Genomic DNA, 283077 nt, shown 5'->3' with positions numbered 1-283077 from the left:
GCCACACCCGCTAAATTACCTTTTGATATATTGCTTCATTGACATCTGGTAGAGTTAGCCCATAGCCATGTCCTTAAACATCGATTCCCAAATCTTTCAACACGGTCTTGATGGTCACAGATTATTGGTCAAGTGCCTTCGATCATCTTCAAACATTTCATTAGAACTCTGCAGTCTAATTGAAGGCATGATGTTCAATCTCAGGATAGCCTGAGGTTGATGGGGGCAGAGTTTGCGGGAGGGGAAGACAGGAGCCTGAAGACACAGCTACTCAAGAACTTCTGAATATTTTATATACATTTTATTTGCTTATATTCATTATAGTAAGTGAGGTATATAATTCTAATACAAATATATCATGTGCTTTGACCATACACGTTCTCCACCCTCCTCTCTCCATTTTCCCTCCTCTATTCCTGTTCATTTCCCGCCATCTTCCTTTTATCTTCATGTCCTCCTCGTGTGTGTGTGTGTGTGTGTGTGTGTGTGTGTGTGTGTGTGATATCTACATAAAATCTGGGATCTAGGATGAAAGATGGCATGAGGTTTTGTTTGTTTGTTTGTTTTTCTTTGTCTCACTTATTTTGCTTAATTTAATGACAACCACATTGCATCAGGGTCTCGCCATGTCACTGAGGCTGTCTTTGGCCTTGATCCTCCTTCCAAGTGCTGGGATTAAAAGTATGAGTCACTATGCCTCACAGGAAATAACCTTAATATGAACAAAAGTGTTTATTTCTAATAGGAAAATAAATTAATCACAAATTTCAAATTATGGATAAAGTATTAGATCAAAGCCGTAATTAGTCTTGACCAGTGAGTCCAATTAAGCAAGAGCAGAAGTTCTTTATAGATTCATAGTCTCTATGAAACCAACAGTTCTTCTTGTAGATAGTTGCAAAAACACCTCCAGACCAGAGGGTGTAGTTCACAGGCTGAGCTTGGGGACATGCTTGGGGGCCACACCCCATAAGATGCAGCTCTCATTTCTTAGTCAAGACACAAGAGCCAAGAAGAGCATCTGTGGTGGTTTGAATATCTTTGGCCCAGGAAGTGTCACTATTAGGAAGTATGGCCTTGTTGGAGTGGGCGTGGCTTTGTTGGAGGAAGTGTGTCACTTTGAGGGTGGGCTTTAAGACTCTTCTCCTTGCTGCCTGGAAGCCTCTCCTGTTTGCTTTCAAAACAAGATGCCGAACTCTCAGATCTGCACACACCGTGTCTGCCTACATGCTGCCATACCTTGATGATAATGGACTGAATCTCCTGAAAGCCAGCCCCAGTTAAATGTTGTCCCTTATAAGAGTTGCCTTGCCGGGCAGTGGTGGCACACGCCTGTAATCCCAGCACTCTGGGAGGCAGAGGCAAGCGGATTTCTGAGTTTGAGAGCAGCCTGGTCTACAGAATGAGTTCCAGGACAGCCAGGGCTACACAGAGAAACCCTGTCTCAAAAAAGCCAAATCCAAAAAACAAACAAACAAACAAACAAACAAAAAAAGAGTTGCCTTGGTCATGGTGTCTCTTCACAGCAACAGAGACTGTAACTAAGATGTCATCCCATTGATTTCCAGACCCAGACCCTCCGCAGAGCCTCCTTCACATCCTTGTTTCTCAAAGAGTAGATTAGGGGGTTCAGCATTGGGATCACCACTGTGTAGATCACAGCAACTGTGCGGTCCTGGGTCAGGGAGTAGCTGGACCTAGGGCGCAGGTACATAAAAAGTGTTGTGCCAAAAAAGAAGCACACAGCAGTGAGGTGGGACGTACAGGTGGAAAACGCCTTGAACCTGCCCTGAGCTGAATGCATTTGTAGGATGGCGATGAAGATTAAGAAGTAGGAGATCAAGATGGTGAGAGTACAACTCAGAAGGTTGAAGCCGGCAAAAATGAAGAGCAGGATCTCACACAGCGAAGTGTCCACGCAGGACAGAGACAGGATGGGCGGTCCATCACAGAAGAAATGAGTGACCACGTGAGCACCACAGAAGTTCAGACTGAAGATACAGCTTGTATGGATAAGAGAATTGAGAAATCCTGCGCTATAGGAGCCCGCGATCAGAGAGGCACAGACGTTGGGAGACACGATGGTTGCATAGAGGAGAGGATTGCAAACAGCGATGTAGCGGTCATAGGCCATTGCGGCGATGAGATAGCACTCGCTGGTGGCAAAGCCCGCATAAAAGAACATCTGAGCCATGCAGCCAAAGTAAGAGATTACCTTTCTCTCAACCAAGAAGTTCATCAGTGTCTGGGGGACCACTGTGGAAGAGTAGCAGAAATCCAGGAGTGAAAGGCTCTTGAGGAGGGAATACATGGGTGTGTGCAGAGTGGTACTCACGTGGATGAGAAAGAACATGACCAGGTTCCCCAGCACAGTGATGGCGTACATGACCAGGAACACCACAAAGAGCAGCTTCTGGAGCTGGGGGTCACTGGTGAGGCCCAAGAGCTCAAACTCCATCTCCTGGCTCAGGTTTGTCCTTTCCATATTCCTTCAGCTCTGGGGTGCAGACGGACTACGGACGTGAGACTGAACACTTGGGGACTCTCCGTTTGCTCAAGCATTCCCAAGATTAGGGTCTTTTGAAGAGAGATCTGGCTTTGTAGACGGGACTGTCTTGACTGGTTGGTTGATCAGTAAGCATTACTTGAGAAGCAACGGGAAATATAACATCTAGATGGAATCTCTGTGAGATCATAAAAATTCTAAGTAATGAGACATTCACTCTTTGAATCCACATTTAGTTTTCTGTCTGCATGGCTCTGTGTTCCCTTCCTAAGCAAGTGTGGAGTTCCTGCTGGCAGGGAGGGAACTCATACGCTATGTGCAGTATGTTCTGTGTAGGCACAAAATGAGCAAGTCTTCATCGCTAACCAAGTGTGTCAGCTGTGGGATGGAACTAACATCTCTGGATTTCCATTTTCTTATTTGTAGAGTTAAGAACAGCAGTTAACCTAAAATATCATGAAGACTCGGTAAGTGAGACACAGATCACTTGAACACAGAGTGGCACACTGAGAAAATTCAATGGATGCTGGCAAAGGCTGTTCTCACAGGGCAGGCAGACCCAGCACATAAACACATGGAAAAAGTGAGATAAAACACTAACAAAATGTAACACAAAACCTACCCAGTGGCGTAGACAGGAACACATGCTAAGCAGCAGTGACTTGAACAGGCTTTTCAAGGAAGCTGAAGGAGGTTCATTGGCTCAGGTTAAAATACACCCCTATGGGTACAGTATAATCTGATTCTAGTTACTGTGGTTTGTAAAGATGATGGCAGCTGATGATATAGAGATGGGTGTGGTGTAATGAGCAAAATGACATTGTGGACTGGGGGTCATTGGACAAGGGAACAAAGCTATTCATGGTTATGAGAATATCCATCATTTTCAGTCAACAGAACCATCTTGAGTTTGGGAGCTATTGGTAGACAAGCTCAGGCCCCCTGGAAGGCTGAAGACTGTAAACACATCTTTCCTAATTAGAGAGTGTGTCTTGTAAACATCACCCTGTCCCTGCTCTATTGGCCCCTCTCCCCTCACGGTCTGGAATTACCTCTGGGTCCCAGAGTGGTTTCAGTACCCAGTGCTTTGTTGAGGACTCAGTTTTGCAGAATTGAAGCCAGCAGGCATGACTAGGTAGGACAAAAACAGCCAACATGACCTCTTCTCCTTGACTTTCAGGGAGTAAGGAATGCATCTGTGAAAGATGTTAGATGATTCCGTCCAGAGTTTTACTGAGCACACCAAGAAGTTGGTTAACCCCACTGCCAGAATTTCCAGGATCTTGAATCTACCTAGGCAGACTATTCTAGCTAAATAGATAACTGAACTTAGCTATGGGTAAGTAACTAAAAGACCATGTTTATCAAGGGAGGGCTGTGCAGGATAAGAAAAGTATTTTGGGGGAGCTGGAGAGATGGCTCAGTGTTTAAGAGTGCTGAGTTCCAGAGGATGCGGGAACCCATTTCAGACAGATCATAACCACAAGAAAGTCTAGTTTCAGGGGATCCAATGCCCTTACTGACTTCCATGTACAAAAAGAGCATACAGTCAAACAGAAACACATGCATGCATCATCATCACAACAACAACAGAAATCTCTTTGTTCACTAAAAACGGAGAGCAGACCTGAACACAGAGCATCTGGAGCAGGCGAAGCACAGTGTGTCCTGACTTATTTCAAGTTATGGGGATGTAACACTAAGCTACCTTAGCCCAACAGTGGCTACGTTATAATGAACTCTGCAAAAGACTGAAGAATGTGGGATTCTAGAGTTGAGCCGCTAATGTTGTCAACCCTATTGAGGTCAAAAGTTATCTTAACTCAAAGACAAATCACAGGACTTCAGAGAAATAACTGAAATTCCAGGCTGGAAATAACTTACAGGAACTTCACGAAAGTCAGCAGCGGGTCATTAAGAGTAGTGTGGAACTGCCCGACCTCCAGCCAGGCAACTTCTTTCCTCAGAAACCTGTTTTAGTTCAAGTAACAAACTTGTAGCGTTTCTCTGATTAGAAAAATAGACAAAGCCAGAGAACAAAACAAGTCAAAGCTAGGAACGTGTCCAATGTTTGGGATACTGCAGATAAAGGGGACCCTCCTGGGACAGCACAGATAAAGGGGACCCTCCGCTGTGGCAGGTGTTCTTCCTCTCCCCCCTTCTTTTCCCCTCTCCCTCTCCCCTTTTATTGCTTACCACTTTTCTCCAATCTGCACTAAATTAAAAATCCTCCAGCAGGGCCGTGGTGGCGCATACCTGTAATCCCAGCACTCTGGGAGGCAGAGGCAGGCGGATTTCTGAGTTCAAAGCCAGCCTGGTCTACAGAGTGAGTTCCAGGACAGCCAGGGCTATACAGAGAAACCCTGTCTCGAAAAACCCAAATCCAAAAAACAAAACAAAACAAAACAAAAATCTTCCAGAATACAACAAATTAGGCACAAAACAGATTATAGAGAAGTTGATATCTGACACGTTTTGAAATATCCTGTGGGTGGCAGTTTGTACCTTGGAAGAAGAAAACCCAAAGTGAGTTGTTTTTAAATGATGTTTATTTTCATTTTATGTGCATTGGTATTTTTGCCTACATATATATTTGTGAAGGTGTTGGTTCCTCTGGAACTGGAGTTACAGGCAGTTGTGAGCAGCCATGTGGGTGCTTGAACCTTGGTCCTTTGGAAGAGCAGCCAGTGCTCTTAACCACTGAGTCATTTTTCCAGCCCCCCAAGTTTTATTTTTTGAAAGAAGGAGGAGGGGCTGGAGAGATGGTTCAGTGGCCCTAGCTGCTCTTCCAGAGGACCCAGATTCGAATCCCAGAGTCTACATAGTAGCTTACAACCATCTGTAACTCCAGTTCTAGGGAATACGATGTCCTTTTCTGACTTCCTTGAACACAAAAGTGGTGCATAGATATACACTCGGGCAAAGCATCCATACATGTAAATGAAAAAAGAAAAAGGAAAGACTAGGAATGGCACATCTAGTAGATGAAGGGGTTGAAAGGGACCTGATTTCTCAACTTTCTCCTGAGGACCAAAAAGTGAAAGATATATGAAGGACATCACAGCCAGTGACCTTTAAGACACTTAAGCAATGGTGACTCTCAACAAAGGGTCACTAGATAGCTTTACTTTATGTCAGATACCAGGTTTCAACTGCAGGAAATCTGATCTAATAGATCTACAGATGAACCAAAAAGTCTGATGATTTTACAACAGGTGATCTTTGAACTCTAAGGGGCACTAAGCCATGAGGTGTTTACATGAGGACACACACCTTCCTAACCACACATCCTTTCCTAACCTGCTAGAAATCTCCGTGTCCTGATAGCAGTAGAATGGCTCTCCTGAACGATCTCTTCCCTCCTGAAGATAAGACAGTAGGTAATAATTCTCAGACATCTGGTCTACCTTGTGGTCATCAATCACTGGATGAGACGTCCTATAAGGTGAATCCTAGCACATGACTTGATGGTACTGGTTTTGCTCTGGAGCTCTGCGCACAAGCCTTCCAAGAAAGAACAATGAAAACAGAGGCAGACTCTGTGTCCATTGACTAAATCTGGGAATCTCATGGGGTAAGGAGTGAGTCAGCCCCCTTCCCTGTGAACCCTCACCACCAGTCTTTCATGGGCAAGAGACTCCCCAGAGCCATGTTTCCCTCTGGGCAGCTCACAATGGGGAAGAAGTGTTCATGATGGGATTTTAGGAGGCAAGTGAGAAATGGGAGTAATTGGTCCCACAAAGACCCATTAAAGTGTTTGTTATCTATCAGAGTCTCTTCCCCTGAAGGATTCAGATGACTGAGGAACTGGGGTTGAGGGAATGAACCCCACCAGATGCCTGGCAACTTGTGGATCATTACCTCAAAGAAATGCTTTACCTTATCTAAACATAGAGCATCAGGTTATTATCTGTGTTTACCCTGTAACAGAAAATTAGGTTTTCCTTCTAGGACAGTTAACCAGTATACACCCGTGCTTTAGATTAGATCAACACAAACTTTCTGTCCTTCATGGTTGTATTAATAGTACAAGTTAGAGCTAGCTACTCAGTTTCCATATGTTTGGGGATTTTTCTAGAGACCTTTGGTTATTGATTTCCAATTTAATAGCACCTGGTCAGGGAAAATACTTTGTAATGGCTTGAGTGTTTCTGAATTCATTGAGTAAAATACAGCCTTTGATAGTGGCTGCTTCTTGTCCATTTGAGAAGATTATATTCTCCTTTGCTGTGAAGTACTTTACAAATGTAAATTAGCTCAAATTGAAAACATGGTTTAAGCAAAACACATCCACTCACACTTCAAGAAGTCTTCACACTCCCCTTCTTCTTCTTCTTTTTTTTTTTCTTTTCAAGACAGGGTTTCTCTGTATAGCCCTGGCTATCCTGGAACTCACTCTATAGACCAGGCTGGCCTCGAACTCAGAAATCTGCCTGCCTCTGCCTCCCAGAGTGCTGGGATTACAGGCGTGCGCCACCACTGCCCGACTCACACTCCCCTTCTTCTATTGGCCTTTGAAAGGAAGCATACTGAAATTTCTGTAATGATGGATGTTTTTTTTTTTGACACAGTGCCTCACTGTGTAGCCCTAACTGGTCCAGAATGCACTATGTAGACCAGGCTAGTCTCAAACTCATAGAGAACAACTTGACTTTGCCTCCTAAATGTTAGGATTAAAGGCGTATGTCACCAGCCCTGGCAATCATGGATTTATTTCTGTTTTTATCTACTGTATTCTGAAGTTTCATTACTTCAGTTCGATCATCTTCCCTCTGGATAAACTAGGAAATCTAGAGCCAAAAGCGCCTGTTGGACCTATAGAGACATTTCAGAGGTTAAAAACACAAGAAATGCCAGCTCCAGGGGCACCTGATGCCTCTGGCCCACATGGACACCTGCACTCATATACATAATTAAAATACAAATATATTTTTAAAAAGTGCTTGCTGTCTATTTTTTCAAGACAGGGTTTCTCTATACAGCCCTTGCTCTGTAGACCAGGCTGGCATTAAACTCAGAGATCTGCCTGCCTCTGCCTCCTGAGTCCTGGGATTAAAGGCATGTGCACCCACCACCCAGTGCTGATACTTTTTTTTTATTTTGAACCGTACTTTGTCAGATATTAATAGTCACAATAGGTTTGTTTTGGGCTAGTGTTAATGTTCCATGACTTTTAAAACCCATTTCCCGTTGGACTGTTCACATTTTTATAATGAAAGTGCATTGCTGGAGGAAAGTAAATTCCTGGCTCTTCTGGCAATGAGATATTCTGAAAGTATCTCTGACATTCTGTCTGTCTGTCTGTCTGTTTGTTTGTTTGTTTGTTTTTGTTTGTTTTTTCAAGACAGGGTTTCTCTGTATAGCCCTGGCTGTCCTGGAACTCACTCTATAGACCTATCTCTGACATTCTAAGAGACTGAAACTTTTGCTGGACCTCACAGCCACCTTGAAGTCACTCGAGACTTCTACCCTACTGTGTACTCGAACTGTCTAACCCAACTTTAAGAAAACAGTATGACAACCAACCCTACTTGCCTTGGATTTCCTGTGTGGCCTTTACAATCTAAGCTGATGCACAGCTGCGATTGTTTAGTGATGTCCTTGCCCATGCCCTGACCCAGAACAACGCATGTGCATCATTTCCTGAAAGCAACTTGCTAAAATCTACCATGCGGGTTGAAAACAAAACAACCATTTATGGATGCTGGTTAATAAACAATGATGTTTGTTATCTGGTCAAGTGGGATCCGTTGGAGCCAGTGACTTAATCCCTTGTAAGACTCTGTTAAGGACTGCTGTAAGGATTTCCTTCCCCATGTGGTGCTTTCTGTGCTGTTCAATACACACAGATCAAAGCCTTTTTTGTGAGGGGCAGTCACACCACTCACCGACAGACACATAAACACACACAGCTCATACCACTCACAGATTGTGTGTGTGTGTGTACACACAATCACACTGACACAGACACAGACACAAAGGCATGTAACAGACAGGACATGGGACATGGGAACATGAAGTGCAGAATTTAAATCTAGCCAGGCGGTGGTGGTGCACACCTGTAATCCCAGCACTCTGGGAGGCAGAGGCAGGCGGATTTCTGAGTTCGAGGCCAGTCTGGTCTACAGAGAACCCCTGTCTTGAAAAAACCAAAAAAAAAAAAAAGAATTTAAATCTAGGCTCACTCTTGACTAAACAACTCCAAGCAGAAGTGCTTTCATTTTCTTCCCTTAATGTGACACTGGTGCATTATCAGAGACTCCGAGTCACTCACTAATGCAAACAATCCCTACAGGATCTTTTTATGTGTGCCGGTGTTTTATCTGCATGTATGTCTGTGCACATGTGTGCCTGGTGCCTGAGGAGTTCAGAGGAGGAAGCAGTTTTGAGCTACTATGTGGGTACTGGGAACTGAACCTGGGTCTTCTGGGAGAGCAACTAGTGCACTTAACTACTGGGCTACCCAGCCCAGCCTACCCACCCCCAGTCCATACAGCCAGTTCTTACTTGACATACTTGGATTTGAGTTTGTGGTCATGCTGTGTGCTGTGGTTTCCTGTTTAACCTCCTCCTTTCTTCTTTGATTTCTTATTTTTGTCTTTCTCCTCTTCTTCTTGTTCCTCCTCTTTCTCCTCCTCCTCCTCCTCCTCCTCCTCCTCCTCCCCCTCCTCCTCTTCTTTTTCTCTCCTCTTCCTCCTTTCAGATTGTTGCTACTCATTAAATTCTATATTCTCTTCCGGCTTCGTGTCTTTTGTTACTTTATTTGCAGTTTGCAGTGTGCATCTGAACCATCCCAGTCCAGCCTCATTAACACATCCTTCATATAGCTTAGGGTTCGCCAGCAGTTGGCTTTTGCCTCTCTGCTTCCAGTCTACGTTGTTGTTACAGATATATCTTTCCCTGTGCCCTAAAATCCCACAATGCATTGTTATTATTTCTAAAATACAGTTTAAAATCAATTCACTTTAAAGAGATTTTTAAAACTAGGAGTATAACCTTTTATAATGACCAAGAATGCTACCATTTCAGTATTTTTAATTCCTTCACTGTTTTCATTCCTCTCTGAATGACTTTTTTTTAAATTTTTAATGACAAAAACAAAAATATACCTAAAAATGAAGCTTCTGGGAAAACCATTTGTTCTTCCCTGTCTTGTATTGCTTCTCAAACTTGACCTTGGCCTCCCGCCTGGCCTTGTGTTTCAAAGCTGGGTCCCTGAACATATCCTTGTTGATAGCAGTCTTGTCCAAGGGGATATCAACAGAGGACCTTGTGGGCATGAGGTGGTCCAAGTTATAAACTTTCATAAAGGACTTGATCTTGGATCACTTGGCGAGTTTCTTCTTGCCCATGGCAGCTGTCACTTTTCCAGGATAGCGGTCACTGCCAGACCCCAGGGCATGACTGTAAGGGCGGTCCGAGGTGCCACCGTCAATGTTCTTGTTTCTTCTTTTCTTGGGATAGAATAAGAGTTTGTTGGCAAGAGTGTTGTGTTTTATAAAAAGCCAAGGATTTTTTTGTAGAGCCTGGTGTGGTGCAGTGGGAGGGATGTCTGGGAGGGGCCATGCTAAGTCGTCCCTTCCCCCTGAGGTACCAGGGGTGTAGTATAGGCTAGAGTTCATTTAGGGCAGGGGAAGGGATGTTGAGAAGGGAGTAGAGACAGAGAAAGACAGACAGACAGACAGACAGAGAGGGGGAGGGGCCATGCAGTCCCTTTTATAGCAAGCCATGCCTACCTAGCGGTTGCCAGTTAACTGTTGGGCAGAGCCTAGAAGGAGTGCCAACAAAGATTCGTACATTCTTGAGTCTTTCACGGTTTCTTAGGCCCTCCACTTCTCAAACCAGGGGTGAGTATTCGCCACCACTGAAGAACATTTCCTGACCCCTTTACCCACCACCCTCTGACCTGATTTTTCCCAGTCACAGCCTTAGCAATTACAAAGCCACAGCACCACTCTTATCTTTCTGTAAGTACTGAACACTCTTTCCTCTGGTTTTTGGTTGTTTTTTTTTTTTTTCTGTTTGTTTTACAGTAACAATAGCCATATGCATAACTAAAGTCACAGGACTCAGAATTCGCAGCAAACCTGCTCCCTGGTCTTTAGTTCCGTCTCAGAAGTCCCACTGTGCACCAGGAGGGGGCGCCCACTTCAAAGACAGTGCTTGAACTCTCAGGGGCGAGCTATCCTCCAAGTGTCTGTCCACATGCTATTGTAGGGGCTGCTCACACGGTGCTTCAGGGTTCCACCGTGCGTGTTGCGGGCGGGGGGAGTGTGAAGGAGCGGTGTGGGGGGTTGGAGGTGGATCTATGAGAGCTCCTTGGGGTTGAGCTCCCTGAATCCTGGCAACAACCAGGGAAAAGAAAAAGGGCAGCATTTTAGGTAATTAGCAAATCAAAGTCTTAAGTCTACCCTAGAAAACTCAACAACTGGAAAATGTCCTTTCAAAAGCCAGCACATGTTTTTGTCAACAGAGCACACATGATGCTTTTAAGGTTTTATATATGTGTATACAAATAAACTCAGGCAAACCCTCCCAAGTATTTCCCCCAAATTAGTAAGGTTGCCGAAAAAGAAATAAAAAATAAGGCAAAGAGGCACAAATCAATGGTCCTCTTACAATTCTAACAGAATGAGAAGACGTTCATCTTCCTTAAGTTGTGGTAGAGAAACAGGCAGGGAAGGCCCAGACTCCGCAAAGGGCTGCATGCCCTACAGTCACAAGCTGATTGCCAATAAAGGAAAGAGCTGAAGTGTGTGTCCTAGGGTTTCTCACCAAAGCAGCTGCTCTGCAGTCACCATAGCAACACAGCTTGGCAACATGGGTAGATGATAGTGTGTGTGTTTGAAAACATACACACTGGCAGAACATACTGAATGAAAATTAGAAATTCATGAGGCAGCAGGCCACTTCTCTGGAAGAGGACTGTCCCACTCACCAAGAATGCATAATCTGATCTGTCCTGTGCAAAAGCCATGTCAGCATAGCATACACGGAAGGCTCAGCTCTGGGAAAGCCAAATAGGATGCTTGTGGCATGACCACAACATGCAATTGTTGACAACTTTTTGGTAAAATCTTCAGAATATTCCAGGAAACGATTTTATAGCACAAAATGGCTCTATTTCACACCAACATTTTTGGTCCTTTAACTGGGTCATAAAACGATACGAGTTGAAACCTAAAAACTGCAGATTGTGGGGAACAGCCAAACTGTAACTGCTCCAGTTTTCTTCAAAGTCACCTTATCTGAATTCTCAAGGCACAAGACGAGGCGACATCATTCAGGGCAGCACGTGGGGGTTCCAAGTCAGGGAGATAGCCAAGCACTCGTCGGCCCTCAAGCTCAGGCTTCTGAGGAGGAGCTGTGTCTCTAATTTTGTCTTCCAGCTCAGGGTATGGTGGTGGTCCTGGGGGAGGTGGCAGGTGTTCAAAAGATTTAAAATTCTGTATGGTAGGCCAGCAAATGGTTCATGGAGAAGGGCACTTGCTGACAAGCCTGCAGACCTGATTTGGTCCCCAGGACCCCACCCCATGGAAGGAGACAATTGACTCTCACATGTTATCCTTAAACCTGACATGCGTGCTGTGACACACTCACATAACACATGAAATAAATACATGTAAAAACAAAAGAAAAATACTTTAAACACTGAGCTATTGAGACCCAACAGTGACCATGATGGTGGAGTTGAAGTTGAATTTGAGATTCATCAGCATTGTAGGGGAGTACCAGGACAGAGAAAAAGGAGGGAGGTGATGAGGTGGAGAGAAGAGGGCTTATGGGACATATGGGGTGGGGGGAACGGGGAAAGGGGAAAGCATTTGGAATATAAACAAAGAATTTAGAAAATAAATAAATAAATAAATAAATAATAAAATAAAAGAAAGAGATTCATCAGAATCTGTGGAAAGAGTGTTTCTCGTCATCTTCCCCCAGATGGGCTCAGGATTCAGAAGGTCTCTGCCCCAGCTGAGTCGTTTGCACAGTGACCTTGAGCACCCACAGGAAGGTGCCGAGCTAGGGCTTGGGGAGGTGTCTACCCAATGGCATTCCTTGGGCTGGAGGAGGCGTGGGAGAGTAAACAGTGTTCACACTGCAAGATAGCACTGTTACAGGCAGGCTACTTATCACGGTGGGCAAGTTGCTCGCTCTTCAATTAGGGGCATTCTCGAGCTCTCTTACTGTTAAGTGTTCTAATACCTTTGGATTTGACGTAATTGGAGTTGTCAAATCCAGATTTTCTTTCACAGAAGTCGTGTGATGTCAACAGCGTTACTTCTAGAGGCAAACTCAGCGGTGACAGTCTTCTCAGTTCTCCTCACTGCCACACTGTGCCTCAGCTCATTCTGTTTATATCGAATACTTTGTGATTTATCCGATAGAACTCCGGTTGGATACATTTCCTTCTCTCCCACCAAGAAACAGTAAAAGAAGGGCACTGTCTGCAGAGGCCGACTCCTTACCATTGCCTGCTCCTTGCCTACCGTTGCCCAAGGTGGCTGAAGACTCCTTCAGAGACCTTCCCTCAGGCAAACCCTGGAGTCTTGGCTTTGATGCAGAAAAGAATTTTACAAGATACAATGGACTAGAAGTTAATATAAAGAGGTTTTATAGAGATTTTAAGCACAAGGTTTAGAAACACAGGGTCTCAAGGGAGAAGATAAGACACACCCCTGAGTGTGTGTGTGTGTGTGTGTCTTTCTCAAAGAAGAGCTGCTCTTCATTTTCCTTTTACATATATAGGATTTGGGTGGCTTTGTTTTGTTGTTCTCCCTTTTCTTTCTTTCTTTCCTTCATTCTTCCTTCTTCCCTCCCTCCCTCCCTGCTCTCTCTCTCTCTCTCTCTCTCTCTCTCTCTCTCTCTCTCTCTCTCTGAGACAAGGTCTTGCTACATAAATGATGTCTTACAACTCATTATATAAACCGGGCTAGCCTTGACTTCACAGAGATACACCTACCTCTGCCTCCTGAGCTGCAATTACAGAGCCACTACACTGGGTCATTTGAGTAATTTTTTAAAACTGTTATCTGTTTGTTTGTTTGCTTGCTTGCTTGCTTGCTTGCTTGCTTTTTCGAAACAGGATTTCTCTGTGTAGTCCTGGCTGTCCTGGAACTCACTCTGTAGACCAGGCTGGCCTCGAACTCAGAAATCCGCCTGCCTCTGCCTCCTGAGTGCTGGGATTACAGGCATGCACCACCACCACCCTGCTCCATCCTTACTATGTTAATCCTACTGCTCCATGAACATGGGGGATCTTTCCATGGTGAGGGGCAGAGCCTGCTTTCTTAAGGGTGTGATCTAGGAGAGCTGGCATTGCCCTTCATCAGCCCTGTGGTGATATTGGCAGGGGGGAGACACTATACCCCACTCCTGCTGCCTGCAGCAGGTGGGAGAGCTATCCCTACCCCTTGAAGGCTACAGCACTTAGGAGAGTGCCTCCCCCTCCCATACCCACACCCACACTGAACCTGGGCACCAATGTAGAGCTAGCCCTGGTGGAGTGGTCCTGAGTGAGCCAGCCCTGAGTTCAATACTCAGCAACCACATAGTGGCTCACATCCATCTGTAATGGGATGTGATGCCCCCTCTTCTGGTGTGTCTGAAGACAACTATAGTGTGCTCATATAATAAAATAAATAAATAAATCTTAAAAAAAAAAAAAGAATGGGTTCTACTAACTGAGAAATAATACTCAGAATAAAGGTCAGGGGAGGAAGAGTCCGAAATAAACATAATAGTCTGGGTGAGTCGGGTGTGGCCCTGGCCCTACAGGTAGCACAGATCAGCAGGCTTTTAGGTACATGCATTCCCAGCTTTCCCTGCAGAAACAGGTATACATCCCTTCCGTTACAGAGACAGCCCTGTGTGTTTAGCATTCCTTCCTGGTTTCCCTAGTTCTTATCTATGGGCATGAGGACCTCATGCCCATGTCTATAGGGATGGATAGATCCCACAGGGACTTGTGGGCTGATGGGGAATGTGCTCATTTTAGCATGCAGCTGAGCTTAACACTAGCAAAAAATAACCATGTTGTGTTGCTGCCTTCTTGGCTAATGACCTTATCTAGACGGAAACAGCTATATGAACTGACCACTGTTGGTTAGTGATGTTATCAAACTGGCAACAACCACGTGACTTGACCTCTCTCTGGGTTAGTGGCATGAGGAGGGTAACAACAGTGTGCATTTATTAGCATCTTGGTAACTGCAACCACACTGCATTATTCAAAATGGCAACGCTTATAGAACTTTACAGTGCCGCTGAGCCTTCTGCGCGACCCTTACAGTTTTCTGCACCACAAGCATTCACTCAGATGTCCCAAACCTCTTCCCATTTTTTTCCTTTTTGATTGTTCACTTTCCTGAACGCCTAATGGAATCACGGAAATGGGAGACCCAGAGTGTTATGAAATATAATGTGGTGAGGGAGTACCCAGCAGGCCCATGTCAAGGTGTGCCACTGAGTTGGCAGGTGCTCCTCTTACACACAGCTCACCCCTGGCACACATGACTTTGGCGGCAGGTGATGATGTAAGCTGTTGCTAGGGTCCTTCCAGGAGCCTAGTGGAGCCACCTGTAAACTATCGGTATTGTAGAAATGATATGTCTTCCTAGTGAGAAATCACTCTGTACCCCTGTCACCTTGTCCTCCAAAGTCAACCAGGTCCCAGAGGACTGTCTCTCAAAATGTCCTGTAAGTGTGGGAAGTCACCTGTTTTCTTATTTTTAGAAGTCAAGGCTTTCAAGCAAGGCCACAGTCAAGCATGGTTTTGTCCTCCACATAGATGGAACAACTAATGATGAGCAGAGCAGGGAGATACTGGTGCACACCTTTAATCCCAGCATTCAGAAGGCAGAGACAGGCCGATTCTGCATGTTTGAAGCCAGCCTGGTCTATAGGACAGCCAGGACTTTCCTGTCTCAAAAACACAAAAGAAAAAAAGAAAAACTAGAGGAGCCAGAGGTTCCTCTCAAGCCCAAGTGACCCCCAAGGACCAGATCCACTGCTGGCCATGACAATACAAATTGTGTGTGTGTGTGTGTGTGTGTGTGTGTGTGTGTAGATAGGTAGATAGATAGATAGATAGATAGATTGATTGATCAATAGATGTTGGCTGCCTGAATAGTATTTGTGGTGGCTATTATTGGTTGTCAACTTTACTATAATTGGAATTCCCCCGAAATGAGAAACATCTGGACATCTGTGAGGGATTTTTTTTCTTAATTTGAAGATGGAAGGATCCACTTCTAGTCTGGAACTTTGAGACAGGGAGACAAGACTTTAATCCAGATCTTTTTTTAAACCCCCCGCCCCCAGGTAGGGTTTTGCTGTATAGCCTAACCCTAACCTAACCCTAACCCCAACCCTAACCTGCATGGGCCACCCCAGCCTGGCTTCATCTAGATCTATTGAAAGCAGCTTCGACATCCCGGCTTGTGCATTGAACAAGTACTGGATTCTTGGACCTTCCATTCATAGGCAACCATTACTGGATTAGCTGGACCACAGCCTATAGAGTGATTCATTCTATAACTTCTTTTACTCTAGAGAACCCTAACCAACACAGGCTTAAACCCCCAACAGGAGAGTATCACCAAATGCTAAATTGCTGAGTGTGTCTCCTCAACAGGAGGCCCCACCTAGACTTCAGGCTTAAGCTCCTATGCTTAAGTAGTAGCTGTTTACCCAGCTACTCATCACTAATGATTTCCTTCAATATATAAAAAAATGCTGTCTACATGTAAGGCTTCAGACCTCGGCTCTCCTGTAGCCAAGAGACTTGGGCCCACTACTGTTGCAACTCAAAAGTTAAACAATGGCTAGGTTTCTTTCCTCTCAGCAGGGCAGTGGTGGCGCACACCTTTAATCCCAGCACTTGGAAGGCAAAGGCAGGCAGATTTCTGAGTTTCAGGCCAGCCTGGTCTACAGAGTGAGTTCCAGGACAGACAGGGCTACACAGAGAAATCCTGTCTTGAAAAAAAAAAAAACAAAAAAAAAAACAAACAAAAAAAAAACAAAAGAAAAAAGAAAAAAGGTTTCTTTTCTTCACTATCTAGAAGCCATCTGAAAGGGACCCCACATTGACTCTAACATCTCCAACATCTATTAAAGGACCTGAAAGCAGATCCTCAGTCCTGACTCAGAGACCAGCCTTAGACACCGAAGGGCGGGGCTGAGTAGAAGCCAACAGGTGGATTCTCTTGGGAGCCCTTGTAGAGATTCTGGTGGACTTTGATTTGGACATTTAAAAAAATCTCCTCTGTAGAGCCAGGTGTAGTGGCACACATGTGTCTTAATACCTTTTTCTTAGACCCAAGCCAGTTTGATTTTAGCTAAGAATGGCTTGAGACGACCTTAACTAACAAAGAAGTGCCACAGAAAAGGAGAAAAAAATGACTGGGAAGAAAAGGCCTCTGTGGTATAGTTTAAGGGATGCTAACACACACACACACACACACACACACACACCAAAACAGCAATAGCTGTAGACACAGGCTATCAGACAAAAAAAAAAGATTCATGAACAACTACATCTACTCAGTAATTACTGATAAGTTATTCTCTGTTGGTGAAATGAGCCAATCCAAACAAAATTAGACTGTATAAATGCAGGTTTATTGGGAAACCACTGTAGGGCAGACACACTGGCCCCAAGAAACCAGGGAAGACCAGGGAAGTCACCACAGGGAGAGAGACAGAGTGGAAGGGAAAGAGAAAGAGAGAAAAAGTGTATACACACAGGAAAGAGAAAATACAAAGAGGAGGGGGAGAGACAGAAGAAACCAAAATGTCTGAATTATATAGGGAAGAGCTTCTGGGTGAGGGGAAGCCCAGCCTCTGGGCTGCAAAGGTCAGGGTAGAGGGTGGGGTGTGCCAGGGAGGGACTGAGGGATGCTGGGAGAACGTGGAGGCCAGGTCCACTTTGGTAGGTTAAATATACACCTCAACTGCTTGTTTCAGGTCTGAATCCCAACATTTCTGCCTTTTGCTGGTAATAAATGAATACGGGGTGATATAATCGGCTATGACTGCTTCCTGCTGACATTGGGCATTGTTACGGCAAAAAAGATGGAACGTTGGCCAAGTCTGGAAAGAGCAGGCTGTTTTACTTGCTGTCCAGGTTTTGTGGGACCATCTGGGGCTAGTGACATGGAGGTCATTTAAAGCACCTGTGGGTAGCCAGTTAGGAACTGTCCTGGATACAGGATCTAGGGAGCACCTGGACTTGGCAGGGATGCTATAGCATATATATATATATATATATATATATATATATATATATATATGGCAGAAAATAAAGTTAAGGAGCTTAAGGAGAAAAAGTTTTTTCTTGGGTGTACATTTGAAGCTTTGAGGGCCCTGGTCTTGGTAGTTGGGGGGAGGGAGGGAAGGACCAAGATCGGGAAAGGGGAATAGATCCCACCCTCAGGAATAGGTATGTGGGGAGGGAAACAGGCTCTTGATTGACAGATCTTGAGTCCATCCGACCTATGAGAAGTGGATTTGAATTGACTCCCTGAAACTTATAAGAATCTTTTATAAGTTTACAAAAAGATAATTTTCAGATATGCTAGTATAACCACTGTTCGGTGTTCAAGCTCTGAACTTTGAAGTCTTAATACAGCAGCAGCGCAGCGAGGGGCGGAGACCTGAGGCTTTTTCCTTCCTCCCATGGCCCTTGACTCACTCTGCCGTCACCATCCAAGGTTTTTGCACATCCTCCAACCTTCATAACTTGCATTTACCAACCTCAAACACCTTCCTAGACCGCAAACACTTTCTTAGAAGCCTTCATATCATTGGACCTCACATAAATTTTAAACTTTTCGCTTTTTCCTATCCAGCAGTTCACCATGAGTGACAGGTGGTTGACCACTGGAAGCAGTCACCTAAAGTAACTTCATGTAGATTAAGGAAGAGTAAACAACATTACTTCTTTCCATAGTCCAGTCCTCAAACCCCTCAGAGACCTGAGAAGGATAAATTGTAATCTAAATGGTCTGTGTATCAATTGAAACATGACAGTCATCATAAACAAAGTAACAAGAGACAAAAAGAGCACATACTATGATTGCCTTAGATCAGAGAGCACACTGAGACCACCCTCAGTTACACAGGTAAGAGGTGCTCTGCTTATTTCCCATGAACCTCACAACCACAGTCTTTCTCATCTAGGGTCTTGATGTCTTTGTGTTTGGCGTCTTCAGTTCTTTCTCTGTTAGGTAACAAGGAGCCAAGACTATCATTACATCATGTCTGGAAAGAAGTACGTTACATTTTTATTGTTTCATTCTAGATCTGATCAAGATTTTCTGAAACGCCGCCAGTTTTTTCCTTACATAGCTCAGCCATGGAAGGGAGGAGATACATGCTAGCAAACCCCTTCCCCACTAGGAGCCTCTTTTTGGTTGTTGTTTTAAGACTTAGTCTCATGTAGCCCAGGCTGGCTTTGAACTTGCAACCTAGTCAAATTGGCTTTGAAATTCTAATCTTCCTGCTTCTACCTCCTATGTGCTGCTATGACAGGCATTGTGAACGTAGTATGTATGCCAGAAACATATATAAACACGTTTACCAATGTAAACTATCCACAATATCAGGATTCATTACTCAACAATAAGTTGATCGGGCTGGAGACATGGCTTAACAGTTAAGAGCACTGACTGCTCTTCCTAAGGTCCTGAGTTCAAATCCTAGCAACCACATGGTGGCTCACAACCATCTGTAATGAGATCTGATGCCCTCTTCTGGTGTATCTGAAAACAGCTACAGTGTACTTACATATAATAAATAAATAAATCTTTAAAAAAAAAAACCCAATAAGTTGACAAGGTAAGCAATTTCAATTGCTACATTGGCAATCTGGCTGTTATTCTAATCTTAATTACTAGCATTAATCTCATACCACACAGCATACAGTGAGCCTCTCTCTATGCATGTATCTGAGTTACAGAACTAACGAGGCTAGAACAGCTCTCAAGAGCTTTCAGAAGTGGGCTGATAGAAATGCACTAGCCTCTGTATTGATAAGATCACAAACCCAAACCAGCCTCAGGAAAGAAGCTGCCATTCAAGCTGAGAAGCAAGGTGGAGAGCAAAGGAGCATGGGTGAGTCCCCTCTGCAATGGAAGAGGCTAGAACCATTGCAGCAGAACAGTGGGCTCAGGTCCAGATGGGAGAGCAGATGGGTGGACAGACGGCAGTGGAGTCTGAGTATGCCAGGAATTCTCTGCCTGTTGGTTCTCGATGAGCACCCTAGGTATCAAATAACGGCTCAGTATGGGATGTTGTCTTAGTGGTAGGTGTCCATCACTTTCTGGGTCCAGGTGAGGTAGTTATACCCTTTCTGTGATCCGACATATCCTTTACCTTCTAGGGCTAAGTTTTTCTGATATGATTACACACACACACACACACACACACACACACACACACACGTTTTGTTTTTTTTTTTAAGACAAGGTTTCTTTGTGTAACAGCCTTGGCTGTATTTGTCCTAGAACTCACTCTGTAGACCAAGCTCTGTAGACCCTTGAACTCACAGAGACTCTCCTGCCTCTGCCTCCAGAGGGCTGGGATTAAAGGCATGTGTCTCCATGCCCAGTGTTATAATTTTTTACTTAAATATTTATTTAGTTTAGTTAATGTGCTTGAATGTTTTACCTACATGTATGTCTGTCTACCACATGCCTGGTGCCCATGAAGGTCAGAAAAGAGTTGTGTCCCCTAGAATTGGAATTATAGATGGTTGTCACATGTCGCTAAGGTGCTGGGAATCAAACTAGGGTCACAAAAAGTGTTTCTAAAGCTGGGCAGTGGTGACCCACGCCTTTAATCCCAGCACTTGGGAGGCAGAGGCAGGTGGATTTCTGAGTTCAAGGCCAGCCTGGTCTACAAAGTGAGTTCCAGGACAGAGAGGACTACACAGAGAAACCCTGTGTTGAAAAACAAACAAACAAACAAACAAAAACAAAAAACCTAAAAAAAAGAAGTGTTTCTAATGACTGAACAGTCTCTCCAGAACTCCATGATATGATTTTAATATGTTCATGTGCCCAGTAGTCTCAATTCACCTTACTAAATGTATAGGGTAGGATTCTTTCTGCTCCCAGGACTAAGTCATTTGTTATTCTGTGCCGTATAGGTAGTGTCATACCCTATGGGTAGATGATGCTGCCCACTTGCCCACCCAGGAGCACAGTCATCCTCTACCCTCAAGATGGAGTCAGCCGCTGCTTGTAAGTGGAGCAACTTAGGGTAATGCACAGCCTAATTGCAATGATAAGCATGAGCCATCACGCCTGGCTTAGGAACCTCTTTTTTTTTTTTTTTTTTTTTTTTTTGGTTTTTGGTTTTTGGTTTTTTGGATTTGGTTTTTCCAGACAGGGTTTCTCTGTATAGCCCTGGCTGTCCTGGAACTCACTCTGTAGACCAGGCTGACCTTGAACTCAGACATCTGCCTGCCTCTGCCTCCCAGAGTGCTGGGATTTTAGGTGTGGGCCACCACCGCTTGGTGGCTTAGGAACCTCTTAAGGAGGAAACCAGAGTGGCTACTTCTAGCTCTGTCCCTTAGCGGACCACAGCAGATGGTACAGCTAGCCTCCTGAGGTAGGGTGATGGGGCTGAGAACGATGATGCCACATGAGTTGTGGCCATGGGAGGTAAAATATCCTGGCAGCAAGAAGGGGGCCAGATGATCCCGAATGCTCACAACAACGGGTTCTCCAGAGCATCTGTCCTCCAACACCGGGTTACGGTGAATGAAAGTTCCTCAGCCTAAAGCAACCTTTAAAGCTCACGTTTTTGACAGGCTGTAAAGGTCCTTTTATCCGGTTTCTCTTTTCTCTTATATAAGAGATCCAGAGGTAAAATAATACTGAAATTTAAGGAACCGTCTTTCCTGACTCTTACGAGCATACAGAGTAGGTGGGGATGGAGCCCACTTGGCAGGGTGCCTGCCGAGCATGCACAAAGCCCTGGGTTGGACCAACACCGACAGCAGTGCGTGTGTATAAGTTCAGACAAGCATGGGCTGCATGAGCTCCTCTCTCAGAAGGAAGGGGGGCAGTGCACAGAGACAGGAAGGAAGGAAGAATTATATATCTTTCGGTATATATTTATATACTGAAGCCTCTTACTTCACAGGGAGCTTGAATCCTATCAGGTAGCATAGTACCTAAATTCCTTCCTATGGCTCCTTAATTTCAACACCAGGATGTCAAGACCAGGAATAGTTTAGACCATGAAGCAACTCTTAAATATACAAAGGCAGTGGGGTCTGGAGCAATCATGATCTTGCCGAAAAACAGAGTTTGGTTCCCAGCACCCACACAACAGCTCACAAACTGTAACTCCAGTTTCAGGGGAATCCAATGCTGGATTCTGTGGGTTCCTACATGATATGGTACCCATAAATCCATGCAGGTAAACACATACTCATAAATTTTATATAATTCTTCTCCACAGCTGGGCAATGGTGGCGCACTTGGGAGGCAGAGGCAGGAGGATTTCTGAGTTCGAAGATAGCCTGGTCTACAGAGTGAGTTCCAGGACAGCCAGGAATATACAGAGAACACCTACTCGGAAAAAAAAAATCTCCACAGGCTACACCTTCTAATACACAACCATGGCAAAGGTATCATCCATTTCAATAATAAATATTAATATAATGAAGCAAAGGCTTCTCTGGGTAGTTTTTTGCCCATCCTCTTCCTCTAATAAGGGAAAGACTGCACAACTATCTTAATGCTTTCAATAGGAACTATAGTTAAATTAACAGTACATTCTACAGATGCTACCTTGGCTGCACAGATCACTCCAAAGATGTATGCCAACGCCAAAGGTCTTTCTTGTTTCCGTATTACTGTGATTGGCAATGTTTTACTACACTCACTTAGATCTACTCTCCTGTACATATTCTAATCACTGCCTGTTCCTACATCCCCTTCATCAGCTTGAAGCAATCAGAACAACCTCCATCCCCCAAACTCCTACTACAACTACAGCGACCTCTTTTGAGAGGGAGAGTGAGGGACTAGTAGATAGACAGATTCTTGACAGAAGATGATAGAGAAAGGGGCCATGAACAGTTAATAAAAATAACTTTTTTCACCTCAGACAGAGGACCAGAAGGCTTTTTTCCACTAGCAGGGACCTGTCTGACTGCCTGGTCAAGGATGACAAGGTAGGTTCTAGGTGTGTCCTAAACTTGTTTACTGGAAGCTATGGGCCTAACATAGCTTCTCTTTCTTTATCTAAGTTTAGTAACCCAAAATTTGGGGAGAGAGGCCTCTCCTATACACCAGAAACATGTTCACTGGAAGCTACAGACCCATCAGCTTCCCTATATTTGCCTAAGGTAACCAATCCAAAGTTAGGGGAAAGGAACCCATCCCAGACCACCAAAAACCCTCAAAGCCCTCATCCTCCAGAGAAGAAACTGGGCTCTGTTCCCTTTCTGCTCCTCAGGTCGTCTGTGTGCATTACTTTGTGTGTATATATATCTGCATACACCTGCATGGTTGTTTGTCTTTGTGTATGTGCATGTGTCTCTGTGTGTGAATGTTTATGAGCATTTGTCTGTGCATACAAAAGAGAATGAGTTCATGCACAGTATGCATATACCTAGTTTTTTATTATTATTCTCTATTTTTTTTATTATCTCTCATATATTACATCCTGACCATAGTTTCTTTTCCCTTCACTCTTCCCAGGCCCTCCGCTGCCACCTCCTCTTGCTTTATTAAGGAAAATTTTGTGTGTGTGTGTGTGTGTGTGTGTGTGTGTGTGTGTGTGTACACAAATATATATATATATATCCCCACAGACCACCAGGAGCCAAACTTGTATGCAAAAGCAAAGAGTCTGTATTCAAGCTCAAGCTCAGATCCTTCAACCTCTCCCGCACAGTGGAAGGTGTGGAAGGTACTGAGCTGGTACAAGCATTGCCTATTTATCGTGGTAGCAAGACGAGGGACTTTCCAACTTGGCAGTTACATAATTGATTGACATTTGCTTGGCATACTTCTACTGGTTCGTAATGATTTCAGCTTGATGTGAACAATGGTTGCTAGCTTATGGTGTGAACAATGGTTTAGACATTAGGTACTTTCCCCTTAATGACTGATTGGTGGTTGTTAGGTGTAGAGTGGTTATTTGCCATGGGAATTGTGATTGTTACCAGGGTAACGTGGCTCCCAGAACAAGTTGGCTTTTGCTAGTAGCTGAGTTCATTCAGAGGGCAAGTTAATTGTAAGATGGAGTCTAAAGGCAAAATGGAGTTTGTAATGTTAAGCTGGGCCCTTCAATATAAAAATGATAATTACAGAAGATATTTTTATGAAATATATATGGATATTTGGTATGAGAGTTGCAGGAAAATTGGGATTTTTTTTCTTTCTCTCCTTCTACTGTATGGTTCAGGGATCTGAACTCAAGGCTTCATTGGCAGGAAGCCATCTTACCTTGCTACTTGCCTTTATGTATGTCCATATCTGAACGTGTTTTTCTGTGCTCTTGTCTACAAGCTTCAGAGTTTCAAGTCTTATGTTTACTTATTTGAATTGATTTTTGTACATATTGGGAGACAGGACTCTAGTTTTCATCTCCTGTGTGTGAGTAATCAGTTTCCCCGGGGAGGTTTCTTATAGGTGAATTTTCTCTAATATGACACTTTTAACATTGGGTCAGTGTAGCTGTATGGGTTTGTTGGTATAGCACTCTAACTTACTGATTTACGTTTCTGTTGTTTCTGTTGTTGTGACCTGCTTTGGACACTATGCCTCCATACTTCAGTTTGATATCAGGCTGTGATGCCACCAGCACTGCTCATTCGGTTCAGGCCTGCTTTGGTCATTTGAAGTCATTTTACTTCCATATAAACTTTACAAATGTTTTCCCAATTTTTTTTGAATTTTGAGTTTTCTATATCATTGGAATCTTGATATGGATTAGATTGAATCTGGAGACTGCTTTTGGAATATGACCTTTTTCACAATGTTAGTTCTGATGATGTGCTGAGTCCTGCTTGGCCATGTGTAAGGAAGAGCCTGACATGGTTCCTGCCCCTGGGACAGAGCCAGCAGAGGTCAGATGTTAATTCAGAGCATGGCAGCATCCTGGAGAACTTTACCCCCTTCTTTCAGACTTATACCTCCTAGTCAGCATCTACATGGTTTTATTGACTGACTAATTTCTTCTCAGACACTGAGTATGCTATCTTGCTGGACATTTTGCTTTTTGATACAAAAAAATCTCTCCCTGAATCTGGACCTCAACTTTGGTGGGTAGAAGTCCATGTTGTTGAGCCCAAGCATAACCCTCACCCTTGTTCATAGGCCCATTTGGGCAATGGTAGGGATGGCTGGGGTGGGTGTGAAATAATCTATATTCTGTGAATATAATCTATCCACAGAAAGATTATACTATCTACTGTACTATCTATGTGATGACTGAAGTCCTCCTCTGCTGACATCCATTTAGTGGAACATGGTATCTTCATATCCTCTGTCCATTTAGAGAAATACCCCAAGCATCTCTCTCACCAATTTCCCAGTTATGGTCCTTTCCAAGTTCCCAACCATCCAGTCAAATCACTGGCCACAGACAATGAACCAATGTATAATAACACATCTGGCCATTATTCCTTCTAAGCAAAATACATGACCGTGTGCATTGCCTAAAGTTCTTTCCAATACAAAGATTTCCCTTCACCACTGTCCTTTAGGGTTGACCCAGAAAAGTTGTAATTCTGCATCTATCTGTCCCACACATCACATCTGTAAGCCAGGCCCTTCTCTCCAACTGTCAATCAGCCATAGGGCACACCCCTGAGGCCACTGGTGCATTCTGGGGACAGAAGACATTTAGCAGGAATAGAAAGCAGAGGCTTTGGCTCACCTCTTCACCTGTTTGTGCTGTTAGACCTACGAGGACTGGTCATATATATACTGTTTCCATACCAAGTCCTCATGCTTGAGTGGCAAGCACTTTACCTAGTGACCTATTTCCTCAGTTCCTGTAATTTATCTTTCTCAGTTCTCTGGTAATTTACCAAGGCAATTACCTTGGTAAAAGGCCATATGTCCCTTGAGGAAATGATGGAAGAAAGATCAACAGTAAAACTTTTGGTAGTGTACCAATGCCCGTCCTTAAAAGGACCCAGACTTCCTTTCATTTGAGTTCTGGAATTACAAACCAGCTCAAGTCTATGCATTGGTTAAGGGGCCATAATCGCTCATTGCTGTTCATCAAGATATTCTTTCCTTTGCTTGTTCTGGAATTTTTCTGTTTATATGAAACCAGCAAGAATTTAATAGTGGGGACTGGCATGGCCTAAGAAAACCCTAAAATAAATCATTTTGTTACAGCCAGCCTACTTATTACTCATTACTCAACCTACTCAACCTCATTACTATGTCTCTGGCACACAAGTTTTCCCTGTAGAACACTCAACAGAAAGAAAAACTTTTGGGAAAAGGAGAGGTCCATCAAGAACCCCTTTGGACCGCACTCCTGTCTTTCTTAGAAGACAGGACTCTTTTTGTAGCCCTGGCTGTCCTGGAACTCACTCTGTAGACCAGGCTGGCCTCAAACTCAGAAATCTGCCTGCCTCTGCCTCCCAAGTGCTGGGATTAAAGGTGTGCACCACCACCACCTGGCGACAAGACTCTTTCTTTGGGGTTTGTGGAACTGTAGCAGGCCCCCAGATCTCAGCGCAAGTGACCCCATGATGGGAGTACTGTTCAGACTGTAAGACTCAGCATGTAGACAGCCCTACCTGCCAAATAAAAACAAAGTCCTAACCCAGCACAGTCTGTAGTTCTGGAAAAGTCTCTAAATGTACTAACCTTGCTATTTGGCAAAACAAAGACAGACACAAATTGATACACGTGAAAATTGGTGCACCAAAGACAAATAGTACTTAGAGAGGGAAGAGCACTTGTTGTGACCAGTACTAAGAATATCTCCAATTTCCCCTTGTCCCTAGAAGTGCTCTGAAATCCATTTTCTTTCCTTCCTTCCTTCTTTCTTTCTTTCTTTCTTTCTTTCTTTCTTTCTTTCTTTCTTTCTTTCTTTCTTTCTCTTTCTCTCATGTTTTTAAAATCTGGGTTTTTTGGGGGGTTGGACTTTTTGTTTTTTAATCTTTTTATTTTATTTTATTTTATTTTATTTTATTTTATTTTATTTTATTTTATGCCCTATTTCTCTTACCTGATGCAGTTCTAGACTTTGGACAATTGCCTAATAAAATTTGCCGTCCCAACTCACTGTCACACCCTAGCTGAACTCAGCGTTGGGCTGTGCTGATACAGTCTAGCCTGAATCCTTTTTGCACCCCTGCAACCACAGCCTTCCACCAAAGACAGCGTCCCTCAGTTGGTCTCTCCGTTTCCAAGTCCCGAGTTCCAGTGCCAGTCCGTAGCCACCTGCAGTTATGGGGAAGCGAGCTCAATAGGAAGGAAAGCTGGGGCTGAAATAGAACAGATGGACAAGAGAAATAATGAGCCAAGACAATGACTTTCTGATCAAGGCTCAATGTTAAATGGAGAGCTCCAAATTTAAAGATGGGGGGAAAACCCTTCCCTCAAAAGACTGGGAACTCGTCCACAAAACGGGGTTGGTTGCTCAGCCTGTGGCTGGCTCCTCTCAGGAAGTCCTTGGAGAATAATAGATTTCACCTCGGTCCAAGAACTAGGTGGGCTGTCATGGCTAGAACCTAGGTCTGAATTTCCAGCTCATGGGCTCCAGGGAGGGCACAGTGACTATCCTACAACAGAAGAAAAGCCTATGCCCTTACCCACTAACGGGAAAGGTGTCTTTGCCTTTACAGCCCTTACGGGTTCCCTCACTCTCCCTGAAGACCCGGTGCCTGTCACTAAGCACACTGCAACAGGAGTTAAATGAGCCAACCCATCCTTAGTCTCAAGGCTCTGGGTATTAGGATAACCTTCTATCACATTGTATGAAGGTGTGTCCTTGTATCTTCAATTGTCAATTGCAGTGCCCACAGAGACCTAAGCAGGACTTTACTATTGTCTTTTCTACAGCCCAACACCAGTTTTCTATACGTAAACGCTTGTCCTACCTCACCTGCCCAAAATACGATTCTCTGAGATTATCATATTAAAAAGCAAAGGGGAGGTAAGGGTCAAACACTCTTACCAAAGGGCAACCCAAAGAGCTAGATTGGGCATTGTTTGGTGCTGATTGGTTCAGACTGGAATGTGGCTTCTTACATAATAAAAAGTTGACAGCTGGACCTAGGGCAGAATATAAGGACGGGACTTTGGGGCAGGTAGAGACCTGGCAGAGATGCAGGAGACTCAGGCAGATGGAAGAAACCGGAAGGAGGCAGAAGGGAGATGGAGAACCACAAGGAAAGACGGAGTGGCAGAGAAGTCAGGATAAGTTAGTAGCTAGCTGAGAGACTGCCTCCAGCAGAAGGCCAACAACTTTAAACTATAGATGTCTCCACGTCTTACTAGACCTCAAGCGGGATCACGTGAAGGCTCCGAAGTATGTGGGCATCCTTTTGGGACTCGGAATGGGACTAGCAGGACTGGAGGTTTCCTTACATCAATTAACCTCTCTGTCTCGAAACTCTCCAAAAGCATTAAAGAACGTTCAGCTCAATCTGATACCTTTTGTGATCAACTTTTTAGCCACATGGTACTCTAAAACAGAGGAGGGCGAGACCTTTGCATCCCATGGAGGGTCGCACCCCCTTCCAGAAACACTGCCGCTTCTACAGCGGCTGGTCCAACTGGTCCGAGAGGGGCCCAAACACTTAGGTGCCAGCCTCGGAGAATTCAGCAAGAAGCCTCCCCTGGATGAGCTCTTGCTTCCCTTGGCTCCTCCCCTTACTCGCTTCCTTCCTCTTTAGTATCCTAGAGCTTATATGTTTACTGTCTTTTAAACTTTTAACAGAAGTTCCTCCTGGACTGCACTCTTTTAGAGTGACTTCAGACGTTGGAACTCCAAAATGACAGCCCCCATATCAATAGCAAGTAACCTGATCAAAATTGCATTCCCTTATCCTTTATATACAAAGGGTCTGGGATAAAGGAAAATCCTTCCCAAACCAGGGCCCTAAAACAAACCCAAGGCTTCAGGAAATTTGCCATCCGTGGAACGGGAAAGGCTGCCTACTGCCTCTGCCACCACAGGCCCTGACCCCAGAGGCTGTAGAAACAGTCTGTAGAAACAGACTTCTGTCCCACTCCTGTCCCACAGTTTTGAAAAGCAGCTCATTTAGAAAAGCAGTTTCTGGGCCCGTGCTCTCCCCTCCCTACTTCCAACTGCGGACATTTTTCTCAAAGCCTGCACTGTCCTCTGCCCTTGAACACGGAAAGGGATCTCCTGGAGTGCTGCCTCTCACCCTGATAAAGGTCTGCTTTCCCGGCTTGAGGTTGAGTCTTCTTTATTTTCCTCTCCTGACTTCTATTTACAAAGTTTGTTACCTCTTCCTACCTACCTGGGGTGTCTGATGTTTTCCCTACTTTTTAATTCCTTCCCCCCTCCCCCCCCCCCACACACCTTTCCTTTTCCCTCTTGCTCCCGCCCTATAGATTTTTTTTATTTGTTTCTCATTACTGATGGTCGTGAGCCACCATGTGGTTGCTGGGATATGAACTCATGACCTCCGGAAGAGCTGTCAGGCTCTTAACCGCTGAGCCATCTCACCAGCCCCTGCTTTTTAATTCTTAAATCAGTGGAGAAATTGAACCTGCTCAAAACCTCTAGACAGGAACATTTTTTTTTAGAACTCTTCCTTATTGCTGTCAGCACAAACCAAACCCTAAAAAGATAGGAGGGCGTGACAATTGAGCTGCAGTACCTGTCCCCACCCCAAGCCTGGAACAGAAGATGACCTCCATAACCTAACAGTAGATGTGCTGGAAGTCCTAATCCACTAATTTTATTTTATTCTTCTTTTTAACAAGGTTTATTTATACACCTCTACTTCCAATTTCAATATCTCTATATCACAGGACTAAGGAAGGATTTCAGAGGTGTTTAGAGCTGAGATCCACAACTTCCAGTTAATCACTGTCTACTGGCTGGTTTTGTGTGTCAACTTGCCACATGTTAGAGTCATCAGAGAGGAAGGAAGCCCAGCTGGGGAAATGACTCCATGAGACAGAGTTGTAATGCATTTTCTCAATTAGTGATCAATAGGGAGGGCCCAGCCCCTGGTAGATGTGCTAAGAGAGCAGGCTGAGCAAGCCATGGGGAGCAAGTCAGTAAGCAGCACCCCTCCATGGCTTCTGCATCAGCTCCTGCCTCCAGGTTCCAGTCCAGCTTGGGCTCCTGTTTTGACTTCCTTCAGTGATGATTAGTGTTGTAGAAGTGTAAGCTGCATGAACCCTTTTCTCCCCAACTTGCCTGTTGGTAATGGTGTTTTGTCACTGTGGTAGAAACCCAAAGACATACTGGCGGCTGGCTCCAGGGAGACTTTGTATGTCCATAGGAGATGTAACTTCACTTTTACCCTATTAATACTCTCCTCTAACAACCAACAGGACTGAGTCAGCATTCCTCCCTTGTCTCATTTGCCTGAATCAAAATGAAATTGACCATTAAGCCAGGTGTAGTGATACATACTTTTAATCCCAGCACTTGGGAGGCAGAGGCAGGCAGATTTCTGAGTTCGAGGCCAGCCTGGTCTACAGAGGGAGGGAGGGAGTTCCAGGACAGCCAAGGCTACACAGAGAAACCCTGTCTCAACAAAACAAAACAAAACAAAGACAGGATTTCTCTTTTAGCCCTGGCTGTCCTGGAACTCACTCTGTAAGTAGACCAGGCCGGCCTTGAACTCAAGAGATCTGCCTGCCTCTGCCTCATGAGTCTTGGGATTAAAGACATGCCCAACTATATTTTTTTTAAAAAGGAAGAAACTCTCACTGCTAAACTCTTACAGTTACAGAAACCTAAATATAGAATGGGCAAAAGGCAATAAGCTTACCAGTTTTGCCAAAGATACAATATGGGTGACAAACAAACAAAAACCACACCATCACTACAGAATTACAGAAAGGTAAAGCAACAAGACTAGTGACAAGCATAAATCCTAGAACTGCAACTGGATCTCTCTTTAAATGTTTTTATTTATTTATTTATTTATTTATTTATTTATTTATTTATTTATTTATTTTATGTATGTGAGTACACTGTAGCTGTTCAGACACACCAAAGAGATCACCAGATCTCATTACAGAAGGTTGTGAGCCACCATGTGGTTGCTGGGAATTGAACTCAGGACCTCTGGAAGAGCAGTCAGTGCTCTTAACCGCTGAGCCATTTCTCCAGCCCTCTTTAAATATTTTAAATACATTATTTTATAGGCTTTCCCCCACTCCCCATGATGCAGATTTAAGCCAGATAGACCACATTAAAGCAGCTTTATTAGGAGGCAGCTCTCGGGTGGGTTCACCAATCTCACAGGCAGAGGTCAGTGAAGTCACACATCCAGGTGAAAGCAAGAGGGTCTTATAGAGCTTAGGTGAGCAGTGAAGACAGGTCACCTAGGAGCTGGGATTGTGTCCATATGTGGTCAAAACCTGAGCCCCTGGGCGGGCACTCTTGGGTGGGCTGCTGCAAGTGCTGAGAGGGGGAGTGAAGACACGTTAGCCCAGAGCTTTCTCTGAGGGTTGGGAGTTTTCTCTGTGTGAGAGGAGTTGGGGAAAGAGGGCAGGTGGGGCTCCCTAGCTTGTATGAACGGGGTTCCAGTCTAAGATAACTATGTGTCTGAATGTCTGAGAGTGTGACTGTGAGTGTGTGTGTGTGTGTGCTCATGCACACAGATGAGGAGGTCAGAAGACAACTTGCTAGAGCTGGTTCTCTTCCTCCACTATGTGAATTCTGGCTCTCAGCCTTGGTGGCAGGTGCCTTTACCTGCTCAGTCGTCTCCCCAGCCCCAACAACCAGATCTTTAAATTAGTGGGAGGAATATAAAATGATATAACAACTTTGGGAAATTGTTCGGCTATTTCTCAAGTATTTGCTGTACCACATGTATTTGGTCTCTAAAGGAACAGAGCTGACAGAATGAATAACTTAGACTGGCTTACAGAACTTAGTCTGGGCAGGCCAGCAATGGCTAGCTCACAATGGACAGGCTGAGAGCCTGATAATTAAATCCGCAAAGCCGGATGTCTCAGCTGTCCCAGTCTGCTGCTGGAGCCCTTGAGAGCTGCTGGTCTTCAGTCTACAATGGAATCCTCCTCAAAAGGTTGTGTTTAATACCAGCCACAGAAAGAGGTTGGAGAGAGAGGTGTGAGGGAGAGTGAGGTAAACAGACGGAGAAGAAAGTTTCTTTCTGTGTCATTTCATGATGGCTTCCACCAAGTGTAGATTTAGGGTTGGTCTTCCTTATTTAAATATTCTAAGAGAATCCTTCACAGAGGACCCAGCAGTTTGCGTTTTAGGTGACTGCACAGGTAATCAAATTGACAACAAAGATCAGCCATCAGACAGCCCGAAGTAACAAACCACTGGGACCAGTAACAACTTGGAATCTAAGGGTATAAGCCTGGGGGCACAGTAGAGTCATCTTTGGAGGGGTCTATAGCCCTGATTATATAGCTTTTTCAAATAGCCAAAGGACAGTGATGAAAACAGCCTTGATGGTTTCCAGAATTTATTGTAATGGAGTTTGTATGAATAAATGGGATGTGTATATTTCTCATGGCACTACAACATTCACAGTGCTGATTGTGGAACTAACACACAGACCCCTATCATACATGTAAAACATTCACACATACTCATGAGTGCCTGTAAAAGCTGACAAAACCTAGCTACAAACTCAGAGGTCTGCTTCTATGCCTCCCAAGTGCTGAGATTAAAGGCATGTGCCACCAGAGCCCACCCCGAGGTGGTACACACCTTTAATCCCAGCACTTGGGAGGCAGAGGCAGTAAGATTTCTAAGTTCGAGGTCAGCCTGGTCTACAAAGTGAGTTCCAGGACAGCCAGGGCTACACAGAGAAACCCTGTCTTAAAAAAAAAAAAAAAAAAAAAAAAAAAAAAAAAAAAAAAAAGGTATGTACCACCCACATCCCTGATTTCTAAAAAACCTTCTATACCATTTTCCCAAACTCTCTGTAAATCCATTATTATTTCAAGATAAAATGTATCTTTTAGAAAATAAAGGTTCGGGGGCTGGAGAGATGGTTCAGCAGTTAAGAGCACTGACTGCTTTTCCGATGGTCCTGAGTTTAAATCCCAGCAACCACATGGTGGCTCACAACCATCTGTAATGAGGTCTGACGCCCTCTTCTGGTGTGTCTGAAGATAGCTACAGTGTACTTACATATAATAATAAATAAATCTTGGGGCTGGAGAGAGCAGAGGCCCTGAGTTCAATTCCTAGCAACCACATGATGGCGCTCAACCATCTGTACAGCTACAGTGTACTCATATACATAAAATAAATCTTAAGAAAAGATTGTTAAGTATTGTGAAATTCACCTATACACACGGCTCTAGGTGCGTCAGCTCTTCAGGCTTTCTCTGTATTTCTGCTGTTTCCAAGACCCCCTCACCCAGGGCTGATTTTTCCCATGATTCCCTCTCCCTTTCCCATTCACTGCTGGGCCCTGGAGATACATGAATGAACATTAATAGGTGTGGCCTCTGTTCTGAGTTTTATTCTAATGAGGAGGGAAAAAACCCCTACTAATCAAACTGTCATAAACCTAGCGTGGCTGTATCTGGAGCTACAGATACAGTCCAGAAAACAACTGCCCCACTGCAGGACACTATTTGCCTGGAGGAGGAGACCAGCAAGAGTGGGGAAGTGGGTGGGGGAGTGGGAAGGGACGGACACAAAACATGATGATAGGGATCAGGAAAAAGGTGAGGCGGAAAGATGGCTCCGTGCTTAAGAGCATTTGCTACACTTACAGAGGACCCAGAACTCACCCAGAACAATTACCAGTAACTCCAATGCCCAGACATCTGAGAGCCTCTTTTAGCCTCCCTGGGCACCAGGGATGCACATGGTCCATGTACATACATGCAGGGACTCAAACATACACACAAAGCAAAAAATAAATATTTTCTTTAAAAAAGAAAGACATTCCTGATTCAAATTGGTTGGCCCTGGATATTAACATGACTCAAAATATGGAGCACAGACAGAAAAGGAACTAAAGGTATACAGACAAGAGGAGCATAGGAGAAGAGTGAACAGGGAAGGAGAACTGGCGGGGCGGCCAGCCAGGACCCACCCATCTTGGTCATGTGAGTTAAGTTTTGTCATTACCCTAAAACAGAGCCAGAAAGGTTCAAGTTTTTTTGGGTTTTTTTGTTCATTTGTTTTTCTGAGACAGGGGTTCTCTCTGGAACTCTCTTTGTCAACCAGGCTAGCCTAGACCTCTCAGTGATCCACCTGTTTTGGCCTCCCCAGTGCTGAGATTAAAAGCGTAAACCACCATGCCTGGTTCAAAATGGTTTTGAACCAGGAAATTCTGTGATTGTGTTTTGGAAAGACTGATATGGGTATTGTCTAAACACGTGATTACAAAGGATCCAAGTGGGTAGTGCCTGTGGGTAGACAGAGGGCTGTTAAAACATACCAAGAGCAGGGTAGTTCTAGCTTTAACAACAGTGATGGCAAAGATGGAGAGAAAATTATTCAGGTATAGAAGGCTCTGTAACAGTAGATATAAAACAGTTGTCAGTCAGTCACAGAGCAAAGCAAATATAATGGCCTATGTTATCAGGCAGATATGGGACTAAATTGCATTGACTTTAGCTATTGTTTTATGCCTAATTAAGAGGGTGTGTGTAACCATATTGTGTATGAATTGTGTTAAAAATATTCTGAAACTGCTAAACCCAAACTATTGATCAAGAAGAGAACTGAGAATTGCCAAAAGTTCTAAGAACAATGGGAGAAACAAGGATGTGGAAGCACCAGTGAAGAAGTGATACTGAAGAGTCTGATAGACCAGAAAGAAATGATTGTGCATAGAACAGATTTAGCTGAGGTTTTCAGTCACAGACCCTCTACAGAAGTTACTACTAAGGGTCTGGGTAAGACAGACTGGCAGCTGAGCCTAGCTGGCAGGTTATATTCCCTCAACTTAAGACCACTGGCTGAGAATCAAGATAGATAAACTTTATCACATGACTGGGAAAGGCAAGTCAGACTTTACAGTACTTTTTTTTTTTTTTGTAGGAACAATTGGGGAGGGTTCATCAATCTTTGGCCCTGCCCTCATGGCTGCCAGCACTTTGCTCAGCTCCTCCTGCTATCTCTTGGGGTGGATGTGAGTACCCACCCTCTTCTTAATGAACTTGAGTGCGCGCTTGCCCTTGGGACACTTTGAGCAACTCCATGGCGCATGGCTTGTAGAGCAGGAAGCCACACACTTCCCAGATCGTGTTCCCCCGATCGTGTTCCCTTAGTGTGCTCGGTGAGGCGCCCACTGCCACAGGATAGCGCCCAGCCATGGCTGCTGCTCTCTGATGTCGGCTGGGACAGGAAAGATTCCTAAGCTTTGATGGGACCATTTAAACCTTTTCTTCCCCACAAGAAACGGTTTTTCTGTGTAGTCGTGGCTGTCCTGGAACTTGCTCTGTAGACCAGGCTAGCCTAGAAATCAGAGGTCTGGCTCTGCCTCCAAAGTACTCGGAGATGTATTTCATATATACATATGTATGCATACATGTGTGTGTATATGTTATCTTTTTCCTCTAAAAGCACTGCTTTTTATTTTTCTAGACAAGGTTTCTGTGTGGCCCTGGTTGTTCTAGAACTCAGTCTGTAGACCAGGATGGCCTTGAACTTTGACATTCGGCTGTCTCTGCCTCCCTGCTGCTAAGTGGCAGGCAGTGGTGGCACACACCTGTAGTCCCAGCACTTGGGAGGCAGAGGCAGGCGGATTTCTGAGTTCAAGGCCAGCCTGGTCTACAGAGTGAGTTCCAGGACAGTCAGGGCTACACAGAGAAATCCTGTGTCGAAAAAAAAAAAAACAAAAAACAAAAACAAACAAAAAATTAGTGGCAGGCACCATTGCCCAGCTACATTTTAGGCTTTTAATCAAAGGAATGGATGGAACTGGGTCATTAAATTTGAGAGTAGAAGGTAAGTAGTGGCACAGGCCTTAATCCCATACTTAGGAGGTAGAGACAGGTGGATCTCTTGAGTCCATGAGCAGCCTGATCTACAGAGCAAGTTCTAGGACAGCCAGGGCGACACAGAAAGAACATGTACAAAAATTAAAAAAAAGAAAATAGATTCATAGGTCCAACATCTTCAGGGAATAGCAAAGTGGAGAACTGCTATCTCTCACTTATGGCTTATGTAAATTTTTAGGTGTTATTGTTACTGAGCTACAATAGTAGGTACCTTTGAACACACACTTTTGTGTGAGGTATGTGGATGAGTGCATGTGCCACAGTTCACACGAAGACAACCCCAGTTACTCTCTCCTTGCACCTTTATATGGGTATCCCAGGAATCAAACTCAGACCACGGGCTCACAAGACAAATGCTTTCTTTCACCTGTGGAACCTTCATTATCCAATATGTATGTTTTTCAGAAGATACTAATGACACACAGAAAACTCAAGGCTATCTTGGAATCAAGGACCAACAGAAACTAAAAAGTATAACCAAAATAGAAATGGTTTCAAAAAGGTGACAGATTTGGGAATGGCTAGGTAGGAAACACTGCTCTTATATTCCTGAAACAAACTACTAAAATATAAGCTTTAGCTTTTACAACAGGTATTTCCCAGTAACACACTTTGGAAGCTGTGGGGTCTGAAATACTGTAATCCTGTGATGGAAAGAAAAATGTGGTTATTCCCTGGTATACTTGGAATTGGTCATTGAGTTCAGAAACCATTTCCTTTTTCTAAGGCTGATACCTGGGCATCCAAACATGGTGGAGCATGCTTTTACAAGTCCCAGCGCTGGAATATCCAAGTTCTGGGAAATCCAGGGCAACACAAAATACTGTCTCAAAAGGAAAGAAAATCCATGGTCATGTCAAAACAATAGATCAAAATTCTGACTTTTATCAGTCTCTAATTTAGTTACAATTTTGAAACTGGGACACTTTCTCAGGCCTGGGAGAAAATGCATATTTGTGCTGTCAAGGTTAATAAGTATCAATACTGCCAGGAGGCGGATGGATCTCTGTTCAGTTTGAGGACAGTGCTATATAGATAAACCCTTTAAAAACCAAAACAACAAAAACACTTGTTTTGGGAGCAGTCCCATGAGGTAACTATACACAACTAACTCAAGATCCGATTCTGTCACACTGGTACACCTCAGAATTCAATCATCAGTTGCTACCACACTGACAAAGCATTCCTTGTCACAAATATCTCCTCAAACCAGAGTAGTGGACAAAATAAGACTCTTTACTCAGCTGTCAAAGTAGGTATTGCTACTTTGGTGTGACTGCAAGATGTGCAAATGTTATTAATCTCCTACCTAGAGGATCAAACAAAGGCAAAACCATAGAAGTCCTATGTTCTTTCCTAGACCTATGACCGCAACCCACCTGTCTTCCTTCAAAGCTGGCTTTGCCCACTTGGAGAATTAGCTAACTTATCAAGGTGGAATTAAAAATTGAGGACGGGCAGTGGTGGCGCACGCCTGTAATCCCAGAGTACTCTGGGAGGCAGAGGCAGGCGGATTTCTGAGTTCAAGGCCAGCCTGGTCTACAGAGTGAGTTCCAGGACAGCCAGGGCTACACAGAGAAACCCCGTCTCTTAAAAAAACAAAAGCAAAAAAAAAAAAAAACCCCAAAATCAAAAAAAATAAAAAGGAGTTAAAAATTGAAAATTATTGCTTTAACTGGAGTATGTTAATCAGGTTTGAAGTTTCCCAGGGAGAACCATTCAATAAATAAATATTTTTATTAAGTATGCAAAGACAGCAAGTTTACCTTAAGTAATTTATTTGTGCATAATTTACAGTGTTGGAAGTAACATTGGGGAGTAACTTGGGTAAACACTGAGTAAACTCCCCAAATCCCCACAATTTTTTCAAGACAGGGTTTCTCTGCTTAACAGCCTTGCCTGTCCTTTATGGACCAGGCTAGCCTCAAACTCAAGACATCTACCTACCTTCTGCCACCATGCCTGGCTCCCAAAAACATTCTGGAAAACCTGACATGCCTTAATGGGAATAAGAACAAACACCTACCTCTATCCATGCAAGCTCCAACACATTCTCTATAAATGGTCAGTGGTTCAATGGCTTGTAACTCAGTTACTAGAGTTCAAATCTCTAGCATTCACATCTAATCCTACCGGATAGAAATAGGCTTCAGAGATAGCTCAATAGAACCCAGCACCAACATGGCAGCTACAGTTCAGATCTGATGCCCTCTTGTGGCACCTGGGAACACCATGTGCACACATGATTAATAGACATTTATTCAGGTAAAATAACCAAAATACCTGCTCCAAAGTACAGGCAAAAGATAGTCATTTAGCATTTTTCTCTGGTTCTTTGTGCCTCACCCTACCATGCGTCCACATATTGACAGGGTTTCTGTGTAGCCCTGGCAGTCCAGGAACTCACTCTGTAGACCAAGCTGGCCTGAAACTCAGAAATCTGCCTGCCTCTGCCTCCCAAGTGCTGGGATTACAGGCATGCGCCACCACCGCCCAGCTGTGCCCACATATTGTCAACATACCCAGTCTCTTGTTAACTTCAGCTTTTAAACCAGTTTTGTGACCTTTTTGATTTCTTTTTATCATTCTGAGCATCAAAGTCTGAACAGACCTATACCTAAGTCCATGGTTATTCTCTAGGGACTTTATTGTGAACTTTTAATGCAGTTGTATTGTGATCCCTAAACATAAAATTTCTGTTATTTCATATTTTTGCTGTTAATATAAATACCAGTTTTCAAATACTTGGGTGATCATGGTTAGGGATGAGACACCTTCACAAGGGTCTCAACCCACAGGTTGAGAGCCACTCTAACACAAAAAACTACAGCACAAACTTTTTAATTGCAATGTTCTTCGAAGAACTAAACCCCTGCAACTTCCTATTACTCAGATTCACCATACTACAAATGGTTCTTGCTCTCAGTGAACCACAATGACCTGAAAGCAAGATACTTTAGACTAATTTACCTAGCAGCCCAATTGCATATACATTAAATGATTAATGTAGGCTTTTTAGATCTACTCTTTTCCAGCTGATTATTTTTTCCATATTACCTTGGAAATATTTAAACTCATTTCTTTGGTCAAAGGAATATGAATTAGTGTCAAAAATTCCATGTCATTGCTAGATCTGAATTTCCTTCATATTAAGGTCAGTTAATGAGAAAAAACTATGGACAAGTCACTATTTCCCATACTGAATTTAATGACCATAATGTACACGACAAACGGTTAGTAAACTCAGTGCAGACAATATACACCTTTCAACCAATTTTCTCTTGCCAGGTGATAGGGCATGCCTTTAATCACAGCAGAAAGGAGGCAGAGGCAGCCAAAGTTTGAGGCCAACCTGGTCTAAAGAGTTTGTTCAAGGATAGCCGGGGGTAGAGAAATCCCCTCAGCAATCGAAATAAAACAAAATCATCTATTCAATATTTTTAGAACTTTAATGTTTGGATGTTTTGTCTACATATATATCTATGTACCACCTACATGTCTGATACCTGTTGCTAAGGCCCGAAAAGGGTATTACAACTCCTAGAATTCTAATTATAGGTGATTGGTTATGAGCCAGCACGATGGTGTTGGAAATTGAACCAAGGCCAACAAGATGGTCCCATGAAGAGAAAGTGGATCCCACGGCTGGAGATGGCTCAGCAGTTAAGAGCACTCTGAACTAGAAGACTACTCTTCCAGAGGTCCAAAGTTCAATTCCCAGCATCTATATGGTAGCTCACAACCATCTAAATGGGATCTGATGCCCTCTTCTGGTATGATCTGATCTGAAAGCAATGGTGTACTCATATACATAATTTTTAAAAAAAGAAGGGTCCCTAGAATCAATGAAAAACTCCTATCAGTAAATTGTCATTATGTTTGAACAGACCATACCCTGGTAATACTTAATACACATTACAACTTTATATCTTGACCTCAGTACGGCGTTACCTGCAGCTCACCTAACAATTCCTAGTAATTCTTCCATTAAACCATTCATAATCATTTTACCATTTTCTAATTTTCTTTATTCCTATCTCTAACAACTGGAAACGAGGCCCAGAAATGGCTCAGTGGTTGGGAGCAGTGATGTTTTGAGCTCAAATTCCAGCAGACACATGGTGGGTCATGGCTATCTATGATAGGATCTAATGCCCTCTTCTGGTGTGTCTGTGAACATCTACAGTGTACTCATACATTTAAAAAAAAACAAGAAACCGTCCCACCCAAATTTCACAGTGGAATAAACCCACCCTGTGAACATTTTAATTTAACATGTTTTAGTATTAACTCACTTCAATGACACCAGTAAAATACCCTTAACCAATAGGTTTCAAATAGTTTCTGAAATAAACTACTACACAGTAATATCAATTTGAGGGCCTGGGGTGAAGCCCTCTTCTAGCCACAGTAAGCACCTGCATGGCACTTCATGTTCCTATGAAAATTGAACATCCTCATTCCTTTGGTGATGTACATACCAGCTAAGCATGAGGAACAGAACCACATTTTCTAGTTATTCTCATGTTTCCCAACTGGTTTCTTTGGGAAAACAGCCACCTGAATAACCAGTATCAGAGAGTAGACACTCAATTCTGAACTAATCGGAACCACCCAGATTCTTGTACACACCATCTTCTAACAGCATATTTAAGCAGGTTTTCTTTATTAGCATCTTGAACCTCTGATACTTTCTAAACATCTAGCCAATTCCTCAAATTAAAGAGTTAAGGAGTGGGGCATAGGGGATCACAATAAAAGCCATTTTTATATTATGTACACTGGAGGCAAAGGTAGCCTAGCCCCTAGATCAGCCTTTACTCAGTTTTATCATCTGTTACATATAAAAAGGAATTTCTGCCTTCAATGCATAGTATGAAATAAACTTGCACTGTATGCTATATATACAGAACAGGATCTTTTTGAGAAATAGAAAGTCTGTGTGCACAAAAGATTTTTATATCCTGCTATACAAAAATAAAGCCCCAAAACCTGTTTATACCTTTAGTCTTATAATGTTGGGTCTTATGCAGCAAAATGTTCCAGCTGACTCAAATCAAGAAAAGGAGTAAAAGCTAAGAGTAATTAACATGGATAATTAATTTTAACTCCCATTATAATGTCAGTTCTTAGGAAGGCAAATGCTATATAAAAGGCAAATGCTTGTCTATTTTGAAATTCTTGAGGCACAGGTTGAGAATCCAAAAGGAACCTGGATTCCTTAACAAATAACTGAAACATCCAAGCACTCCATTTCAAAAATATTTAAAATTAACACTGGTCTCAAAATGACTTTTATTCATATATATTGGTACGCATGATGGTAACTCAAGAAAATTGTATTTAACACAACCTAACAATTTCTGGAGACTGCTATTAAAAAAAAAGGTAAATAATTATAATTAAAATTTTTTCCTTCAAATTCCTGGTTTAATAAGGAATTGTTTATTTTTGAGAAAAAGATCCCAAACATCAGGCTGTTCACAAAAATAACCCATGGTATAACTTTAGAAAACAAATATTAAGACTATTACACTATTTTCCTGTAAGATGCATTTGACATGCCAACTCCCATTCACAAAAATACATGGTTACATTCGTGTTGTAACAGTCCCACTCATGTGAGGGAAAACACACACCTCTAATGCAAAGCTGCTCTTAGGGTTACAAGTAAATGAGATGCCTCTGCAGTTAGGGAAGCAACTACTGAAATCATGAATGGGAAGAACTGTACTCCCTGCATAACAAGAGATTATTTTGGAGACAGTTGATAAAAACCATACAACTTTTTATTGTTAAGTCAAAGAGGTATCAAAATTAAAGCAAAACTTACAGGGTAAGACTTAACAAAACTACTAAGGAGCATCAAAGGAAGTGAAAATGTAACTAGGCGCAGGGCAATTATGAATAATGACCACAGGAAGGATAAGGAGGGAGAACAGTGAGAATGTGCAGAAGATTCTAGGGGAGATGATCTGGTGTTACTTTGATCTCTCACAAGCGCCTAGGTAAATGAATAATGAATGGGATAAGATTTCTAAGCTCCAGTGTGTGCTTAAGAGTCATCCTCCCCATTGGCGCTGTCTCTGTCATCTTCTCCTTCCTCAGGCTCTTTCTCATCATCCTTCAACTCCAGCTGTGAGAAACAGACAAAAATAAGGTAGAGTTAGAGGTACTTTTCTCATCCCTGGACGCCAGTCCCCCCCACACCAACTTTCTTTTATCCAACGATAATCACCTGGTCATCCCCCCGATCTTCATTATCGTCATCATCCAGCAGGTCACCCTCCTCAGCAGAGTCATCTGCACCTGCCTCAGACTCCATCTTCACATTAGTCTCATCTTTCTTCACAGAGGTGCTGCTCTGCTCTTCTTCAGACTTTTCATTCTTCATCTCTACTGGGGATGAGAAGGACAAGTCTGTCCAGGGGCAAGTGTTGCCCACAGGATATAGACAATTCCCATTAATCATCAAAGAACAAAAATAATGTTTTCCAAACAAATTAATGCCCCTCCCAAACAGCCCAATTTGCATATACATTAAACTACCTTAGGAAGATAACCCGAATTTAATTGAAATAAAATTCAATAAAATAGGAGAGTATTACCTGCTTGTTTGCTTTGTTCTTTTTCAATTTTTTCCAGGCTTTCCAGTAGAGAATCCACTTTTTGTTTTATCTGAGTCAGCTCCTTTTTAATGGCCTGAAGGTCATCACCTTTCACTGTAACAGAACTACAATGTTAGACTAGAATAAAATCTCATTTATCTGTTATTGAAAATGTTCTCGCTGTGCAGTGGTGGCGCATGCCTGTAATCCCAGCACTTGGGAGGCAGAGGAAGGCGGATTTCTTCCTGTGGTTCTGAGAGCTAAAAGTCCCAGTACCTAGAAAGAGAACATTTTCTTTTCTAGACAGGGTTTCTCTAGGTAGCCCTGGCTGTCCTGGAACTCAGAAATCCGCCTGCCTCTGCCTGCCAATTGCTAGGATTAAAGGCCTTCGCCATCACCGCTTGGGCAGACTGCAATCCTTAATCAACTCTTTCCCTTTCTTCCCTGACTTGTGTACTTGGATAAACTGAGACCAATGGCAAGTGCCGCCTTGCTCTCTATTACAGGATATAGATGATATTTTAAGAAATTAAGAACAGTGTTGATGTGTGTCCCTGGCTCCTTAATGCAGGGATTAAAGCTATTACTACTCTGGCTCTGCCTCATTTTTTGAGAAAGGATCTTTCATTGAAGTGGGAACTCTGATTTTGCAAGGTTAGGTGATAGGGCAGGTGTGTCTTAGCCTCCTAAGACTTAAAAGACAAGATGCTCTGCTTTATATGGATACTCAAGATACAAACTGAGCTCCTTACTCTTGAAGCAGAAACTTACCAACACATCACCACCCACTATGCCAATGCTAGTTAGTATTTCTCAAGCACAGGCAGGAGTAAGCTGGGTGGTTGAGTTTGCTAGTTTACTATTCTTGCAGAATTTCTCAGTGAAGTTCAAGTTATCTCGCACCTGCAGCTACACCTTCTTCTCTAGACTCAACACTGGCTCCAACCTCTTATACATAAATGTAAAGTGGGGGGGAACCAACCCACTGAGGTGAAGTATGCTGCATAAAAAACACCAAACAAAACAAAACAACATACATTTTCCAGACTTGGAAGAAGATCCCCGTTGTCCACTCTTTGAATTGAATCCACTTTTGCCCCTTCGTGAGGTGTTCCCTGACACACGCTGGCGTTTGGAAGGCACCACAGCTCGAGCAATAGGAGGAGGAGGAGGAACACGTGCTGGGTAACTATACATCCTGTTGGGTAAAGAAATAATTCTTCAAAGTTAAAAATTAACTCAAGATACAACCAAAGCCTAACAACAGAATTACTGGTTTTAGTCACTTTTCCTTTTGATGTTACTCAAAACAATTTGATGAAAAATGCCGCAAGGGGAAAGACTCCCCACCTTCACACATACACTAAAAAGTATGTATTTAGAATGTATTTAGATGTAATTATGTAATTTAGAATGAATTGCTTTTTACCATAAACAATCCAGAGTCAACTATAACAATAACAACAACAACAACAAGATCAAGGTGTTTTGGCTTTATTCAAGTTCTAGATTACTCCAAAAACACTGTTATTAGTGATAAAAGATGATCTACTACCACTGAGCTTTATTCCACCTACTTTAAAACAAAGCAATCATAGGACAAATGAGACAGCTGTATATAAAGGTGCTTGCTGCCAAGCTTGTTGGTCTAAATTTGTGTGATACGAAATCCAAAAGGAGCTGGGCAGTGACAGCACATGCTTTTTAATCCTATCACTTGGGAGGTAGAGGCAGGTGGATTTCTGAGCCTAAGGATAGCCAAGGCTTGAGAAAAAACAAAAAAAGGAAAGAAATCTGAAAGGCCACCTGACACTACTCCCACTCTATAAACATATAAACTCGGTAAGATTTCTTCCATAACTATGGAACCATCTTAATACATGATTCCGTACGTGTCTAGTGGCATGAATAATATACCATACTCAGGCCAATCAAAATAATTTGTTGGGACTTTTTAATTAATTTAAAAATTTTGCTTTGGATTAAAAAATTAAGTGTTACATATTTTCTGCAGCTTTACTATATTTAACTAATTTTGTTCCCATTTCAGTTTCATCATTTTCTGTGGTACAAGGAAGAATTTGCTAGCTACTTTTGAGTTATAAGCTGCCTGAGAATACCTGGAAAGGTCCTAATACAGCAAGTTTCTATTTGTGGGAATACAAAAGAACAAGACAAACTGGATTCTGTGAATTATTTCTTATGCGTTCTACAATATATATTTAGCAAAACTACACCTGACATTTGTATTTCCAAGCATCCAAGTGGAAAAGTATTAATTTTATTGCTGTAGAAAGGATTTGAAGCATTTTTATTATAAGAAAAGAAAAAACAGTCAATGACTGCTTTCTAACATCATAAATGAATAAATACATAAATATCATAAGCCTCACACATACCTGTCATAATAATCCCGTTGAAAGTCATAGTCCAAGTCAAATGAGGAACTGAAAGATAAATTTCAGAAGATTATCTTGGAGCTGCTGCTGTTAATTAAAAGGCAGGTGGGGTGAAAACAGGCCAAATAAACCACAACAAATATATCAGTAAGATTAGCAACAAATAATCCCTATTCATTCAAACAATCATTTGTCCTCCATGTAATTTTAGACCACTGGACATACAGTGATTAATTTAGCAACACTGAAGAAACAATACAATTGTTACACCACAACGCCCATCCTTATTTTCTAGCTTCCTAGAACCTAACAAATTCCTAATCTTATATTACACACACATAATTATTCCTAAACAGCAAAAATCTCAGACCTAGTAAACAGAGCCAAAAGGGAAGTATGCTAACACAAGTTAATAAGAATTATACTTTTGCACATAGAAAGCACATTGCATTAACCCTCCCCACATCCAGAAAACACAGAGAAGATGCCCACTGATGGACACAATGCAGTTATAAATAAAAAAGTTCCGGACCTGAGTAGAGGGGACGGAGAAGGGTGTTCTGGTACTGACCCGTACATCTCCGCTGCAGATCGTTTCACACCTGCTTTTCCTCGGTTCACTTTTGGCTCTGCAGCCAAGTTAATATCTGGAAAAAAGGAAAACAAAGCCCAATAGGGAGTTAAAAGAAACAAAAACCAGGCTGGAGATGCTCAGCAGTTAAGAGCACTGACTGCTTTTCCAGAGGTCCTTAGTTCAATTCCCAGCAACCACATGGTGGCTCACAACCATCACAACCATCTGTAATGGGAACTGATGTCCAAAACCAAAAACTGAATGCCAAAGAAACTGAGCTATATATATTCCCCAGCAAAGCAAACCTAGACCCTTTGTTATCTAATGAAAAAAATCTTAATATTAGCTTTCCTTCTCACTTAGAAAGGTTCTTTCTTAAGTTTTTGCAGAGTTAACCTTTCATTTTTATACTATTAGATACAAAAAATGTCCTAACATTTTTCTCTTTGCTATTTTATACTCTACCAGCAGTGGATAATTGTTTTATCCTTACAAACTTTTTTTATTTCAGTACAGAGATAAAGATAAATAACATAAACTGATTTTTCCTTAAATTGTATTAGGCCCAACTAGCATAACCTAAAGCCAACTAAACAACACAGCCAACTGCAGACTGTACAGAACATAGACTGTACTAGAGCAGATACTACCCATGAAAATAACCCAGAGTACATTTTAATACTGGCAGAAGTACGTACGTTTAAGGACAGACAGAGCTAATTTAAGACCAGCAACCTAGCATTGTTACTAGAGAGGCTGCAAACAGGGTTAATGTAGTTTTAATACATTTAAACTTGCTTTAAAAGATAAACTTGGGCACACAGCTCTCTCTATTCTCAACACAATTGGAGTTCAAAGCCAATGTGCTCAACATAGTAAGTTTCAGGACAGCAAGGGCTTTACCCCTACACTCCCACCCAGATGTTAGAAGTCAGGATTAAGTGAACCTGTACAAGGATGATGTGGGAAACTGACAGAAGCAAAGCAGTTAACAATGTTAGCAACTCTGTGAATGTGTCGCTTAAAAAATTTTAATCTATAATGAATTGACTGAAGCACATAAAAGGGCTAAGTTGAATCTGTGGCAAAACTTTTAATATGCCCAAGGCACATATCTTTAGAAAAAAAAGAAAAAAAATGTACAACGGAACACATTTGGGGTGGATAATACCAAGACACTGTACAGAATTTATGAAATAAAATGATTTGTACACCAGCCAAAATATGCATATGGAGGCCACAGTAAAACCTATAGTTCTTCAACACTGTGGGGTCCTAATATTGAACTCAGGCTTTAGGCTTGACCCAGAGACATCAGGCCATCATAAACAAAAGATTAAAAAAGGAAACAAGCCAATACATATTGGAAAATCTTAAGACTTCCTCAAGTAAGAGGCATAAATTTCATCATTTTACTGTATGCAAATAAATGTAGAATTAGGAACTAAGAAATTACTACTTAATAGTCTGTGAGATTATTAAGTCTGACAAGTACTGAGTATTTCACATTATTAGAAGCCACCTTAAAGTGGTGGTTTTTTAAGAACTTAAAAATGCACATGCTGAAAATTAATGTAGGCTGACCAATATCTACTTCAAAAAAAGAAGGGGGGGCATAGAAAGCCAAAGTGACTTACAGTCACATCAATTATCTCAAGACTACCTTTACAGACTTGAAACAAATAGAGAAATTTAAGGTGAGAAATATTGCTAGATTACATGTAAAAGAAGCTAAGTTTCACATATGTACAAAATGCCACAATAAAACCCAATTTTTAAAATGTTTACCTAAAAAAAAAGGAAACATTTAAAGCTTGAATGTTATCAAGTGTAAAATTTATTAACGCTGAAACTCACCTAAAACCTGGCCAGCAATCATTCTGCCATCCTCTCCAGCAACAGCAGCTCGGGCATTTCTTTCATTAACATACTGGACAAAGGCAAAGCCCTTATGCACAGAGCAACCCACAATTTTGCCATACTTTGAAAAGATGGCCTCCACATCAGACTTCTTGACCACCAGAGTATTGAGATTCCCAATGAATACACGGGAATTCATGGATCGAGGATCTGTCTTGTTGGTAACATTGCTAGCCATCTCCTTTGATGATGAGGTTTCTCACAAAGCTGAAAACTGGAATGAAAGAGAAGCATTAAGATTAACAGATGTTATTGATCTGAACCACCTTGACTAGCCAGAGTTTCATTTATCTCAACCAGATCTCACAGCAAATATATTAATACCCCTTTATCCATCTTACATACTGGCGACACAAACCTGCTATATATTAATTCCAAATTCTAATTCCCTAAAAACCTTAACTACTAGAGTTTTCGGCCTTTTTGGCCTTCCTGGTTTTTAGAATCCTATAATTAGTTCTGTCTAAGATATTAAGTCTTAGTTTTCTCAAAATAGACCAACTCCAAATTCTACCCTGAAACATTCTTTATCTTTCAACTATACTCAATATATACAAAGGCAACCATTTCCATCTAGTCAAATTCTCTTGGACTTACCATATGCTAAAGTATAAAGCCATCTATTCATAGAGTACAATTACTCTAAAACCAAATTTTACATCTAGAATATTAATACTGGATGGTGATGATGATAAACTATCCAGCACAAAATACACTAAGAAAATGAAACTTTCTCAAGTTCTGGCCAAGGTGGCCTGAATATTGTAATTGTGAGTATTTAGGATCCTGGAATTTTATGTTTGAGCCAGAGTTCTCACTGTAAAAGGAAAACCTCTTAAAATGACAATGGAGTTGGTTTTACAGAATAGCCACTATTCTATTTTACAGAATAGTCTTTTGATAGTAATTTTATAGACCCCTATCCTTTTGAAAATAACTGAAGAATCTTTAATTTGGGTCTAGTATTCTTCGTCTTTCCTATCCTGAAGTAAACCATGACAAACTAATAATTCTCAATGGATGTTTTTCTGTACGTTTCATCAAACACAACAGATAAAGCCTGCTATTAAAATTTTCACTAATTCATTAGTGTTTTAGAAAAAGATTTCAGGCCACATTATAGCATGCACATTTCCTTACATGTACAAAGTCAAAGGACAAACTATGAGAGTCAGTTCTCTTTCCATCACCTGAGTTCTGTCTGAAGAATCAAACTGAAGCTGTCAGGCTTCGCAATAATCCCTTACCCACTAAACCTTGCTTACCCCTACACCTTACTTCTGACTAAGATAAATGACAAGAGAAATTCTAGGTAAGAAATATAATCAATACTGTATGTTGCATACAAAATAAAGAAATGATGTATTAATTTCAGGCAGTAATCACCATCACCAAACTCCAAATGGTTAAGTGGAGCCAAATATTCAACATTACTTATGCTCTTTAGGAGAAGTAAAAGGAAAAACTATATATTGCTGGGTATTACTAGCTGGCAAATCTGAACTTAAGGCCAGCCTGGTCTACAACAGAAGTTTCAGGATGGCAAGGGCTATAGAGAAATCTTGACAAAGGGAAAAAAAACACATAAACAAAACAGTAACTTCATTTAAACACAATGTCCCCAGGTAACACAGTCTGTCTAGTAAAATAACCCTTGGCGTTCTGCATATGTACTTGACATCCTTTCTTTTAGATATATGAAGACAAGACTGGCATTAAATCTATGATCCTTTTTCCCTGAGTGAGTACTTAAAAGACCACAGGTGTCACATCTTAGATAAGGATACTTATCTGTTTAAGGACCATTTAATTCCCAAAAATAACCAAGATTCATCACATAAATGAAACTTAAGAAGGGGCTTCCAAAATGTGCTAAAGTCCCTGGTTCCTCAGCATTTAGATATGTCATCTGCCAAATAAAATTTTCTATTGTTTATTATTATCATCACCCATACAAATCTTCAGCCATGGCAGTCTTGAGACTACTCTACAGAGCAAAATCCAGGACAGAGAAACCCTGTCTGGAAAACACAAGAAAGATACAGGTAACTTAAATTTTACACCTGGCTACAACTGGGTTCAGTGAAGTGTTACCATAGATAGAAGAACCAAGACCTATCAGGACTAACGTTGAATCCCCAACATTCACATTAAAAGGGGGGACACTTCAAAACTGTCTCAAAACTATGGGGGTAAGCAGCTGAAGATGACACCCCAGCAACATAACATAAATGCTTCTATAAAATTGGAAAAAGCACATTGGTTTGTGATTAATCTTCACTAAAAACTAAAAGACTGAGAGTATTATCTGAATAATAGGAGGCAAACAAAGGTCCATAGGTCTTAAAACACTGCCTCCACTGCCATAAACTAAAGGTAGGTTTGACAGGTCATGACTTTTAAGGGAAGGGGTGGGGGCAAGGGTGAAATAGAATTATTTTCCATCTGCCCAGTGAGTTCGAGGAGACTGGGAGAAATCACCTTCAAAGTTAGTTATGTATTTCACCAAACTTCAAGGTCCTATGTTTAATGTCCAGTTTTCATGTATTTTAGATCAATTTCAATTTTGTTAATCGCAAGCCTCAATTATTGGCCTGTGTTAACATACATTTTTAATCCCAGAGGTTATCTGGATATCTGGTCGTACCCAAGGTCACATGTTAGAGAAAGAAAGACAAGGAAAAAAAGAGGATAAAAAATGGTAGTCCACTTTAAAAAATGTTGCAATGGGGCTGTGCGGTGGTGGCATACGCCCGTAATCCCAGCACTTGGGAGGCAGAAGCAGGAGGATTTCTGAGCCTGGTCTACAGAGTGAGTTCCAAGACAGCCAGGACTATACACAGAAACCTTGTTTCAAAAAAAAAAGTTGCAATGGGCAGAGCAGTTGTTGGCACATGGCTTTAATCCCAGCACTTAGGAAACATGCAGGTAGATCTCTGAGTTTGAGTCCTGCCCCGTTCTACACAGAGAATCCCTATAACAAATATAAAAACATTAAAACAAATTTTTTAAAAATGTATGCTGCTTTTCTATGACCAAAGTTCAGTTTTCAGCTCCAGGGAGCCAACACAATCTTCTAGCCTAAGCAGAAAGTTACATTCCCATGCACATGAAAAATCAAAATTTTAAAAGAAATACCAGCTTTAAAAATGGCACAAAGCAGGCTAGGCAAAGGTGGCACACACCTTTGTTCCCAGCACCTGGGAAGCACAGGCAGGTGGGATTTCTAAGTTGAGGGCCAGCATAATCTACAGAGTGAGTGTGTTCCAGGACAGTCAGGGCTACACAGAGAAACCCTGTCTTGAGAAAAAATAAAAAACAAACAAACAAGGCACAAAGCAAGCCAAGCAGTGATGGAGCATCTTTAATCCCAACACCTGGGATTCAGAAGAAGACTGACCTCTGAGTTCAAGGCCAGTCTGCTCTACAGAACAAGTTTCTGGATAGCCAGGCTACACAGAGAAACCCTGCCTCTCACACACACACACACACACACACACACACACACACACACACACACACACACACACAAACATATAAAATACGTTGTGAATATGAATGAAGTCTTTAAAATTTACCAGGCATGAGAAAGAATATAGATCTAAAGGTTACCAACTAAACCATTTAGTTTTAAAAAAAAAAAAAGAGCTGGAGAGGTGGCTCAGCAGTTAAGGGCATTGACTTCACTTCCGGAGGTCCTGCAGTATACTTACATATAATAAATAAATAAATCTTTTTAAAAAGTCTTACTCTGAACTAGCTTGACAAAACCACCACCTGTATTATTTCAGAAGAAAAGTTTACTGGACATTATACATTAATAGAGACAGTAACCTGCTTTTGTTTTGTTTTTTAATCCCTCTCATATAATCTCAAATCCAGGCGTCTATTTCTGGCCTACAGGTTCTCACCGCATCCCAACATGGCACAAGCTGTGGCTGGCATATACCACCCACTACCCTAAACTTTTCCCACCCAGAAGCAGAGATGATCCTCCCAGTGCTGCCTTTCCCTATCCTTTTCTCCTCTCACATTTTATGTGGCCCAGCAATAATAAGCAATAAACTTCTTCCACCATACCTAGGAACACTCATTTCCATCCTTTTGCTTTCCTTTTTATAATCCTAGCTTCAAAAAACAAGCTTGGGCTGGGTATCATTGCCTAACACTTTTTAATCTACAGGTATACAAAATCTCTGGGAATCTGAAACCAGCCTGGTCTACACAGTAATTTCCAGGACACCCAGTGCTATGTATTAAGACTGTTTAAGGCAGGGCGGTTGTGGCACATGTCTGTAATACCAGCACTCTGGGAGGCAGAAGCAGGCGGATTTCTGAGTTCAAAGCTAGCCTGGTCTTCAGAATGAGTTCCAGGACAGCCAGGGCTGTACAGAGAAACCCTGTCTCGAAAAAAGCGAAATCCAAAAAACAAACAAACAAAAAAGAAAGAAAAAAAAAGATCAAGAGGGAAAGGAAAAAGGGGATCAGATCAAGAGGGAGAGACTGTTTAAAAAAAAAATTAACTTCAATGTCTCACAGGTGTAAATTACAATGGGGTATGTGAAGCAGGAAGATTTAATGAGGTAAGCCTGGGCTACCAGAATGAGTAACTGAGGAAAGCAAGAGAATTAGTATGTCTACTGGGGACAGCCAGGACTACACAGTGAAACCCTGTCTTGAAAACCAAAAAAAAAAAAAAAAAAAGTGAGGCAAAAAGAATGAGGTGAGCCTAGAGACTGCCTTAAAAAATAATAATAATAAAAAAAATCCACTAATCCTCTTCTGACCTTCCTAGGGGATACATACATACAACATGTAGGCAAAACACAGCAAAATTATTTTTAAACTGCTTATGGTGGAGCAAAGCTCCAAGAAGACAGCCTGATGGCTTTCTATGAGTTTAAAGGCAGCCTCATCTACCTTCAAAGTTCAACTTTTGCAAACTGCAGGCCTGCTAGTCTCATTTGAGACCTTGTCACAAAAATAAGAAAAATTAAAATTTTAAATATGAGTCAAATATGAGATATCTTAATATACCCTCTTCTGTTCTCCATGGCCACCACATATTCTCCAATACAATTTAAAAAATAACACCACCCCCATGCTATAGTCAATAAATTCTACACATCAAATACAACATCTATAAATCTGCATACATTTCTATTATTTTAATTCAATACATATCATTTATTTTTCATTTCTTTTAGACAGGGCCTTTGTCCTATGAAGTCACATGGATCTCAAACTAACAATCCTTCTGTTTCATTTTCCCTCTAATTCTGTGACTATATGACTGTATCAGTGTGGGTTTTGAAGGTATAAATGAAGATGGACAAACAATGCCCAAAATGTAATTATTTGAGGAAAAGTAGCAGACCAGGCTTGAATTTACCAAAAATCCTCCTGCCTCAGCCTCCATGCCTGGCAATAAAACATGTTAAATATAACATTTAAATCCTAACTCTGGTATATACAACCCTCAAGGATAACAGCAGTTTTCTTTACAATGTAAAGAATTTTTTTCACCAGCTTTTAATACAAAGGTTATTTATAGTTAAAAAGAAACAATGTATCTTCAAGCTTTACTTTATTAATAGTACTAAAGAGAATTTTTTGCTTAAATTATACTACTATACTTCTTATTGTAAAATATCAGTCAGGACTGGTCAGAAAAGCTTAAATTTGTTACTAAGTCCATTTTTTTTAAAGATTTATTTTACGCATAAGTATGCCACCATTGCTCTTTTCAGAGACACCAGAAGAGGGCATCAGACCCCATTTCAGATTGTTGTGAGCCACCATGCAATTGCTTGGAATTGAACTCAGGACCTCTGGAAGAGCAGTTGGAGCTCTTAACCAATGAGCCCTACCTCCAGCCCACTAAGTCCTTTTAAAAAAAATATGCATTGGTGTTGAAGGTGTGGCATCCTGGAACTGAAGTTACAAACTGCTATGAGCTGCCAGGGGGGCACTAGATTTGAGCTACCTCTACTACTCTCAAGCCAGTCAATTGAAACAGAAAACTAGAAATTTATGTAGGTTTTTACAAAGACAAGTAAAACTAGGGACAAAGCTGGCCTGAAATTGAGATCCACCTGCCTCTGCAAATGCAGGGTATAGATATCCTACTATGTATGTCCAACCAGTTAATATCCAGATGCCAGAAAAGAGTAGAAGATTCTCTGGAACTGTAATTGTAATTAGTCACAATGGGATTGCTGGAAACTGAAGCTAAATCTTCTGCAAGAAAACATCCTCTTATCATGAGGATCCCAGTTCAGACAACCATATGACTCAAACAGGAGTTACTAGGTCCAGTGCACTCTTTTGGACTCTAGGCACAGGAACAAGTATGTGTGTGTGTGCACACACACAGAATCTTTGAATACTTCTAATAAGATGAATAAAAAATATGAAGTAAATGACTGACATGACAAGCATACAAAAACTGAGGAATCTAACAAATGAATAAAAAAATTAAGATGCTCAAGTACAATTTAGCCAGTTGTTTTTTGTTTTGTTTTTTAGGTCTGTATTTTGAGGGCTTTGCCTGCATATATGAAACCACTTGAGTGCCTAGTACTCTGAGGCCAAAGAAGGCATCAAATGCCCTTGAACTGAATTTTTGGACGCTTGCGAGAAACACCAGAATTGAATTAAGGTATTCTGCAAGAGTAAGAATAGCTCTTATCTGCTGAGCCATCTTTCCAGCCCCTAGCTTTAACCAAGGTAAAATGGCCAATGTTCCATGAGTGGTGATAAACCTTTTATTGAAGCATTCTAAAAGCAAATAGATCTGGATCTGACCTGAGTTCCAGGCTAGCCAGGATCATATTGTGAACCTTTAACATGACTGGAGTTCAGTACTGCTTTTAACATGATGTAAAAGATCAGGATGACAGTAAAATTCTAGCTTTAGTGTTGAAACAAGAATCCACTGGGGGCTGGAGAGATGGCTCAGTGGTTAAGAGCACTGACTGCCCTTCCAGAGGTCCTGCGTCTAATTCCCAACAACCACATGGTGGCTCATAGCCATCTGTGGATGGGATCTGATGCCATCTTCTGATGTGTCTGAAGATAGCTATGGTGTACTCATATACATAAAATAAATTTTTTAAAAAATACACTGGCTGGAGAGTGGCCCATACAAAAAAAAAAATCATTGGTCTGGAACAGCTCATGGAATGAGTACAAAATAAGGACAGACTGAGAGTCAAACACAACTCCAATAGTTAAAAGAATCAGCAACAACCTACAAGCAAAGTTTAGAAGTTTCACAATGGCTTAGATCTTTGTTTCTCAATCTGAGGGTTGAGATCCCCCCCCCAGGGAATCATATATCAGATCACATTAGAAATTTCCAGTAAGATTCATGGTAGTTATGAAGGGATTTTATGGTTAGGGCTGACCACAACATGAAACTGTATTAAAAGGTTGCAGCATTAGGAATGTTGAAGACCACTGATTTAGGTGGTTTAAATGATAAATGTCAATTGAGATGGGAAGTGAAAAATAAACCAATATATTTAGTAACACAGACCTCAATCATTATTTTCTTTTTCCTCAAGTAAAATTTATTTTAAAAAGTGGTTGCTTTTTGGGCTAGAGCAATAGCTCAGCAATTACAAATCCTTCCAAAGGATTGAGGTTTAATTACCAGTACTCACAAATTGTAACTGCACTTCCAGTGTGACCTCAAGTCTATTTCTGGTCCCAGAGGGCACCAAGCATGTACAAGGTAACAGACACACAGCATTGCAAAAGCCCAATTTAACTTCTAAATGAAAATGAATGAAATGAAATTTTCAGGTCACTTCCTACTTTACCCTTCACTGGTGGTGTTATCTATTTAAAATAACTCTAATGTAAGTACTCAAATTTTTATCATCTGACCTTATCCTAAGATTCCGTTCTCTTCCTCTTTAAAGGTGTTAGTGGCCTCCTGATGCCACACTTATTACTGCCATCTTCTACAGAGCTGTGCATAAATCTCATATAGTATAATTTCTTACTCCATCTGTCACCAATGAGTAGGCTGAGGTTCTCCTGAGAGATATCTGATCCCCCAAACAAAAGCGTAACCTTGTAAATGAAGGAAATCAAACTAGACCTATAATGAGCAGCTGTAACACAACGCAATGAATGGTAGTTTTCATGGAAAGCACCAATATTTAAAAATGATTTCATTTCTTTTCCAGATCCTAGGCCTTTCTGCTTTAATGGTCTACTATTAATTCTTTGATGCTACCTTAGGTGATCATTTGTCCTAGATTTTACTTTTTGTTCAAGTATGAGAAGGCATATAATATACCAAATATCACAGGACTCTTTCTAGGTTGAAAACTTATTATTCTACATGGTTACCAATGGCCAGATGTGTTGTTGCTTGCCTTTAATCTTAACACTCAGGAAGCAGAAGCAAGCAGATCTGAGTTTTAAGCCAGGCTAATTTACATAGTGAGCACTAAGACAGCCAGGGCCATGTAGAGACCTTGTATAAAAATATATATGTAAAAAATAATAAACAGTAATATTCTTAACTCCAGCTACCTATGCCCTCTCAACCACTGCATTATTTCAGATGTATTCTTTTATACTACTCAAGAAGGAACTTGTATTACACTCAAGTAATAGTTAGCTGGGCTTCAAGTCATTGCCAAACAAGCTCAGTTCATGTAGATACAAAAATTAAACAGATCTTCCTATTTTAAACTCTAAAAGGCAGACCTTTTTCTTAAATTCTTTTTTTTTTTTTTTTTGGTTTGAGACAGGGTTTCTCTGTATAGCTCTGGCTGTCCTGTAACTTACTCTGTAGACCAGGCTGAACTCCAATTCTGAAATTTGCCTGCCTCTGCCTCCCAAGTGCTGGGATTAAAGGCGTGTCCCACCACCACCCAGCAATATTACTGTACTTAAGGTTGGAAATTTGTTTTTTTTCCAGAGTGGCACCACACTAGCCTCAAACTCCAGTTTCAACTTTTAATGCCGTCATTATAAGCATTCAAGTATTTATCTTTTTTATTTTTATTATTATTATTATTTTTTTTTTTTTTGGTTTTTCGAGACAGGGTTTCTCTGTGTAGTCCTGGCTGTCCTGGAACTCACTCTGTAGACCACGCTGGCCTTGAACTCAGAAATCCGCCTGCCTCTGCCTCCCAAGTACTAGGATTACAGGTGTGCGCTACCACCCACCAGGCTCAAGTATTTATCTTAAAACTTGTGTTTTAAAATAAATAGAAAAAACTGTGTAAAGATTAAGTGTAAGCAAGGTCTCATATATTCCAGGCTGGCCTGAAATTATATAAAACCCAAAGACCTTGAACTTCTTATACTACTGCATGAATCCTATGTGTAGCTATAACCAAGTCCAGTTTATAGAGTGCCACTAATCAAAACTCAATAGTCTTTATGCACTTATCAACTAAGCTATATACCCATATCCCAACTAACTCTAAAAACTCAAAAGATAACCTGAGAAAGAACTGTCTAGAAGGAGGCACTTTCATTTCCATGGCTCTACCTACACATTAACTAAATTTAAATGAGTCTATCTCCTAGTCTTTGCAATGAAACCAAGTGGACCTCACACCTCTTACCATCACCCAGGAAGGGTGTACATCTGTTCCGAAGGCCCCCCTGGCTCCAGGTCATCCTGGCTGTTGCTGGTCCAGACTGGGCATCCATGTTGCTGCGGCTTGTGGTTTGTGAGGGGTAGTGTACAGGAAAAGCAGGATGGGATTTCAAGGGAAACAGTAGGAAGATGGCTTTTTGGGAAAATGCCATCACCATTATAGGTGTTAAATAGTACCACACACATTTTATTGCAGCACAGTTTAAAAATCTAACAAATGAAAGATTAAAAAGAAAAAAAATAAAAAGAAAAAAATTAAAAATACAGACGTCCAGAGATGCTCTAAAACAGTTAAGTTAAAGATCAGGAAAAATAAGGTCAAAGACTTAACAGCCAGTAAAATTATTTCCAGTGTGGGGAAGGGGTTGAGGGCAAGGGTGGGGTTGGGAGAGAAAGGGTTTATTTGATCAAACTACTTAAAAATGCTAACACCTTCACTTTCTCTCCCAAGATGGAAAACTCCAAAGTCAATCAGGAGGCTGAAGAAATCTTAACATTCAGAAAAACTCCACTTTAATCCGTTTAAAAATCATCATTATCATCATCATCATCACCATTATAAGTATAGTAATAATAACTAGTAAGTAACAACAATAAAAAGGAAACCAGCGAAAGTCAGGAAAAATGTAAAAAAAAAATTGTAATAACTTACTGTAGCTGAAGATCAAAAAAATCTCACTGTAAAAAAACAAAAATAAAAATAGCCCAGATTAGAAAAACGGGAGGTCTAAAAATGTCAAGTCAGTAAAGTTCAATTCTTTTCTTTTCCAAAAGCAGTTTCCACAAAAACCGCAAGGGTAATGTTCTCAATAGCAGACAAGCAAAGCCCTTTCCACAATCAGTTAATCTTAAAAATACACGAGGAAGTAGAGAGGTCAGTTTATGAGGCTAAAAGGCTCCTCCTCTAACCCAACTGCTGCAGAAAAAATAGAAATAGAAATTTTAAAAATTACATCTTAAATCCAGGTCCCGTTTGTTTTGTTGTCGTTTTTTTTTTCTTTGGAAATTTTTAAAAAAACACCTGTATGTTTGCCGGAGTGCACACCAAGTTGCATCAGTATGTTTAAAATGTCTTTATAAAATCAGTTTTGGAATGGGAATGTGTGTGTTCTGGAAAGGTGGGGAAGGGAAGTTAAAAATCAAAGCTGAGCTCCAGTGAGTAAGGATGGGGTTCGCCTTGCTGCCCTGTGAAAGGAGAAGGGACAGATTGAGTCATAGTTCCTCAGAAATGTGCCCTAAACCCAAGACAGAAAAACTGTCTGTTGCATCTAACACATTTTGGTAAAGCATTAACATTTCACTGGGAGGGAGAGAGCCTTTAAGAGAATCATCACTTTTACTAGTGACTGTTTTTTACAATTCACCAACATCAGTAGGTGGCTGAAGTTAACTGAAGTCTGTATCCCCTTTAAGGGGACAGATACTGTATGTTCACTTTGTAATCAGCAGTTTGGGCAACAAAAAAATACAGAAAAACCAGGCCAACAAATGGAGATGAAGTGAGTAACAGATTCATGGGTTTCAAAACCTAAGGCCATGTATCTTTCCTATGAGTAATACAGACTAAAGGTGAATGAATGGTCTACCATGAAGACATACACTAAAAGGGACTCATCTATCCTCAAAAACCAAAGAGTGAAGACCGTAAGACTTTGATAAGGTTCTACAGCCAGAGTGAAAGATGTTCTTAAAAAGGAGCCGGCCCTTTTTATTCATCATCACTGACAGTGAAAAACCAGAGATGGAGGAAGTGTCCATGAACAGTTTATGTCATGAAACAGGTAATAAAAATTGTGCCCTTATGGATATGTCCCATTTTTTATCTTATCTAGTGTACCTAACTAATCCCAAGGTATGAAGAATCTGACACATAATGAAAAACTGAAACAATGTACATGACACACTAGTTGTTTCATCAGCTAAAAAATAATATCTACTCATTGAGTAAATAAGACTTGATTGTAGTTCATTAAGACATAAGGCCTTAATTTTCCCTTAGAAATTTCATGTTAAGATTTTAAACTGAACACTTAAAATATTTATTAAGGCAAACCCTGATTTAAAAACACCAAGACTATGAACAGAACAAGTACTGTAAACCATTAAGACTAAGTATCCATTTCAAGTAGGCAAGCATATATAAATATAAAAACTATAGAATAAGTTTCTAGGTAAAACATTTATATATTTGAAAGTTATCTGTGCCTGGCGGTGGTGGCACACACCTGTAATCCCAGCACTCTGGAAGGCAGAGGCAGGTGGATTTCTGAGTTCAAGGTCAGCCTGGTCTACAGAGAGTTCCAGGACAGCCAGGGAGAAGCCCTGTCTTGAAAAACAGCCAGAGAAGCTCTATCTTGAAAAAAACCAAATCCAAAAAAAAAAAGTTAGCTGTATTTTAGAGGTAATTATAAAGACATTCTATTTGGTACTTCTACCCTGAACCAAGTACCAAAATCTTCAGGATGCTAGCCTCATAGATTAAAAGAAGAAATCCTTAGTATATATACAAGACATAGGCTTAAAAAGCATAATTTGGCCCTCCCTTAGTCCCAACACTAGGGAGGCAGAGGCAAATGGAGGATCTGGTCTGGAGGCCATCCTGCTCTACATAGTGAATTCCAGCCAGGGCACCACCCTGTCTAGAAAGCCAAAACAAAAACAAAGCAATCCAAAAAGTATTACATGTTTTATGTCAACAAGTTATCTCACCTAAGTTATCGAACTAATGAGCTACTACTTTTTTAAAAAGCAAAATGTCTTTCAATAAATAAAGAACATATACATAGGAGTTGGAAAGATGGTTCAGCAGATAAGAGCACTCACTGCTCTCAGAGGTTCTAGTTCTAATTCAAGCACCCACATACCTAATTAGAATTAGCTCACAACCTAATTCTAGTTCCAGGGGTCCTATATGTTTTCTTTCTGGCTTACATGAACAGCAGACACACAGTGCATACACATACAACATGCTCACTCACACACACATGCAAGCACTCATACACATAAAAATTAAAATTTAAGTATTTCTAGGCTATACTATCAACTCTCATTAAGGTTTGGATGAGCTCTTCTACAAGGACACTCAAAAATGAGTCAAGACAAGAAACATCACCTGGTACTAAATATGTAAAATATAGAGAAACACACAACTCAACTGGAAACCAGTAGTCCAGAGCCTAGCCGCCTTTTTTTTGTTTTGTTTTTTTTCAAAACAGGGTTTCTCTGCATAGCCCTGGCTGTCCTGGAACTCACTTTGTAGACCAGCTGGCCTGGAACTCAGAAATCTGCCTGCCTCTGCCTCCCAAGTGCTGGGATTAAAGGCGAGCACTACCACCACCATCCGTGCTAGCCAACTTTTCTTAAACTAATAATGGGGAACCAATACTCAATGTAGCTTTTCAAAAACATTAACACAAAATAAGTTTTCACCAGCCAATTCTTCAGCAAATCTAGTTCATACAAAACCATAACCCTTACAATAAAGGTTGAGTGTATGAGGTATTCAAACAATGCTAATAACTATTAAGTTTACTTGACTACTGATAGTCACTGCTGATACTGTTTTTAAGGTAGTCAGTAGCAATGACTAGCCTTTTTTTTCTTTTAATATGAGATCTGCGGCTGGAGAGATGGCTTAGTGGTTTAGAGCACTAACTGCTTGCTCTTCAGAAGGTCCTTGAGTTCAAATCCCAGCAACTACATGGTGGCTCACAACCATCTGAAATGGGATCTGATGTCCTCTTCTGGTGTATCTATAGACAGCTACAGTGTACTTAGATATAATAAGATATAGTTTTTGCTCAGCCAAGATTTTTTTCAATTGTTATACTCCCTAGTTAGTAACATACACTTACCAATAAATAAAATCTATATAAGATTGTAACGAACTATTTGGGAATATATTCCTTACTTGAACAGCCACTCCCATTCTTAACAAGATCACAAGCCAGTCCATCTAGAGATCAAATTGTCCTGTAATCCCAGCACTCTGGGAGGGAGAGGCAGGCCTACAGAGTTTGAGGCTGGTCTACAGAGAAACCCTGTCTCGAAAAAAAAAACAAATCAAAAAAAAAAAAAAAGAAAGAAAAGAAAATAGAGATCAAATTGCAAACATGCATGTTCTCTACAAAGAAATGTAACCACTACCAAGCATTTCTGAAAACGGCTTGACCATGGCAAATGAAAAGATCCAAACTTTGCAAATTGAACAGCTTCCTCTCTAGTCAAATCAAAAATGCTATAATTTTGAATCTGGCCTCAAAACTGCAAGAAACCCACATACCCTCAACTACTACCAATAACCTTTTTGCATAACTTCTGATGTTTATTTCTAACACTATTTTTGATGGATGACTTCCTCTTACCTACTTACCCTTCACCAGGGCAAAACTCTCTACCCTGTATCTAGTCTATCTTTATAAAGTCACACATCTTTAATCCCTCATCACTCTTTAGGCAGAAGCAGGAGGATCTGAGTTCATGGCCAGCCTGATCTAAAACGGTGCCCAGGACAGCCAGGACTATTACAGAGAAAACAGAACAAAACAAAATGCTCATGGCTCAGTATTTAAGAGCACTGACTGCTCCTCAGAAGGTCTTGAGCTCAATTCCCAGCAACCACCTGGTGGCTCACAACCATTAGTGGGATTTGATGCCCTCTTCTGGACTGTCTCAAAAAAGCTACAGTATACTCATAAATAAAATAAATCTAAAAATAAAAAAGACAAAAAACATGTAGGAAGCTAATGTTTTTTCCTTTATTCTCTGCTTTTTTCTTTAGACAGGATAGCCAAGCAGTGATGGCACACACCTTAAATCCCGGCCCTTGAGAGGCAGAGGCAGGCGGATATGAGTTCGAGGCCAACCTGGTCTACAGAGTGAATTCCAGGACAGCCAGGGCTACATAGAGAAACCCTATCTTGAAAAAAAAAAAAACCAAATAAATAAATAGACAGGGTCAATAGCCCAAGCTGGACCAAGGATGGCCTCAAAAGCTGGACCAAGGATGGCCTCAAACTCTCTTCCTACCTCTATCTCCCAGTGCTCAAATTACAAGAGTAGGCCATTTTCATTCTATGAAGTATGCGTAAAAGTAAAATTTGTATACTTTAAAATTAGTACTATATTTTTGTTACTTAATCAAACCAATTGTTTTTCTCTGCGCAACCCTGTCCTGGATGGAACTCACTATGTACACCAGGCTAGCCTTGAAATCAGTTATCTGCTTTTCTAGTGCTGAGATTAAAGACTGTGCCACCATACACAGTGAAATTTCAATTTTATAGTTAAGTTTATCTAATAAAATAACTCCCAAGTAAATTAATATGACACAAAAAAAGCCACACTCTCAGTACCCGGATTGAATCTGGGGCTTTCTGAATCCTAAGCTCTATCACTGGGCTACATTTAAAAAAAAAAACACCTACAAGAGAGAAACTAATTTTTTTAAACAGGGTTTTACTACGTAGCCCTGGGCTGCCTTGCAATGGGTTAAGGTCCAGTCTCAGAGCCTCCAGAACCCAAAGAGTACAGACCTGCACTATCATACATAGCTGTAAAGAGCCTTTTTGAGTTTTAGATGGATAGGATTAATACTGGAGAATCTGTAAAGCATTCCTATGCCTTTTAATTATCGTTCCCTAATCCAGCTTGAAATTTTTCTGTTAATATCTATGTAAGGTTGCCCTAAAAAAAAAATAATAATAATCTTTTCTTTTGTTTTGTTTTTTGGAGATAGGGCTTCTCTGTGTAGCCTAGGCTGTCCTAGAACTATCTGAAGACCACCCTGGCCTAGAACTCAGAGAGATCTGCCTGTCTCTGCCTCCCACGTGCTGGAATTAAAGGCGTGCACTACCACCAACCACCACCCGGCTCACTCACTAAGTCCCTTTTTGTATACAGGGTTTTCTAGTAACTCAGTGAAAATACTCGACCTGTCAAGTACGATCCTGTCAACCACTTTTAGGTCTCACTTCTCTCTATAGTAGTACCTACCTCAAGCAAAGTTCCACTAACTTATGATTTGTAGCCTGCAGATTAAAAAGCTGTGATCATTCCAGTTAAAATTAATCTTCAGCACTTCCCTCTACAGACACAAACACTCCGACTTTTAACCATTTATTCCTAGAGGGAAAGAGTAATGACTATTGAACCTATTGTTGAAACGCCGTTCAGATGCCATGTGGCCGGCCTGGGGATCTAGAAGCTTCCGGCAGTACACCATCGCGTTATCGCTCCCCTACCCCCGCCCGACGTCTATCTTAGAAGATAAAACCGGAATCAGTAAGACATTCACTACAATTACGTTAACAAGCATTTCGTTCTTCGCCTTCTTGCTCCCCCTCGGAATCCTAATGGGCGAAGGAAATGAAAGCAGCCGTTAAACGCGAGCGCGCAAACAGGGTATTTTCGTACGCACCGTGGCCTGGAGGTCACTAGGCTGAAACTGCGCCAAGGCCGAGGCCTGCTGACTCCCGCCTTAGACCCAATCCCCAACGCACACAACAAACGCGGCGGCCTCGGTTTCTGCCGCGAGGCCGTTTTCTCCCCTACGCCCGCCGGCGGGCGCAGCAGCCCAGGGCCTCCCCTGCACTCGCCCTCTTCGCTTACCAAGAGGTAGGAGAGAGAGAAGAGACTGCCTCTCCTACTGCGGGTCTACGCCGAGACGCCGGAGCTACAACAGCAAGGAACCACACGACCGTTCGCTCTCCGTCTCCTCACAAAATGGCCCCCGAGCTCCTCTGCCGCCGAGGCGAAAGCTCAGCCCCCGCCTCGCTCCTGGAGGCGTTCCTATTGGCTGTGACTTTTCTCGCTCGCGCTCCTAATTAGATAGCGCTACCGCTCCTCACAATTCTGTCCAATCATAATCCGAGGTAGGTTTGGCTAATTGAGAGAATTTCCACATGCGTAACAGAGGCTAGTTAGTAATTGGTTAAGCTTCCTGTCACTTAGTGTCTGACGGATGGTTATTGGACACTGTACCGATGGAAAGCTGGGTGGAATTTTCGCCTTTGTATCGCGCACAGCTTCTCATCCGGGTATCTGGCGGATCTGACTGACGGCCGTGTCGTCCTATCAGTGCCTCCTAAAGATCGTAGGTACGGCCAAATCACCGCATTTCCGTGGCGCGGGGGTGGGAAAGCCTGGGTGGAGTCTGGTAACGGGTGCAAAGGGCCTGCCCTAGCCCCAGGCCTAGAAAAAGGGAAGCGCCAATAATCTTCAGAGTAGGGAGGAGAGTAATCCCGAGGCCGCCCCAAGTCCTGATAGTTTACCAGTTCTGCAGTTATTTTCGAATTCAGATCCCTACTTATTGCCCTCCAAACCAACTGGTTTCTGTAGTTCTCTCCTGTAGGCGCAATTACCTGGACCCCTCTAAACCTGTTTCCTGGTCCCAAGTCGTCACACAATCTGCAAACCCAACGGCCTGCCACCTCAATTTCCCACTTCCTGGAATAGCTTGACACTGCTTAATCTCTGCCAGTAAAGCTCTGATTAACATTAAACACACCAAACTGTACGTAGCTTACTGAGAATAGAAGATAGTACCCCAGGAAGTTTCCTGATTTAAAAAAACAAACAAACAAAAAAAAAAACCCAAACTTTTAGATCTTTAGACCTTCAAACCTTTGGTTCTTTCTCTCTCTCTCTCTCTCTCTCTCTCTCTCTCTCTCTTTTAAAGTTTTATTTTATTTATATGAGTACGTTGTAGTTGTGTTCAGACACACCAGAAAAAAGCACCAGATCCTTTTACAGATGGTTGTAAGGCACCATGTGGTTACTGGGAATTGAACTCAGGACCTTTGGAAGAGCAGTCAGTGCTCTTAATCGCTGAGCCATCTCTCCAACCCAACCTTTGGCATTTTCAAAGGACTTATTTTATATGTAAGTCCTTTGAGTTACTCAATTTTACATCTTTTTTTTTTTTAAATAAAAGTTTGGGCTTGGTGGTGTTTTGAATGCAAGGCCAGCCTAGTCAAGTTTCAGGACAGCTAGGGCTGTATAGTGAAAGTCTATCTTGAAAAAGCAATAAATAGAAGTAGGTAGGTAGGTAGATAGACAGACAGACAGACAGATAATTGCGGAGCCAGAAGGATGCTTAGCAGTTAACAACTGCAGCTCTTCCAGAAGGCAGAAGTTCAGTTTACAGCACCCACATAAGAGCTCATCTATCATATAACTCAAGTTGCTGGAGGTTCCAACACCTTCTTTTTTTTTTTTTTTAAAGATTTATTTATTATATATAAGTACACTGTAGCTGTCTTCAGAAGCACCAGAAGAGGGCCTCAGATCTCGTAATGGATGGTTGTGAGCCACCATGTGGCTGCTGGGATTTGAACTCAGGACCTTCAGAAGAGCAGCCAGTGCTCTTAACCACTGAGCTGTCACTCCAGCCCTCCAACACCTTCTTCTGGCCTTCAGTGTGAGGGCACCAGGCACACACATGATACACATACCTGCAGACAAAGCATACATGCATAAGACTTTTACAAATTAAACAAAACAAGTGCTGGACTCAGTGAAAGCTTGCTTAACACAGACAAGGTCCTTGGTCTAATTCCCAGTATAACAAAATAAGAGACAAATAGAGAAAGAGTGGGGAGTTCTGTGTGTTACTGTTAACGAAAACTCCTATTTTACTCTTCTCTTCTCTCCTCTCCTCTCCTCTCCTCTCCTCTCCTCTCCTCTCCTCTCCTCTCCTCTCCTCTCCTCTCCTCTCCTCTCTTCTCTTTCCCCAGTCTGGGTTTGTCTGTGTAGCCCTCCTGACTGTCCTGGAACTCACTTTGTAAGCTAACCTTGAATGAAAGATCTGTCTGCTTTTTTTTTGGGGGGGGGGGGTTGGGTTTTTGAGACAGGGTTTCTCTGTGTAGCCCTGGCTGTACTAGAACTCAGTCTGTAGACCAGGCTGGCCTCTAACTCAGAAATCCGCCTGCCTCTGCCTCCCAAGTGCTGGGCTTAAAGGCGTGCGCCACCACGCCCCACGCCCGGCTCTGTCAGCCTTTTAGGGCCGATATCAAAGCCTAGAGCCACCCTGCCCAGCTCCTATTTTACATTTTGTTTAATTTGGAAAGCACACTAGTAAACAAACAAACAAATGAACAAAACCTGTACTAGTTAGTCCATCCCTTACAACCAGTGAGTCCTAAGGATTGAACTAGGGTCAGCACGTTTGGCTGCAGGCACCTCTACCCATTGAGCCATCCCAGTGGCCCTAAGTCTACTATTATCATTATTAGCATTTTTAATTAAAGCAAGACACAAAGCTAGGCATAGGCGCAGGCCTTCAGTCCCAGCATTGGAGAAAGGGGCGGGCAGATCTTTGAGCTCCAGACCAGCCTTATCTACAGGTCCAAGATAGCCAAAGTTGTCTGAGAAGACTATTCAGACATGCCTTTAAGCCAGTACAAAGTCTTTATTAGTCAGCTGGTGACTACACTGGGTGTTCAGGATTCCAGTGTGGCACTGAGCCCTTCTCAGGGTAAGCCTGGTTATTGTTGTTTGTTGTTTTTCCAAGACAGTGTTTCTCTGTGTAGCCCTGACTGTCCTGGAACTCACTCAGTAGACTAGGTTGGCCTCGAACTAAGAAATCCACCTGCCTCTGCCTCCCAAGGGCTGGGATTTAAGGTGTGTCTTAATAATAAATTAAGGTGTGTGGTATTTAAGGTAATCCACCTGACTTCACTTACTGAAATGGGAGCTCAATAGTTGGTTAGGCTTGCTGGCCCCGGTGTTAGAAACAAGTAATAATCTCTTCTGACTGAGCTCCCAAACAGAGGCAAAGCAGTTCTGTAGTTTGCTTTGGTGGAGGAGGTGCACCCGAATCCAAAGCAGACTAGCAAGCAGGAAGTTGGCTTTGTTTTTCTGTGCTATTTATTTAGGCGTGGTCTCACTATGCAGCCAGTATGTAGACCAGGCTGGCCACCTGCTCACAAGGATCCTTCTGCCTCTGCCCTCAGCTCGCTGAGATTAAATGACTGTGTTGCCACTTCTAGTCTTGGCTTTTATTCTGACAAAGATGAGTTCTGACCTTTCAAGCCTGGGCAGATTCTAAGAGACCTGGTAAATGATTTACCAGGTGGAGAAGATTAAAAGATTTGCCCCGTCGGGCAGTGGTGGCGCATGCCTTTAATCCCAGCACTTGGGAGGCAGAGGCAGGCGGATTTCTGAGTTCAAGGCCAGCCTGGTCTACAGAGTGAGTTCCAGGACAGCCAGGGCTACACAGAGAAACCCTGTCTCGAAAAACAAAAACAACAACAACAACAACAAAACAAACAAACAAAAGATTTGCCCCAAATTTTTTCCAAAGTGAGGGAGATTTGTGGAATTTTGGGCTTTTGAAAGGCTAGTTTCATTCATTCATTCATTTTTGGTTTTTTGAAACAGGTTTTCCTGGAACTCCGTAGACCAGACTGCCCTCTAACTCAGAGATTCTCTTGTTCTTTTTCCAAGGTTAGCCACCACACCAGCTAAAGCTAGCTATTTTTAATTTAAAAACCTTTTTTAGAAGGGTGGTGGCAAATGCCTTAATCCCAGTAATCAGGAGGCAGAGGCAGGTTAATCTCTGTGAGATGTAGACCAGCCTGGCTGACAGAGTTCTAGGATAACCAAGGTTACACAGACAGAGAAACCCTATCTAGTGGGACAAATAAATTTTTTTTCCACCAGCACTGTGATCATAGGTCCATGCCGTGGCACCAGGCTTTGACGTGAATTCTGAGTGGACTCAGGCCCTCATGCTGGTGTATCAAACACTTTACAACTGAGCCATCTCCCCAGCTACATTTTTGTTTCCTTTTATGCTTAAAGTTTTTCTCTTTCTTCTGTCTCCTTTGGTCTCTTTCATCCCAGCAATGACCTAAATCCAGCTTCTTATAAGTTAACCCCCTCTTAACACATTCACCGTCCTAAATGCAGCTTCTTATAAGCTAACCCCTCTTTAACACATTCACCGTCCTAAGTCCAGCTTCTTATAAGCTAACCCCTCTTTAACACATTCACCGTCTGCGCTTCTTGCTCCGAAGTATGAGATTTCATCCTCTGACAGTTTTTCTTGTAACTAATCTTTGTACAAAGTGCTTTTTTTTAATTTTTACTTTAAAGACTTATTTATTTTATGTATGTGAGTACACTGTTGCTGTCTTCAGACACACCAGAAGAGGGATCAGATCCAATTACATATGGTTGTGAGCCACCATGTGGTTGCTGGGATTTGAACTCAGGACTTTGGGAAGAGCAGACAGTGTTCTTAACCATTGAGCCATCTTACCAGCCCCCATACAAAGTGCTTTTTAATTGATATTTACATGTCACTAGTGTTTTCTTAGGATAGCAGAGACTGACTTTTGAGCAAGCATCTAAATGTTATAAGAAAAATACTATGCGAACTTACAGGGTGGAAATATAAAATATAAAATTATAGCTTTGAAATATAAAATTAATTATATAAATTATCTATTATGTTAATATATAATTATATATTAAAATTAATTACAAAAATATAAAATTATAGCCTGCCATTATAAAATTCACACACGGAAGCTTTTTTTTTTTTCCTCTTTTGACAGGGTCTCATAGTTTGAGGACAGCCAGGGCTATGTAGAGAAACTAATTTAAAGGAAAGACAAAAAGAAAGAAAATAAAAGGAAAAAGAGCGTTGCCAGGCCTTGCACAGGCCTTAACCCCACACTTGTAGTCTCTGTGAATTCGCTCAGACTCCATTACTGAGTCCTAGGCAGCCAGGGTGGCACAGTGAAACCCTGTCTCCACGAGGAGCAACCAGGGCTGGTGAAGCACACTTTTAATCCCAGAATTTAGGAGGCAGAGACAGGCAGATCACTGAGTTTGAGGCCAGACTGGTCCAGGATGTCCAGGGCTACACAGAGAAGAAACCTTGTCCTGAAAATCAAAAGCAAACAAAGGCAGCCAGATGGAGGAAGCTGGCTGCCGTAAGCTCTAGTGGGGAAATAGTAAGTTATCTCATTCATCTTTCGCTTGAGAAGGAGCTGGGTGCCATGGATTGAGGCAGGGACAAGGCACCCGTGGGGTCTTTTCTCCTTAAAGAGACCTCAAGACTCACGCCTTTCCCATTATCTTGGCCTTCCAGTGACTGATTTTTTGTTTTTGGTTTTAGAGATGATGTCTCTGTGCAACAGCCCTGCCTGTCCTGGAGCTCTTTTTGTAGATTAGACTGGCCTGGAACTCAGAGAGATTCACCAGCCTCTGCTTCCCAAGTGCTAGGATTAAAGGTGTACACTACCACCACCTGGCCATTTTTGGTTTTCTGTTTTTGTTTTGTTTTGGGGGTTTGGGTTTTGTTTTTTTTGTTTTGTTTTTGTTTTTTGTTTTTTGTTTTTTTTTTTTTTTGGTTTTTTTTTTTTTTTTTTTTTTTTGTTTTTTTGTTTGTTTGGTTGGGTTGGGTTGGTTTGGTTTGGTTTGGTTTTGGGGATTTGGTTTTATCGAGACAGGGTTTCTCTGTATAGCCCTGGCTATCCTGAAGCTCACTCTGTAGACCTCAAACTCAGAAATCCGCCTGCCTCTGCCTCCCAGAGTGCTAGGATTACAGGTGTGTGCCACCAATGCCCGGCTCCAGTTTTGTTTTTTAAAGACAATAGCTATGTAGCCCAGGCTAGCTACAGACTCACTGCTCCTATTTCAGCAGAAGTCCTGGGATTATAGGCAAGGGATCCCACACCTGGTCCTTTACCAACAGATGGAAATGTCGTTTTCCCATACCAACTCATTTTTATTAACCGTAAGCCCAACATGTATTTTTCAGCTTCAGCTTTGGCGGAGAAGTTCCTGGGCTGAGCAATGCTTTCTCTGCTGTCTCTCCAAGTTCAACACGATAAGGAGAGAGCACAGTCTGCTCTAGAAAGAAAGCTAAAAACAGAGCTACAAAGAGTTAACAGCTAAAAGGCCTGGCTGGATTAGTGTCTCCTTGGGCCAGCAGGAGGACAAGAGGATTGGCAGCAGGGGTATTAGAGACAGCAGAGAATCCAGGGCAAAGAACTGCATAGAAACTTCTGGAAGGAGCCAGGACTGTAAGTTTATATCTAATGTATATTTATAATCTCTCATTTTTCACCTTGATGCTTTTGAGAAGAGCAAAATAAGTGTATTCATTTTGTCTCCTATCACCAGCCTCGGAGGTATCCACCAAGTCATCTTTAATCCTGTCACTTTCGTAGGTCTATCCCATAACCAAGTCCTTGTCAAGGCTTTGGTGTCCGCATGATCCATGCCTCTCCCCGGCCCCTGGACCTCCACCCTTGCTGAGCCAACTGTTGTCTCCTCCACACTCCTTTGTTGTTTTTCCCTTTGAGATGGGTCTCCAGTATACCCCTGGCTAGCCTGGACTTCACTATGTAGACTAAGTTAGCCCAGAATTTATGACTATCCTCCTGTGTTCTCCTGGCAGCTGGCTTGACAGGACTGTACCATCATACCCAGACTCTTCTGCACTCTCCCCCACTTACCAATAGCAGGGGAAACAAAATGCCACACTTTGCCTCTATTGATCATTTGTTCAAAGGAGAGAGACTCTTGACTTTCTTTGTTGGTGGTGGTGGGTTTTGTTATTGTTGCTACTGCTGCTGTTTATTTTTTAGATCGACAGGGTCTCTCTAAATAGCTGACTGCCCTGGAACTCAATATGTAGACCAGACTGGCCTCAAACTCAGAATCACTTTGTCTTTATCTCCCAAGTGAGTGCTGGGATTAAAGCATATGCCACCGTTCCTAGCTTAATTATCATTTTTTAAAACAGTGCCTAACTATGTAACCAGAACTGACCTTAAACTTATCATCCTGCTTCTAATAAGACCAAGGAGATGCTTCTTTCTAGATTTCCTCCAATCCCAACAAGGCAGCCATCTGCATTCCTGTGCTCCTGAAGGGGCACACACTCAGGGCATAGACACGCCACTCATAAACCATAAAAAGCTGAGTCTGTTGGTGCAATCCTTTAATCCCAGCACATGGGAGGTAAAGAGAAGTGAGTTCCAGGCCGTGTCATTACTAAATGCATGGCCTTCCACTGGTCCACACAACCACAAATAGAAGTATGACATGTCAAATGCTATCACAAAGTACTGGGAAATTCCTACTGCAATTTAGGGTAGGGAGATCCTGCAGAAGACAGTCCAAAGTTATAATTTCATGAAGATTTTTCCTTTGTTTAGTGTCTTCTAGGCTGTCTTACAGCCTGATTATTGAGGTGATGCTGCATCTACTGGATCACGTACCAGAGGATCTGCCAGTTAGAGACAGAGTTTTGATTCCTCTGTTGAAAGGTAGGTAAATCCAGTGCCTACATATGGACTTCTTCACTGATTGAAATAATTCCTTGTCTGCCATGACAGTCTTCACAGTGGTGACTGTTTTCTTTCAGCCATTTTCTTAAATTTTCATTTTATTTAAATATTACTTAATCATATGTGTATGTGTGTACAAAGCATGTGCATGTATCACATGCATGCAGTGCTGTGAAGCTCAAAACAGGCATTAGATCCCCTCCAATGGGAGTTAGGGATGGTTGTGAGCCACCATGTGGTCGCTGGGAATTGAACTCAGGACCTTGGGAAGAGCCGTCAGTGCTTTTATCCATTGAGCCATCTCACCAGTTGCTGAAATTCTTATAATATTTTAGCTGGGTAGTGGTGGCACATGCCTTTAATCTCAGCACTTGGGAGGCAGAGGCAGGTAGATCTCTGTGTTCCTGGACAGCCAGGACTAAACAGAGAAACCCTGTCTCAAACAAACAAACAAACAAAGCTCCTGGGGCTTCTACAAGCATACTGTATTTGTTGTATAAAGCCAGCCAGGAAGGGCGTGGAAGCCTTTCCGTCCACTGGCTTCTTCTTCTTCTTTTTTTTTTTTTTTTTTTTTTTTGGTTTTTTTTTGAGACAGGGTTTCTCTGGATAGCCCTAGCTGTCCTGGAACTCACTCTGTAGACCAGGCTGGCCTCTAACTCAGAAATCCGCCTGCCTCTGCCTCCCAGAGTGCTGGGATTAAAGGCATGTGCCACCACAGCCTGGCCCAGAGAAACTTTTTTGCCTCTGTCTCCTGAGTTCTGGAGACATAGGCTTAAAGACATGGGCCACCATTTTTTTTTAAAGATTTATTTATTATATGTAAGTACACTGTAGCTGTCTTCAGACATACCAGAAGAGAGCATCAGATCTCATTAAGGATGGTTATGAGCCACCATGTGGTTGCTGGGATTTGAACTCATGACCTTTGGAAGAACAGTCGGTGCTCTTAACCACTGAGCCATCTCTCCAGCCCGGGCCACCATTTTATTTTTTTCAAAAATAGGGTTTCTCTGTGTAGCCCTGTCCTGGAACTCACGCTGTAGACCAAGATGGTCTCATACTCAGAGATCCACCTGCCTCTGCCTCCTGAGTGCTGGGATTAAATGCTTGTACAACCATACCAGGCCAGAGACTCTTTAAAAATAAATGAAATAGGGCTAGAGAGATGGCTCAGAGGTTAAGAGCACCAACTGCTCTATCAGAGGTCCTGAGTTCAATTCCCAGCAACCACATGGTGGCTCACAACCATCTGTGATGGGATCTGATGTCCTCTTCTGTCTGAAGACAGCTACAGTGTACTCATATACATAAAATGAATAAATCTTAAAAATAAATGAATAAATAAATGAAATGAAATAAATAAACAAGAAAGCATGTAAAAATACTCTCCAATTACTCTCTTCAGGGACTTCAGGTAAGAATGCAAAGGCCCAGTCACACTTGGGTAGGATGAACCAAAAGGAACTGAACTACAGACGCTTTCACCTCCATGAAGAGCCCATGTCAGTGAAGGAACTTTGTCCAAAGCAACGAGATAAAAGCAGAAGGTACCCAGAATTCTTAAAATTTCAAAATGACACCACATTCTCCATGCTAAATTGAAAGGATTATGTGTTACTTAGTTGTATATACCAAAAATAACTTAAACATCAAGGATGTTAGGTCTAAAAATATTTATTTGTTTGTTTGTTTGTTTTATGTATATGAGTACAGGGTAGCTGTCCTCAGACACACCAAAAGAGGGCATTGGATCTCATTACAGATGGTTGCGAGCCACCATGAGGTTGCTGGGAATTGTACTCAGGACCTTTGGAAGAGCAGTCAGTGCCCTAAACCACTGAGACATCTCTCCAGCCCTTCTCTTTTTCCCCAAAAATATTTTTGCAGACACTATTGCTTTACTGTTTTTCTGCTACATACCTCATAATTGACCAGAGACCACAGAGCAGCCCAGGTAACCTGTGATTAGCAAATCAGTACACAGAGCAAGAGACAAGTTAGGCTCCTTCTTGGCTGCAAGAGGGCATGGAGACAGGGTGAATGGTAACTTCATGGCAGAACAAGGGGATAGACACAACTATGAAGAGGAATTTCTCCTTTGAAAAGTAAGGATCAGTTGACTCTACTACATACAAGTATGTTGCATGTTCTGTACATGGATGAACTGATTTACTATTACATCTGCTAACTCATTTACTAGTATGACAGCAGAAGGAGACCTGAGTGCCTACATAAGCTGCCTATGATCACACATAGTAAGTGGCAGAGCTAAGCCCTTAACTCCAAAATCTTCCATAGACATGCATAAGTGATCTCAGGCTACGGGCTTTCCTTCCTTCCTTCCTTCCTTCCTTCCTTCCTTCCTTCCTTCCTTCCTTCCTTCCTTCCTTCTTTCTTTCTTTCTTTCTTTTTTGATTTTCAAGATACGGTTTCTCTGTATAGCCTTGGCTGTTCTAGAACTCACTCTGTAGACAAGGCTATCCTCAAACTCAGAAATCCACCTGTCTTTGCCTCCCAAGTGCTGGGATTAAAGGTGTGCGCCACCACTGCCCAAAAGGGTAAGGGTATTCAAAGATGGATCTCTGGGTGCACCAAAGCAGGAGTCAGAGAATGGTTGGAGGAAGATACACACAGAGACAGATGAGCACTCTGAAGTCTATCTTTAAGACTGGTATGGGGGGGGGGGGCTGGAGAGATGACTCAGCAGTTAAGAGCATTGGCTGCTCTTCCAAAGGTCCTGAGTTTGAATCCCAGCAACCACATAGTGGATCGCAACCACATAGTGGCCCATAACCATCCGTAATGAGATCTGACGCCCTCTTCTGGTGTGTCTGAAGACAGCTACGGTGTACTTACATAAAATAAATAAATCTTTGGGCCAGAGCAAGCAGACATCCTGAGTCCAATTCCCAGCATCCACATGATGATGGCTCACAACCATCTGTACAGCTACAGTATACTTATATACATAAAATGAAAAAATAAATATTTTTCTAAAAAAAGACTAGTATCAGGGCCTTAAAAACCAAGATCAACATTAGTAACATACGTGCAGGTGATTTGGGGTTTTTTGGGGTTTTTTTTTTTGTTTTTTTTTTTTCGAGACAGGGTTTCTCTGTGTAGCTCCGGCTGTCCTGGAACTCACTCTGTAGATCAGGCTGGCCTCAAACTCAGAAATCTGCCTGCCTCTGCCTCCCAAGTGCTGGGATTAAAGGTGTGAGCTACCACTGCCCGGCTTTTTGTTTGTTTGTTTGTTTGTTTGTTCTTTTGAGCCAGGGTCTTTTTTTTTGTAAAGATTTATTTATTATATATGAGTACACTGTAGCTGTCTTCAGACACTCCAGAAGAGGACATCGAATCCCATTACAGATGGTTGTGAGCCACCATGTGGTTGCTGGGATTTGAACTCAGGACCTCCAGAAGAGCAGTCAGTGCTCCACTGGTCCATCTCTCCAGCCCCATGAGCCAGGATCTTGATATAGGCTTTGGCCTGAAACTTATCATATTAACCAGGCTGCTCTCATACCCATGGAGATCAGCTTGCCTCTGTCTCCTGAGTGCTAGGATTATAGGTGTGCACCATCCCCTGCTCATACATGTAGTTGAGCAAGTTGAATTTATGACATGTTACAGCTCAGAGAGGCAGAGCACAGAGAAAATGCACACTGCAACAGGGAGTAAAGGCAGCTCAGTAAATGTGCATGGGAGCCTCTGTGCTTGGTTAGGTCATTAAGGGAGAGACCAAGAGAGTAGGAGCTTGCTCTAAATTTGGTGCTGCCAGAGTGGAGGACTAATTCTACACTCAGGCATGCAGGAACTCTTGGCTAAGGGGGAGTTAGAGCGAAGGTGAACCTGGGCTTGGTAAACAAGTTGCAGTCACCCATAATAGTGCGGATTTAAAAAAAATTACTTTTGTTTTTGTGTTTTCTTTTTAAGATTTATTTTATTTTTATTTATATGCACGTGTCTGTGTGCATGCATGGAGGTGCCCTCAAAGGCAAGAAGAGGTTGTGGGAATCCCTGGTTACTGCAGGTGGTGAGCTGTCCAGTGCGGGTGCTGGGAACTGAACTCTGGTCCTCTGCAAGAGCAGCAACCATTCTTAAATGCTGAGCCATCTCTCTAGCCTGAAAGGATTGATAAACATTTAGCCACAGGGTCTAATTATGTAAGCTTGGCTGGCCTAGAACCCTTTTAAAAAACTATTATTATTATTTATTTTATGTATGTGAGTACACTGTAGCTGTCTTCAGACACCCCAGAAGAGGACATTGGATCCCATTACAGATGGTTGTGAGCCACCATGTGGTTGCTGGGAATTGAGCTCTGGACCTCTGGAGGAGTAGTCAGTGCTCTTAACCGCCTAGAACCCTTTATGTCAGTGTTCTCAACCTTCCTAATGCTGTGACCCTTTAATATAGTTCCTCATATTGTGATGACTCCTAACCATAAAATTATTTTCATTGCTACTTCATAACTGCAATTTTGCTACTGCTATAAATTTTAATATAAATATCTGTGGAGACTCACAGGTTGAAAACTGCTGTTCTATATAGAAAATGCTGGCCTTAGCTAGGTGGTGGTGGCACACGCCTTTAATCCCAGCACTTGGGAGCCAGAGGCAGGTGGATTTCTGAGTTCCAGGCCAGCCTGATCTATAGAGTGAGTTCCAGGACAGCCAGGATTATACAGAGAAACCCTGTCTCGAAAAAACAATAAACAAACAAACAAACAAACTTAAATAAATACTTAAAGGGGGGGTTAGGTATCCTGGAACACTCCTTTGATATCAGGGCCCAGGAGCCAGAGGCAGGTGGTGTGCCACCGCCACCCGGCCTTAAGTTTATTTTATATGCATTGGTGTGGAAGTCTTAGACCCCCTGTAACTGGAGTTATACACAGTTGTGTGCTGCTGTGTGAGTGCTGGGAATTAAACCCATATCCTCTGGAAAAGCAGCCAGAGCTCCTGACTGCAGAGCCATCTCTCCTGGGTCCAGACTCAACCCCCAACCCCACCCCACCCCCAGCCCAGCCCCTTTTGTTTTTTGTTTGTTTGCTTGGTTGGGGTTTTTGTTTGTTTGTTTTGTTTTGTTTTGTTTTGTTTTGTTTTTTGGAGACAGGGATATATTATATAAACTGACTGGGCTGGAACTTCAAGCATCCTGTCCCCAAGATTGGATTACAAACGGTCATCACACTCTAGTGGTCCTGCTTTTCCTCGTGTGGTAACGTTCCCTAAATAACTACAGGACTGACCTGCAGTTAAATCCAGTGCTGGGAGTAAAGGCCTGCATCACCAAGCCAACTCAGAGATTACTCTTAGTTTAGGGCATCAATCTTGATTTAGCATTGAATGAAAAAAGATTAAAAAGGAGGACATGACTGTTCCTAGCTATGGTGGAGAAGGTTTGCTGTGTGGGGGACGCTAAGAGGAGTCTCCAAGGCTCCAGAGTAAACATGACCAGATTGAGCTGGGCCATTATGAGGGGAGAGGAGCAGGGGGAGCAAGAGAGAGCCCCTGACTGGGCCTGGGCCAAGAAAAAAATGGGTTTTTAAAGGACTGGTGTAGCCAAAATGGCTGGATTACATAGGAAAGATAAGCTGGGGGAAGAGCAGTCCAGACCTGGGCTGGAGGGTTAAGGGTAAGGGACAGGGTATGCCACTGAGGGAAGGAGGGATGCAGGGAGAGACTGCAGGCCAGCCCGAACCACCGAGAGAGCTCCAGGACAGCCGGGGCTACACAGAAAAACAGTCTCAAAACCAAACCAAACCAAACAAAAATCAAAAACAGAAACGAAGGAAGGAAGGAAGGAAGGAAGGAAGGAAGGAAGGAAGGAAGGAAGGAAGGAAGGAAGGAAGAAAGAAAGAAAGAAAGAAAGAAAGAAAGAAAGAAAGAAAGAAAGAAAGAAGACAGAAAAGTAGAAATAAAAACCGTTGAAATAGCCCCTGCGTTAGTGGGGGTGGGGCAGGGTATTGTAAATAAGAAATCAGAGAGATCATATCTGGAGACATCTAGAAGAGTCCAGAGCAGAGAGAAAAAGAAATAGAATGAATGCAGTGGCAAGAGAGCTCAGGGTAGACAAATCATTTGGGTGATTTGTCGCTGTGGGAGCAAAGCCTGTGGTAGCTGTGGCAAGCCTGGGAGTTCTAGGGTGTGGGGTGAGAGCAGCCAGGGCTACACAGAAATTCTGACTTGAAAACTCAAAGGAAACAACAACAACAAAACAAACAAACAAGAAGATCCAGCTAGAGGGCAATTTCTTTGTGATGGACAGCCCAGCCCATTGGAGTGGTGGTGGACCTGGACTGACGCAGCAGGCTGAACTAGCCATTAAGCAGTATGATAAACAGTATCCCTCTACAGCTCTCCAGCCCTGCGTCTGCTCCTGTCTCCAGGATTTCGACCCTGTTTAAGTCCTGGCTTCCTCCAATGATGGACTACAATGTGGAAATATAAGCCAAATACATAGCGATAGAGAGCCTAACTACTCCATTAATGCCGGGGGCTATCTCTGAGGCATGCCCAGCCAGAATCAAGCCCTAGGCGAGAGTTGGTGTGTGTGTGGAAAACCCACGTGGTTTGTTTTGCTACAGGCGAAGGACCAATGTGCAGCGATCCACTACTACCCAACCGGACCTACGGACACTTGCTGTGCTCCAGGAGCCTGCGAGGCGGAGGCGGCCTTGGGTCTCAGCGCCCACGCACCCCTCAGCGCCCCCGCGCCCCTCAGCGCCCCCGCGCCCTTCAGCGCCCCCGCGCGCCCAGGTTCCCGGGAGGAAAGTGCATATGCAGCGCCTGTGTCCCTCGACCGCGGCAGGCGGCGCACAGCTTCGAGTCCACGCGGGACGCAGACTGCCCCACGCATCTGGTGTGTAACTGCAGCAGAAACCCAAGTGGAGTAAGGCTGGAACCACGCCCACTAGGGGGCGGGGACTGAAGCGCCAGTCACAGTCCAATTTTGTTTTCTCACCTTTCCACTTTCCTAAAATCCTTCCTCATCCCCCCAACTCTCGCGTGCGGAAGTCGGGTCCAAAATTTCCGAATTCACTGCGAGTAGGCAGCTCAGTGTCAGAAGGTTTGCTTAATATGTTTGAGACTGTAGGTAAATCTCTGAGGCCACCAAAGTAAACAGAACTAAACAAACAAACAAACAAATAATAATTTTAGGGCTGGAGAGATCCCTCAGCGGTTAAGAGCACGGACTGCTCTTCCAGAAGTCCGGAGTTCAAATCCCAGAAACCACATGATGGTTCACAATCATCCTTAATGAGATCTGACGCCCTCTTCTGGTGTGTCTGAAGATAGCTACAGTGTAGTTACAATAAATAAAGTCTTTAAAAAAATAATAATAATTAAAAAAAACATAGGGAGAGGGAGCAAAAAGAGGGTAACAGTGATAAGGGCTCCAAAGGGAGGATTGTCTGGGGGGAGGAAGGGAACCCATCAGGGAATGGCACAGGCAGAGGAAGATACACAACGTGGTGGTCCATGTGTACAACTGCAAAACCCGCCATGTTGTATATTCATAAAAAAAGTAAACATTTTAAAAAATCGGGATTCCCGGACATGGTGGCTTATTCTTTAATCCCAGCACACCAGAGGCAGATGCTGGAGGATTTCTGTGAGTCTGACACCAACCTGGTCTACATATTGAGTTCCAGGACAGCCACAGCTATACAGAGAAACCCTGTCTCAAAAACAAAAACAAAAACAAAAACAAAAATCCAGGCAACCAGCCGACCAAAGTGAAATAAATGAATACCTTTGAGCATGACTGACAACCCGTAATGTACCAGGTTAGGCCGGACACACAGGCCCTGGCTTGGACCAGCTTGCATCTTTCTTCCTCCCACTTGTAACACTCACTGAATCAGTATTTGGGGCTATTTGCAGTTGTGATTTTATAGAAAAGTAAAGAAGTGCCTCTGTGCCTAATTGTCTAAGGATTTCCCCCAAATCTCAAGACTCTCTGTGGCCAGCACTTGGTGTCCTGGTTTCAGCATGTGGTGTTCTGGAAGGTACCATGGCTACATTTCACTTTTTTTTCCCACTGCCTAAACTTTTCAGGGCCAAATGACAGACGCAGCCATACAGCCCCTCCCACATTTGAAGAATATGTGACGGACAAAAACACCAGAATTGAAATAACCAGTGAGCCCAGCCAACTGTGAGTGCCTCTGGCAGGTCCCATGTTGTTACCCACAAAGCTTTGGCTGAGTGTATATATCATTTAAGGGTCGGTAAGTGTTGCTGATTTTGGTAATAATCAGAGAAGATGAAAGTCAGCTCTAAGTCAAAACTGCAATGTCTAAAAAAAAAAAGCCGTGCAGTGGTGGCGCACGCCTGTAATCCCAGCACTCTGGGAGGCAGAGGCAGGCAGATTTCTGAGTTCGAGGCCAGCCTGGTCTACAGAGTTCCAGGACAACCAGGGCTATACAGAGAAACCCTGTCTCAAAAAACAAACAAAAAAACCAAACAAACAAAAAACTGCAATGTCTTTGTTTAAAAGTATAAAACAAGAGTGAAGAGGAGGGACATTCCCTTAGTCCCAGCATGCAGGCCCGGAGACAGATGGATCTCTGTGAGTTCCTGTCAAATTCCACACTTATATTCATATTTATATTCATAAAGTGAACATTTTTCTGTCCTTTGTGTGACAAATGACAATCCTTTTCATGACAAAGTATTCTCCTTTCCTTTTAGATTTATCTCCTGTGTTGACATTTGCAGGCTATATTTTGTAAGATTATCCTCTAGATCACCAAGATCTAACTTTTTTTTCTGGGCAGGATTTCTCTGAGTAACCCTAACTGCCCTAGAACTTGCTTTGTAGACACGCTGGCCTTGAACTCACAGAGATCTGCCTGCCTCGGCCTCTCACACACTGGGATAAAAGGTGTGCACCTCTGCTGCCCAGCTAACTTTTCTAACATTTCTTTTTTGTATGTGAATAGCTGAGTTCTAAATGACACAAAAACTTTCTGCTTTTCCCTTTTGAGTTTAATATTCCTCAATTATAACAGGATAGTTTTTATCTGCCAATTCCTGATTTGGGCTAAATTCATTGGTCTTTGTGTGCCTAACAGCGCTCACATTATGACTACTGATTCTACCCATGGGGAAGAGATCCCCAGGTCTCCTGAGAAAACATCCAAAGTTGAAAAGATTGAACAGAGAAGCTCACAGGAGCGTGCTCAGAAGGCTGCAGAACTCCGGTGAGAGCTAACATTCTGTGCTTCAAACCATACTGAACAGAACTAGCTCAGCTGCTCTTCACTTCTGAGGAAAAAAGATTTCCCTCTGGCTGAAATACAGGCCCTCCCTTAGTACTCACCTTTAATCCCAAACAATGAAGGTAAAGTTACTTTGTACAAGGAAGCACCCTTGTTTTAAAGTGATGTCTAATTGAGTAGCAGACAAAGTGATGAATCAGAGAAACATTTGACAAAATAGGATCTGCCCAACTCTAATGAGGAGAGGAGAGGAAAGCTACTTAAGGGGCAGAACAGATGGGGGAGGAGAGAGAGAGAAGAGGGGGAAGGGGGAGTGAGAAGCATTTTTACTGGGACAGTTGTACAGAGACAGGTTGTAGAGAGAACAAGCTAGACTAGACACAGATGAAGACAGAATGAGACAGGGTGAAGAGCAAGAAGATTAGAACAGATTGACATCGTTTGATCAATTCAGAAGAAACTGAGAGAAGCCAGATTGAATCGGTTATCCTGGAGAGGAGCTTGAGCCACAACAGCTGAGTTGACAATCCAGTCAGAGAACAAAAAGAAGAAAGGGTGAGCTTATTTAGCCACAAGTCTCAGAGGCTGAAAACATTCTAGACCTAGATTAGATTAAACAGAGGCTAGAAGCTGCCAGGGCTGGGCCTAGGTTAGCAGACTGAGGCAGTAAGACTCCAGGATGACATGCACATCAGGCAAATAAAGTTACTTTTACACTAGGAGTACCTAGCAAAGTAAGAGAGTAGTGGTGGTGGTGGTTGTGCATGCCTTTAATTCCAGCACTCAGGAGGCAGGCAGATCTGTGAACATGAGGCCAGCCCGGTCTATAGAGCAAGTTCCAGGACAGCCAGAGCTACACAGAGAAACCCTGTCTCAAAAACAAAAAACCCCAAACACAAAAACAAAAAACAAAAAACCCAAAGAACCGTGCATATAATGGAGTAGGTAGTCAGGCACTGTGGTTATGGTGTGTGTGTGTAGTTAATCCCAGCACTGTGGTTATGGTGTGTGTGTATAGTTAATCCCAGCACTCAAGAGGCACACATGGGTGGATCTCTGTTGGAGGCCAGCCTGGTCTACATAGAGAATTCCAGGGTGACACAGTGAGACTTCCTCTCAAGAAAGGGGATGGGGAAGAGAAGAAGTGAATTTTTCCCTGTAGCTCTGGCTGTCCTGGAACTCAATCTGTAGAACATGAGGACCTCAGACTCACAAGGACCTCAGACTCACAAGGACCTCAGACTCACAGTGATCCACCTGCCTCTGCCTTCTGAGTCATGGGGGCATGTGTCCCCCACTGCCTGGCCAGGATTTTTTTAAAGAATTAATAAAATATAGAAAGAGATGGCTAGAATACTTAACCCTTTAATAGGATAATGTACTTTTCCTTCCCAATTTCCCACCTCAGTGCAGTTCCTTACAGGCCGAGCCTCTCTTCTCTCTTCTCTCCTTTCTATGAGTTTTCTAAGTGTGTTTGCCCTGACACATTGGGCTTCATTCTTTCTCTAAGGCTCTCCCCACAACGTGGATGACCATCCTTTGTTTATTTTATGTATATGAGTGTTTTGCCTGATGTTTTTCTGTGTGCTACATGTATGCTTAGTGCCCATGGAAGCCAGAAAAGGAGGTTGGATGTCCTGGAACTGGAGTTACAGACACTTGCTAGCCTGTCATACAAATGCTGGGAATTGAACCCAGGGCCTCTGGAAGAGCAGCCAGTTCTCTTATCCACTGAGCCATCTCTCCAGCCACCCAAGCCCTCTTAACTCAAGTTGACATGGCATTTTCCTTCTCTCTGCCATTTCTCTCCTTTGAGAAGCAGAGATTTGCAGCTGGCCTGCCCTGAAGAATTTTCTCTTTAAATCTACTAAAAGTGTCCTCAAGCTGGAAGGAGAGAAATGAAGAAAGGGAATCCTGCACAAGTCTGATCCACCTTTAAACAATATTTTATTTTACTTTTATTATTATTGTGTGTGTGGTAAGTGTATGAGGGTGTGTTCTAGTACAGGCATACACATGGGATGGCATCTGTGGTGTATGTGTGTGTGTGTTCTAGTACAAGTATACACATGTGATGGCAGGTGTGTGGTGTGTGTGTGGGGTGTTCTAGTACAGGAATACACATGGGATGGCCTGTGTCTGGTGTGTTTGTGTGTGTTCTAGCACAGGCATTCACATGTGATGGCAGGTGTGTGGTGTGTTTTGGGTTTTCTAGTACAGGGGCACACATGGGATGGCAGTGTGGTGTGTTTGTGTGTGTGTGTTCTAGTAAAGGCATATACATGGGATGGCATGTGTGTGGTGTGTGTGTGTATGTGTGTGTGTGTTCTAGTACAGGTATACACATGTGATGGCAGGTGTGTGGTGTGTGTGTGAGGTGTTCTAGTACAGGAATACACATGGGATGGCATATGTGGTGTGTGTGTGTGTGTGTGTTCTAGTACAGGCATGCACATGGGATGGCATGTGTGTGGTGTGTGTGTGTGTTCTAGTACAGGCATACACATGGGATGACATGTGTATGGAGGACAGAAGACAACTTTCTGGAGTCGGTTTTTTTATTCCACCATAAATTCCAAAAATTGAAATTAAGCTATGCAATTTCTGTGGCAAGTGCCTTACCTGCTGGTTGAAGGGTTGGGGATTTACCTCAGTAGTAGGACAGATGGCTTGGTGTGTATGTGTGTAGGGGTGTGGGAGTGTGTGTGGGGTGTTGCTGGAACTGAAGGCAAGACTCACCACACCTAGCAAAGAAAAACAATTTTAAAAAAATGTCTAGGCGGATCTCTGAGTTTGAGGCCAGTCTGGTCTACAGAGTGAGTTCCAGGACAGCCAGGGCGACACAGAGAAACCCTGTGTCAAAAAACCAAAAAACAAAACAAAACAAAACAACAACAACAACAACCAAAAAAACCAACTCTAGGAAGATTAGTCCAGTCAGTTAATTGCTTGTCATACAAATGTGAGGATTTGGAACCATGCACAGAAAAATTGGGTGTGACAGCATGCTCTTACAGTCCCAGCACTCCCCAGAGCTCATTACTGAGCCAGGTTCTCTGTGAAAGATCTTGTCTCATCTTAGAAAGTGGAGGGAGATACCCAGCATCAACCCTGGCTTCCACATGTGGAAGGGGGCGCCAAATCTTTTGGAATTAGGGTTGACTGCCAGTTTGCCCTGGAACTTTTGTCTTTCCAAAAGCAGAAAGTACTCTTTACCACTGAACCAAAAGTGGTGTCTTTATTACAAAAATGAGCTAATATCCAGAACTGGGGGCACCACACCTTTAATCCCAGAATTTAGGATGCAGAGACAGGAGCATCTTTTTTTTTTTTTTAAAGATTTATTTATTTCATTTATATGAATACACTGTAGCTGTCTTCAGACACACCAGAAGAGGGCATCACATCTCATTACAGATGGTTGTGAGCCACCATGTGGATGTTAGGAATTGAACTCAGGACCTCTGGAAGAGCAAGCAGCCAGTGCTCTTAAAGGCTGAGCCATCTCTCCAGCCCGAGACAGGCTCATCTTTATGAATTCAAGGCCATCCTAGACTAGGGCATTCCAGATGGGCCAAGGAAAAATGGAGAAAAAAAAACATTAAAAAAAATGAACAAACCTTAAGGCCGAGGCAACAGCTGCTGTTAAGGTTCCTCTGTGCTGTGCTGCACACTGGGCATTTGGGCAAGAGGGTGATTACATGGATCTGCCATTATCTATCACAGTGCATCCACTGAACTAAAACTCCCCTGTGCTCTGCCTGCTCATGTCTCCTTTCCAAATCGCTGATGACACCGATCCTTCGGTTCTCTCTGTATATAGTTTTGCCTTTCCCCCAAAGTATTGCATAGCTGAAACTATACAAATACAGCTCTTTCCTCATAAACATATGCATTTAGGATCCTACCAGGTTTCCATTACTTGATAGCCAGCAGCCCCTTCTCCATCCACCTACCACCTATGGCTGAATAACAGACAGTCCAGTTAATTTTTATTTTATTTTGCTTTTTGAGACAGGGTTTCACGTAACTCAGGCTGGTCCAAACTCAGTGTGGTGCAGAGGGTAATCTTGAACCTTTGATCCTCTTGCTGCTTCTACCTGTCAAACACTGGGATTACAGCCATTCACCACTGCATCTGTGCCAGGGACCAAACTTGTCCTGCATGCTTGGAAGTCCTTCTTCTCTCTACCCTCTGAACTGCAAACCCAAGCTTGTGGCGCTCCACAAACACCAAAGACTTAAGTCCTGTATTTAATTACAGGAGGTGGAGTCTCTAAGCATCAGTGTCATTTTAAAGATCTCATTCATAACAGGCCAGGAATGAGAGTCACTGAGAGAATGAGCATAAATCCTTCCTACAATCTTTTAAACCTCTGTTTGTTTGTTTGTTTGTTTGTTTGTTTGTTTTTGAGACTGGGTTTTACTAAGTAGCTCAGTAGCTCTGGCCGCCTTGGAACTTGCTTTGCAGAATAGCTGACCTTGTACTCACAGATTCGCCTGCCTCTTCCTCCAAAGTGCTGAGACTTAAGGTGTGCACCATCAGATAATTTGTTATGTTTTGATTTGCTTTTGCTTTTCAAGGCAGGATTTCTCTGTGTAGTCCTGGCTGTCCTAGAAATCTCTTTGTAGACCAGGTTATCCTCCAACTCAGAGATCTGCCTGCCTCTGCCTTCCAAGTTTGAGTCCTAGGATTAAAAATACATGTCACCATCCCCATTAAATCATTTTTTAAAAAGAAAAAAAAAAGAGGCCAGCTTGGTCTATCTAGATATATTGTCTCAAAAATGTAAATTAAATCAAATGCCTGGAAACAGTATCCCATGGGTTTGGAAATAATAATAGCCTTCCATTGGGTTTATATTTATGTTTCTAAGGAAATAAGGCATATATTTAGTTGCACTCTGTAAGACTTCTGAGAAATTGTGAGAACCATAATTAAAAACAAAACAGTTCTTACATTTTTTGGTTTTTTTTTTATTTGGTTTTTTTGAGACAGGGTTTCTCTGTATAGCCCTGGCTGTCCTGAAACTCAGTCAGTAACCAGGCTGGCCTACAGAAATCCGCCTGCCTCTGCTTTCCAGAGCGCTGGGATTACAGGCGTGTGCCACCACCGTCTGGCTCTTAAGTTTTCTTAACTCAAGGTTTAAGGTTGGCGGTCCTCAGGTCTCAGCTGTCACCATTAACAACAGAAGGAGGACTAGTTTGTAGGCTTCCTACTTCCGATGAGTTATGGGAGGACAGAGTGGGTAACAACAGAAGGGCCCCAGATGGAACAGTTAGTGTCTTCTTTCTGCAGAGCGTCCATTCAGGAGAATGTGGAGCTGATCCGACTTAAGAAGCTCCTATACGAGAGGAATACCTCGCTGGCAGCCACAGAAGCCCAACTGACACGAGTTCAAGAGGTGACTTTCTGTGATAGCTGTGCTTTTTAGAGAGGGGAAAGCCAATGAGTTCCTGCCTGAGGCCCTAAGCTCAACTCCTGCACAAAGGGAGAAATGTTCCTTAAAAATAAACCTGTTCCTCCCCCTCCTTCCCTTCCTGTTCTCCCTCCACTTTGGATCCACCCCTTCTTTGTGATGGGCTCTTATTCTGTAAAGTAGGCTGACTGAAACTCACTGTGTACCTCAGGCTAGCCTCAAACTTACACAATCCTTTCTTTGCCCACCCCTCAAATGCTGGGATCATGAGTGTGCCCACCATCCCCAGCTGTTTGTTTTCTGTTTTATCTATGTGATCTTATAATTCAAGGACACTAAGGTACTTGCCTAAGGTCTTATAATTTACAGGGGGTATTCAATCCAAGCCTTCCAAGTCTGTTGCTTTCTCAGTATTGTTCACTATCTGTTATGGAGAAGGCTTAGGCCCTTGCCTGGTAAGATGGGATTTGGCAGGGTTAATCTGGGTCAGGATAAGGTCCCAAGCCAAGGGATCAGAATGTGATTCTGTAATTATCATGGTTTGGAGGCAAGCCTTTGGTGAGTACTTTCTATATGCTGAGGACGTGGTCTTGGGTACTTAGAGTGTGCCCTGTTTTAACACAACAAAACCAAGGTCCTAAAAGCACAGAGGGAATTACACCCCTAAGAAGATAAGTAACTGGATCAAGGTGTGAAAAGATAAAGAGGCAGAGCAGGTGTCTTAGGGTTTTACTGCTGTGAACAGACACCATGATTGCGGCAACTCTTATAAAGGACAACATTTAGTTGGGGCTAGCTTATAGGTTCTGAGGTTTAGTCCATTATCAACATGGCATCCAGGAAAGGCATGGCTCTGGAGGAGCTGAGAGTTATACATCTTGCTCCAAAGGCAGACAGAAGACTGGCTCCCAAGCGGCTAGGTCTCAAAGCCTTCCCCCACAGTGACACAATTCCTCCAACAAGGCCACACTTCCTATAGTGACACCCCCTGGGCCAAGCATATTCAAACCACCACGGCTGGCGTTGGTTCAGGCTAGAACCATAGCTTTCCCCTTTCCCAGGTTAGATGCTACTGTGAAGATGGTGGAAACATGGCGTCGAGGACTAAGTGAGACTCAGCACTGTCCGTTTATTGAGCCAGCATGCACAGAGTATCAAAACTTCACAACCCACTAAGATATAAAGATCACACTGGAGAGGCGTGGTGTTTGTTTGTTTTAAAGTCAAATTAAAGATCACAGGCTGGTGAGATGGCTTAGCAGGGAAGAACACTGACTGCTCTTCCAGAGGTCCTGAGTTCAAATCCCAGCAACCACATGGTGGCTCACAACCATCCATAATGAGATCTGATGCCCTCTTCTGGTGTGTCTGAAGACAGTTACAGTGTACTAATTTATAATAATAAATAAATCTTTGGACCTGAGAGAGCAGGGACTGAGCGAGCAGGGCTGACCAGAGCAAGGAGAGGTACTAAATTCAATTCCCAGAAACCATATGAGGGCTCACAACCATCTGTACAGCTACATTGTACTCATATACATTAAATAAATAAATCTTAAAAAATAAAGATCACACTGAAGAGTGACACAGCTCTAGTCTCTAAGGCCATTGCAGGAGTAAGATTGCAGCAAGTTCACAGAATAACTCTACATGAGGTAAAGGAGTGGTCAGGCCCCCAGAGACAGATGTAAAAGCAGAAGAAGGTTCATGAAAGGGGGCTGGAGAGATGGCAGAGTGGTTAAGAGTACTGGATGCTCTTCTAGAGGCCCCATGTTTAATTCCCAGCAATTCACATGGACACACTTGGCCATCAGTAACTCCAGTTCCAGGGGACCAAGTTCACTGTTCTGGCCCCTGCAAACACTGGGCATGCAGTGGTGCACAGACACATATGCTGGCAAAACACCCATGTATACATGTGATAGAAATTAAAATGTAAATGCCTTTTAAATAGGACTCATAAAAGAGTAAGTTCATGAGCTGAATTCTGAAATATCAGGAGAGTGTCATACAATACCAGGTGTGCAAGAAAAGGAAAAAATTTCTAGGAAGGTGAATGTAGGCACACTGAAGGTTTAGGTCCTAGAGCCTATGTTAAGAATTTGGGCTTCTGCCAGGCAGTGGTGGCACATGCCTTTAATCCCAGCACTTGGGAGACAGAGGCAGGTAGATTTCTGAGTTCGAGGCCAGCCTGGTCTACAGAGTGAGTTCCAGGACAGCCAGGGTCACATAGAGGAACCCTGTCTCAAAACACCAAAAAAAAAAAAAAAAAAAAAGAATTTGGGCTTCAGCCCATAAATAGTGGCAGCTGGGGAAGAGGTTGGAACAAGCTTATTATAAAATCAACTTCCTCCCTCCAAAAGATCTTACAGTCTTTTAAAAGCATGAGAATTGAAATACATCTTGGTAATAAAAGAATATCTTTAGGGAAATGATTACAAAGTACCATTTTTTACTAGTTACAGGTGGTAGGAATATTGCTAATGTAGGAGAGTTTTTATATATTTTTAAAATATTTATTTATTTTATGCATATATGTGCTCTATCTGCATGTTTACTTGCATGCAGAAGAAGGCATCATATGGAAATATAGATGGCTGTGAGCCAGCATGTGCATGCTGGGAATTGAACTCAGGAACTCTGGAAGAGCAGACAGTGCTCTTAACCACTGAGCCATCTCTCCAGCCCCAAGTTTTTATATTGTGTCCTGAAATCTTCAAATGTCTCTAGAATCATAATATCTCAAGGCAATCATCAGTTACATAGCAAGTCTGTGGCCAGCCTGGCTGCATGAGATCCTGTCTCAAAAAAAATTAAGGCAAACAAACCAGCCAAAACTAGGAAAGGGGGCTGAAGAGATAGCATAGAGGTTAGAAGCACTTGTTCTTGTATCGGATCCAGGTTCAGTTCCTAGCACCCACATAGTACCTCATAACTGTCTCTAACTGCAGGTCCAGGAGATTTGATGCCCTCTTCTGACCTCTGCAAGAACCAGGTACATACGTGGTGCATATACAAACATTCATGCAGGCAAAACACATATACACATAAAATAACTAAATCTAAAAAGAAAATCACAGAGGTCAGGAGCACAGAATAAAGGTTGGAATAGCAGATACAGATTGTAGACATAGAACTCTTACAGAAGCCCAGGACAGGGGAACCAAGAACACTAGATGAGAGGACCCAGGTGAACAGAAGCCTGCAGAAAAAGGGATCTTAAAGTAGTCCCAGACATAAAACAATGGACTCTGTCCCGAAAGGAGAAAGTGTGAGGGCAGCGGAGAAATGGGAGGTAGCTTCTGGGTCCTGCTCTGGGTGAGTGAACGCAGTGGCTTCTGCGATGACCAGGACATGGCTACTTGGTTGAAGCATAACGCATCTCTTCTTCTCCTCTCTCTCTCTGAGATAAGGTCTCACTGTAGCCCTGGCTAACTTGAAATTTGTTGTGTAGACTAGATTTGACTCAAGACTCAAAGATGTCCTCCTGCTTCTGCCTCCTGAGTGCTGGGTTTAAAGGCGTGGAATGCCACACTGGACTATATTTATCTTACAGGGATGTCAAGTATCTCATGAAATTGATGAACTGGTGAGATAATGCTTACTTATTTCTTCCAGGCATATGAAGACTTGCTCCAGAAGGTAATCTTTGTTGTTGTTATGGTTGTTTGATCTCTGTACATGACCCTGAATATCCTGGAACTCTCTCTGTAGACCAAGCTGGCCTCAAACTCACAGAGATCCCTCTGCATCTGCCTCCTGAAGACTGGGACTAAAGGCGTGCACAACCTCTCCTGGCATCAGAAGGTAATAAAGATTCTTTGACTCTTTTATTTTTTAAAAAAGATGTATTGATTTTTATGAGTTTACTGCTGTCTTCAGACACACCAGAAGAGTGTATCAGACTCCATTACAGATGGTTGTGAGCCACCATGTGGTTACTGGGAATTTAACTCAGGACCTCTGGAAGAGCAGCCAGTGCTTTTAACCACTAAGCCATCTCTCCAGCCCTTGACTCTATTCTTAGTAATCAGAGCAATCAAATCCAAAGAAACCTGTGTACTTCTGTGGGTTATATGACAGTAGAGTTAAGGCAATTAAATCAATTATCAGGTCATAGTGTGTCTAGTAAGATGAACTATGCTATTACTATAACAAATGATACTTATTGTATTGTTTTCAGCAAAATCAAAATACAAGTCCTGAGTTAAGTGATATTTCTTTAGTTTATTACCACAGCAAACTATAACATTCACTCAAAAATTCCTAGCAGCATTCTTTTGACATGTGTAAGGCAACAAAGTATCCAGTGGCTGTTCTTCATTTGATATTCTCCAGACTTTGACCTTACTACCATGAGTGGGGTGCAGACAAACGGAGTAAGTACCTGTGACTGAGGGTTTCCAAGGAGCTCAGCTGTGCCTGGACAGAAGCAGCCACAGAAAATGGCACACAACTTCTAGAGCTGACATGGTATCTTCCAAGGGGCAAGAGGAGAGATAATATCATTACAAAAATCAACCAAATAACTTGGAAAATAAAGGCAGGTTTTGAAAATGGACCTAGCCGGGCAGTGATGACACATGCCTTGAATCCCAGAACTTGGGAGGCAGAGGCAGGCAGATTTCTGAGTTTGAGGCCAGCCTGGTCTCAGAGTGAGTTCCAGGACAGCCAGGGCTACACAGAGGAACCCTGTCTCAAAAAAGCCAAAAAAAAACAAAAAATAAAAAATTAAAAAAATTAAAAAGAAAGAAAGAAAGAAAAAAGAAAAGAAAAGAAAAGAAAGAAAAGAAAATGGACCTAATTTAGAACCAGGGATTAACTGGATCTTGGAAAAAATTATGGCCCCAGTGATAAGTTCAGAATGAAAAGAAAGTCCTCCCTAAAAGGAAAACCATACTTGCAGAGAAATGCTAAGGAGAAAAAAAAAACAAGGTCACTTTACAGGGCCAGGCATTGCTTATTATCTTCAAGGTCTGACTTAATTAGTGTTCTATTGCTGTGAAGAGACTCATGGGCAAATCAATTCTTTTAAATATTTATTTGTTTATTTATTTATTTATTTATTTATTTTATGTATGTTAGTACACTGTCATTCTCAAGGAGAGCATTGGATCCCATTACAGATGGCTGTGAGCCACCATGTGGTTGCTGGGAATTGAACTCAGGACCTCTGGAAGAGCAGCCAGTTCTCTTAACTGGCAAAGCAGTTCTTATAAAAGAAAGCATTTAACTGGGGCTTGCTTATAGTTTCAGAGAGTTGGTCTATTGTTATCATGGTCGTCCATTGTTATCATGGTGGGGAGAATGGAAGCAACACAGTCAGGTATGGTGCTGGAGAAACAGCTGAGAGTTCTACATACTGATTCCCAGGCATTAGGAAGAAAAAATAGAGTCACTGGGCCTGGTTTGGGCTTCTAAATCCAAAGCCCACTTCCAATGACACACTTCCTCTCACAAGGCCACACCTACTCCAACAAGGCCACACCTCCTAATCCTTCTCAAGTTGTGCCACTCCCTGAAGACCAAGCATTGAAATATATGAACATATGGGGGCCATTCTTAGTCAAAGCACCACATGGTCATTCTCTGTGACCTCCACCTAAGAATGCTCAAGTTTCTACTGTGCTGAGACCATGTCATGTTATCATTCTTAGAGGAATTTCCTTTTGTCTGCAGAATCAGGGGATATTGGATGCAACCCATGATGCCTTCCTCAGCCAAGTGAATGAGCTCAAGGCAGAGCTGAGTGAAGAAAGCAAGAAGGCTGTGAACCTGAAGGCCCAGCTGGGAGATGTGTCTATCTTGCAGATAACTCTGAAGGAGGTAAATAATAGTAGTGAGAAAACACTATCAACTGTGTCGTATTCCAGGCTCAGGTGAATCTCAGTTATGGACTAGTTGCCTTGCTAATGCTTTGGGTTTGATCGGAAACACTGTAGGAAAGCAGCGTGGTTCCAGGAATGGTGTCACATGCCTTTAGCTCCAGCATGTGAGTTCAGTCCATCTTGGTGAAACCCTGACCCAAAGCAAATCATGTACTAACATATACACCTGTCACCATTGCAAAACATACGTTGACATAGACCTGTAACCTCATCAATCTAAAGATGGAAACAACATGGTGAGACATACAAGGTCCTTTTTGGATGTATAGGAAGTTTGAGACCTGCTTGAGCTACATGGTAAAACAACCAAATAAATAAATAAATGTGAGAGGGGCATTTTAAAAAAAGATTATTTTCTTTTATGTATGGGTATTTTGCCTGCATATGTGTGCCTATCCCCTGGAACTAGAGTTGTGCGTGGCCATATAGGTGCTGGGACTTGAACTCTGGTCCTCTAGAGGAGCAGCCAGTGCTCCTAACTGCTGAGCCATCTCTCCAGCTCCTGGCACTTTCTTTTTTAAATTAAAAACTGCTGCATTCCAACTTCGAGATGTTAAAAGTGAACATCTTAGCAACAGTAGGGCTATTCCATGAAAAACATTTATTTTAAATTTTGTACATCTATGCATCTTATTAGAGCCCAGTATTTGCTGAGGTCAGAAGAGGTCAGATTAGATCCCCTGGACATAGAGTTACAGATGTTTCGGGGCAATCATGTGGGTGCTGGGAATCACCCAGATCCACGGAACAGCGGTCAGTGCTCTTAGTCACAGCCCTGCCTCTCCAGCCCTGATAATGTTCTCACATGCAGGCAGTGAGCCTCCAAAGTGGCTAAACCTTGTAGTTAAGGAGATTGCAACATTTGAGGGTTTATACTTCTCTGCTTTCTTTTGTCTTTCTTTCTCCAGTATTTGATTTTTTTCCTCTTTTGTTTATTTCTGAGACAGGGTCTCACTGTGTAGCTCTGACTAGTCTGGAATGCACTATGCATAGACCAGGCTGGCCTGGAACTCACAGAGCTCTGCCTGCCTCTGCCTGAGGCTAACAGCTGAGGTTAATGATGCATACCACCAGGAGTGGCTGTTTCTTTTTCTTTTCTTTTCTTTTCTTTTCTTTTCTTTTCTTTTCTTTTCTTTTCTTTTCTTTTCTTTTCTTTTCTTTTCTTTTCTTTTTTAAAAAGATTTATTTATTTATTATATATGAGTACACTGTAGCTATCTTCAGACAGACCAGAAGAGAACATCAGATTCCATTACAAATGGTTGTGAGTCACCATGTGGTTGCTGGTATTTGAATTCATGACCTCTGGAAAAGCAGTCAGTGTTCTTAACCACTGACCCATCTCTCCAGCCCTGTTTGATTTTCCTTACATTTTTTATTTATTGTGTGTCTGTATGTGCAAATACATAGACCACAGTTCAAGTGTGGAAGTCACAGGACAATGCTTGATGGTCATTTTTTCCCCCTTTTGTCCTGTAGGTTCAGAGGATCAAATTAAAGTCATCAGGCTTGGTGGCAATCACCCTTATCATCTGAGCATCTCACTAACAACCTTTATCTTTTATAATCCATTGCCATTTCCCTTGTGATAGGGACACAGACTTGATGAAAACTTACTCAAAGAGTTTTCACTAATTCTAGTAAAAGTTCCTAGTTTCATTTTTCTTTTCTTTTTCTTTCTTTCTTTCTTTCTTTCTTTCTTTCTTTCTTTCTTTCTTTCTTTCTTTCTTTCTTTCTTTCTTTCTTTCTTTCTTTCTTTCTTTCTTTCTTTTTTTGAGATAGGGGTTCTCTGTGTATCCCTGGCTGTCCTAGGACTCACTCTTTAGACCAGGCTGGCCTCGAACTCAGAAATCTACCTGTCTCTGCCTCCCAAGTGCTGGGATAAAAGGCGTGCACAACCACTGCCCAGCTTCCCACTTCGCTTTCAATTGATTCCAATCTTCTTTCCTTCCTTCCTTCCTTCCTTCCTTCCTTCCTTCCTTCCTTCCTTCCTTCCTTCCTTCCTTCCTCTCTCTCTCTCTCTCTCTCTCTCTCTCTCTCTCTCTCTCTTTCTTTCTTTCTTTCTTTCTTTGGTTTTTCAAGACAAGGTTTCTCAGTGTAGCCCTGGCTGTCCTGGAACTTGCTCTGAAGATCAGGTTGGCCTTGAACTTGAATCTCCACCAGCCTCAGTGCTGGAATTAAAGGTGTGCACACCACTGTTCAACTTCCTTCCTTCCTTCCTTCCTTCCTTCCTTCCTTCCTTCCTTCCTTCCTTCCTTCCTTTCTTTCTTTCTTTCTTTCTTTCTTTCTTTCTTTCTTTCTTGAGGGGGGGGGGAGGTTGAGACAGGGTTTCTCTGTATAACCCTGGCTGTCCTGGAACTCACTTTGTAGAGCAGGCTGGCCTCAAACTCAGAAATCTGCCTGCCTCTGCCTCCCAACTGTTTTTCAAACAACACACCATGTAGAGCTGGTATAGAAAAGTCCATGCCCAAGCTCCAATCTATGACGGGAAGCAAGACCAGTGTGGTCTCAAGGATTCTGTCTTTCTTAGTTTCAGGTCAGAGTTGAAGATTTGGAAAATGAACGAAAATTGCTGAGTGACAATTATAACAGACTCTTAGAAAAGTGAGTACGAAGTCTGGTCCCTAAGCATCTTTCTCTATGAAAGAACTATGGAACCTTCCAAGTTTTAAACACATCGACCAGGCATGGTGGCACATACCTTTATTCCAAATTCTGGAGGAAAAGGCAGGCAAAGATGGAGGCCTCAAGGCTAGCCTGATCTATAGCATGAGTTCTGGGACAGCCAGGGCTTTACAGAGAGATCTGTCTCAAAGAACTAAACAGAAAAAGAGATAGCAATAAAGTTCAATGGAGGAGCTGGAGAGATTGCTCAGTGGTTAGAGCACTGACTGCTCTTCCAGAGGTTCTGAGTTCAAATCCCAGCAACCACATGGTGGCTCACAACCATCTGTAATGGGATCTGATGCCCTCTTCTGGTGTGTCTGAAGACAGCGACCGTGTACTCGCACATATACAATAAAGAAATCTTTAAAAAAAAAAATTTCAAAGGAAAAGCAAATTGTACCTGACTGTGCTAGCCTTGCCTGGCTTGTGCGTTTGATAGCAGCTGACATTATGTGAAGGTAAAGGGCACCCTCACTTTTATCACTTTTATCACTTTTCTTTATTTTTTATTTTTTACTTATTTTTATCTTATGTGTATGGGCGTGTCTGCATGTGTGCTTACACACCACACGTGTGCCTCGTGTCTGCCTCTGGAGGCCAGCAGATGGCATTGGATCCCCTGGAACTGAACTTCCAGATGGTTGTGTAGCATCATGTGGGTTCTGGGAACTGAACCTAGGTCCTCTGGGAGAGGAACTAGTTTCTTAGTCGCTGGGCCATCTCTCCAGCCTCTCATTTTAAATTTTTACAATCAACATATATTCGTGTTAATTTTATAATTAAAGAGACCTTGTGGCACAGGCCTGTAACCCCAGATACTTAGGACCTGGCCAAGTAAATCCACGAGTTTAAAGTGTACCTGGGTTACAATATGAGTTTAAGGACAACCTGGGCAACTTAGTGGGACTCTGTCTCAGCACAACAGTAAGATGAGGGCTGGGGAGGTAGGTGAGAGGTAGAGCATTTCCCTCAGGTGTGTGAGGTCCTGGGTTCAATTCCCAGTACCACTAAAAAAGTATGTGAAGACATTTTTAAAAATCAAAATGCCTTGTGTCATGGTCAAAGATAGCAAAGAGAGCCAGGCGTGGATCCTGCACCTGTTATCCTATCCTTGCTTTTAGGAGGCGGAGCCTGTATGGGATGAATGGTCCCGCAGAGGAAGGCCTTAAGCTCCCTGTATAGCCAAGAATAACCTTGAATTTCTCTTGCCTCCACCTCCAGGGTGTTGGAATTACAGGTGCTTGGCACCTTGCTTGATCCACACATTTCTGAGGACTAAACTCAGGGACCTTGGTCACGCTAGGCAAGTGCTCTGTAATCACAGCCTTGGCCCCCTAAGAAACTTTAGTTTTTTTAAACAGGGTCTCTCTACGTAGACTAGGCTGTCCTGGAATTCACTGTGTAGTTCAGGATGATGTCAAACTCACCTGCCTTGGCCTGTGGTGTGGGGATCAGGATTAAAGGCGTATGCCACCTGACATTTATTCAGAAAGTTGTGGGCTTTTGTTGTTGTTATTTTGTTTGTTTGTTTTGTTTTATAGAAAATTTCCTCTGTGTAACCCCTGTCCTAGATCAGGCCGTAAACCAGGCTGGCCTAGAACTTGGAGATCTTCCTGCCTCTGCCTCCCAAATTCTGGGATTAAAGGTGTGTACTGTCACCACCTGGCTCAGAAACAGCTTTTTTCTTCAAAATTTTCTTAAATTTACCAGTTTATTTTTATGTGTATGAGTGTTTTATCTGCATGCATATGTGTTTTTATGTGATATGTGTGCTGGTGAATACAGAGGTCAAAAAGGGTGTTGGATTCTATGAGTTGGAGTGATGGGTAGCTGTGAATCCCGTGTGAGTGCTCAGAATAGAACCTGGTCTCCTTCCAGAAAAACAAGTGCCTAACCATTGAGCAATTTCTCCAGCCTCTGGGGGGTTTGTTTGTTTGTCTTTTGTTTTTTGTTTTAAGATACTTTTAAAATTCCAGTCATTAATCTTTAGGGATAAGACTAGCTCTGAGTTCCTGAAACTGTAGGAGGGATAGCTCTTTTTCACTTCATTTAATCTTTTTACATTTATTTATTAGAAGGGGTGCATGAGCCAGGCATGGTGGCACACGCCTTTAATCCCAGGACTCAGGAGGCAGAGGCAGGCGGATTTCTGAGTTTGAGGCCAACCTGGTCTACAGAGTGAGTTCCAGGACAGCCAGGGCCACACAGAGAAACCCTGTCTCAAAAAAAAAAAAAAAAAAAAAAAAAAAGGGAGGGGGTGCATGCCGCAATGTGCATGTGGAGGTGAGAGGACAGCTTGCAGGAGTCAGTTCTGTCCTTCCCTCATGTGGTACCTGGGACTTGAACTCAGGTTGTCAGGCTTGGCAGCAGGAGCCCATACCACTTGTCTTAGTCAGGGTTTCTATTCCTGCACAAAGCATCACAGCCAAGTTGGGGAGGAAAGGGTTTATTGAGCTTACAGTTCCACATTGCTGTTCATCACCAAAGGAAGTCAGGACTGGAACTCAAGCAGGTCAGAAAGTAGAAGCTGATGCAGAGGCCATGAAGGGATGTTTCTTTCTGGCTTGCTTCCCCTGGCTTGTTCAGCCTGCTCTCTTATCGAACCCAAGACCACCAACCCAGGGATGGCACCACCCACAAGGGGCCCTCCCCACTTGATCACTTATTAAGAAAATGCCCCACAGCTGGATCTCATGGAGGCACTTCCCCAACTAAAGCTCCTTTCTCTGTGATTACTCCAGCCTCGGTCAAGTTGACACACAAAACCAGCCAGTACATTACTGTACCAGCTCACTACACACCCCACCCTCACTAGGTATTTTTGTTAGTTTTTTTTCTTTTTTCTTTTTTCTTTTTTTGTTTGTGTTTTTGAGACAGGGTTTCTCTGTGTAGCCCTGGCTGTCCCTAGAACTCACTCTGTAGACCAGGCTGGCCTCAAACTCAGAAATCTGTCTGCCTCTGCCTCCCAAGTGCTCGTACTAAAGGCGTGCACCACCACTGCCCAGCTTTTTGTTAGTTTTGTTTGTTTTTAAGATAGGGCCTCCCTATGTAGACGAGGTTATCCTAAAACACAGAAATCTGCCTTCCTCTGCTTCCTGGTGCTGTCTAAAGGCATGGGCCACCACTTCTGATCAGGAAGGTTAATAATAATAATAATAATAACAATTATTATTATTATTATAGGTTTTTTCAGACAGGGTTTCTCAGTGCAGCTATGGCTGTCCTGGAACTCATTTTTTAGAGTTTGAGTCTGGCCTCAAACTCAAAGATCTGCCTACTTCTGCCTCCCAAGTGCTGGAGTTAAAGGTGTGTGCCACCACCACTGCTCTTGGTCAGGAAGCTTTTAATGTCAATGTCATTCCATTTCTATAAATGACTAAGACCTGGTCTTACACTCAGGGCAGGTCTAACTGCTAAATACCATGGGATGGAGTTGCAGACTAAGACCTCGTCTTACACTCAGGGCAGGTCTAACTGCTAAATACCATGGAATGGAGTTGCAGGTGTTAAAAAGCTTGTTCTCCTCCTCCTCCTCCTCCTCCTCCTCCTCCTCCTCCTCCTCCTCCTCCTCTTCCTCCAATCATTTATTTATTTATTTATTTAATGTGTGAGTACATTGTAGCTGTCTTCAGACACCAGAAGAGGGCATTTGATCTCCTCACAGATGGTTGTGAGCCACCATGTGTTTGCTGGGATTTGAACTCAGGACCTATGGTAGAGCAGTCAGTGCTCTTAACTGCTGAGCTGTCCCTCCAGCCCTCATTTTCCTTCTTGAGAATAGCAGGAGGTTTAAAGTTTTCTAATGTAGCCATTGGCAAAGGGATATAAAGGGGCTAGGTGAGAAAAGAAAGCTCTTGTTTCTCAGTTCTAACTCAGGAGGTCTCAGTGTGTCCTAAGATGTGGGCCCTTGCCAAAGGAAGCCATCCCCCAGGAGAAGTTCCTTGAGAAGTGCACGATTTAGGTGCTAGCGTAGTGGAACCCTCAAGACTTAAGCAGACGTGACACTGAGTAACTCCTCAATGCCACCCAGAAGTTCCAAAGCAGTTAGCAAGTGACAGTTACAAATAAAGGCTGGGCAGAAAAACCATGTGGAGAAAGGAATGATCAGCTAGGTCCCAGAGATGCTGAGACTGTGTAACAAGGATGCTGGATCCTACTCCTTTGAGGATCCTTCTGACACCACGCCTGGGGTTTTCAGCATGCTGGACAGCAGTCATCAGCCTCTGGACAGCAGTCATCAGCCCCCCTGGAGCAGGGAGCTCATGGGGGAGCAGCTCCCACAGCAAGTCTGTCCACTGCTGGACCAAATGGGTGCTGAGCTGGAGGAGACCAAAGGCTTGCTTCAAGCAACCAGCAAAGGTGGGTCAAGTCTAAAGGAGTGTCCTCAATGTAGTGCCGGCTGCATCTGGTTTGGAGGCAGGAACTTGGGCCTCTCCTTCTCCAGTCTTCCCAACTGACCCTGTATTTTGTGCTCACTGATAACTAGGATTAAACATGGGCAATGAGTTCTGATTTAGCCAGGAAAACATGTTCCCTGCCTACCTCATGTGTATGCCTTTCCCTCCACAGCTCTTCCTGTCTGGAATGATACCAATTTTTAATTTACTGTTTTTTAACAATTACTTTATTGATTGTGCTAAACATAAATTTCTCACCCAGCCTGGTGGTGCACACCTTTAGTCCCAGTACTTGGGAGGCAAAGGCAGAAGGATCTCTGTGAGTTCAAGGCTAGCCTGGTCTGCACAGTGAGTACCAGGACAGCCAGGACTATATAGTAAGATCCTGTCTCAAAATACACACACACACACACACACACACACAGAGAGAGAGAGAGAGAGAGAGAGAGAGAGAGAGAGAGAGAGAGAGAGAGGAGGAGAAGAAGAGGAGGAGGAGATTAATTTCTGTTTATTTTTTAAAATTTAGTCATTTCCAAGATGCGTGGAAAAAACTCAGTTTTTTTTTCTACCTGATGTCAAAAATTGAGAAGTGGATTACTACTCTTTGTTGGCATCTGGGTTTTTACTCTCATTTTAGTCCCTGTATCTTTTCCCCATGGATTTGGTGCTGGAACTTTAATGGGGGGCCTCACTTATGCTGTACAGGTGATCTACAAGGGGTTCCATCTACTAGCCCTCTCCTTCAAGACAAGATGTCCATGTGGTTCAACCTGACCTTGACTATTGGATACTCAGTCTTTTTGCAGCCACATTCTGTATCGATTGCACTTGTATGTGCACCATCACTCCATGTGTGTTACAGGCACCCGACCCCTCCATGTGTGTTACAGGCACCCGACCCCTCCATGTGCGTTACAGGCACCCGTGCACCATTGGGCCCAGCTTAACCCGACTGAACTCTGTCACAGTAGGAGATAGTTATTTGATTTTTAAACATTGTCAAGAAGATGATCCTCTTCACCCTGTCATAGATCCTGTTGTACAGGGTTTTGAAATAGCCCTTTAGATTCTAGTATCTTCAAGTAAAAAGTATTGGAGAAGAAACATGGCACAGGACAATAGGGTCTCCTATCTTTGCCCTTTGGGACGTGGCAGAAGGACTGAGAGTTTGAAGCTAGCCTGGGCTATGTAGCAAGACTCTGTCTGTCTCAAACAAAACAAAGCAACAAGAGCCTTCAGGCAGAAGCCATACAATACAAAAGCTAAGGAACTTACACCAAGCACTGTGCAATACATGTAAACTAAGTCTAATAAGATAAGAAGCAATCTGATGTAATGTCTCTGAGGTTCCATGGAGCGCTGCACCCTGGACAGCAGTAGCCTTACTTTCCTGAGACACACACACAATACTCTGCCTTTTCTCAGCCGGGGTGGGTATGGAGATGGGGGCTACCGAGAACTGATGGCTAGAAGTCACAACAGAGTCAAGTTGGTGAGTAACTGGCTGGGGTGGTGCTATCAAAAAAGTAATATTTGGTGGGGGATTTGGTTCAGTTAGTAGAACACTTTTGAATGTGTAAGACCCTGGGGTTCATTATCTGCATTATCCCCTGACCCCATCCCACCCGCCCTAAAACATACCACTGGCCTGTCCCAGTTAGCCATATGACTGTCCTGTTGTCCGTGTTTCTGTCTCCATCCCACAATTCCTTTGGGTGTTGTTCTATCCTCTGATCTTACCTTAGAAGTACAACCTCCATGGACTGGGTCAGCAGGTTAGAGGCCCAGTCTGTTTCAGCAAGAGGGAACTGCTTTTTTGGTAGAGCCAAACATTATTTCACACTTGACTCAACTCTGACCATGACTGCCAATAACTGGGTTCAAGTCTCTGGATTCCTCCTTCAGCAGCTCAAGATGGAAAGCCGAAGATTCAGGTTAGCAGCATCCTTTGCCAGCATAAACAGGAAGAAGAGAGCCTTCAGTCCACAGCCACTGTACCCCCATCTCCAGAAGAGCTGTCTGACCGGGCTGCTCAGCCCACTCTACTCCCGCAGACAGATCAGAGAGAGGTGAGTTAGTCACTCTGCTGAGAGGTTTCTGCCAGAAATCTCCAGGGTAAAACTACAGGAGCAACACTGTCTGGATGGAGAACTGGATTTAAAAAGTGCTGAGCCAGCTGACAGATAGGGTTTATTGAGCCCCACCCAGTACCCCATGCTTTAGCGCTCATTAAAGATAGAATCTTCTTTAAAAGTTTTCATTAAAAGTTTTTAGAAGAAGGGCTGGAGAGATGGTTCAGCTTATAAGAAGGGCTGGTTTTCCAAAGGTCCTGAGTTCATTTCCCAATGATCACATGATGGCTCATAACCATCTGTAACAGGATCTGAGTCCCTCTTCTAGCATGCAGGTATACATGCAGTAGAGCACTCATATACATCAAAAAAAAAAGTTGTATCTCAGCATTTAAGAGCACTGCTGCAGCCAAGCAGTGGTGGCGAATGCCTTTAATCCCAGCACTTGGGAGGCAGAGGCAGGCAGATTTCTGAGTTTGAGGACAGCCTGGTGTACAGAGTGAGTTCCAGGACAGCCAGGGCTATACAGAGAGAAACCCTGTCTTGAAAAAAACAAATCCAAAAAAAAAAAAAAAAAAAAAAAAAGCCCGTTGCTCTTCCAGAGGTCCTGAGTTCAATTCCCAGCAACCACATGGTAGCTTACAACCATCTGTAATGGGATCTAATGCCTTCTTCTAATGCCTTCTTCTAGTGTGGCTGAAGACAGGACAGTATTCTCATATACATAAAATGAATCTTTAAAAAATGTTTTATAAAAAAGATGTATTTATTTGAGTACTGTGTCTACATGTCCATCTGCATATCATGTGTGATGGCCTGGCAGCCAGAAGAGGACATTAGATTCTCTAGGACTGGAGTTATGGATGGCTGCGAACTACCATGTGGGAGGAAACTTGGGTCCTCCAAGAGCAGTAGGCGCTCTGAATCACTGACCCATCTCTCCAGTCCCTTTGTTTCGTTTGTAAAGATTTATTTTTTAATTTTTATTTTATGCATCTGAGTGCTTTGCTTGCGTGTATGTATGTATGTGTCCCACATGTGTGCAGTGCCCATTGGAGGTCAGAAGAGGTCAGGAATTCCCCTGAAACTAGAGTTAGAGACAATTGGGAGCTGCCACACGGGTTCTGGGAATTGAATCTGGGTTTTCTGGGGGTCGGGGGGTTGGGAGCAGCCAGTGCTCCTAGGCACTGAGCCATCTCTCCAGTCCCTAGTGTCTTTAGGTGTGAACTTGGAAGGGCAAACTGCCATCTTGCTTTTATTCATTACAATTTTGTGGATGTATATGACATGTTTGTGTGGGCACGTGCCACACACAGTACATTTGTCGGGGTCAGAGGACACCTTTGTGGAGTTGTTTCTCTCCTAACACTTCTGTGTGGGTTTCAGAGACTGAACTCAGGTCCTCAAGCTTGCTCAGTGCAAGCCTGAGCCACCATCCTGCTAGCCTCCAAACTGCCATTTGAAAACTGTCACCATTCTACAGTGACACCCTAACCGACCGGGGGGCTGAAGTGACACAAATCTTGTACGTTCTGGAGAAAATGTTGTTGCTGGCATTTTATACTTCTCACCAACCACTTTTACCAATGTCTTCTTTTCACTCTCTAGTCCAGTGAACCACAAGCTCAAGACAAGAATCACCTATCCCACGTGCTAAGTGAGCTGCAAGTGTCCCATGCAGAGACCGCCCTGGAACTAGAAAAAACCAGAGACATGCTTCTTCTGCAGCGCAAAATCAACATGTGTTATCAGGTGCAAGGGCCAGGAAGCCAGGCATATGAGAATCACACAGCCTGGGAAGCACCCTTGGGTTCCTGGGCTGGTGGTTAGCAGGGTGCTGCACAGGAGGCGCCTCAGCACTCACTCACACGTGCCCAGGCTTCTAGCCCCAGAAGTCAGCTAAGGGGGAGCTCATAAAAGCAAATGCCAAACTTCCGGATTCATTTCCCCCCAAAGTCCTAGGGACGCAATCATCCTAGGTGCCACAAGTGTACCCAGGGGTGAAGGTTCTTAGAAAACCTGAGCTTGCTTTCTTCCTGGGTCGAACCTGCCCTGCTGAGGAGGTGGCAATCAATCTCCTTCTCCTGCAAGGTCCAGTTTTTAAAGTCGGGGCTCTTAGGTTCTGAGAAAAAAAGTTTCTGAGAGGAAAGTTCAGTTCTTACTTTGTTGCAGGAGGAGTTGGAGGCAACACTGACAAAAGCTGACAAGGAAAATAGGGACCATGAAGAGAAGCTGGAGAGGCTGAATCACCTCCTAGACTTCAAGAACAGCCGCATAAAGCAGCTGGAAGGTATTTTAAGAAGCCACGGCCTTCCAACATCTGGCAAGTCTTAGTACTTTGTTTCCATCTTGGGTGGTGTCACGTGACTAACAGCAACTAACAGCGATCTGATCCTCCTGACTTTCTCTCTCCTGCTCTTTCTCTCTTCTCTCATGCTTGGTTTGTAATTTCTTTTCCTCTTCAGCTCAGTGCAAATCTCTGATTTTTCTGGAGAATTTCCACAGGGTCAGCGGTGCTCCTCCTGGGTGGTTGGAAGAATGTCATTGAGGGTGACTGACCCCAAGGCTGGTGAATCTCTCCTCTCCTCTCTGTCATTTCTTGAATCCATACCTATCAGCCTATGGCAGGTCTTGCCAGGTAATATACACTCTTGTTAGGCATTTCCTCTCATCTTTTCCTGAGATTTCTCTCTAAAATCTTTGTTGCAATTTGAGGGTGTAGGCAGAGGCAGGGCCGGTGTTGCCAATGTGTTTCCTATCCAGGTTCTTCCTATTCAGTAGGGTCACTTCAGAAAGGGTCCACTGTCAACCTTGAGTGTCAGAATAGGCTTTGTCATCATGCACTTGGGAGAGAGATGGCTTACCCTAGCCAAATCCACCCCAGTCTGATATTTAAAGCGGAAGGCAAGGCACTAACTAACATCGGCATACATGGAGCTGCTGCGAAGCGGTTCTCCTTTCTGGGAAGAGAGTCAGTAATGAGCAGGTTCCCTAGTGAGCACAGCCCGAGAGTCCAGGAAGGTCTGGGGGCCTTGCCACACCAGGGTGAGTCTGGTATGGCTGCTGCCAATTGAAAAGGTAGTCCTCCCTCGGACTGAATCCTCAGGGCTTAGACTCAAGGTCTATCTCAGGATAAATGCCCTCACGTACATCTGAAGGTTCGCTTGCTTTCACTTTCTATGCAGATTCCTGCCAAAGCTGAGTAGCATTTTGATGCACACCACTTAGCTGTATTATCTTTAAGATTTATTTATGTGAATGTGCCATTTGTATGTATGAGAAGAAGGAGGGCATGAGACTTCATTATAGGTTGTAAGCCCCCGTGTGGTGGCTGGAATTGAACTCAGGACCTCTGGAAGAGCAGCTAGTGCCCCTGAACTGCTGAGCCGTCTCTGTAGCCTATATTATTTCTTTTGAGAATTGCCTACCTCTATCTTTCCCCCATGATTTAATAGTATCTCTGATTTGTACTTCCTTATATGTAAAGGCTTTGTGTCGTGTAAGGTTAATTTAAACATATTGTATTTAGTGATAGCAACTATTTATTTATTTATTTATTTATTTATTTATTTATTTATTTATTGCCTTCTCTATGTAGCTCTGGCCCAGAACTTGATCTGTAGACCAGGCTGACCTTGAACTCACAGAGATCTGCCTACATCCTGCCTCTTGAGTGACAGGATTAAAGACTTGTACTACTGCTGCTTGGCTATATCAAATCTTATAATGGAAGAAAACATCAGTTAGCTGGGTGAGGTGGCACTTGCCTTTAACTTGCAGAACTTGAGAGGCAGAAACAGGCAGATCTCTGTGAGTTCAAGGCTAGGCTGGTCTATAGCAAGCTCCTCAGCCCAGGCCACACAGTGGGACCCTATTTAAAACAAGCAAATACAAAATAAAACAACAAAAAAGGAAAATATCAATTAATCAATTTTTCAATTTCTGTGTTACATTTTTTATTATACTTTTTCTGTTTTGTTTTGTTTTTCTTTTTTCTTTTCTTTCTTTTTTTTCTCTCTCTCTCCCCTTTCCTTCCTTCCTTTCCTTCCTTCCTTTCCTTCCTTCCTTCCCTTCCTTCCTTCCTTCCTTCCCTTCCTTCCTTCCTTCCTTCCTTCCTTCCTTCCTTCCTTCCTTCCTTCCTTTCTTCTTTTTTTCTTTCTTCTTTCTTTCTTTCTTTCTTTCTTTCTTTCTTTCTTTCTTTCTTTCTTTCTTTCTTTCTTTCTTTCTTTCTTTCTTTCTTTCTTTCTTTCTTTCTTTCTTTCTTTCTTTCTTTCTTTCTTTCTTTCTTTCTTTCTTTCTTTTTTTGAGACAGGATCTCTCTGTAGCTCTGGCTGTCCTGGAACTCACTGTGTAAATCAGGCTGGCCTTGAGTCACAGAGACCGACTTGCTTCAGCCTCCCAAGTGTTGAGGTTACAGGTATGAACCACTGGAACCCCCCTCACCCCGCCCCCCATTTTCTGAGCTCTTCCTATGCAGCCTCAAAACTGCTATTCTCCTGCCTGTTTCCTGAGTACTGAGTACTGAGACTGTATGACATTTACTACTCTACGTTTTTTTCTTTTTAAAAAAGCATTTATAGCCAGACAGTGGTTGCACACGCCTTTAATCCCAACTCTTGTTGGGAGGCAGAGGCAGGCAGATTTCTGAGTTCGAGGCCAGCCTGGTGTATAGAGTGAGTTCTAGGACAGCCAGGCAGGACTACACAGAGAAACCCTGTCTCGGGGGAAAAAAAAAATATTCTCTCTCTCTCTCTCTCTCTCTCTCTCTCTCTCTCTCTCTCTCTCTCTGTGTGTGTGTGTGTCGTGTGTGTGTGTGTGTGTGTGTGTGTGTGTGTGTGTATGTGTGTGTGTGAGAGAGAGACAGACAGACAGACAGACAGACAGACGGATAGACAGAGCCAGACAGAAGGCTTGTGGAGGTTGGAGGGCAACCTAGAGGAACTGGTTCTTCCTTGCTATCACGCAGGCTCTACAGGACCAATCTCAGGTTCTTGGGCTTGGCCGCAAGCACACTTTCCTACTATCCTGTCTCCTCCCCTGTCCACTTAAACGCTAAGATATTATGGGATGCTAGTGAGATGGCTCAGGGTTAAACACAGTTGTTGCTCCTGCAGAGTACCTGGTTTCAGTTCCCAGAATCCACATGGAGACTAACAATTGTCAGTAACTCCCATTCCAAAGGATCCAGCAACTTCTTTTGTCCTCGTGAGTGCTTTATGCACGTAGTATACAAAATATATCCAGGTAAAGCATCCATACACATAAAACAAAAATAAACCTGGGGCTGGAGAGATGGCTCAGCGGTTCAGAGCACCAACTGCTCTTCCAAAGGTCCTGAGTTCAAACCCCAGCAACCACGTGGTGGCTCACAACCATTCGTAACAAGATCTGACACCCTCTTCTGGTGTGCCTGAAGACAGCTACGGTATACTTACTTGTAATAAATACATCTTTTAAAAAAAAACTTAGGTAGAGGCAGGCGGATTTCTGAGTTCGAGGCCAGCCTGATCTACAGAGTAACCCAGGACAGCCAGGGCTATACAGAGAAACCCTGTCTCGAAAAAACCAAATCCAAGAAACAAACAAAAAAATAAACCTAAACATTTTGAAAAAAATATTTATTTTTAGTATTATTTAAGTCTGTGCGTGTATATCTGTGTAGAGATATATATACACATGCATGCAGACGCCTACAGAGTGCAGAAGAGTATGTTGGACCCCTGGAGTGGGAGTTACAGGCAGCTGTAAACCGCCTGAGATGGGGGCTGGGAATCAACAGAGGTCCTCTGGAAGAGCAGTGCTCTTAGCCACAGAGTCATCTCTCCAGATAGATAGATAGATAGATAAATAAATAAGTGCATCCATCCATACATTCACACACACATGTACCCTGGTCTATCAAGAACATCTTTATTCTACTGCTTTAGCTCTTAAAGGAAGATACTCACCATCACCATGCTAGAAGGACTCAGATGTCCCTGTGTGAAGTAGCCCACACCTGAGAATCTGTGGGTCTTGAAAACAGTGTGCAGATTCGGTTCTGTCTCCATGTCTTGCATCTTTGGACAGTACTTTCAACCTCTTTCCTCTTAAGTTTTCTTTCTGACCTTTAAGTCATTACCCTTTGATTCAAAGTGGATTTCTTGATCTCTTCTAATGAATCCAATGTCTGAACAGCACATAAGGAACCCTCTTGTAACTGAGCCGGCCTGATCCAGGGACATTGGTGGCAGGGACATTGTCTGCCACCTCCTACTCTCTTTGAGGAGAGCATAGCTGTCTTTTGGGATAGGTTTTATGTTTCTAGTGCCTCCCTTTTAAAGTAACCTAAATTCTCAGGGCCTTGATCTGCTTCAGTGTCATTTCTGTGATGGCACACATCTCCTAAGTGTGGCACTCGGTGTCATTTCTGTGATGGCACACATCTCCTGAGTGTGGCTCTGTGTCATCTGTGCGATGGCACACATCTCCTGAGTGTGGCACTCGGTGTCATTTCTGTGATGGCACACATCTCCTGAGTGTGGCACTCGGTGTCATTTCTGTGATGGCACACATCTCCTGAGTGTGGCTCAGTGTCATCTATGCGATGGCACACATCTTCTGAGCGTGGCGCTCAGTGTCATCTATGCGATGGCACACATCTCCTGAGTGTGGCGCTCAGTGTCATCTATGCGATGGCATACGTCTCCAGAACGTGGCGCTCAGTTCACAGCCCCTCTCTTGGCGCGTCCCAGGCACAGGCAGCGGGCACTTGGCCTTCAGAATTCAGTGCTTCTGGCTGGCATTGTGCTGCTTTCCTTCCTAAGTCACATGGCTTCTTGAAATAGCCTTAGCTTGGATTTCCACAACGTATTTTCCTTCCGTTTATCCTCTTCCCCCACTTAGGATATCTTTCGACCTTTTAATGGATAGGCAGTGTTCTCTCCCCTGTAGAGCAGCTCAGAGATGTTGCCTATGGCACTCGGCAACCATTGCTGTGTCTGGAGTCCCTGGCAGCCCACAGAGGCGAGGACGAAGTGGACATGTCTCTGCTGCATCCAAGCGAGAATCTTTTTGAGCTGCACATCCACCAGGCCTTCCTGACCCCTGCTGCCCTTGAACAGGCAGGGGACACCCAACCTACCACTTTCTGCACGTACTCCTTCTATGATTTTGAAACTCACTGCACCCCACTCTCTACTGGGCCACAGCCCCTCTATGACTTCACCTCCCAGTATGTGGTACAGACAGACTACCTCTTCCTGCTCTACCTTCAAGGAACTTCAGTGCAGCTGGATCTCCACCAGGCCATGGGCAGTGATCATCATGTCCTTGCTACTGGATGGATTTCATTTGACAAGGTGCTAGGGACTGTGGAGAGAGTCCATGGCTTGGCCACGCTTACTGGTAAGTGCTTTTGGCTTCTTGTGGTTCTTAGGACTAGAAGCTCTGGAAAATAAAGCAACAGCCAAAGCCCGGAGATGCTTTCTGGTAATTTCCTTTTTCCATCCTGCCCTCCAGGCTGGCCCTGGACTCAAGGCAACCTTCCTGCTTCAGCCTCTCAAGTGCTGGGATTTTGGGTGTTGCACCATCTTGGCTTCTTCTGTTCTGTTCTTGATGTTTACCACACTGTATTTTCTATGCCTGTCGTATCTTCTGCTATTCAGGAGCTGGTGGAGAAGACTTGGGGGTGTTAGAGTACTGGATAAGGCTGTGCTTGCCCCTAAAATCCAGCCTCCAGGCATGCAATAAGCGAAGGAAAGCCCAGGCCTACCTGTCAGTCAATGTGCATGGAGCTTGGAAGGCCCAGACCAGTGAGGTGAGAAAAAGAAGTAGCTGATGCATCTCAGAAGGACATCAGCTGGCAGCCCTCAAAAGGGGCTAGCTCTCCCGTTCCCTGAGCTATCCCTTCAGTGTGAGGAAGTGCAATAGCACAGCCAGTCCAGATCCCCCCTGTGCTTAAACCAGAGAAGAAATACACCGGGTTAGATACTTTTGTTTGTCATGAACAAATCAGCTTTTTCTTGATCCTCCTTTCTTTTTTTAATTGAAATTTTTATTACATTCAGTGATTGTCACTGAAGGGCGGGTGGTCTGTGGGGGGCTATGCCTTCAAATACTAGAGTTGGGCATATCTGCTGCAATTCCCCAACAGGGAATCTCAGATTCTGTTCCAACGGCCCTTGCTCCACTCCATCCCTGCTAGTCCAGTCACACTTGTCACACTGCTTCTAGCTGTCTGGCCTGGCTGCTCCTCCTGCTGTGCTTCCTGAACCCTGTGCGCCCCTCTTCACCAAAGTTGGAAGTTTGGGCCATTAATTTTCATATATTCTTTTCATTCTAACCATTGCCTCATACGAGTGAGTATTCAGACCATTAGTGCTTGCTTGCAACACCGGCCCACTGGGAACACCTGCTGCTTTCTTCCCGTTTTGCTCATCTTTCTTTCCCCACCTCAAGCGTTGGTTCCGATATTCCCACTGCTATAGTTTCACTGGATTTTTACAAAACAAAATCTAGGACTGGAGAGATGGCTCAGAGGTTAAGAGTGTTCACTGGCTGCTCTTTTGAGAGGTCCTGAGTTCAATTCCCAACAACCACACGGTGGCTCACAATCACCATAATGAGATCTGGTGCCCTCTTCTGGCCTGCAGACATACATGCTGGCACACTGCTGAATACATACTAAATAAATAAATCTTAAAAAAAATATATATATAATATTGATGTATTTGTTGTGTTGGTACATGCCACGGTATGCCTGTGGAGGTCAGGGGATGACAGGAGTCGTTTCTCTTCTCCTGCCATGTGGGAACTGGGGTCAAAGCTAGTTCCAGTCTCTATCACTCTGTAGGATAAGCCCGGGACATCTCCCTCCAGCAGCTACCAGAGCCAGGGGCAGGCAGATGATGGTCGCTGGGCGTCCTCGTGACCTGGCAGAGTAGGTTTCTAGGTCACGGTTCCTCCCACCTATGTGGGCTTCACCTGTAACAGTGCCCCAGGCTGCCCTTTATCTTAGTCCAAGATCATCATCTTTCCAGTCCAGATCAGAAACCTGGGCACCTCGGAATGAGCTGCGGATTGAGATCACCCAGTGCTGTGGCCTCCGGAGTCGAGGGCTGGGAAGGCAGCCCAGTCCGTATGTCATGTACCGCTTCTTCACCTTTCCTGACCATGACACGGCCATCATTCCCGCCAGCAGCAATCCATACTTTAAAGACCGGGCTCTGTTCCCCGTGCTTGTGACCTCTGACCTGGACCAGTATCTGAGGCGGGAAGCTCTGTCTATATACGTTTTCGATGATGAAGACCCAGAGCCTGGCTCCTATCTTGGCCGAGCCCAGGTGCCTTTGCTGCCTCTTGCACAAAACAAATCTATCAAAGGTGGGCGTTGCACCTCCCGGCCCTCTTCCCAGCATCCTCTCTGTCCTTATCAACTTTTCTTTGCTAATTTGCTTGGAACAGCCATTATGCATCGATTATGTATGTATATGCATGCTGTGAGTCTGTGAGTGAACAGGCCCCCACATGCATGTGGAGGTCAGAGGTCAGCTTTGCAGTGTCAGTTGTTTCCTCCCACTGTTAAGTGGGTTCTGGAGAATTCAGATTGAGTTCAGGTTCCTAGACTTGTGTGGCAAGTACCTATTACTGCTGAAACATGTCAGCCATGAAAAGTCTCTCTTGAAATCTGAAAAGACTTTGGGATGTTATCAAGTGCAACGGAACAAGAAATTTCTGCCCATGCGAAAACGTGGGCTTCAGCTCCATTTAGCTGCACTGTCAAGATTCCCAAGGAGTTTCAACTGAATTCCAGAATTCCATACCTCTGTTTCTGAAAACCTTACTTTAGACTTGGAGTGGGAGTAGTGTCTCGTGCCTTTTTTTTTTTTTTTAATTTTTTTTGTTTCGTTTTTTTGGTATTTGGTTTTTTTTGAGACAGGGTTTCTCTGTATAGCCCTGGCTGTCCTGGAACTCACTCTGTAAAACAGACTGGCCTCAAACTCAGAAATCCACCTGCCTCTGCCTTCCAGAGTGCTGAGACTACAGGCGTGTGCCACCACCGCCGTGTGCCACCACCGCCGTGTGCCACCACCGCCATGTGCCACCACCGCCCGGCTGTCTTATGCCTTTAATCCCAACACTTGGGAGGCAGATGACAGCCTGGTCTACAGAGTGTGTTCCAGGCTACCTGGGACTGTATCATAAGACCTTGTCCCACAAAAAAGCAAAAACAAAAACTGAACAAAAAGACCCCTTCCATGCTTCCCAGGGCTTGCTTTTGTTTAAAGACTCTTGTTTCTTAGTTCATGAGCAGAGATATGAGTAGAATGTAATACTTCCTCATAATTTCACTGCTTTTAAAACACCATCAATGACTGTGGCAGCCAGCAAGGAAGGCAGGCTCCAGCCCTCGGGAACTATGCTCCATTCTACCCTCCTTCTTTGCTTACCCATGGTTGTGCGGGACATCCAGCAGAGACTTAGTTTGGCTTCTGCCTGGAGAGAGGGAAGCAGTGATTCCCAAACATTCATTAGGCAGTAGAGCCGGGATAGGCAATGTCAAGCCATATTTAATAAGATTCTGAGTATCCTTGGAAGTGCCTAAGGCTTCTCTCTCTGGCCAGTATCACAGTTCTTTAAAAAACAATATTTGACACTTCCACCTGAGAGGAGAGACAAGCCACCTGCTAACCAGTGTTGCTATATTTTTCTAACCCAATTACCTGGTAAAAGAAATCTCAATTCTATCAATAACAACACAAGCTATAAGCCTAGACTGGGCAGATCTCCTACTACACTACTCTATTCCCATCTGTGCTATCCCATAGAACTTGCAGTTTTTCCAGGCTTCTTCTCCCAATCCTCTCCGTCCATCCTCCTAGCTCCTCCCCCTTCCCTTTGATCCTTTTCTCTTTCCTCAAACTCTCAGCCCCTCCTCCTTCCTTCTGCCTAATCATTGTCTCTAGCCTTTATTTGAAAAGTTAAGGAGGGGAGAAGGTTCACAAGGCAACTAACTCCTCATCTGCAGCCTCTCCAAGGAGAGGAATTAGTATCAAAATATAAGCCCAGGGCTGGCCACAACAAACCAGGACTACAGGCCAGAGGCCTGCCATTCAGGAAAAGTCACTCTGCTGCTTCTCTTGCTCGCATAGGTGATGGTTTTCTGGGGACAGCCATAGCATGTTATTTAGTGACAGCAAAGATGATTTTGTCATGATTACACCTTTTGATCCTCTCTTCTGAGGCAGAAATGCCTGTCTTCACCTAAAAATCTCACTATAATGTTTTAATTTTTAATATGTTATGAATTTTGATGTATTTTAATAAATTACTAACAAATGCAATGAATTTGTACGTGGGGAGAAATAGAAAAGACGGCTCATAAATACTCAGTAGTCTATCTCAGGAGACCAGGTTTGACCAGGTTTGTTGTGTCTCTCAGGTGATTTCAATCTCACAGATTCTGGGGAGAAGTCCAATGGATCCATCAAAGTACAGCTGGACTGGAAGGCTCACTACCTGCCCCCAGAGGGCTTCCCGATGCCAGAAGCTGAGAAGCAGGAGGGTGAAGAGAAGGAAGAGGAAGGGGAGGTGGAGGAGGATGAGGTGGAGGAGGATGAGGTGGAGGAGGATGAGGTGGAGGAGGATGAGGTGGAGGAGGATGAGGTGGAGGAGGAGGCAGAAGAAGAGGAAGAAGAGGAGAAAGAAGAAGAGGAAGAGGAGGTAGAGGAAAAGAAGGAGGAAGAGAAGGAAGAAGAGAAGGAAGAAGAGAAGGAGGAAGAGGAGGAGAAGGAAGAGGAGAAGGAGGAGGAGAAGGAGGAAGAAAAGGAAGAGGAGGAAGAAGAGGAAGAGGAGGAAGAGGAGGAAGAGGAGGAGGAAGAGAACAAAGATGGTGTGGAGGCCTCATTCATGGAAGAATGGGCCTCTTTTCTTCCCCAGGTAATTCTCCAGAACTCCCTGGATAGGGGTCCTCTACACATTCTATGAGCCCCATTGGAGAGGACAGTCCCAGGGATGGAATAAAGAAAATCCCTTCCATGAGTAGCATATGTAACTAGAGATAATCTAGAAGCTCCCGTTGGAGCAGAACTGGGAGCAGAACCTGAGGCTCTACTGTGTAGAGGGGCAGGAACAGGGCAAGGAAAACTGGAGGCTGAGCTGCCACTGTTTAAGGCCATCTCTTTCTGACTCATCTGTTCAGGACCAGTCAGCATCTACAGAGATTCCCACAGAGGCTGGCCAGTGCCAAGAGAAGAGAAGACCTCCTGTGATAGCAGAGAAGAAGGAAAAAGAGCATCAGGTCACAAGCTACTCACGAAGAAAACACAGCAAAAAAACAGGTGTTCAAGGCAAGAACAGGATGGAGTATCTGAGCTGTAACATCTTGAATGGAAACACACAGCAGGTGGGACCCCAGAGACCCTGGAGAGGTGGCAGGTGGGACCCCAGAGACCCTGGAGAATCAAACATCTGTGGCTGTCAGAGGAGAGGAGCAGTGAAGACAGGAAGGCCAAAGTGCCCCCCCCAGCTGCTTCCACATGCATTTTTAAAGCCCCAGATGATTGTCATATCAGTGTAACCAGCACATTAATACTATGCACACTATAACTTGGCGTAGAACATGAATAATACATATGCTATGCATTCGTTTAAAAGGGACTGACTTTTCAATGTTCACAAAGACTGGTGTTAAAGACATGTAAGATCTTACCACTCACCTAATGTTAATGCTCTTACTTACTCTGATGCAGATGCATTACACTGAGTGGAAGTTCTCAGGGCTCAAGATGTCCGAGGGTGATGGTTTGAAAGTTCAGGACAAGAAAGAGGAAGCATCACCCCTCCATTCGGCACTGAGACGGGAGCATCTCTCACAGCCTAAAAATGGTATTGCCTTTTGTTTTATTTCATTTATCTATTTATTTATTGGTTTTTTGGGGGATTTGGTTTTTTCAAGACAGGGTTTCTCTGTATAGCCCTGGTTATCTTGGAACTCACTCTGTAGACCAGGCTGGCCTCAAACTCAGAAATCCGCCTGTCTCTGCCTCCCAGAGTGCTGGGATTACAGGCGTGCTCCACCACCACACAGACCGAATTATTTTCTTAAAGCCACTTATTTACTGTTTTTTTTTTAAATCTTAGTTACTTTTCTTTTGCTGTGATAAGATACCATAACCTAGGCAGCATATAGAGAAAAAGAGTTTATTTGTGGCTTATGGTTTCATTGGGTGAGTCCACAACCATTACAGGAGGGAACATGGCATCAGGCAGACATCAGGCAGACATCAGGCAGGCATCAGGCAGGCAGACATTAGGCAGGCATCAGGTAGGCATCAGGCAGGCATCAGGCAGACATCAGGCAGGCATCAGGCAGACATCAGGCAGGCATCAGGCAGGCAGACATCAGGCAGACATCAGGCAGGCATCAGGCAGACATCAGGCAGACATCAGGCAGACTATCAGGCAGACATCAGGCAGGCATCGGGCAGACATCAGGCAGGCATCAGGCAGACTATCAGGCAGACATCAGGCAGACATCAGGCAGACATCAGGCAGGCATCGGGCAGACATCAGGCAGGCATCAGGCAGGCATCAGGCAGACTATCAGGCAGACATCAGGCAGACATCAGGCAGACATCAGGCAGGCATCGGGCAGACATCAGGCAGGCATCAGGCAGGCATCAGGCAGGTATCAGGCAGACATCAGGCAGGCATCAGGCAGGCATCAGGCAGGCAGACATCAGGCAGGCAGACATCAGGCAGACATCAGGCAGGCATCAGGCAGGCATCAGGCAGGCATCAGGCAGGCATCAGGCAGACATCAGGCAGGCATCAGGCAGACATCAGGCAGGCAGACATCAGGCAGACATCAGGCAGACATCAGGCAGACATCAGGCAGACATCAGGCAGGCATCAGGCAGGCATTAGGCAGGCATCAGGCAGGCATCAGGCAGACATCAGGCAGGCATCAGGCAGGCATCAGGCAGGCAGACATCAGGCAGACATGGTACTTGAGAAGCAGCTGAGAGCACATATCTTGAGACACAACCAAGAAGCAGAGAGAAGTACTGGGAATGGCCTGAGTGTTTTGCAGTCTCAAAGCTCTCCCAGTGGCACCCGTCCCTGAACAAGACCATGCCTCCTGATCTTTCCCAAGCAATTCCACCAACTGGAGAACCAAGCATTCAAATGTCTGAGCCTGTGGTGGCCACGCACCACACTGTGATAAACAGTTGGTGAAAAATTAGTGTTTAAGTTCCTAAAGGGTTTTTTTTTGTTGTTGTTTGTTGTTGTTGTTGTTGTTTGGGTTTGGGGTTTTTTTTTCTTCGAGATAGGGTTTCTCTGTGTAGCTCTGGCTGTCCTGGAACTCACTCTGTAGACCAGGCTGGCCTCGAACTCAGAAATCCATCTGCCTCTGCCTCCCAGAGTGCTGGGACTACAAGCGTGCACCACTACCGCGCAGCTCCTAAGGTTTTCTGGTAAGTGTGAGAATGAGGCCAACAAAGGCTTGATTTCTCAAAGGAAGTTACTCCTCTATGTGTTTGTAGCTAGAACTAGCTTAGTTTCTTTCTTTCTGTTTTGTTTGTTTATTTATTTATTTTTCGAGACAGGGTTTCTCTTTGTAGCCCTGGCTGTCCTGGAACTCACTCTGTAGACCAGACTGGCCTGGAACTCAGAAATCCACCTGCCTCTGCCTCCCAAGTGCTGGGATTAAAGGCATGCATGCGCTGCCGCCGCCCAGCATGCTAGCTTAGTTTCTTAATATTTGTAATATATTGTTTCCCTAGAGCTTTCCAAATAATGTCTACACAGAAATAGGAGGGGTGTAATTGGTTCACTTGTGAAGTCCAAGTTCCTTTTAACACAGAGCTAGGCTGGGTTGGAGAGATGGCTCCTAGTCGAAAGCACTGAGTGCTTTTCCCAAGGACCCTGGTTTGGTCTTCAGCACCCACTCGGTGGCTCACAACCATCTGCAGCTTCAGTCCCAGAGGAGACTACATTCTTTCTGGCCTTTGTGGACATGGTATGTAACATATATGCATGCATACATCCACATGCATAAAATAATAGCATTTCATTCATGTATTTTATGTATGTAAATGTTGTGAACCTCATGCATCCCTCAGAAGTCAAAAGAGGATGTCAGATCCCCTGGACCTGTAGTTATAGATGGTTGTGAGCTGCCACGAGGGCGCTGGAAATTAAACTCAGGTCCTCTGCAAAAGCTACAAATGCTCTTAAATGCTGAGCCATCTCTCCAGGCCCTTATTTATTTATTTATTTATTTGTCTGTTTATTTTTTAAAAATTTACTTTATTTATTATATGTAAATACACTATAGCTGTCTTCAGACACTCCAGAAGAGGGCGTCAGATCTCATTACATGGTGGTTGTAAGCCACCATGTGGCTGTTGGGATTTGAACTCAGGACCTTCGGAAGAGCAGTCAGTGCTCTTAACCGCTGAGCCATCTCTGCAGCCCCTATTTATTTAATTTTTAAAAAATCAGATTATACAACACAACCAAGTAAGAATAGTTCCATAAACTCAAGATTAGTTTCAAAATAGAAAATTTAGCTGGGTTTGGTGGCCTAAGTCTTTAATTCCAGTTCTCTCAAGTTAATCTTTATGAGTATGAGAAAAACTTTGTCTACATAAGAGTTTTTCAGGCAGCCTAGAGCTACATAGTGATACCCTGACTCAAAAACAAACAAACAAACAAACAAACATAGGTAATTAACTTAATATGCCTTAGAATTAAAGTCTAAAAACTTTGAGATCATTTAATTATTTTGAGGAAAAGCAAAGTCCAAGTTCTATTCTTGTTAAAAAAAAGTCTCAGAAACTTAGGAAGAGAAGGAGATTGCTTTGAGTGCTCTAAGCCCTATAATAGACATCACACTCTGAGGCCAGACAGACTTACCCTGAAGACTAAAGACAGAGTGTCCACTTTTGTCTCTCCTATTGAACATTAGAGTGGAGGACTTTTTTTTTCAAGATGGGGTTTCTCTATGTAGCTTTGGCTGTCCTGGAATATGCTCTGTAGACCAGGCTGGCCTTCAACTCAAGAGAACTGATTGCCTCTGCCTCCCAAGTGCTGGGATTAAAGGCACCATCATGCCTGGGACAGTGCGGATTCTAACCAGTGAAACCAAACGGGGTAAGAATAGTCAAAATGACAGGGGTTGAAAAGGAAGCAGTCCTGTCTTTATATGCAGTTGAAAAACCATATTTCTAAGAAGTCATAAAAACAAATCTACAAAAGGGGTAGCTGGAAAGATAGCTCAGCTCAGCAAAACACCTCTTCATCAAAATCAGCTATATTTTCATACATTAACAATGAAGTTCCCAAAGATGAAATCCAGAAGATAACTCTTTCCACAGTATCATAAGAAGGAATAAAATATTTAGGGATATATTTGATAAAAAAGAAATCTAAGACCTGCAGTGAAAACTACAAAGATTCTCAGAAAGGCAACCGAGATAATTTGGCAGGCAAACTCTCGAGCTTGTACTCACTAACCTGGGGACCTGAGCTTGGTCCCTAGAATCCACACAAAAGCCCAAATGAGGTGCTTTATGTCTACAATCCTAGCACCCTACAGCAAGCTAGGAGACAAAGACAGGAGAATTAGCTAGAGTTCTTGTATGAGACCCTGCCTCAAAAACAAGATGGAGGTAGAGAACCAACTCCCAATAAAGAAAGAAATCTTTTAAAAGTTATCAGAGGCTGGGCGGTGGTCGCACAGTTTTAATCCAAGCACTTGGGAGGCAGAGGCAGGTGGAGCTCTGTGAGTTCGAGGCCAGCCTGGTCTACAGAAGGAGTGCCAGAATAGGCGGGGCTACAGAGAGACCCTGTCTCTGTCAAAACAAAAAAACCCCAAAACAAACAAACCAACAAACCTGAAACTTAAACACTAGAGGCAGAAGAAGGCTTCCTACATAAATTAATCAGGATAATCCCCCAGGGACTAGACCAGATGTCCATCCCTCAGGCAATTAAAGATTCTGCCAGTGAACAATTAACATGAACAGGTTGAGAGATGCCCTGTCAGTGCTGGGAACTGAACTCATCAGGTCTTCTGGAAGAACTCAGCGTTCTTAACTGAACTGTCTCTCCAAACCACGTTTTCCTTTTTCTTCTTCCCTCTCCCTTGTCTCTCCCCCTCCCTCTCCCTATCTCCCTTTTCCCCACTTCATCTTCAAAGTGTCTTGTCTCTCCTTTTTTTCTGTTCATATCTCCCCTCCCCCACACCCCACTGAAATGTACCCTGTGATGACAGACTTCTGCATAAGTGAATCTTTGAAACACAGCATTTGGTTCTGAGATAACAGTGCTCAGACAGGAACTGCTGTGGGCTCTGGCTCTCTGGGTGGAGAACGTGTTTTGAAAGCATTGTGTATTTCAGCCTCCTTCCTAGCAGACCACGAATCCTGTGAACAAGCTTCTGAAGTCAGTGAAACACACACTCCCGACAGCGATGACATCATAGTGACGCCTCAGTCTCAGACATGTCCTAAAGCCGTAAGTAACTGGGGTATCCCTACTTGTTAGAGCAGGGGAACTAGCAAGAACGGGCTTAGTGCCCACACATCTGAAGCTCAAGAAGCCTGTTGAGAAATGCAAGTTAGAAGAAAAGAGCATCAGTGTGGATGGAGGTCTGTTGCCATGGCGATCAAAGTGTTTCCTTAGCTTGCTGCAAATGACAGCTGAGCTCAGGGCTTCTCTTCCCTGTTCGGATCCTTGCCTCTCCTCAGTCACTGTGGACTGGGAACACCCAGCCTAGTGGAGCACAGGTGAGCACACTTACTGTAGGAGATGGAGATTGTAAGAAAGGAGGGAATTCTTTGTGGGAGGGCTTAGAGAAATGTCTTAGTTTCTGCAGTTTTTCAACACCCCTTCCCTCCTCCTTTTGACTGGTTCTCTGTGGTGGGGAGTGGAACCGTTTGAAAGGATCACAAGGTTTAGGTGTGGCCTTGTTGAAGGAAGTGTGTCATGGGGGTAAACTTTGAAGTTTCTAAAGCCCATGCTGGGCCCTGTCTGTCTGTCTGTCTCTCTCTGCTTGTGGGTCAGAATGTAGCTCTCAGTTACTTCTCCAGCACCATAACTGCTTGCTGCCATTGTGATAATAGACTAGGCCTCTGAGACTGTAAGCAAACCTCCAATTAAATTAAGTACTTTCTCTTCTTCTTCTTTTTTTTTTTTTTTTTTTTTTTTTTTTTTTTTTTTGGTTTTTCAAGACAGGGTTTCTCTGTGTAGCCCTGGCTGTCCTGGAACTCACTCTGTAGACCAGGCTGGCCTCGAACACAGAAATCCACCTGCCTCTGCCTCCCAAGTGCTGGGATTAAAGGCATGCGCCACCATGCCCGGCCTCATTCCTTCCTCTCTCTCTCTCTTTTTTTTTTTTTTTTGGTTTTTTGGTTTTTTTGGATTTGGTTTTTTCAAGACAGGATTTCTCTGTATAGCCCTGGTTGTTCTGGAACTCACTCTGAAGACCAGGCTGGCCTCAAACTCCGAAATCCGCCTGCCTCTGCCTCCCAGAGTGCTGGGATTAAAGGCGTGCGCCACCACCGTCTGGCCCTTCCTCTTAACAATGATCAGTATTTAATCAAAGTAACACACGACCTTTAATTTAGACAGAATTAAATTTAATTTAGACACTGGAGCCTGGGCTTTTTTCAAACTTGTGGAGTCTGGCCTAAGCCTCCTAAGTTCTGGAATTACAGGCATGAGCTACACACACTTGGTTTGATCCCTTATCAGTTTTGTCAAACTTACACAAAATAGAATTACCTGCAAGGAGAGAACATCAACTGAATACCTTGTTCCTTTTAGATTGGCCTGTGAGTCATTTTCTTGATCTGTAAAGGCTACAACAAAATCCAAGAGATTTCAGATGCAAATAGAGCCTCTGGAGTTCCTCCCCTGCCAGGACTGTCAGGTGACAGATGGGGCTCGACTTCCCTTTATGGGGCTCAGATGAGAGTTATGTTCCCTCAGTCTAGCATCTCTGATACATCCTCAGCTTGGTCTTATGATATGCTTTTAATATGCCCATGTGCTTCAAGAGACTCAGTTTGCCCTGATAAATTTACAGGGTGGTTTCCCTTCTATGACCAGGAATAATTATCAGTCTGTGACATGTGGGTAGTACTGGACAGATGGTGTCTATCCAGGTGCACAGTTGTTCTTCAACCTCAAAATGGAATCTCTCAGGGCAGGAGCTTGTCTGAACAACCACTGTTTTGCATAGTATGGAGAAAATTAGAGTGAAACACAGGTTGATCTCATTAACTGTGTTCTCTTCTGTTGTTCCTAATCTATTGCATTTTATTATGCTTTTTTAAAAAAGATTTTATGTAAAGGTGCTTCGCCTGCACATATGTCCTCATACCATATGTTTGCTTGGTGCCACTGGAGGCCTGAAGTGGGAGCCAGGGCCCCTGGAACTGGAGTTACAAATGAGCCACCATGTCGGGGCTGGGCATCCTCTAGAAGAGCAGCCAATGCTCTTGACTCCAGAACTGTCTCCTAGGATCTATCTTATCTTATTCTTTCATTTTGAAAAAAGCTAGTAAAAAACCAAACAGACAGACAAACACACAAACAGAAGTTAATGGTTTCCTTGTGTGGGTTGAGAAGAAAACTGCAAAAAGGTCATTTTGAGAAAGCAGCCCAGCCACTAGTGGTGGTAGTGCTCATCTTTAATCTCAGCACTCAGGAGGCAGAGGCAGGAAGATCTCTGAGTTTGAGGCCAGCCTCACCTACAGAGCAAGTTCCAGGACAGCCAGGACTACAGAGAAATCCTGTCTCAAAAACCAAAACAAACCAACCAAACAAAAAAACCCCAACCCCCAAAACCAGAAAAATGAAAACAAAAACATCCCAAAAGAACAACAACAAAAAAACAACAAAAAACCAAAAACCCAAACCCAAACCAAAACAAAACAAAACAAAAAACACCCCAATAAACAAACAACAACAAAAATATTACTACATAGTTGAAGTTAGTCTTGAACTCAGGCTCTTCCCCAGTGAACTCCCTGCTTTCTTCATTGTTTGTAGAAACAGCCTGGGAAGGCTGGCCTGGTAAGTGACTCAATAGGAGACAGACTGGATTCTCCTTACACATCTCCCAGTGACTCTGTGGCAATTCAGTCAAGTTGTCTGTTGGTAACCAGTTAGCCCTCGAATTATCGGTGAGCAGTTTGCTGGAGCGTGTCATGATGAGTTTCTAGAGGATCGTGCTGACACTGCAGCCTCATAAGCCTTTAGGAAATCAATATTTCCATTTCAGGATTCAGAAAAGATATGCATTGAAATAGTCTCCCTGGCCTTCTGCCCCGAGGCTGACATCATGTCGGATGAGACTATCCAGCAGGTCTATGTGGAGTACAAATTCTGTGATCTGCCTCTATCGGAGACAGAGACCCCCGTGTCCCTGAGGAAGCCAAGGGCAGGCGAAGAAATCCACTTCCACTTTAGCAAGGGTAAGCGCTCCTGCACGGTGAGTGGGCAGGGGAGGCTAGCAGACATTTAGCTGGAATCAGATCTACTCACCACCAATGGAGGTGAGCCCAACCGCTTCCTCTAGTTATCATATTTACCTAACTGGTATATGCAAACATAGTTTAAAAATATCAAGTAAGCCTAAAACATAGAATTTAACTAAGCAGTCATTTTAGTTTCTCTACAAATCACTCTTTCTGCCCCTACCCCATGACTGAATTCTGTTAAGGGCTTTTTAGCTTTTTATGGCTATTTTTAAAATTTACTCATTTATCCAAATAATGTTTCCACTGTAACCCTTCAATTAACTGTAGATGTTCCTATCTTGGATAAAAGTTTTAAGCCACCTGACTCTACATTCATGTCACTTCACTCCCATACAATTGAACCAAAATTTCATTTCATCTGTTACTTTAAAATATATAAATATTAACTCAGTGCTAAGTACCTTCACTTCCTTCCTTTTCCCTTCCCCTGACATCATCTGTCTGCCTCTGCCTCTAGAGTGCCTAGAATTAAAGGCATATATATGCCACAGCACCCGGCTTGGTTTCTTTTCTTTTAAAGATTTTACTTACTTATTTTATGTATGTGAATACACTGTTGTTTTCTTCAGACACACCAAAAGAGGGCATCAGATCCCATTACAGATGGCTGTGAGTCACCATGTGGTTGCTGGGAATTGCACTCAGGACTCTGGAAGAGCAGTCAGTGCTCTTAAGCAATGAGCCATCTCTCCAGGTCCCCTTCCCCTTCTTGACGTCTTTTAATAGATGTTTCAGTAGCTTTAGCTTTCTTAGAAAAAGATATTGGAAGTAAATAAGTATTTTTGAAGAAAGCCAGGCATGAAATATTTTTCTACCCTGATATTTGAAACGTACTCCAATATATTTGCTATCTGTGAGTACTTACGCAGAGAGACAGACAGACAGACAGACACACACACACACGCTTCTAGCTATTTTCTTTTAAATTTATTATTTCACATACATGTGTATTTTTCTGACATGTATGTCTGTACGACACATGTATGCAGTGCCTGCAGAAGTCAGAGGTGTTGGACCCCTTTGGAAATGAAGTTAGCCACCACGTGGGTGCTAGAAATTGAATCTAGGACAGCCTTGGCTGTTCTAGAATTCACTACATAGACCAGGCTAGCCTTGAGCTCAGTTATGCCTGGCTCTGCTTCACCCTTGCTGGGACTAAAGTCTTACACCAGTACAACCAGCTCTATTTTATCTATTTTCAGCAAAACCTTGTAAAACTGGGGAGCTAGCCTGTAGACCTCCTTTGAGGATGCCTACTTTGTATCGCTGTTGGATGGTCATGGGAGTCCTGAATGCAAATAGCAACTGTAGCCTTTTGTCAATTTCCTGGAAATTCTGAGGCTTGACCCTGTGCACACTAGGCTGATACTACCCCTGAGCTACAGCCACATCCGCCTTTGGTGCTTTTTTTTTTTTTACCTTTCTTTCATACAGTGATAGATCTGGACCCTGTGAAGCAGCAAAGTCGAAGACAGTTCCTGTTTGCCATGCTCCATGCTCAAGATTCTGATGAGGGACGGTAAGTCTCTGCTCTTCATACTGACAATGCATGATTTACAAAGTTTTGAGTTTAGTTGTGTGCTTATGTTACTATTTTAATAACTTTTGATGAATCTCCCATCTACCTGAGCCAACTTCATGGGTCTGACTGCCTAACCAGTTATTTTAGGTTTCGTGCCTGTTTTACTCTTGTGGCTAACAGTAGTAACTTGAATCCTACCAGAGTCCTACATGGGGCAGACAGAACATTTGGAAATTCTACAGTTACTTAGCTAATTTCTCTATATAGAAAGTATTGCTGGTACACTAATACTATGCCATCTCATAAATTATATTTTAAAAAATACAAACACAATTTTATAAAACTTTTATCTATGTGTTTACTTCTTTTGGCTTTTTAAAAATTTTTATGTGTATGAGTACACTGTAGCTGTGTTCACACACACCAGAAGAGGGCATCAGATCCGATTACAGATGGTTATAAGCTACCATGTGGTTGCTGGGAATTGAACTCAGGACCCCTGGAAGAGCAGTCAGTGCTTTTAACCTCTGAGCCATCTCTCCAGTCCTGCTTTTGGCTTTTAGAAACCATTGCTTTCCTTTCTCTTCTAGAGGCAATCTGTGTAATGTTAGATTTTAGTTGACTTAGCCTGTGGTGGTACCAGTGTGACGCAGCAGACAGCACTGTCAGACCTGGTTTGGAAACCCAACTTCTACTTTCAAACTTTGTGGGTCTTGCAGTGTTACCTGAATGCTTTTGTATGAGTGACACACATTACCCACACAGCACTTCATCTTGTCTCTAACCCACAAAAATGCCAGTAACCTGGCTTTCTGTAGACTTGGGGACTGGAATCAGCATCCTTTCTCACAGTGCTGAGGCTACGGAGTGTATGTTGATCTGCTCAGTAGAGGGTGTTGTTTTCTCAAACCCTTCCAGTGGAGTCCTGGAGCTGACCTTACAGAGCTTGAGTTTTCAGCCCTATTCCTGCTGTCTCATCACAATGAGCAACATTTGGTTTTACAGGAGGTCAGTTTTAGATTATGTAGTGAGTTACAAGCCAGAATGAGATTGTCTCAGAAAGAATGAAAGATTAACAGTGGAAAGTGCTTGCTTCTGAGTCTGATGACTTGAATTCAATCCCCAGGGCACACAAGGCAGAATTAGACAACTAACTCCAAAGTTGTTCTCCAACTTCTATGGTGCTCAACCCTTCCCCACATGGACTGACTTTTGCTCTTATTCCCTTAGGAAGTAGAGGGGGAGGGATTCAGATGCAGGAAAGCACTATCATTTGAGATTACTTTTCAAAAGAACTGTTTATTTTCACATGCTATGTGGGCATTGAGCTTCCGCATCCATCTGTATACTACATGGAGTCTCCACAGAGACTGTCAGCTGTGCTGAGACTAGAGCTACAGATGGTTGTGTACCATCAGTTGTTGGTTGTTGGGAGTCAAACTCAGGTCCTCTAGAATAGCATCCAGTGCTCTTAATCCATCAGCCATCTCTCCAAATTCCACAATTACCTTTGAGAGTTTTCACTGTGTATCTCTGATTGCTCTGGAACTCTATGTAGACCAGGCTGGCCGGCCTACAACTCAAGAGATCTACCTGCCTCTACCTTCTGAGTGCTGGGATTAGAGGTGTGCATAAGTAAGTTTGAAAACGTAAAGAGCTAATAAGCAAGCAGCACTGAGTTAAATGGATTTATTTGTATCTGTTTTCAGTTTAAAGTTTACAGTGGTAAGTGATCCTCTGGATGAAGAAAAAAAAGAATGTCAAGATGTAGGCTATGCATACCTTGAACTGTGGCAGATATTTCAATCTGGAAAAGATATCCTAGAGCAAGAACTAGAGAGTGAGTAATACAATTTTATACTTAGTTCTACTTATTCATAGAGAAAATAGCCCACTTGTGTAACTTGTGTAACTCTGTGAAGCTGATGGGACAAATGCCTCTGAAGTCTTTCTGACAGCTTCATGTATTTCATTCTGGAGCGTATCTAGGCTTGTCTAGATTTGATGCTAATGTATGCACACAGATACATGTCAGGGGACAATCCATAGGTGTTAGTTTCTTCTTGCCTTTCAGTATGTAGATTCTGCGGATTGATAACCTCAGCTTGTCGGCGAGTATCTTCACCACTAAGCCTGTCTGGCTAGCCCGAGAAATCCTTTTAATTCTTCTCTATTCTGGCTTACATGTTCCTTCTATCTCCAAAGCACCTTACCCTTTTCTTCGTGTGTGCATACCACACTGTAATGGTTTCACTTTCCTATGAAAGTAGCTCCAATATGACAAACACCAGGTAGATAAACCAGCTGGGGAGTGTCAGCACATGCCTTTAGTCCCAGAACCTGGGAGGCAGAAGCAGGCTCTCTGAGTTTGAGGAGGCCAGCCTGGTCTATACAGTGAGTTATGGGCCAGAATGAGACCCCCACAAACAAATAAATGTACGTACGTACGTAAATGGAACACTGCTGGTGCCTAACTGTCTTTTTACCCTTGTCCACAGTTGTGAGCCCCGGAAACCAGGCCATCCAAATTGGAAGGCTGAAGGTTTCCCTCCAAGCAGCTGCTGCCCTCCATGGCATTTATAAGGAGATGACTGAAGATCTGTTTTCATGAAAGAACAAGTTCTACTCCACTCTACGTTTTGAGGGAATCACAGTCAAAGTGTCTTATAAAATAACATGCTATGCCATAAACCTGGTCTCCTGTGCTATCTTGCTATCTGTTTCTCAAACTAATGATGAGGCTTACAACCACCAGTGAACTTTTATGGTACTAGTTGGAGACAAAGGCATTTTCTTCTAATACCTTAACACTTTAGTAGGCAAGACTTGACTCCAGAAACTGCAAAGAAATGGTCATAAAAGACAAGTTTACAAAAAAACAAAACAAAAAAATCCCAGTTTATTTATCTTTTAGTTCTTCCAAAATTCAAAATATCAAGTCCTACTGTGAAGGAGAGAAAAACAAACAAACATAACATCTGAGAAGCCCCTTCTCTAAAGCCACAGAGCAGAGGCGGCGAAGAGGGATAGGTGGACGCAGAGAACCTGCAAGGGAGGATGGCAAGATGGAGCCCCCAGTATTTCAAAGCTGATCATCGTATGCAACCAACACAGGCCACTGCAGAGAAAGTAAAGGGAGAGCAGCAGAGCCCAGCCCTGTGGGTGTGGTCTTCTTCCTGCTTCTCTTCTTGTCAAGATATTCTAGGCCAAGACATGACTTTCTGAGATCCGTGTTGACTCTTTTAAACCTCCCTCTAGATTTCACGTGCAGTGTATGAAGCATGACCATTCTTCCTTAGATGTGTCAGAAGAGACAGTGGTAATTTGTGTTCGAGCACTGTACCACATATGGACTTGTAAGGAGGAAAACCCCAGCCACGGAGTGCCAGTATTTGTCTTCCAATGCAGCAAAAATGCCCCAGAATGTACATGAGGCAAGAAACCACAACTTAAGACCAGACACCAGCCCACTCTACCTTTAGCTTAGAAATGTCTATCACAGTCATCAGCAAAGCCCAAGAACCTTCTTGAGAACTTGAGATCTGGAACTGATAAAGGGACGGATGGAGGACTGACTCTGGGCCAGAACTGCGGCTAAGTACGGTGACTCAGGCTTGTAGCCCTAGCACTTGGGAGGCAGAGCAAGAGGATCACACACTTGAGGCTAGCCTGGTTTACAGCGACTTCAAGGTCAGCCATGGCTGCATAGCAAGACTGTCTTAAAAAGCCAGGAAAAATAAAAAAGTAAAGAAAAAAGAATCATAGTAGAAATAGTTAGTGGTCAGCTTATACCACTGTCTTGGTAATTCAGCTTTGAGACACCAAAGATAAGTTGTCAGAAGAAAAGAGCAAATGGTATCAACAGTGGGAGGAGCCTCCTGCCCTTCAACACTGCCTCCCTTGCCAGCCATCTGATTGGGGCCACTGGCACATGTCCTGGTGGGCCTGGAATTCCCCGAGTAGCTTGGTCCGCACAAATGGCCCCTAAACCCATAAACACAAACGGCAAAACTTCAACGAAACCAAACGGAAAAACAGTTTCTATGTCATGTCATTTTAGGAGTTGTCTGCATAAAGAATGGAGTTTAGGACCCAAGGTTCGTATTACTTTCGCTTTTTCTTCGGTGGTGCAGAGCTGTGTCTGGAACCACGGTTAGAGCCACGGCCTGAACTATGTACAGATGCCTTCCTCTTCCGGCTCATGCTTCGGCTCTGTTCTTCCTCCTCCTCGTAACGGCTTTCACGGTCCGCTAAGCAGAAGGCAGAGTGTTTCATTACCTTAAGATTCCTACTGTCAATGGGTAGCCTGGGCTGATGTGTCAGCTAATCCTCATCTTGTCAGTTACTAGTCACCTGACCTAGACAAGCTTAGTTACAAGGAGAATAAAAAGACTGCCTGGCCATACTGATACATATAAAAGCTTAGAGATGGAATCAAGCCCACCTGTAGCCTATGGGCACACTCTAGATCTTTCCTCTTCTTTGGTTAAGTTGTGCCCGTGACTTAGATTTTTTTTTTTATATATGTATGTATATATTGTCTGTCTGTGTGCGTGTTAGGGGAACACATAGACAAGAGGCTGAAATTAGCTCAACTGAGTTTGGACTGAACTTGGACCCACTAATATGGTTAGACTGGCCATGCAAGGACCTCCACGGATCCTCCTATCTTTGCCTCTCCAGCACTGGACTTACAGGCATGCAATGTTGTGCCCAGTTTTTATGTAAAGGCTCTAAAGACACAAACGCAGATTTTAATGGCAATTACTTAACAACTGAGCAGTCTCCAACCACTCCCCTAGTCTTCTTTCCAACTCTCATTGGCTTCCAACAAAAACACCTCAACACAAATAATTGTTATAAATTCATATATAAATGAAAAAAATAAGTCACTTAAAACAACACATTTTTCAAATTACCTTTTCGTGCTTCTTCTTCTAGCTCATCCCAGTCCTTCCCGCTTTCCTCTTCACTCCCCAGAGATTCCTTAGAATAGTCTGGAAAAATATCGATCACACATTAGTCATGCAGAAATACAATTGAATATAGAGCATTTTCCTTTTTAAAAAGTAGTCTTCAGGAATATCAGATTAGGAAGCCACAATGTGTTTTCTCCTTCACAATGTATTTCCTATGTGTACAGGTGCATTGGCCTGTGCATGTGGAGGCCTGAGGCTGTTAGATGCCCCTCTTGCCTTCAAACAGGGCCTCTTGTGTGCGTGAGCTGTGGGTTTTTATTGGCTAGGCTGGTGACCTGCAAGTCCTCATGGTCCTCCTGTCCCTGCCTTTGTCTTACCCTAGAGCCGTTACAAGCAACCCTGGCTGGCTTTTTACATGCAGAGAATTCAAGCTCAAAATCAGTAACAGCAAGTGCTACTACATACTGAGCCATTTCTCCAGTCCAACAAATACTCTCTAACCTGATTCTTCAGCTTCTGAGGAATAATCTTCGTCACTGTCCTCTTCTTCCTCTTCATAGTCATCCTCAGAAGGATTGAAAGTCTCATCTTCAATTTCAGACTCAGAATCTCCATCCTCAGCATCACTCCCCTGGTGAAGCACGGAAAGCATATGACCTGCTAACTACTGTTCTCATATTAACATTATTAACTCAATGTACCTGGTACACTAGCATTTCATATATAAAACCCAGAAAGTTGAATGACCAAGAGATACAGGATTTATCTTAAAATTACACTTTAAGGCACACTAGCCAATTCTTCTGTGGAAATTAATGAAATAAACACACTTTTTATCAATGCATTATGCCAAGGTAAGAGCTTTAATTTTAAAAGGCTTTACATTTTTTTTTTTTTTGAAACAGGGTCTCACTGTGTAGACCTGGCTTGGCACTGGCTATATAGATCAGGCTGGTCTTGAACTTACAGTGATCTTCTGAATGATGTGATTAAAGGTGTACATTATTGAACCTGGTGACTTTATTTACTTGTATTTTAAATGTTCGTTTAAAAAATTATTTTATGTGCACAATGTTTTGTTTGCATGTATGTCTGTGTGAGGGTGTCTGTTCCTAGAATCACAGACAGTTGTGAGCTGCCATGTGGGTGCTGGGAATTGACCCCAGGTCCTCTGGAACAGTAGTTGGTACTTTAACTGCTGAGTCATTTCTTCAGCCACTAAAGGTTCATTTCTTTTTATTTTTTGTTTGGGTGTTTTGTCTGCATGTATGGCTGGATGTGCACCGGGTGTGGCAGTGCTGGGGGAAACAGAATAGGGCTTCAAATCTTCTGGAGGACTAGGCAACACTGAATCATCTCTTTAGCCTCAGGACTATTTTTCAAAGCACTTTTGTAATGACTCAATCTCATCACCTCCAAACAGTAGGAAACTCTGCGAGGAATGTGCACAGTGACTATCAACTCCCAATGAACTCATTTACCTATAAAACTAACCTAGAGAATTCTCTACTGGTAAGGTCCTTTATGTGTTACACATAGATTCTCCAAAGTGACTAAATGACATTAGGCAAAACTGCATACCTAAATAAAAAAGAAACCCCACACTCACGCACGCACCTCACCCTCAGGTTCCAGGAAAGACCAGCCACCTTGTTCAAAGAAGCCCTCGGGGTCATCAACAATGGTCTTCATGATTTTAGTCCAGTTGAGGGACTGAACTCCTTCTGTGTACTTTAGGTCACAGGAACTAAAATGACATTACAAAATCCGAATCAAACTTCTGTACTTTCTGACAATGTAAACTGTCATGAACATTAGCTTTACTGGGCATGCCCCAAATGGCTGTTATCTCAATTTCCAGCGCATTGATCCTTATGTCAGAAAAGTATTGCAGTCCACACAACCTTAAACAATTTTCATCCTTTCTCCCTCTTCAGCACCAATAAGCCTGTTCTTTTGTCTCTGTAGGACTCACCCAAGGCTCCCTCATCCCTCACATCTTAACTTACAACCAGTTCTGAGATACTCTTCATTCATTCGCCTGTAATGAAGAAACAAGGGCAGAGTCTACTGGCCCTGCAACAACACCCCCCACCCCATTTTCCTACCCTGCTTATTTGAGAAAGGCTCTACCTGCAGACAAGGGCATGTCTTTCTAAGTATGCAAAAGCAAAATGTCTTCACCTCATAAGGTGCTTAAATGACTTACTAACTTGTGTTGTGGGTTAAGTTAGAGTGGATGACTGAGAAGAGAAAGGGAAGGAGGGACTAGAGAGATGGCTCGGCAGCTGTGAGCTCTTGCAGGAGATCTAGGCTCACTTCCCATTACCCACATGGTGGCTCACAAATACCTGCAGCTCTGCTTCCAGGGGAATCACCATGGGCACCAGACACACATGTGGTGTATTTACATTCACGCAGGGTAAAACACTCAGACTCATGAAATTAATAAATCTTAAAAGAGGCAAAAAAGTGACTAGCAGATAAACTAAATCATTGGCAATCACATTCTTCCTTGAGACCTACTGGCAGTACCTGCTTTGAGTAATGTTACTTACACTAAAATTTCTACTTTCTAAATTTCAATAATTAATCTGTATCCTTTGCAAGCTCATAACTTTATTAATTTCTAAAATTCCTACTTAACTAAAATTTTTGATCCAAACAGTAAGAAATTCTGCGAAGGCTGGGCAGTGATGGTGCATGCCTTTAATTCCAGCATCTGGGAGGTAGAGGCAGGTGGATTTCTGAGTTTGAGGCCAGCCTGGTCTAGAGTAGAGAAACCTTGTCTCAAAAAAACCCAAAAAAAAAAAAAACCCAAAAAAATTCTTCGAGGAATAGTTTTATAAATTAATTTATATAAATTTATTAACCTAGGTCTTCTGCAAGAGCTTGTAAGACTATCCTTTTCTCTTATAGTAAGATAAGCAAGGACTTCAGTCCTTTCCATATTGAAACAAGTACAGAGCCAAAGGAAAGAACAGGTTTTTAGGCCGGTCGGTGGTGGTGCACGTCTGTAATCCCAGCATCTGGGAGGCAGAGGCAGGCGGGGGATTTCTGAGTTCGAGGCCAGCCTGGTCTACAGAATAAGTTCGAGGACAGCCAGGGCTATACAGAGAAACCCTGTCTCCAGAAAACAAAACAAAACAAAACAAAACAAAAAAAAAAAAGACCGAAAAAGAAAAAGAAAAGGTTTTAAGACAACTGATTAAAACAGCATGAATGTAGTCTAGTTCTGTGAAAGACTAAAACAAAGGTTCATTTTAAATCTGCCTCAGCTGGGAATGGCAGTCACTTGACCTTACTATCTCTGACCTCCACGGCCTCTCCCATTCCCTTTTCTAAACACACTGCCCTCTTCTTTTTCTGTCAACATAATATTATTAATCACCATGTCAACTCTGAGATGTTTTTTCATCCTTTTTATTTACATCCAAAGTAACTAATGTATCATATATATAGTACTTTAAGTGATGTAACATTATTCCTTTCAAATCAACCTGTAATGATGGCCTGCCTATAGGGAATGGATTAGCAAACATTTCAGATAAAGAACTCAGAAGGCAAAGATCACACAAATTTCAAGAGAGCAACATTGATGAAAGAAGAGAATATAAACTATGAAAGGAATTCCAGAGGGAGAACCAGATACCAAAAGGAATCCTTCAGACTGAAGAGAAAAAAAAAACACATCCTTGAAGCCAGCTAACCAAACACTCAAGGAATATTTAAATGGGAATAGGAAAACACCAAGTATTACAAAAACAGTAGCACATGCCTCTAATCCCAGCACTTGTAAGGCAAAGGCAAGCACATCTCAGGCCAACCTAGTCCACACAGAGTTCCAGAACAGGCAAGGCTACACAGAGATACCTCGTTTCAAACAAACAAACAAAAACAAAAAAAAAAAAAAAAGAGTTTTAACACTGTGAATTATTTTTTCACTCTTCAAATAGCTCTAGGGAGTTTAGAGGTTGAGGGAAAGCAGCTCAATCTTGGTATAGAATCAAAATGTGGGCAGTTGAGACTTCAAGTAAGTCATATTATTGTGTCCACCAGAACCAGGGCCTTCTCCATGAAGTTACACTCTAAGGTAGAAGCTATTTTAATTTATTCTCACTCACTCACTCACTCACTCACTCACTCACTCTCCCTCCCAACCACAAAATAAAAACATAAAAACATCCAAGACTAGGTACTCACATGGTGGACAACATGCAAGCAAACCATTTATACATATAAAATGAAAAGAAATCCAAATGGAAAAAATTTTAAATAAAACAGGTGGTGATGAGGCATACTTTTAATCCTAGCACTCAGGAGAAGACGCAGGATCTATGTGAATTTAAGGCTACCCTGGTCTACAGAGTGAGATCCAGGAATTATGGGGACACACAGAGAAGAAACCTTGTTGGGGGGGGGAACAAAACAAAACAACCCCCCAAAACAAACCAAAACCCAGAGAAACATCTGAATTAAATGACATTGTACATCAAATGGCTTAAAATATATTTATAGAACACTCCACCCAAGCATGGCATACAATCTTCTTAACTGCCATGGAATTCCCTTATATCATATATTAGAACACAAGGCAAGACTTAATAAATACAGGATATCCAAAATATTTGCTTGTATTGTGCACTGTATTTGGTAACAGTGGAATTAAGACTTCACACTACTGAATGAGTAAGAAGGGCTATCTCAAAAGCTGTTGCCTGTAGGCGGGATATGTTCTACTAGCTGTGGTGCTTTGTCTGGCCTCAGTGGGAAAGGAAGTGCCTAGCCTCACAGAGATGAGGTGCAAGGGAAAGGGGTGGGGATGGGGGTGATACCCAGGGGAGCCCCCTCCCACTCAGAGGAGAAGGGGAGAGGAGATGGGGAAAGGATTGTGAGAGGAAGTGACAGGGAGTGGGATGTAAAGTAAGTAAGTAAAAAACAAACAAACATAACCAAAACAACTTTTTTTTGGTTTTTTGAGACAGGGTTTCTCTGTGTAGCTCTGGCTGTCCTGGAACTCACTTTGTAGACCAGGCTGTCCTGGAACTCAGAAATCTGCCTGTCTCTGCTTCCCAAGTGCTGGGATTAAAGCTGTGCGCCACCACTGCCAGGCTATAGGTAGTCCTAAAAAGGAACTTGCTATAACTGCTGACATTAAGTAATCAGAGGGCTATCAGGCCTGGCATGGTGGTGTTGTGTCTGTAACCCTTCTGGATAGAAGACAACAATGGGGATCCCACAACAGTGGGAATCCTAGTCTAAAAAAAAATAAGGTGGGGCCAGCAAGATGGCTTAGTGGGCAATGGGGCTGCTAGATCTGGCACTCGTGCACACACCCACCCACCCACACCCCAACTAGAACAAGACTATTTTGAAGCAGCTATACTGTACTGCTAAACCTGCTTGCTTTCTCAGTTTGAATACCAAAGGCTCAACCTTGTCTTTTCCTTTTGGATGCCGGCCTTTTCAAACCTTAGGCACACTTTCTCTAAAGCCCCTCCCCTCCACCCACAGTTATTGAACATGCCAGCTTTCTCTTTCTCATCATTTCCTTTCTCCCTGCAGCTGCCAAGAATTACAGCTTGCCTGCCTCATCTGCCCCACGCCCCTAACTCTTCCTTACTTCACACTCTAAAATAGTCCTTGATCTTAAAGAATAAGTGGAGACGCAATTAAGATGGCATTCTGACATCAACTCCTGGCCTTTAAATGGACCTGCATAGTGCGAACCCCCACATGCATATTCATACGTACACACAGAAATCAGAAAGCTCAAATAAACAACTTAGTGATATACCTTGAAAAAACAGTAAAAAGCAACCCCAAGATTAGTAGAAAAAAATTAAAGGAGTCATTTTCCAACCAATAAGATTTAGAAATTATTAGAACATATCTTAAAAACTCAGATTCTGCCCGGTGGTGCTGGTGCTCACCTTTAATCACAGCACTGGGAAAGCAGAGGCAGGTGGTGAATCTGAGCCAGAGCTAGCCTTTTGAGACTCTGTCTCAAAACAAAAATCATATAACAAAATAAAAGAAATCCAAAACCAAACCAACACCCCCATCTCCATCTCTAAACCTTAGAATAATAAACCCAAAGGTATAAAACACCTCTATAATCAAAGACCTCCCATGCTCAAAAACTGGAGAAACCACACTGTGTAAATGGATTTTTATACCAAAAGCAATCTATAGATTCAATACAATTCCAGTCAAAATTCCAATGCATTTTTGACAAAAATGAAAAACAAATGAAAAAACTACAAAAAACCCTAAAATTCATTTGCAAGCACATTACCCAAACCAATTCTGATCTAAGAAAGTAAAGCTGAACTCGTCATATTTGATTGTAAGTTGTATTACAGGCATAGTAACAAACAGCATGGTACTTAACAAAAAACAGATTATATTCACAGATCAGTGAAACAGAATACAAGGTTCAGACACAGAGCAATAAACATTATTTTTGACAAAGATGGCAAAAATATACAAGTTGGCTTCTTTAGTTAACAAAGAGGTATTATAAAAATTGAATATTCAGGGTTGGAGAGAAGGCTCAGTGGTTAAAGAGCACATTACTGCTCTCCCAGAGAACATGAGTTCAATTTCTAGATCCAGGGATTTGGAATCTCTGACCTCTGTAGCCACATGCATTCATGTGCACATACCTCTACATGCATGCGAGCATGTAATTAAAATAATAAAAATAAATCTTAAAAACTATTCACTTGTAAAAGAATAAAACTAGAGCCTTCTCACTTTCAACATACACTCCCCAACCCCCACACAAACACACAAATGATACATAGGACCTCATAAAATTAAAAAGCTACAAAGCAAGTTGAGTGAAGAGAGACTAGAAGGAAAATTTTTGCCAGTTTATCTGACAGAGGATTACTATCTAAAGACTAAGAAGTGGCTGGAGGCTGTTCTAGAGGACCCGGGCTTGGGTGTGGCTCAGTTGGTAGAGGGCTTGCCTAACATTCAGAATCCTAGGTTTTATCCCCAACACTGCAAAACCTGTGTGAGGGCACACATCAGCAATCCCAGCACTCAGGAGGTAGAGGCAGGATTAGCAATTCAAGGTTATCTTTGGTCAAAATTGAGTTGAGGCCAGCCTTGGCTTAATGAGACTCAACAGAATCTCAGTGAGATGACACAGCAGGTAAGGGCATTTGCCATCAGGCCTGAGGACCTGAGTTTGATCCCTTGAATCCACATGTAGAAGGAAAGTGCTGATTTTAAATATTAGTTCCAGCAAGATGCTGTATTCCCTGTCCCCACAAATAAACAAATTGAGAACATTTCAGGCTGAAAGGATGGCTTGGAGGTTAAAAGTGCTTACTGCTCTTGTAGCAGACCTGGGTTCAGTTCCAACACCTATCCCTTTTCTGGCTTCCAAGGGTTCTTTGCACACACGGTACACATACAAACACGGGCACACAGATTCACAAGAGGAATTATAGATTGTTAAAGAAAATATGAAAAAGTTCAGTTTTGCTGGTCTGAATCATATAATTTTGAAATTAATAACAAAATTATGATTATTTCATCTTATTCTAATCAAAATATAAACCACTAAGTCAGTGTTTACTACATTCTTCATCGTTGCTAAATTATGGAACCAACCCCAGTGTACAGGAATAAGCACTAAGTGAGATACATATATTTGAATGCAACTGGAGATAATGTGGAAGAGATATATTTGGTTCCTAGATTTATATAGTCACATAAAGTTATATGGGTACAGATTAAATCAAAGCAGAAGGCAACTGTTTAGGAGAATAAGGGGAGATTAAAGGGAGGAGAGGGGGATATATATGTATTATATACTTATTAAAAAAAAACCTAAAAATAAATGAATAAAAAATTTAAGAGATAAGATCCTCATGTTACTTGGGCTAGACTCAAATCTCTGTTTCTATCTCAGTTACCTGAGCAGCTGACTAGGGCACAAACCATGGTATAACAGACACAGCATTTTTTTTTTTTTGGAGTTGGTTTTTTTCGAGACAGGGTTTCTCTGTGTAGCCCTGGCTGTCCTGGAACTCACTCTGTAGACCACGCTGGCCTCGAACTCAGAGATCCGCCTGTCTCTGCCTCCCAGAGTGCTGGGATTACAGGCCACCACCGCCTGGCATCAGACACAGCATTTTAAGGCCAAGGTAAAGGACAAGAGGCTGGCAGTTTACTTACTTCAGCCACTCCTTGATGGGGTCTAGAGAGGCAACAGGAATAGCATTGATCATCGTGACTTTCTTGCTGTAATCCTTGTAGACAATCACCATATCAAAGTTCTTCAGGTGAAACTGGACCCTCTCAAAATGGATCAGCTCCACTTCATCCAGTGTGACCACAAAGGGTGGCTGTCAGAACAGGAGCTGCATCATTACTGTGTAAGTACCTCCCTCTAAGCACTTCTCAAATTAGAATCTAAATGACCATACAAAGGAAAATGATTTTCTGTTCTTGTTTTTAAATGATAAATTCAGTGTGACATAGTAAGAAGTTTTAGTGCCTCTCTCAAGGAGAATAAACTCAGGAAATCCTCAAAGAAATTATTTTTAAACACTACAGAGGCTTTAGAAAGATCATTTGTTTAATGAATTTTATTTATTTTTTTATTTTTATTTTTTTTGGTTTTTCTGAGACAGGGTTTCTCTGTGTAGCCCTGGCTGTCCTGGAATTTACTCTGTAGACTAGGCTGGCCTCAAACTCAGAAATCCACCTGCCTCTGCCTCCCAAGTGCTGGGATTAAAGGCGTGCGCCTGGCTGTTTAATGAATTTTAAATCTAAGCCAATCAAACAATTAGATCAAAAGAATTTTCTTTCCCCTTTCTAACAATTGTATTACTAAGAATAAGCAAGAAGGGTGTGGGTGTCACTTAGTAGTGGAGCTAATTCTGGGGTCAGGATCTTAACAGTGGGGTAGGAAGAAAACTACAAAGGACCAGAAAATTAAAATAAACACTAAGAGGAGGCAAGAATACTCACCCACTCTGTAGCATTGACCAGGGCACTACTAGTAGGCTGAAGGAGGCAGGTACTCCTGTAGGGAGCCCCATTAAACCTGAAAGAGAGGAGGACAAATACATGACACGATACAAGCATCTTCCCTCTGTCAATCAGCTCCCAAAGAAGTTACTTATGAAAACCCTTGAGAGTCTTAAAATATATGTATCCATTTAAAAATGTGACTGTATATGAGTATGTGTACTCTGGTGTGGGTGACCTTCAAGACCGATGGCCTCTTGGAGGTGTCTCCTCCCTAGCCTACAAATACTTTTTTATTTTTTGAGCAAGGGTTTCTTTGTTTCTTGGCTGTCCTGAACTCATCTTGTAGAGCAAACTCAAGAGATGAGTGCTAGGATTAACGGCATGTACCTAGCTAGAGAATCCTGAAGATTTTGAGTGGTTATCTCAAAGATTATCAGTCATTAAAAAAAAAAAAATCCAGAGTATATGTGGTATTAAATGACAAAAGAAACAATAACCCATTCCCAAAGCTAGAAATGTGAGCTTTTGGAAGGCCAGAGGTCAAAGTGTTATTACCCCAGATCCCTAAATGGTACTTCAAACTCCAGCTCCTCCTTTGTTAGAGCCTCTACTTTTTCAATGAAATTTTTAAAGGCTGTTTTCAGTTTGTGTCTCATTTCTCGTTCCATCTGTGGAGGAAAACAGTATTATTTACAGTCATCACGAGACTTCTTAATAGTATATACTCTCAAAAAGGTCAAAACTCTTGTAGTTTTACTTCTCTTTACTCAACACTTGATCTTATTTAAGGCTTACACCATAAACTATGGAAATGAGTCGCTAATCTTTGCCTAATTCATAAGGCAGTACATTGGATCACCAGAGCAGATACTAAAGTTATTTGGTATTTAGGAGCATAAAATAAATCTTGAACTCATACTAAACCCTACCCCACTACTCTGAAAATATGATTCTGAATTTTTCAGACCTGCTCAGCATACAGGTCATCTCGGTCATGCATGTGCTGATGTTTCCCCAAATCTGTAGTGATCTCTCCAACTTCTGTGTAGAACTGTACATCTGTGTGTCGCTTCTTCCCGAACATGATAGCATTCTAATAATAATCCAGAGACAACAAATAAATTACAAGATTTAGGCAACTCAACCTACAAAGACAAGATGCTTAAAGAAACAAAGTACATAAGACAGATACATACACATATACTATACTATTGACTGAAGAGGTGAGATATACCTTTTGGTATTATAGTGACAGACCTGTTATAGGGTAACCGACTACCTGACTGGAATTGAGGCTAATATCATAGGAGGGAATTTACAGGTGCTACTAAAAACCTAGTCAAGAATGGGGAGGTCACTGGCCCTTGTGGGTAAACTAGAGCTGTTGTTTTGTTAAATGAATATGATACACCTATCAAATTACCTTCCAAATAATTACATTAATCTCAACACATGAGTTCTAATCTTTCGCTTCTTTTTTTGCAGTGGGCAGTAGTAAGTACAAAAAACTTATTGGTCAGAGTTGTAAGACTAAGTGATTCCTGCATGGTTAGCCATAAATGGAACATCCCATCCCATCATTCCTTCCATGGCTTAGAGCATTGTAGAGGAAAAGGAAGAAACAATCGCAGAGTAAACAGATGGGACAGAGTAGTCTTCTGGCAATATGTTCCTGACTTTAAGGCTACTATGTATACCTGTCAACACACCATCACAGAAAGAGAGAGGATCTTGGCTGCTAAGGAAGAGAGACATTTCCTTTAGTGGTGTAGCCACTTAACAGTACCCTGATTCCTGCAGGTAACTCCAACCATACTCTTGTATGCAACTGTAATCAAAGTCACTACTTTATAAACATGATTTTTAAAACCTCTTTAATGATTATAATTTTATTTAATAAGTAAGAAAAATTCAGCTTTTGCTGAACTCTTAATCACGCTAGCTTAGGTAGAAGCGTGTACCTTGAGGTGAAAGTGCAAAACAATAATCATCTCGCCATCACAGGGCTGGAACAGTGCATGCTTGATATTATTGTACAGAATATCCACCTTGTCTCCTCGAACAGAAGTGAAGCGGAAACCTGTGGCAAACAATGGGTCAGCAGGTGTTAAGCATTGCCACCTTAGGCCAAAGGAAGTGCACCTATCTCTTCAGCTGACTTCAACAAGGTCAGAGAAACACCGTGTATCAAGTTTCCATGCTTTCTGGCCATCTTGCCATCTGATTCCTCCAAGCACTTCTCTAGCATTCTGTACTCTTTGAAGCTATAGTCCAGCACGTGAGAGGTTATTCACACATACCATTGACGTGAGCCTCCAGCGAGCCTTGCATTCTCTTTTGGGCAATGTTTGGACGAATGTATAGATCTTTCAGTTTTGGATTACTCCGGTTTAGGTTGATCACCAGTGAGTCTTGTTTTACAATGCCCTAAGGGTCACAAAACAGTATGGGCATGTAGCCTTCATATGAACTTCCAAAGACCCGTAGGAAGATGCTTACTCTGTGTTCACACTCACCTCTTTTTCTTTCTCTTCAGCTTCTCTGGTCTTGTAACGTTTTTGTACTTCTTTTATAATTCGGAAAGCATTCTGAAGATTTAAGGCGGGCACAGTCTGCTCTCCAGGCGCTTTCATATTTGAAGCTCGATATGTACTGTAGAAGAGCATTTGTATAGATGTTTATCAGGAAGGTAACCTGAACCCAGTATTACAGTTTTTAAGTGACTTAATCTCTCCATTGTGTGTATGTGCCATGTGTCTGTGTAGAGCCCAGAAGTCAACATTGAATGTTTTTCTTAATAACTTTTGCCTTGTTTTGGGAGAAGCTCTCTCAGATCTATCTAGATGGGCTGGTTAGCAAATTCCAGGGGTCCCCCTTGTCTTCACCTCCCCAGTGCTGGGCATACAGATGCAACATATTGCACCTATGTTTAAATATTTTAATGTGGGTCTTGGAAACTGAACTCAGGGCCTCAAGCTTACATGATAAGCACTTTACCAATTTTCTTTAAATCTATCTTTCAAAAGACATCTTTTGTAGTCCAAACTGGCTTTGACCTTGCTAAGTTCAACGGTTGGCCTTGAACTCCTGGTCCTACTGCTTCACCCCCTAAGTGCTACCATGCCCAGATGGCTTAATGTATTTTTAAAAGAAAAACTATTACTAAATATGGGAATGGTAGGAAATCAGAAAAAATTTTTTTCTTTAAAGTGAAAAAATATCATTATCTAATAATTCCCTGGAGTAGGGAAATTACACTTTTATTTTTTTCAAATTTGATATATCTCCCAATAATTCATACTACTCCATGATGGAAGATAATGCAATGCAGCACACATTTCCTTTCTTCTTCCTTTTTTACGTTTCTATTATGAGATAGTTCTCACTATAGTTCAGGGTTGCCTGGAATTAATTTTGTAGCCCAGGATAGCCTTTAATTTGTAAACTTTTTGCCTCAGTCTCTTAAATGTGAACTTGAAGCTGTACTATGTTGTTGCCACAGTTGGCCCACACATATTTTTTACCTGAGGATTCTATTGCAAAATGTGTAGTGTCAATGTAAAATAGTCATATGAAGAATTTAAATTAGGATCCATACTTAAACATTACAAAGTCAGCAATGTAATCCTAAACAAAGGCCACCAAGAAAGGCCACGCAGTGGCTTCCTGGGAAAGGATGCAGCAGGGGATGGACACGTGAGGTCACTGCTCCACTAGTGCAGGGTGGAGATACTTGTTTCCTAGGGACTCACATTTCCTTGACAAAAGTGGCTTCAGGGTTAGGAAAGATGTTGCCCTCATTCCTGCCCAGAGCACTGCCTGGACAATAGAAGTTGATTCGCAAGTAAGTATAGTCTCCTTCGACAGACATACTTATGTTCTGTTCAAAGAAAGAGAGGAAAGTTAGCTTTGTTACTAGATTATAAAGATGCTAAAATTAAGTTAGCAATTAAGAGTATGCTCAGTGGCAAAGCATTTATCTAGAATGTTCAAGGTCCTGGTTCAATCCCTAGCTGCAGAAAAAGGCCAGAGGTGCTGTTTTTGCACCTACGAAACTGAACCAAAATTGAGACAGAAATATTCAGCAGTGTTTTTCACATAACAAAGAAGCGGTTTCTACAAACAAACAAACAAACAAACAAACAAACAAACAAACTAGTTATAAAAGTATCTCGTGACAGGAATATAATTTAGGGTTAAATAATAGTTACAAATTCAAAGAAAGACACACATGATAGGGGCTGGAGAGATAGCTCAGATGGCAAAGTGCTAGCTGCACAAACACAAGGACCCAAGTCTGGAGCCCTAACACCCACATAAAATCAAAGTGTGGTGTACATATCTATAATCCTAGGGCTAAAGTTGGGCAGACCCAGGGATTTCCAGAGCTTGGTGGCCAGCCACTCAAGGCCAATCAGTGAGCTCAAGGCTCAATAAAAGATCCTGTCTCAAAAACTAAGAGAGAGAGAGAGAGAGAGAGAGAGAGAGAGAGAGAGAGAGAGAGAGAGAGCGCACGAGCACTATCTATGAACTTACGACACCAGACACCAACATATGGCACATGCATCTTATATCCCCAGGGGCACACACACATACTCAAACATATATAGCACAACAACAACAACAACCCCCCACCCCCCAAATAACTGGTAAATAAATTACTTTTCTGGACTAATTTAGCTTCCTACAAAGTGAAAACTGGAAGGGTCCAAGCAACAGTGGGAGAGAAAGGAGGAGCCCATGAGCACACTGATGTGGAGTGAAAGGTTAGGTGCGAGAAGAATGGAGATAATTAGGCAGACACCCTGTAACCTACTGGTACCTTGATTGTGGCAATATGGAAGGGTGTGGCAATGCCAAACACAGGCATTATCACAGTCTCATATTTCTTATCAATATAAATCTTCATCTCCCGAATATGTGGTTCCTTAGGCATCAGAGATGGGTTTTTATAGGACACATTAGATTTTCGAGCTCTGGAGTGGGGTTAGAAACAAAGCAAAAAGGCAACTGAGAAATCTCTACAGTGACATTATCTCCAGACTATCACCGCGCTCAGTGTGGACTCCTACTTCTGAATCTGCTGCTCCCCCTTCTGCTCTGTCAGCCTCCTCTTTGCTTCTTCGTTGAGCTGTGCTGCCAGTTCCTTCTGATGTGCTCTCCGCTTCTCTTCTGCAGTCATCTCATTCTAGCAAAGTGAGAATCAAGTCACCAGAACATGTGGAGCACATGAAAGGACACTAGTGTTTTTGCCAGCCTCCTAATGTCCCCGTGGTTGTCCTTGCATATGTGGTCCCAGCTGAACTGGTGATCCTTATGCCTTAGCCTGCTTAGTATTGGGATTTTTCAAAGGTGCATCAGCGTAGTTACATGGTAAATGTGAACAGTAAACTTACCCTTGTTCTTTCAGTAAGTAATGCTGCCCTAGAGCCTCTTCCCAAAAGGTCCTCTGCCTCATCTTTCTCTTCTTCCTCCTCTTCATCATCCTCATTCTATGGGAATAAGGTATAATAAAAATACTGTTTACTTTTCTAAAGAGCTATGTTGCTTAACTTCTTCATTGTACTGAGATTCCTGTAACAATCACTTATCATTTTCTCACCTTCAGGAAAATCCCTACATTCTTTACTTTCTTTTTCACAGAAGTAAGAACAGTGGCTGGACCATCCTAGAAGAAAATGAGAATTTAGATCTCCAGTTTAAAGTGAATTCTTGTTTTTAACTTAGTACATAGCTGGGCAATATAAAGAACTTTCTAGAGTATAAAATCTTTTAAGAGCAATAAATAGTTTTTACTCTCCTAGCTTCCTTTTAGGAACTATAATCTGAACAATGGTTTATTTGAAATCTGGCTTTACCTAGTTCTGGCACTTCTATTTTTTAGAAGTCTCTTCATTTGTACACAGGAATAATAAACTACTTTCTTTATACAGATACTGTAAAGTTCTAAAGATTTGACAATACACATAGGTGTTTACCTTTCTAGTATGAACACGGAACCATTTATCATCACTAAAAATCAATTCTGGGGTAGGAGAGGTGGCTCAGTGGCTTAGCGTGCACATTCCTATGACGCAGGCAAGACCTGTGCTCAGTTCCTAGCACACACAGACATGCTGGGTAACCTACAACTGTTTGCAACTCCAGGTCTGGGGATCAAAGGTCTTTGGCATCCTTGGGGACTCCCACACATACACATACTTGAAAAAAAGACTATTTAATTCTGGGGTTGAGATAGCTAGCCATGGGAAGAGGAACCCACAAGAGTTGGGTGTAGTCATGCATATGTTTAACTCTAGCTCTGAGTAAGACAAGGGGGTTCCAGGGATTCAAGGAGAAACGCTGCTCCAAGGGAACACACAGGAGTGATAAGGACATCCAGTGCTCCTTCATTCCTACTGTTCTATCAAGTCTAGGTCATGGACTTCTCCACTCAGCAATCAACAAAGACAGGATGTACCAGAGTTCACAACAGTCTTAAAGATTAGTTGACACCAAAAGCTTACGAAGTAGCACACCTCATCTACAAGCACCGTGTCACCAATGAACAGGGCATAGGTTTTCTCTTCTGGTTTTTTCCCTTCTTTGTTAGTCAGGTCTGAAAATCCTAGGTTGATGCTAAAAACCATCCCTAAAATAATAAAATGGGGATCAGTCAGTGGCCACAGAAGGGTATAGAAGAGTGAAATTTAACAGAAAAGGAATAACAAGGAACCACTCAAAAAATTTTCTCATTGTATGCATACAAAAATTACCTTTCTTTAGCTTGTACTGATTTTTACTATTGATTACTAGCGAGCCTTCACGGAATTCAATTCCCATCCCAAATCTAAAAACAAACAAAGATAAATATAAGCAGCAGGTTAAAATACCAGAAACACAGCCCAGATGTGATTTCAACTTTCAGATAAAGCAGGCTGACATGTGATTTGTCCGTGATGATCTATAAGCAAAGATTTAAAAAAAAAAAAAAAAAAAAGAGGGTGTCATGGCCCTGTCTAACAAAGCAAAGCAGAAAAAAACAGCACGTGCACACACTCACACCAGTTTTAGGTCTCTAAAAGTTATATAATCTCATATTAAATAATTTCCAGGACCATTGAGATGGTTCACTGGGTAAGGGCACATCTACAGAAGAAGGAAAATAAAACTGCCTCATGATTTGCCCTCTGAACTCTACATGCCCAACACTCCACAACTATATTTTCCTCCAATATATAAATATATATATTCTGACAATGTATAAATAAATGTCAAAAGAATTTTTATAAAAGAAAGTTTGCCAGCTGGGCAGTGGTGGCGCATGCCTTTAGTCCTAGCGCTTGGGAGGCAGAGTCAGGCAGATATCTGAGTTGGAGGCCAGCCTGGTCTACAGAGCAAGTTCCAGGACAGCCAAAGCCACACAGAGAAACTTTGTCTTGAAAAAACAAACAAAAAGTTCCCCAATGAAACTTTTTGACAGTTGTAAATTCAAAATAAATACATCCTACAGTCATTAACTGTAAACAAGCTAATTTAATTCTAGAGTATTGTCTGTATTCTGATAATGGTCTAGAAAAATCTATCCTATTAACTTGGAAGAAGCAACTAAATCTCTCTCTGGTAACACCATGCAAACTTGTACTACACTTCCAAACACTTCCAAAAATCAGTCTAAAAGTACAGCTTGCTAGTCATTTAAACTGAGTCAAGAACCACAATACACACTGTAACACACCCTAGGTTCTTTGTAATTTTGTTCAGCAATTCTGGCTTCTGCTTCTTAACCACATCCATGACAGAGTTATACACATCACATATCTTCACACCTAATAAGACAGAAGAGACATTAAGTATTTTTCAGAGGAACATAGTAACAAATGACATCATGCAATCAGGTTGTTTTCACCTTCTAAGTCCCTTAAGGTTATGTATCTCAGGAGGAGTGACTGCCATGACAGTAATTAGGATCTCAAGTTTTTACAGAAGACAGGTTATAATCACGTGTTTCTTTTGTGGCACTGAAGACTGAAGTCAGTCTCTTTTGGCAGTGCTAGTGATGGAATTCATTCTTTGCACAGGATAGTACCAAGCTCTATCCCCAATCTCTGAAAGTCATTACTCAGAATCTTTGGTCCAGGGGTACCATGAAACACTAGGACTTCCAAACCTTTTCAGTCTTACCATGTCTTAATTCTTTTAGCAACTCCTCTTGAAGTTGAAGTAAAAAGTTGTAATTTTCTTGAACTTCCTGTGTGGGGTCAACCATCAGAGTGCGAACAAGGTTGGAGCAGTAGGATTTAAAGCGAATGCCCATGGCACAAGTAATGGCCCCAAAATGCATATGATTTTTATCACTAGAGACCAAAGAAAAAATGCATTTTATCACTAAATTCAGCAAAGTATCATTGGCACACAACATCCAGGATCAGGAAAGAGTTTAGTACTGCATTGTAAAGACAGAATAGAGCAGGGCTCTGCTGCTGAGTTACAGCTTCAACCAGTCTCCTTTTATATCATGTCTTAAAACAAGGAAAGAAATTACCTGATGTATATCTAATCTTTTAATTTTTTTCAGTTTACTTTGAATTTTTCTAGCACAACCACCTCCTACACCTACCCCCTCACCCCAGGGTCTCTTTATGTATCTCTCTGGCTGGCCTTGAACTCAGAGAACCACTTGCCCCTGTCTCTCAAGTGCTAAAAAATCTTTAGCATTTTGACTTTTTTAGCATTTAAAAACATTTTAGTTACATGTATGTGCTTATGAGATCAGGAGGAGGGAGGCCTCTGACCCTTGGAGCTGGTACGACGTTTGTGAGCCATCTGATAAGGAGGATGATGGTATTTCAACTCTGGTCCTCATGAGAGAGCAGCAATATGTGCTCTTTAGCACCAGGCTATCTCTTCAGGCTATATGCTAGAGCCCTACCCCCTTCTAGCATATCAAATAATTTGGAAAAAATATTTATTATCAAATGCTAATGTAAGAAGTAACGAAATACACATATACATGGGAAGACTGTATGTAAATCAGATTAATAATTCTATCTCTTTTGACCTTTTGAAAAAGTCGAAAGAAAAAAACACATCATTATATTATGTAGTTCCATACTCACCTCACCACACTGAATTTGAGATTATAGTTGCCACCACTCTGAATGATAGGAGGGTAACACATCTCCACAGTAGAAGGGTCTGCCCCGGCCAGGTATTTTTTCTCTTCAATGGCCTTTTCCACAGACTCAGCCAATTTGCTATGCCGAACTTTCTAGAGTACGTAGGAATACAGTAACACTCACTGGAGGGTAGTACACAGAAGTGCATGATATTTAATGTGTCATCTAAAGTCACAGCACATGCTGATATAATCTTTGGTGTACATACCACATAGTATTATAATATACTAAGGAAATGTGGAGCTTACATGGAATGCATAGCTTTCCATGTTTTGAAAACATGTTTGAGTAAAATAACAGCCTCAATAAACCACAGTACATATTGACTTATTTTGAAGCAGATAGCAGTTACCAACTTCAAAAGTAATAAAAAGTAAAACAAGCTGAGCAGGACTCAGGAATGCTTCACCAATACACTAAAAAGAGCCTCCCTCTTTCCTTACCTCATCTGCATCCACTATTTCCATGACTCTTTCCTTGAAGAACTTGTTGAAGACCTCAGAGGTGATGCTGGCTGCTTTCTTCATCAGGTTGAGCTCACCATCCTCTTTCACAGCAATGGTGTATGCTACAACAGCACTGATGTCTACCTGCAGCAGAGTGCAGATCTCTAATACACAGAGCTGCTACTCACAGCTTGACAATCACCAGTAACAAATCTACTCAGAGTGCTAAATCTCTTCCCGAACTGAATGTACATTTAAAACACCTCTCTTAGAACATATATATTCTGAGACACTAAGTTAATGCACTACTTAAAACAAATTTATCTCTCTAGAGATAATTATAATGATGAAGGGAGACAAGCAGGAAGGCAGGGAAAAACAAGACCCCAAAATATATTTTAAACAAGAGATTCTCCTCAGTTACCTGATATGAGCTGTCTAATGCGGTTGATGTACTTATTTTTTGACTGAAAAGTAACTGGAATTTTATTTAGCCAAAAGACACGAAATGTGAATGAACATGGATTTCCCCAAGTGAAAATCCTTGCTAGTAGTAAAGCCACTCCACCTCCTGTCTCCCTTTCAAAGTGCTGCTTCGGGCAGAACCCTTACTTTGTCAAAGCCTTCCTTGTTGAGACAGTCACTCCAGCTCTTCATGAATTCCCCAGGGAACTTGTCTTTGCTGAACACTCCAATTTTCTTGCCGTTCTTGCTTTCTTTAATGGCTTCAATCATTTTGTCAAAGCTGCTCTTATTACTTTCATTCTATCATTGCCACAGAAAAGGAAATGTTACTTCAAGAATTAGACTTCTATTTTCTATCTAACAATAAGTAGAGAGTAATAATCTAAACCATGGAGGATGAGTTCTCTGAGCCTCAGAGAACTATTTATTCACAGCAGATTATCACATACTGGAAGCTGACAGACATTTTCTTGGCATATTTTGACAAGACAAGGGTATTCTCTTTCTGTCTCTTTAGGAAGAGACAGAACACTCAAAGACTCAATTCTGAGAATATAAGCATATCTAAGTGTTCTTAAGGATATCCTGCTTATGAGCTCTAATTAGTTATTGCAATGGAAACAAATAATATCCTCAGAGAATGGTCAGTAAATTAGCAGTGCTTCCTAGAGCCCACAGCTCACACTCCATTACTGTGTGAGTGCACCAAGCTAACAGTTCCCGAGATCTTTTTTCCCACCCAACTGAAGACAGAGTTCTGTAATTAGAGCTACAACTTTTCTTTTCTCCCCCCTTAACATAGGCTATGTTGCCCTGGCTGGCTTAGAACTCACTATGTAGACCAGGCTGGCCTTGAACTCAGAGATCTGTGTGCATTTGTCTGCTAAATACTGGGATTAAAGGCATGTTTCCCACACCTGACCATCCTTTCTCATGCATTTTAAAAGCCCCAAGACACTTGTGCTCAACACTTAGCACTGTATCCCACATTTGTAACAAGATTAATTGGTCCCGACCTTCTCTCTGACAAGCAGTGTGATGGCAGGGGCTCCATTAGCATTCTCATTGCCTTTAGTATTGGCAATCTGTTTCAGAAACTCCACCTTCTTTTTGCTGGCCATGAAGATGATTTTGTCATCACAGAAGACCATGATTGTATCAGTTAGTTCATAACCAAAGAGCCATGTCTGTAGAAAAAAACAACAGTAACTAAAGCATTACAAATAAACTTATTTTAGGATTAAATATCTAGGTTAACTTTAAGATTTGGAATGGAGTAACTCTTATGTGGATACAAATAAACCAACCTGGATCAGGGGTTGAATAACAGGGGCTAAATGGTGTGCACTCATTCTGTCTGCTTTTATCTGCTTAAAATATTTCATAGATAAAAACATCAAAACTGGACATTTTGTGTTTCATTTACTTTTTCTTGGCAATGAAGGGAGTCCAGGGAGAGTTTATGTTTGGATATACTATGTCACAAGCCATTTTAAAACAGGAAGGTCATTAGTCTTTATTTGTGTGTTTCTGCTTAGAGTATACAACGAATGACCAGAGTTTTAGCAGCTACTTCGTATCATAAGCAAAATGGAATGTGAGGGAATTGAAGAAGCCTGGGTTCCTGAACATTCTTTGTTCAACGCACTGGTTCTTAGGTATTTTTGTTATATGCAATTAATACATTTTCTCTATTCGTGCCCTTCTTCCTTAGGTTCTACTCAGTGGTAAATCCAATGGAGATTATGTGATGATGCAGATGCTCTATATCCACTCACCTGTAAGCCAGAACCACTGAGAGCATCAGACACCAGATGGGACTGAGGAACTGACTATCTCCGGAGAGAAAGTACAAAGCCCCTCAAATACCAAGTACATCTTTTACTACTGAACTACATATACACTAGACCCAAGAACTGCAAGCTATAAGCTACTTACCTGTAAGGCAGTTGACTTGGCATACACAATTTCTTCATCCACACCCACCGACACAACAATGGCATCAATACTGGCATACTCATCTTCTCCTTTCTGAAAAGAGAGGGTAATTTAATTACCCGCCCCTCCCTCTGTGCATGTGTTTGTGGAGGCCAGAACAGGGTATGGAGTATCTTTTAATACTCTCTACCTCACTGTTTTGAAGTAGGGTCCCTTGCTGAACCAGAAATCTGTTTGACTAGACTGACCAGGCAGTGAGCCACTCTTGGGACCCATCTGTCTCTGTACCCCAATGCTGAAGTTAAATGCTCTATGATGACCTCTTATATGGAAGGTAGGGATCTGAACTCACGTCCTCACATGTGCGGAAAAAGTGCATCTTTCGAGCACCTTATTATTTTTTACACACTAACAGAAATATAGATTTCAGTATCTGTCAAGGGTATCATTTTTCCTAACTGTAATCTGACATGAATGCCTGCTTAGTAACAACAGCTATTAGTCACTTTAAAAACAAAAAAACCTCAGCTTTGAGATACACACAGTAAAAGCCATCCATTTTCAGTATCATGCCATCTTAACATGTTCATATGGATGTGCAACCATTATCATCAACGAGCTTCAAAACATCTTCATCAACTCCAAAAAGAACCCTTTTACTCATTAGCAATAACTTATCTTCCTTTTGATCTCCCTCCAGCTATTGGAAATCAGTAATCTGTTTCTAATGATCTCCCTACTCTGGACATGTGAGTGTGCAGTATTTGTGCGTGGCTCCTCATATTTAACATGCTTTTTGTGTTCATCAGTATTTCACTGGGCTTCCCCTAGGCATGTGTGGAGGCCAGAGGTCAAGATGTGGGTGTGTCTTCCTCAACTGCTCTCAAAGTTCCCAATCTGGAACTTTGTGGACCAGGCTGGGTCTCAAACTTTTACAGAGGTCCTTCTACTTCTCTGCCTCAAGTGTGGAACCTTATTCTTTGAGCCATGGCCTCTATCTTAACCTGGAGCTCACTGATTCAGCTAGGCTAGCTGACAATGATCTCCAGGGGTATCTATCTAAACTCCCCATTTCCAGCACTGGGATAGAGACATAGACTAATGAGTTGACTTTTACCTGGATGCCAAGGATCTGAATTTAGGTTCTCATGAATGCACAGAAAGCACTTGAATAGAGTATCTCCCTAGTCTCTTGACACTCCATTTTATTTATTTATGTATGTATGTATGTATGTATGTATGTATGTATGTATGTATGTTTTCTTTCAAGACAGGGTTTCTCTGTGTAGCCCTGGCTGTCCTGGAACTCACTCTGTAGACCAGGCTGGCCTCAAACTCAGAAATCCGCCTGCCTCTGCCTCCCAAGTGCTGGGATTACAGGCATGCGCCACCATGCCTGGCGACACTTCATTTTTACAGTCAAACTGTATCTCCAATATATGGATACACTTCATTTTACTTAACCAATCAGCGACTGCTTCAACATTTGAGTTATTCCTGCTTTAAAATTTATTTATTTATTGTCTCTCTCTCTCTCACACACACACACACACACACACACACACACACACACACACACACACACACACACACACACAAACACACACGGGCTGGAGTGTTATGGGATACATAACAGGATGGTACTCAGATTTCCAGGCTCATGCAGCAGCGCCTCTACCTGCTAAGCCATCCTGCAAACTGTTTCCACTCTGAGCTATTATGAATAATACTACCATGACCTTTGTGTCCAAGATTTTGTTTGCACAGTTATTGTGGGTAAATGTTTAGGAGAGGAATTGCTTGGTCATATGTCATATCTAACTTTCTGAGGAACCATAACTAACTACATTATTTTATGTTCTTTACTAGACTGTATAAAGATTTGCTCCTTCTAAAAAAATGGTTCGGGTGATGGAACTCAGGTCATCAGACTTGTCTGTGAGCACCTTTAACCACTGAGGCTCCTCTCTGGTCCATATTATCTTTTTATTAAGTATAAATTAATATCTTACTGTTGCTTTGATTTTCTCTGGTAGTTAATGATATCTATCTTATAACAGCACCTTTTTTCCCTTAAGAAAGGCCTATTTATGTTGTTTTATAACTTATAATTTGTTACTGAATTAAAAGGGTTTTAGTATTCTTTTTTAAAGATTTTATGAGTGTTTTGCTTGCATGTATTTACATGTATAGTGCATGTTAGGTACCCACAAGTTGTCACTGACCTCCACAAAGGCACCACAGCACACACACTACCATGTTTAGTTTTCTTACATTTAGATGTGATGTACCCAAATGTTTTTAAAAAGATTTATTTCGTGAGTATGTGTGTATGACTGACTGAACGTATGTACAAGATCCAGGTGTGATTAGGCAGGAAAGGGTGTTAGATCCCTTGGACCTGAAGTTACAGGTTCTTGTCAGCTGAGTAGTGTTAGGAACTGAAGCCAGGTCTTCTGCAAGAGCAGCCAGCTCTCTTAACCAGGCAGCCATCATTCCAGCCCCTTACTCTGAAATAATCTTTATGCATAATATTTGGGAAAGTCCAACTTAACTCTTCGCATGTGTACATTTAGTTCCTCACTGAACTGTGCTGACTTCCTTGTCCAGCACACTGTAGTGTAGCTTTGTAGTTTGACACAGAGATGCAGGCTCCCACACTAACAAATCAACGACAACCATGGCTTCCTCTTAGAGCTTTCAACTTCCTCATTTTTTAAAAATACATCTTCCTAAAATACAAAATGTATTCTGGTTGACATCTCACCATGTTGTAAGGCACCAGGCCACTTTCCTTCTGTGTCTTGGTACCTATTATCCAACTTCCCTTTGTCTATATCCCTGTGCCTTTCTGAATCAAAAGTACTACTATTCACTATCCAGGTGGACTTTAAAGCTTCCACATGACGGAATATGTATGTGTTTTCTGCGCATGGCTTATTTCATTGACCATAATGTTAAGTCAAGTGATTCTATGGCAGAATTTGATTTTTCTTTTTAAATGTTTAGATTCTTGGGAGCTGTTTACAGGTAGTTGTAAGCTGCCTGACTGTAAGTGTTAGAAACCAAACTCAAATTCTCAAAACAACAGCAAGGCATCTTAATCACTCAGCCATCTCTAACCCTTCTATTTTCTTTTAATGACATGCTCATGCTGTATAGCTCAGACCAGATGTGAACTTCTGCCTCTTATCTAGCAACTGAGTGTTACAAGTGTATGTTACCATACCTAGCTTATTCTCTGTGCTTGGGTAATATTCCTTGTGTTTATGTACCATATTTTTCTTATGCATTTATTCCTTCACAGACAAGTAGATTGACTGTGTACCTTAGCTACTGTCAACAATACCATAAACATGAGTACAGGTATTTCCTTGATATGCAGCTTTAATTTCCTTTAGACATATCCTTACAGGAAGGATTGGCCTTAAATTTCATGATCCTCTACCTAGCATCCTGAATAATTTCTTTTAGCAATCCCAAGTAATGGGTATTAAGTTGCTGATGTGTATTCTGTATTTAGAGAAACAGTATGTGTACTGGACAAACACTACTAAGATCAGACTACTCTTGGGTTTTAAACTGTCACCCTACTTAATTGTGACCTTTTTGCACTCTGCAGTCTTTACCTTCTTTAGTATTATCCTGAGATGTACAAGACTGAATGTGCTTTTAACAGTGCTTAGCTCACGGTAATCATTACACCAGTCTTCATCTCTACTAAAGACTAAGATAGTCCTTAACTAAAACTCTCAGTGCAAATCAGAAAACTAATGTTACTGCTATCAACATTAGCCATTACATACAACCAGCAAAAAGCAGTGTCCCTAGTTCTGAAAATCTGTGCAGTTCAAAAGGAAACATTATGACTTTAAATATTCAAACTCAGAGTAAAAGTTATAGTTTCCAGTTTTCTTTAATCTTGTTCACATTAAAAAGGTGTATACTTGAGCTGGACCCTAACACTTGCTATAATTTGTTGGCACTTATATTAACACAGTATTCTTCCCCCCCCCCCCCCAAGAAGAATAGGAGTTCTAAGCAAGCAGAGCTAGCTACACCTTTACTAAATGACTAACAAGCTCTGTCATTGGGAAGAGATGCTAAGAGGTCTCATTGAATCCCAGGAGACAGAAGTACCACAGAAGGGGAATGGGGTCTGTAAATAATAGCAGGGTTGACAGCGTCAGACACATCTCTAGTTCTCACAAGCCCTGATCTAATCATTTTGCAACATTATTTAATTTTCTTTAGAAACCACATATTGAAGCATTAAATGTGCTTGGAATTGCAACTCAAATACTAGACCTAGTAGAAGAGATATTCTAAATTATTAGGAAATTAAGTGAAAATTCTGTATAATTCCAGATAATAACACTTTTTAAAAAGATTATTGCCGGGCAGTGGTGACGCACGCCTGGAATCCCAGCACTCTGGGAGGCAGAGGCAGGTGGATTTCTGAGTTCGAGGCCAGCCTGGTCTACAGAATGAGTTCCAGGACAGCCAGAGCTATACAGAGAAACCTTGTCTTGAAAAAATCCAAAAAAGATTATTTATGTATGCAAGTACATTGTCACTGTCTTCAGACACACCAGAAGAGGACATTGGATCCCATTATAGATGGTTGGGAGCCACCATGTGTTTGCTAGGAATTGAACTCAGGAACTTTAGAAGAGCAGTCAGTGCTCTTAACCGCTGAGCCATCTCTCCAGCCCCATAATAACACTTTTAAACAAGTAACAAGACGAGTCAAGATAAGAAATGCTCAAGTTTGAACATTCTTACTGGATTCAGAAAAACAAAAACCTTAAATACTGACATCTGGTGGATTTCTATGGAATAATCTTTTCCACATGAAAAGGGTAGATGGGTTAGATCTCATGCAGTGTTCAGTCCCTTTATGCTTTATTTTAAATGTGGACACTCACAAAGAAAATTTTATTTTCTTCTTTGGAACAAAGTCTTAGTACGTAGCCTATGTGGCTCATGACCCTCCATCCTCAGGTTCCCAAGAGCTGGATAACAGGGATACACAAACACGCCTATAGGAAGCAAACAAGACAGAGAGAGCGAGAGAGCTGGACATCATTCATTAAAAGCTTCTGTAAGACAAAGAAATGAAGCAGGGATAAAACTGCTGAGAACTGAGCACTAGGTGCTGTCATTGTATGAACATCACAGGATGTCCTTCCAAAGCTGGGTGATATAGAGATGGTACAATACTGAACATCTCTCTTGACATAGTTAAGTGTGGTGGTGCTGCAGAGATGGCTCAGTTAAGAGCAGTGGTTGCTTTTCCAGAGGACAAGGTTCAATCCCAGCATCCACAACTCACAACTCTGTAACTCCAGTCTGGAAGAATCAGTGCTCCTCAGACACCAGGTATGAACATGGTGCATAGACACACATGCAAGCAAAACACCCACATGAATAAAATAAGGTCCATAACACACTGTTTTACAGTGAGTTTCCTTCCAGACAGGATTTCATGCAGCCCAAGGTGTCCTCAATTTTCCTATATAATCAAGGATGACTTTTGAACTCCTAACCCTCCCATTCCCATGTCCCAAGGCATGAGATCACAAGTATGGGCTATCACTGCTGGTTACAGGGAGACTTAAAAAAAAAAAAGAGTAGAAGAATTATGAGTACTTTGCTTGCTTCTATGTCTTTGCACAATGCTTGTACCTGGTGCCCATGAAGGCCAGAAGAGGGCACTGGTCTTGCAACTTGACTTACAGTTGCTTGAGAGTTGTCATGCAGATGTTGGAAATCCAACCTGGGTCCTATGGAAGATCAGCCAGTGCTGAGCCATCTCTCCAAGCACCAGTGAGCATTTAAAAGTAAGTACAATGACTGGGTAGGTGGCACATGGTTATTTAATCCCAATACTCTGGGACAGAGGCAAGAGGATAGCTTTGAGTTCTAGGACTTGTAAGTTTTGTCTCAAAGAAAAGGGGGGGGGGCACCAAAACAACACTAAAAACATAGTGCAACAAATATACAACTAGTAAGATAATCACCTATTATCCAGTGTCTTTCACTAACCAGAACTGCATATATTACACTTTACAGAACTAGCTGCACACATAGATTTACTTATCTATTGACTGACAGGGTTTCTCTACGTAGTCCTAGCTATCCTGGAACTGGCTTTGTAGACCTGGCTGGCCTCAAACTCAGAGGCCTCCAACTGACTCTACCTCCCAAGAGTTGGGATTAAAGGCATGCATCACCACCACCCAGATTTATTTCTTTATTTCTATCACTACAGACATGTAAAACTATGTAAGCAGTGTGCTGATCACAACAAAAGCTTGTGACAGGACTTTCAGCTGAGCTCCCCTCTATGAACAGCACTGTGTCCAGCACCAACTGTTTTGAGTATAGGTGTAGTAAACACATGGGTACGAATAAGGGCAGGAGCTAGTAGAAATAAACAACACAAGTAAAAAGCAACTCACTGAAAGATGAAAAAATAAGTTAATAAACAGTTCCTGGAAGTAGAAGATAAGAGATAAAAAGTAAAATGAAAAGATAAAATGCCAGTCTTAACCCAAATGTGTAAAATTAGCGGACAGGGAAAGCAGGCAATGAAGTAGGAAATACAAATAAACTCAAATTCCAGCATCGCTCGGGTGGGATTTGATGTGAAAAGGGCCCATGCATCAATGCAAAGGAAAAGGGGACCTATTCGAACAACACAGAGATCTGCCTGAATCTGCCTCTCCTAAGTGCTGGGATTAAAAGCATGAGCTACCATGTCCTGCTCAACCTAGGAATTTTATCTATCAAAATTTTCTTTTTCTCTGGATAGATCTGTTCACAGCCTAAGAATATTCAAGCAATAAATCAAATATCAGAAGTCAAAGTTTGAACTTCCAGCATTATCCAGTGTCATGTTTGCTTGGTCATGATCTCTTCTACATGAAACCATACTCACACTTCAGTGGCCACCAAAACATTCTGCACAGCTTCCTCAACAGTGAGGTCTTTGAAGCCAACAATTTGAACATTTTCGTTAGCTGCAAGGCTCTCAGCATGTATTTGGCGGGAAACCGGCTCAACCCCGGTATAATGCTAGAATGTGGACAATCCAGGCTGGTTTTGAGTAAGCAAGCCACCACGGCAGTGCCCTAGGGCAAGGTCTCCACTGGAGATTTTAATTTCTGTATTTATTGTGTGTGTATATGTATGGCATGACATGGTGCATAGGTGAGGAGGTCAGAAGAGAATCTGTGTGGAGTTCCTCTCCTTCACTTTTGTACAGCTTGTGGGAACTGAGCTCAGGTGGCCACTCTTGCACAGCAAGAGCCTCACTGAGCAGTTTCACTGGTCTGATAATTATACTTTGCATAGAGGGTACATGTGTGGAGATCAGAGGACAACTTTTCAAAACCCATTCTCTACTTCCATGGTAAGATCTGGGGACTGAATTCAGGTTCAGTCTCAGTCAGTGAATGTTCTTACTTACTGAGGCATTTTATTGGCCCACTGAATTCTTTACTCCAAAGTGGGCTGAAGAGATGGCTCAGCATGTAAGAACAATCAATGGCTGCTCTTCCAGAGAATGTAGTCCAATTGCAACAGCCATCTGATGGGTTCAGAAGACCTGACCCTCTTTTCTGATCTTTGTGGACATCAGGCACGCAAGTGGAACAGAATATACATGCACTCACACATAAAATTAAAATCTCAACAGTCACTGTGCCAAAGGCTTGGCCTCCCTGTTCCATGACTCTCTGGAAGGTTGGTCTAGCGGAAACAAGTGAGGAAGGTGTATCCTTGAAGGCATCTTAACCTTGATCCCTCCATGGCGTTTTGTAGGTGCCGTGAGATGAGAGGCTTCTGTGGCCATGTGTTTTGCTTTGGTGTATGCACACTTTGGTGTGTGTACACTTTGGTGTATGCACACTTTGGTGTATGCACACTTTGGTGTATGTACACTTTGGTGTATGCACACTTTGGTGTATGCACACTTTGGTGTATGCACACTTTGGTGTATGTACACTTTGGTGTATGCACACTTTGGTGTATGCACACTTTGGTGTGTGTACACTTTGGTGTATGTACACTTTGGTGTATGTACACTTTGGTGTATGCACACTTTGGTGTATGTACACTTTGGTGTATGCACACTTTGGTGTATGCACACTTTGGTGTGTGTACACTTTGGTGTATGCACACTTTGGTGTATGCACACTTTGGTGTGTGTACACTTTGGTGTATGCACACTTTGGTTGTATGCACACTTTGGTGTATGTACACTTTGGTGTATGTACACTCTCTTGCCGTTAATGCCAAAAGGAATGGGGCCAAGTGCAAGGAACTGGGTCCTCTGAGAACATGAACCCAAAAGTGAGCCTTTCCTTATTATTTAGAGTGGTGCCATAAAATAACACATTTAAGATATGACTTATGAAATTTACTTCCTTCCTACCCCACTTTTAAAGCTTTTGGATAACAGGTTCTCAAAACAAAAAGCAGAGGTCAGGGGGCTGATGGTTGGGGCTGATAGTGGTTGTCATACTTTCTGTGCCAAAAGCAGGGCGAACTGTTTCTAAGATCTGCTGAGACTTTCTGCAAGAAGTAGCAAACACTGGCCTCACAAAGCGACAGAGCACAAGGGCAAGGACTCTTTGCATGCCCAGGGAAAGCGGTGTTGTAACAGGAAATGGCGTGTCTGGTGTACAGACTAAGCCTATTCTCCACAAAAAGGTAAACCCTACAAAGACTGCTGAGACTCATGTGTGCGGAGCCCAACTGCAGGCCTCAGGGAATGAATGCCACTAGTAAGAGATGGGAGCATTCTGAACTGGGAGGAGCCAAGAAGAGAAAAAGGGCCAAGGAATCCAGTTCTAAGCCTATTTTGTAATGATAAAATAACAAATAAGATTTTACTTATTTAACTTACTTATCAATAAGACTTTATAATAAAATTATAAGCCCTTACTCCCCCGCTCCTCCAAGAGCACTTGAGGCTTTTGCAGAGGACCCAGGTTTGGTTTTTAATAACCACATGGTAGCTTACAACTCCAGTTCCAGAGCATCTGATACCTCTCTGTGGCCACCAAGGACACAACAACACTGCCTGCATAAAGTTAGCACATGAACAGACATATATGCATGCAAAACACTTATACACATAAAGATTAAAACAACAAAATCAGGAGCTAAAGAATAGAGGTAATCCAGCATTGTAACATCCTATGATTCAACAGGCCCAAAGAGCAACCTGGCTAAGGAAACAATATGAAAAAGGAGTTTAAGAAAGTAAATAAATAAAACAGAATTTGGGAATTTTAGAATAAAAGATCAGTAAGAAACCTGTTGTGGTGCCAGGAGTGGTGCTTTAATCCCAGCACTCTGGGAGGTGGACCTCTGAGAGTTTAAGGCCAGAGACCCTAACAGAAAACGGAGAAAAATGGAGATAAATAAAAGTAACTCACTGCTTTGCTTAAAGTAATGCAGAAACTCTTTAAACTAAAATAAATAAATAAATATTTGGAACTATGAAAATAACTGCCTACTCTCACAAAATTCAGAAAGACATCCATAATCAAATCTCAGCAAAGGCAGGAAGAAGCACAAAGACCTGATACTACAGTTTACCGGCTCGCTCTCACTGCAACTGCCTCTTTTAGGGGAAGGGCCACAGATAACCATTACCTCAATCATAACAACTGGCAAATAACCCAGGACCACATGCATGCATTGGATTAGTATTTCTTTTGAAAACAGCTGCAATTCTGGCACTTTATGTAATTCTTTAAGACAAAAAGCAGATGAAGGAATGTGAGGTCTGTTCATAGGAAGGTCTAATAAATCTCCAGTTATTAGTAGAGATGCCTGAACCCAGTACCCCTTGCTCCTCAAAATAGCCAAAAATCTAGGAAAGATTCTACTTACTAGGAAAGTAAGCAGAATAAATTGATTTAATGATTAAAAACAATCACAATGATGAATAGGCTGGAAATCTCTGAATAAGTACCCACAAATAGAAAACTCACAGGACAACCCTGTAACCAACCCCCCTTTCATAATCTATCACTACCACCTAGGATTTCCCAAAGCAGAAACAAGACAGGCACTGAAAACCTATTTTACTCTTAGCAGCTCTGATGCTGAAAATAGAAAAGGTAAAACTGAACTAGACTCAATGTCTCAAGAATGATGGAAAACAGATGGCTCAGTAGATAAAGGTGCTCGTCATGCTCAATCTCCTGAGCCCAAATAAAGGTACCCAACGTGTAGACGAATAATTCTACCATGATGCCCTCTGACCTCTCTATGTGAGCAGTGGCTCATACCCACACTTGCAAACCAGTGATGTCGCAGCAGGTATTCTGATGACTTATAGCACATGTGCTTGTATGCAAGTACTCCACCAAGATCCCCATACCAAAGGATGATGTTCAGATGGAAGTTTAATGTGTCAAGCATTTCTACTCAAAAGCATGCAATGCCGTGATTGATTTAGAACACAAGTTATGAACATTATAATTAAAAACTATGTTTTTCTAACTGCCTTAAAATAGCTTGATGAACTCTGAAACTAGAGAAAACACGAATAGTATATATATTTTTTAAGGGGCTAAAAAATGCTTAGTGGTTAAGATGACTGGTTGCCCTTCCAGAAGACCAGGTTTCACATGGACACAAACACCAACTTATAACACTAACTTCAGTTCTAGGGCATCTGACACCCTCTTCTGGCCTTCTTAAGCAATCCATGCAAGGTATACACAAACATACATGAAGGCAAAATACCCATAAGCATTAAAAAGGCTTTAAAAAAAGTTGATTATTTCAGGGTTGATTGTAGGAACGAGGGCTTTTGATTATCAGCATTACATATATCGCAATATAATGACTATTAGTAAATATTCCCTAGATAAGGATATAGCTTAATGGTAAAGCACAGAGGTGGTTAGGACCAAAGAATACAATTTGTGATAAGAAACCATTAAGTCCTCTAAAAAAATTAGCCAATAAAATAAAAAACAAAAACAAAAACCAACATATTGTTTTCAGCATATAATGCATCGTGCTTAAAAGATACATAAGTTTTTGTCTGATGAGGTAGTTTAACAACCGACTTCAGTAAAGGTACAATTTTATTTACTTAATGACGAGCTGATTGATAGGCCAGCTTGAAACTAGTCATTTTCCTGTTTCAACCTCAGAAATCATGAGATTATATGCAGGAGCCAAGAATGGAGAGGATCAATCAGTAAGATAGTTTACAAAGCTGAAACTGGAGTTGGTAAATTTTCAGAGCATTTTCTTTTTTTTTTTTAATAAGTTATATTTCCCCTCACTCACAAGGTTCACAGCCCAGACCTACGATAGACCGTTCGGACAGTTATGAAATCAATCAAACATTTGTGAAGTTAAGTAGCAAAAAAGTAAGTTTTAAATTTTAAAACAGGGAAACTGCCCAGCCTTTGGAGAAGCCCTAGAACTCCCACAGCGTTTTCCTCAACACGTGCCCCTGGTATGCTGCCGACATGGGAAACCAGTTTTGAGGCGTCCTATCAATTTAATTCTTAAGAGAGCCCGCAGGTTTCCAGCGCTGGGTCTATTACCCACGCAGGGCCTAACGTGAAGCAGCGGAGCGCGGGAGCAGCATTTCTCAACTCCAGCAGAGGCCCGCAAGCCGAGAGCGCCAAGAGCTCCGGGCACATCTTTCGCGCCCCTCTTTCCAGCAAACGGCAATTCTGGCGGGACCTGGGCGGACCGGTGTGGCTGCGCGGCGGGCCAGGAGCGTGCGGACCCCGCAGGCGCAGCGCGGCGCAGCGAGCCGGACGCTGCCAGGGCAGGCGGGAGCGCGGCGGTGCCGGAGATTTCGGGCTGAGGGGGGAAAAGGGCGCCGGGAAGCAGGCTATTATGGGATGTGGGGCTCCCGGGGGCGCTGGGTTCCTTACCCGCCAGTTACTGTACAGTCTCTTAACTCGCCGGTAGTACGCGTCTTTGTCCAGAGTCACAGCCATAGCCCTGGACGCCGCTTCCCGTCGGGCTCCGAGAATCACGCGAGGTCCCAGCTCCGCCACCCGCGCTCGGCCCGGAATCCCGCACTCTGTGACCCGGAAGTACCGACCGCCCGGTATCCCCTTCCGCTTCCGGGTCCCTATAACGTCGAAGATTTAAAAAGCAAAAAAACCAAAACCACAACTCGCTCCGTAGGGTAGCAGGGGAAGGGCAACAGAGAAGGACGCAAAAGTGGAGAAGTCAACAGAACGCAGTGCAGGTCGGTTTCGCGGGGCCTGGAACCTCTCTCCGACGCCAGAGGCTACCGTCACGTGACCCGCCCACTTTCTGAGCTCCAGGCGCTCCAAGCGGCAGGCAGAGGTGGGAGGGAAAGCAGAAAGAGCGGGACCCGCGTGCAGCCAGGCGCAAAGGAGTGAGTCCTCTGCCCCAGGGCGGGCCTGTGAATGCCAAGGGGAAGGTACTCTCAACCAAACACTGCAACCCAGAGGAATGGAGCCCGCCTTCGCAAATAAGCTGCGTGGTGGGCAGAAGCCGAGTTGGGCTGGTAGGGTGGAAGGAAACAAATGGTTCAAAGTGGCTCCTAAACTGTAGTTCTTTCCAGCTCCCCACCCCCGAAGACCTAAGTTAAGAAAGCATCCTTCAGTACGTATTTCGCTGTATTTCGTAAAAAGCAACATTGTTATCTTGATTAATTGAATATATATATATATACATATATATATATATGTATTTCTTGAAATTCATCCTCATCTAAGACTGTGGAGTACAACTCAAAATATTTTACTCTTGTTTCATTTTCCTGGCTTAAGCAAACTGGATAATCCACGATTATATATGCCTTTTGAGGAGTACAAATGACTTTTCTATTTGTGGTAACAGTATTGAACTGTAGGAGAATGATGTTTAAATTACCCAGCAAAAATTAGTACTTATATTGTGTTTAAGAAAACAACATAGGAAGAATGGAAAAGGATTAACTTAAATTTATTAATGCCAAGGGGAAGGAAGGTAACAGTTCCTGACCCTCCAGCTGTATCCACAGTTTGGCCAGGAACAGGCTCTGCCAGAGGCTAGGGCCAGCGCTACATAGTCTGTGGTTAAAGGAGGTGTCTGGGGAAGGGTGAGCACACCAGCTGCTCTAAGCTCCTTTGCTTCCCCAGAAATGAGGAAGTGGTCATTTATTATTTTTTATAGGAGTTCCCCTGCCCACCCAATCCTCTCAAAATTGGGAGAAATCGGGTACAAATTTCTTGGGTTTTTTTTTGTTTTTTGTTTTTTTCTTTTCACCTCCTGAAGTCTTGGGTTTCCCCATATTGTTCCCTGCCCCTCCCAAATTTCCAAAGTCCAAGGGCCAGAGTAAGGGATTCCAGCAGCCACCCAGCATGGGTCTATATTAGGGCCTCAGTCGTCAGCATCTTCACTGGAGTCTGAGTTGGCTGGCATCATAGGGTCATCAATGAGTGAGAAGTCCCTTTCTGAGCTATCATAGCCCTGAGATAAATCATCATCATCTTCGTCCTCCTCTTCATCATCGTCCTCATGCTGCAGTGTTGGTAACCGTAAGGAAGTACCAGAGGTGGTAGTAGCTGGTGAAGGGTAGCCAGTGGTTCTCAAGCCTGGGTGGTGATGGTGGTGATGGTGGGGGTGGGGGTGGTGGTGGTGATGAAGCATGGTGCTGGAGTCTACATGAGGGGACGCCGCTGCACCACCCATCACAAACGGCATAAAAGGCAGAGATGCAGAGGTGGCACTGCTGTGACCCAGAGACGACACAGACTGTAGGTTACTACTGCTGTGTTGAAAGGTGTTATGCAGAGATAGGGGCCCAGTGCTTCCACCCTGCATCAGGGCCATCATCTTAGAAAGGTCTGGCCTTGTCCTACGGACCCGTTTCTTGCTGTTCTCTGGTGCAATAGGCCCTGGCAAAACCCGGTTGAACGCAGTTTCAGCATAGTGACCCTGTGAGGTAGGAACAAAAGACAGTAAATAGATGGAGGTTGGGGGAGGGGAAAAGAGGAAAGATAGGACTTGACCCACAAACCACATGTGTCCCAGCTTGGAAATGCTTGCCTGATAGTATAATTTGGCTTGCCTGATGTTAATGGAGGTGTAATTGAGGGTGAAATCAATAATTTGATATTGATAGCCATGTGAACCATAAGGTTTCTTCCCCTGCTTCATATGACATCATGCTTTTCTGCAGCCTTTTTACAAATGTCCTTTTCATTGCTAGTAAGCGGTCTGAGTAAGACAGTAAATGAATCAGTCCACTTACAGAAAGACTGACTTGAGTATAGCCTGAGGGCAGCATGTTGGCATGGTCTATGTGTAGTGCGGCACAACTACACAGACATTTGCATTCATCCTCTGTTATTACTCAGGGGCAGGATCAGATAGCCAAGAAGAGTATGGGAAACTTCTCACCACCAAATTTAATACAAATTTTCCACATTGATTAAAAACATTACCTTTTGGGTGTGGTGGCTCATGCTCCGGGCCTTGGAGGGCAAGGCAGGAAAACTGCCAAGAGTCCAAGGATAACCTGGAATATACTTCTTTTTTTTCCCTCTTCTTTTTAAAAAAATAATTTTTAAAAAAGTCTGTCTATCTATCTATGCATACTATAGCTATCTTCAGACACACCAGAAAGGGGGGGGGGCTCAGATCCCATTACAGATGGTTGTGAGCCAACATATGGTTGCTGGGAATTGAACTCAAGATCTCTGAAAGAACACTCTCTCCAGCCCTTCCCTTTTGGTTTTTTCAAGACAGGGTTTCTTTGTAGCCTTGGCTGTCCTGGAACTCACTGTGTAGACCAGGCTGACCTCAAAGTCATAGAGATACAGCTGCCAATGCTTCCCTGAGTGCTGGGATCAAAGGTGTGTGCCACCATTGCCACCAATATAGTTATTTCTAAGCCAGATTCAGCTACTGAGTGAGATTCTGTCTCAACAACAAGTGAGACAAAAAGCACACACAAATCTCTACAATAAAATAAATCATATATCTGCTGAATTTTAAATGCTTTCTCTCTATTTTTATCACATTTAAAAAGATTGGAAACTACTATATTAGGACTTTTGCCCCATATAGGATGAATTAAACACTAAGCACAATTTGTATGTATATCTCTGGATACACCAAGACTTAAAATCCACACCTGAGACCCGACATGGAACATACCTTTTTGACTTGGAAAAGCAAACATTTAACACTTACGGCATGGAGTTTCAAATTATGATTACAATAATGTCTAGATTCCTGCGGGCCTCAGTAATAATGTAGCCCTAGAATCCCTGCCAATTTTACACTAATAGTTAAGAATTGTATCTGGCCAATGAGGCATATGTCTACAGTCCCAGGTATTGAGGAAACCTAGGGAGGAGGATCACTGCTGCCTACAAGTTTGGAGCTAGTCTGGACCATACAGTGTATCTTTCTGTTTTCTTCTGTTTTTTTTAAATGGGAGCAGGGGTAGCTCAGCAATAAGAGAGCACTGGTTACTTTTCCAGAGAACTTGGGTTGAATTCCCAATACCCTCATGGCAGCTCACAGCTGTAACTCCAGTTCCAGGACTTCTGACACCTTCATACAGAGATATATGTGCAGGCAAATAACCAATGAACATAAAATAAAAAACTAAAAAGTTTAAAAAAGTAATTTTATGGGGCTGGAGAGATGGCTCAGCGGGTAAGAGCACTGACTGCTCTTCCAAAGGTCATGAGTTCAAATCCCAGCATCCACATGGTGGCTCACAACCATCCATAAAGAGATCTGACACCTACAGTGTACTTACATATAATAAATAAATATTTTAAAAAAAAGTAATTTTATACTAATCATAAAATGATTTTCTATGGTGTCCTACAATCTTGTATATTATCTTATTGTATAATTTATATGAGAGTATTGAGAATGTATATGAGAGTTTACCAGAAATATGTATGGAGGTCAGAGGACAAACAACTGGAGTTGGTTCTCACTTTCCATTGTTATCTGTGCTCTAGGGTTTGATCAGACTGCCAGGCTTAGGTAATCAGTAAGCACTTTATCATCAGCCTGATGTGCTCACACGTTAAACTAAATGCACATTATCAAAGTGAATTCCTTTACATTTCAAAATTTCTATAATAATATATCATAAACTACTATATACTATATATAATGTGATAGTCTATAACTATATCATAAACTGTATCCATCATGTATAGTATATATACTATATATCATACACACACACACACACACACACACACACACGGTCTATAAGCTTGGTCTGAAATAGTTGACTAAAATTGATATTTATTTGGGGCTGGAGAGATGATGGTTCAGTGGTTAAGAGCACTCTCTGCTCTTCCAGAGACCCAGGTTGCATTCTTAGCATTCAGAACCATCTGCTCCAGTTCCAGATAATCTGACACCCTCCTCTGACCTTTAAGAGCATCAGGCATGCATCTTGTGTACAGACAGACATAACGACAAACACTCATATACTTAAAAGTAAAAATTAATAAAATTAAGTAAAATGTTTCTTGTAATTTTTCTATTAAATTTAAGACTATTTAGTTGATGATGTAACTCAATGATAAAATATTTAACCTAGTAAATTTAAGGTATTGGATTCAATCTTTAGTATTTACTCCAAAACACCCAATTTGAAAAAAGAAATTGCTTAGTTATATAGATGAGAAGAATAAGCCCTGATGCTTCAGAAACACCAATAACAGTATTCTGGAGAGTTGAAACTCAAAGCACACAGGGGAAAAAGATTAAAGGGCTGATCACTAGTGAATCTCTAAGAATGAGGACAGCATAATAAAAGTGCTATTTTCTCACCTTTTTCCCATTTCTAGAGTTGGCTGTTTGTACTGGTTCCATTCCCAAACAGTTCAATTCTGCCTTATTGTTTTTTTTACATCTTTGCCACTTCTGTTTTCTACGTTCCTCCATATACTGCAATAGAAAAGAATTGGTTACCCTAGAGAAATGGACTAATTATTGAGAATACTGATGTCTTCTGTTTGACAATAAAGCTGTCTTCTATAAGTCTTGTTTAGTCAAGAGTGGAAAACTGCTATTAAAGGGTTCTATTACTCCAAACTGAGTAATCTCTGGCATAGTTTGAGAGTGACTTTCTAAGCACTTAGTTGAAGAAGTGTCTGGGTATTTTAGTGTTTTAAATCTCTGAATACTTATAGGAAGTAATACTGAGTGTTACTATTCTTATTTTGTAGATGCAGAAACAGTGGTATAAAATATGGCATGCTTTCTTGATCTCATACACCTTAGTCACCAAGAGACTTTAAATCTGGCTGGATGGAACTGCCACTCACCGCTAGAAATCGGGGATCAACAGCAAACTCTGGATGACCCTGTAACCACATCTCCAGCTCCGCCCGGCGAGGGGCCTCATCACCCACCAGCAAAGTACCATCCACCTTATTGATGACAGGGATCCGGGTCTCCAGGTCCAGATCAAGGTGATTGGGCTCTTCCATGCACTCCACCTCCAGCTGCAAACCCAGAATCCACCCCCATGAGCACATACACTTCTTTGGAATAGGGAGGGAAGGGAAGCAGGGCCAATGGTAGTCATGAAGAAACTTAATCATTTGGTCCCTCAATCCCACCTGCCTTCAATTACTGATAATAAAAAGACCTTATCTAGTCACAAGGTAATTTAATCATGGGGTAACTGGTTTCCTACTACTTACCTCTACTAGCTTTTTCCTGTTCCCCTTCTTCTTATGAAACAGTGGATGTCCATCTCCCATTACACCATTAGCCATCAATCTATGCTTCTGGAATGTTAACTTCAATCCTTCTTCCTATGAAGACAAGCACCCACACAAGACATCACATGAAACATTCTTATAATAAGTAAAGATTAGACTTGGAGAACTTTGGCTATTTGACTGAAGAGCAGAAATCAGATATAGAATGAAATCTTTTCCTTAGAAAGATTTCATGCCTTTAATAGCCACCATACAGGTTTTCTTGTTCTCTTTGTAAAATCACATTCTATTTTTGAGATTATAAACATACTACCATCATGTCCCCCTCCCCTTTCCTGCCTCCAAACAATCCCATATACTTTTTCTTTCTTTCAAATTCATGGCCTCATTTTTCATTAATTGTTGTTACAAGCATATATGCTATTTGGATGTTTTCCACGGCTGATCATTTTATTATTAGATAACCGGTCAATGTGCACCTCCCTTGGAAGGACTAAAATTTTTCGATTCCTCAGCAACCTTTAATTGACCATAGTTCTCTTTAGTCTACTGTTGAGGTCCTGTGAGCCTTCCCTCTCTTCTGTGTTAGCATGTCTATTTGCTGCCCTCCTTGCTTGGTAGTTATATTGGTGAGACTTTTCGGTGTAGGTTTTCTCTTTCTCTCTCTCCTCTCAAGTATGTATTTACATATGTCAGTGGTTTTCAGCCTTCCTATATAGTTCAAGTTATGGTGACCCCCAACCATAAAATTATATTGCTACTTCATAAATGTGACTTTGCTAGTGTTGTGAATTAAAATGTAAATATCTTTGTTTTTCAGTGGTCTTAGGTGACCCTTATAAAATATCATTTTTTCCTCCAAAATTATGATTCTAATTGAACAACCTATGATTTCATTTAATTTAAATCCTTCCTTTACTCCATAGATTTTTTCCTAAATAGATTGTTGTGTACTCTGATTTTTCTTTTCTTTTTTATTTTTTTGAGACAGGGTTGCTCTGTGTAGCCCTGGCTGTCCTGGAACTCACTCTGTAGACCAGGTTGGCCTCGAACTCAGAAATCTGCCTGCCTCTGCCTCCCAAGTGCTGGGACTAAAGGCATGCGCCACCACTGCTCGGCTGTATTCTGATTTTCAAAGTTAGCTAACAAAATGTATATAAGATTTTATTATTGTTTTTTTCCAAGACAGAGTTTCTTGGTGTAGCCTTGGCTGTCCTGGAAATCTCTTGTAGACTAGGCTGGCCTCAGACTCAAAGAGATGCCCCTGCCTCTACCTCCCAAGTGCTGGGATTAAAGCCTTTTTCTTTTTTTCTTCTTCTTTTTTTTTGAGAGTCTCACTATATATAGTATATATAGGATGGCACTTACTAAACCTCGCATTCACAGTGACCCACATGGTTCTGCCTTCCAAGTGCTAGCATGCTTGCTATTAGTGAAACTAGTTAACAAGTCCCACCACTTCCCCTACTTCTTGGTGCCTTAAATGCTGAGCTTACATCTTTGATCTGAACCGTAAACTCTTTCTCATCCATGCCTCGCCGAAGTTTCGTAAACTGGGCTGCTGCTGTGGTGACTGCAGATGCTTCTTCCTCTACCATGGAAGCTGCACTGCTACTTCGTGGTGTGGGGACAGGGGAGTCCCCATATTCTCCTGGGGTCAAAGAAGGACTGTCTAATAAATGGTTGCCTGGCCCCAAACTTCCTCCTGTTGTCATTTCCTGGCTCCGGCGGTTAGGCCATTTCCCTGAGAGTACAGCCTGGCAGACGAGGTCAATGCGGTTTATCAGAACACGATCCTGAGTGGCAAAAAAGAATAGAAGATGTTTAGAGTCTGGATGCGATGCAATCCTCAGCTACCTAATCATGCTATTATTACCATAGCAGGTACAAAAGACTGAAAGGAGATAATACTATCACATCCATAAATAAACTATAGAATTTCTTAAAAACATAGGTAGTTCTAAACAAAGGAGAAACAAATACATCAACACTGTCTCTTACTCCTGTTAGATAGCACTGCTCCTAGACCCTGAATATGTAAATGAGACTGGTACCTTGGGCCATTCAGAGGCTCTTTGTCTTTCCTGCAGCAGCAGCAACTCAGGGGTCATTTGTTCTCCATCTTCATTCGGGAATCCATCTTGGGACATAGTAAGGGACAGAAGGCTCTCTTCATCATAGAGCTTTGGGCGGGACCGGTCAGCAGCTAGAGATCACACAGCATGTGTGAGCAAAGATAACAGAATAGTGTTAAATTGGAATGGTATTGTGAAGTAGACCCAATGAATAATAGAGGTACTTTGACATTTTATCAAATATAAACAGAAATCTCTCTGAAGAGGCTGCACCTTAAACAGAAGGGAAAGAGCAGAGCAGAGATAGGACAGGCCCACAACCTGTTACATGCACTCACTTAACTTCTCTTCCTTCTCATCTTCACTCTCATCAGTGCTGGAGCTGGAGCTGGATGAAGATGAAGAAGAAGAGGATGATGGTGACAACTTGCTCAAGTCCAGCTCAGAGTCTGAATCATCCTCATCCTCCAGCTTGACTGGTGGAACATTCCGGGACAGAGAGGCTGCATCTGAAGAGGCTACACGCATTTCATAGTCTTGTGGGGTGAGTCGGCTCCTAGCCACCACCTCATCCTCTAGCTTTAAAGTCAGACTCTCCAGACTGGGGACCTGAACAGCACTCTCCTCGGGTGACTTTTCAACAGGAGCATCTGGACGCAGGGGTGATGGTGAAGCAGTACGTGAGGTACACTGCTGGTGCAGCAGTGGAGTGGAGCATCTTGACAGGGATGCAGCTGATGCTCCTGCCTGATGGTTCTGCATATAATTCATACGGGCAGCCAGAAAAGAGAAGTCTGGGTCCTGCATGATGTTGCAGTCTGTTTGGCTCACCCCATGGCGGGCTGCTCCTCGTAGGAGCTCCCCATCGTGACGGACAGGTTCCCACCATTTGGGCAGTTCAAGACCTGGAGGCTGACACAATGCCAGTCGATCTTCTAAAAGGGGGTGGCATAAAACTTGTTCCCGTAAGCGTCGAAGCAATTCAATGCGGTAGAGAGTCCGTGAGGCTCTCTCTTCAGTGATGGGCTCAATGAACAGATTAGGATCTGGAGGTTCTGCAACCAACAGAGGTAAAAAAAGAAATTAACCACAGGTCGATCTGTTAACAACACAGACCCATTTACCCTAGATTCTACAACCTCACCATCACCAGCAGCTGGAGGAAGGCGGCACACTTGTCGACACATGGCCACAAAACCATGGAAGTACTTGGTAAGGCTTTCATCTGTTTTTTTGTCCAGGCGAGCAAAAGTGCGGAAGCGATCCCAGTGAAACTGCATGTTGTCAGGGTCGTACTCTACACCAAAGGTAGACACTACTCGATAGAAATCAGTTTGCTCACGCCTTGTCCATCTATGACAAAGACAGTAAAGCAACAGTGATCAGAAGACAGGAAACCTGGTGATTTTATAGAATAGTTTACAACATGTGAGTTACTAAGTGAAAAGGAAATGATGCAGGCAAACTCAACAGTGAGGACATCAGACAACTCTCTCTTATAAAGTGCATGCCGACTACCAGGTATACACAACTGTCTTCTCAGTATCATGCATCTTCTGTCCACCCCCTTCTGGCTCAAGACACTATGTCTATACCAAAACTAAATCCTTTTCATAATGAATTCCATCTCTGTTTTATTAAAAAGAAATAAAAAGGGGCCGGGAGAGATGGCTTAGTGGTTAAGAGTGCTTGTTGCTTTTGTACAGGATATGGGTTTGGTTCCCAGCACTCACACGATGGTAAACAACTATCCATAACTCCATTTCCAGGGAATCTGCTACTCCTGACCTCATTGGGCACTGGGCACGCATGTCAAAAATATACACGCATGCAGACAAATCAAGTATAACAAAATTTTTTTGGGCACGGTGGTACACACCTTTAATCCCAGCCCTTGGAAAGCAGAGGCAGGCGAGTCCAAAGACAGTCTAGTCTATATAGTAAATTCCAGGCCAGCTGGGGCCACATAGCCAACTCAGAATCAAAGCAAACAAAAAACCAAACCAAACCAAACAAACAAACAAAAAAAACCAGTAAACAGGATGGAGAGATCCCTTAGCAGTTAAGATTGCTTGCTGCTCTGCAGAAGTCCAACATTCATTTTCCAGCACCTCAAGGAGTGGCTTATAGATGCCTGAAACTATACAGCTCCAGGGCATCTAATGTCATCTTCTGGCCTCCACAAATAACTAAAAACAAGTGGAATTCACTCACACAGACACAGACTTGGGGGGAAAAGATCTTAAAGAATATCTACAATGGTATCGTCGTATTGTTTTGGCTGTTGAACCTAAGCAAATTGGTTTTTTCTTTCTTTGTTTTTATGTCAGTGGAAGGGATTTCTGAGCCCAAGACCTTCCTTTCCATGGAAAGTTTAAGTGCTGTGCCACTGAGCTATAATATCCCTAGCCCACAGCAAAGTTCTTAAGTACTAGATAGAGATGAAGGCAGTCAAGATGTTCCTGTTCCATCTGTCAGAATTTCAAGGAAATCACGCCTCCTATGCTTTTTCAGTACAGGACCCATAGCTTATGGAAATCTTAGAGGTCAGTCCAAACTCCTCGCTATACCACATACCGCTGTTGTTTTTCCCGCCTTGCGATTTCTTTGAGCTTAAAGGCTGCTTCACATCGTCGGCGTCTCCGGTCCCCACGTTCTGCAGCCTCTATCTTCATTTGTTCTCTCTTGTAGCTGCGTTGATAGGCTGTTACTAGGCGGCGAAGTCTAGCTGTGAGGGCAGAGCCTGGAGGCCAGAATAAATGCCCTGGCTGTTGAGTCACCTGGGCTGTGGAAAGAAAGTAGAATGAAGAAGGAAGTATGGAAAGAAGAGTAGAGATAGTATTTGGACTTTGGCCCATGAATAGGTAAAGCTTTTAGTTATCCCAGGAAAGGACATACTTTATAGTCAATGATCCCCCAACCTAACCCTTAAAAGGTACATTGTTTGATCTAGAATTTACCTTCATCTCCATCAATGACTGAGATCTCCTCATCCATCATCATCAAGGGATCACCCTAGAGAAGGAGATCCACCCCACAGGATGGAGGGGAGTGAAAGGGGAGAAGTTGGCACTCTGAAATCACTTTCTGGTGTATGTCCTTCTGGGGCACCAAGGGATAAGAAAAGTTTCTAATGAAAGGAACTCTCAAAAACTTAGAAAGCAACCGAAGAACAGAACAAGCAGAACCTGAGCAGTGAGTTCTTAGGGATTCGACCGATAACATCTGCTAACAACCAGCTGCAGTCCCCTCTCCTCCATAAACTAGCTTAGCCATGCCCTAAGGACAGCACCATAATCCTTGTCATTAATAGTTTACATTCTTATGATTAATGTATTTTTAAGTGTATGTGTGTGTGTCTGCTAATAAATCTATGCACTACATGATGCCCGGTGCCTGTGGAGACCAGAAGAGGGCATCATATCCCCTGGAACTGGAGTCAAGGACAAGTATGAGTAACATGTGGGTTCTGAGAATCAAACTTGGGTCCACTAGTAAAGCAGTCAGAGCTCTATAAGCATTGAACTGTCTCCCCAGCCCTTGTAGTTTACATTCTCATAGTTTCTATATTTTCCATATACACATATATTAGTATAATAGACATACTTCAAGTATAATTAGAATAATATACTTCAAGGTTCAAAGAATGGGATATGATAAAAAGATTTACTAATAATAGATTAAAGCTAAACTCAAAATAATTTCTTACCTCATCATCTGGGTCCTTTGGGGGACCCTGGAGGGGTTTATATTCAGGATCTTCACAATCCTTATCAAAGTCAATCCTAGGAGTATCCAGAAACAAAGAAAAAGATAATATATGTTCTATCACTAGGAGATCTGACCAAGCATACAATCCAACAAAGAATACTCTTTAATTTCATGCTAAGGAATGGGGGGGTGGGTGGGCAAGCTTCAAAACTATAGTTATGTTAAGAACCTCTTCTAGGGAACAACAAATAATTAGAAGCTGACAAAGTACATAACAAAATTGCCTGACTTGGACAAACAAAACTTTTTTTTTTGGATTTTTGAGACAGGGTTTCTCTGTGTAGCCCTGGCTATCTTGGAACTCACTCTGTAGACTAGGCCGCCCTCAAACTCCGAAATCCGCCTGCCTCTCCCTCCCAAGAGATGGGATTAAAGGTGTGCACCACCACTGCCTGACTTTTTTTTTCTTCTTTTTTCAAACAAAACTTTTAACCGTTTTTTAAAAATAAGTTTTTATGTGTATGGGTGTTCTGACTGCATACATGCCTGTGTACTATGTGAGCAGTTACAGATGGTAGTTACCATGTGGGTCCTGGGAACTGAATCTGGATTATCTAGTGTTCTTAGCCTCTGAACATCTCCATTTCTCTGGCCCTAACCTTTTGGGACAAAATCTTACCAAATGATTGCTAAGGCTAGTCTTAAACAGACAGGTTCAAATAATCTTTCTGATTTGAGCCTCCAGACTACCTGGACTACAGGTACATGCTACTATAGCTAGTAGGAAGTCAAACACGCCAATCCACACACTTCCCTTTTTATTGTTAAATTACTTTTTTCTTCCCCTCAACGATCTGCCACTTATTAATTTTGCATGGTTTATATGTTTAAACTTAATTTTATGTTCATTGGTGTGAGAGTGTCAGATCCTCTGGAACTGGAGTTACAGTTGGGAAGTCCCATATGGGTGTTGGGAACTAAACCTGATCCTCTAGCAGCCAATGTTCTTAACTGCTGAGTCATCTGTCCAGCTTTTCTCCCCATCTTAAAGAATTATTTTATGAGCCGGGCAGTGGTGGTGCACACCTGTAGTCCCAGCACTTGGAAGGCAGAGGCAGGCGGATTTCTGAGTTCGAGGCCAGCCTGGTCTACAGAGTGAGTTCCAGGACAGCCAGGGCTACACAGAGAAACCCTGTCTCGAAAAACAAAAAACAAAAACAAAAAAAGAATTATTTTATGTGTATGTGTGAGTACCTGAATGCATGTTTGTGCATTAAGTGAACGCCAGTTGTTGGGAAGGATATAAAATCCCTTAGAACTGGAGCAGGCAACTGTGAGCTACTATGTGAGTAGTGAAACTAAAACTGGGTCCTTCAGAAGAGCAGAAAGTATTCTTTTTTTTTTTTTGGATTTGGTTTTTTCGAGACAGGGTTTCTCTGTATAGCACTGACTGTCCTGGAACTCACTCTGTAGACCAGGCAGGTCTCAAACTCAGAAATCCACCTGCCTCTGCCTCTCTCTACCTCCCAGAGTGCTGGAATTACAGGCGTGGGCCACCACGGCCCGGCTAGCAGAAAGCATTCTTAACTACTGAGCCATCTGTGTTGGCTAGTTTTATATCAGCTTGACATAAACTAGAATCATGTGAGCAGAGGGAACGTCAATGGAGAAATGCCTCCATAAGACAGGACTGCAGGCAGTGAGATGGGAGAGGGCCGAGTCCATGCTGTGTGACTGCCTGCAGATTCTTGTCCTGCTTGAGTTCCTGCCTTCAGAGCTTTTGATGATAACTATTACATGAAATTGTGAATAAAATAAACCCTTTCCTAAGTTGCATTTGGTCATGCTTCATCACAGCAATCCTAACCTCCAACTAAGACACCATCTCCCCACCCTGCCATACCCTATTTATATTTTTTTAAATGTATTAATTTTCTCTACTTTACTTGTAAGCAGAAGGGTTACAGAATGATCTGCAATGAGTACATTTCTTTTGGTGGTCCTATACCAACCAGAGTAAAGATGTGATCAACAGTCTTGGTTGCACGAAAAATTATAGTCTTAAACAAAACTCATCATTGCACAATGTCCCTCAGGTCTCCACATGAGAAGTTTTGTTAAACTCACTGGCACCCAGACCAGGGCAACACTGCCCTACCTGGTGACTCAGTATTAGCATGGCAACTCATCATTGGGACATAGTCACAGGCAAAATGAGTACTTTATGTGTCAGATACCATAGGGAGATGACAAGGTAAGGCCAAAACTGTCTGAAGCTCTGCAATACAAGTAACATATGAAAACAGTTGTCTTTTTATTTTTTTTTTTAAATCGTTTATCTTCCCAGTTACTAAACTATATAGCTATACAGAAATCACTGCATAAACCTGGGAATAACACAGATGCTCACCTGCAGTTATGGCAATGTGTGATTTAGGGCAGTGTCTGAGCTCTAATCTGCTGGCCCTATTCTTGAGTAAGAATGTATCATACAGAGAAATATCTACCATTAAGAATACTAGTAATGGGCCTGGCATGGTGGCGCACACCTTTGATCCCAGAACTTGGGATGCAAAGTAGGTAAATCTCTGAGTTTGAGGTCAGCCTGGTCTACAAAACAGGTTACAGACAGCCAGAGAGACCTGGAACTCTGCGAGACCATGTCCCAAAACTAACTAACTAACTAACTAACTAACTAACTAACTAACTAACTAAGGCAAAACAAAAAGGAATCCTACCATCAGTCAAGCCTAGAGTTATGTAATATCAGCACAAACAACACAGAACAGATACAGAGGTGAAAAAAGGTAGCCCATGCTTACCCTTCTACTAGGTCAGAGAAATTATCCAATACTCTATGTTCCGCCGCAATGGCTTTGTCATCTGGCCTGCCCGCCTTTTCCAGGAAGCACAAGGCAGGGTCTGCCCTCATGGTATTGTATTTCTCATAGCCTAAAAGAACAAGGGCCATAGATAAAGAAATTCAGATTTATTTTGTCTGTGCTTTTTTATGTACTGTCAGAGTCATTAGATTATATGGGCTACTTTGCTCTTAATAAAATGTATAATTCGTATAAGTGTTACTCGTAGGGTATTTATAATTTCTATAATTTTCATGTAGTGATTGACAATAATTTAATCAGTAAATCATCTTAAGGTGACTTGTCTATATAGTCATATAAGTGATAGTCTTTAGATCATCATTCTTAGTACAGAGATGAAGAAACTAGTAGCCCAATAATCTATGGATTTTGTCACACACACACACACACACACACACACACACACACACACACACTCGCAAATGAAGAAAAAGAAACATGCTTGAAAGTATCAGTGTGTACTTATACTGAACTCTTCTACAATTTCTGTGTCTTACTAGTAAATCAATGCCCACTCTTATTCTCTCTCTCCCTCCCTCCCTCCCTTTCTTTGTTTTGTTTTGTTTTCTTTGTTTTGTTTGTTTGAGATAGGGTCACTTTGTGTAGCCATGGATGGTCTGGAACACATTCGATCGGCTTGTCTCTGTATCCCAGTACTGGGATTAAAGGTGTGTACCACCATTCCTGCCTAGGTTACTTTTTTTAAAATCCCATTAGATTTCTCAAGAACATGAAATAAATACCTTTATTTTAGGAAGTTTAAAAAAAAAAAAAGCTATGGCTAAGAAAATACAGTCAAGTATATCACAGGATGAAGCTAAAATTCACTGGTTTTAATGCCTGGAATTTCTTATTGGCAAAAATTACTAAGAAATTAGTACTCACTGTTACCTCAGACCACTAAACCTTTAGACAAGTGAGACATTTACATAAATAGGATTGTTTGAGCATACCTTAAGAAAAGTCACTGGTTATTAAAAGGGCTTGACATATATTACTTCTTCTGACTTGCAGAATCTTAACGTAGATCCCATAATACATAGAGAGGTAACATAATAGTTACCATGATTAGAGGACAGAAAAAGCTTCCTGCCTTTGATTTAGCTATCCTTCTGGAATTCCTTGAACATTTGACTATAGAACTAAGTAGTTTACTACAGACATTTAAGAACTAGTTTCTTAAACACAAAATTTCTGGTAATGAATTCACAAACATTTTGTTAAATGTATTATCGCTTAGCACACATCTTCAATACAAAAGCAATATGGGAGAAGGTACCTACCATGCTTAAAAACACCGATGAGCAGGGATTTGTCAGCCTCACTATCCCACCATGCTGTTGGAACCTCCAGCTGATCCACCACTGGGAACCATATGTCAATCTCACTGAATGTATAAGTCAGTAAACAATGTTAGAGATAGAAGTAGAAGTGATAATCCTTCAAAAGATTATTAAAGGTCACTTGTTTTATACTTTAAATGCTTATGATTCTGCCATATTTTCATGAACTAGTGCTAAATGTAGGAATACAGGCTGGCATAGAGATTTTAATTATCAGATATCTCAAAGACAGTATAGAAAGAAGTAAGCAAACCTGTCACTCCTGGAGTAAGGAAGGAAATAAAATACAAGAATGAGGAAATAAAAAGTGAGGCTGTCGAGGTGGCTCATTACATAAAGGCACTCACAACCAGGACCAGCAACCTGAGCTCAGTCCCTAAAACCCACCCAGGAGAGAAACTATCCTGGCAATTTTTCCTATGAGTGTCACATGCATGTTGTGCATGTCCCTGTCCTCCCACAACACAAAATAATAGACAGACAGACAGATGAGTGTATGGTAAATAAAGAAAGAAACGTTACCTGGCTATGGCGCCCCCTAACACCTTCTCTGCTTGGTCTCCAATAACCTCCTGTCTCAGATAGTACAGCATCCGTACTCTCAACAGTACCCTGAAGGAACAGACAGATACCTTAGCAACAGTGTAACAAGCCTTCATGGGGACTCATCTGAATAGTATTCTTACTTGTTACACTGATGTTTCAAATGCTTCTTATAACTCTCATCTTGGAACAGAGTATCAGGGTTATATTTCCGGATCCAGTCTGCCTTATGAATGTCAAAAGTACTTTGTGACTTAACTTTTTTCCCCTTACGCCCACGGGGCACAGGGATAGACAGACCTGGAAAAGGGGAGACACCAAAGACTTGGATTGAGAAAAACCCTGACACCTGAAAATGACTATATACCCTGCAGAAAGATGAAAAGGTAGGAGTTGATAATTACCTGAATGATTCTGCAATTCTTTTGTCTTGCCATTTTCAGCAGGGCTGATCAAGTCCCAAATGAAGCTTTTGATGTTTTCATCCCCACGGTAGTGTAGAAGACAGTATACAAGGATGGCACGGCATATTGTCTCCACATCTCTTTCAGTCATGCGCCGCTTAAATCGTCCATGAGACAAAATATCTCTCCAACGCCCCCAACTAACAAAACAGGAAAAGCAAGCAACACAAATATTTTGGAGGAAATTCAAATTCAGTGATACTTCCCTGGCTCCCAGAATTGCTACCTCCTCCAAAAGGAGGAACAGAAGCTCCCTCACAGGCAAAGTGTCTTTTATGTGATGCTTCTTTGCCACATTGTCCATTATGAAAGTCAACAGGGAGTCAGGAGTCAGTCAGCATGTAGATGCCCCACTGCTCATGGCAAGTTGCATTCTTACCCATATACCAGGAGATGTTTTTCTACCCGAAAACAGTCAGTGCGCCCATAGGTGTGATGGCGGTCATGTCTTCGGGAACGCGGCCGTTCATCATCTTCACTTTCCAAATCAGAAAACTCAACCAGGTCATCATCTTTCAGAGTGCTAAAGTGTCTAGTCTGTTTCCGAACTCGAGGTGTGTCAATCACTAAGTTATTCTATGTAGAAAAAGGACATATAACTATGATATTCTCATATGACATAATCTCAAATATTTGCGTATTATCAAAGTACTCAAATTTTTAGAGCATGTAAGACAATGTACAAGGCAGGCTCAGGAAGAAAAAGTGGTTGACAATTGTGGTAGTTTAAATAAGAATGACCACCGTAGGCTCACAGCTTTGAATGCTTTGTCACTGAGAACTGGCACTATTAGAAAGGATAAGGCCATGAGGCCTTGTTGGAGGAGGTGTGTCCCTTGGAATGAGTTTAAGCCTGGTCAAGTGTTCCTCTTTTCCTGCTGCCTTTGGATCCAGATGAAGAAGGTTGAGCTACCACGTTGACCTGCACACCACCATGCTCCTGGCCATGGTAACAATGGACTAAACCTCTGAAACTGTAAGCAAGCACCACCTTAATACTTTCCTTTATAAGAATTGCAGTGGTCATGGTATTTCGTCACATCAAAAGAACAGTGACTAAGACAACATATAAGTTTAGACAGGGTTTTTCTGTGTGTAGCCCTGGCTGTCCTGGAATTCAAAGATTAGCCTGCCTTTGCCTCCCAGGTGCTGGAATTAAAGATGTGCGCCACCTTCACCTGGATAACATCTAAGTATTTTTAAAGGGTATCCGAGGTAGAGAAAGTTTCCAAAACCTTTGCGGTATAATACTGCACCATAAGCTTCATTTAGCATTAAAGAATTGGAACTGCTCAAGAGTGCAAGTACTTTTGTCTTCTACAGTACCTCCCCTCACAGGAAAGGTGAGCTTACCTTACTATTCAGCAGGTCCATGTCTAGGTCTGCCTTTTTGGCCCATTTTTGCCAAAAGTTTGGATCATCCAGGGAAATATCTGTCCTATTTTCAGAAGCAACAAAGCTTGCCTAGGGAGAGACAAATATAGAATAAAGTTAGCTACAATGATTTTATGCACACTGGGAAATTAACAAGTATTTAAAAATGTTTCAATCTTAGAGGTTGCTGTCTTCATCTCTGTCTGCCCACGTGGGATCTGTCACAGAACTTACCTTGGCAAAAGTAGACCCTTTCCCTTCAGACTCAATAGTGATGGTTGTGGTCCGTCTCAGCAAGATCTGATCTATGTCCTCTTCACAAAACTTAGAACCCTCATCGTCTTCCTCCATTATGGCCGCATATGCGCCTTTCCTTAAGAGATCTTCAATCTCTTTCTTGGAGAACTGTTGAATCTAAAAAATCCAAGTCAAAGATAAAAATGTTACAAAAGGAATAATGTCTTGTTGACATTTTATTGTACTGTAAGAAATAATCATCAGTACAGTTACTGATAATCTAAACAAGGTAATCACATTTTTGTGCAAAAATTGCATTTGGGCGGGTAAGATGCCTCAGCAGGTGCTGACTGCAATATGAGTCTGGTGATTGAACTCCATCTCTAGAACTCACTCGTGTAGAGGTGGGAGGAGAACTGACTCCACACGTGCATGCACATGTGCACAAACATACACCCAGTAACAATTCTCAAGTAATTGCTTTTCTCTCCTATTATTATGAACCAACTTATCTACAGACTTACTCCAGTAATGTTTCCATCCCGACCACTCATGGATTGAAGCACAGCTTTATCCAATCCCAATTTGAGGCTAGCTTTATCAAACATTTCTCTCTCATAGGAATTACGAGTGATGAGTCGGTACACCTTCACAGCTTTGCTCTGTCCAATTCGATGACAACGTGCTTGGGCCTGATTAAAAAGAGAACAAAGAGATACATAATATTAAGCCTTCTGCACACTCAAAATCAAGTCAATTTCAAAAAGAAATTTCTGCCACATCTTGTGGAATGGGAGTCAGCAAACTGGCTTGTGTGTTTACCTTTTTCTATAAATGACATTTATTTCAAACACATTCATTTACATGTTGTCCATTGCTGCTTTTGTGACAAAGGAGAAGAGGTGAGGAGTGGACACAAACAACGGACCCCAAAGCCTACAACATTTTGTATTAGTTTTTTTGTTGTTGTTGTTCAAGACAGGGTTTCTCCTGTAGCGTGACAGTCCTAGAACTTGCTCTATAGTCTAGGCTGGCCTTGAGATCTGCCCAAGGCATACGCCACCATCACATTTACAGGTTCTTAAACCATGTTAGCGGACTCCTGAGCTGGCTGCCACCTCTAGGTCAACAATTCCCTCTTCCTTGGAAGAAGGGCTTTTCAGAGATCATGATCTTATTAAGAACCTCTTGGATTAGGCAGGTAGTTGGTAAGAGAATAATTTCCTTTACCTGCAGGTCATTCTGTGGATTCCAGTCTGAATCAAATATAATACAGGTATCAGCAGCTGTAAGATTAATACCAAGTCCACCAGCACGGGTACACAGCAAGAAGACAAAGCGGTCTGAGTCAGGCTTACTAAAGCGGTCAATAGCAGCTTGTCGAAGGTTGCCTCTAACTCGCCCGTCAATACGTTCATATAAGTACCTGTTGAAGGGGGCAGGTGTCATAAGGGGAAAGTGGCTACGCAGAAGATCGTGCATGTGTCAAGCAAACATTCTTCCCCTGAGCTGTATCCAAACTATTCTTAAAGTTTTATGAAAGTTATAATAACCACAAGACATTTTAGAATGACCCATTTCCTACCTCCTCTGGATCAGATAATCCTCCAGAATATCTAGACAGCGTACCATCTGGGAGAAGATCAGAACTTTATGGCCACCAGCTTTAAGCTTTGGAAGTAACTTGTCAATAAGAACTAACTTGCCAGCTGATCGAACCATGGCCTGCAGGTGGAAATCTTGAGGTATAATATGGCAAGCTTCCCGAAATTCCATCAGGATTTTCTCTTCTGCGCCTGCAAATAAAATAGGCAAAGTTAATGTTGTAAACAAGTGAAAACATGTATTCTTATTTAAGACAGTGGCTTGAAGTAAATAGTCAAAGAAAAAAGTTTTTGTGTCCTCTCTTCTACAGCACAGAGTTTCTCTGTGTAGCCCTGGATGGCCTCAAAATTCTCAGAAATCTGTCTGCCTCTGCTTCTGGAGTGATGGGATTAAAGGTGTGTGCCACCATACTCAGTTAAGTAGTATCACCTTTTACCCTCCCCTCCAGCCTTCCTCCCTCTAGACACACGCACACGAACCCATGTGAATATGAGCCCAGGATCATGCTCACGTTCACTTGGAAGCCAAAGTAGGATGTCAGGTGTTCTGTTCTACGATCCTCTGCCATCGTCTACTGACAGAGGGTCTCATACGAAACAACCTGGAGCTAGGCTGGCACCTAGCAGTCCTCTTATTTCTACTCCAACTGGCATTTAAGGTGTGAGTGGCCATACCCAATTTTTTATATGGGTACTGGGAGTTCAAATTCAGGTCCTGATGCTTGTGCAGCGAATGCTCTTGCCCATCTCTTTTAACAGTAATATCAACATTTCTCATAAAAAGTCCAGCAACAAAACATCCAAACTAATCTTCTATTTTTCTATAAAACACATTCTAAGGCAGCACTTTCTTGAATAAACTGAATTTTAAAAGCACGTAAATAACATGTACAAGAACTAAAATGGAACATACCTATTCCCCAACCCCGAATCCAAAATGAAGTGTCAGTAAGAAATTTTATCCAGAACAAAGAATAACTTGAGTTATTATTCATGAAATAGTACATAGAAAATTCTATTCAATTTGGGGAATTATATAACACTAAGGAAGTAGAAATGATAAGAGAAGGTGGTTGGCAAGCTAGCTCAACAGATAAAGGTGCTTGCTGTGTAAGCCTCATCTCTGTAACCCACAGGAAAGGGGATGGATGGAGAGAACAGACTTTACAGAATTGTCCTCTGTACAGAATCACCCTCTGAACTCCACACGTGAGCTGTGGCACTCAAACACAGAAGAACTAAAACATAAAATACCCAAATCTTTTTTTTGAAAAGAGACTCCTTTCCTAAGCCACTGCCCATATCCCAGTTTGGCTCAGTCAATGTACTGTTCTATCTAAGGCTTAATTCCCTCACCGTTGATGAGGTATGGGTGGTTGCAGCACTTGCGTAACTCCATCATCGTGTTGAGTAGATTAGGCATATTGGTATGCCCTGCCCCTTTGGAAAGGAAGGAGAAATTCTTCTCTAAAATAGCTCTGTAGTACTTCTTCTGGATATTGGTTAGTTCTACTTCAATAATAGTTTCCTGTTTGGGAGCCAAATTTTTTTCAACATCCTCTTTGAGTCTTCTCAGCATCATTGGCTTTAGAATGGCCTGAAGCTTTTGAACCTGTGGTTCATTATAAAGAGGAAAAGAAATCACTCACCTTACTTACATTATGTCATTAAGAGGAAAAGAAACAAGATTATATGGAAACACAGGAAAATAGTTACCCACCATCTGAAGACTACAGATAATGAATGCCACAAATGATAAGTGGCATTAAGTATTATTTATTACCTCAGTAAGGCCCGAGGCAGTAAATAATACCTCATCAGACAGATGGCTTACCTGCTCCTCGGTCTTGAGATCCCCAAAATCCTTAAGGAATTCTGATTCTGAGGGGAACTGAGAAGGTTCCAAGAAATGAAGTAGGCTGAACAGTTCCTCTACAGTATTTTGTAATGGTGTCCCTGTGAGTAACACTTTATGCTCCTGTGAGAAGAAAATTTGCAGAGATCCCATCAAGTATACAGTTAGTTTTAGTTTATCTACTGGTAGTAGATCAGATTTCTGTCTTAACTTTTCTTTTTCTTGATTACTTATAGATTAACAAAAACAATTTAAGAAATGACCTTATCTAACATATAGAAACTAAATGAATATTGACTTAAGCAAAATAATGTATTAGTAACTCATATTACACTATTTCTAAATTCATGTCTTTCCATATTCAACCTAATGTGCCTCTCTGTGGAATGTTTCCATGGTGGACTAAAGAAACTGTAGTTTCTTGTAGTAAGGCTCGCCCCCTTGAATTCAGGCTTCCCTTTTGGCTAGCTCTGACAAAAACAAACAAACAAACAAACAAACAAACAGACAAACAAAAAACACTGAGGCTCAAGGCTTCTGCAGCTCCCCTTGACCCTTTTCAATACTGTCATGAGATCACTTTGTAGGGAAGTCCACCCAATCTAGCCCCTAGAAGATGAGAGGCCATGGATCATACACACAACCTAAGTGCTTCAAAGAATAACCAGTATCAATAGCCAGGTGCAGCAACATTAATAATCCAGGAAAGGCTGGTTGTGGTGATGCATGCCTTTAATCCTAGCACTGGGGAGTTCAAGGCCAACCTGGCCTACAGAATAAGTTGTAGGACATCCAGAGCTATACAGAGAAACCACGTCCCAAAAGACCAAAGCAAACAAACACCCAGGAAAGACTATATGAATATGGCCCAAATGGCTCAATTAGAGAATCATGAAAAATAAGAGTTGTTTTAAGTATTAATCTTTGGGCTAGGTAACTAAGGTATGTTTCCATTGTTCCCTGTGATTAAGAAGCACCCATTCATAATTCAATTCCAAATCTAAAACTTACAACGTTTACATAATCTTCAGGGCTCTTAATACAAGACAAGTTTCTATTGTTTAAGTTAGAGCAATTTTCATTTCACAGGGAAATCAGATTAAATTTCAGAATGTCTATATGATACTCTGGGAAACTCACCAGGTCCATGTGCTTAAGACTATCGAGTAGCTTGCAATTTCGGTTCTTCAGCCGATGGGCTTCATCAATGATAACACAACGCCATTCAATTTCACGAAGCTCAGGACAGTCTGACAAAATCATCTCAAAAGTGGTGATCAAGGCATCAAACTTATATGCACCCGGGATGAGGCGACCCTAATCATGAAATCGGTGCCGTCAGAAGAGGTGCCTCCAAAACACATGCCCACCTGCAGAGTTCTGAATTTTCTTGCTATATTTAAGAAAGTTCAACATAAAATACAACTGTACTACCCTGTCACTCCAATAAACAGTGTCAAAGCACTGAACATGATATGCACTTTCTCAACAGGTTCAGCTTCCTGGGGAAATAACAGGACGGCCTCACTGAGTGGAGCTGAATATTTCTGACCATTGTATGCTTAGCTGCTGTAAATCTGTCTTAGATCTTCCTTGGTTAACAGTAAGATACACAAAAGGTTGAGCAATGCTGAAACATACCACAGGGGAAAAAAGTGGAAGCCAAGCCAAGCCTTCTTTTAACTTAGGAGGCTGACACAGCAGGAGCACAACTTTGAGCTCTTATCTCAAAAACAGTAAAACTAATAAAAATTAAGAACTCTAATATAAGAAAATTTAGCTTAGAAGTAAAAAAAAAAAAAATCATAAAAGAAACAAAGCAGTAATTAATAACATCTGCTATTTGGCTGGGCAGTAGTGGTACACGCCTGTAATCCCAGCACTTGGGAGGCAGAAGCAGGCGGATTTCTGAGTTCGAGGCCAGCCTGGTCTACAGAGTAAGTTCCAGGACAGCCAGGGCTACACAGAGACCAGGCGTGCACCACCACTGCCTGGCTATTTTTTCCCTTAGAAAATGCAATCTTCTATTAGAATTTCAGTTGTTTTAAAAAAGGGCGGGGGGATGCACATTTTAGTTTATTTCCATGTTTAATTTTATCTTATAAATAAAATTAATTTTTTAATTAATTAAAAATTAATTAAAAATTAAATAAATTTCCATGTTAAATTTATCTATAAAGTACTTTTCTGAAAAGTACTTTAAAACACAGCAATGTTACTAAAAGTCTATTTAAAATCCATGTATCAGCTGGGTGTTTTGGTGCATAACTATCATCTCAGCTTTCAGGAAGCTAAAGTCAGGCTAGGTTATACAGCAAAGATGATTGTCTCAAAGCAAACAAGCCAGTTCATCTAAATAATGTATTCATATACTAAATCAGAATGTTCAGTGACTCACTATGTCTATTGGATAGAAACAGCATAGCCAACTCATTCTACTACATAAAAACACCTAAGTCATAGAGAGTCTCAATGAACTCCTTTAATTTATACGTAGGCCTTGAAACACTATTACCTTGCCTTACTTTCTCTAAGTAAGTATTGCCTTACTTCCCAAGGCATACAACTCACCCGTGAATCTTTACAATACATTTCATACTGCTGAATCATCTGCCGGCTGGCCAGACTGCCATGGTACACAATAGTGTTCATCTCTGTCCAAGTATTGAATTCTCGCTCCCAGTTAGTAATGGTGGACAATGGAGCAATGACCAAAAAGGGACCATGGATGCCCACATTATATACCTCCTGCAAGAAGGCAATTGACTGAATAGTTTTGCCTAATCCCATCTCATCAGCCAGGATGCAGTTCTGCCTGTAGATTTGGGGGAATGGGGAGAACAACATGTCAAAAATTTATCGTCTTAAAAAAAAACTACCTAGGAAAAAATTATTTTGAGAAAATAATTCCCAGACTAAGCCCCCATGTTATAAGCTCACATTTCTCTTTACCTGTTATACCAATTAAAGAGGAGCCAGTTGACCCCTTCTAACTGATATTCCCGTAATTGGTTTCTGTTTTTATATTCATGTGACAACTCCAATTTCTTCCAGGCATTTGCCTGTGGACGATTCTAAAAAGTAAAAACTTTGAATTAGTGGAGCAGTGGGTTATAACTTGTGAAATACATTGTATTCAAGAATGTATCTTATTTTTTAAAGAAAGACAGCCCCCTGGATACCTCAGGAAGATGCCAGGAAACCAGTTTTAGAATGTTTAAAGTACTGGAGAGAGAGTTCAAGGGTGAAGACCACTGCCTGCTCTTCCAGAGGTTCTGAGTTTACTGAATTCTAGCATTCACATGGCAGCTCACAACAGTTTATAACTGTAGAGCCATGGGGTTCAATGCTTTCTGATGTACGGAGAACCCACACATACACAAAAAATAAATATCTAAAAAGACAGGGGGAAACAAAGAAATTTAAAATTAAGTCCTTAAAGAAAATTGGGTGCAGTGATCTATGTCTGTAATTCCCAGTCCTTACAGGGATGAGGCAGGAGTCTCAGCACTCAGGAGGCAGAGGCAGCTGGATCTCTAGATTTTAGGCCAGCCTGGTTTACAGAGCAAGTTCCAGAACAGCAAGGGCTACACAGTAACGCTGTCTTAAAAACTAAACAACCAATAAACCAAATAAATAAGATATTTTGTGCTGTTTTGGGGGACAGTATCTCATTATATTGTCTAGGTTGACCTTGGACTTTCAATATCTCAACATCTAAGTAACTGGAAGGCAGACATGTGCTATAAAGCTTAAATCTAGACAGTGAGGACATCACAAAATAGAACCGACAACCAGACTGAAGGACAGACCATTGTGTATGAAAACGCCTACTGGTTTCCCTCTTCTCCCTGTCAAAGATCTAGATGTGATGTGTTAAAATAAGACACACAATAGCACATGTATTAATTCTGCCTTAATGACTGGTACATTATACTATTTAGTTAACCCTTTCTTACATGTTAAGAGAATTTCCATAAGAGAAAGCAAAACCAATAAAAACTTCTGCAAGTAGGAAAAGAAAATAAAGTCTTCATAGTCCTTTGCACTACTACATTTGTCTTCTAAATCCAAATGCACCTACCACCCTCTTGAGTTCTGGATGCCTTGACTGGATCCGTTTAAATTCCCGAATCTTGCCTTCATCAACATCCTCTTTTAGCTCCCACGTGCTGTCCTCATAGGGTAGAGAGCACCATTTTACCAGGTAGTAAATTACAGGCTAGGAGAAAAGAAAGCCAAAGCAGCAGTGATTAAAGGGTAAGACTTGACTCCAAAACCAGATTCCAAAGTATCAGCTCCACAGGTGCTAAACGCCAGTTGAATCTACCAACCACAGACTCCAGGAAGAAATGCTGAAGGCCAACCACAGTACTGTTCTATACACATCCACTGCAGGAAGTGCTCAAATGTGTGTATGCCTGCTCAGGTATGTATATGTGTAATACCACTCCTATTTTTTGCAATTCAAGGTAGTCACTGTTGGGCTGGAGTTCTGGACCCAGTATGCTGAGTACCCTGGGTTTGATACCAGGTACTAAAAAATAAAATAAAAAAGATGATTCTTGTGATAGCATTTTCATTAGGCTTATATAAAGCAAGTACAATTAGAAATATTAAGCATAGTCAGATGTGGTGGCCTACACCATTAATCCCAGCACACATATAAGCTCTAGGCTAGCCTGGTTTGGAGAGCTAGGTGTAGAACAACAGCCAAGGAGACACAGAAACCCTTACTTAAAAACAAAAAACAAAGGGAGGTGAGGTGTTAGGCACAGTGTGCTCGATAGGGATCTCTTAATTATCAATTCACAGAATCCTTGAAATAGCTACCATTAAGTGTGACAATATCTCAACAGGCATGGTTCAAAGGAGTTCCTAGAAAGGATCCAAGGGCTCTTTATTTCTTTATTACAATGACTGTAGTCATTATTTGTCTAAAACCTTTTGTATAAATCACATATCTCCAACATATTAGCTCAATTTTGTAGAGAATATACTTTTTTCCACTGTTAGCTAATACAAAGCAAATGAAAATCAAACTTATTTTAGAGGGGGTAGCAAAATGGATACACAGAATATTACTGTCAAATATTGGGAATATTAACTATAACATCAAATGTTTAACCAAAACATTTTTAACGCCGTGCCAATTGTACATTTTAAAGGGTTTAAACATAAGGCTAATTATTTTTGGAGGGATAAGTGCAATAGGAACATCAGACTGCCAAGGCAGAAAACGTTGAGATCCTGAAAATGATGAGAATTTAAGGGTAGTGAACTCCCTAACAATTTGACTATTCTCCAGTCACTCCCGGAACACATAACACCATGCACACTCAACCCACAAGGAGAATATACATTATATACATTATACTTACTAGAATCTGAAGACATAAAAATATTAAGTTATTCCTAAGACTGAGGTATACAAGGTAAAATGTGCAAATGTTACCAATCCTGCTGGGGTGACAGGTGGTAGAATTGCATGGTGAGGAAGTCTAGCTTACGAGACAAGCTGAATAAGATTACTCTTCTCTCAGTCACTGTCACAACCAAAAGCCTCTGTGAAGCTAAGTCAGCACTGGCTTGAAGCAAAAAGTGAAGCTTTTCAGAAGAAAAGGAAGTTTGTTGTCTTCATGTAATTTAAGACATGAGTGAGTTCATTTTTGGCTTAGATCTAGTGTGACTCTTTGGAGAATCAAACAGGAAATCTTTAAGACTTCCAAGTATTTGAAAATAAAAAGAATATATCCCTCAATCTGTAGTAGTAGTAGTAGTAATAGTAATAGTATTAATAGTACAGTGATTCTCAAGCCACTTTATCAAAGAAAAATTCCCAGAAAAGCTAAGTTAAACCAAGATCTTGTAGCCTCAGCCTGCACTCACTCAGTGGGAACTGTGTGTGGCCGGGGCCAAGATGAGAAATGAAGGGTGCTGAGGAGCGGTGAGTCCAGGAAAACCAGAAGCTAGAAACCTGTGCAAGTGTTCTCAGACTCACTAATGTAGGAATAAGTGTGGACGGTCTTCCTCAGAGCCCACACACAAGCTCTAAGATGCCTGGCACAGGTACTTCTGCCTCTCCTACTGCTTGCCTTCCCACTGTATTTCTAAGAATCCCGCAAAAGAAATTCAGAAATACCTTTTCAGTCCAAAGGATTTTTCGGCCATATCTGAAAAATAAAGGATTGGCAAGCAAACAGAAGAAATCTGCAGAGGCTTTTCATGTTTCTCCACGCCCAACTCACCTCACCATTATCCTTGTCAACACTGTGGGACTCGTCCAATATCCTATCCACCTCTACGTAGTCTGGATTGAAGGGCTCTTCATCCTAGGTGAGTAATGAAGCCAAACACTGGGTCAGGAAAGACACTGTCCAGTAACCTACCTGTACCTTTCTACTTTACTTTTACAAGTTAAGAAATAAACAAAAAAATTGTGTATGTTCCTAACATTAAAATCAATAAACCTATTATTTTCATCTATTACCAAGATAGTCTCTTCTCCCTAACATACATGTTCTGGACTCCAGGCCTTCTTAGCATTCTGTCTGTTGAACCAGTGCCTGAAGCATACAAGCTTGCCTATTATATTTCATAAAGCAAAGATCACTTCAAAACTGTTAAGCTCTTGGTCCTTGGTCAGGTAAAGGCTCAACAGAGGCCCCAACAAAGGGAAACTGATGGGGGTGGGGGGAAGTGGCAGTGTGTTGGGTAGAGGGGCATATACTTGGAGGCAGGGGGTGAGAGGAGGGGTTGTGAATCTTTGGGGAGGGGGGAAATTGGGAAAGGTTTTACCATTGACAATGTAAATGAAGATAATAATAATAATAAACTGTTAAGCTCTGCTTCATATCTAAGCTTTCCCAGGTGTTTCACACAGATGCCACCTCCATTTCTTCATTTGTTTTTCACTCCGTCTTCTACTTAATACACTACGATTAAAAGTCAAACTCACAAATAACTACTAAATTGTTAAATATAATATTTCCTTGCTTATGTAGTGTCAATGTTTATTTGGTAGTAATCGCAGATGTAAGAAATTAAAGTTCCTTTATACTATTTTCTATCAATACTAGATTAGAAATTTGATTTAAAGCGTTTTCTCAGACTGGAGATGAAGCTCAGTTGATAGAGTGCTTGTTCAGCATACAGAAAGCCCTGGGTTATGGCCTCAGCACATGTAAATGGTGGGGCAGTGCCTATGATCCTAGCACTCAGAGGTAAAGGTGACACTGGAGGACAGAGGATCAGAAGTTTAAGGTCATAGTGAGTTAGTGAGTTAGCTTGGGCTACACAAGATTGTCTCATTAAAAAACAAACCAAACAAACATACAAAAAAATGAGAACGTTGTTTGTATCTAAAGAGTCTATTATAGCTAAAGACCAATATTAGAGAGAGAAGAACCTGGTGAAGACTAGGCTACTTTATCATTCCTCCTGAAAATACCCCACCAGGACTGACTTATCACTGTCTTGCAATATTCAACTTTTAAAATTAGAGTTAATCCACAGACCATAATTAAACCTAGAAAAACAAAAGCATGGAAGCAATTAAAATTAAAACTCTATACAATATACACAAGCCAAGCATATCTCTGTAGACTGACAGCCTGGTAATTAACTTGTGCTGGGAAAGAAAGGGAGGGCCATGTGTGCACTTTGGTACGCATCAACATTTGAGAAGTAAAGGCAGGAAGGCAAATCTGAAGACAGCCTGGATTATACAGTGAGATCCTGTTGTCTCAACCAAACCAAACCAAACCAAACCAAACCAAACCAAACCAAACCAAACCAAAAACAGTGAAGGTTTAAAAAAAGAACAGTCAATACTATGCTACTTACTTCATGAAAGAAGTGTCTCATCTGAGCCATTTTCGTTTTGAACCGCTTTAGTTTCTGGTGGATCCTCTTATCCTTCTCCAGCTGGGAGATCGTTGCCCATTCACAGTGCAGATAGGAGCTACAGTAGGTGGAAACAGTCAGTCATTCGGTGAGAACTGGAAGCTGGAACTGGGGACCTGGAGACTAGCCACCAGCAGGTAGGCAAATGTGTGCTTTAAAAGGAGACCACTTAGGTCAATGTTCTTAACCCTGGATGCACCACAAACCACCCTTTCTGGGCACACCTAAATACCCGCATTTCCAACTTGCACGCAAGTAATGCTAATTCTGTTAGTTCACAAACTACAGGTCAGAGTAATAAGGCCTGAAAAACTGCTCACCCCACTTTCTGCAGAGAAACAGTCATTTCAATTACTGAAAATTTCAGACTAGTCCTTGGGAAAATTGAAAAGAGTAAATAAGGGGGTAGGATGAGGCATTCCGAGCCTGGGGATTTAGAGTGAGCAGTAGTCTCCATGAAAGGCCCTTCCACAGCCTTAGGCGACACTTAGGGTTGAACAGTTCTGGCTGTATGTAACTTACTAGTTCTTGTACTTGACAAAGAATTCCTCGGCCTCAGTGTATTGTCCAGAAGGAAGCTGAGAAGAAATACAGAAATTATCATCATATATTTATTAAAGATCTTTTAATTTTATCCACACATGGCAAACTTCATCCTAATGTTTCCTGAATATTTCACTGATCAGGAAGGAACCAATTTAGTACTAAAGGTCTGAGAGCTGAAAAAGGGCTTTTATTATGTACTGTAAACAGGTAGTGAAAAAAGAGACAGAGAAACTGCTGTAGCTAGCTTTCATATACCGTCTCTCTTTTATTGCAGGGTGGTGGGTTGAGACTGGGTTTTTCTCTGTGTAGGCCTGGCTTTCCTTAAACTCAAGAGATTCACCTGCCTGTGCCTTCCTTGTGCTGGGATTATAGGTGTGTGCCACCACCAACTGGACCTTATACCATCTCTTATAACTACACACTGGCAATACACTCTGTGATCTGAAGGTGCCCATTAGGTAAAGCTCATGATCGAGGACTGTAACTCACTTGTAGAGACTACCCATCATGGAAAAAATAGGTAATTCTTTAAAAGTAAAAGCTACATGTGAATTCAACATTAAAGATGCCACGAGTGCACTGAAGACAGAAAGGCCTTACCTCTTTCTTCACAACTCGCATGGAAAGCACTTTGTCCACTATAGCTGCATCTTCTTCACTGGGATTCTCCTATAGCAAAAGATGCTGCCAATCAACTGATTGTTGAAAAAACAAAACTAGGTGTGGTAGTTCATATCAGTAATCACTGCTCTCCAGAGGCTGAGGTAGAGGCAAGAAGATTGCTGCCTGGCCTGCAGAGACACACACAGACCCACAGACCCACAGACACGCACGCACGCACGCACGCACGCACGCACGCACGCACGCACGCACAGGAAGGCTCTTAAATGGCTAATGTTAGCTTACCACAAAGAACTGCATGGAAGGCAGAGTCTCGCCATCAGGCTCTTGCACTGGTTCTGGGAGGATGGGCTCAGGTTTTATTGGACCAGTTACATCGACTTCCTCCTCCTCTTCATCATCTGTTATCTTAATATCCAGGTCCTCTGTATATTTTTTTCGCTTAACTTGTCGGTTTGAGCGTCTCTTCTGTAGAGGACATGCAGTTAATTGCTCAAAACTCTCAAAGTCAGAACTTTTTTTTTTTTTGGTTTTTTGAGACAGGGTTCCTATATATAGCCCTGGCTGTCTGGAACTCACTCCCAAGTGCTGGGATTAAGGGCATGCATCACCACTACCCTGCGAGAACTTTTTTTGAGACAGTGAATTGTGTATCTGTGTTCTAGGTGAGCCCTGAACTCTCAATCCGCTTATCTCTGTCCCCCATGTACTGGTATTATTACATCTATGCAACCTTTCAAAGGAAAAACTTTTAGAAGTATTTGCTTATGCTAACAGATGTAGATTTTACTCCAACATTCTCAAGCAAACAAACCAAACAATGGTATGAGCTTCTTTCCTTAACTCCATGACATAGTTCTGTGTTCACATAGCAGCCAGGAACCTTCCCTATAAGCACCTGCTAAGAAATCCACAGAGGATTAGAGGTGTGTGCCACTATGCCCCGCTGACCTAAGATACATTAAGAAAACTGACTCAAAGAAATATTGTTAGTTAAAGTTTGATGACGCATGCCCATGATCCCAGTACTCAGGAGGCAGAGGCAAGTGAATTTTTTTTTGTTTTGTTTTGTTTTTTGGATTTGCCTCCCATAAACAAGATATAGGAAAGAAAGAAAACAAAATCTTTAGCTCCAGACAAATGTGTCTGATGAGCCGCCCCTGCCCTGCAGCGTGTGAGCATTGTGATATCTTCTTCATTTACATTGCCAACGGTAAAACCTTTCCCAATTCCCCCCTCCCCAAAGATTCACAACCCCGGCCGGGCAGTGGTAGCGCACGCCTTTAATCCCAGCACTTGGGAGGCAGAGGCAGGCGGATTTCTGAGTTCGAGGCCAGCCTGGTCTACAGAGTGAGTTCCAGGACAGCCAGGGCTACACAGAGAAACCCTGTCTCAAAAAACCAAAAAAAAAAAAAAAAAAAAAAAAAAAAAGATTCACAACCCCTCCTCCCACCCCCTGCCTCCAAGTATATGCCCCTCTACCCAACACACTGCCCCACCCACCCACCCACCCCCCGCCCCCATCAGTTTCCCTTTGTTGGGGCCTCTATTGAGCCTTTACCTGACCAAGGACCAAGAGCTTAACAGTTTTGAAGTGATCTTTGCTTTATGAAATATAATAGACAAGCTTGTATGCTTCAGGCACTGGTTTCAAATTATACCACAATGCCATAGCAACAAAACCAGCACAGTATCTAGATACCTACATCAATGAAACAGAACTCAGGGCTTTTCAAGTAAGTGCCTAGCACTTGGGAGTGGAGGTAGAAGCAGCAGTTCACATTCAGCTCCGCTTCATATAGAGTTGGGAAATGTGAGACTTTATTCCCAAAGCCCAGAAGAAAAGAAAAGATGAAAAAAGGAAAATAAGGGACATATGGGCTGAAAAAGCAGCTCAGTGTAGGAGTACTTGCTGGCTGTCATCCTAGCTCTAGGTTCAGTGAAAGATGCTGTCTCAAGAGCTTAAGTCAGACAGTAGTAGAGGACACTCAATATCCTTCCATAGTCTCTTTCAACACACACAAGCATACACATGTACATACAAACTAAAACTTAATCAATATAAGAAACAGAACAGGGGATAGAGAGATGGTTCAGAAGTTAAGAGTACTAGCTGCTCTTCCATGACCCATAGTCAATTCCCAGTACCCACATGGTGATGCATTCTGTGTCGCCCTACCGCAGGGGATCCAACTCTCCTTTCTGACCTCAAAGGGTACTAGGTATTCACGACTCACATATATACAAGCAACCAAACACCCATATACATAAAACAACTTGTTTAAGTTAAAAGAGACACTCTGTTCATTTACTCCAAACTTCCACTCACTAATGTTGAATTCAGACCAGCTGAGATACATTAGCAAGTATCAGAACACGAAGTATATGAACAACTTATTCCCTAGAACCTCACACTCAATAGGGAAGTACTTTATATTAACAGTACTAGTTTTAATCAGCAAATTTTAATATTTTCTGTGGTTATAAACTGTAGCCACAGGCAGCAAATGAGAACTGGAGGCTAGGGTTCTTCTGGTCTCTTTTATGTCTCTCATCTTCAAAGACAAAGGAAAACAATCCAAATTCTGTGCCTAACCACCCAGAGTTCTTGTCAGAAAACACAAGCACAGAACAAGTGGAACCAAAGGGCAGCTGAACAGCTCTACAAGAGAGGACAAGGATCAACACAACCTCCTACACTGCATCACAAGCTGACATGGTCTATTCAGCTCATATAACACAGGAAAGGAGTACTGACATATCCAGAGGGACTATTTTTATTTGAGATACTCAGAGCCAGAATGTTTATGTTTTATTAAGCTCTTCACGGTTCCTTACCTGGATGCTGCTCTCTTCATCCTCGCGGGGCGACTGTGCAGGCATGACTTCCACATCAGAGTTGTCAGACGATGTGTTACGCTTTCTCTTCTTGCCCACTACAGGAGTGATGGTGCTAAGGAGGAAAGACCAAGTCCATTTTCAAGGAAGGCAAGGATACTTTATGAGTAAGCAAACATTAGTAATCAAAACTGTCATATACTAAACTTCCAGACAGAATTATTTGGGTCTAAAAGAAAATAAAAACATTTGACTTTCCAGTCTACAGTACAAAATACTGCAGAGCATAGTGTCTGAAAAAAGCAGCACTTAGTTTGATAGGATAACCTTGTCCTAACAGACACTTCAAGAAGGACCAAATAACAGAGATGAAACTTAATTCTTTTTTTTCCTTATTCCTTCTTTAAAGATGCATTACTTTATGTGGAAAGTGTTTTGCCTGCACATATGTAGTTGTACCAGCTGCATGCCTGGTGCCTGCAGAAGGTGTCAGAAGAGGGCATCCAATCCCCTCAACAGGAGCTACAGGTTGCGAGCTGCCATATGGTACTGGGAACTGAACTCTGGACATCTGCAGAGGTGCAGCATTCTTCAGTGGAATCATCTCTCCCGCCTTCCCAAACTTGTTTGTTTACAAGGCGGAAAAGGCTATACAGCTTGAAGAACACACAAAGTAGAAGTTAGTAAGAATGTAGCTCCAAGAAATAAAAGAAAAACATAAGATTGCAACAAGAACCTCCAAAGCCACACTCCCTCAAATCAAATGAGGTCTACGGTGGACAGTGACTGAGGTTTAAGGGCAAGGAAGCAGTGTCCAGCAGCTCTCTTATGAGAAGGTGGTAGGGCATTGAGAAATCGTCTACGTGACAGTGATAAAAATGTGTGCAAAGTGGTATCTGTACTGCTCATCTGTTCTGTAGCTTAGGGCTGGCTCTCTTCTAGGTCCTGTGGGTAGTTGCTATACACTGCTGACCCTGATATACTCTCACAGGCGTGTGCTGCCCAGGAGCACTCACTTTAGCTTACTCTTGCCCTTCGTTTTGGAGGCAGCTGCAGTCTTGCTCTTCTTCGGCTTCTCCTCCTTCAGCCGTTCTCCACTGCTTTTCTTCCTACGTTTCTTCTCACCCTCCTCCTCTGGCCGGACACTAGGCAGCTCATCCTCATTCAGGACCCGAGGTATGTTCTGCTCACCCCTGGCCCGGGCCCTAGCAATGGCTTCTGCCACAATCCGATTTGCTTTCTCTTGCTTTTTCTGGTGCTCAAGCCTGCGATTCTCCTCCATTCCAGTCTTCCCTGCAGTGTGAGGGGTACAGCTTGCTGGTGATGACAGGGCTGCCACTTCACTGGCACTTAGAACTTTAACCACAGAGAGTCCAGAAGAAGCTCCCTGAGAAGAACCAGCCTGGAAAAACAAAGGCACTAGAGTTCCAACATGTTTGCAATGAAAATGGCCTAAATAAAACTAGGCATACTTTGCCAGATATGGGGGTACAGGCCTGTAATTCCAGCACTGGGGACACAGAGGAAAGAGAATTGATTGCCCAGTAGTTCAAGGTCAAGCTGGCCTATATACTTAAGTTCCAGGCCAGCAAAGGGTTACATAATGACATACTATTCAACACATACATACAAAACACAAACTAAGTATATATGCCTTAAAAATTAGGCCCAGGGTTAAGACTCACTGAACTTACATCCATCTGAAAATAACATGTGGTCTCTAATGAGAAAAAAACTGTAGAAAATTGAACTTTATATATATTCTATTGCAATTTTTTCACATTCACTATTTTAGAAAACTTACAAGTTACACAATAACAATAATTTTTGTCCTAAGTATATATTCTTATTCCCTCTGCTTCCCTTTATTGTGTGTGTGTGTGTGTGTGTGTGTGTACATATGCACATGAATGCAGGTGCCCTCACAGCCAGAGATATTACATCCCTAGGAGCTAGAGTTACAGCCACTTGATGTGAGTCCTGGGAACTGAACTCAGGTCCTCTGAAAGAGCAGGAAGTGTTCTTAATCACTTAGTCATTTTACCAGCCTCGTTAACTATTTCTTTATCCTTCAAATGAGTCATAATTACATTAAAAAGTTAAATTTGCACATGGGACAAGTTAGGAGGACGGGTGCTCTCTGTTGGTCTCGTTCCCCTGAGAGCTTCCCCCTGAACTTGGAGCTAGGTTAGTGACCGAGTCCCAGAGGTCCTCTCTAGTCCTCTGAAGGGGACTTGTCTATGTGTCTGCCAGACCCACTTTTTTGGTTTTGTTTTTTCCAAGACAAGATTTTTTTTATATAACCCTGGCTGTCCTGGAACTCACTCTTTAGACCAGGCTGGCCTCAAACTCAGATATCTACCTGCCTGTTTCCTGAGTTCTGGGATTAAAGCCGTGTGCCACCACTGCCTGACATACCCACTTTTCATTGTAGATGCTAAGCATTTGACCTCAGGTCTTCAGGCCTATACAGCAATTACTCTCATCCATAAAGCCATTTCCTCAGTCCCATCTTTAAATACTGTGTGTGCTATAAGTGTGTGTACCTGTTTGGGGTATATGCATGCACACGGGAGAACCATAGGACAACCTCCCTTTCTGGGTCTCCCTCAATCGCTTTCCATTATTTACTTATTTTTTAAAGACATGTTCTCAGGCAGAGGTAGGTACATCTCAGAGCTCAAAGCCAGCCTGATCTACAAAGTGAATTCCAGGAGAACTGGGGCTACACAGAAAAACCCTGTCTGAAACAAAACAGAACACAACAAAAACAAAAAGATAGGTTCTCCCTATATAGTCCTAATTGGCCTAGAGCACAATATGTAGACCAAGCTGGTCTTGAACGCTCATAGATCAACCTGTCTCTGCCTTCTAGGTGTTGGGATTCAAGGCATGAATAACCGCAATCAGGATAGGCTCTCTCACTGGACTGGGGTTCATGTATTTGGCTAGACTAGCTAGCCAAAAAGCCCTAGGGACATGCCTGTCTCCAACTCCTTAGTGCTGGGATCACAAGCTGTTCACACCAGTGGTTGAGATCTAAACGTATTCACACTGTACAGAATGTATTTTTTCCAAGTTAACCATCAACTGTGTCAAGAGGTAATTTCTTGTTTTTGTTTTTTTGAGACAGGATTTCTCTGTATAGCCCTGGCTGTCCTGGAAGTCACTCTGTAGACTAGGCTGGGCTCCAACTCAGAAATCTGCCTGCCTCTGCATCCCAGAGCGCTGGGATTACAGGTGTACGCCACCACAGCCCAGCTAACAGGTAATTTCAAATCATCTTTTTTATCTATGTATTTATTTGGGACAGAGTGTGTCTATTATGTAGCTCTGGTTGTCCTGGAACTCACTATAACAATCAGGCTGGTCTCAACTCAGGAGGTATACCTGCTTGTGCCTCCCCACTTAGGGCTGGGACTTAGGACAAGGGCTCACCATGCCTGCCTCTTTGTTGAGGCAACACAGTTTTGTTATGCAGTATAGCTCAGGCCCACTCTCCACACTTTACTCCCACAATATTATAATAAAAAAAGACTACAAACATTTTAAAGACAAATATTACAGAAATCATCACCTCAAACTCAACAATAATTATTAATCTTTGCATGATTTAATCAAAACGAGGTTTCCATGGGTGAAATAAAAATCTACACCTCAGTTCCAAGGTATTAAATTAGAACTGCCTACAGTAAGTAGCAATGGTTACTGAAGGCAGTGACAAAAACCTTTCTTTTCCGTTTCAAGTCACTCACCTGTGGCTGCAGCACCATCTTGAGCGGTACGGAAAGTCTCTGCCCTGGGTTTTGGCCTGGTCCCATTATTTGAGCCTGCTGCACAGAGGACAGGGTCAATGGCTGTGCTGAGGGTGGCGGCTGTGGTTGTGGCTGTGATGATGGAGGTTGTGGTACAATCTGGATTTTTTGCTGTGGCTGCTGCACCTGCAGTTGAATAGTTACTACTTTGGCAGGCTGCCCCTGGGCATTCTTGGCTTGAGTCAAGGCTGCTAGCTGGTTGCCCTGTAACACTATCTTGCCTGGTAGACTCCCTAACACAACATGCCGATGTCCTTGGGGACCTCCGGACTGTGGCTGTTGAAGGACCAAAGTGATGCGTTTTGATTCACCCTACAGAGAAAAAGGAAATCACGGAAGAGAAACATTAAAGAGTATTATATACAGAACTATTTATACCAGCTTTCTTCATTCTACTCATAAAACTGAATGTCAGATAATCAATTATTGTTTACCCTCCAGTATCTCTCTATATAGTATCTTTTCTGTAACATTTCTGCCCAGTGGGTATTTAGCCTATAACACTCACAGATACGCACCCATACACACATGCATGCAAACACATGCATGCATACATGTACACACATATGCACTTGCACTCACATGCACACACGCACACACGCACAACTTGATAGCTATCTAAGGCAGTCATTTAATGTTTGGGAATTAGGACAGAAATCCATAAAGTAAAATGAAACACGCCTCCACATCAGCTCCATTAGTCTTAATGCTTACAACTGCTCCCAATTCTTCTGATGCTTTATTCAGAGCGTTCTATGATGTAAAGTAGTAAGAGGACAGGAGAAAAAGATGCAATAGCACATGTGTGTAACCTCAGTATCAGGAGGCTGAGAGGGAAGGATTTTCAAGTTTGCGGTCAGCCTAGATTCCTATATAATGAAAACCTCTCAAAAACAAACCAAAACCCCCACAACTGGTGTGACAGCACACACCTCTAATCCCAGCAGTAAGAAGGTGGAGGATAGTCGATCAAGTTTGCGGTCAGCCTTCCTTGGCTATATAGAATTCCAGGCCAGCCTGGGCTACACCTCAAGAATCTGTCTCAATAAATAAATAAATAAATGGAAGATAGAGCACTTATAAGTATTACAAATATATGTTCTCAGAATATCCTCTATTTTCAATGACAACTTATAGCATAATTTAATATAAATATTTGCTTAATATCCATATCTCCCTGAAGGCAGAGCTGTCCACTGTATTCAGCACCAGATAGGTACAGTGCAGAGATAAGAGATGAGAGGCACATTAACATAACTACTCCACCTACCAATTAAGGAAGTGGCTGTCAAGGCTCACAGGTGAAAAGCAAAGACAGTAAGGCATGCCGGTTAGTGCCTATAATCCCAGCACACTTAGAGAACAAGGCAGGAAGACCATGCCGGTTAGTGCCTATAACCCCAGCACACTTAGAGAACAAGGCAGGAAGACCATGCCAGTTAGTGCCTATAATCCCAGCACACTTAGAGAACAAGGCAGGAAGACCATGCCAGTTAGTGCCTATAACCCCAGCACACTTAGAGAACAAAGCAGGAAGACCATGCCAGTTAGTGCCTATAATCCCAGCACACTTAGAGAACAAAGCAGGAAGACCATGCCAGTTAGTGCCTATAACCCCAGCACACTTAGAGAACAAGGCAGGAAGACCATGCCGGTTAGTGCCTATAACCCCAGCACACTTAGAGAACAAGGCAGGAAGACTGCCATGCATTTGAGAGCAGCCCCAGCTAGATGACTTTGTCCCAAACATGTCCTACCCTACAAGACAGATCTAGGCAGATTTCCCACAAGCAGGTCTGATAAACCATGCTCTCTCTTTCCCCACCCTCACTGCTCCAGGTCCTCTATGAAAATCACAGTTCATCTCCCTGTTTTACTCAATCACCTGGGTAGGTGTAGATGTCAGTGTAACTGCAGGCTTCAGTGGGGGCCCGGTAGCCCCAGGATTTCCAGCAGGAGCTGAACCCTTAACTGGCTGGAGGACTAGCTGCTTTACTGGTCGGCTTGGCTGGACAATGCGCTGAACAGCAGCCTGGTTCCCAGGGACCTTCGTGGCCAACACTGTATTACCAGAGACAATGGATACACCTGGTCGAAGGGGTGTACCAGTCAGCACTTTGGTAAAAGTGACTTTTCCACCATTGGCGGTCCCAGCCACTAGGGGCTGAGCTGTACTGGTGATACCTTGGGCCTGAATTTGTGCCACATGGGCACCTGTGACCGAGGAGTTTGGTGGAGCTTTAAGAATGACAATCTTAGGAGCTGACTGAGATGGTTGTCCTCCAGTATTACTGGTGGAGACACCTGTGGCAGAAACACCCATGAAAGGATTCCCTTGGCTCAAGATCTCCTGGCTCTTGGAGACCTGCAAAAGTCCTGATGTTGGTGTTGATGTCTGCAAGACAGGTTGGGCTGGCTGCTCCTGGCTGGTGGGCTGAGTGGTATAATCATGCAAGGTTAAGGATTCTGGAGCTGGAGCTGTGGATTCTTTGGGAAGTTCAGTGGGAGCTGTTTCCTCTGGTGGAGGAACCAGGTCACTTGCTGATGAATTCCCCACATCACCACCTCCACCATCTTGGTTCATCTGATCCAAGGAGTCCAGAGAACTTGGCAGTCCAAGGGCTTCTTCAATGGGGTCTTGAGTGACCTGATTAAAGCTGTCATCAGTCAGAGAGTCCAGGCCAAATAAGTTTGGGTCATCAAACAGATCCATGATGGGGTCTGCCATCTTGGTAAAGTAATAAAGGGTATTTGTTGAAGTTCTGGGGAGGGAAGGGGAGGGGGGGAACTCTTTCTCCCCTCCCCTTCCCTAGTAACAAAAAAATGTACACAATGGATGAAGACTATTCTTCAAATGAAGAGACAAGGAACAAGTGCATGTCAGATTGTTCTGAACTTCATGGAGCAAGACAGCTAAGTCTTCAGAGGGAGAAGATGGAACTCCTGTGATGGAATATAAATGAAAAATAAGCAAAGTTGGTGATTTCAATGAAAAATTCTAAGGTACCATCTTAATATCCATTTGCATTAAAGTAGTAAGACGACGATACGAGGAACTTTATAGATGGACACATGGTAAAAAGAGAACCCACATTTCTGTTTCAAAACTAAAAATTAAGAAGAAATAAACCCCCTTTAGGCCCTTACATCTCCCTATCTTGAAGTTTCTGTCTTATCAAGAGCACTTAGCTTGTTGGGTGCAGTGGCACACATTTTGAGCTCAGAACTTGGGAGGCAGAGGCAAGAGGGTTCAGGCCAGCTAGTCAGAGCTATGAAGCAAGACACTGTCTCAAAAAGTCAAAGAAACAAAAACAAAAAACTTCCCCACCCCACCTCCAAAAACAGTAAACTTGTTTTTGTCCATTTCTTTCTATAATTATCTTTTTAAGATAATAAGGAAGTTTATATTCACCCACTGTTAAACTGGCACAACTCTAAAATGTATCAAGAATATTTCTATAAAAGTAGATAAAAGTTTCTGGAAATACTGTTGTAAATTCTCCTTTGATCCAGGTTCTTCTACCTGTGACTAACAAAAGCAAGCCATCTGTAACCAAGCTTCTAACACGACGTGAGCTGAACCCAGTGCTGTTCCCCAGCAGTGTTCTACTAAACACTTATATACAGCAGTTTGTGCTAATGTATTTCCAATGCCTTTCTTACATACTTAATGTGTGGCTTACTTTTACCAGTTATTGGTAGAAGAACCTGGATCAAAAGGAGAATTTATAACAGTATAACCAGAAACTTTAATCTACCTTTATAGAAAAGTTATTTATACACTTTAGAGTTGTGCCAGTAAGATTAAAATTTTTCTTTGCAAGAGACTCAGCATTTCAATCCTAACTCATACATTAACTTTTTTCTCTTACCTATACATATTCCACATCCCTACCTGGCACACGTTGCTTGGTAATTCGTGTGCCTACAATGCTTTAGCCTATACATGGAACACTTAATGATAGAAGGAAAGAACTATCCAGTGACCTCCACACATGCATCATGGCATGCTCATCCACACATACACATCCATAATATTAAAAAACCCTTTAAAACATTTTTAAAAAGAGTATATAATATCAATGACAATCCAGGAAAACATTCCTTGATAAGAGATCCTTTTTTTCTAGCTATCTAAAGTCATCAATTAAGAAATCAGTCAGAAATATAAACACAATGTAGATCTGACAAAAAGATTTTTCCAACTCTCTGTGAGTATGTGTTAGTGCAATTGTGAGTGTGCACATGTGTGCGGGGGTGGGGAGACAGGCTATCCCAGGATTGCCTCAAACACTAACTCTCCTGCTTCAGCATCCTAAGTGTTGAGATAATGGGTTTTCAGTTATCTTTATAAAATAAAATAATGTGTCTCTTCCAGGCTTGCATAACTGAATACTTTTCAAGTATCAAGATCTGTATCAATTCCTACTCTTGGCCAAAATATTTCAGCAGCTCATTCCAACTTTTGATATTTGGCCACAAATTACTCAAAATGGCAACAAGCATAGTTATGCATATTTCTTTAGTTAATGAAAAACCTATTCAATAATTTCATACATTTCCTTAAGTCTCACCGTGGTTTTTTTTAGCTAGTTATGCCCCACTTTGCCATCTATAATCTTTGATCTTCTACTCACTTTCAGAGAAGTTACTAAAACAAACAAAAACTCATATGGTGGTTACATGCAGTCCCGGCATAAACACCACAACAGTAAAATAACTTGTATATATATATATATACTTCTAATACTTTGTTACTTATTCATTCTACTCCCACCTCCCCCAATAAGGGGCTAAATTCAAGCAAAGGTCTTTAAAAGAAAATTATATCTAAGACAGTCTTCCTATGCTGCCTAAGCTGACTCTGAGTTTGACGATCTTCCTGTATCAATCTTCAGAGGGCTTATACATATGTCACTTTCTCCAGAAGAAACTGTTGTTGTTGTTGTTGTTTTCTTTTTTCTTTTTTTAACAGATCTTACACTGGGAAGTGAACCTAGGACTTTGAGGATACCAAGTAAGAACATCACCACAGAGCTAATCTTACCCCCTTTTTTTTTTATTTAAATTTTTATTTTGGACCAAGCATAGTTGCATACACTGTTAATCCCAGCACTTGGAAAATAGAGACCGGAGGATATTTTTGATTTCTAGGCCAGCCTGGTCTACACAGTGAATTCTAGGATAACCAAGGCTACACAGAGACGTGTCTCAGAAATGTGTATTTGTTTAAAATGTGTTTTGTTTCCATGCATGTCACTGCACCACATGCATGCCTGTTGCCTGTAGAGGTCAGAAGGGGGGGGGGGGGGGGCGGCATCAGATCCTGTGGAACTGGAGCTGGAAGACTCCCATGTGGATGCTGGAAACCAAACCCAGGTTCCCTGGAAGAGTGCTTTCCCACCGAGTTGTCTCTGCAGCCCTCACTTTACCTGTTATTTAGCCATTCGCACTAAGCTGCATAGGCTGGCCTTGAACAGCCTCTGTAGACTAAGAGGGCCTCACCTTGTATTCTTTCTATATGTGCCTCCAAATGACCTGTGATTACAGCTCTGCCTACCAGACTGGACCAAAAATGGCACGTTTTCCCCCGTTTGGTTTGTTTTTCGAGACAGGGTTTCTCTGTGTACCATTGCTGTCCTAAAACTCACTCTATAGACAAGACTGGGCTTGAACTCATAGACATCCATCTGCCTCTGCCTCCCAAATGCTGGATTAAAGGTGTGTACCACTGTTACCCAGAAAAAAAAGATGGTAATTTTTAATAAGAAATTGGACTTTTTTCTGAAATACTTTGTAAAAAGATTTATTTTTATTAAATATAAGGACACTGTTGCTGTCTTCAGACACACCAGAAGAGGACATATGATCTCATTACAGATGGCTGTGAGCCACCATGTGGTTACTGGGAATTGAACTCAGGACCTCCGGAAGAGCAGTCCGCATTCTTAACCGCTGAGCCATCTCTCTAGCCCCTATTTATTAATCTTTAAAAAAAAAAATCAGTGCATCATCTCTTGATCTCTTGGTTCCTGCTTCCCAAACTTGTATGTGTGTGTGTGAAATAAAGGTGCTTTAGCGTCGGCTGAAGCATGAGGACTAAGACAGAAAGAAGACAATCACACTAGAAAGCACAGGTGTGAGCTTCCTTGAGACAATTACTTTTTTTTTTTTTTTTTGTGACAGGGTTTCTCTGTGTAGCCTTAACTGCCCTGGAACTCACTCTGTAGATCAGGCCCCTGCCTCTCAAGTGCTGGGACTAAAGGCATCTGCCACCACTGCCTGGCTTTAATTAAAACAAAACAAAACAAAAAACCCAGGGACTTTGTAGCCCTGGGTGGTCACAAACTCATAACCATCCACCTGCCTCATTTCCTGAGTGCTAGATTGTAAGCATGGGCTCTTACCTGGCTCTCTGACCAAATTTGTGTTCTCTACTTGTCAGTCTCGATTCAAGAACCAAAAATTCTTCCCAGGTGCAGTAGCTTACCTGCAACCGCAGAGCTTTTGGGGCTGAGGCAGAAGGACTGCGATGAGTTTAAGGACAAGGCTATATAACAAAACTGTCTCAAAAACAACCCTACCTCAAATCCTTGCAACTACACAGTCCTACCATATAGTATATTATTACTTCTCAATTCTTTCACTTGCACAGAAGCAAAGCCTGGCTCCCGTCTCAAACTCCCACACTTCTAACTTTATTCATTGTCCCCAGTCTTTTATTACCTGTGCATCATCTTGCCTGCATCAATACATAACTTAGCTTACAAGCATATACAGTTCATGGATTTCCTTTCCACAGTTCAAACCCTGGTAAAACAAATCAATGCACGATTTAGAGGTTTAATGTAAAGCAACTAGTAGATAATAAAGTGATGTCGGACTTTTCTCTTATTAAGAATGAAAACAGTCCTAACCTACCACTGCCCAAAAGAGAAACACATGCATGTGCCCTAAAGGAAAGTCAGGATTTAGTGGCTGCATTTAATAACTTCCCATAATCAAAATTAGTATACAGCCTGTATGACACCAACCCTGGGGATTGGAAATGGAGAAGAAAAAGAACAGAAGTTCAGCTGAAATCCAAGGACACCTATTTACACACTCTAAAGCAGATCCTGGCAGAACAACATCTGTTGTCCTCTTAGTGTTCCCTCGTTCTACAGGCCCCACCACCTTCCACAGGTTCTTATATTTTTTGGAGCCTCTGTGTTCCAACTCTATGGTCCTCGGGTTTGCCTCAACCTTGCCTGTTTCTATTACTTGTCTGTTTTATCACAACAGATTTTAAATTCTAGTCTATTATCTACCCCCAACACCCTCATGCTTTTCAACAAAACAGTGACTGCAAACAGGGGAGAAGCTGTGTGCACTATGTGCACTGAGAAGGGCTTATAGCACAGGAGGGTGTGGTCAAAGTGTAGGTTTTAAGTGTATACTTAGCATTACAGTTCTGTATTTGTAGTTTTATATTTTGTTGTTTCTATTATTGGCAGTGCAAGTGGACAAAATCTTTACCGGTAAGATCTGTTAAAAAAAGAAAAAAGAAAACAACAACAACAACAACAACAACAAAAAAAAAACAATGGACAAGGGAACTGATGCCAGTAGAAAGAAAAGACAACAGCATGAAAAAAGCCACTAATATCTCAGGGCTGAGGTCAGGGCTGGGGTCAGAGTTCTTACATTATCCCAAAGGGGTGTTTATCACAATTTACTGATAAAATGAAACACTTCAAAAGAAATAATTTCATCATCTATATAAACTGAACTAAAACACAGACTCTCCATTTATAGATTTCTCTACACTATCCATCCTTAGAAGATAATAAAACAAATGTCATATTGAGCAATACTTTTTCTGTAGTATAAAGGTTTAGAAAGCACTGCTAATGCTTAACGTTTGTGCTCAAAGATTCAGGAAAAAAAAGTATTTTACTTCAAAATATAAACTTTGTTGGAAATTGAATCATTTTCAGGAGGATGAGCTAGAGTCAGAAATAAACTCTACTTATTAAGACGCAGGATGAATAGGGGAAGCTTGATTTACACAAGAAATACCTTGAAAATAAAATAAACATGACAGCAAAATAAAAACATATATAGTTTATAGCAGGGGAGCACAAAAAAAAAGTAAAAATAAACAACTATGCCATTCAAACATTTGTGAGACTCAGAGAGTCTCAAACCTTAAAGACAAGCGAGCAAGAGACATCCAAAGCGAATGAAATTATGAAGCTGAGGTCAAAGAATGATCGGGATGGAAGGACACAGAACACAAGAAATGGAGCTATTAACTTGGAGTCACTCGGGCTTCCTCAAATAAATTGAGATCTTGGGCCATTTTCTCTGCCTTCACCTTTCTGTCAAATGGCTGGCAACTCTGTTTCTGTTTTCTAATAACTAAGGGAAAAGACATAACTAAATTAAGGGTGTAGATATTTGGAGGCAAATATGGCTGGTAACAGAGAGCACTTCGTTAAAAACAGGGAAAGCTAAATACCCAACCATAAAACCTAAAAGCATGTATTTTCAAAGGCCAAGTGGGAAACTGCAGAAATTATGTTACTCATATGGAGAGAGAAAGGAAGTAGAATTGATGAAGAGGAAAACGCTACTGGAAGTGGGGGTGGCAAGGGGGGCCGGGTACATTACCTGCTCTCACTGCCGGGGTTAGTGCCAGTAAGGCCCATACGGCAGAGGCAGGCTGAGGCTCGGGCGGAAGACTTCGGGCAACTGGAGCCCCCAAATGGAGTTGAAGTACATGCACTTGAGCGAGGGAGCTATCGGGGGCATCCTCCGAGGTGGGGATGGTCAAGACGGGAAGATACGAGGGGTGGGGGTGGGGGTGTGATGCCCAGGGAAGCAGCAACGTTAGGGCGCAAGCTGCAGGCTGAGAGGCCGAGCAAGCCCCGAAGGTGAAAAAGCCCTGCACCTTACCCCGGTGGGAGGCAAAGGTGGCTTTACCTGCGGTGGCCGTGGGGCCGGTTCGCTTCTCGCTGTCTCTCCAGCACCAGTTCCCCTCCTTCTACGCAACCTAACTTGATGCGCTTGCCCGCCCCACACTCTCATTGGCTTAGACCCACTGCCACTCAACCAAAGGCGCAGAGACGCAAAACAGCGCAAGGGCGGGACTAGAAGCAGCTCCCTTCCCCCGCAGGTTAGGTTGAGAGAGCACAGAGAGGCCTATCCGGTTTCTAGGGCCCAGACCAAGCCTGCAGCTTGCCTGAAAACGAAGGTGCAGGAGAGCCATCCTGATGGTTGATTCTTGACACTCACACCGCTCACATACCCGAATAGAACTCCAGGAAGGTGTTCTGCACTAGGCCAGCTCCGCCTCCCTCTGGAACCCCTGTCTTCCGGCGGCCCTGTCACTCCCTCCCACTGCCCAGCACAAGGTGCCCAGGCACTACTGGGGGGTGGGGGGTGGGGGGTGGGAGCGGGAAGAACAGTTGTTGGGGACTCAGACTTTCTCCTTTCCAAGATAAGACACTATGTGCTACAACCCAGGAAGCTGGCTTACATGCCTGACATTTCTGCTTCCATAAAGTTAGCTCAGGTGCCTCTAACAATTCATTGGTTCGGTGCCCTCCAAAATACACACCCAGTCCTACCCCCATCCTCTTTTTCTCCAAACAGTCCATTTGACTTAGCCATCACTGTCCATTCCTGGGGTCGCGAAGCAGACTAGCACCCATAGTGAGGGTATCCAAGTTTAAGTCTCCCAAAGTAAAAAACAGCTGCTTTACTCGGGACCACTGTTTACTCTGAAAAAACACGGAAATCTTATTTTTCTGTAATCTGGGCTCAGAATCTGAAAAAAAAAGACCAACTTGAACTCAGACCCGCTACTTTTAAAGACCCCAGTGTTACCTACCACTAGCCAGGCCAGGAACACTCAAACTGTAGTAGTGTTAAGGCTTCCTATTCACTTTGGCTTTGAAACCTCCTTCATACTTAGCATTCAATTAACTGCCAAGTCCTACTGACACTACTGCAATGTACTAGAACAGACTTCAGAGCCTGCAATGCGCTGTAAGTCCACCACTTTTTATACACAAGAAAACAGAACCACTGAAGGATCCAACTAAGAAACTAAGTAGCAAAGTCCGGGCTTCTAACTCTGGGGCCTTTTCTCTTTGTGCAGTTGCTTATGTAGAAGTCTCATAATTGATCTTTCTTCCTTCTAATCCATCCTGTTACCACATTAATTTCCTAATACACAATTTGACCAAATGAACTTCATGCTTAAGAACTGTGGGGGCGCGGGAGAACGGTTCGAGACAGGGTTTCTCTGTATAGCCCTGGCTGTCATAGAACTCACTCCATAGACCAGACTGGCCTCGAACTCAGAAATCCGTCTGCCTCTGCCTCCCAAGTGCTGGGATTACAGGTATGTGCCACCACTGCCCAACATTTAAGAACTTTTAAAGAGGGCCTCTTACTCTTGTAACTATATGAGGCAAGTCTACAATCCCAGCAGTTAGGAGACTAAGGCAGGTAAAAAAAAAAAAAATGTAATAGCACACCTTGCCTTTTTTTGTCCTAATTTCCACTGTTATTTGATATATACATTTACATGCTAGTCAAAATGTCAAGTTACTATTGCTTTATTTTTTTTCCTCATATGGATCTAGTCAATAGTGCAGCATTCAAATGCATTCGCCACCTCTTCTTTCATTACCTCAATTCTTGTTGTCTGAGTCGAGATCTCATGGTACACAATCCAGATTGCCTTGGAACTCACTATTGCATCTCAAGATTGCCACAAACTCATGGTGATTCTCCTGCCTCAGCCTCCCCAGTGCTGGGGTAACAGCCATAATTTCAAACAGCCATATGGTTTACCATACTCAGTTATCTAAACATTTACCAAGTAGACAGTAAGTAATAATAAGTAATAAGTAAGTAATATTAAGTAGTAAGACAGTAATAGTAAGTAATAGTATTAGGTACCCAAAAATAAATAATCCCTACCCATCAGCATGCTAGTGTACAACTGTAATTCTAGCACTTGAGAGGTAGAGGAAGGAAGGTCATGCATTTAAGGCTAGCTTGAGTTAAAAGTGATCCTGTTTGGGCTAAAGAAATAGATGGCTCAGTGGTTAAAAGCACTGACTGCTCATCCTAGAGGTCCTGAGTTCAATACTCAGCAACGGGTTACATGGTGACTCACAACCATCTGTAATGGGATCTGAAGACAATATACTCACATACATGAAATAAATGAATCTTTAAAAAAAGTGATACTGTTTTTTAAACAAACAAACAAACAAAGAAACAAAACAAGACAGAGGGAAGGAGAGGAGAGAGGGAGGAACAGAAAAGGATAAGTCCCTACTCCTATTGGGTGTGTGTACATGTGGGAAGAAGGTAAACAGTAAGCACCATAATAAAACCACCAAGTGGACAAGTATAAACAGTCATAATACAAGATGGTAATACAACAGCAGGGGCACTGCAGGGACATGAGAAGAAACGGGTTAATATAGGAGAAAAAGATCATGAAGCAGTTTCTTAAATTATAAGAGATAGGGTAAAGTGGACCATATGAAAGGAATATTCAAGCAGCAGAGATAGTGGGAGGGAAGGCAAAACAAAAGCATGAAATAGAAAGCAGTATGTGTCACATAATTCTGTTGTTCAGTCCTGCCAAAGGCACAAGTCACAGGAACCTGAACAGAGATAAAGTTGAAGGCTAGGAAAGAGTCAAATATTAGAGAGCTGTTTTCTTCCAGGTAAACAGGAATCCACAGAGACACAGAAGGACACAACAGAACCAACTTTACTTACCCAACTCTGCCTTTGAGGGATGGAAGAACAGAGGGCATGGGACCAGTCAGGAGGTTGCTATGGAGTCCAGAAAAGAGGTAGATACTGCAGATTTACTAGTTTGCTGTTTTCTGTGAGATAAGTGAGCATGGGACCTTGGATAGAAAGCTCCATCCACAGAGCCAGACTGGTAGGTGTTCTGACTCTGGTCCCTGTGAGCATACCTCCCTTGCTTTCAGACCACCTTTTTTAAACCTTTTTAATTTTGTGACCCACCTGATAACCTTCCAATAAATTCCCTTTCTGAATCTACCTAACAACGTGTGAATTATGATGGGAGGGAGGAACAGAACTCAGACCAGAAATACTGATATAAAATTAGTAGGACATGGAATTTAGCCATACTGAATGAGTTGTTTATACAACATGTCAAACTGTGATATTCAATGGCTGCAGAAAAGTCCAGTTTGGTGACAGATTTAGACAGTTGTCCTAACTCTCTAAATGGTGGTAGGTGTAAAAAGATTATCTAAGAAATGTGAGCAATAACCAAAGTATAAGGAAAACTGTTCAAGCTGGGAATGGCAGTGTACACATTTAATCCCAGCATGCAGAATGAGAGGCAGGCGGTTCTCTTTGAGGCCAGCCTGGTCTACACAGGGAGTTCCAGAACAGCCAGGGCTACACAGAGAAACCCTATCTTAAAAAATAAGGCAAATAAACAAACAGAAAAAACAAACAAGAAAGCTTGCTCTATTACCATTAAAGGGAGACTAGAAAAATGTGTCAATGAGGTTTCTATTGGAGAAACCAGGATTTCACTAGATAACCTGAAACTCACAGAGATCCACTTGACTAGCTTTGGGAGTTAAAACAGTGTATTAGGGTGCCACTATACCTGGCCTCCCTGGGTCCATTTTAAACAAAGTAGCACTATAAGAATATATATATCCAAAATGGAGAGAAAAACTCAGATTTTTCCAAAGTTATACATACAGATTTTATGTAAGAGCTTTATGTTTAAGTGTAGACAAATAATTTAATACTATGCAGACTAAACAAAACACTTAGTTGGAGGCCAAAGCAGTTTGAAATAGAAGGCAAGAGCTAATAAAAAGAGGATGGTGGATTTTAAGGATCAGAATGAGCTATGCTAACTTAACAACATAGAGAAGAAGAGCTAGAGAGGAAGGGAACAAGCATATGTCACAGAGACAAGGACGAAGAGTGGCTGACTATATCCACTGGAGGGGGTGGAGCGAGGTCTGGGGTAAGAGCACTTGCTGCTCTGCCAGGGGACTCAGGCTCAGTTCCCAGTTCCCAGCACCCACATGATGGCTCACAACTATCCAACTTCGGTTCTAGGGGATCCCATGCCCTCTTTTGGCCTCTGAGGGTTCCAGGCACACATGTGGTTGCAGAAAATGGCCCAGCCTTTACACATCTTCCTTCTGGCTTTGAGGCACCAGTCCGGGGGTCACGCTGCCTCTGTTGCAGCTTCTTTGCTACTCTTCCCCTTGGACAGTGGAGACTGAGTTTCACTTTGGCTCATAGCTCTCTTCCTGTCATGCTAGCTATATTTTCTTCTTACAGATGTCTTATTCAGTGTACAGCCCCAATCACTATTCATTCTTTTCTTCAATGAATGACCTCCATGCTTTCATGTCCTTCTTGTCTACCTCCGACCCTGCTGCACTACCTAAATGCTTACTCAGCACTCCTTGGGCTCTTCTCCAATGCCTCACCACCACATATGACCATCTTCCAGCAACCTCCTCTTTACCTTCCACATTCAACATTTAAAAATCCCATCTTCTAAATATCCCTCAGTTTGATCAAACTTTTTTTTTTTTTTTTGCTCTACTGGCTCAAGTTAACACTGGACTACTGTGACTTTCTTGTAACTGATTCTTCTCTTATCTATTAATCCCTTTTTTCTACCTCCCTCCTGCAACTTCATGTGGTACTAAAGAAATTGAACCCAGGGACTACTCTACTACCCCTTAACAAACCAGAAATAACTATCTTGAGGAAAATGAGCCACAGAGAGATTGTTAATTTGCCCAGTATCCCATAGCTAGTAAAACACAGTGTCACATTCAAATTTAGGCAATGTAACTTCAACTGCCCTAATATACTGTATCCCGCATATATGCCTTACTATAAATTGTCTCTTAGCCAGGCATGACAGGTTATGGCTATAATCCCAACACTCAGGAGGCAGACAGCTTGTGCCACAAGTGGAATTCCAGACAAACCAGGATTACAGATAAAGACCCCCAAAACAAAAGCAACCTAATAACCAATAAAGTACCTCTTAATAGCTAATACTTCTTCCTATTAAGTGGCAATTGGGTACCCAATTACAAAGTTTTTGATGCACTCCCCCATTAGAATGCAAGTTCTTCACCTGGAAAGACTATTTGTAACCTGTCTTGGTGGTAATGGACATTCAATGTACTTTAGTGAAGAATGTATTAAACTTCCAGCCAAAGGTGTGAGCGAAGCTTCAAAGGTAATGGGAAGGTTTCTGAGCAGAGGGCAATGACTCGCCTTACTTAACAACAACAGATGAGTAAGGATATGCTTCCCTCCAGAAACACTCAAGAAAAAGGCATCATAAAATCATATGTATCTTTACTTTGTAGGACCAACAGCAGACACAGCTTTACATAAAGCAAAAGAAGACATAGGGCTCTTCTGAGAGACAGCTTAGAACTTAGGAGCACAGACTGCTCCCGCAGAAGAACCATGTTCAATTCCCAGCACACAAATGACAGCTCACAACTGTCTGCAACTCTAGTTCCAAGGGATCCAACACTCTTTCTGGTCTTCACAGCCACTAAACAAGCAAAGTGATGCAGGCAAACCCCATATTCATAAACTTAAAAACAAGGGGCACACACACACACACAAAAGACTTTTCCACGGTGTGATAATTAATGACTACTGGAAGTAATGAAGACTTAGTGATCCCTTTTAGGTACAGAATAGTGACAGTGATGACAATTTAAGGTAGTGGCAAAAAGCATATGACAGGCCGGGCAGTGGTGGCGCACGCCTTTAATCCCAGCACTTGGGAGGCAGAGGCAGGCGGATTTCTGAGTTCAAGGCCAGCCTGGTCTACAGAGTGAGTTCCAGGACAGCCAGGGCTACCCAGAGAAACCCCCGTCTCGAAGGGAAAAAAAAAATGACAATAGTATAGACACCTGAGGTCTTAAAACGTAAGATATGGATTTAAAAAAAAAATCAGTTTCATTGTAGTTTGTTTAAAACAAACAAACAAACAAAAAAAACCAGTTAAAACTAGTGTTTTGGCCTAAGCTTGAAGATGGAAAACGAGTGTGATCTTGTCTTTAAGGATCTTTGCCCTAAAGTAAACTTAGTCTGATTCTGAAGAAATTCCGAGTCACTGGCTCAAGGATATAGAAGGAAAAAATAATGTGCTTTGGACAGGTTTGATGCTCAGTGGGAAACGGAGATTGCCAATCAAGGCCAAACACTTGAGTTTGACTCCTGGAACCCATGTACACAAGTAAGGAGAGAACTGACTTCACAAGGTTGTCCTCTGATCTCTACACACATCAGATACATGCATACACACATATACCCATGATACAAACACTCACATAAAAATGATGATGATGAAGTAATAAAAAAAAAAAGATGATGCTGAGTTCCAGAGAAAAATCTAACTTGACCAACATAGCTACTGATACTACTACTTTGTACATACTATGGAAATAATGGCCTACTCTGTTGGCGTAACAACTTTGGTCTCTACCTCCATGCAACCTGGATTTCCCTATTTTATTATTATTATTTTTGTTTTTTGTTTTTTTTTTTTTTTGAGACAGGGTTTCTCTGTATATCCCTGGCTGTCCTGGAACTCACTCTGTAGACCAGGCTGGCCTCGAACTCAGAAATCCGCCTGCCTCTGCATCCCAGAGTGCTGGGATTACAGGCATGCGCCACCACTGCCAGGCTCCCTATTTTAAGTAAGCCATTTTTCTTCCATTTGTTCAGCCTGGGAGAAAATGTAAATGTTTACTTAATTCAATTACATGTTATAAAATTTGAGCATTTCAAAGTAATCCTAAACAATAAAAGATAAAATGTAATGTTTGACATATAGCAGGCTAACAGAGAGGAATTTATTCCTTAGCCAATATTTTAAATCAGTACCACTCAAAGTTTGTATCATACAAAATTACTGGGTGGTAGTGGGGAATGCTTTTAATCCCAGCACTCAGGAGGCAGAGGCAGGCAGATCTCTTGAGTTCTAGGCCAGCCTAGTTGATATAGGGATTCCAGGTCAGTCAGGGCTATAGAGAAACTCTGTCTCAGAAAACAAATAAATAACAAGAACAACAACATCAACAACAATAACAACAATTCATTAGAGACTTAGCAGAGCTGATCTGCTAAGCAGAATGATGGGAAACCAAAATATACATATACAAATGGGCTTCACGGCTGGAGAAGCTGGGTTAAGGGACTCTGGTACTAACATGCAAAAAGGGCAGTAGTACAACCTTCAACAGACCTAGCACTAGCATCCAGAGCGCTGATGAGGAACTCTATGCATCATTTTTACATCTTCAGGAATATGTCAGCATCTACTATGTGACTATTCCATTTATTTCACAAAACCTTTTTGTGGTAAATTATAATTCCTCAATTTATTGGGCTGTCCCTTGTCACTCTCATGCCCACCTCCAGCAGACTGAGCCTCTGTCAGCTTTCAGAAGTGAAAGGGAAATACCAAACCTGTACAGGTATTTATATGCCTCATTAAAAGAATAAGTTACCCAACATTACAGAAGACAGGGGAAAATTCTGCACATTATAGAATCCATGTGTAATTAAAGGGCTAACTCAATATGTGCCAGCAGGAAGGATCTTTTTAAGAGTTCTTTATATTTGAGGATTAAGAGGCTGAAGAGATGGCTTAGCAGTTAAGAACATACATTGCTTTGGCAGAAATTAGTTCCCAGTATTCATAGGAAAGTGGCTCACCACCACTCAAAACTCCATCCCAAATGACTGTGACCCCCTGACCTCAGTGGGCACCTACACCCTGTGTACACACCTACAGACAGACAGACAGACAGACACACACACACACACACACACAAGTTAAAATAAATCTCTATAGGAAGAACAAAAAAGTAGTATAGAACAGAAACAAGGAAGAATAAAACACTGAAATTTTGTCTCCTGGATTTTTGTTAGTCCCTAATTAAAAACATCCCTAGCCACACCAGGCATTCTTTTAAACTCAGCGCTTAGGAGGCAAAGGCACTCTCAGATCTCTGAGTTCAAGGACAGCCCAGTCTACACAGTGAGTTCCAGGACAGCCAGGGATATGTAGTAACCCTGTCTTCAAATCTCCCACTTCCCTACAAAACAATAAGAACGAAACTCCGAGAAAAGGAAAAAAGGAAATTCATAAATAAATGATCTGTCACAGAGACAGCACTAACCTAGCACATGCAAGGCCTTGGGTCCCACATCTATACAGCACCACACAAAAAAATAAATCAATCGGAAAAAGCTCCTCATTCATACCCCTTACTTAATGAAATCACACATCACATCCCCATCTCCCAAATTCTGCTATCTGGACTCTATATAAGCAACTAAGCTAGCAAAAAAATCACTAATTTTTCAAAGAACCAACCCAAAAGAAATACTATTACTAATGGAACAATATATTTACAAATATTCACATCCCAGCCAAAAAATCCTCAAAGATGTCTACACTGCATTTTTTAAAATATACAGTGGAATTAAATAAATAGAGTGAGAGAAAATTCCAAAAAACCCTGATGGATTCACAACTGTTCAATGGCCTGCCTGCCCTCTCAAATGAATTTATTTTTTTTAAAGATTTATTTATGTATTATATGTGAGTACACTGTAGCTGTCTTCAGACACCCCAGAAGAGGGTAACAGATCTCATTATAGATGGTTGTGAGCCACCATGTGGTTGCTGGGATTTGAACTCAGGACCTTCGGAAGAGCAGTCAGTGCTCTTAACCGCTGAGCCATCTCTCCAGCCCCCTCAAATGAATTTATTACTTCACTTAATATGGGGCTAGAAAGATGGCTCTGCAGTTAATAGCACTGGTTGCTTTCGCAAAGCAAAGGACCTAGTTTGGTTCCCAGTACCCACCAGGCAGCTCACACCCATCTCTGGTCTAGTTCCAGAGGATCCAACAACCTCAGTGGCCTCCTGGGACATCAGGCATGCACATGGTCACATCCATACATGCAGACAGCATTCATACACATAATTGTTTGTTTTGTTTCTGTATTTTCAGACGGAATTCTTTTGTGTAGCTCTGGCTGTCCTGGAACTCACCAGGGAGACAAGACTGGTCTCAAACTCAAGAGATCCTCCTGTCTCTGCCTCCTGAGTGCTGGGACTAAAGGCATGCACTATGGCTTAGGGTGCAGTTCAGTAGTAGAGCTGGATCATGAGTTCAGTCTCTAAGTACACCAAAATTAAAAGGAATTTACTTACTATATAATTTTTCTCAGAATGTTACTGACCTAGGAAGCTGAGGCAGGAAGACTGCTAAAAATTCCAAGATAGGGGCTGGAAAAATGTCTCTGTGGTTAATCGCACTGGCTGCTCTTGCAGAGGGAGGGCTGGGTTTGATTCCTGGTACTTAAAATGAGCAGCTTACAGCCACTAGTAACTCTAGCCCCAGGGGATCTGATGCATTCTTCTGGCCTTCCACAGGCAGCAACATGCAAGTAGTGCATCTACACTTACGGCACCGAAAAATACAACAAAATTTAAAAACAAACAAACTAAAAACAAAAATAAATAAATAAACCAAGCCAGTCTAGGTTATTTAATGGTTCCAGACCAATCTGGGTAACAGAGTAAGATCCTACCTGGGGGGGAGAAAAGGTTGTGTTTGTGTGCTGATAGCTCAGTGGTTAAAAACACTTTGCAGCACAATCAAGAGGCAAGAGGATGAGGACCACAGTTCAGATCCAGCAACCCACCAAACAAGACCTCCTGCAAAGGTCTGTGATTCTAGCGTCCTCTTCTGGCCTTTGTAAGTGTACAGCACCAATATATACATGCATATACAAATAGAGACACATACAAATAGAGACACATACACATACAGAGTAAATGAATCTTTAAAAAAAAAAGTGGGGCTGGAGAGATGGCTCAGTGGTTAAGAGCGCTTACTGCTCTTCCAAAGGTCCTGAGTTCAAATCCCAGCAACCACATGGTGGCTCACAACCATCAGTAATGAGATCTGATGCCCTCTTCTGGTGTCTGCAGACAGCTACAGTATACTGACACATAACAATAAAAAAAAAAAAAAAAGTGCCAGGCATGGTGGTATATGCTTTCAATCCCAGCACTTGGGTGATAGAGGAAGGTAGATTATCTGTAAGTTCAAGGCCAGCTTGGCCATAATATATTAAAGGACAGGCAGGACTATGTGAGAGACTGTCTCAAACACACAAATAATAGTAAAATAAAATACATTTTAAAACATTAATGTTTTTTTAAAAAAGTTATAGACTCTCAGAACAAAAAGGTCATTATGGAATTATTTTACTAGGCAAAAAGTTTATCACTATCTCATTTTAGGTATTGATATATGGGGAAGGATACAATTCTGGAAATTATTTCAGTAGAATACTACTCAACTTATCATTTCCCAATGAAGTTATATATTACAAGTTTCTCTGGAGATAGTCAGAAGAAATAAAATCAGGCATATTTCACTCTTTCAACATTAAAGAGAACTTAGTAGTAATTATGTATACTAACAAATGATTATTTTGGACATCTTTTCAAATAAATTAGTTGTACCATATAATGATAACCTGAACTTGAAGAAGGTAGAATTCTAAGTTCCCCAAACTGTTCCACTGCTAAGAATATAGTCTTGGATCTATTCCTGCTGAAGATGAATATTGCTATCTATAACATTCTGAGTATTTTGGTGGTGCTGAAGACCAGACTTGGAGCCTGTGTACATCAGGCAAAAGTTACATTTGCAGCTAAGATACTTTAAGTGGAACATTTTGTTTCACGTGACATTAAATAACTCAGGGATCCTGCTGAAGGACAGAAAATAATAATTTAAAAAAAAAGAGGGTGGGGAGAAAGAGAAGGAAAAGCTGGGTAGAGTGGCACAGACCTGTTTTGCCCAAATATTTATATTTAGAATATTTGGGAAGATTAGGAGTTCGAAGCCAGTCTCAGAATTATATAATAGAGTTCAACGCTAGCCTGACCTACATTATATTTTCTGTCTCAATACAAAAAACAAACAATAAAAAACCCCAAAATGCCTGCAGAAAGTCAAGTTCCTACTTATTAGTCCTTGATGAAGAGCTATAGGCAGTTAATTAATGGCTGCTAAAAGAGGTAGAATCAAGATGAGTCTCAGGAGTTTGCCAATCCCAAAAGCTCAGTCCTGAGTCCAAATAACACAAGTAACACTGAACGGACTCAGTAGGTTTATACTCACATACATACGTATACACATACACATACACATATAGATAACAATAATTAAAGAGGAAGAGGTCAATAATGCGAGGGAGCAGGGGAGGATGGGAAAGAGGAAGGATGGAAATTATATAAATATAGTACTCAAGTATGAAATTATCAAAAAATTAAGAGAGAGATTACCTACAGAACTGCTCAGAACAGCTTAAAAAGAGACCTCAGGTACTAGCATGCCCTGCAGCTTAAACTGTAAACATCTGTAACTATGCACAGATAGACATAGTTCATAAGACAAATACACAAGAATTTTACTTTTGGGTTTTTGGGGCATTTCAGGTTATTATTGGAATTGAACCCATTGCTTTGTATATACTCAGCAACCCCTGTACCAAGTTATATCCCTCAGCTCCTGCAATGACAAATTTAAAATGCAGAGCACAAAAAGAGTCAAATTTGATTTCATAAACACACATAAGAAAACTGTGAAGTTAAAGGGAAAGAGGTTATCTAGGACCACATCTGGAATGCAGTAACAGTTGGATAAAGTGCAGTGCATAGTTGGATAAAGCTTTTAGGCAATAGAAAATAGCTGTTGTCTGTTACATAAAAATACAGCTGTCACTTAGGTACTAGACATCGGTACATTAAGACAAAGAGTAAACAAAACCCTAAGAGGAAGACCAGGAAGGCTGCAGAAATCACTCTGGAGGGAACAAAACCTAACTGAGTGACCCAGGAAGCATGAGCACCTACCTACCCATGAATCGAATGCCAAAGAAGAAGACAGTAAACACCAGAATGGCCACAGCAGACCTCAGCAGAGTCAAGACCACAGGCAAGCAGGGCAGATGGCGACTTCTGCTGCTGAGCCCAAGGCTTCAGGGAAAAGGTTCGCATATCGTCTTTTGTTTTTCTACCATGTAATAGGCTGAATTTAAGCTCAGAAGGTAGAAGATTTCGGGGCTGTGGATAATTTCACAAAGCCATTTAACATTCATCTGAATGCGGTAGTTGTTCCATGGATAAAAAGCATTAACGTTTATTCTTTCAATAACAGGAACCCTCAAATTAACCCTCAGTCACAGTATTGCTAAAGCAAATTCTCTTTTAAAGGTGACATGTATAAAGGTTTCCCTTAAAGAATCCCCCCTCAGCTGGGCGGTGGTGGCACACGCCTTTAATCCCAGCACTTGGGAGGCAGAGGCAGGTGAATTTCTGAGTTCGAGGCCAGCCTGGTCTATAAAGTGAGTTCAGGACAGCCAAGGCTACCAGAGAAACCCTGTCTTGAAAAACAAAAAACAAACAAACAAACAAACAAAAAAAGAATCCCCCCTCACTACCCTCTATTACCTAACAGAAACTGCTCCTTCACACAAAATGTCATTTTTAACACAAAGTTCCGCCCCAGTGGGTATCCTGCCCTATCATCCAGGAATGCTACAGAAAAGGTTGTCCTAGGAAATTCTAGATCTATGTTTCCTGGAATACAAAATCAGCTCAGCAGATATATTCTCCATCTACTTCTAAAAGGATCTGGCCAGTTTGAGAATTTAAAAAAAAAAAAAAAAAAAAAAAATCAAAGAACCAGGTGCATGGATCAAACACTGAGAAGAGCTTGCTTAGAACCTGTGCATTCCTCCACCAATTCCTTTATTCCCACTCTTCTGAGATTTCAGCTTTAAACCTTCTGTGAGCCTTTTTCTCTTTCTCTTTTATTTGGAGTGTGGATGGTTTAGAGGACTAAACCCAGGGTTGTCTCTGTCTCTTTCTCCCTCCCTCCCTCCCTCCTTCTCTCTCTCCACTGACCAATATCCTTTGCCTTGTCTGGTAGAGTCTTTGTCATACCACTCTTACTTGCAACAGTTTTTAAGTAGCATTAAGCCGTATTTTCTTATCATAACCTTTATTGTCTTAACAGCTGGAATAACTAAAATAGTTCAAGCAATGTTTTCCATTTTCAAGATTTTGGTAGTAGTGAACTTGTATAATCCAAGAACTTAGGTGGGAGAGACATAAAGACCGAAACTTCAAAGTCATTAGTGAGTAGGAGGACAATCTGGACTAAGAGAGACTGTTTCCAAAAAACAAAAGTAAAACAATCAGGGGTTATTGTTGAACCCATCATCTTAGAGTCCCCCCTGGGAATGGCCGGCATTACTAAAGGATATGACACCCAAAGAAAAACAAGTTAACAAAAAAGAAGGTGCCCACTTCCTGCCCTAAGAAACTGACTACGACTTGTTGTGGAACCTGCTGGGTGACTATAAAAAGATATTTCTAGGCAGAAAAGGCTCTGTTATTAAGAAGACAATATCCCAGCAGTAGCCGGAGGTGCACGCCTTTAATCCAGGCAGAGGCAGGAAGATCTCTGTGAGTTAGAGGCCAGCCTGGTCTACAAAAGGAAAGCCAGATACCCTTTCAAAAGACAACCGCACCGACAAAAGGGGAACATTCAAACTGCAAATCCACTTTCTAGAATCTGATGTGCCCCCAAAAAACGACCTCAGCTGGCACTAAGCCAGTCTCTGAGTTAACAAACTCACAACAGAGATCCCGTGGACATCGAATGGCAGAACGCAGCAAAATTGATAAGGCAATTTCCTTCACTTGTGTCTGAGATGGCTCACTATGTCTATCCTTTGAAAGAAAATTACTTAGTGTTTAAAAGCCGACTTCTGGCTCACTTTGCTCAATTCACTGCAAAGACTGGTTCACTACACACCTCTTCTGGGAAGCCTTTAACGACGTCAGGGCTGCCCCTTAAAGAGGCGCTGCTGCGCATGCACAGCTGCAGAATGGCGAGCATAGTTTTTGAGACACCAGAAACTGGTACATTTAAAAACAAAACAAAACAAATCTTAAATAATATTCGCCAAGAGGCACTCCCCTCCTAGTGAAGAGTTTACATAATGTGTCAGAAACCCAAAGAGCTCTGCAGACCTGTCAAGGAAGACACAAGACTTGAGCTGTTTCCTCGTCACCTCTACTTCGCAACAGTCCCACAGAAACTGGGTACATAATAAATCCGCACACGTTCATCTGAGGCTTTCCTACCCACATTTACTAAAACATTAAAGATGGGAGAGGAGAGGGGAAGAAAAAAAAAATCCAGCCAAACAAAATAAAACCTTGGCCTCACACTTCTGACTCCAACGTACGGAGTAACCTAACCGAGCAGGGGAGTTTTTCTTCTTGTGAAGGAGGAAGGAGAAAAAGGCAACTGTCTCGAATGTGCGCCTCGCCCAGCAGTGCAATGACAAGCTCCAAAACTCCACGCTGGCCCCAGCAGCTCCCTCGCGGCCCGTCCCAGCCCGGCCCCGCGGCCCGTACAGTCCCCAGCGCCTGCCTCTCACAAAGGAGAGTGGTTCAGCCCCGAGCATCCCGCACCTGATCACCCAGCGCTGCACCCGCATGGGTGCGAGCGAGCGAGGACGTTGATACCCCACCCACTACCCGCCCAGGCCCCGGCGAGGCTTGGTGGAGCCGCGCGTGCCGCAGGCTTACCTGAGCCAGTCCTGCGGCTTCCTTCCCCGGGCAAGAGTTGCAACCCACCGTCCGGGAGAACAAGGCGCCTTCCGGCGGAGCACGGCCAACCCTCGCCGCAAGCAAGCTTGCTAGTCCTCCATACTCCTGGGCCCGCCCACCGCCCTCCACCCGCCAATGGTACGGCCGGAGCCGGGCGCCATCCAGGAAGTCTCAGAAGGGTGGGAGGGCCTGAGGCTGGGAAGGGTACGTAGGCAACCGCGGATATGCCTGATTGGAAATAGGGCCCGGCGGGGCTCGCAGGACCAGCCTCTGACCCCCACCGCTGGGGGCGCTCCAGACCCGGACAGCACCTGCTACCTGTCTCGGGAGGCCATCTTGGGTCGACTGGCTTGGTGATCTCCCAAGAATGCTTATAGGAATGTGAAGCCCCTTTTGGAGTTCTGTTGGTCCGTTTTGGTCCAGCCCCTACGTGCCCTCCTCTCGTGTACTCAAGATACCTGCCACTCAGGGTGAGGAACTCTGGAAAAATGTTGACTGGGACTGGAAACAAGCCCCATTACCTCTTAATGTAGGAATGATGCTGGTTTGTTCAAGAAGCCAACCATCATCAGTTTTCCCGAATGGCCCATCCTAGGGGGACTAATCCTTGACAAGCAGGATTATCAATACATAATCGACACAGGTTATATAGCCATTCTACTTGATTATCTATGCATGTTTCAGATTTTCCAATATTAGTATTTTTGACACAGGATCTCCATATATCGCCAACGTTGGCCTCATATGTAAAACAGGCTAGCCTTAAACACAGAAATATGGTATTTAAGGCATGAGCTACCACGCCCTAGCCCGGTGTTCTGATTTTAGCAAACCAAAATACTGAGTCATTTAGTAATAACGGGAATGAGGAATTTCACTTAAAAAGCAAAGGACCTTAAAATCACCAATAGTTCCAAACTACGCACGAAAACACACTGGGCAAACAAGACTCAGCAGAGGGATACTGATGAGAATCATTTATTCTGGAAAGAAGCAAAACTTCATCATAGGTGAAACGGCACTGAGAAAGGTGTTCCTGAATTTTCTAAAGTTCTGCCAACTGCATTTCCATACAAGACATTTTTTTGTGGTTGTTTAAATACCAGTATTAGAAAACTCCAGGAAGCTTGAACAACATGGCAAGACCCACAAAATTTGTTTTTAAAGAGATTTATTGCAGGGCATGCCCTTTTTGGGTTTTGGTGGGGTTTTTGTTTGTTTTTGTTTTTCGAGACAGGGTTTCTCTGTGTAGCCCTGGCTGTCCTGGAACTCACTCTGTAGACCAGGTTGTCCTGCAACTCAGAAATCCACCTGCTGCTGCTTCAAGTGCTGGGATTAAAGGCGTGTGCCCCCACTGCCCGGCAGGGCATACCTTTAATCCTAGGATTTGGGAGGCAGATACAGGCCAATCTCTGAGCGCCGGTCTACAAAACTAGTTCCAGGACAGCCAGGGATACACAAAAGAAAAAAGGTTTTCTATTATATTTTTAATTATGTGTGTATGTATGTGCATGAGCACTGGTGAGGGGCAGAGAGCAGGGGTGTGGGTTCCCCTTGGTACTGGAGTTACTGGAGACTATGAGCCATCCCACATGTGTGACAAGGAACTGAACTCTGGTCCTCTGCATGATCAGTACATGCTGAGCACCTGATCCATCTCTCTCACCCCTCAAAAATCTTTAGAATACATTTCTTTCAAGAGTCGTTTTAATGATTAAAATAATTTCCCAAGCAGTAATGGAATTGTGCCCACAGCTTTAATTCTATTAGTAGGGAAACAGGCAGATAGATCTCTGAGATCAAGGGTAGCCTGGTCTATAGGGCAAGTTCTAGGACAGCCAGGCCTACACAGAGAAAGCCTGTCTTGAAAGACAAAACCAAACCAAAAGGGAGGGGTGTTGTGTCAATATTTTATGAGGCAATATGACTATACTGAGAAAAATCTGTTGGTCAAATTCTTTCCTAACTCTAAATACCACTGTATAAATTTGTTAGGATTTACCAGAATAATGTGTTTATGTATAAATGCAAAGAGGTATAATCATAATTATTAATGGTTTCTATAATAAGAGCCTATTATCCCTTTGGTTATTTTCTGGTACAGAATGTAAGGCCCACCAACAAAGGAAGTCATTATAAGCATTGTAGGAAGGGGGAGAGTGTCTGATCCAGTGATTTCTGCTAATTACACTGATTTGTTGCTATAAATTATATGATTCTCAGTGTTCATGATTTCAAAAGCCAATTGACACCCAAAATGTCTCATAATTACCATTCAGCACATAGGGGTGGTAGATATTTCTGTATTAATTCATGATCACTTGACTCAGGTCATGAATTTATAGCCACTCTTTTTTGTTTCTTTTCAAAATGGCAAAAGCATCAAGTATGGAAGATTATAAAATATAATACAACTAGATGTGAGAATTAGGGGTTATTTTTTACATTCCAAAAAAACAAAAAAATGTCAGAATGGTTCCCGTTCATCATTCCGAGGGTAACAGCTGTAGGTAAAATACTGTCTTCAGCCACTTCTCTAATGCTTGTGAATTGCTAAAAAAAAAAAAAAAAAAATTGAACAGTAAAGAACTTCACAACAGAAACTACAACATTGATAGGTGTGTTGGTACATTCAGTACTCATGAGGCTAACACAGGAAGATCAGGAGTTTTAGGGATAGCCTGGTCTACCTAAACCTGGTCAGACTTAAAAAGAAAGGAAGAGAGAAAAGAAAGGGGGGGGGAAGAAAAGTACTAAATTATATGTTCAGTTTTGTGCCTGGTTAAAAACAAAACAAAACAAAACAGGCAGAATATAAGTTCAACAACCACTAAAACTTTGTGGAATGAGGTAGGGTTAAAACCCAAAGACCAGAAGCATAACCACTTCAATGTCCAAATGTCTTCTCATTTCCTGTGGTATAGTGTTAACTTTACTGCTACTATAAGGAGCAGAATTCAGAATAAAACCAGTTCTAAGAAGGAAGTATCTTTGGTGCAATATTCTAGGAGGATGGTATCCGTTTATACTCGGGGCATAATCAGAAATGACACACAAAATCAAAGTAGCTTGGATCATGCATATATTTAATAGTAAAACAGTCATTAACAATAAAAATTAGAAAATTTGGTGAGAGCTCAGTGCTGTGAAAGAAAATAAGACAAGTAAAAAAGACAGCAAGTGTTCCAGAGGGGACACCAAGGGGAGGCAGAGGTGAACTGTGCCGCCAGTGCTACAGAGTCTAAGGAGCGGGTAAAAAAGGCCCCACTTATCTGAGTCTTGGTAGCAGGCATCCTTACTGTAGGCTGTGCAGAATGGAGGCAGTTACAGTGAGGCAGGACAGAAGAGCAATGAGAACCCAGGATTAGGAGATGGGGAAACCAGGAGACAATTATATAGAGACGACTCTAAGGCCTTTTGTTTCTTTCAAAGTCTAAAGTTTTAAAGCATGTCTCTTAATTCCAGATCGTGATTGCACAGGGTACAGTAAGGGAATGGTGGGACGGACTGGGATGACAGGGACCTACTCTCAGCTTACAACCTGATGAGACAGACACTCCCCCCGCCCTCCCCAAAACCCACTACAGCACATATTTACAAAGTAAAACATACAAATAAATATACATATGAAAAAATAGGAATGCTAAGAAGTATTGTGTTAACGACTGCTTAGGGTTCCCTAGGTCAGTGGGTGAGAATTTCCTGAAGGAAAAGAGTGTCAGTATAATGTCAGTAGAGGGTAAGAGGGCAGAGGATGTGCAAAGGTTCAGAAGTTGGGATAAATATGTCATCTCAGTAACCAATTAGCTTGATTAAACATCTAATAGATCTGGCTAAGGAGAATGCACAGTTACCTGGGAGTCTGAAGCCTCAGGATCCCAAGTTTAAGGCCTGCAAGTTCAAGGCCAGCCTCAACAACTTGTCCCAAAACAAGAAGCAGAAGAGAAGGCTCCTGAGGGTACAGCTCAATGGTACAGCACTTACCTAGCATGTTTAAGAACCTATCTTAATCTCCAGGGCATGTGCACACACGCACACACATGAAACAGTACAGAGCAATTTGGTAAAAGAAACTGTAATGCTAGAACTGGCCCTTTCAGCAACTGAACAATTAATGCTTTCCTAGGTAAGGGTATGTGGCGACAGGTCCAGTACCAACCCCACTGCTCTCAAAGTTCTGTAGTTAAGAAACAGAACTAGCAATGGAAAAGGCCAGCCAGCCTAACCTGAGCATGGCCCTCCAGGTCCCTGTCAGGGATGCAGGGCCCAATGTGCTGGGCCCCTAAAGGAATGATGCTTAAGGTGATACACGCATAATAAATAAAAAGAAACCAGCAACGAGACAGTATAGAGGCACTCAGCATCTATAGGAACACTTAGGAAATGACAAGCAGGCTTCCAAGGTGAGGAAATAAATGCAATGAAGCTACTATGATAGATCTATCACCCAAAGGCTAGTCAGATCCTTAATTCTAAATGTTCAATCAGAATATCCTTCACCTTAGTTACTAAAAATTGGGTGAGGAACAGATATGTGTATTTTTCCTTTCTCTCTCTTTTCTTTTTTGGCTTTTTTAGACAGATGGCCTAGTGAAACTTATGTAGCCCAGAATGACTTCAAAACTCCTGGCAATCCTTCTGCCAAAAGGCCTGAGTTCAGGAATTATAGGAATGGCCATAACTCCTATCAGACAGATGTCGATAGACATCTGTTTGTTTTTTAACTACTGTGACAATCAACTTTGATTCTAACCTTTTAGGAACTAGAGGGTGACCAAGCCATAATCTATGCGGCATGCTCATGTCCCTAATAGAGGACAGGCTGGAAAGGGCCCAATTGTCTCCTTGTGTTTAAAGTGGAAGGGTGAGACATTTCACACTGAAGAGGCTGCTCTCAGCCAAAGCAACTGAGACCTCTTTCGTTAAGCTGATTGATCTGAAGCTGGTCCAGGAGAGGAAAAACAGAGTTCAGGCCAGGTGTTCAGCAGCAGCCCGAGTCAGGCCCTATGTCAGAAGAGCTCTGCTGCGACGAGCATGGTCCCACTGAGGAGGTCAGAGACTGCTGCGGCCCAATCTTGATGCCATTTGCCTGTAAAAGAGAAAGGGCAGCAATTCCTGCATCAGAGCCGGAGAGGATGCAAAGGAAGGACAGTTTAACTACAGGACTCTCCTTTATCTCTAAGAATTGTATTCTCTAGCTAAACTGTTGAAAGGCTGAGATGACTGGCTGTGAGGAGAACCAGCTGACCAGGGTGAGGTTGGCTTGTTTCAAGGTCACTGCTTCACACAGATTTCATAGCTGTCAACAGAATTCAGGTGTGACAGAGGGGGTGCTCCGCAGGGGAAGTACTTGCCACTTAAGTATGAGGACCACAATTAGATCCCTAGAAACCAGACAGGAGCCAGATGGGCATGGCAGCTCACCTGCAATACCAGGCCTTGGAAGCAAAGATACAGGGCAAGCCTGCCTCAATAGTAAGGTGAAGAGCGATGGAAAAGACACCTGTTGCCAACCTTGGGCCTCCAGTTGAACACCCACACTCTTGCCAACACATATGTGAACATGCACATCACACACAACATATGTAAGATAAAAATTCTTTTTTAAAGATTAGGCAAGGCCGGGTGGTGGTGGCCCACGCCTGTAATCCCAGTACTCTGGGAGGCGGAGGCAAGCGGATTTCTGAGTTCGAGGCCAGCCTGGTCTACAGAGTGAGTTCCAGGACAGCCAGGGCTACACAGAGAAACCCTGTCTTGAAAAAACCAAATCCAAAAAACAAAAACAAAACAAAACAAAAAATGAAAAGTAGGCAAAGCAAAAGAGTAGAGTTGGCAAATTACCTTTGTTTTGTCTCAGAGCTTCCCTGCTAAGAAATTAAAAATATTCATATATTCTCTCTCTCTTTCTCTCTCTCTATCTCTCTGTCTCTGTCTCTCTGTCTGTCTCCCTCTCCCTCTCCTCCTCCCTCTCTCCATCCCCTCTCATATTCTACAAGTATAAGAAACTGAGGTCAAGGAGAAAAACTCTCATATTATGTAAGTCTGTAGACCTCTAATTTATCTCTTTCAACAATATGGGGTTCAAATGGAGAGAAAACAGAAACTAATGCTGGGTTCTTAGATACTGGCACTTGAAAAATCACTTGTGGGGCTGGAGAAATGGCTCAGCTGTTAAGAGCACTGACTGCTCTTCCAAAGCTCCTGACTTCAAATCCCAGCAACCACATGGTGGTTCACAACCATCTGTAATGAGAGCTGACGCCCTCTTCTGGTGTCTGCAGACAGCTACAGCGTACTTACATATAATAATAAATAAATCTTTAAAAAAATCACCTATGATTAGTGTGACATCAGGCAGGAATGCTGACATTCTAGGGAGCATCTATCAAGATAACCATCAGTTCTAACCCAAAACCTTTCTCACCTCATTGTGGACATCAAATAAACCTTGCTGGATCTTCCTATATATTTCTTTGGCTGTATTAATGTAGGCCTGGAGGAGAAAGAAACCATTTATTAGTCTTAAATTTAAGTAGAGAATTACAAATATTTTAAATTGGATTTCTAAGGTGAATTAAGAATCCGGGTATGAAGCCGGGCAGTGGTGGCACACGCCTTTAATCCCAGCACGCTGGAGGCATAGGCAGGTAGGCCAGCCTGGTCTACACAGTGAGTTCCAGGACAGCCAGGGCTATACAGAGAAACCCTGTCTCAAAAAAACCAACCAAAACAAAAGAAATCTGGGTGTGGTGGTCTACCCTGCACCCTCAGCACTGGGAGGCGGAAGTAGGCCTGATCTGATGTACTCAGTGAATTCCAGACCAGGCCAGGGCTACCCAGAAACACTCTATCCCAAATGGACTAAACAAAACCTGAGAATAATTAATAAACAGTAGAAAGGAGTAATACAGAGAATTCCATCTAGAAATGGTGGTGGAACATGCCTTTATTCCCAGCACTAGGGAGGCAGAGGCAAGTGGATCTCTGAGTTCAAGGCCAGCCTGGTCTACATAGCAAGGTCTAGGCCAACCAAGGTACATAGTAACCAACATCCATAGTAAATACAACAACAGCAACAACAACAAAAACAACCCAAAAAAGATATTGTCAGCCAGGTGGTAGTGGTGTATCCCTTTAATCCCAGTACTAGGAAGGCAGAGGCAAGTGGATATCTGAGTTCAAGGCCAGCCTGGTCTACAGAGTGAGTTTCAGGACAATTAAGGCTATGAAGAGAAACCCTGTGTCAATAGCCCCCCCCCCCCCCACACACACAAAGTTATCTCCACAAATGTCCTTGTAAAAGCCATTGAATAGATGTGATGCATACCTGTCATCCCAATCCTCCAGGGACTAAAGCAGGAGGATTGCAAGTCTGTGGCCAGCTTGCCCTACACAGCAAGTTCTGAGGTAGATTGAGCTACAGAGCATAACCACATCTGAAGAAACAAACCCACCACCACAATAAAACACATTGAGCACAGTTAGAAAAAAGGTGATCCTATGGTTACAGATACTGATGTTCCTAGGTCATATAAGATTAGCAGCCATGCAAATAAAACAAATACATCCAGGCAGACAATACAGTCAACACCTGGCATCACAATGAGGATAGTTTCTGTCGGATTCCCAAGTAAAGTGATTTGTAAATAACAGTGGTGTCTAATCCATATGTACCAATTAATTTTATCAAAGGCAAAAGTAAAACCTTAGAAATTAGGGTGAAAGAGAATGGGACAATTCCCTTGGAAGGAGATGGTCACTCTGACCACAATACATTCTCATTTACTCATGTCCCATGGAGAACAGGACAATAACAGTGTCACTTCTGGGACACTCCCCACTTCTGTAACGATACCTCTTCAACATTGCAGGCTGTCTTGGCTGATGTTTCCATGAATATTAGGCCGTGCTCACGAGCAAAGGCCTCTCCTTCCTCTCTCTTCACATCCCTTCGAGATTCTAGATCACTGTAAGAGATTAAGGGAGGAAACTTTAAACATTCACAAGAAGGGGGTAATAGTTCTAAAATGATCCCACAACAGTTTAAAACTGCCAATTGATGCTTGAAACATGTAGATCCTACATGACACACTTGTACTAGTCCTTTAGCAGCTAGATATGCCAAGTTTAGTGAATATCCATGAGAGAGCTACCCTCTGAGGAGAAACAGAGGAGTGGATGGAGTGGGTGAGGGGGACAGGGAGCTCTTCGGAGGGGAAACTGTAGTGAGGATATAATATATAAGAGAATAAAAAACCTGGTGAAAACACTAAGTTGACCTGCCTTTTCTTTTCTTTTTTAAAGATTTATTTATTTTTTATATGTAAGTACACTGTAACTGATTCAGACACCAGAGGAGGGCATCAGATCTCTTTACAGATGGCTGTGAGCCACCATGTGGTTGCTGGGATTTGAACTCAGGACCTTCGGAAGAGTAGTCTGTGCTCTTACCCACTGTGCTATCTCTCCAGCCCCCTGCCTTTTCTTTTAAGAAGTATTTATTTAATATATATATATATATGAGTTTACTGTCACTGATTTCAGATACACCAGAAGAGCATCAGATCCCATTACAGATGGTTGTGAGCCACCCTGTGGTTGCTGGACACTGAACTCAGGATCTCTGGAAGAGAAGCCGGTGCTTTTAGCCACTGAGCCATCTCTCCAGCTCCCTGTTTTTAATTTTCAAATGGAATTGTTGAGTTTTGGTTTGTTGTGTAGCCCTGGATGTCCAGGAACTTACACCATAGACCAATTTGACTTCACACTCGGGGATCCACCTACCTCTAACCTCTGAGTGCTGGGATTTAAAGATGTACAAACCCCTGCCCAGAAGATTCTAGGCTTTTAATCATTTAGGAGGAGGAGGGGGAAGAGAAAGAAAGTAGTAGTACAGTAGTTGTTGCTGTTGTTATTTATCGTGTTAGTCAGTTGCTATTGCTGTGATGAAATACTATGGCCAAAAGCAATTTGGGGAAGAAAGATTTATTCAGCTAAAGCTTTTTTTTTTAAGGTTTATTTATTTATTTCACATATATGAGTACAATTTAGCTGTTTTCAGACACACCAGAAGAGAACCTCCCACCGCCATGTGGTTACTTGGAACTGAACTCAGGATCTTAGGAAGAGCAGTCAGTGCTCTCAACGGCTGAGCCATTTCTTCAGCCCCAGATTAAGCTTCCACATCACAGTCCATCTTCAAAGGAAGTTAGGATTCCTGAAACAAGGTAGGAACCTGGAGGAAGGAGCTGATGCACAAGCCATGGAGGGGTGCCGCTTATTGACCTGCTCCTCGAGGCTTCTTTAGACTGCTGTGTTATAGAACCTAGGGCTACCAACCCAGGGATGGCACCACCCACAAAGGCCCGGGCCCTCCCACATCAGTCATTAAGAAAATGTCCCATGGCTGGGTGGTGCACGCCTGTAATCCCAGCACTTGGGAGGCAGAGGCAGGTGGATTTCTGAGTTCAAGGCCAGCCTGGTCTACAGAGTGAGTTCCAGGACAGCCAGGGCTACACAGAGAAACCCTGTCTCGAAAAAACAAAAACAAAAACAAAAACAAAAAAAAAAAAGTTATGGGCATGTATTTGCTTTACGTGTGCATGCCGCCTGTGTGGATACCTAGGCCAGAAGAGGGTGCAGACAGAGGTATGGCAAGCCATCTGACAAGAATGCTGGGAACAAAACTCAGGTTCTCAGGAAGAAGAGCAGGAAATCTTCATCCCATGAGCTGTCTCTCCAGCCTGTTTTGGGTTCATCTAGCCCAGGCTAATCCCCATCTCTCTATGTATCCAAAAATGGCTTTAAAACCCTGATCCATCTGCCTCCACCTCCTAAATCTTGGGGTTACATGGTGATGTCTGGCTTATTGATTTGATTTTTTTTTAAATACACTTATTTATTTCTTTATCTCTCTCTCTCTCTCTCTCTGTGTGTGTGTGTGTGTGTGTGTACACATGCATATCACCTGCAACATGGTATACATGTGGAGATCATAGGACAACCCTCAGCAGTCAGTTCTCTGCTTTTACCATACAGGGCTCAGGGACTGAACTCAGGTTGTCATGGTTGATGGCAGGTCCCTCCACCCAACAAACCATCTCATTGACCCTGAAAGCATTTTGATATATAGGGAAATCTGGCCTAGAACTCACAATATAACCCAGGCTGGTCTCAAACTTGTGTTTCTCCTGCCTCGGCTCCACAGTGCAAACAGATATGTAGCGTTGCATTAGATCTGAGCCAGGAGTTTCTTTTGTCCTATAAATACAATTTTTTTTTCCCTGAAACTAGAACTACAAAGTGTTGCTAAAACTGCAAACTGGAACCCACGTGAAGTGCTGGGAGGAACGCCACATGGCACTTACTGCTACAGTGTAAAGCACTATGGTGGTTCCTCAGACATGAAACACACAATGTCCATGTGACCCAGAGTCCCTGCTGCTGACATAGCCAAAAGAACTTGAAGGAGAGAACAGAACAGATTTATCTTTGTTCCCATGTTCATGACAATATTGGTCACAGTAGCTACAAACTGACGACAGCCCAAGTGTTCACAGAGAGATAGTTGAATGAAATGTGGCAACAGTACACACCACAGTCCTGAAAAAGCAAGTCTGAAGACATGCTACAACATGGACAGAGCTCCAAGCCGCGATGACAGATAAAGTAAGCCACTCATGGCAGCACAAGGGCTCTTCAACTCTGCTCACACAAGGGGATCATGAGGAGAGAGTGTGGGGCTGGGATGGTGGTGCACTCCTGGGACCCCAGCACGCCAGTGAGGCTGGGCAGAGATTGAGAGACCCTGCTTCAAGAAGAAAGAAAGAAAGAAAGAAAGAAAGAAAGAAAGAAAGAAAGGAAGGAAGGAAGGAAGGAAGGAAGGAAGGAAGGAAGGAAGGAAGGAAGGAAGGAAGAAAGAAAGAAAGAAAGAAAGAAAGAAAGAAACAAGAAAGAAAAAAGAGAACGATAGATGCTGAGGAAGATCCTGAGGGCAAGATATATGACAGAATTCAATGGTTCTAAAGTCTGAAGAAATGAAAAGTTGTTAAGATGAATAATGGTGAGGTTTGCAGAACCATTCAAATAGATTTAGGACTACAGAATACTATAGGAAGTACACACACACACACACACACATATAAAACCATACTAACATTTTCTTACTAAGATGATATATTAAGGAAGTCTGGCTGGGCGGTGGTGGCGCATGCCTTTAATCCTAGCACTCCAGAGGCAGAGGCAGGTGGATTTCTGAGTTCGAGGCCAGCCTCGTCTACAGAGTGAGTTCCAGGACAGCCAGGCTACACAGAGAAACCCTGTCTTGAAAAAAACAAAATCCAAAAAACAAAAAAACAAAAAAGAAATTCAATGTCAATCAGATGGCACATGCCTACAATCCCAGCCATTGAGAAGTAGAGGCGGGAGGACGGCAACATGTTCTAGGCTAGCCTGGGCTATAAAGTGAGTTCCAGGTCATCCAAGGCTACTTTGGAGAGACCTGGTCTCCAAAACAAAACAAACCAGAACAGAATGACAAGAAACTCAGTATCTACAGAGAAAGTTCGGTGCTTGCTGGTAACTAGTATTTATGAAGATTACTTTACCTCTTATTCCCAATCAGCATTATAACCATGTTGGAGCTGGAGTGCTGGCGGGCATCCTCTAACCACGAGGTCAAATGGTTGAAGGTTTCGCGTCTGCAGCAGAACAATTCAGAATGCTGGTCAGGAGCCTGCTGAAAAGCCAAAGTTGCTCCAAATGCATGAGAAAGGGTGGTTACATGTGTGCAAGAAAGCAGCTGCCCTACTCTGTGTCCTTAGCAGGGGACAGCTTCAGGGAAGTCAGGCAAGAACCCTCCCACATGCCAGTCAGCTCACCTCGTGATGTCATACACCAGCAGGGCTCCAGCTGCTCCCCTGTAGTAGGAACGGGTGATAGAACGGAAGGACTCTTGCCCAGCCTTTACCATCAACATGGCAACAAAAAATCCCAGTAAAACTAGGTTATTTCCAGAGAAGTGACTTGTTCACATGCCACCCTAAAACAAAGAATTTAACTAAAGAAAGAACTTGCACTAGATTTTAAAAAATCATCACCATCACATCACCATCACCATCAACTAAGGAAAAGAAAGGTGCCTTCCAGAGAGGAGCACGGGCAGACTATTTCTCAGTAAGAACAGTGACTGAGCTCTCAGGTGGATCAATTACTACTTGTTATGAGATTGTGCATCTAACTTCAGATCCCCACTCTCCTTAGGTCCCAGACACCCAATGCCAATAGCATGACACCAACAACCTTCATATACACTTCCCAATGCCCCCAAGACTGGAAACAGGGCTGGAAACTCAATCCCAAATATGATACTTAATACACTAACATTACTTTTTCTATTCTTATTTATCTATAAAAAAATAGAAAATTATTTTAGAATGACAATACCCTATCCAATGGAAGGTGCATTCCAATGCAACAATGTGGAAAAATGATGTAAGCAAGTGAGCTTGTGCTGAGTAACCCCTGGTATTTCTCTGATAACAGCAAGAATATCTGGACATTCTTTGCTGAGATCCTGTGGTGGGAAGTAAAAATAAGGGATAGGAAATAATATCTAGGACCTAGAATAGTTCTCCTTAAAAGAATCTTATTCAGCCAGGTGGTGGTGGTGCACATCTTTTTTTTCCCCTCAATCCCTCCCCCCTTTTTTTGGTGCACATCTTTAATCCCAGCACTAAGGAGGCAAAGACAGGTACATCTCTGTGAGTTTGAGACCAGGTTGGTGTACAGAGCAAGTTCCAAGACAGCCAGGACTACACAGAGAAGCTTGCCTTGAAAAAACAAAACAAAACAAAACAAAACAAAAAAAACCAAAAAAAAAAAGAAAGAAAGAAAGAAAGATAGAGAAGAAAAAAAGAAAAAAGAAAAAGAAATTTGCTTATAATCTTATCTCATTTCTGATGAAACTAAAATATTGCTTTATGTATAACTGAGCAATTAATTCCCCCCCACACACTAGATATTCTTTCTATCTATCTATCTATCTATCTATCTATCTATCTATCTATCATCCATCCATCTTTTTTTCAAAAGACTTATTTATTCATTTTATTAATTATACGAGTACATTATAGCTGTCTTCAGACACACTAAAAAAGGGCATTGGATCCCATTACAGATGGTTGTGAGCCACCATGTGGCTGCTGGGAACTGAACTCAGGACCTCTGGAAGAGCAGTCAGTGCTCTAACCAATGAGCCATCTCTCCAGCCTCTACTTTTGTTTTCTTAACATAATAGTTCCTTTATTTTATTTTTGTTTAATGGAACCTTGGGTGTTGTTTAAATAAAAACACTGGGCTGCTGAGACGGCTCAGGTATTATGAGTGCTTACTGCTCTATCAGAGGATGGAAGTTCAAACCCCAGTACCTACGCTGGGAAGCTCACAAATGCCTGTAACGCCAGGTCCATGGGATCCATGAACCTTTGTGGCCTGTGTGGGCACCTCACACATGTGCGTGCACAGCACACAGCCTGGTGTGCTGGTGCCAGCTTCTACCACTAGTACTTATGTAGCATCCTGGTACTCAGGGCACTGAAGCCAAAGAACCCAAGTTTGAGGCCAGCCTGGGTTATAGAGGAAGACCCTTTCTCAAAAAAAAGAAGACAGAAAGCCACCCAAAATACTTTGTGTGCTCAATCATCCTGTTAGAAAAGTTTTCACATTTTTGGAATAATTTCTCCTCATACAACCCAGGAAATGATCAACCTTATTCTACAGCCAGGAAAACTATAATAGAAACATGGGAACATAAATGGGTTTTTATAGTATACCATCATCTGGTAATAGTGCTGACACTGCAGTAACATTTCAATGCTTATTTGAATTTTATTTAATTTTATGTGCATGATTGTTTTGCCTGCATGCTTGACGAACACCATGTGACTGGTACCTATGGTGTTCAGAAAGTGGCACTGGATCCCCTGGAACTAAAGAAATGGATGGTTATGAGCCACCGGATGGGTCCTGGGGGCTCAAACTCAGGTCCTCTGAAAGAGCAACAAGTGCTCTTAAGCATGGAGCCAACTCTCCAGCCTCTACGATTACATTTTAAACTATTACTTCTTCCCCTAGCAGAGGATCATGAACCATAAGAGACAATCACATGTATTATCTTATTCAATTCTCCTAGTAGCCCTAAAGTAGACTGATATTATTCTCCCTCAAAAATGGAGAGAGGGAAAAAAAAGGCTTAAAGGGGCAAATTCAATATCTGACGGAGAAGCACACAAGAGAGCCGTACTGTAAATGCAGGGCCTTGGTGCTTCCTACCACAGAAGAGGTCCACTCTAAACTGGGGTACAAATGGGACTAACTCACAGTGACTTTCTCCCCACATACCCCTCTGTAGGCACCATACAATTCCTTAGCCTGTTAGGATTCTGATTGTTCTACAACTACTAGAAATTCTGGAAATTACTAGAAATTAGTAATCCTGGTAATTCTAGAAAACGTTTAAGATTTGAAGGGCACCTCTGTCCACTAAGACTGTCCACGTAGGACTTGATATTTGCTCTGTCACAGTATACCCCAGGTCGTCTGGGGTCCTGTTTTTGCTTTTATTTCTTCCTTTTTGTTCTCTTCTGCTCTACTCTAAAATCTTCCTTTTTGTTCTCTTCTGCTCTACTCTAAAATCTTCCTCCGTCCTCCTCATAGGGTGAGATGGCACACACGGGTATCCCAGGATTTAAGAAGCTGAGACAGAAAGAAGGAGTGTAGCTAGCTAGCCTAAGCTACACAGTGAGATATCCAAAAAAATCAAGGCAAGGGTGGGAAGACATGGGGGTTACTTATAACATATGAAAAGACAGTCACAAGATGGCTTCCAGCTCAGGAAACTTTTTAACATCAAATCTCTTCTGTTACAGGGAATTTGACCACATTATGAACATGAGATTGTATTGTTTACTAGAAAAACTTGTTTTTAGTTGGGGTGTGGTTCAAGCCTTAGCACATACTTTTAATTCAAGAGCTTTCTGCTTTAATACTGTAAACAAGATATAAACAGTTGACAGGGAGTAGGAAGGAGTCAGGGGCACAGACAGCAGGATGCACAGGAAGTGGAAAGGAGGAACATTCAGTTTCAAGAAAGTTTTCTGACAGAGGGGCATGCCTTCTGAGGAGAAGGTCAAGTGGATACTTTCTCTGCCTCTCTGAGCTGGCAGGTTTTCACCCTTAGCTCCTGAGCTCTTTGTTGGTAAAATCAAAAGATTGAGATTTTATTTAAAAGCAGCACTCCATTTTTTTCATGTCAGTCACGTTCATGAGCACTTTGGAGGCAGTGTGCTGGCTGGAAAGACTGTCTAGTTCAACTTAAGTTGAATCTCAAATATCCTTGTCCTTCATCAGCTAAAAAATGTCTAAAGCAGCAAATAACTAAGATGGAGTTTCCTTATTTGGTTTCATTTTGTGAAATTCTGTAGCCTCAACTAGCTTACAACTCAGGATGTCGCTCAGGCCAGCCTTGAATTCAGTTGTTCCTCCCTCTGCCTTTTAAGCACTGGCCTGGCCAATAGGTTGTTTGTATGAGAATGCCCTGCCCCCTCCCCAGGCTCATAGGTTTGAATGCTTGGGCCCGGGTTAGAAATACTGTTTGGGAAGGATTAGAGGAATGGCCTTGATGGAAGAAATGTGTCACCAGGGTTCTGACGTTTTGTCCTGCAGATCAAGATGTAAAGCTCTCAGCTACTGCTCCAGTGTCATGCCTTCCCACCACGATGATCACTACTAAATAACCCCACAAACTGTAAAGAAGCCCCTAATTAAGTTTCTCTTAAGCCAAGCAGTGGTAGTGTATGCCCATAATCCCAGCACTTGGGAGGCAGAGGCAGGCAGATTTCTGAGTTCGAGGCCAACCTGGTCTACAGAGTGAGTTTCAGGATAGCCAGGGCTACACAGAATAACCCTGTCTCAAAAAAAAAAAAAAAAAAAAAAAGTTTCTTTTATAAGAGTTGTCTTAGCTAGGCAGTGGTGGCACACACCTGTAATCCCAGCACTCTGGGAGGCAGAGGCAGGTGGATTTCTGAGTTCGAGGCCTGCCTGGTCTACAGAGTGAGTTCCAGGACAGCCAGGGCTATACAGAGAAACCCTGTCTCGAAAAAAAAACAAATCCAAAAAACCAAAAAAAAAAAGAGTTGTCTTAATTGTAATGTCTTTTCATACAATAGACAATAACTAAGACATGGGGGTTAGGCAAGCCACCACACCAAGTTGAACACGGAACTCTGATGAAGATTTGTAATTTCTCCCAAGTGAGAGCAAGATAAAAGTTTGAAAATTCAGCTACAAGTCAGATGGTTTTGTTGTTGGTGATGGATTTTTTTGCTTAGGTTTTTGTTGGGGGGGGGCATTATTTTTTGTTTGTTTTTGTTTTTGTTTTTGGAGAAACCTCTCACATTCTTGGATGGCTTGGAAATCTCTGTAGACCATGGCCCTGAACTTGCCGGGACCCACCTGCCTCTGTCTCCTGAGCTCTGGGATGGCATGCATCACCACACCAGGCTTGCCAGGCAGTCTTAAGGATCCGATCCACAGGTTCACACAGCTGTGTCTCTAAACTTTCTTCATGACCAACCATTGCTCAAGTCAGCACTTAAGGAAAAAAAGAAAAAGCCAGCAAGCCCGCACCACGGCCATGCAATGTCGCATACAAAAGCAATATATGGGCATTAGGCAAAACCGCACTACATCATGCTAAACTCCGAGAGCACTTCATTGATGAAAATTTAAAATGCCGGCAACTTTTATCTTTGATTCTCATTTCTGGGTAAATTGTCCACAGAAATTCTCAAACATTTGGATAAAATTATAACAAATTAGAATATTTAAAGAAGCTATGCAATGGTTTAAAACTAGAAACAAAATTAATGTCCATCAATGCAACGGAGGCCGGCTAAATAAATACATGGTACATACATACATTCTGTGACTATGCCATTGTTAAAAGAAGTGAGTCAACCGGGCAGTGGTGGCGCACGCCTTTAATCCTAGCACTTGGGAGGCAGAGGCAGGCAGATTTCTGAGTTCAAGGCCAGCCTGGTCTACAGAGTGAGTTCCAGGACAGCCAGGGCTACACAGAGAAACCCTGTCTCGAAAAAAACAAAAAAAAAAGTGAGTCAGATCTGTATTTACTGACAGAAAACTGTCTTCAAAATATCAGATCTACTATACAAAAAAACCACAGCTATGTCTACTCTTGTCACAATTCTATACATAGTGATATTAATGAAAATAAAAATCTTGGGCTGGCAGGGTGTCTCAGTAAGCAACGCACTTGTCATGAAAATCTGACAACATGAGCTTGGTTTCTTTTTGTTAGTTTGTTTTTGTTTTTGTTTTTTGTTTTTTGGATTTTTTTTTTTTTCAAGACAGGGTTTCTCTGTATAACCCTGGCTATCCTGGAACTCACTCTGTAGACCAGGCTGACCTCAAATTTAGAAATCTGCCTGCCTCTGTGTGGAGAGCCTTATTGGGGTGCTGTGCTGCCTGGCAGTAGCCTGACATTCACCAAGAACAAGGGCTCAAGCAGGAATCTGACATTAGAGCAAAATAGGGAAGTAGGCTACGGCAGAAGCAAGCTTCAGGCAAGATTCTGGGCTTGGACAAGGAAGTAGGTTCAGGTATTTTGCCCATCCTTACACACCCTTGGAAACAACTGTCACTGAAGGGATGTGGGACTTTGCTTACTGCCTTGACAATTTTGTGTTTACTGTCTTGCTTATTCCTCATTGTACTACATGGATCTTAATTCCTGCATGCAATTAAATTGGTATAAAATGGATTGAGAATTATTAAACCCATCCTTTAGTCTCAGAATTGACTGGGGTCATACTGCAGTTTTGTCTAATTGTCTCTTTTCAATCCTCACTCCTGTGCTGGAGAACCTGTTGACTGACTGAGTGGGCTTGGTCACCTCTGCCTCCCAGAGTGCTGGGATTTGGTTTCTTGGAATGAGAACCACTCTACAAAGCTGTCACCTGACTTCTACTTGCACCAGGCCACACACACACACACACACACACTGTCAAACACACAAACAATAAAGACATTTTTTAATAAAAACAAACAAAAACTTCTACCATTAACTTGCATCTGTCTGTCTACCTAACTACCTACCTACCATCTATATCTACTTATTTATTTATTTGTTCGTTCATTCACTCATTCATTTTATTTAATTCAGACAGGTCTTACTTTGTAGCCTAGCTAGCTGGCTTGGAACTCACGTTGTAGGCTAGTCTGGCCTACAAAAAAATAAGACACAGGTAACTGCCTGCCTCTGCCTCCCCAGTCCTGCGATTAAAAGCATGTGCCACCACTGCCTAGCTGACAAATTCTATTATTTAGGATTTAAATGCACAGAAGTCTGAAAGTATACACACTGAATGATTAATAGGTTTTTCTGGCAGAATAGCAACAATGTGGTGGGACTGTAAGATGGTACAACTACTTTGGAAATCAGTCTGGCGGTTCCTCAGAAAACTGGACATGACACTTCCAGAGGACCCTGCTATACCTCTCCTGGGCATATACCCAAAGGATTCCCCAGCATGCAATAAAGACACATGCTCCATTATGTTCATAGCAGCCTTATTTATAATAGCTAGAGCTGGAAAGAACCCAGATGTCCCTCAAAGGAGGACTGGATATAGAAAATGTGGTATATTTACACAATGGAATACTACTCAGCAATTAGAAACAATGAATTCACAAAATTTTTAGGCAAATGGTTTGATCTGGAAAATATCATCCTAAGTGAGGTAACCCAATCACAAAAGAATACACATCGAGTGCAATCTCTGATACGTGGATATTAATTAGCCCAGAAACTCTGAATACCCAAGGCACAAACAGCTTAACAAATGACTCCCATGAAGAAGTATGGAGAGGGTCCTGATCCTGGAAAGGATTGATCTAGCATTGGAGGGGAATATAAGCACAGAAAAAAAGGAGGGAGGTGATTGGAGAATGGGTGGAGAGAAGAAGGTTTATGGGACATATGGGGAGGGGGGATCTGGGAAAGGGGAAATCATTTGGAATGTAAACAAAGAATATAGAAAATAAAAATATTAAAAAAAAGAATAGCAACAATGTGACACAGAAAGTGGCCTTATGTAAAAAGATGTTCACTTTTGGCTACATAAACTTTTATTGTTTTTTATGTTTTACTATATTAGTTGAGTCTTTTTTATTTTGCTATGTTTTCTCAAGACTGGGATTCTCTGTATAGCCCAGGCTGTCCTGGAACTTACTTTGTAGACCAGGCTGGTCTTAGATATCCACCTGCCTCCACCTTAAATGATTTGATGCGAGTCAATCATTTTATTTTTGACCTGAGTATCCTGTGTGCAATCCCTCCTGGCTTCACCTTTCTTGGGCTTCTTGCCTCATCTTACAGTTTTAAAACTACAGGTGTCTAGCATTGCACATGGCTGCATTAGCTTTCATTTTTATGGATGGGTCTTGGTCTGGTACTAAATTGTTTTGCCCTCTCTTACCGTATCCCAGATTTGCAGTTTGATTTGTTTTCCATCGATGTTGACCATACGTGCACCAAACTCCACACCTGTCAGTGAAGGTCAAGAGGATGACTGTGACTGTAATGAACACATACACATTAATCTAGAGGCTCATGCTTTTTCCCAGTGTTATGAGTCCTTCGCCTTCACTCACTGGCATTCAGTCCAATAGTGGATATTGCACCAATTGAATTTGTGTTCCTTTTAGTTTCTTTTCTAGAATTAAAAATCCACAGACTGGGGATGTAGCTCGCTTGATACAATACTTCCCTAGAATGCAGGCAGCCCTGGATTCAATCCCCAGAACCACATAAACCTGGGCACAGGACTGGAGAGATGGCTCGGCACTAAAAGCAATGCAAGCATGTGCTTCTTGGACTGGAATTGGGTCTTCAAGACCCTCATCAGATAGTTCAGAACTGCCTGGAACCCCAACTCCAAGGGATCCGATGCCCTTTGCCAGGCTCTGTGGGCACCCGCACACTCATGCACGTGTGCATCCACACACATGCTCCAGAACCCCTTAACTGGGGATGGCAGTGATGTAATCCCAGCTTTCTAGAGGCGAAGGCAGGAGCACTAGGATCAGAAGTTCAAGGTCATCATCACTTGTACGCCAACTTCAAGGTTGGCCTGAGGTTACTCTACAGCGACAGGAGTAACTCAGTGACAGTCCCATTGCTTAGCACACACTCATTAGGTTTAATCCCTTGCACCAAAAAGAAACAAGTAGATTCTAAATGATAATGACATAAGAATGGAGATAAGGGAACAAAGATAATCCAGATAAAACAAATACAAGTAGTCTCACTGTTCTGATTTTATACTCAGGATGACATTTGCTATATTAAGACCATGGGGGTGTGGGGGCTGGAGAGATGGTCAGTGGTTGAGAGTACCTGGTCTTGGAACAGAGTAGAGTTTGGTTCCTAACATTCTTTTCCAGTGGCTCACAACTACCTGTAACTCCTGCTACAGGAGGTTCAACAATCTCTAGTCCTTGCAGGCACCTGTATGTACATTTGCGAATACACACGCTCATACATACAAAAAAAATTTAAAAATCTGAGGGGAAAAAACCCACATATGTGTTATCAGAGCTAGTTTTTTTCCTTAGGTCTAGTTTCCCAAATTCTGGTCATAAACTATGATTTATTATATAAGCATTTGATTTATTTTAAGGCCTTATAATAATGAAGACTCTATCTAGATTTTCTTTTATTAGTCTTTAAAAAAGTGGCACTGCAGTTACTGTAATGATTTGCAAATAATATCTGAAGAATGTATACTCAATACAAAGCAAGTTCTAGAACAGCCAGGGCTATATAGAAAAACTCTTGTCTCAAAAAAAATGCATAATCACTATAGGAAAGTTTTGTGACAACCAGTTTCCATTAAATGAACTACAAAGTTATATTTCATAGAAAAAAATTCTAGAAAATTAACAATTCTAGGACAAGTAAAACTAAAAGAAATGAATAAATTCTTAGGAATGTTAGTTTACACTGAAATCTGACTAAGGTAATATTTAATTCTGCAATTTTTTTCAAAGAACTTCTGAACTGTTTGAAAGTACTTTTTTTTAGACTAATTTTATAAATGTGAGTGTTTTGCCTGCATGTAAGTATGTGTAACATATTTTACTGGTACATGTGGAGGCCAGAAGAAAGCAAAGGATCCCCTGGAACTTGAGTGACAGATGATATGGGTGCTGGGAATTGAACCCTTGTCCTTGAGAGAGCAGTCATGCTCATATCTGTTGAATCAGCTCTCCAGCCCACTGAAAGCATTTCCTAACAGTGTCTCAGAGTGCTGACTAGTTCCATGAACGAAGCAGCACTTTTTTGTTGCTGTTGTTGTTTTGGATTTTGGTTTTTTTGAGACAGGGTTTCTCTGTATAGCCCTGGCTGTCCTGGAACTCACTCTATAGAACAGGCTGGCCTCAAACTCAGAAATCCGCCTGCCTCTGCCTCCCAAGTGCTGGATTACAGGCATGCGCCACCACCACCCAGCTGAAGCAGCACTTCTTAAACTGCAATTTTTTTGTTGTTGTTGTTTTTGTTTTGTTTTTCGAGACAGGGTTTCTCTGTGTAGCCCTGCTGGAACTCACTCTGTAGACCAGGCTGGTCTCGAACTCAGAAACCCGCCTGCCTCTGCCTCCCATGTGCTGGGATTACAGGCGTGCGCCACCACTGCTTAAACTGCAATTCTTAAACTGTTTTCATTTGCAATTAAGGAAACTGCCTAAGAAACAAGTCTTCAAGGACAAAGTACCTTCAAGCACCAGTAATTCCCAGAGTACATTGGTAACAGCCTCCCTCAAAGCAGTATGGAAACTGACAAGCTGATATGACTTTTGGCATTTTTCTATTTCAAGGCACAATTCATCTCTTTCAAGGACAATATTTCAAAAAAACAAAAAGCCCCACTGCATCATAAGCAGACAATTCATCCCCTTTTCTATTTTCAAAATAGCATTTTGTACATAGCATGAGAAATTCATATTTCCAAGAAAGATTACTAATCTAGTTTGGTTTCAGGTATGATACAGTACTGATTCAGTCATCCTATGCAGATATATTCTCTATATAAGTATTTTTACTTTAAGGTGCTATATAAAATACCTGTTCTCAATACTTGTTACATCAACAAAATCAAAAGATATTTTTTGAAAAAAAATCACTGTCAACTTTTCTTTTTCAGAACAATAAGTTCAATGAGTAAGAAACTAAAACACAGGCTGAGCATAGTGGTGCATATCTAATCCCAGCATTTAGGAAGATCAAGTCTTATTCAAAGTCATTTGTCAAGTTACTCATGAAGTTCAAAGCCAGTCTTGGCTCAAAAAAAAAAAAAAACAAACTTATTAAGAAAGCCTGTGAGGTGGTGCATGCCTGTAATCACAATACTTGGAGGCTACTGCAGGAGGATCTCTGGGAGTTCGTGCCCAGTGTGAGTTATGTAGTTAATCTGAGGCTAGCGTAGACTAAACAGCCAGAATTTGCCTCCAAAAGAAGAAAAGGTGAAGAGGGAAGAGGAGGTTGAGGTGGAGGAAGAACTGGAATGGTCCTTACATTGGCTTTTACCTTTCCAGCCCAAAAAGAATCGTATGTCGGTGTTTACTTTGAAAAAAACGTGAGGCTGGTAATTAATCACAAACTACAGATTAGATGTTTAATAAGCAGTTGCATTTGAAGAAAAAAATCCTATAGCAACTAGTATTTATCTTACACCCATCTCTAAGTTACCTTTCAATCATTTACCCTCCTCTTACCAGCTTTTATCATTTTTCATATACTATGACTTCAAACTAAGGTAGCGAGAAGTAACTTCTTATTTAGAATACTGAGACCGATAACTTTCTACTTTAGCAGTTCTGTCAGCTAGCTTTTGTCTGTTCTGGAACGAGGAGATAAGTTTACCTATTGTGAGGTCGTGCACAGGCTGGAATCGCTTGTCCGTAAACTGAAGGAGGAGACATGACTTCCCCACACCTGAAAAAGAATAGTGTGCTTTAGTTTGCACGTCACCTGGGCAGCCACAGGCTCCCAGGCTGGGCACCGGGTCTAAGGAAGGGGCAGAGCCCCGCCCCCCCCCCCCCCCCCCCGAGCTCGCCCCGCCCCCTCTACTTAACTCCGTTCGCCCCGCCCCGCCCCCAGGCCGATTTTGGAGGTAAGATCCCCATCCCAACCCCGAAGGCGGTCCGCGGGCGGGTTACCTGTGTCTCCGATGATAATGTACTTAAAGAGATAAGCGTAAGTCATGGTCCCGAGGCGTCTGTGTTCCGGGTCCTCCCGATTTCTACAGCCACTTGCCTCCGACCTCTCTAGCCACTCAATCTACGGATCTCCTTATTTGCCTCCACTCCAGCCCTTCTAGCTCAAGCTGCGTCTCTATTGCTCTCCACAGAAATCTCCGCTGGATCCGCTATACCGGACGCCGCCTCTAGGGCCGCCCCATGCTCTTCTACATGCCATTATCCCACCAAGCTCCAGGGGGCGACAGCGACCCTGTGGGCGGCTGGGATCGCGACTGGTTGCGTCTCTGACTCGGCCCAATCATCGGAGAGCGACGCTTCTCGTTGAGGAAGTGACGCGTTCAGAACTTAGTGGGGGCGGTGGGAGCGATGTGGACGCGGAGACGCTGAGACGCTGGTAGTGGTGCTGTGAAGATGGAGGTAGGCGCTGTGTCTGGGGGCTTCCACGGCCGACTCGGGGAAGCAGAAGCGGGAATGCAGGGCAGCGAGGAGCGAGGGGGCCTCGGGAATGCTGGAAGGGCTGGGGTCTCAGCACGCCCTGCTCCGGTCACTTATCCCCGCGTCTTTCTTTTGGTTTACAGTTTCCCGGAGGAAATGACAATTACCTGACGATCACTGGGCCCTCGCACCCTTTCCTGTCAGGGGCCGAGGTGAGCAGAAGCTGCTGATGCTGGGGCACCGGAGGGCCTAGGCAGCGAGCGGTTGGGGAAGGACGGTGGGGGTGAGCGCGGGGGCTGGCGGGAGCTGGAGAGGACAGTGGCCGATGTTTCGAGCACCTCTAAGGACTGGAGGGGTGAAGAACCGAAAGTGGCTGTCATCAGAAAACCAGGATGTTGAAGAGACGGCTTATTTAAGGAGTTTCAGTTCTGAATTTAAGAACGAAAGGAATTGTTCTTTGGTTGGGGTGAAATAACTAACAATCTTGGGAGATAGCAAGAAAGATTTTTTTTTCGGTAAAGATACCAAGATAAAGAAAGTAGTTTATCTAGCAGGGATTACCTCACAACAGTTGTTAATTCTTAAACTGTAGGGATCTCTTTCATTTGAAATGTCTTCTCTGATAAAAGTGGTTAAATTTACTGACCGTGGCTTCTGTTTTGCTTTGCTAAGGAAGGACAGGGGGAAAGAAATAGCTGCCAGAGACCATGAAAGGAGCAGTATGCACCTGTTTCCCAGTGATCACAAACTGATTACTTCACCTTTGGATTACAGTTGTCAAATGACTATAATAATAGGGTTTGTTTGTTTTGCTCCCCCCCCCCCAGGGTTTCTCTGTATAGGCCTGGCTGTTCTGGAACTCACTCTGTAGATCAGGCTGGCCTCAGAAATCCGCCTGCCTCTGCCTCCGAAGTGCTGGGATTAAAGGCGTGCGCCGCCGCCGCCGCCGCCGCCGCCGCCACCACCACCTGGCTTGTTTTGCTTTTTAAAGATGGTGTAAAGTAGAAATAATGGTTGTTGGAGGTTCTAAGGTCTTCAACAAGGGTCGCCTAAGACCATGAGAAAACAGATATTTACTTTACGATTCATTACAGTTGCAAACTTATAGTTATGAAATAGCAACAAAAATACTTTTTATGGTTGGGGGTCACCACAATATGAGGAACCTGTAGTAAAGGATTCATACAGCATTAGGAACGTTTAGAGTCACTACTGTAAGATATTCTGGAAAATTTTTGGTTGACAGATTTTCCTACTATAAGCATAGCACTTATTTGGGCAAGCAAAAGTCAGAGGTGCAGTGTATGAATTTTCCCCATTTTTTGAGAACTTGAATCTTGGTCCATCTTTTGAAGATCATATACTGCCCTCCAAAGTGCTCTGAGCTCATTTGCATTGTTTTTTGCACCAAAAGTAGTTGTCCATTACTATTGTGTGGGTTTCTCCTAGGGGAACATTGTTATGGTTGAGAGATGATTGACAATGAGTGATTGCTAGTTTGCTTTTGTTTTTTTTTTTTTGGTTTTTGGTTTTTTTTTTAAATATAAGACAGTCTCACATAGCTCTGGCTGTCCTGGAACTCGCTATATAGGCCAGGCTGACCTCAAACCAAAAGATATCCACCTACCTCTGCCTTTCCAGTAAAGAGTTCTTCCCATTCAGAATAGAACTCTTTCCTGGGATTAAAAGTGTGCTCCAGCGCTCCTGGCTGCTGGTTTATTGTTTAAGTTATTATTATTAAATGTTCTCCTAAACAAAAGGAAGTGTGACCCAAATGAATGGCAAAATTAGAAAAGAAACGAAGTCTTGCACTTGGTGATTTTATTCCCAGTTTCTTCCAAGAGGTCTCCATGGTCTGATTTCATTGTTTGGAGTGCTGTAAGTCACACTGTCCTTATTTATAGGAAAGGGCATTTTAAAAGTAAATACAAGGCTGGATGAATCTTAATCCCAGCATCTTAATCTTTATCTTAATCCCAGCATTTGGCAGACAAAATATTTATTTATTTATTTATTTATTTATTTATTTATTTATTTATTCGAGTACACTGACTCTCTCTTCAGAGAGACACACCAGAAGAGGGCATCAAATCTCATTGTAGATGGTTATGAGCCACCATGTGGTTGTTGGGAATTGAACTCAAGAAAAGCAGTCACTGCTCTTTATCACTGGGCCATCTCTCCAGCCCCCACATGTATATCTCTTTAAGTTCCAAAATTACATAGAGAGACCATGTCCCCCCAAAAAGAAAAAAAGGTAAATACAGCTTTCAAAATTTTTTCCTACCAGTCTTGTTTATGAAGTTGATCAAAAGCAGACTGCATGAGGGATGCCACTTTTAACACTGGCCTGCTGTGTGCTGGACCCTTGATCCAGCCCTGACAGAGAAAGGGAGGACTTTCCAGGCTTGTTTCTGCTCTTTGTTTCTGTTTTGTTATGTCTTATGTCTTCTGACTTCTGACTTCTGACGTTGCTATTGAGAGGAGGGGACATGCAACTACGTTTTAAGTTCCATTTCAGTAGCTTTAGGCCTGGACTCTGTCCTTGTTACTTACAACTGTACACCTACTTGTTTCTGCCCCTCAGTGAATTTTTAAACTTTATGGTTTTGTTTTGTTTGGGGGGAACTGTCTCACTGTGTAGTCTTGACTGATGGCAAACGGTATCATCAAAAAGAAAATAGCTGCCCCTATGGAGTATTAGCCATAAATTAATAGAAAAAGATTGACTGTGTTCCAGTTAAGAACTTCTTTATAGCAAATACATCATTATAGAGGCTGGAGAGATTTTATGTGTATGGTTTTTGTGCCTGCATCTATGTCTGTGCACCACATGTCAGGTGCTGTGTAGGTCAGGAGAGGGCAAGAGATTCCTCTGGGCCTGCATTTATACACGTTTGTGAACCACCATGCGGGTGCTGTGAATGGAACCTAGGGCTTCTACAAGAGCAGCAAATGCTCTAAACCACTGAGGCTTCTCTCCAGCTCTAATAAAACTATTTTTTTAAAATAATGGATGGCTGGTATATAGATCATTTTTAGAGTTTTTGCTTAGTATGTGGGAGATTCTGAGTGTGAGCCTCTGGACAAAGGGAAGAGGATAGAGAAGCACAGGGAGATAGGATGAGAAGGAAGGAAGGAATGCTAGTTTTCATGTTTTGTGTGTCTGTGTATTGTGCCATTTGATCCCAAGATAGTTGTGAGCCAAATGGGTGCTGAAAACTGAGCCTGTGTCCTTTCCGAGAGCAGCAAATGTTCTTAACTCTGAGTCATCTCTTCTGCCTCTCCTTCAATCAGTATCTAAGCAATCTTTATTTTTATTTTCAATTGCATTTTATTTACTTACTATGTATGTGTTCACATGTTCTAAAGGGGAGGTGAGGAATGGAGAGTAGGTGAGCTCTCTTTCTCTCTCTCTCTCCCCTTTTCCCTCCCTTCCCCTCTCCCTCCTTTCCCCTCTCCCCTCTTCCTCTCTTATTTCTTCCTCTCCTCCCCCCTCCATCCCTCTCCCATGTGGAACCAGGGATTGAACTCAGGTTGGTAGGCCTGGTAGCATGCACCTTACCCAGTGAGCCATCTCACTAGCTCCTTGGCGTCCTTACTTATGAACGTAATCCTCAAACTGGCTTTTCCCTCAAAGCCCAGAGCCTGGGAACATTTAGACTAAGTGCATTGCCTCCAGAGTGCTAGGACTGAAGGTAAGTGCTGCTACACCCAGTTTATTTTTGTTTTCTTGGGATAGGGTCTTTCATAGGATGGCCTGAAACAAACTATACAGCCCTTCGTGGGCTGAACCTCAAGGTCACCTTCCTGGCTCAGTCTCTTGCTGCTGAGATGAGTGTGCACCCTTGTCCAGGCTATAATCTCCATTTTTATAGATAAGGAAAACTGTTCAGGGTCATGAGCTGAGAGGAGCCACAGCTCTTTCTATAAAGCCTCTGGCTTATTATAACACTTTATTACTCCAAATGCTTCTATTTTAGTTTTTTAGTGCCACAAGGAAACTGTCAAATATACCTTAGGTTAGACATTGCTGTTCTGTGAAAAGTGACCCCACTCGGAATAGGGGTGAAGTTGGGTGTGATTTAATTCCAACAGTCAAGAAGCTTGTCATTTGAGACAGGGTCTTAGAAAGAAGCGGGGCATGCTTTTAATCCCAGCTCTAGGGGGAGGCAGAGGCTGGAGGATCTCTGTGAGTTTGAGGTCAACCTAGTGCACAAAGTGAGTTCTGAGATAGCCAAGGCTATTATATAGAGAAAACTTGTCTCAAAAAATAAAAACAATATAATGAAAAATACATGAAAGAAAGGAGAGGGGAAAGAGAGGAGAGAAAATGGGGGTAGGGTGTGGAACAAACCAAAAATTTAAAAAGGACTGAATTATAGTCTGACTTAGGAAGGGACTGAGTCTTAGTCAGGTACCCTAATCTTTCCTCCTTGGTTTACTGTTCAGGTTTTTAGACAGGGTCTTGCTGTGTAAGGCTACTGGCTTAACTGCACTTTGTAGCTATTATCCATCCTTGTTTTACTTTTGAGTCCCCAGATCATGTACACTAAGAATTGTGTTGCTAACACTGAAATTTCTGAAATTGTGAGGTCCTAAGAAACTCTTCAGTGTAAATATTTTAGAGGTAGGTAAGTTTTCCATGGCATTATATTTTAGGATTTGCTCCAGATGAACCTAAAACAACAAAGTGAGATTGGTTGTTGAACAGCGAATTCTGTGGTCTAAAGATTCAGGTGTAACCACTGTGAAATAACTGGTGTCTATTAGTATCTGTAGTGGAGATTTAGCATCGAAGACTGTTTCCTTATTTGTGTTGAAAGACTTTACTAGAACAGGAGAAATAATTTAAGACAAAGATATAAAGGTTGAAAAGAAAAATAAAATGACCATTGTGAGTGGGATTGGATTCTCAGGTATGTCACATGGCCACAAAATCAAAGGTTAAAAAGAGGGTTATTTGTAAAGCGAGTACTATAGAGTCTTGTTACTCTTCACTAATTCTTTCCCCTTTTTCCCATACAGACATTCCATACACCAAGCTTGGGCGATGAGGAATTTGAAATCCCACCCATCTCCTTGGACTCTGATCCCTCACTGGCTGTCTCAGATGTGGTTGGCCACTTTGATGACCTGGCAGACCCCTCTTCTTCACAGGATGGCAGCTTTTCAGCTCAATACGGGGTCCAGACCTTGGACATGCCTGTGGGCATGACCCATGGCTTGATGGAGCAGGGCGGGGGGCTCCTGAGTGGGGGCTTGACTATGGTAAGAAGTGACACAGTGGTAGGCTCACCCAAGCTCATAGGAATGGTTTAAGGAGGACAGAAGTTAATCCCTATTGCCTGCTAAACTTGGGTAGTACTTGTTTCCTGTTCTTACAGCTAAAGACTGAACAGCAAAGACTTCATTTTGCCTGAGTGAGATTTCCTTGAAAAAATAATTTTAAATTGTAAAATGTCCAATATTTTATGAAAAGTATTTATATCTTTAAAAAGGGTTTTGTTTTTTGTAATAGCCTTCATATTCTGGAATTCTAATGTGTAAGTGTCACATTGAGTGATTTATTAAAAATGGGCTGGACCAAATATAGTAATTGTAGACTGATATCCTAAACATTTCGGGTTTCCAGCACTTGGTCAGTACATCTCCATCTCATGTGTTTGATGACAGACCTGTCTCCACTCAGCTTCTCTGCTCTTATTTCCCATGCATTACAACTTTAAAAACTTATTCCAGAAATACAAGTGGGTTTGGTTTGTATGTTGTATTGTTCCACAGATTGTATGGAACAAATTATTTGGCCTTTTCTGTTTTTTAGATAGGTTCTCACTATGTAGCCCTAACTGACTTAGAACTCACATATGTAGATCAGGCTAGCCTCAAACTCAGAGATTTCACCATCTGGCTCTTATCTCCTGAAGTGTTGGAATTAAGGGCAGGTAACACCAAGCCTGGCCTACTAACATGCTTTTTATGCAGACAGGATCTGATGTTCTGTAGGACTTAAATAATGATAGCCTACGTAAGCCCAGGGATTTCTAAGGAAGGGGACATGGTATTTTAATATTTAGTGTTTAATTAGTCCTTCTGCTTCTCTCAGGACCTGGACCATTCTATAGGAACTCAGTATAGTGCCAACCCACCTGTTACAATTGATGTACCAATGACAGACATGACATCTGGCTTAATGGGACACAGCCAGTTGACCACTATTGATCAGTCAGAACTGAGTTCTCAACTTGGTTTGAGTTTAGGAGGTGGCACCATCTTACCACCTGCTCAGTCACCTGAGGATCGTCTTTCAACTACTCCTTCACCTACCAATTCACTTCATGAGGATGGTGTTGAGGATTTCCGGAGGGTGAGGCATTCCCTGCCAAAGTCAATTCTGTTACTCCAGGGTAAAATGCTTGTCATACAAAGGCTAGTCCATCTTTACTTGATTCTGGGTTCTACCTCAATCACTGTTCTTAGTGATCCTCAAGTGGGACTTTATCAAAACCATTGCTTCTGTCTTCAGCTTAAATGCCATGGCTGTGGCTGCTTTCTCTCCCTCACTGCTGAGCCATATCTCCAGTGTAGTTTGCTCCTGTTAAACCCTTTTCTTAGTTTTCCAGACCCAGCACTTCCCTTCTGCCATCTTTTAATTCTCTCCACTTTGCTCCCTGACAGCAACTTCCTGCCCAGAAGACAGTGGTGGTGGAAACAGGGAAAAAGCAAAAGGCTCCTAAGAAGAGAAAAAAGAAAGACCCAAATGAGCCACAGAAGCCAGTCTCTGCGTATGCATTATTCTTTCGAGATACACAAGCTGCCATCAAGGGACAGAACCCAAATGCAACCTTTGGTGAGGTATCAAAGATTGTGGCTTCTATGTGGGACAGTCTTGGAGAAGAGCAAAAACAGGTGAGTAGTGGGTAGTGAACAATTTTAAGCGTACAGAGTCTTATTCAGTGCTCTGTTGGTGTGAAGAGAGACATCATGATCAAGGCAACTTTTTTTTTTAAAGATTTTGTTATTTTATGTATGAGTGTTTTAGCTGCATGTACACCTGAATGCCAGAAGACATCAGATCCCATTACAGATGGTTGTGAGCCACCATGTGGTTGCTGGAAATTGAACTCAGGACTCTAGAAGAGCAGCCAGTGCTCTCAACCGATGAGCCATCCCTCCAGCCCAGAAGGAAACTCATGTAAAAGAAAGCAGTTAATTGGGGCTTGCTTACAGTTTCAGAGCTTTAGTCCACTCTCATCATGGAGTATGCAGCATGTAGGCGGACATGGTGTTAGAGAAGTAGCTGGGAGTCCTACATCCAGATCTGCTGGCAGCAGAAACAGAGGCACTGGGCCAGCTTGGCTTTTAGAACCTCAGTGCCCACTTCCAGTGACATACTCCCTCCCACAAGGCCACACTTCCTAATCTTCCTCAAGCAGTGCTGCTCTCTGGTGACATTCAAATAGCCTTTTGGAGGGGGCATTCTTTTATTATTTATTTATTTATTTATTTATTTATTTATTTAAGATTTATGTATGTCAGTACACTGTTGCTGTCTTGAGCAGAAGAGAGGAAGAGAGCATTGGATTCCATTCTAGATGGCTGTGAGCCACCATTGACTCTCTGGAAGAGCAGTCAATGTTTTAAACTGCTGAGCCATCTCTCCAGCCCATGAGGGCCATTTTTAATTCAAACAACCACACATCTTTACCTGTTGGAGAGCGCTTTGTTAATGGTATTAGCATATTTGTTTTCCATACAGGGTTTCTCTGTGTAACAGCCCTGGCTGTCCTGGAACTCACTCTGTAGAGCAGGCTAGTCTCAAACTCACAGAGATCCACCTGCCTCTACCTCCTAAGTGCTGGGATTAAAGGTGTGAGCTACCACTGCCTGGCTTACATATTCTTTATATTAGAAGTTTTCAGGAAAAGAATCATTTTAATTTAGTTATTTTTAAGTGTCTGCTCTCCTACTGAGCTAAATCTCTAACCTAAAAAACCCATTACCAAACTCTTAAGTGGTACTGCAAATTAGTGCTCATTGGGTAAAGACATCTGATGACCTTGAACGCAACATTCTTCATGGTGAAAGGGAAGAATTAACTTGTCCTCTAATCTCTATGTGCACACCCAAAAGCATACACATATACACATAGAATAATTAGTAAAGTTTCATTATAAAAATACTGCCTCTTTTCTAATCTGTAAAATAACCATCATTCTCCTTTTACTAATGGTGAATTTTGCCAGATGTGGTGGTGCATACCTTTAATCCCAGCACTCAGGAGACAGAGGCAGGTGGATCCTTTGAGATTGAGGCTAGTCTGTTCTACCGAGTGGGTTCCAGGACAGCCAGGGTCCCACAGAGAACCCTTGTCTCAAAGAGATGGGGCGGGGGGGGGGGGGGGGGGGGGGGGGAGAAAAAGAAAAAAGAGAAAAGAAAGAAAAAGAAAAGAGACAGAAAAAAGAAAGAAAACGATCTAAAGATGGACTCTGAGGTTCTCTGCCCAGTTGAGCTCATATAGGGTTGGGCAGTCTTGTTCCCTTAACTTGAAATTCCATGTTACAGTCCACAATTGTGCCTTATCCCTTGTGTCTTCAGCTGTTTAGCTTTCCAAAGCCTTGAAATTCCATGTAATATCCAATAGTTCCTAATCCCTCTTTTGTCTTTAACTGTTTAGTTTTTAGGTTAACTTTCCAGAGCCTCATGGTTTTTTGTTTTTCTGAGACAGGGTTTCTCTGTGTAGTCCTGGCTGTCCTGGAACTCACTCTGTAGACCAGGCTGGCCTCAAATTTAGAAATCCACCTGCCTCTGCCTCCCAAGTGCTGGAATTAAAGGCATGCACCACCACTGCCCGGTGCCTCATGTTTTGTCTAATTGTAAAGTTATTTCTTGATAAGTTGCATGTTGAAACTATTCCTCAAAGTTTCAGGTACAGTTTCATTAATGGTTTCTCAATAAGTGTAAGCTTGAAAACCATATATAATATATATATATTGGTAATAATGGTATGTGCATGTAGTGCCACTTATACTGGGGATGGAGGGCAGGGTAGAATACCTTGGCCCCAGCGATTTGGGGTCAACAACATATTGAGACATCCATACACCATCTCATTAGGAAAAATAAACTGATGTGGTAATATACTATTGTGGTTCTAGAACTTATGAGGCAGAGGTAGAGAGAGGACCCTGGGTTTCCAGGCTACATTGTGACATGTCTGTTAGTGGGGATGGAGGGTATGGATCATCAAAGCATGTAAACTGAAGATGGCTGTAATTATCATTACCCTATGTGCCTGTATCTTCTGTCAAAGCAAATGCTCAATATCTGATACAAAAACTTGAATTTAACTGAATGATGGAATATGGCTGGTTATAACTGGCAGTTACTTCTGTTTGTTAGTTGCTGTGTTGTTACTCCTTGTAGCCTTTCATATGTTTTTTGGGGGGGTTGTTTGTTTTGTTTTTTAAGACAGGGTTTCTTGTGTAGTCCTGACTATCCTGGAACTGACTTTGTAGACCAGGCTGGCCTCAAATTCAGAGATCTATTACCTCTTATGTTTTAAGTAGTGTGTTACATTCTAATGATCAAACAAGTCACAGAGATAGCTCAGACTCAGTAAAAGAGAAAATAGCCTTCAGCTTTTGGTGTAAGAAGGGCTCTTGAGGTCATCTCTGAGAACTTAATGCATTTTCTGAGGGAACTGATTCTGAGTTGGGCAGTACTGAGCTAAGTATCTTACTGATCTTACAACTGGAAATGCTTTATGCTTTATAAGGCAATGGACGTGGAGCTGTTCACCTGCGAGTGGTTGGACTGAGGTCCTGATGGACAGTACACTTACCACACTTAGCAGTGGTTCATCTGAAACACTGTCTTTCCTGTAGGTGTACAAGCGGAAAACTGAGGCTGCCAAGAAAGAGTATCTCAAGGCACTAGCTGCTTATAAAGACAACCAAGAATGTCAGGTAAGGTTACAATAAATAGATGCCTTAAGTCAATTATTTTTTTCCAATTGTTATAGGTAAGTCATACACAGACACACACAGACACATATACACACACAGATCCAGGTCATACACAGACACACAGACACACACACAGAGCCAGGAAACCAAAATCGTGGAGAAGTTGTGAGAGTTGGTTCAGCAGTTGAAAGCACTGGCTGTTCTTGGGAATGATATGTATTCTGTGCCCAATACTCATGACTATTTGTAACTCCAGATCCTTAAGATCCAGTGCCATTTTATGACCCCCTGATGCATACATACACTGCACATATGTGCAGGTAAATACACATACACATAAAAAATAAACCTGTGTAACCTATTATTGCATAATGTTAAATTTTAGAGCTTCCCCACCCAGTATCATAAGCTTTGTAAATAAGTCTTTTAGTTTACCCATTATTTCCAGTGTTTACTTAAGAAAGTCCTTATTTTTCCTGTGACATCTTTTTTTGCTGTAACGAGAATGAATGTGTGCTACAGTAGAGAGTAAATTACTCGTTGCCTTTTTGTTTTGGTCTTCTTTTAGGCTACTGTGGAAACAGTGGAATTAGATCCCGTGCCACAGTCACAGACTCCTTCACCACCTCCTGTGACTACTGCTGACCCAGCATCTCCAGCACCAGCCTCAACGGAGTCCCCTGCTTTGTCCCCTTGCATTGTAGTTAATTCCACGCTTTCATCTTACGTGGCAAACCAGGCATCTTCTGGGCCTGGAGGTCAGCCCAATATTACCAAATTGATTATTACCAAGCAGATGTTGCCTTCTTCTATTACCATGTCTCAAGGAGGAATGGTTACTGTTATCCCGGCCACAGTGGTTACCTCCCGTGGGCTCCAGCTAGGCCAGACAAGTACAGCTACTATTCAGCCAAGCCAGCAGGCCCAGATTGTCACTCGGTCAGTGTTGCAGGCAGCAGCAGCTGCTGCTGCTTCCATGCAACTGCCTCCACCCCGACTACAGCCTCCTCCATTGCAACAGATGCCTCAGCCCCCAACTCAACAGCAAGTCACCATTCTACAGCAACCCCCTCCACTTCAGGCCATGCAGCAACCTCCACCTCAGAAAGTTAGGATCAACTTACAGCAGCAGCCACCTCCTCTGCAGAGCAAGATTGTGCCTCCACCCACTCTGAAAATACAGACTACCGTGGTCCCTCCAACTGTAGAAAGCAGTCCTGAGCAGCCTATGAACAGCAGCCCTGAGGCCCACACAGTAGAGGCGACCTCTCCTGAGACAATTTGTGAAATGATTGCAGATGTAGTTCCTGAGGTAAGCCTTACTTTGTTTTTAGTTCTGTTTTTTGAGATAGGGTCCCATGTTGGCCAGGACATAAGGACTATGTAGCCAAACACAGCCTTGAACCTGATTATCCTGTCTCTGCATGTCAGCTTCACTTTATTTATTTTAAAACGAAATTCTTAAGAATTCATTCTGCTTCCTAGAGCGGTAAGCTTGGTTTTGAGAACCAGAACTCACCTTTTCCTGAAACTCCTTATATCAGGGGGTGTGGCAGATGTTTTTGACTAGCATTCTAATCCATCCTTGCAATGTTCCCTGTTCTAAGGTGGAGTCTCCTTCTCAGATGGATGTTGAATTGGTGAGTGGATCCCCTGTGACACTGTCACCTCAGCCTCGATGTGTGAGGTCTGGTTGTGAGAACCCTCCTGTTATCAGTAAGGACTGGGACAACGAATACTGCAGCAATGAGTGTGTGGTGAAGCACTGCAGGTGAGTTTAACAGTCCTTATAACTTGAGTTAGTGAAGCTAAACTGTTGGGAGCATGGTACCTGTGAATGTGTACTGAGTATGACCTTATTAGGCAGAGCTGCTTGATATATGTAGGTGAGTGGGTGGGTGGATGGATGAATGGGTTGGTAGGCATCTGATTAGAGATGCTCCTAGAAAATGTTCAATTGCTTAGAGATGAGGATGTAGTTCAGCTAACAACCTGGCATGGGTAAGATCCTGGTTTCAGTTACCAGTGTCATTGACCAGTTACCAAGAAATTGGTGAGGGATAGGTAAGGGGAAAATAGGAGGGTAAATGCTAAGTGCAGAAAGAGCAGTGATTGAAAACTGTGCCCTTCTACCAAAATAGCCCAGGGAATTACCTATATCTGTGAAATGGCATGTGTGTCCTCTACGAGATGGATTGGCAGTCTAACACATCTGACTTTTAGGCTACTTGATGTTATACTTTGGAGATGTAGGGAAATATTTGGGTATGGTTTTGCTATAATAAGTTTGTGTATATCTTTCTCTCTTAGGGATGTATTCTTGGCCTGGGTGGCCTCTAGAAATCCAAACTCTGTGGTGTTTGTGAAGTAGCCTTCTTCTCCAAGCCTTGAAGATTCATCTGCTGGACATGAGTCCAAAAGCCTGTTTTTTAAACAAGCTGGGCTTCTGGTAGTGCCTGGCCTTTACCCATAGTCCTTCATGCCTCCATCTACCTTTTTCAGCAGAGGCCAGACTATGTAGCAAGGCCAGCAAATTTACTGTAATTTAGAATTGCTTTTTACTCTCAACTGTAAGCAAAATTACCAGCTTATTAGCAAGCACAGGGAAGGGTGATGGGAGAAAATCATAGGGGTTACTAGAAGAAACGTATCAGTAAAATTGTCAGAGGATTTGCCTAAAATGTTACTGAGAGAGTGCTTAGCTTTGTTCTAGGAGGAAACAGCACCGGGATAAGAGAGGCTGAGGGTTACAGCTCAGTAAAGGGCATTGGGTTTAAATCCCAAATGAAAGAGGAATGAAAATACTGATTTAAAATAAAATGTGTGATAACCCTTTAAAAGGGAACTACTATCATTAATATACACAGTGCTATAAGGATGAAGGTTTGTAGGTCTGGGATTATGGCTTAGCACTACAAAGCTGAGTTCAGATCCCAGGCTGGAAGATCAGGAGCTCAAGGTCATCTGTGGTCCACTAGTGAGTTTGAGAACAGTCTAAGGTGCACAAGGCAAAGGTTTGGCAGGACATAGTGGCCCATGCCTTTAATCCTAGTACTTTGGAGGTAGACATAGGAAGATTTTTGAGTTAAAGGCCAATCTTTACATCGAGACTTTGTCTCAAAAAACAGAGACTGGGTGTGGTGGCACTTCCCTTTAACCCTAGAACTTGGGAGGCAAGAAGCAGATTGAACCTCTATGTTTGAAGTTAGCCAGGGTTACCTAGTGAGATCCTATCTTAAGGTTCCCCTCCCTGCCCCTGACAAAAAACACACAAATTCTGTTTCTGTCTCAGTCTCAGCACATTGGGCTAGAGGGGAAATGACATCATCCAGAACTATCTTTTTCTCTACAAGTATTTCTTTACCTGACTTGGTTACCAGTTTTGCATGTAAGAAGCAGAACTCTATATCCCTAATAAGAGGTTTATAAAGTAAAGAATCTGTGTTTGATGAAACATCTTTTAAATGTGCATTCATTTACATAATGCATAGGCCAATTCTTTTATATTCTAAGCTCTAATTTTAATTGAAAGTATCTTGTTTTTCTTAGAAATAAGCTACAGACAAATGAACCAGCAAAGCTATATAGAATAAGCAAAGGTTTATAGAGTACCATATGCATGGTGAAATTCAAATTAACCCTGTTTATAGTGTACTAACTGCTAAGCGCTGTGAACCTGTTAGTCTTTTTCTTTTTTTTTTTAGATTTGGTTTTTTCGAGACAGGGTTTCTCTGTGTAGCTCTGGCTGTCCTGGAGCTCACTCTGTAGACCAGGCTGGCCTCGAACTCAGAAATCCGCCTGCCTCTGCCTCCCAGAGTGCTGGGATTACAGGCGTGCGCCACCACCGCCCAGCTCCTGTGTAGTCTTTTATAACAACATGCTAAGTAGCTAGCATTCCTCTTTTACTTATAATGAATCACACTAAGAAAAGAGTTGCACAAGGGACACACACTAAGTAGAAAGCCATAATTTGACTTCAGAAATTCCAATTTTAATACAAACTTTTATTTATATACAGGGGTAAGAGACACTATTGCATAAACACTCCTCTTAAGATGTGGCCTGTAGGGCCATGGCTCTGAATGCTTAGCTTTATAAGGAAGTGATTCTATAAATTCTTAGGTTTAGAGATGATACCATCCGGATACCTTTGCTTAAACCGGGCAACCACATCTGGGTCTAGTAGGTGTATCCCATCCAGTTGGTTTCCAAGAGTAATCCTAAAACAAGGGGGAAAGAAGTGGCAAAAATCCTATAAGGGCTTACTGTTAAAATAGTCTACTTTCTGGTGATACCTCCTGTTACCAAATGGCCATGCCAGGTTTTGTTTCTTTAAGTCTCAGGGTCTCGCTATGTATTCCAGGCTGTCCTGGAACTCTCCATGCAGACCAGGCTAACCTTCAACTCCAAGATCTACTTGCCTCTGCCTCCCAAGTGCTGGGGCTAAAGGTATGCTCCATTATGCCCAGCCCACATCAATTTTTAAAAAGATCATAGCAAATAATATGGCAGTGTCAATACTTAGGATCTGGTACAGATACAAAAACTGCCTGGACTTTAATTTTTTGATGGTGGTGGTTCTAGGGGTTGAACCTAGGTGTCTTACATATATACTCTTAATACTGAGCTACCAGCCCCTTCCCCTTTTGAGACATCTAAATAGACTCATTATGTAACATAGGCAGACCGTAAGCTTGCAATCCTGCTTTAGTCACATGCCCCAAGATCCAGCTGGATCTGTATATCTAAGGATTAGTAATTGATGGTAGCCAGGCCTATTTCATTCACTCACTGCTAGTGAATAATCCTTGGACAATTAAAATGACAGCCATTGGAGTCAAACATTAAAACTGACAGATTAAATAAATACTTAGTAGCCACTAGGGGGCAGATTTAATATATCCCATAGAATAGCTGAAGATCCTTGGACAGTCAGAGCTTTAAAAACAGCCCTGTGGGTTCTAATGAATATTGTAAATTCCAGTAAAATGATTTAAACATAAGGTTAGACTACCAGAAATTATACAACTCAGTGACTTCTATCTTTGGCTGTAAAGGGTTTTTTGTGAGGTGGGATGCAGGAGGTAGGGAGGCACTAGCCTATTCTCTAGTAATATTACCAGTTGGGCTGTACATTATGTGGTCGTCCAAATAACTCAATCTTGCGGGTGCCAGGGGACAGTCTCTCGATCATGCCATATATTTCATCTGGTTTATGACTGGTGGAACGAACCTAGAAAAGAAAAACTCAAGCTACTTTAAGATTGCTCAATAGATAAACGGCTCAACAGTTATGAGCATTGGTTGCGCTTCCAGAGGGCCTGGGTTCAAGTCCCAGCACCTACATGGCAGCTCATGACACCCTCATAAAGACATACATGCAGGCAAAATACTGATACACATGAAATAAAAATAAATTTATAAAAAGTTACTCAAGTTTGCAATTCTAGCCTGGTCTGTGGTGTTCAAATGAGGGAAAAGATAAAACAAAAAAACCAGAGACTATCTGACAGGAGTAGTTGTATTGACAATCTGAAAGCTTTGGATGCACAGGGACACATACCTCAGCTACAATCACATCACAATCCAGACCCTGGTTGAAGCCTTGGGGATTTCCTTTGACACCAACCTGCTCATCACAGAGAACACTGTTACTTTATGAACCACAGCTTTCCATCTTTAAGCAGTTCCTACTACTACTGTTACTCACCAAGCAGTGTTCCTTCCCATGGTTTAACCAGTGACCTGTCCGACCTGTCCTAATGATACGTTGTAGCTGGTTAGTCTTCACCCAGATGATTTCATCCACCCGTTCATAACTGTGGAGCAGAAGAGCAAACTTGAGCTTTTGCCAGCTGAGGCACAGTGCTAGACATAAAGGCAAAGACTGGCAGGAACACTGGGAGAAGGGACCTTGCATCTCTTACAGTTCAAGTTACATTTCCCTCAAAAAAGCCAATACAATTTCTACTTACCCCCAGAGGTTCAGACATTCTCTGCCTAATTCCATGGCCCTAAAAAAATGGAAGGGTTAAACAATTTATCTGCCCATATTCTCATGTCTTTCCCTTCAAAATAAAAAATGCATGTATTATAAATATCAGAAGCCTTTACATATGAAACACCATTGGGGCAACAGTAGACTGAAAAGATGAAGCAGCAGCATCTAATCTGAAAGACCTTATTTTTCTAAATTCAAGAATCCCAAGTATTATTAGTGCTGTAAACATCAAACCCCATGGAAGGGGTAGGCAGCCTAAGTAACACATTTAATTGAATGCCTGGGAAACCCAGGATTTTACCCAGTTTTCACTCTGCTGTATTTACATATCTGGATTGCATTACCTGCCTGTGACCCAGAGGAAAAGAAAGCCATCATCCTGTAGTACAGGTATATTGAGCCTGCGCATCTCGTCATCTGTTAGCGTCCCGTACGGAAGCTCCATGTGAATATCCCAAGGTGGGTCAGCCATCACAACTGCAAATTTGCCCAAGATACTGACGTCCAGGTAGCGGATATCACAGCAGATCCACTGCATAAGGTAGTATTTGGTCATCTTTCCTTCCACAGAGTCACAGTCCCAAACACTCTAACTCAAGAATCCCTATCCCACTGTGTTCCCATCAGGAAACCAGATTGCTAAATTATTCCCTATTTTTCTACATGTATGGATGCCCATACTCAGTTTAAGTATATAGCTTAAAATAGGTTTTCCCAGACTGTCTGGACATGTAGGTACCTGAGGTGGGAAGAGTCGATCCGCACTGGAGTCACCCCCAACACTCTGTGTAAGAGCAAGCTCCTGGCTTGGCATATGCTCCTTGCTGCCAGGACTCTCAGAATCCATACAAGCATCAATCTCATAGTGAACATATTTGCAGGTGTCCATGTGGAAACATGTGTTAAGGAAAGAGCAATCACCTAAAGACTCATCAGTGTGCTTATTGATAATTCGTCTGGGAAAATTAAAAAGGGGAATCAGAATCAAGCAGGTACTTCATACAATTCAAATGCAAAATTTGTTGTTCTCCCCCAATTCTCTGTATTGTTAAACTAAAGAACTTCAGTTCTCTGAATAAAGACTTGATCTGGGGGCTGTGGCTTAGGCCTATAATCCCAAAACTAATAACTAGAGCCTGAAAATCAGAAAAGTCATCCTCAGCATGCCCAGCCTGAGCTATGAAACCCTGTCTCAAAAAAAACAAAAACAAAAACAAAACAGCATACAGACTTATAGTCAGGAAGAGCCTTGGCTCATTACTTCAGAGTACATCACTGGCCCTAAGCTTAGGTTCCTGATTTCTCCTAGGACTACCTTCCTTCCAGACTTGAATTTTCATTGTTACTCAGAGACCCAGATGCTTGACTAGGAAATCTTCTGTATTCCTTCTCATACAGTAGCCATTCCCAAGGCAGGAAGAATATGCTGCAAAGGAATGATTGCTTCTGAAACACCCTCCCACCTCATTCCCTCCCCAGAGACCTGAAGTGCAGCTTGCGACAAGGCCGGTCAGCATCGCTGGCTTTCATGCACTCTTCCTTGGTCCCATAGTCACAAAATTCTTGCACCTGGGCCCGACCTCGAGAGCGAAACTTTTCAACAATGGACTGTTCCTTGGCTGTTGTGGTATTTAATAGCTCTAGGATCTCCTGACTGACCTGTGACAGAAGTAGCCTTGGTCTTACGGGTTTGTAGATAAATTAGCCCTTAAACTGCCTTCATAAATTTAAGCATATTAATGTCTGATGAGGAATATGTGAGTGAACAATGGAGAGTTGTAATAGGGTCAGTCCTTCTCACAAGTATTTGGAATTCAAATGCAAAGAGCCTAGTTTCTACAACTAAGTATTAATTGTAACTTCCCCTCAAAAACACTAATTCGTATTGATTGGGTAACTAAGAAAGGCACAGTGCTAGTATTCTATTGTTTAGCTCAGTCTATTCAATAATTCTATAAAGGAGAACTCTGGTTATTGTCATCAAAGACCAAACTAACTTTAAAATAAACTAGAAATTGGGAACAAATGAGAAGTCAATGTAGTTCAAATCAGAACCCTTGTATTGATAATTTCATCAATATCCATAACTTGGTCCAAATGTGAGTATTTGAATTTCTGTTTTCTCTGAATCCTCTTTTGAAGATTCTTCCAGATTCTGTAAATAAGGACTTCCTTAAAATGGCATTATTGATATTTTAAGACTAGACAATTTTTTTTGGGGGGGGGGAGAGGAGTGGGAAGGGTCCTACTATACATTGTAGCATGCTTAGTAAAAGTTTTAGCCCCTACTTTCTAGATCCTCTCTCTATTCAGTGCCAACAGCACTCTACCATACTATGGTAACATTGGACCCAGAAACCACCAAACATGGGGTAGAGTGATGGTAGAGGAAAATCATCCCCATTGAAAACCACTGCTCTATGTCTCAATTCTAAGAAATACTCCTTGTGCAAACAGTAACAACTCAGAACTGTAACTGAGGAATGTGAACATTTTCATATGATTCCTACCTTCTTGCTCTGCTGTTCTTTAGTCGACTGTTGGTTCAAAAGACTTTCTATCTCCAGATCAACATCTGAGGCAGCATGCTTCCTTGATTTTTTAGCTGGCTCCTTAGCTGGTTCTGATGTTGAAGAGGCCAGACCAGATGCTAAAGAGCTGGCAAAGGTAGCCACTGTAGTCAAGTCCTGTTCTGCACGCCGTTTTTGCCCTGTGATGGTCCCTGCCACCTCTCCAAGGCCTTTCTTTTCTGCCACAGCCCCCATCATGGCAGACAGCTTGGAGTGGTCAGCATAAGTCACAAGAGTAGGATGTGCATCATCTTGTAGGAGACCTCGCTTTACCTCAATCAACTCCTGGGCTGCAAATTTCTGTAGAAGGCTTTCTACCCCATCTTGAGTGGCGGGTGCATCTGGCTAAAGAAAGGAGAAGATCATAAGATACCATGAACAAAAGCAAATGTGTGATAAATTCCAGTTTTATCAGGTTATTACCGTAGAGATGGCAAGACGGATGGACACAGCATCAGTGGGCAAGGTTAAGGCCAGATCTGAGAGGTGGTGTAGCAACTTCTTCTCTAACTCAGGGTCTGTAGCTAGTTCAGGGACTACAGACGTTGTGCTGGGCTTAGGGCCACTAGACGTAGGGGCAGTAGGCACTGGGCTATCACTACGGAAGGTTGGGGACAGTGCTGCTTCTGGATTCCTTAAATCTAAAAGTAAGAAAATAAGGAGAAAAGGGTCAGTACTATCAGTGCTTACATTCCTTGGGGTTCAATTCTCCAGCATTCCCAGCGCACACATCTTTCACTTCATGCAGGTCCTCTGACCAGCATTAGCACTAGATCACCTTTACTCATACATCAGCATTTGCTGTTGTGCCAAAATAATCCTGGATTTTACTGAGAACTACTCACCGTTTCTGTTTGGAGAGCTATCTTTGCCTGATTCTCTGCCCTCACTGCTCCAAAGGAAGGAACGGAGCATGGTACTTTAGGTACAGGTAGGTCTCTACCACCCTTTCCTTCTCTCAAATGATACAACAAATCCATATTTTAACTTAAAAATTTAAAAAATGAATATTTTCAATAATCAAAACTTGGATCTGATTATGTTTTCCAGGGATGGATTTTGAATTTTTAATGAAACATGGCTATTGGGCAGGGAGAATGTTTCATACTTATAAGTTTTTATATCAGGCCTTGGAGTATTTGGCTAAAGGCCTGATTAACAAATAACGGTTCCATATTTCCACTATATGCTCTTCCTCTACCAAGTGTACACATGAAAAGGTCATGGAAGCACATTAAAGTTTTGGATGGTTTAGAATAACTGGCCTTAGCTAAAAGTATACAAGAAATGTAAATAATAATTACTACATAGCATACTTACAACAGTGTAAGAGAAATACTTGCATTTAGCAGGACTGTGCTGGTGGTTACTAGACTCTTAGAATTCAGAGATCCTACAAATCAACTACATGTGAACTAAAACAGAGTCATAATACTAGGAGAAAATCTGAGCTTTCTTATTGAAGTTATAAATTTGTTTGAAGTACCAAAAATTACTTTCAATAAGCAAATATGCACGATGATAAAAACCACTGTAACAAGGAAACACAAGCTATTTCCAAATAGGAATTCAGATTCTATCAACAGACTTAAGTGTTAAAGCATTTTCTTACCCGGGCGGTGGTGGCACACGCCTTTAATCCCAGAACTTGGGAGGCAGAGGCAGGCGGATTTCTGAGTTCGAGGCCAGCCTGGTCTACAAAGTGAGTTCCAAGACAGCCAGGGCTACACAGAGAAACCCTGTCTTGAAAAAAAATACCAAAAAAAAAAAAGGATTTTCTTGACTCAAAGCGGGTAATATCTAAGTTGTGAAAGCCAGGCCTAAGTCTAGACAACTTAGCAAACCTTCCTCAAAATATAAATTTAAAAAGGCAGCTGGGCACATAGCACGTTGCCTTTGATCTCTGTCAAGCAGAGGCAGGCAGATAGCCCTGAGTTTGAGGCCAGCTTGGTATACATAGTAAGTTGCAGGCCAACCAGAGTTACATGGTGAGACATTGTCTATAAACAATAACTAAAGAGCAAAAACCAATTAGATATATAAATAAAAATAAGGGCTAGCATATAGCTCAGTAGTAGGCTGCTTGCTCACCTGTAAAAACTCTAGATACAATCAATCAATAAAAACCAATTAGATATATAAATACAAAAAAATACGCCTGTAATCCCAGCACTTGGGAGGCAGAGGCAGGCGGATTTCTGAGTTCGAGGCCAGCCTGGTCTACAGAGTGAGTTCCAGGACAGCCAGAGCTACACAGAGAAACCCTGTCTCAAAACACCAAAAAATTAATTAATTAATTAATTAAGGGCTAGCATATACCTAAATGGTAGACTGCTTGCTCGGTATGAAAAAACCCTAGATACAATACCAGTAAATCCCCTCCCCTTAAAAAAAGAGGGGGAGGGCTTGATAGGGATTATAAAAGTACTGGGAAGTTTTGGTTTGTTTGTTTGTTGTAGCTCTAGCTGTCTTGGAACTCACCATGTAGTCCAGAGATCTGCCTGGCTCTGTGTCCCAAGTACTGGAATTGAAGGTATACACCACCACAACTACCCAAATATTGGTAAGTTTTAAGTCAAAGTATATCACTACTATGTCATGGAGATGTCTGATTTTTCATAGGGTCTTACTATTTAGTCCAGACTGACCTGGAACCTACTATGTAGCCCAGGATATCCTCAGAATTTGCTGCCTTAGCCTTCCAAGTTCTGAGATTACAGGTATAAACTCATACCTGGCCTTGTTTGTCTGGAACAGGATCTACTTAGCCCACGATAACCTAAAGATTTCTATCCTCCTGCTGGACTTATAGGCATGTAATGTCATGCCTAGCTTGTTAGGTAGATTTTGAAATGTTTTTAAGTCAAGTCATATATTTACCATTTCGCCATTTATACTCAATTATGTGCCCAAGGCTAAAGAGATGGCTCAATGGTTAAAGTGCTTGTTCTTACAGAGGACCTGGGGTTTGGTTCCCAGAACATATATGGTGGCACACAGCTATTTATAAATCCAGTTCCATGGGATCCAAAGACCTTTTCTGGCTTTGAAGGGTACTGGGCACACATGTGGTGCACATAATTACATGAAGGCAAAACGCTTATATCCATAAAAAACAAACAAAAATGTGTGCCAAGTACTGTGTAATACAATCCTGCTCCTACAAATGTTTATTTTGTTAATCAAGACTCCAGGACTCTCCAGGTAATTCTTTTTTATTGTTTTGGTTTTCAAGACAAGGTTTCTCTATGTATCCCCAGCCATCCTGAAACTCGCTCTGTAGACCAAGCTGGCCTTGAACTCTGCCTCCTAAGTGCAAACTATGATTTAAATGTGCCACCACCACCTGGCATGGCAATTCTTATTATGCATTGATTTTGTAGGGTTTTTTTTTTTTTTTTGTCTAGGCCAATTTAATGAGCATACTTTGGGAAGGCTGTCCATGACCAAAACAAATGTAAGTAAATAAATATTAAATCCTTGAGCATTTCCCATGATTTTAAACTTCTAATTAAAGCTTCAGAAACATCCTTTTTAATGTAATCTAGCCAAAATCCTGTTCAGAAACATATACTACTTTCTTTCTTTCTTTCTTTCTTTCTTTTTTTTTTTTTTTTTTTTTGAGACAGGGTTTCTGTGTAGCCCTGGCTGTCCTGGAACTCACTCTATAGACCAGGCTGGCCTCAAACTAAGAAATCTGCCTGCCTATGCCTCCTGAGTGCTGGGATTAAAGTGGTGGCATGAGCCACCACTGCCTGGCCATATACCACTTTTCAAGTTACAAATATAGTTAAAACTGGCATTTTATATAAATATGCAATGATATTTAATACTACATATGTTTAAACAAACTTTTTGCTATTAGGTTTATTTCAAACAAAACAGAGAATCTACCAACTCAAAACAAGCAATCTAACAGTTGTGCCTATATTTGTTGTGACTAAATGTTATTGCTCTAATTCCTGGTGCTTAAGACAGGGTCTTACTTTGTAGCTCTGGCTATCCTGGAACTCACTATGTACACCATATGCACTATCTCCCTATAGCCCCTAAACGACTGTTTTCAAAAAGGCAGTAAGATACTTATGACTAGTAACTAGAAGTCGGGCGGTGGTGGCGCACACCTGTAATCCCAGCACTCTGGGAGGCAAAGGCAGGCGGATTTCTGAGTTCGAGGCCAGCCTGGTCTACAGAGTGAGTTCTAGGACAGCCAGGGCTATACAGAGAAACCCTGTCTCGAAAAAAAACAAAATCCAAAAAAACAAAAACAACAACAACAAAAACTAGTAACTGGAGACATTGGCAAATAGACTAAAAGACAATTTAGTCATTTTGTCTATAATAGATATGTAATTATGTTTTCTACCTGAAACTGATAAACAAAAAGAAACAGGAGCTGGAGAAACAGCTAAGAGTACTGACTGAGCTTGTTGAAGACTTGGGATTCATTCTTTCTTTTTTTTTTTTTTTAAATATTTATTTATTATATGTGAGTACACTGTAGCTGTCTTCAGACACCCCAGAAGAGGGGGTCAGATCTCATTATTACAGATGGTTGTGAACCACCATGTGGTTGCTGAGATTTGAACTCAGGACCTTGGGAAGAGCAGTCAGTGCCCTTAACTGCTGAGCCATCTCTCCAGCCCTTGGGATTAATTTCTATAGATTCCTAGTACCCACATGGTGGCTAACAACCTTCTAAAACTCCAGTCAAAAGGGGTTGTGAGGTGCAAGGAATCTTTTTCTGGCCCCCATGGGCACCAGGTGTATGGCACACAGACATCACAGGCATACATGCAGACAAAATATCCATAATCCATACACATAAACAGGGGTTATGTATAAAAAAAGTAAACTTACCAGGCAAAGATATTAATTAGTATGGTAAAAAAAAACCTCCAAATCTTCGTTTCTAATTATTCCCCTTTTCCTAATTTTTGCACTTTTTGTTTCATAATGCCCTATTATCTTTTAAAAATTATGTAATCTGATAAATCTTGTATTGGCTAATGCAATTTAAAAATCAAGGCCAAATTTAACAGGTAATTCCAGTAGGATGACCCCACTGAGCATACCCCATTTCTGTTTCTTAGTCATTGTACTGACCGTGGACCCATTCATTTAGCATTTTACATATATATACTGTAGCTGACTTTTTTCTTTTCTTTGTTTTGTTTTGAGGCAGAGTCTCTCTATGTAGTTCTGGATGTCCTGGAACTCACAAGTCACTATGTATACCAGGCTGGCCTCAGACTCACAGATACCCTCTTGTTTATGCCTCCAAAGTGCTGGGATTAAAGGCATGAGCCATCATGCTGGGTTTTCTCCCGGCTTTTTCTTCTAATTTTCTTTAATTCTTTAATAACGCTGAGGGTAATACTGATAATGTGATTGACACATTAGCCACACATGCGGTATGGATTCGGTATTCTCGCAGAGCTCTGCACTGATTTACTTTAAATAATCGAGCTTGTGCTGGAGAAGGATATTAGGTTAGTACTCAACAATCTTTTGTAGTGCCTTCAAGTTTTCTAACTTTGTCATACAAGGAAGGGGGGTAAATGGTTAAAGACCAAAACCAAGTGTTTTCAGTTCTAGCTACATTTGTAAACACTTGCACTACTCATCCAGCACCACCTAGTGAGGACCTTGGTGTAGCTGCTAAACTGAGCACTGGGGATATACAGAAGCAATCCTTGCTCCCCTCCCACATGGGAAAGAAAAGACAGTGACAAAGCAAACGTTACAACTAAGGTGAAACAGGCACAGAAGCAACAAAAAGGGCTTTGCTGGCTCTCGGAGTAGGGTACTGAGAGGTTGCTTCACAGACGCAACGTTCTCTTAGGACTGGAATGGGACACAGGGAGAGGAGTGGGGCTCCCACTTGGTGTGTTGTTGAGCTTGAAAAACAGACGCCGGGGACGAGGCACTGCGAGCTTTCCCGCAGGTGGGCGTGCGTCTCAGCTACTCAGGGGAAAGATGGGCTAACCGGCGGGCGAGGAGTCCAATAAAGGTTGCTCTGCAAAGGGCGCATAGCCCGGGGCTGTCTTTCTCTCCTGGAGTCGCTCGCCCCGCCCAGGCCCGCCCCGACCACCCCGCACCTCACCCAAGTGCCCAGAGTCCTGCTTCCGTCGCCGCTGCAGCCTCTCACGAAGCGAGTCTAGCTGTTTCTTATGGGCCTGGATAGAGCTCCACGTGTCCGACATCCTAGCTCCCAGCGCGGACTCGACTCGAATCAGGCGCGGCGGGCTAGCACCTCCCTAGCCTAGAACGAAGATACATCTAATTCTCACGCGGACGCCCGAAGGCCAGCCGGATAAAGAGCCAAGATGAAAAGCCACTTCCGGTTGGCGAACCAGCCGGACGTAATCCTTACGGCAGTTCTCTCTCATACTTCCGGGAGCGCTGAGGCTGTGTTTGCCATGTTGGTGGCTGGCAGACCGGCCATGTTGATTCTTTAAATCGTTAGCGACCACACATTAAAATAGCAGGACTAGAACAAGTGTGAGTGTTTGACGGATGGGTGTATACGTGGAGAGCTAGATGGACAGGATGGAGTGAACAGACTGGTAGTCTGGTTGATTGTATACTCTGGTCCTTGCACATGCAATCAAGCACTGTATCATAGATCTCTGCCCTTCAGGCCCCGGATTTTCTAAATTATTATTAGTAGTAGTAGTAGTAGTAATAGTAGTAGTAGTATCATCATAATCATCATCATCATTATTATTATTATTATCATTATTACTATTATTATTATAAATACAAAGTGTGTGAAAGGAGAATGGAGTTTAACTATGTGGCTCTGCCCAGTCTCCAACTCACAATCCTCCTGCCTCAATATCCTGAGTTCTGGGAATTCAGGCATATTCTAAGACAAACATCTTAGAGAACCATTTTTTTCAGCGTGAGGGAGCACTCTTTAAAAATGTCCAGGAGGAGTTGGAGAGATGGCGCAGCAGTTAAGAGCCCTTACTGCTCTTCCAGAGTCCTGGGTTCAAATCCCAGCAACCATACTATGACTCATATCCATCTGTAAATATATCCGGTGCCCTCTTCTGGTGCCTCTGAAGACAGCTACAGTATACTTACATATAAATCTTTTTTAAAAATCACCTTTTTGTATTCATGATGCTGGGAACTGAATTATTGGGTCTCTCTACTACTAAGCTATATCCCCAGCTCGAAGATCACTGATCTTTTAAGGTCCTTAACATGTGGACCCTATGAGATGAATAGAAATTATAATTAAATATCTTTATATAAAGTATTTATATTGTGTGTGGTACTAGAGCTCAGGCATTGTAGCACTGAATGCCCTGGCCTTGTGCATGCTGGGTAAGTGCTCGACCACTGAGCTATCCAACCCAAATATGTGTGTGTGTTTGTTGTTTTATGTAGCCCAGACTGGCCTCAGACTTCGGAGAAATCCACCTACCACCCAAGTGCTAAGATTAAAAGTGTGTGCCACCTCACCTGGCAATAATTTGAACTTTTGAGCTTTAGTTGTCCTATAAATTTTGGTAATAGTACCAGTTTGGGTTAAGTTGGCAGTATGCAAGTGTATAAAAATTAATAAGCATATTCTAGAAACTATTGTTTTCCACTTATACAGAGGCAACAGACTGTATTAAACATGTAAGGCCTATGTACAGTAGTTTGAGTACATAAACTAATAAAATATTCCCTAAATAATGAAAAGTTAAAGGGCTAAAGAGATGGCTCAGCAATTAAAAGTCCTGAGTTCAATTCCCAACAACCACATGGTGGCTCACAACCAGCTGTAATGGGATCTGATGCCTTCTGGTGTGTCTGAGGACAGCTGCAGTGAGTACTCTAAGTAAATAAACAAGTGGGTGTGATGGGGGATAGCTAAGTGGCAGATATATGCATAGTGTATGCACAATGCCAGAGATCCCCAGGCCAGCAAAGCGAAATCAGAGTGTGCGCCCGATTACGAGCAGAAGACATTGCACTCATCGCTTCAGCTTTTGCCTCCTATGCTGTGGGGCTTGGGTCCACAGTTGGACCAATGTCCCCATTCTTTATGTTCTTATGTGAAGGTACATACTTTCTATTCTTACCTATAAGTTATTTCTCCCTTGGTGAAATGAGACAAATTCAAACCAGATTAGCTCATATTAAAGGCAGATTTATTGGGAATCTACTCGAGTGAGTTCACTGCCCGCAAGGATTGAGGTCAGGGAAGTTGCCATGAATGGGGGAAGAGGAAAAGATGAAGTGTTCTCTAACAGGGAAAGAAGACGAGAGAGGGAGATGGGGAGGGAGGGAAGGAGACACCAAAACATCTGGATTATAGAGGGAGGAACCTCTGGGAGAAGGGCAGCCCTGGCCCTGGAATGCCAAATTCAAGGTTGTGGGCAGGGTATGCCAGGTAAGGACTGAGGCATGCTTGGAGACCTGGAGGCCAGGTCTGCTTTGATATGTAAAATATGCACCCAAGTCCCTTGTGCTGGGACCCAGAAACCAAACACTTCTTATTAATTTTATTTCCCCTTTTGAATGTGAACTGGCTTCTGCCTAGATTTAGTAAATGAACAGAATGTGGCAAGAGTGGTATTTCTTGAGCTCCAGAACCAAGATTTGCAGCCCATATTTGCTCTCTTGGATCCTGGATCTTCATGTGTGTTCAGCTGCTATGATGGAGAGAACTTAAACAGGGGAAAGCATTTAAAGGATTAAAAATGACAAAAAAAGGGGGGCTGGAGAGATGGCTCAGCGGTTAAGAACACTGGCTGTTCTTCTGAAGGTCCTAAGTTCAAATCTCAGAAACCACATGGTGGCTCACAACCATCCATAAAGAGATCTGACGCCCTCTTCTGGTGTGTCTGAAGACAGCTACAGTGTACTTACATATAATAAATAAATAAAACTTTTTTTAAAATGATAAAAGAAAAGGAAGGAAGGAAAAAGAAAAAGAAAGGAAAGAAGGAAGATGGATGAATGTGGGTGACATGGGCAGAATTCTGAGAGCAAATGCTGAGACCGTGAGGAGGGAGATGCAGGTCTAAGACTCTGCTCTTCCGGAGCAGTGGAAGCTCTGGGAGCTGGGTACTCATTAGTCCCAAGTGTGTGCTCGTTTCTTGTGCTTCTTCAGTTTTTGGCCAGAAAGTAGAAGAGAGTCAGATAGCCGAAGGCTGTCACTCCATCAGGCTCTTGGAAGACGGCTGCTCTTACAGGAGCTTCTCGAAAGCAGTGCATCTGTGTGCCACGGGGGATTCGATGGATCTTACAGGTTTGCAAAGTGTGTCAGATTGCTGCATAGACTGAATCAGTTACTGCCTTTAAGAACTGCCCCAGTTCTACAGTAGGATTTGTTAGTTATCTCTAGGATCCCACAGGACATTTTTCTTCTCTGTCACAGTACTTATCATGGTATAAAAGAATCTTTACATAATCCTTCCTCCTAGAATGGGTCATGGAAGTGCAGTCGTGTCTCATTTGCCTTCTTACCTAGGGACTATGCAGTGAAGTAGATGCTCAGAAACGAAATGAATAAGAAATGCATTCATCCTCTTGCTTCCCATGCGCACACCTACACCCCCCAACCCCAGCTTGGACTTGATTCTCTGCTTATTTTCTGTAAAATAAATGTTTTGCAAGCTGCATTTACATATACCCATTCTAGCAGGTTAACACTAACTCGCCATCCAAAAAGATGATCTAGTGGAAAGTGAGAGTGAGGATGGGGTCCAAGCAAGAAGAAGAAACCAAAGACACTCAGAAAGATGGCTCAGCGGTTAAGAGCACTGACTGCTCTTCCAAAGGTCCTGAGTTCAAATCCCAGCAACCACATGGTGGCTCACAACCATCCATAACGAGATCTGATGCCCTCTTCTGGTGTGTCTGAAGACAGCTACAGTGCACTTACATATAATTAAATGAATGAATGAATGAATAAGAAAAGTACAAAAAGGAAATACAAAAGGGCCCTGAAAGAGTGTGGGAAAGCAGGCTTAGTGTCAAAGAAACCTCACTGGCAGCTGTTACCATGACAGCTGACACCTAACTAGCAGGCCAGTCTTGGGTAATGAGGCAAATGACATTATCTATGTCCTGTGAAGATGAAGGAGATTTATTTAAAGGACTGGAAGTCACTTCCCTTCCTCTATAAGCTGAATGGAAAAAATATATATATTTGCAAAGTTTTGCCAGGAATTTAAAACAACAGCTAGGGCTGGAGAGATGGTTCAGTGGTTAAGAGCACTGACTGCTCTTCCAGAACTCCTGAGTTCAATTCCCAGCAACCACATGGTGGCTCACAACCGTCTGTAATGGGGATCCGATGCCCTCTTCTGATGTGTCTGAAGACATTGACAGTGTATCCACATACATGAAATAAATCTTTTTTTTAATAAAAGCTGTTTTTCCCTCCTTAACTACTCCCAACTTACCAGAATTCCCATGTGTTAATGAGGGACTCCTGCACTGCCTCTGATAGAAACATCTAGAATCATCAAATAGTTCTTTTTTCTTAGCAGAGTGAAGAATACACTTACTCACCTATGTCTTTCAGGAGCCTCCTGTCAGAAGTATCAGTGTAGCAGGAGAACAGCACCTCATCACCAAACACTGGGATCTCAGGATCTAGTTCTTTTAAATAGTGTGATGTGGTCCAGGCTAACCTTCCATTACTGCAACTCCTACTTCCCAATACCTGGAATACAGTCCTCCATCACCATCACCCCACCCAACTGGACCCAGTTCTTTTGTTGTTGTTGTTTAATTTTTTATTTAATTAATTAATTTATTTATTTTTGGTTTTTTTCAAGACAGGGTTTCTCTGTATAGCTCTGGCTGTCCCGGAACTCACTCTGTAGACCAGGCTGGCCTTAAACTCAGAAATCAGCCTGCCTCTCAAGTGCTGGGATTAAAGGTGTGCACCACCACCACCACCACCACCACCACCACCACCACCACCACCCGGCTTTGTTGCTTAATTCTTTGGGGTTTGTTTTGAGATAGTCCCATATGTATGTCTAGGTAGGTCATTAACTCCTCTATAGCAAAGGATGACTTTAGATACTTGATCCTTCTGCTGGTATCCCATGTGCTGCAGGTAAGCCACTGTGCCTGTCTGAATTTGAGCCTGAGACATTGTGCTTTTATCTTTTAAAACCAGTTATGTTCTTTCAGCACGAAGACTTAGTGACATTATGATCTAATAAAGGGGAAAATGCTGGATGGTGGCAGTGCACACCTTTAGTCCCAGCGCCCAGGAGGCACAAGGAGGGGGATCGAGGCCGGCCTGTGAGTTCCAGAACAGCCAGGGCTACAAAGAGAAACCCTGTTTCTAAACAAAACAAAAAAAGAAATGGTTTATTTAATGCTACCTCACATACATATATGTATATATAATTTCAAAGACACAGTTCTTAGGGCTGGAGATGGCTCAGTGGTTAAGAGTACTGACTGCTCTTCCAAAGGATCTAGGTTCAATTCCCAGCACTCACAACTGGTGATTCTAGGATCTACATAGATATGCATGCAGTCAAAAAAAAAAAAAAAAGAAAGAAAGAAAGAAAAGAAAAAAGATATGCATGCAGGCAATACACCAATGCACATCCAATTAAAAAATAAAAAAGACAAGTTTCTCTGCTGACCATTGGGAGAGGCAGGTGGATTTCCAAGAGTTTGAGAAAAGTAAGAGCTATATAAAGAGACCCTGTCACTCTCTCTTACACACATGTACACAGAGGTTCTCAGGTATCCCAGGCTGGTCTCTGCATAATTCACTGCATAACCAAGCATGACCAATAGACTTCTTACATGCATACTAAGAAAATACTCTACCAACCAAGGTACACCCCTAACTCTTTTCTTTACATATTACTATTTTTTTTATTATTTTTTTCAAGAGGTCTTTCTATGTAACTCTGACTGTCCTGGAACTAGTCCTTGTAGACCAGGCTAACCTCAATCTCAGAGATCCACCTGCCTCTACTTCCCCAGTGCTGGAATTAAAGATGTACTGCACCATCACCCAGCTTGCATTAATGTTTTTTTGTTATTGTTTTTTGTTTTTTTGTTTTTGTTTTTTTTTTGGATTTGGCTTTTTCGAGACAGGGTTTCTCTGTGTAGCTCTGGCTGTCCTGGAACTCACTCTGTAGACCAAGATGGCCTCCGAACTCAGAAACCCACCTGCCTCTGTCTCCCAGAGTGCTGAGTTTACAGGCATGCACCACCACCGCCTGGCTAAGTATCATTATCTTGACCTACAGATTCACTATTGTCAGTAGGCTGCTAGAAGTCTGGGAAAGACTGCTGTGCAGCCTGAAAAGTCAAACAAAACAACACACAAAAAGTTGTGTTTTGGTGGGAAGTGGTAAAAAAAAAAAAAAACCTAAAGGAAAATCTAGACATTGCCTGTACACTGGGCAAGTACCTTTTGAAAAATAGAATCTCTGTTTTAAAAAGCCTTTTCCCCCTCACAGTAAAATCATATCTACTGGAGGTTGTTTGGGGACAAGGCTGAGGAAATTAAGTATTTCTACACCATATGTTCAGCTTTGGCAGGAGAAAAAGGTGGCCCAAGAATCTCCATGTTAGGGAATGCCAATATCACACCCCATCTGGCTATTTAGTCATAAAATAAGGAGAAACACACAAAAACTTGGCCAAAACCTTTAATGATGAAGGAAAAAGATTCCAGTATCTCCCCTCTCTGCTCTTATACATTTCACTGTGTTAGGAAGCTCTGGAGCCCACTACTTTAGAGAATCATCATTGACATCAGCTAACAGCAAAATTCTGTCTTCTCAGAACTCCTGTTCCACAGGATCCTATGTTAAGAGTAAATACTACATCTTACTACAAGACAGAGACAGGGAGGAACCACTTGAAGCTCTGTCTCTTGACTTCTGGAAAAAATAAGACATATGCTTTGGCCCATGGTCAAGCAAAATTGGGGTAGGAAAGGGATTTTGAGAAGACGACAAGGGAAATACAAGGGGTGAGGGAATAAAATAGGAAGTCATCTAAAACTAAAAACATTCTAGTGACAGGAAGCCCCTACATACATATGACCCCTGGTGCCTCTGCATACCACATCACCATTAGCTCAAAGAAAACGTTCATACTCACAAGAGCTGAACATCAAGTCGGCTTATATCAAGTCCTGTTCTTCATCCAATAGAGTCCCAGCAATGACTGTTTAAGCAACAGTCCTCAACTCCCCATCATTGCTTAAATAACCAACCTTACCAATGAGGCTCCTTAGAGTCGGGAACTTCATACTTCCTAAAGTATCGCATGAGAGACCTCTTGGTAAGAAACCTGCTTGCTGGTTGAGAGGCCATGGTGAGAAGCTGAAGGAGTCCTGGCATTTTGACCAGCCACTCTCTTTGCCTTTATGTGGCGAGTCAAGGGACATATTGAAAAAGGATCCCGGTCCTTCACTTGTCCCTACCTCCTGGGGTTGAGCCACCAGTTGCTAGGATATCTTCATTGGCAGTACTCTCCGGAGCAGGGTGGGAAGGAGAAAGAAGTTATAGTTACTTCTTTCTTCTGGTATGCTTGTTGGGCATAGCCTCGGCTACAGGAGGCTGGAGTAGGAGGGAGGCTATCTTCTCTAATGCCTCTCTTGATCATGTCCTTGGAGTCACCTTGTCAAGCACAGTTCCTGGGCTTTGACAGCAGTGACGGTGCTGCAATGCCCAAGTGGCAATGCAGGTAGATCTAGAACTCCAGGGCTCAGTGGAAAACTGTGTAGTGGTGCAGAAAGAAAAGAAACCTACCACCCCACACAAGCTTCTCAAGAAGGTCCTGGCCCAAGGAAGTCTTGCAGGGTGACTGCTGAGTCAAGATCACCAAGGGGTAGCGCTGGCCCTTCCATGGGCAGTTGCCAACCCCTTTGAACAAGGCTGCCATTCTGAAGTGGGGGGCTCTAGTGTACCTGCCAGAGGGAAAGGAAGAGGAGAGCGCCCCCTTGAGAATGTGAAAGCTATGGGGAATGTTCCCTTAGTTATACAGAACAGAAAGGTGAGAAAAATTTCTTAGGGGACATTCCCTTTCAAACTTATTGTCAAGCTCAGAGACTAGGGAGAAGCCACTAGAAACATCATGTCAGAACTGGAGAAAAGACAAGAAAGGAGGGTGAATCTTGGAGGCCCTCCTATGGAGCTCAGTTCTGTTCTCTGGGTCACAGAGGACCAGGAACAGAAAGCAGGCTCATGGGATGGCGGGGTCATCTTTTCGAGGGAATGGGGAGAGCCCTGGGGAAGGGAGGGAGGAGGAACAGCCAGGGACCAAGGAAAGAGTAGCAATATTCTGAGGGCCATGGGGCGCAAAGGGCGCCACCTGGTGGTGAGCCAACAGCATGTGCTTCTTGAGGGCAGCACGGTCAAGGAAGCCCTGCCTGCAGAAGACACACGTGAAGAGTGGCCCATCCTTGGGATGGGTCTTCAGATGTTCCTCCAAAGCTGTTTGGGTAGGAAAGCTCTGGCCACATACTTCACAGGCCTTTCTGCTGCCGCTCTCTCCTGCCTCTTTTTTCACTACTTCCGGTAATTTCAGCTCTTCCATCACAGGGGTGCTGGTGCCCTCCTCTTCCTGGGTGAGTGCTGCCATCGGGCTAGAGGTTCCCTCCAGTTTGACCTCTTCCTCCATGCCTCCGGAAACATCACTGGTTCCCTGCTCCATGGGTTGGGGATGATCCAGGTTGTCTGGTGGTGGTGGAGGTGGCGGCGGAGCGTGTTTCTCATTACTATCCATCTCCTGCCCAGTGGTGGGTGCTGCTGCTGCTACTGATGTGGCCGCTACTTCCTCCTCTGCCCCAGATACCTCTTCTGAGTCACCTCGTACTGATATGGCCTTCTCTCCCCCACTCTCTGAGCCTCTTCCTGCTAGGGAATCTTCATCTGTCACGTCTTCCTCTTCTTCCTCATCCTCTTCCTCTTCCTCAGACATCTCCTCTTCTGGCAATGGCTGCTGGGACTGCGGCTGGGGGAAATTCCCTGGTCCAGAGGCTGTAGACTGCTCAGAGCTGTTTTCCTGGGCAGCTCCCCCACCTTCAGAAAGTACGGAACCCCCATTGGGGATCTGGCCCCCCAGGTGCATCCGAACATGTTGCTGCAGAGTGACAGCATTAGTGAACTTCTTCTGGCAAATGGGGCAGGAGTTCTGGGCCCGGGCAGCTGGACTGGTCTTGTGACCCACGAAATGTGCACGCAAATTGCCCCTTGTGGAGAAAGCTCTGCCACACACTTTACACTTGAAGGGCCGCTCACCTCCATGTTGGCCATAATGCAGGCGTAGAGCCCGAGGGCAGCTCAGCACGCGGAGACAGATGACACACTGGTTAGGTCCGGAGGCGGAGGATGAAGGTGCAGGGGCAGAAGTAGTGGGAGCTCCCGAGGCAGTAGACGCCACCGCCACAGCCCCTTGGCGGTCAATCTTTTCTACTAGCTGCTGCAGCTTTGAGGTTTCAGAAGGCGAAGCCCCCAAGGGTTCTAGCACATAAGGGAAGGGGAAACTTCCAGTTGACTTCAGGTGATTTGTAAGCAGTGCCCAACTCGGTAGTGATGTCACCAGCTTGCTTAGCTGCATTCGGGTGGCGGAGCCACTGTCTGCTACTCCAGTGATGGCTGAACCCTCACTCCCTGGGGGAGTATTCTCATCAGCTTTACTCTTGGGCTCCACTGCCTTCATGAGCACAAACTTGTTGAAAGTAGGGAGCCCGGGAGCCACTGCTGTGCCTGTGCCAGTGGAGAGCAGTGTCAGGCTCTCTGTGGCGCTGAGTGCTGTGGTGGAGGCCACTAGAGGTTTGCGTTCGACACCTCCGCCCGGTGTGGCTGCCTCCTCTTCTGCTTTCTCTGGTGGCACAGACATTCCATAAGGCAGCCCACTGCTGGTGATGACGTAGTCTAGGTGCTCTGGTACTGGATGCGGATTCATTTGCACATGTGGGTACTTCTCACGATGCCGGTGGAAATGTACTTTGAGGTTGCCCCGAGTAGTGAACCGGTTACCACAGACGTTGCACTTATAGGGCCTCTCACCAGTGTGGGAACGAAGGTGGATCTGCAGGGCGCTGTCACTGCCGAATACTTTCGCACAAAAGCGGCATTTGTGCCTTCCACCGGGCTTCTCCAAGGAACTGATGACCTCCCCATAGCCCAGCTCACCGCTTCCGTTCTTGGGCTTCAGGAGCCCTGGGGAGGCAGCAGCCTCAAGGCCCCTTGCTGCCCCAAGACACTGAGCTGCCAGGAGTCCTGTGGTGCCTGGGAATGCCAGATGAGGTGAGGCAATCAGCTGATCCGTGCTCCCTGGCAGGGCAGGGGAAGGGGCAGGGGTGGGTTTGTGGCTCCTCCCAACCCCTCCTACAGAGAAGGGATGCTGGGATCCCAGTGGATGGTAAAGGTGGAAGAAAGCCTGCTTAGGTGGCTCTGCCCCTGAGGAAGAGGACGACGAAGAGGAAGATGCCAGTGTCTTGCCAGTTTGCGCTGGCTTGATGGGACTGAAGAGAGGCAGTAGGGGCTTGGTGGAAGAGGCGGTCCCTGTCCCGGGTAGCTCTGAGGGACTGGCAGGGGTACCCACCGGCTGCCCTAAGGAGCCAAGCAGCAGCACCTGGCGGCAGATTTGCTCAGTCATCTGCATCTGATGGATCTGGCGCTGCTGCAGCACCCGCAGCTCTTCCAAGATCAGAGGAATGTTCAAGTGGCCACTGCCTACACCTGGAGGGGGAGGGGGAGGCGGTGGAGGAGGGGGTGCAGGGGTGGATTCTGGAGGTAATGGAGTTGCTCCCAGCTTGGGACTGGCCAAGATCAGGCCCCCACCTCCTCCAGGCGCTGTACCCGTGGCAGCGACCAGGAAGTGCCCAGAAGATTCCTCTCCCCTCCGCTCTGGCCCCCAGGTGGAATCCGGGGGCCCAGAGGACCCAGAATCTGGGGGATTGCTGTGCTCTGTGTCCATGACCTGGGACCTACTGTGGCCCTCTGGTCGGGACACAGAGGAGGCTGAAGAGTTGCTGGGGTTCTCCTGGCCCCCAATTATCACCATTACCGGTGGGTCAGTGCAACATGCATTCTGGTGAGCGAGGAATTCAGTCGGGTCAGAGAATTGTGCGCAGCATTTGGCACAGACTTGGGGGTGGTCTTCCTCGCTAGCATCACCTGGGGAGAAGACAAGGAGAAAGTGTGGGTAATGGGGTTGTGTTGAATAACGGATGCTCTAAAGAACCGGCAGTCCAGGAACCTCCGGTTAGGGTCGGAAGATAAGCTTACAGTCAGACCCTGCAGGAAGCCAGTCCAGACCCGACTCTCTCATGGTTCCTGGACACCCAGCAAAAGGGGGGTTGGGAGATAGGGCGCGCACTCTCCGAGCCTCCTCCGTTACCCCTCCCCCTCCTCTGGCCCAGTGGGAATGGATGCAAGAACTGGAGCCTATGTGCAGAATCACACATTTTATCCGCCCACTTAAAGTCCTTACACGCGAGCGTCCCCTCGGCCCCCATCTCTGCCCAAGCCTGGCCCTACCGCACCTCCGCGTTCTGCAGGCTCCCCGCAGGGCACCCCAAGTCGAGAGCTGCTCCCGGTTTCCTGCGCCATGGCCGTGGGTAGTGGAAGGCGGGATGGGTTAGGACACAATGGGTATCCGGTCTGGGGAGGCCGCCGGCGCTGCGGCAGTCTCTGCACCCAGCGGCCCAGACTGCGGAGGAGATCGGCGGTGGCGGGGGCAGGGAGCAGCGGAGGGGGGAGGGGAGCGAGAAGGCGCGGAGGAGGGGAGGAGCTGGAGCGCGAAAGCTGGTAGTGGGGAGATGGGGGAGGAGAGTGTGTAGGGAGAAGCTGCCAGGGAGGGAGAGGAAAGCTGGAGGAGGCGAGAGCGGAGAGCGCGGGGGATTGGGGAGGGGGGCAAGTCTAGGGAGCTTTAGTCTGGCTCTGGGTCAGGTGTCAGTGAGGCACCTTTGGGGCCCACTGTGCCCTATCCTCTGCCAGCTCCCCACCCCAGATGTCTTCATCCTAGCTGCTTCCACTGGGCCAGCCCCAAGCCCACAGTGGGAAACATTGCCCGCTCAATAGATTAAGGCGATAGGCTTCAGTAATTTTTCTTTGGATAAAGGATCTGCTGAGCTTGGAAAACGTGGATTCCAAAGGGTGGTCTGCCCGTCTCAGAGGTCGGAGGACAAGAATGGGAGGAGCGGCCTCAAACACCCACCCCTTACCAGCTCGCACACCGGCAGAATGACCTCAAGTTTTGTCTTCACCCCTACTCCCATCCTACCCTCCTCTCTCTTCACAAAAGAACTTTCGGGGGGGGGGTTGCAAGATAGAATTCCCAATTTGAGGGCCCCTTCTTGAGGAATACTGAAGGGGGGGGCATAAAAATACCAAGCCCTTCCCCTAGAATTACAGCCCTATGCAAGCTAGTCCACAGGCCACCAGCCCTATATCAAATGCAGAGTTCCTACTTTAAAAAAGCCCTTCTCTCCGGTTCGGTACCCTCTTTCCGCCCCCCACCCCCACCACTAATGCGGACAATTAAATAAGATATTAGCTTACAAAGGCCTAAGGAGGTCCACCCAGCTCCAACCTTGGGGGAGGGGAGCTCCTTCTGAAACAATGGGGAAGATGCGGAATGGGCTTTCACAGTCTGCCGCTCAGGATCCAAAGCTCCTAACGGCCCCAAGCGGATTTCAATTCCTAAACAAGACTGACAC

General features: G+C 42.6%; 9 protein-coding genes, 1 long non-coding RNA gene and 1 other non-coding gene across 24 annotated transcripts; 3 read left to right on the top strand and 8 right to left on the bottom strand.

Annotated features, from left to right (window-relative positions):
- Positions 1–1549: 1549 nt before the first annotated feature.
- LOC127690902 (olfactory receptor 5AU1) lies at positions 1550–2485 on the bottom strand. Its single transcript, XM_052190471.1, has one exon. The coding sequence runs from the start codon at positions 2483–2485 to the stop codon at positions 1550–1552; it is 936 nt and encodes a 311-aa protein (XP_052046431.1).
- A 38944-nt stretch (positions 2486–41429) lies between these two features.
- Hnrnpc (heterogeneous nuclear ribonucleoprotein C) lies at positions 41430–63541 on the bottom strand. Of its 9 annotated transcripts, XM_052191552.1 has the most exons (10): positions 63400–63540; positions 57744–57975; positions 57443–57468; positions 47097–47373; positions 45198–45312; positions 44666–44713; positions 43304–43464; positions 42267–42380; positions 41897–42078; positions 41430–41794 (listed from the first exon to the last, which is right to left on the bottom strand). In XM_052191552.1, exons 4-10 carry the CDS (start codon positions 47335–47337, stop codon positions 41714–41716), a joined length of 942 nt encoding a protein of 313 aa, XP_052047512.1. In that variant the 5' UTR covers positions 47338–47373; positions 57443–57468; positions 57744–57975; positions 63400–63540; the 3' UTR covers positions 41430–41713. The 9 variants fall into 9 exon arrangements, with proteins under 9 accessions (XP_052047512.1, XP_052047515.1, XP_052047517.1 ...); XM_052191555.1 differs by lacking the exon at positions 57744–57975 and having other exon boundaries at positions 41897–42057; positions 63400–63541; XM_052191557.1 differs by lacking the exon at positions 57744–57975 and having other exon boundaries at positions 41897–42054; positions 63400–63541.
- A 263-nt stretch (positions 63542–63804) lies between these two features.
- Positions 63805–125766, top strand: Rpgrip1 (RPGR interacting protein 1). The gene is made up of 27 exons (XM_052191549.1): positions 63805–63887; positions 69563–69827; positions 70968–71078; positions 72505–72646; positions 77692–77966; positions 79166–79265; positions 80185–80313; positions 85631–85736; positions 89370–89393; positions 91431–91577; positions 94170–94243; positions 98505–98665; positions 100609–100772; positions 102384–102527; positions 102948–103065; positions 107709–108161; positions 108422–108573; positions 109796–110138; positions 112198–112346; positions 112413–112694; positions 112957–113160; positions 113507–113642; positions 118165–118280; positions 121054–121246; positions 122747–122831; positions 124544–124674; positions 125333–125766. Exons 3-27 carry the CDS (start codon positions 71006–71008, stop codon positions 125443–125445), a joined length of 4014 nt encoding a protein of 1337 aa, XP_052047509.1. The 5' UTR covers positions 63805–63887; positions 69563–69827; positions 70968–71005; the 3' UTR covers positions 125446–125766.
- On the bottom strand, positions 125702–160777 carry Supt16h (SPT16 homolog, facilitates chromatin remodeling subunit). Its single transcript, XM_052191550.1, has 26 exons — positions 160685–160777; positions 148758–148850; positions 147836–148006; positions 146967–147119; positions 146352–146498; positions 145849–146000; positions 144914–145086; positions 144468–144558; positions 143506–143579; positions 143269–143381; positions 142353–142418; positions 142147–142242; positions 141823–141938; positions 141573–141726; positions 140503–140630; positions 139267–139402; positions 139051–139177; positions 138712–138830; positions 137718–137843; positions 137306–137418; positions 136748–136823; positions 135950–136119; positions 129371–129500; positions 128255–128384; positions 127754–127831; positions 125702–127084 (listed from the first exon to the last, which is right to left on the bottom strand). Exons 1-26 carry the CDS (start codon positions 160748–160750, stop codon positions 126939–126941), a joined length of 3144 nt encoding a protein of 1047 aa, XP_052047510.1. The 5' UTR covers positions 160751–160777; the 3' UTR covers positions 125702–126938.
- A 350-nt stretch (positions 160778–161127) lies between these two features.
- Positions 161128–169020, top strand: LOC127691612 (uncharacterized). The gene is made up of 3 exons (XR_007979308.1): positions 161128–161390; positions 165983–166228; positions 168933–169020. It is a non-coding gene; the product is annotated as an uncharacterized LOC127691612 (long non-coding RNA).
- Chd8 (chromodomain helicase DNA binding protein 8) lies at positions 161717–222182 on the bottom strand. Of its 6 annotated transcripts, XM_052191545.1 has the most exons (39): positions 207264–207280; positions 205023–205106; positions 200182–201239; positions 198237–198608; positions 195498–195883; positions 194482–194596; positions 191929–192111; positions 191623–191691; positions 190999–191054; positions 190417–190534; positions 188820–188903; positions 186656–186793; positions 185524–185645; positions 185143–185386; positions 183712–183888; positions 182551–182694; positions 182073–182328; positions 180698–180908; positions 180343–180538; positions 179637–179804; positions 179110–179289; positions 178855–178965; positions 177881–178077; positions 177442–177641; positions 177181–177361; positions 177017–177106; positions 176435–176538; positions 175092–175221; positions 172268–172343; positions 171519–171573; positions 171136–171343; positions 169703–169911; positions 168897–169613; positions 168538–168689; positions 167980–168279; positions 166463–166576; positions 166082–166261; positions 165585–165701; positions 161717–162707 (listed from the first exon to the last, which is right to left on the bottom strand). In XM_052191545.1, the coding sequence occupies exons 3-39, from the start codon at positions 201022–201024 to the stop codon at positions 162150–162152; spliced, it is 7761 nt and encodes a 2586-aa protein (XP_052047505.1). In that variant the 5' UTR covers positions 201025–201239; positions 205023–205106; positions 207264–207280; the 3' UTR covers positions 161717–162149. The 6 variants fall into 6 exon arrangements, with proteins under 6 accessions (XP_052047505.1, XP_052047502.1, XP_052047506.1 ...); XM_052191542.1 differs by lacking the exons at positions 205023–205106; positions 207264–207280 and adding an exon at positions 222070–222182; XM_052191546.1 differs by lacking the exons at positions 205023–205106; positions 207264–207280 and adding an exon at positions 222070–222182 and having other exon boundaries at positions 177181–177337.
- Positions 174357–174466, bottom strand: LOC127691734 (small nucleolar RNA U6-53/MBII-28). The gene has a single exon (XR_007979331.1). It is a non-coding gene; the product is annotated as a small nucleolar RNA U6-53/MBII-28 (small nucleolar RNA).
- A 2977-nt stretch (positions 222183–225159) lies between the features above and the next one.
- Rab2b (RAB2B, member RAS oncogene family) lies at positions 225160–245521 on the bottom strand. The gene is made up of 8 exons (XM_052191541.1): positions 245386–245521; positions 245090–245161; positions 241647–241714; positions 233970–234052; positions 233697–233789; positions 229946–230057; positions 228515–228583; positions 225160–227179 (listed from the first exon to the last, which is right to left on the bottom strand). Exons 1-8 carry the CDS (start codon positions 245429–245431, stop codon positions 227072–227074), a joined length of 651 nt encoding a protein of 216 aa, XP_052047501.1. The 5' UTR covers positions 245432–245521; the 3' UTR covers positions 225160–227071.
- A 219-nt stretch (positions 245522–245740) lies between these two features.
- Tox4 (TOX high mobility group box family member 4) lies at positions 245741–259284 on the top strand. Its single transcript, XM_052191539.1, has 9 exons — positions 245741–245844; positions 246006–246074; positions 250891–251133; positions 251969–252229; positions 252541–252771; positions 255750–255830; positions 256399–257142; positions 257438–257601; positions 258141–259284. The coding sequence occupies exons 1-9, from the start codon at positions 245839–245841 to the stop codon at positions 258199–258201; spliced, it is 1860 nt and encodes a 619-aa protein (XP_052047499.1). The 5' UTR covers positions 245741–245838; the 3' UTR covers positions 258202–259284.
- A 529-nt stretch (positions 259285–259813) lies between these two features.
- Positions 259814–270751, bottom strand: Mettl3 (methyltransferase 3, N6-adenosine-methyltransferase complex catalytic subunit). Its single transcript, XM_052191540.1, has 11 exons — positions 270508–270751; positions 264825–265042; positions 264342–264746; positions 263315–263490; positions 262571–262787; positions 262176–262363; positions 261806–261844; positions 261541–261649; positions 261394–261459; positions 260951–261063; positions 259814–260050 (listed from the first exon to the last, which is right to left on the bottom strand). The coding sequence occupies exons 1-11, from the start codon at positions 270605–270607 to the stop codon at positions 259939–259941; spliced, it is 1743 nt and encodes a 580-aa protein (XP_052047500.1). The 5' UTR covers positions 270608–270751; the 3' UTR covers positions 259814–259938.
- A 6293-nt stretch (positions 270752–277044) lies between these two features.
- Positions 277045–282081, bottom strand: Sall2 (spalt like transcription factor 2). The gene is made up of 2 exons (XM_052191537.1): positions 281902–282081; positions 277045–281533 (listed from the first exon to the last, which is right to left on the bottom strand). The coding sequence occupies exons 1-2, from the start codon at positions 281966–281968 to the stop codon at positions 278592–278594; spliced, it is 3009 nt and encodes a 1002-aa protein (XP_052047497.1). The 5' UTR covers positions 281969–282081; the 3' UTR covers positions 277045–278591.
- Positions 282082–283077: the final 996 nt, after the last annotated feature.

Source organism: Apodemus sylvaticus, chromosome 8 (genome assembly GCF_947179515.1).
Source record: "Apodemus sylvaticus chromosome 8, mApoSyl1.1, whole genome shotgun sequence".
NCBI lineage: Eukaryota > Metazoa > Chordata > Mammalia > Rodentia > Muridae > Apodemus > Apodemus sylvaticus.
Note: the sequence above shows the minus strand (reverse complement) of the source record. Positions and strands in the feature narration are given on the sequence as shown.

Bases quoted from the DNA above. Each gene is read 5' to 3' on its own strand.
- LOC127690902 (XM_052190471.1), bottom strand. From the start codon at position 2,485: ATGGAAAGGACAAACCTGAGCCAGGAGATGGAGTTTGAGCTCTTGGGC.
- Hnrnpc (XM_052191552.1), bottom strand. From the start codon at position 47,337: ATGGCTAGCAATGTTACCAACAAGACAGATCCTCGATCCATGAATTCC. The intron at 45,313-47,096 runs GTGAGTTTCAGC...CCTTTTTTCCAG, and splicing joins GATTGCTGGCCAGGTTTTAG to ATATTAACTTGGCTGCAGAG. The intron at 42,079-42,266 runs GTAATACTCTCC...GCCCCTGGACAG, and splicing joins AGAACAAAGCAAACAAGCAG to ACTTGTCCTTCTCATCCCCA.
- Rpgrip1 (XM_052191549.1), top strand. From the start codon at position 71,006: ATGCTGCATCTACTGGATCACGTACCAGAGGATCTGCCAGTTAGAGAC. The intron at 103,066-107,708 runs GTATTTTAAGAA...TCTCCCCTGTAG, and splicing joins CCGCATAAAGCAGCTGGAAG to AGCAGCTCAGAGATGTTGCC. The intron at 121,247-122,746 runs GTAAGCGCTCCT...TCTTTCATACAG, and splicing joins CCACTTCCACTTTAGCAAGG to TGATAGATCTGGACCCTGTG.
- Supt16h (XM_052191550.1), bottom strand. From the start codon at position 160,750: ATGGCTGTGACTCTGGACAAAGACGCGTACTACCGGCGAGTTAAGAGA. The intron at 146,001-146,351 runs GTAAGGAAAGAG...TACGTACTCTAG, and splicing joins AAATAGTGGATGCAGATGAG to AAAGTTCGGCATAGCAAATT. The intron at 137,419-137,717 runs GTCTGAAAAATT...TTTCCTCCACAG, and splicing joins ATGACCTGTATGCTGAGCAG to ATGGAACGAGAAATGAGACA.
- Chd8 (XM_052191542.1), bottom strand. From the start codon at position 201,024: ATGGCAGACCCCATCATGGATCTGTTTGATGACCCAAACTTATTTGGC. The intron at 186,794-188,819 runs GTGAGTTGGGCG...CTTTTCTCCTAG, and splicing joins TTGACAAGGATAATGGTGAG to CCTGTAATTTACTACCTGGT. The intron at 185,646-186,655 runs GTAGGTGCATTT...TTTACTTTTTAG, and splicing joins ATCCAGAACTCAAGAGGGTG to AATCGTCCACAGGCAAATGC.
- Rab2b (XM_052191541.1), bottom strand. From the start codon at position 245,431: ATGACTTACGCTTATCTCTTTAAGTACATTATCATCGGAGACACAG. The intron at 241,715-245,089 runs GTAAACTTATCT...CTTCACTGACAG, and splicing joins TGTGCACGACCTCACAATAG to GTGTGGAGTTTGGTGCACGT. The intron at 234,053-241,646 runs GTAAGAGAGGGC...TTGATGGTAAAG, and splicing joins AACTGCAAATCTGGGATACG to GCTGGGCAAGAGTCCTTCCG.
- Tox4 (XM_052191539.1), top strand. The intron at 246,075-250,890 runs GTGAGCAGAAGC...TTTCCCATACAG, and splicing joins CTTTCCTGTCAGGGGCCGAG to ACATTCCATACACCAAGCTT. The intron at 255,831-256,398 runs GTAAGGTTACAA...GTCTTCTTTTAG, and splicing joins AAGACAACCAAGAATGTCAG to GCTACTGTGGAAACAGTGGA.
- Mettl3 (XM_052191540.1), bottom strand. From the start codon at position 270,607: ATGTCGGACACGTGGAGCTCTATCCAGGCCCATAAGAAACAGCTAGAC. The intron at 265,043-270,507 runs GTGAGGTGCGGG...TCTTACTTTTAG, and splicing joins GCAGGACTCTGGGCACTTGG to ATTTAAGGAATCCAGAAGCA. The intron at 261,460-261,540 runs GTGAGTAACAGT...TGTGATGAGCAG, and splicing joins ATGGGAAGGAACACTGCTTG to GTTGGTGTCAAAGGAAATCC.
- Sall2 (XM_052191537.1), bottom strand. From the start codon at position 281,968: ATGGCGCAGGAAACCGGGAGCAGCTCTCGACTTGGGGTGCCCTGCGGG. The intron at 281,534-281,901 runs GTGCGGTAGGGC...TCTTCTCCCCAG, and splicing joins GGAGCCTGCAGAACGCGGAG to GTGATGCTAGCGAGGAAGAC.